Source organism: Phodopus roborovskii, unplaced genomic scaffold (assembly GCF_943737965.1).
Source record: "Phodopus roborovskii unplaced genomic scaffold, PHOROB, whole genome shotgun sequence".
Taxonomy (NCBI): Eukaryota; Metazoa; Chordata; class Mammalia; order Rodentia; family Cricetidae; genus Phodopus; species Phodopus roborovskii.
This window is the reverse complement of record NW_026126433.1, coordinates 5,314,892-5,603,249: the sequence shown is the minus strand read 5'-3', so window position 1 is coordinate 5,603,249 and position 288,358 is coordinate 5,314,892. Positions and strand designations below refer to the sequence as shown.

Genomic DNA, 288,358 nt, shown 5'->3' with positions numbered 1-288,358 from the left:
ACAGGATATTTAAATGTAGCACTTAAAACATATGTGTGCAGATTTCAGGCCTAAGAACAAGCAATGCATTGGGCCTGCACTCCTGGATGGGATCTGTATGAAGGTAGGAGGTCTTTCACGTATTTGAGACAATAAATTGTCTCCTGGAAGAGCATGTCAGTGGGGACATTGGGCAGCAGGGATCGTCATCATTCCAGGGGCTATAGGGGACCATGGTCTTGGTAAGAATAGACCTGGTGGAGATCTGGAAGTGGTGACAAGCACCTGTGATCCTAGCACATGGGAGGTAAAGGCAGGAGGATCAAGAGTTCAGGGCCATCTTTGGCTACATAGGCAAGTTCAAGGATAGCCTGGGCTACGTAAGACCCTGATTCAAAACAAGATTAGTCCAGATGGACTGGCTACTTAGGAGTGAAGAATAGAGAGAGGCTGGAGGCCAGGGGGCTGCTCTTCTAGAAGTGGAATGTAGGCTAGGTGGGGAGTGCGAGGAGTTGGCGATCTGGAGCAAAGGGTCCAAATAGAAGGTTGCTTTTGTACTGGAGGGTACCTTTTCATCAGGACAATGGACATGGAGGTGGAGCTTGGGTGAGCCGGTAATAAGCCAGTAGAGACTTTGGTGACTGAGTCTATAGAGCATGAGTGGGAGAAGACTCCTGGCCAGTATACTGGGAATGGAGTGTACCAAGGGCAGCCATGAGGAAAGTGAGACAGGAAACACAAGTGCCCTGAGACTTTGTCCTGGCTGGGCAGTTAGGAACAATAGGGACCTCAGAGGCCAGGGTTGGGATCTGGGAATGTGGTAATCTGAGTACTTTGGATTTGTGAGGGGCTGGAAGCTACCTCTGTGGGCCTGGAATCTTGTCCCCACTTTTGTGGAAGCAGTGCCTGCTACATCCTTCTCCCCTTTCTTCTGACTGGCTCAAGTTCGGGGTCCCTCAGGCAGGAGCCTGGGGTGGTAATTCCTCCGGGAGTTAGACATGTGCACAGGCTATCACAGGCCGTTCTGGGCAGAATACATGTGACTTAAAACTACATACCTGTGTATGTGATTATCTAGGAAGGAGCGATGCCTTTAAAGACACTTGTAAGAGGCCGAGATTATGCAAACTTTCTCCTAGTGAAGTCAGATGTTGGATCCTGTTCACTGGCTAATTCTTTGTGTGTGACCATGGAAGAGGCCGTGACCTGGACATAGATGTCCCTGTCCTCAGCAGTTCTTAGAAGTAGGGTTGGGGGTCTGCGGGGGGTGGGGGGAGATCAGAACATTGGTTGGCCAGGAGGAAAGAGAGCATAAGAGCAGAAATGTGGGGGTGAGGGTATAAAAGGCAGGGTGAAGCTAATCCTTGAATTGCATTTTGGGGTAAGACTGTTGAGTGGCTCATGTGCATGGCCACTGGGGGTTCACTGTATTGGATAATGGGTCTCCAGCCTGAGGCTTGGTGGTGTTAATTTCTGGACATAGCTGATGAGGGTAGAAGGACTAAGGATTGCCAACCCTTTGGGTAGTTGAGCAGTGTCTTCCAGCTGAGTCCTTGGGGTCTTGAAAACTGTTCTGATAGGGCGTGTTCAGTCAGGAGTGGCCACTTTGCAGGGAGTCAGCCACCCCTTGCCATCTGAGAAGGGTGCATCTCTCCTCTCTCTGCAGGAAAGCCCGGCAGAGTGTCTAGCACAGGTCCCTTACTCTAGTTGGCTGGCCCTGCCGATTCTGCCTCAAGTGCAACAGCCCGGAAGGAAAAGCTGCTCTTTTTTTCTCTAAAGCCCTGGCAGCAACTGCTGTGCTTGCTAACAGCCACCCACCTGACTCCTGCCAACAAAATGACATCTGCTTCCCAGATACACTAGGGGGGCAGGTTGGCCTGGTTCAGTCTAGCCCCTACTCCCTAAGAGTCAAGTGACATCATCAGGTGCTTTATTTCTGTGTGTTTATGGGAGATTAGGGGTCACAACATAGGATCTGTATTGCCCTGCTGCCTGTCAAACATGGTTCTCTGCTGTTCTGTATAGTACTCATCTTAGCCAATGTTCTGTTGCTGTGAAGAGACACCATGACCATGACAATTCTTATAAAAGAAAACATTTAATTGGAGCTTGCTTACAGCTTAAAAGGTTTAGTCCATTATTGTCATGATGGGCATACAGGCAGATATGATGCTGGAGAAGTTGAAAGTTTTATGTCCCGATCCACAGGCAACAGGAAGAAAGAGACTGGGCTTTGAAACCTCAAAGCCCACCTACAGTGACACACGTACACTACACCATCAGGGCCACATGTCTTAATCCTTTCGAATAGTGCTACTCTTTAATCCTATGGGGGACACTCTTCTTCAAACCACCACAGTATCCATGATCTTTGGTCTGTGTGTGTGTGTGTGTGTGTGTGTGTGTGTGTGTGTGTGTGTGTCCCTCTGAGAAGAAAGTGACATGGCACTCACAAGATCTTGTCTTGGGCTTGACCAGCAGTTCTTAGTCTGTGGGTTACAATTCCTTTAGGAGTTGAACAACCCCTTTACAGGGGTCACCTAAGGCCATCTGCATATCAGGTATTTACATTATAATTCATAACAGTAGCAAAATTACAGTTATGAAGTAATAATGAAAATAATTTTGTGGTTGCGGTTCCCCACAACATGAAAAATTATGTCAAGGAATCACAGCATTAGGACAAACACAGACACTGTGTTCTCCGTGATCCTGTGAGATGTAGGACCCACTGTGAGAATTATGGACCTTAGTATTTGTTGGCCTTTTGAGAGCCCCTCCATGTGATACTGCTCATATTCATATGAGCTTAGCAAGAAAGGCTTTTATGGGCTTTCCTGGGAACACACTCCTCACATTTACAAAGTCTAGTCAGGATGGGCACTTGCATGCTGAACCCATCTCATTTAAAGAGTAAAATAAGGGTCTTGAGAGCTAGTTCAGTTGGTAAAGATACTTCCCTTGAAGGAATGAGGCCCGAGTTTGAGCCTCAGAATCCATGTCAAGGAAAAGCTGGCCATGGGCTGTAGAGACAGCCCAGTGAGGAAAGTTCTCAAGCCTAAAGTATTGAGTTTGGATCTCAGCACCCACATTAAAGTTGGGCAAGGCTGTGTAGTGCAGAGAGGATGGAGATAGGTGGATCCCTGGGCTCATTGGTTGGCCAGCCTAGCCTATGGGACAAGTTCCAGGACAAGGATACTGCCTTATAAGAGAAAGGTGGATGGAGCTTGAGCAGCAACCCCTGAGGTTGACCTCTGGCTTCTACATTCATGTAGATGCATGCAAATGTCCTCATGCAAATATAAGCACACAAAAGAATGATTAAAATTAAGCTAAGACGTTAATAAAAATGAAATTATGAAATTTGCAAGTAAATTGATGGGGCTGGAGACAATCATTCTGAGTGAGGTAACCCAGACCCAGAAAGACAAATCTTACATTTTTTTTTTAACATTTCTGGATGTTTACCTTTGAATTTTCAGATATGTGCATTTCATCTAGAATACTCAGAGTTCTGGAATTTAGTAAGGGGTTTTGAGAACTAGGACATAGAATAGAGTAGTATAAAGATTTAAGGTGAGTAATGGAACAGGAAAGGTTACAGTGTGGTAGGGGCTGGGAGGGCAGGGTGGAGGAAGGAATATGAAGAGGAATAGCTAACACTAAAGCCATTATGAAAAAGCCATATGGAAACTTAGGAAGATGGGCAAGACAGTACCCCAACTAGATATTTCATGTTAATAAATAAAAACCTCAGTACCAGGAGTGGGTTATCTCTTTTTGAACTTTGGGCCAGTGGTGTTCCATAAAAACCAAACACTATGGGCTGTTTCAGTACTTTTGGTACTCTCCTGAACTGATGAGACCCTATTGCTTAAGACACTCGAGGAATAGAAAATGGAGAAATTAAGTTGCTACTTACCTAGAAGCTTCATCGGTACTGGCTAGCTTCTCAGTGCTAGAGGTGTTATGTATGCAACCAGAAGAGACAAGTAATCATTAACTTTATCCATCTTTGAATCCTGCAAGTTACAATAATGGTTGGCTTGAGTGGTGCAATGGGGTACAAATGTTATGGGAGTAACTGAGTACTTTCTGATTGGTTCTAAGGCCTGCTCCATGGGATGGAATCCACACCTGACAGTATAAAGATGACCAAGAACTTGTGTCTGCAGGCCTCTCCTCCTCTTTACTGTCCCCTCTGGTCTCATGTCCTTCAGCACAGTACCCTGGCTTTCTTCTGCTCCATCTCCTTCTTGTTTCCTTATGTAGGTGCAGATCTTAAACTGGCAATCCTCTTGCTTCTGTCTCCCAGTTCTGGGATTATTGGCAACGGTATGGCAATGCGGCTACATCTGCATTGTCTCTTTTATTCTTTGATGATCAGAGCTTGGCTTGCTGCACATTTGGTTAGGCTGCCTGTCCATATTTGCTTGTGTACATGCATGTGAGTGCAGTGCCTATAGATGCCAGGAGATGGCATTGGTTCCTTGGAGCTAGAGTTATAGGAGCCACCCAGTGTAAGTTCTGGGAACCAAATCTAAGTCCTCTGGAAGAGCAGCAAGTGCTCTTAACTGCTGACCCATTTTCCAACCCTAACCTTCCTCCTTCCTTCCTTCCTTCCTTCCTTCCTTCCTTCCTTCCTTCCTCCATCTTTTCTTTTTTCTGTCTGTCTTTCATTCCCCCCCTCCCCCCTTTGAGGCAGGGTTTCTTTGTATATCTCTGGCTGTCAGCTCACTCTGTAGATCAGGCTGGTCTTGAACTCAGAGATCCACCTGTTTCTACCTTCCAAGTGTTGGTATTAAAGGCATGCACCACCACCCAGCCCAACCCCAATTTCTATTCATTTTAAATTAAGAACAAACAAACAACAACAAAAAGTATGTTTATGAGTAACAAATAGAAAATGCCAAGAAGGCTGAAGAGATAGTTCTATCAAAGACCTGAGTTTGAACCTCAGAACTCATATACATGGTGGCATGTATTTAAACCCCAGCACTCAGTAAGCAAAGACAAATGGATTCCTGGAGTTTGATAGCCAGCCAGCCTAGTTTGTGAGTTCAGGCCCATAAGAAACCCTTTCTCAATAAAGCAAAGAAGATGTGTCTGAGGAATACATCCAAGGTTTCTCTCCCGCCTTCACATACATGTGTGCACACATGTACAGCACCTCACACCCATGCATTGGCACATATGCATTGAGTCCACTCATGAAAGACTATGAAGAAAATTATCCCTACCATCACATGATGAAAATGTCACATGCTAGAGCATGTATATTGTGTATATAATAATATAAAGATACTCAGTTTGGATATCTAATTTGTTTTGGAGGTAGGTCTTCCTGTGTTTCCCAGGCTAACCTTGACTCTAGTCTTCTGCATTCTGGAATTACAGGCGTGTACCACCATGTTTGCTGGTTACCTTTTCTTTGCAGGAAAATTGCATGTGTGTTTCTTAGTATGTGCTCTCAAGTCTGTTGTAATGATTGACATTTCAAGGATGGGTCATGTATGTTACTTCATCTCATGATTCCAGGCAGCTAATTTAGTTATTTTTTTCCTCTCTCTACTTTTATTTTTCAAGTCAGTGTTCTAGAAGATACTGTGCCCTTGTCTCCTTTGTTTTCCCACTGTAATAGTGTGTGAGTCAGTTGCCAACCTGGCTGTGGCCCTCTGCTACCTGTAGCTCCCTGTGTCATGTTCATTATGGTAGTGACCACTTGTTTTCCACAGGAGAGCTGGAACTGTCCCCAGCTTTCTGAGTTGTCACACTCACAGGAACATTCTACTTTTCTGCTGGCCAGTGAGGCTGGCCTCCAAGAAAACACCCTCATAAACAGAGCTCTCTGAACACCTGCCGATTGACAAAGTAGAGTATTTTTATTTGAAATGACTGTTGACTCATTCACATGTGTCTTAGAGACGTGTGACCTTGACCTTTTTGTGGGGATCTTCTGTCATTGTTTTAAATGGCAGACAATGTAAAAGAAATCCCTTTGTTCTTGATGGTGCTTATGAATAGCGTGGAGGGCACTACATTGTAAGTAACAAGTAAATGGCCATGTAAATGCCATTCACACGTTGAAAAGCATTACATGAACTTTTGATTCTGCTGTATGGGAGATGCTTTGTGTAAATTCGTCACAGAGCTCTGAGCAATGTATCTGTGTGTGTGTGTGTGTGTGTGTGTGTGTGTGTGTGTGTAACTGTGTATGTGTGTAAGAACAGCTGGAAGGTAAATCATTTCCACCCAAGGTTACTGTTGTTTGTCCTTTGATATATAAATGCCAGCAGTAGAAATGGAAAGTTGGATGCTCATCCACACAGAAGACACTGTCACTATGGGGCCCTGTCACTATGGGGCCGGGGACTGTCTTAGTAGCTTTCCTTTGAGGAGGTTGTGAGAATGTGAGGAGGTAGTATTTTATTTTTTATATTTTATACATTTAATATCAAAATGGTTAGTATGGTGGTACATACCTGTAATCCCGAGACTGAGGGAGAAGAATGTATAGCTCAAGGCCAGCCCCAGTTACATGATTAGTTTAGGGACAACTTGGGCTACACGTAGTGAGACTCTGTCTCTAAAAATCCAAAACTAATGACAAACCCTGTCTCCCTGCAAAGCCTGGCTGGTTATGCTGTGTTATCCCTGGGAGGCCTCTACTCAGGAAGGAAATGGAGGAGCAGTGGCTCTGGGCAAGAGGGGAGGTGGGGAGGGTGGGCTGGGAGGAATGGAGGAGGCGGGATATAATCTATGAGAGATGAATTAAAACAAGAACAAAAACAAAAAACAGCCCTCAGGGTTGCTTGCTGCCTTGTGATTGCATCAGCTTGACTCTTGTGTGGATATGGACTTTATTCATAACAGTTTATGTCTTCCTGCTATTGGGGGTCTCTCTCTCTCTCTCTCTCTCTCTCTCTCTCTCTCTCTCTCTCTCTCTCTGTATATGTGTGTGACACAGTGCCTATGTGGAGGTTATAGTACAACCTTTGGTGTCTGTTTTCACTTTCCACCTTGCTTGAAGTGGGATCTCTCTTTCTGATGTTCACTGATGCTTGTGCCAGGCTGTCTGACCTGAGAGCATCTTTGGCTCCTCCTGTCTCTGCCTCCAGTCTCCCTGGAGGAGCACTGGGATTGCAGATGGATGCTACTGTACCCATGTATCTCATGTGGGTGATGGGGATTTGAACTCAGGTCCTTGTGCTTTCTTGGGAAGTGCTTTACCCACTGGGCCAGCACCTTGCTTTTTTAAAAGTGTGCTGGCAGATGTTTCTCCAGGTCTCCTTGGTGGCAGACTTAGGGGAGAGGGCTAGCTAGCCAAGGGGAGAGGGCTAGCTAGCCAATGAGAAGAAGAGGTTGTGAGCTAGGAGCTCTCATCAGCTTATCTTTGGACCTGTGTACTTCGATACAAGTGAATGGGGGAAACTTCATCAGCCTCGGTGCATCATGACTTTTGAAAGAAGCTGTTCAGAGTACATGTCATTGAAGGCTGACTGTCTAAAAAATACTCTGACTGGACCTATTATTTGTTTTTTGAGGTGGTGCCCTAGGATTTCTGTCCCTGTGTTAAAACACTGTGACCAAAAGTATTTTGGGAAGGAAAGGGTTTATTTCATTTTATACTTCCACATCATAGACCATTACTGAGAGAAGTCAGGGAAGAAACTCAAGGCAGGAACCTGGAGGAAGGAACTGAAGCTGAGGCTGGGGAAGAGTACTGCTCACTGGCTCGGTCCTCATGACCTGCCCAGTTCGCTTTCTTACACAAGCCAGGACCGCATGCACAGGACCACGATGGGCTAGGCCCTTCCACATCAATCATTAATCCAGAAAGTACCCCAAAGACTTGCTTACAGGCAATCTGGATGGAGGTATTTTCCTCAATTAAAGTTCCTCTTTCCCAGATTACACTAGCTTGTGTCAAATTGACAAAACAAAACAAAAAACAAAACAAACAAACAAACAAAAACAAAACAACCAAACAAAACAAAAACAAAAAACAGACAAATAAAAATCCAGCTAGGATATTGACCCTTTGTCAATTTGACACACAAACACATCACTATTAAACAATAACTTTTCCTTCTTTTTCCCAAATCATCATTGATATGACAATAAAAGTATCCCAAGTTTTAGAAGTTTCACAGTCTTTAAAATTTTTAATACTTAAAAGTCTTTTTTTCCACTCATATATGGATTTTAGACATAGAGCAAAGGATCACCAGCCTACAATCCACACTACTAGAAAAGCTTAGAAACAAGGAGGACCCCGGAGAAGGGGAAAGGGACAAGATCTCCCAAGCAAATTGGGAACATGGGGGGAGGGGAGAAAGTTAGGAGAAAGAGGAGGGGAGAGGAAGACATGAGGATCCAGGAAGATTGAGTCAGGGGAAGAATAGAGGAGAGTAAGAAAAGAGATATCCTAATAGAAGGAGCCATTATAGGCTTAAAGGGAAATCAGCACTAGGGAAACATCTAGAGATCTACAAGGATGACCCCAACTAACAATCTAAGCAATAGTGGAGAGGCTACCTCTTCCCTGATAATGAGATTGATGACTACCTTATATGCCATCCTAGGGCCTTTATACAGTAGCTGATGGAAGCAGAGGCAGACACCCACAGCTAAACACTGAGCTGAACTCCTGGAATCCAGTTGCAGAGAGGGGGTGATGAGCAAAGGGGTCAAGACCAGGCTACCTCAGAGACAGCTGACCTGAACAAGGGGAAGCTCATGGACCCCAGTCTGATAACTGGGAAACCAGCATAGGACCAACCCAGACCTCCCGAACGTGGGTCTCAGGAGAACTGGACAGTCTATGGGGCCTCTGGTAGTGGATAAGTATTTATCCCTAGTATATGAATGGACTTTGGGAGCCCATCCCACATAGAGGGATACTCTCTCAGCCTAGACACATGGGGGGGGGGGCTAGGCCCTGCTCCAAATGATATGACAGACTTTGAAGATCTCCCATGGAAGGCCTCACCCTCCCTGGGGTCCAGAAAGGGGAGGGGATGGGGATTGGGGGAGGCAGGGTGGAGGGAAGGGAGAAGACACTGGGATTGACATGTACAGCAAGCTTGTTTCAATTTTAAATAAAAGAATATTATCAAAAAATTCTAAAGTCTTTGAAATATTCAATATCTCTCTAGAAAACCAAGTTTCTACAACTCTGAAGTCTCTCTGAAACTTCAAATTCTCTCTATAATTACCAAGTTTCTCTAAAATATCCAAGGCCTCATAATTGCGGATTTCTGTAAAATCAAGACAAGTTAAGTATTTTCTTATTTCAAGAGTGAATAATCAGGGCACAGTCACCAACCAAAGTTGCAAAACCAAAGTACAACAGTGTGAAACTCAGTGTCTGACATCTGGGACTCATGATCTTCTAGGCTCCAAAGCCGGAGCAGCTGCAGGTCTCAGGCTCTGCAATCCACAGTGCACATAGCTTGCCTCACAGGCTCAGCAGGCTCCACTCCTGCTGTTGTTAGTGGTCCTCTCTTGGTACAGGCATCTCCAAAATGCTGGTGTTTCCACTGCGCCTGGGTTACAGCTTCACCAATAGCCTCTCCTGGGCTGGTAGGGTCTCTGGCCTGCCACATGGTGTCAAACCTCCATTTCTCTCCATGGCCACTCCAATCCTGGGGCTTTTTAGTGCAATGGAGGCTTCACTTTCAACAATGGCCTCTATTGTGGAAAAATTAAGATCTGGGGAAACAGATAGGCTGAATAGATGTTTATTCAGGGAGAAATAACTTACAACAGAGACAGATGAACACCAGCAGGTTCCAGTCCCAAGGATGCCTCCGGATGCTCTCCCTCCAGGAAACAAGAGAAGGCTTCAGGGTTCCAGACCCCAGACCTTGTTCCTCCATGTAGTCTGCTCCTGCCTCCACCCCAATGGGCGTGTTCAGTGGAACAGGTGCTGGTGGGTGGATATCTCACTAAGGCCTCTCTCCTATCCTCTCACAGTGCCAAGCCTCAGCTGCTCTCCACTAGCCTTCAAAAACCGGTACCTACTGGGAGACTGTTACTTATCACCAAGAGCAGCTGCCAGCATGAGGTACATCCTTGGCTGCCTCTGGGCCACATCTGCTGTGTGCTGATCTGAGGAGGAAACACTTCACAGATGTCACCTCAGTGATGCTGGTCTCTTGGTAATCACAGCCGATTCTTCAGCCCCAGCTGACTAGTACTGATAGTCCCAGCAAAGAACCATGTTAGTGGTGCTGGTTTCCTGTTAATCACAGCTAATTGCTCAGCTCCAGCTGACCCAGAGCCACAGGTTCTTAAGTCTCAAAATACTGACTGACTCTGATAAACCTTTCAGGGACTCTCCCTCTGAGCATCACCATCCTAGACTTTATCACTGGCACACTACTCTCAGCATTACCTTCTAAGTTCTCATAATCGCTCATTAAATGAGTGCTGGTCACTCAGTGGCTTTTCTAGCACAAAATTCCAAAGTCTTCCCACAATCCTCCCCTAAATGCATGATCTGGTCTTTCACAGTAATACCCCATGCCTTGGTACTAGTATCTGTCTCGTTAGGGTTTCTATTGCTGTGATGAAACACCGTGACCAAAGGCAATTTGGGGAGGAAAGGGTTCTTGCACATCGTAGTTGGTCACTGAGGGAAGTCAGGGAGAAAACTCAAGGCAGGAACTTGGAGGCAGGAACTGAAGCAGAGGCCATGAAGGATGCTGCTTACTGGCTTGGTCCTCATGCTTTGCTTAGCCTGCTTTTCTATTCATACAAGTGAGGACCACCTGCCCAGGAGTGACACCACTCAAAATGTGCCAGACTTCTCACATCTAGTGTGTGTGTGTGTGTGTGTGTGTGTGTGTGTGTGTGTGTGTCTTTGTTCCACAGACTTGCCTACAGGTAACCTGGATGAAGGTAACATCAATCATATATGTGTGCGTGTGCGTGCGTGCGTGCGTGCGTGTGTGTGTGTGTGTGTGTGTGTGTGTGTGTGTGTGACAGACTTGCCTACAGGTAATCTGGTTGAAGGTCACATCAATCATAAATGTGTGTGTATGTGTGTGTCCCACAGACTTGCCTACAAGCAAGAGGGATGAGAATATATAGATCATTAGACCCGATTGCTTGTTGATTCTTTGCTGGGAGTTTCGATAGAGCTTTCTGTGCCTGTGTGTCCTGAACTTTATACCTATTGACAAGTTTTCCATGAAATACCTTCACAGTAGCATAGCAGCCACTCCCTGATCTAGAGGCCAGTCTTGTGTGTCAGATGAAAGATGTCTCTACCCTCCATCCCTCTCTTGCTCCCTTTCCCCCACCTCTCTCCTCTCCCCCAGGCCCCCTTTCTTGTCCAGAGTTGTTCTCTTTGACTGTGGACTTTGGAACAATGCTACACAGCCCTAGAGATGGATACCAATTGCTTTGGTGCATTCTGTTTCTGTCAAATGCACTAGAAAGGAAAACACAAACACACACTGTTAGGTGGCTTTGATAGAGTATCAGAGGATTAGCCTGGCCATTAGTTTTGAATTTGCATTGTAGATTGGTTGTACATTAGTCTTTAGGAAAATGTTATCATAGCACACTTCATTCTTCTGTTTGCCAGTTTCTTTGCCCTCTCACTCTTGCCTCCATTTTCTGAAGAATATTCTTGGTCCTAGACAACACAGCTGTGTGAATGGCTTCATCTTCCTTCTGCTGACTTTCCTTGACTATAAAATGACTCCATGGTAGGAGAATTACCTCACAACAGCAGATAGCCAACATTTACGTAATGTTATGTGGCACAGGAATCTCTTTGGTGTATTTTTTTTTTCTTTTCTACTTAGGCAGCCTTGTGAGGTAGGCGTTACCAAAGCCTTGTTTCCAGAGAGCATGGAGCCCAAGGTTCTTGGCATTCCCATCGCTGCAGAGCTGGCTCATCATGACCACTATTCTAAATTCCATGTGTCACTTATCCCTGGCCCGTATCTTATGGTTTAGATTCTTTCATTGAATTTGCATTTTACTGAGAGCAAATGGAAGTGTGTATAATATCTATATGTCTATTGCATGAACTATGCAAGAGAGCATATTTATTAAATAAAATTTGAAGGCTTCTCTAATGTATTGATCAAGTGACTGCTATATTTACTTAAAGGGTTTTTCTTTTCTTTTCCCTCTCCTTCCCTTCCTTTGATCTCGTTCTGTAGCCCAGGCTGGCTTCGGACTCTCAATATCCCTGCCTCTCTCTCCGTTAGTGCTGGGATTACAGGTGCACTTTACTATACCCGGTGTATAAAGAATCTTGATATGTGTTGGCTGGCAAGTGCTTCCCTTTCAGATTTGTTTTCCTATATTGTTTTGCTTGCATGAGTGTTTCACTGCATGCATGTCTGCGTACCTGCTGCGTCCTTTTCTCATTTTCTCTGGAGGGGTGAGTCTAGCAGTGGTCTCACAGGACCCTCCTCCTTCGGAGAAAGGCTGGGTAGTTTTATAGACTAAGTACTCAGAGAATCATGTTAGGCAAGGTAGGAGAAAAAGATATGAAGTTGAGATAGAAAGTTAAGTACCTTAGATGTGAACATCAACTCTGACTTCATTCTAGGGAAATAACCTAATGAGTTTTGAAATGTGCCAAGGAGAGATAAAAAGAGAAATAGAATGAAATTTAACTCTGCAACTTCCAATCTGTATACACTTGGGGGAAATGACTTGGGATTAGTTTTGTAAACTATGGAATAGACATATTAATGAATAACTTGAAGAGGCTAACAGAAGCAGCTATTAGAAACCCTGTTTGATAGCATACCAGGCATGCCGGTTTGACACAGGTTTGTCTCTGTGGCAGACAGCTGAGAAAAAGTTTAATGGAGGAAGGATTTATTCTGGCTGTTGACTTCCGCGGTCTCAGTCCATGGGTAGCCGGCTCCATTGCTGTGGTCTCTGATGAGGCAGAATGTTGTGTTGGGGGTGTGTGGCAGAACAAAGTTGCTCACCTCACTGCATTCAGGAAAGAGAGAAAATGACTGTGTTACAGGTTCCCCTCCTCCTCTTTTATTCCACACAGCCCCTGGCCTATTGGCTGCTGCAGCCCATGGTAAGGGCAGGTCTTTCCCCTTAGTGAATTCTCCTGGGCGATCAACTCAAACTGAAGATTGAGATGCTCTTCATGGCATGCTGCAGTGCATAGCTGCTTTCTGTCTCCCTTCCCCTGCACTATGTGAAATGTCAGACACATGTTTCTAGGGCCTGCAGTATCTCACCTGGGGTGAAAGTAGCCTGCACCCAATAAGCGTGGTGCTCTGCAGGGGTGGGTGTAAAGCCTTGAGGCTCCAGCATTTACCTCCAGGAGTGGTTTACCTTCCTTCCTCTTCAGTTGTCTGTATCTTGATGACTTGGCCAGGTGTCCTTGGTAACTTTGTACCCTGTCTCTTTCTTCTAGAACTCTGAAGGTGGACTCTATGTATGCATGAATACATTTTTGGCCTTTGGAAGGGAACACGTTGAAAGACATTTTCGAAAGACTGGACAGAGCGTATACATGCATCTGAAAAGGCACATGCGAGAGGTAAGAGGGATGTTTGGAGAGAATCCTGCATGCTTCCTCATAGGGAATTTCCTGTACCTCAGAACCCCGAATTCACTTTGGCAGGAAACCACAGCAGTTTGTAGATACCCAGGGTTTCCCTCCTAGCCCAGTCCTTGCCTTTGCCAGTTAAGAAGCTATGTGGCTGATTGATTGGAAGAAGTAATTTTAAGTTTAAAAATAGGAAAAAGTACAGATATAATGCATCCCACTGTTTTCTTTAAGTGAGAGAAAAACTTTCTTGAAAGCATGGGACATGTACCAGTGCAGAAGAGAATGATTTCTCTCCAGCAGCTGTCGACAGATGGCCGCTCCTCAGTGAGCGGTGTGGCCTGGAGAGCACGTGCTTCACCTGCATTGTAACTCACTCCGGCTGGCTTGCTCTGGTGAAGGTCTGTGCAGCTCCTTACTGCTGCCGTGAGCAGATGAGGGCAATGCCAAGCCAAGTCACAGCCCTGCTTCCTATTCTCCAGCTCTGACATTCTTTCTCTTCTTCCAGCATGTGCCCTCATCCGTGGCGGTGAAGGGTGGATAAAGATGCCGCACTTCTGGTTGAGTGTTCAGTCTCTTACTGGACACTTTAACTGGTTGTGGATCTCAGCATTGACTGATTGCACACTTCAGAAAGAAGTTTCTTTGGCCAAGATTGAGTGTAGTCTAGGTTTGTGTATAAACATAAACATTAGAAAGCAGTAACAACATGACCATTTAGCAAAATAATAATGGGGCCTATGACCTCCCCTAGCAATGGGCTTTTAACTAGGGTTACAGTATCAGGCATAAATTTCTCTCCTATGAAACAGGCCTCAAATCCAACCAGAAAGCATTTAGTTACCCTATAATTATCATGCCCTTATTGTACCAGTAGGTACATCTTACCTAACAGGTTGGTTTTCCCTCATGTGGTGTCTAGCATTTAGTGAAAACAATTATTTCTTCGCTTTCTCAGATGCTGGTCCAGGAATTGTGACATCTAGCCAGTGGAGAGGATGGTTCCTAGTTTGTTTGATTTCTCTGTTTCCTGCAGCCAGATTGTGTGGCATATTCAGCAATAGGATCTTAATATGCAGTTATGGTGGTTGACCAAGGTCAATAGCAAAAACCTGTGCTATTTTGGAACCTCTGGGGGCTCTTGACATTGCACTTAATAACCCATGACGTTTAGGAGTGGTGTTGTCCTCCAATGCACAGTAATTGTGTTTGAACTCTTTTTTAAAATTATATATTGAAGTTAGATTACTAACTAGTAGGTTTCCATACAAGGCTTTTTCATACATCCTTCATTTTGGTTAACCCACCCTATGTTCTGGGATTGTAGTTGTGTGCTGCAAGGCCAGCTTATGTAGTGCAGGGGATTGACCTGAGGGCTTTGTGCACGCCAGGCAAGCACTCTGTCATCATTGGCACCATATCCCCAGGAACTAGGGCCCCCATTCCCACAAAGTGACCATCACTCACTCTCATTGTTATTTTCTGCATATCATTATGTCTTAGTGGCATTTCTGTATGGATAGTATGTAGTATTACCGTTCCGGACTAGTATTTGTAGGGCTGTAATTGGAATCAGCTGATCAGCCTCAGGTCTGTTCCTGAGTCGTGTGGATGAGGGAAAGGCTAGCTATAGACGATAAAAGACAGAGACATAGGATAGTGTCAGAAGGGCATATTCAGTCCATACTGAATGCACCCCAGCTTATTCAGACACCATCTTAAGTAACCAACCAAAGTTGGGGACAATGGCAGAAGACTTCTAATATCATGTATAAAGGGCAAATAGTAATTACTTCTCTTAACCCTAAAGACACTCCATAGCTGCACATATTACCTAGCTTAAGGGTGAGTGTAAACCCATCTGGGCCCAATTCTATTGTTATTTAGATAGAAACCATTCACCACCAAGTGCTGGTTATCCTGCAGCCATTAAGCCAATGTCTTAGAGACATTAGGAGTGATTTAAGCTCTCTGAATGTGTGGCAAGATGGAATGGATTCCATATATGGGTCCCGACAACTCCCCCTTCTTAAATAAAATAATACCTGTGCTTCTGCAACAGGACAGATGACTGTACCTATCTTAGGTCACCTTCTTCAACCTACCAATGCTTTTTGGTCCTCGGACCACACATTCTGTCATGTGCAACCTGTCTTAGGTTGCCTGGAGGCAAGAGGATCTTATCCACTCCCGGTTATCAGCCTCTGTAACAAAGAATGTTAGGGGGACAGTGCATAGCTCAATGCCACGCTCCTCTAAGCCAACTTTTTGTTGAGAGTTCACAAACGAGCTTGTCAGTGCTAGGTAACATATACTTTTATGGCTACCATATCTCCTGCAAAAGGAGAGGATGAATCAAGTTAAAATGGCCTTTTGAAATTGGTCTGGGGTGTCTCAAATGGCTTTGGTTATATCAAAATCTAAATCTGCCTTTCTAATCACATTGTACTCAAAGATTCATAAGCATCACATCAAATTCCCATCAGAAAGAGTTTTGACCTCTTACATCCATAAACACGTAGCACAACAAAGGTTACAGACATTAAAATTTCCAGTATGATTAGTAACAATAGGCATACAAATCGACTGGATTACAATTCTCATAATTTCAATTCGATCAAAGGACAATATATGTTCTCATGATGGGCAGAGTATGAATAATGCCACAATTCTGAACTTTTTCCTTTTCCCTATCTAAAGTCCAATGCTTTGCTGCTTGTAAAGTTCAAAAATAGGTTTGAGATACCACAGTCCTTGTGTGCTGACTATTAACTGCAAACTTTTGTCCATGTCCTGTTCAAATACTGAAGAGGGGTTTTTGCCACACATCACGTTCATAATAGTGTTCAATTGTCCTAGATGAGTCCTTTTATTCTCCAAAGGGGAAAAACTGGCAAAACGAGTTTCATGTCTCAAGATGTGTGTAGTTAACTGCTAAAAGATGGGTCCTTGGCTGGATCCAGGATGAAAACTCACAGGTCTGGGCAGTCAATGCTGCAGGCTTGTTGAGAAACTGGAAATCTTGAACTGACTGTTTCCTTTCTTTCTCGGACTGTAGAATTGTGTGACGTTAGGGGGTCAGGAACACAGCTTCAGCAGGCTTGGGCAGGCTCCCGCAGTCTCGGGTCTGGTTTTCCTCTGCTCCACGGGTCCCAACATATGTTTTAAAGATATGGTTGCATGCCATTTCACTCTCACCTACAATTCTGCATAGCACCTCACTGCTAAATGTTGTTCTGGGCTCCTGAGATGCTGAGATGCCTGTGGATTTATTTACTTCAGAGTAAGAGATGTTTAGTATTTTCTTCTTGAATAATCTGTAGGTTTCTTCCTTCTCCTATTGCTCAACATTTAGATTGCTTCTGTTGCAACAGAACAACAGTGAACATTTTAACATATTTTCTACAGAAACCCTGTACCAACCTTGTAAGAAACTTACCTAGTGATTCCACTGGCCTGTGGGTGCCAACCTTCATTTTTGTCAGGAGAAGACTAATTCTTCCTAGTGTGCTTTTGTCAGTGTGTCTTCCTGTCTAAGTGGTGAGGAATGTCTGTCTGTCCACACCCTTACCATTCCATGGCCAGGCTTTCAATCTTTGGCAGTCTAATGGTTGTGAAGTGACATAAACATATGTGGCATTTCATTCTGTGATGATTGAATATTTTCTTATATAGTTATCACCCATTTAGAAAATTATGATTATCATTGAATGTTATCTTAGTTACTTTTCTGTAGTTACTTTTCTATTGCTGTGGAAAGATTACATCTGATTCATAAAAGGCTGAGAGAGAGAGAGGGCAGAGAGAGAGGAGAGAGGTCTACTCCCAGTGACGCACCTCCTCCAAGTCCATAACTCCTAATCTTTCCCAAAACAGTTCCACAGGACCAAACATTCAAATGTGTGAGCCTGTGGTGATCATTGTCATTCAAACCACCACAGACAGGTTTGTGTGTATGTGCACATGTGCATGCGTGCATGTAGAGATCAGAGGACAACTTTTGAAAGTCAGTTTCTTCTTCTACCATATGTTTCTGGACTCCAACTCAGTACTTTTACCCATGGAGCTATCTCTGGCCCCTTACCTTTTGTTACCATTTTATTTTATTTATTTATTTATTTTTTACTGTTTCTGTTTTCCAACCTTACATTTTGTTACCATTTTTATTTTATTTTATTGCATATTATTTCATTCTCTCCCACCTGCCGGTTCCCAATAACTGACTCAGAGCCTGAATGTGAATTATAAATGCTTGGTCGATAGCTCAGCCTTGTTACTAGCTAACTCTTACACTGAAATTAACCCATATTTCTGTTTATACTTTGCTTTGTGGCTCAGGGCTTATAACCTCATTTTTTACACATCCTGCCTATTTGGCAGCTGGTTGGCATCTCCTCTTCCCCCTTCCTCCCAGAATCCTCTCTGTGATAGATTGTCTTGTCTAGTCTCTTCCTGCCAATTGGACAATCAGATTTTTATTAACAATGAGAGCAATGCACATTTTCAGTGTATAAAGATTGTTCCACAGCAGATTGTTGCTATTGGAGCTTTCAAATATCCACCTTATATAGTGTCAATTATATAGTTAGTCAATTCTGATTTGTGTTTTACTTAATTTCCCATGTCACCCTACCTGATATATTGAGAAGTCACAGTTTAAAAGATAAGCTTTGAAATACTTGATTTTATCCTGCTGTTATGTGGCTTACATGTTTCTTCTGTTGTTGTCCAGTATAATTCTTACAAAGTTCACATCTTAGTGTGAGGTGATGAAGATAAAACTGAGGCCCAGAACATCTGCTTGGTCTGGGTCACAGAACTGGCAGTGGCACTGTGGACTGCCAGTGACTTCATTTGTGTAATTCTGCATCTTAGCTTTTAAGTTAGGCATTGCACTGTTTGGTGACAGCCTGCATTCATTTTTGCCCTTTTGCTTGTGTGTTCCTATTTTGATCTGCTGTTCTCTGGGCTCCAGGCCTCTAGGCCTGTCACTTGCTCAGCTTGCCTCTTATGACTCATGGCTTAAAACACTATATCAACAACAGTCTCCTTAGCTGACCCCTGCTTAACAATGCTCCAGATGTTATCCAGTTGATGCATTGGTGCTTCCAAGTGCAGATGCTGGGACTCTCCCACCACTGTAGGGTTTGAGATGTTATTAGTCTATTTTGTGTTACTATCACAAGGCAGACCAGCTTTATAAAGAAATGAGATGTATTTACCTCATAGTTTGGGGTCTGAAAATCCCAAAATCATCGTACAAGTCCTGATTAGAGCCCCATGGAAGGCTCATGGATGGCAGAGTGTGTGTGAGGAAGTCACATTATGAAACAGGATGCCAGAGAGACTGTGATTCCACAGCTCCTTCTGAGGATGGACCTTGATATTCCAAATGGCCTCGTTTTCAAAGTTCTCACCATTGCCTGATGCCATGCAAAGGACCAAACTTAACACATGAGGGGAGGTAGGAGACACATTGTCTAAAACTTAGCAGTGCAGTACCAGAGTCCTGGCCTGGCACTATTGTTAGGTTCCCTCACTTGCTGTGTCCTCTCCCGCTCTTCTGAGTGGCCACTGAGCATCAGCTGCTTCCGCTGGTCTTAGTAGAGTGATGTGCCATTGCGTTTAGACTTGGACTCTGCAGAGACCTGTGACTGTGCCTCATGGGACTCATTTCTGACCTTCTGCAAGCTACCTGTGGTTTTCATCCCTTCCTCCTCACCCTAACAGAAAGCTACATTCACCTGTCTTTGTGGTCCTGATCCCCCCCCTGCTTTGGCAACCCACTCTGGTTAATTCAGCTTTCCATTCTCTTGCTTCTTACCTCCAGTCTTTCCATAGAGCACCCCACAGAATGGTCCCTCTCCTTTCTATTCTGCTGTAGTTAGATTTTGATCTTCAGTTGAAGCCTTTAAAAAAACTTTTCTCTCTTCCCAGTCATCACCGTGTCTCCTTTCAGGACTGAGCAATGCTGCTGGTCACCAGAAGTGCTGGCTTGTCAGGGAGAACTTGGTTGCCATACCTACTGGGTACATTTTAGGTCTGAGGTTATTTACATTCTAGCTATTTGAAGATTTGAGACTGTTTCTTACCCTCCTTTCTTCAGCACCATTCTTTCTTGCCTTCTCTTTTCTGGCTACCCTTTAAGCTCATGCCCATCCTTTACTTAGTCAGTTGTTACCTGCCTTTCTTAGGATACCATTTGGCCAGTTGGCCTGCCTTCTTTCTCTGAAGATGATCATCTTCATGTGTTCTCCATATCCTTGTTTTGCTGTTCTAAGGGTAGGCTCCCAAGTTAATAGCTTCCTGGAACTGGATTGGACCATCCAAATCTGACCTCTGATTTTCTGTTTAGGATCTCATAAGATCCTCAGGTCCAGCATGCCAGACTGCACATGATATTCTCTCTGTCAACACTGTCCTTTCTTGTGAATTCCAGAAATGCAGACAGTTTTTGGGTTCTGTTTTCCTTGTGGACCCTTCTGGTAACCAAGTCTTGTTAGCTGAACTTTCCACACAGCTCTGAAGTCCATCCCGTCTCCACTAACCCTGCTCTCATTGCTGAGTTCTCCCTGCTCCTGTGGTTGACCTGTCCTGTAGCTTGATGATTCATCTTCCTTCCTTTAGACGTATATCTTTCATTACCATCCAGGCTGTATTACGGCTACCCTGTATACCACTGTTACTTGTGCCATCTGACATGTCTTTAGCCCAAAGTCCAAAACTCTTTAGTGTGATTACAAGGTGTTCATAATTGGGCCCTATAACATTTTCAATCCTTTATTACTGCACTAAATTTGTGTTCTCCACATAGCTATTTCTGGAATGTACCATGATTTAGTGCCTATGTACATGTGTTCTATACACATACATGTGTTTTCTTTACTTCTTTCCTTCTCTTCTACCTTTTGTATTCTCTGCAGTTAAAAATACCAACTTATCCACCCATGCATTATTTCAACCATTGATCCATACATGTCTATTCATTCATGTGTCCATCTATCTGTTTATCCATTCATCCATCCACCCAAATACCCATCCACCCATCTGCCAGTCTGTCCATTCATATACCCATCCTTCTATCATCCATCTGTCCATTCATCGGCCCACCCACCCATCCATCTACCCCACACACCCACCTACCTACCCACCTATCCATCTACCCCACCCACTTACCTACCCACCATACCCATCCATTTACCAATCCACACACATGTCCATCCATCCATCCATTAATTATCCATTCATTTACAGATATATCCCATACTAAGTATCTTGTATATTTGAGGACCAGTGCTCTTCTTACATGATCAGTCCTGATTATATCTCCACCTCCATGTAAACCAAGAATCTCCACTAATTATAGTCTCTTTTAGGCTTCTCTTAGTATTTCTCAGGACCCATTCTGCTTCCTGCTTGCACTCTGTTACCTTCTGTGTTGGTGAGTTCTTCAGGAGAAGACTCCTGAGTTTGTTCCATTTGCTCTTCCACAGAACCTGACAAACAGGCACAGTGCTATTTGCTAAGGGAGGAGTTTTAGTGCTTGAGCTCTGTCATAAGAGCAGGAGCAAAGGTCTTCAATTGGAAGTCCTATTGTACCCCCCCAGGGGGGTGTTTCTAATCTGAGTGTGAGGTTTGAACCTACCATCAGGGAGAGACACATATTCCAGACAGTCTCCTTGTAGATCCTCTTTTTAATTTTCTTCTTCCACTGTGCAGAAATAGAGAGGGAAGTCTGTAGAGACAAGAGTCTGCAGTGTTTGTAGAGACAAGTGACCGTGGGATTGTGAAGTGAATCTCTGCTCCAGATTTTGCTTTATCCCACTTCTTATTTTTGAGGAAGGTGAGTGGTAGGGAGAGAGCAGAGGTTCTGGGATCATGGAGAAGAGGGATTTTAAGACAGAAGACACAGTTGACATTAGAGTTTGGAGAGCCATGTTTTTGAGTTGAGTGTTTTGAGACTGCTGTGAGGAGAATTGTAAACTTATAGCAGAAGCTATGAGAACAATATGAGAATTGGCTTTCAGGATCAAATAATAAAATGTGGGAAAGTAGACCTAGGACTATTAAGACATGAAGGGAGAAAACAAAGAAATACTGAGTGCATGGCATGGCCTTGACTCATGTCTGTGCAGAAAGGTGTTGGGGGTGGGCCCTGCACTTAATGAATCTGAATTCTTCTTAATACCCAGGAAGATATCTATATCTACATATATGTATATACTATATATGTTTATATGCATGTGTATATATATGTGCATATGTATATATGTGTGTGTATTTGTATGTATATGCTATGAAAATTGATGAGTGAAAGAAAATTACTATAATTATGTTTGCCTGTTGCTGTCCAGCTACCTAATGGGAACTCACTCACTGTTGCTGAGGACTCCCACCAATGGCAGAGATCATTTGAGCTTGACATGGCAGCTCACCCACAGGTAGTCCTCCAAAAACTATTCAGATGAGTTGATTTACATGTTCAGATGATCAGAATATCAGTGAGGGATTGCTTTATAACTCAGTGAAGATAATTCACAGGGCCAAGAGAATGGTCCTCCACCCGTACAAGATTGAGGTCCAGTTTCCTCTTGGCTTTAACTGGGGACCTCTGGGTCATACATTTCATTAGCAGACTGTTTTATGGGCCGTGTTTTAACAATCTGTTGTTTTCTTTTCAGAAGGTAAGAGCAGCATCTGCTGGAGCCTTACCAAAAAGGAGGAATTCCAAGTTATTTTTAGGTAACACAGTTACATTGTGTCTTTGTCTGTCTTGTTGTCTTTTGTTGTCTCTGGTGACAGGGATGAGCTATGCCGGGTTAAACACTGCCTTCACTTTCCATTTCCCTGGCAGTGAAGGGTGCTTTGAGCATAGAGTGAGATCCCAGGCTTTGAAGCAACTATGGCAGCTAGAGAGAAATTGCAGTCCTGCTTCTGGTCTCTGTGTGCTTCCTGCATGTGTCTCTCTTTGTGTGTCTTGTTCTGTCTCTCACTGTCTCTGTTTTTGTATTGTCTCCTCCTTACCCCACCCCATGTAGCCCAGTGGTTGAGTTCATTGCTCTCTACCTTATTTTTGGGGATGGGGTCTCTCTCTGAAGCTGGAGCTCAGCAATTCAGTTAGACTGCTGTTAACAAGCCCCTGGGGCCCTCATGTCTCTGCCTCTCCAGCACAAGGATTACAGTCACATGCACACACTACTACACACAATTAAAATGTGCACAAGGAACCTCCCGGAGGCATTACCTATTGGCTTGGCCTACTAATATTAGCACCTATCAGTAGTTCTTGCTTGCAACATTGATTGGTAGTGTTGTTTGATATTCTTCATTAAGAAGAGCTAGTCTTGCTTATGCAAATGACTACTGATTTCTAACCATACATCTAGCCTAAGATTTGTTTTAATCATCTTCTATGATTTTTCTCAGCAATAAAAAATTATTTGATATTTCTGACTACATGTGTATGTGTCTGCTCAATGGCTATGGTTAGTATTTGAAAAGAATTTCAAAACTGTTTGCACAGTATGACTTCATTTTGGTAAAAAACAAGTGCATACGCTATATATATATATATATATATATATATATATATATATATGCATGCATGTCTCTATATTTGTATCTATACATGCATGTGTGTGCACTTATGTGGATGTAGCCACGTTTGTGTGTGCAGTGCACACACATGCACATATTTGACTGAAACTTGGCAGTGTCTAGGAGAACATACTGCAGATAGCTGACAGTAGCTCCTTTCTTAGGCTAAGAAGGTCCTGATTCTGGCTTTCTTTTTTGCTTATCCGTATTTAAATCTTTTGTTTGCTTGACACACAGTCTCGCTATATTGCCCAGGCTGATCTGGAATTCCTCCGCTTAAGTGGTCTTCCCATCTCAGCCTACAGTGTGCATCACCATACCCAGCTAGCTTTTCTCTGTTACTATAATGAAAAGACACTGAGCGATGCGGGTGGCTCAGTTGGTACTGTGGCTTGCCATGCACACATGAGAGCTTGAGTTTGGATCCTTGGCAACAACAACCACATAAACATCAGGTGTGGTGGCACATCTGTAATTTCAGCACTGGGGGCAGGGAGCACAGAGAGGACGGCGAATCCCTGGAACACACTACACTGTCCAGCCAGCCTAGTTGAACTAATGAGATCCAGGTTTAGTGAGAGACCCTGTCTCAAAAACAAAGTAAGGTTGAGAGGGATCAAGAAAGATACCCGATGTCAATGTCTGGCCTTCACCTTGCACGTGCAAACATGTATGAGCACACGTGCGTGCACACACACACACACACACACACACACACACATTCAACACACACATTAACTATTTGAGAAGTGAAGCAAGGTTTGCCTCTTGGCTTGGTCCTCAGTACTGTGTGCCCCCCCCCCCACCCCCAACTCCCTCTGCCCAAGCCAGGGTGTGTCTTCTCTCCAGCTCCCAGGCCTGCAGTTTTCTTGAGGAGAATCATCTCCAGATTCTTTGGAGTAGCTTTGCTTCACTGGCCACCTTTTCCTTTACACAGCTCACCCTGTACCTCAACCCCCACCTACCAAGCAGACAAACAACGAAGCCAGTGGGAAGTAGCTTAAAATTCACTCCAGGGTTGAAAGGGTCAAGTGCATGGCCATGCTTGAGTGATTGATTGGTCTCCTGGTGCCTGTCACTGTTTTCTGGAATGTGACATTTGCCAGTTAAATGACACCAGTGATGACTTTGTGGAGGCAGAAGTCATTAAACAATCTGATGCTGTTGTTACTGTAGTTTCAGTTTTTTTTGAGACAGGGCCTCATGTAGCCCAGGCTGCTCTCAAACTCACCACAGTAGAGGCTGACCATGAACTTCTGATTGTGCCAACCCCATCACCTAAGAGTTAGGGTCCCTGGTGTGTGCCACCATGTTCAGCTTTTTACACTAAAACAAAACATTTTCTTTGCTTGCACAAAGGAGTTAGCTGACCTCTTTGCTTTCAACTGTGGTATTGAAAGATTTTGAGGTTTTATTTTTCTGGCAATTATTTTGATTGCAAAAGCTATTGTCAAGTAACGGTTTTAAAAATAAATGGGAAGGCAGCCTCTGAGGCCTTGTTGCTGCCCACCGCTGCAAGCTGCATTCTGTGCTTCCTCAGCAGTCAGAAAACCGAAGGCTTTTCAGAAACAGGTGCACTGGATGACCCCACTCTTGTGCATGCCCAATACAAGCATCCATAGCTGCGGAGAGTGTGATTGCAGTGGCTGTGCCATGCCCGAAGGATGGCACTTCATAGCTCTTCTGTCTTCTTAGGTTCTTGTTGCTTTGTCTTCTGCAGTGTTCCCCAAGCTTTGGTGAATATGTTATAAATGTCTTGTCCAGGGCTGATCAATTCTCTGTCAGGTATTTGCATTACTCACATCTCCACCATTCACTGGAAAGAGAAGCTTCTCTTGACTAGGTCTGAGAGTAGCATTTGTCTATGGTTATAAATACAAGTATTTGTGTGTCATGCTAGCTAAACAATAGTATTCAGTTCCCCTGTGTGGCCTGTGATATCCCCATCCATACTTAGAGAGCCAGACATGGACTCCCTCCTGTGGAGTAGACCTCTCCTTCAATCAGGTAGTGGCTGGTTACCTGTGTAAAAGTAATACCCCCTTTGATGTTTTTGCTTGTTGAGCACAACATCATATTTGCATCCTGAAGCATCTTTAACAGATGTTGGTGTCCTGTGTACTATATGCTGTCAAGAGGCTTCAGGACACCAATACATGAGATCTGGCATGATGGAGGCATTTAATACCTGTTCCCTTTCTCTAAGCTTAACTTTCTAGATGCATGGGAAGTCCCCATCTTCTCCACACTCAGGAGATATAGAAGAGCCCTACATGACACCGTGATCTTTCTGAAGCTTATGTCAGCTTTGCTTCAGAGCTGGCCCACCCTGGGGTATGTGCAGAGGCTCCTTGTTATTAGTGGTTTTTCTGCCAGCCTGGTCCCATAGCCACGCCAGCCTCAAATAACATACAGAGACACTATATTAGATATAAAGCTGTTAGCTAGCTCTGTCTTAAATATTAACCCATTTCTATTAATCTAAGTATTTCCACATGGTCTTATCTCACTGGGAGAGGATCTGGAGTTCTGCTCTTTTGGTCCTACATGTTGAATCGCCTCCTACCTCTTCCCAAATTCTCCTTATCTCCTAGTCCCACATATCTTGCTTTCCTATTGGCCAACAGTGCTTTATTCATTAACCAATAAGAGAAACATATTTACAGAATGACACCTCCCATTAGCTCCTCATGTTATTTGTTAGGAATTTAGAGATGAGGAGGACTCTGGTGGTGTAGGCAGTCACCTATAGTGGCTCTAGAACACCTCAGATCTGACCCAAGGTTCCTGAAGACCTCATTCTGTGGGATCTACTTACCTGTCCAGTAAGTAACTCACCCAGAGTTACATGCTTAGCAAATGCTAGAGCAGGGCTTTTCCTTTCACTTTATTTATTCAGGGAAGATAATATTTGAAGTAGCATTAACTGAATGTGTTCTCTATAGGAAAGAAGTAAGTAATATCTTGTGTGTATGGAGTCCATTCACAGAAGCCTAAGATTTACACTGTATTCCTTAAGGCTGTTATATGCACAGCACATTAATAATAAAGGAGCACGAAGTGGAACAACTCATTTGAAACTTTTCTTTCCTCGGTTATTTTTCTTCCTTTTCAGTTTTTGTGTATGGAAATAATAGAAAGCTGTCTTTGCCTTGAGGGTCCCATGCTATTTATTTTCATTGTTATATGGAGGAAATGTTTCTATACTTCTTCTGTAGTACTGAACTGACCATGTTTCTCATTGAACATTTTTTGTTCTAGATGGTGGAGCCTCAATCTTTTATGGCATAGTCTCTCAGTGAGGGTTCCTATTGCTGAGGCACTATGACCACAGCAACTCTTTTTTTTTTTTTTTAAATTTGAATTAGAAACAATCTTATTTTACATTTTACAGTTCCAGTCCCCTGTCCCTCCCATCTTCCCACACTCCCCGCTGACCCCCCATCCCATCCCATCCATCTTCTGCTCCCCAGTGAGAGTGAGGTCTTCTGTGGGGGACCATCAAAGTCTGTCACATCATTTGTGGCGGGGCCTAGGCCTCCCCCCCCCCCCCAAACAACAACTCTTACAAAGGAAAATATTTAATTGGGTGGCTTACAGTTCAGAGGTTTCGTCCATTATCATGGTGGGGTATGGTGGCATGCAGGCAGACATGTGCTAGAGAAGGAGCTGAGAATTCTGCATATTGATTCACAGGTAACAGTAAATGAACTGAGACATTGGGCATAGCATGAGCATGTGTGAGACCTCAAAGCCCAGCCTCACAGTGACACACTTCCTACCAATAAGGCCATACCTCCTAATAGTGGCATTCCCTTTTGGGGCCATTTTCTTTCAAACCACCACAGATGGGCTACAGTCAGAGGCAGGCACACTGTTGTTTAAGAAAATGTGTATGAAACAAAGGAATTTAGTGTTTTATCTTAGGTCCTAACATTTGCAAATATTTAAAAATAAAACAATCAGAAAAATCTGGAATTTGGACATTAATGGTCTTTTTTTTTTTTAATTGTCTCCTTTCAGTAAGTTTCTTGAGTTGTTTCCTAAACTACTAGACTCTCCTTTGAAACTGCCTTTTGTTATGTCAGTAATTTGTAACGTTGGAGTCTTTGTTTTGGTGACTCTTAGGATTTAGAGTCTTTTATTATGTTTGGGTTATATTTTTGCTGTCTTATTTTTTGCTTGACATGGTCCTACTTCTGAGAGTGAAAGCCTGCTCCTGCTCCTGAAAGTCAGAGCTGTGCCTGGAAGTGGAGCAGGGTTAAAGGTAGTGATGGAGTTTAGACCCTTGCTTCTCAGGTGCCTGCTGCTGTGTAGCCCAGTATTTTCTTCTGTCCACAGAGTTCATTTGTTTGTGTGGCTTTGCAAGTGTATGGAACATCACTTCACTGTTTTTCATTGCCATAGTCCCAAACATATAAATACAAACATGACCTGGAACGTTGGCATCCTGTGAGGGCAAGGCTGTGCTGTCCATGGAAATATTATGACCACACATTTCCTTGAGCTGTCACCTAACCTTTATGAATGATGAGCCAAGCTAGCACAGAGGGTGGCCTGGCAGAGGGTGGCCCAGAGAGGCCTGTTTTCCTTGCAGAGAATTCTCTAGGACAATAGAACTGCTCACATGATGGCTTCTTCTGGCTCTCGAAATTTCAACCGCCATTAGAGATGGGGAGAACAGAGAGAAGGAAGAGGCCATGAGGGGGATTTCTAAGTAACAGCTACTGTCTGTTGGAGCCCTATCTTGCGCTGGACCTCTTCTCTACCATGTGACATGTCTCTCCTTTGTGAGAGGAGTGCTACCCTTTCCATGCTGAACGTGACAGAAGTACTCAGGTTAGAGTTTGTGATTTCCTTAAGTTGTACTACATGTGTGGACCAGCAGTAAAGCCAGCTTCATCCACTCTCAAAACCATGTGCTTTTGGGTGGGAGAGATGGCTCAGCTAGTAAAGGGCTTGTTGTACAAACACCGGGACCCGAATTGGTCCCCAGACAGGTGGTATAGGCGTGTAATTCTGGCACTGAGAAGGCCAAAACAGGCAGCTCTCTAGAACTTACTGGACAGCTAGTCTCACTGAATCAGTGAGCTCCATGCCAGTGAGAGACCTTCCCCCAAAATACACGATGGATGGCTCCTGAGGAATGATACCTGGGGTTGACCTTTGGCCTTCAAATGCACACTTTCACGCACACACACAATTTACTTTCTTTGTTCTGGCGAAATTATGGCTCTACACTCATAGTGGAAACATCTGTTTCTTTAAAGCCTGTACATTCAGTTCTTAGCTTGGCTGCCCACTCTGTGTGTCTTTATGATGCGGCCTGTCATTGATAAGTAAGTACACACCTCTCAGGAAAGATGGCAGGGTCTAGAGTGGGACAGGAGGATGGTCAGTTCTGTCAGGGTTGGATCCTGTCCTTGGTGTTTTAGCCCTGTGGATTTCCTTCCTATGAGTGTTGCCTTGGCATGGGCCACTCTGTCCTCACTTCTTTTCTTTGTTTTTATTCTCTCCTCAGATCTAGATATGGATGATGATTTAAATAGTGATGACTATGAATATGAAGATGAAGCCAAACTTGTTATATTCCCAGACCACTATGAAATAGCCCTTCCAAACATTGAGGAGTTGCCAGCCCTGGTCAGTAAGTGTGCACGTGGCTGTATGTTAAGTGTGTGTGTGTGAGTGTGCATGTGGCTGTATGTTGTGTGTGGGGTGGGATGGGGTGTGGTGGGGAAGGCTGGTCCAGAAGAAGAGGATAAAATGGAGCAAAAGCTGGATGTGGTGGCACATGACTGTGATCCCAGCACTAAGTAAGGATGCTGAGGCAGAAGAACTGTGAGGTTGAGGCTGGCCTGGGCTAAATAGTTCAAAGCCACCCAGGGCTACATAGTGAGACCTGTCCCAAAAAGCAAAACAAAAGCCCCAAATAAATAAATAGAAACAGAGTGTGAACAGGAGTGTCTGTCTCCTCTGAAGTCCCACAGAGTGGCCTTCCTTTATTGTGCACCCCCCCCCCCATTTTGGTTTTGTTGTCCATGAGGCTGGGCTCCTCTAGGCTGGGCTGACTCCAATGTCCTAGACAGTGTGTTGCTGGGATTGTCCAAGAATGCGCCTCACAGGTGCTGGGACAGCTGGAGAGGGACTGTGTTTTTGTTGGAAGGATGACAGTGTGTTGCCCTTCCATGTAAGATTTTGTTTGGAGACTAGAAGAGTTTGTCTGCTGGAGCAGCGGGAGCAGCAACACAGTTGTAAAAGAACCAGCTGCTCACGCAACCCGGCCTGGGGAGCATCGAGAAGACATGCTTGCCTCTGCTTCGATCCTCCAAGGACCAAGATAGCTCTTGTACTCTCAGTGTCCATTTCATGGAAGTGCTTGCTTTTCCTGGAGGAGCTGGGAGCTGGGTTGGTGGCAGGATGGGGAAGCTGTCCATTGCTTTTGTTTCTGGAGTTCACAGAGTGGTCACAGTGTGACCCAGGGTGTCCTTGCTCCTCCCTTGCTTCCCGAATAGCTTCCAACTCTGTGTCCCTTCTCACCTCGTGCATGGATACCTCTGTTTCCTATAGTCTGATAGCAGTGGGGCAAATTAAGACATGCCAGTTCATATTTTCCCCTCTTCAAATTCCACTAGAACAAAAGCCAGACCTGTGGCTCCCAGAAACTTGTGACCCTGACCAGCGAGAAGCAGCCACTCACTTGATCCTACCAAAGGGTTGTTTGACCTTAGAATCTCCAAATTCAGAGGGACTAGGTTTCTAGGGTAACCTATTTTCTCCTGATCTATCATACAGCTAAATTTAAGACCATAGAAATAAGAGTGCTGTTCATCCGATGGCTGCAGCCCTCCCACTTACTAAGTATAAGGAATCCTTTTCCATATGAGTGTTCAGCGAGGCTTGTGGAAATGAATTACTTTCATTTCTCAGATTCCCCATGTTGTCTCATATGGCTGTTACCATGAGTAAATACGATAGTGGAAAAAATGGTTGGAATATGAAGTGTACCAGCACTTGTGTCTCTAACGCTGAGTTGTTTTATTTTATGTGTATTAGTGTATTTCCTGTATGTAAATGTGAAGGTGTCAGATTAGCTGAAACTGGAGTTAGAGATGGTTGTGAGCTGCCTTTCAGGTGCTGGGGATTGAACTGGGGTCCTTAACCCAGAGCCATCTCTCCAGCCCCAATGCTGAGAGTTCTTACTGCTCCAGTTCAATATAATTCTGGTTTTGCTGTAGGAAAGGAAGTAAAAAGAGCATATTATAAATAAATGTCATGAAACATTTTCACTTATTCACTTTTTTATATGAAAGTATTTATGTGAAAAATGTAAATGTTAAGAAAAAAGCCTCAACCAAGGCCTAGTGAGTCAAGCTTGTAATTCCACACTGGGGAGGCTGAAGCAGGAGGCTGGCTAAGAGTTCACTGCTATAGAGTAAGAGATGTCTCAAACAAACAAACAAACCTTCCCCAAACACAAAAACAAATGAAGATCCACCCCCTATACACTACTGTTAAATCATTCCTTTATTTAGAGTGTAAATAGAAAGATATAAGTGTGTAAAGAAATCCCAAACTAGCAATATACATCAAAATCTTCTATAACAGTTTTAGAGAATACTTCAAAATGAAAAATTGAATAAAATGTCTTTAAGAAATAGTTTAAAAACAGAAAACAAAAGAACTCTGAAGGTAGGTGGGCCGGTTTCAAGGAAAGCCTGGGCCTGTGTGTCTGATGCTTTGGCTACACCCAAGCCTCTAGCCACTTACTTTTCACTTTTCATGCATTTGCTACATTTTTAGTGCTGGGGGATTTTCTTTTGAACTTTTAAACTTAGAAAATTCTTGGTCTAAAAGAAGTGTTCAACATCTCTTGGGTGTGTCACTATAGAACACTTAGTTACCCTGTGAGTCCTGCCAGAGAGGCAGACCACCCCGGGGAGGAGGGGCTCACAGTGGTGACCCCAGAGCCTGGAATGTGTGCCTTCTACCTAAGGAACTTAGGCAGTAGTGTGCAGTGTGTGTCCTGCTCAGTCGCTCTTCGTGGAGCAGGCTGCCCTGCGCGTGCTGAATGCCGCAGTAGACTCGCATTATAGGCAACTCCAGGCCGACAAGGAGACAACTCTGGATGTGTTGGGAAGAAAGACTACTGTTTGGAATTTGCCACATGCAACTAACTCAAATGTAAAAACACCAGGAGTGCAGAGGTAACTGAAAGTTACAGTAAAGGATCGGAGTTTGAATATGTGGACTTCTCAAGGGTAATTATTGTTAAGTAATTTAATTTTATTTATGGTTATGTTTAGCAAGTGTCTAGCAAAATTTCTTACTTTTTTCCTTTTATTTTTCAAATTACTTGCTAAATTTAAAACATAAACTTAGGGCTAGGTGTGTGGTTCACTGGCAGAGTACTGATTATACTGTGGAATGGCCTTTTGTTTTGTTTTGCTCTGAGACAGGTCTGTGCCACATAGCCTAGTGGCACTAACCAACCTTCATCTCTCTGGCTCACTCCTCTCCTTGCTAAGGTAACCACCAGACAGCTAAACATAATGGGATTAACTTTTTAATGTTCCACGCAGGAGTATGAGCATATGGTACTCTATTTGTGTGCCTGGCTGACTTTATTCAACATAATCATCTTTACTTTTATGTATGCTGTAGCATACATAATTTTGTTACTCTTCATGGATATGCAGCATTCCATTGTATGCGAGCATCACATTTCTTTTCCTCAGTCATCAGTTGATAGGCACTCAGTTTTTTTTTCTCTTTTTTTGCCTATTGTGAATAGCATGTGACAAACAGGGATACTGAATTTCTTAACATTTAACAATCAATTCTCAGGGGCCAGTTTAACTCACTCAGTTCCAGGGAAGCCTCTGAGATTTGAGGTGGAGTCCAGGTCTCCTCACTTCACTCCATCATCAACACAAGGGGAATGAACTCAGTGTAGTTATAGGATCGCCAGCTTGACCCCAGTCATGACCTTGAAAAGGATGATTTCAGGACACACCAGGCCAGTTTTTTTTTTTTTTTTATGGTGGCCCCAGGAGCCTGAGGAAATTTTGTTGAATGTCTCCTGAGCAGATATTCAAAGAAAAAAGATTTTATCTGACTTTTGTAAGTCAAACCCCTTGTCATCGATGTGTGGAGAAAGTACGTAGGAGGATGGTGCACTCTCCAGGCAGCTGGGAAAACAAGCTGCTGCAGGTAATGGGAAGCTGCACTGAGGACATCAGTTGCTGGGGTGAGAAGCTAAGGGTCCAGGCATGGAATCTGCCAGGTGGTGGGAGATGTATAGTGATGGTTGACAAGATAGCTCACTGAGGTTGTATATGTGACAGGAAGAGTAGGAGTGTCCATTTTGAAAGGTCTAACTATCCACTCATGCCCAGTTATGCTCTCTGAGCCCCCATAGAGTGTCACTCACATTTTCCCTTCAGGATATATTTTCCAGATTTATTCATATTGCATCGTATATTGGGAGCCTGTTTCTTTGTATTGACAAAATTCTATTGTGTGAACATACTACATTTGGGGTTTTTTTTTTTCATATTCTATTTATCATCGATAGGCATTTAGGTTGCCTTCACTGAAATGCTATTAATCCATTCTCTTGTAACTACATGTTTCACGTATATTGGGTTTATCTCTAGCTGTTGATCTGCTGGGCCCTGTGGCAATTGTTTGATCACTCAAAGAACGACTGGACTGTTTTCAAAGCTGCTGTACTGTTACTTTCCAGCAGAATTTAAGTTTTATAGGAGCTAGAGAATAGCTTGCAGCATTAGGCATATGTGTGAGAGAAAGCAGAAGGCATCAGGCAGGGCTTCACACCTCTGCTTGTGAGTGGACCCAGGTAGCACAGGCATCATCTCTGCATTAGACTAGGAAGTGGAGCTGTGCTGCCTGCATCCCACTCAAGTGCCCTTGACCCCATGTCATGTGAGTTGAGGATATTGGATATCTTGGTCCACGAGGAGGAAACTCAGCCTTCTGGCAGATCCTGGGCACTCCTGTTCCTAACTTGCTCCCTTACCCTTTCACCCCATTTGCTAAGTGATAGGGATTATTCCATGTGAACACTAAGCTTGAGCTGATGAATGCAGTTTGCTTCCTTGCTCTCATATCATCGTCAGCATCCCCCAGCCCTGTGCCTGGGTCAAATCTAGGCAGGTTGAGGGGAACGGGCCTCACTGTGGTGTAATTAAATTTCTGAAGAGAGGCTGCTGCATTTCTTTATAAGCTTCCAGGTTCACTTCTAGAAGCTGAGTTTTCAGTGTTCTACCTGGCTTTGCCTCATAGGTAACAATTGCTTGTGATGCAGTGCTCAGCTCCAAGTCACCTTATACAAAGCAGGATCCAGACACGTGGGAAAATGAACTGCCAGTATCGAAGTATGCCAACAATCTCACCCAGCTGGACAATGGGGTCAGGATTCCTCCCAGGTGAGTGTCTGCTAGCAAAATGGAACTTTAGCTCCCAAAACTAGTCAAAGCAACATCTGATTTCTACTTTTCTCTGAATTAGCAGTTTTATATTATCTTAGTAGATGCCTCTCATTACAGGCCCAATAAAAACTTGAAATTGCTAATAGAAATTAGTCAGGGTCCAAAAGACAAAATCCCTCTTTTCTCTCATATATGGACTTAGAGTTAAGTGTTTACACATATATACACATATGCACATGTATATTTGTGTATGAAACTTGGAAGGGGATCATGATGACAGGAGATCTTAAGCGATGGAATAAAAGAGGACAATGGAACACACATGCTATGAAAGCGGAAGGGGAAATGTGGCATGAGGGGGCTGTGGAGGAAGATTTATTAGAACAAACGATAATGATCCACATGCATGGGATGTCATGACGAGACCCACCATTTTGTATGTTTACTTTGAAAGCTATTTTACAAAAGAAAGTTAGAAAGAAAAAAACCTAACAAAGGTAAACTTCTTTCCTGATATACCTGGACCTTTGCTGTAGGGGCTGAGCTCTCTCAGCCCTAAGCCCAGACCCTGCCCTGCAGCAAAGCTGGTGTTTGCACACACATGCAGCTCTGCACAGGGACTTGCACTTGGCAACACGAGCTATGCAGTACGTGGGATGGTCAGACATGCCAGCTGACATTCTTGATTCTTGTCCTCTGGGACCACACACTGTCAGTAGAGTGGTGGATCAACACTCAGCCTCCTGCCCCCTTGGAGAACACTTATCCGCTGCTCCTCATCAGGCCTGAGCTCCAGGTCTCCACGGTGGTCACTTGGTGACATATCTTGTGTTGGCTTCTGCTTTTTCTTATTTGTCACCCCCATTCTGCTGGGATCAGCATCCACACATCCAGATCTATGTGTCTCAGTTAATTCTAGGGGACCCGACTTGACACAATGCTGGCTGTCTCCAGTGGTTAGAATGCTCTTTGGGGCTCAGTAGCGTCTCTGCAGACAGATCTCACAGGGAATGAGCAGATGGTGCTTAGGAATATGTCCAGTTTCGTTGACCTGACACTGCACTGCTGTCTGTTTTAAGAAAGCAGTTTTGGAGAAAGCACATCGATGCTGGGCCTCGTTTTCTCCCTCTGTAGAAAGGAGGATGGTGACACTAATACTGAGCAGAATTTTCTAGAATTAGATGATAGAACTTTCTGCTAGCCGTTTGACCCATAACTGACATTTAGTATTCATTTTGGGTCATTTATTTTTCTTAATTTAGGAATGTAGTGTTATAGGGTATGGCAGTCATCTTTTAGAGCAAACACTTGGGATAGGTCAGCTATTAACGGGGAAAGTTGGTCTTGGTTCATGGTTTTGGAGGCATCACTCATGGTAAGTTGGCCCATTTTAGTCAGTGGTGGTACAGCACATCAGCTGTGGTACCTGTGGTGGTTCAGGCTGGTTAGCTCATGGTGGGATGAAAGGAGAGGGAAGTGGGCATCTTGAGTTCTAATGTTCTCTTTGAAAGTATTTCCCAGTAGGTGCTGGACTGGTGGTTTTGGTTAAGAGCACTCGCTGCTCTTGCAGAGGACCTGGGTTTGGTTCCCAGTGCACACATGGCAGCTTAAAACTGTAACTCCAGTTCTAGGGGATCCTGTGTCGCCATCTGGCCTCCACTAGCACCAGGCACACACACAGTGTACTTATATACATGCAGGCAAAACACCTGTACACACAAAATAATAAAAGTAAATAAATCTTAAAAACAAAAGGTACACCCAATGAACACAAAACTTTTTCTTCGGCTGTATTTCTTTTAAAACATTTTATCAAAGTATATTAATTATACATAATAAAGGGTTTCACATTTCATTGCTGTTTTAGTTTCTGTTTCTGTGATTAAAAAAAAAAAACCACCATGGCCAAAAGCAACTTGTGGAGGAAAGGGTTTATTTCAGCTTACACTTCCAGGTAACAGTCCATCACTAGGGAAGTCAGGGCAGGAACTCAAATCAAGCAAGGCTGGCACCTGGAGGCAGGAATGGAGCAGAGACCATGTAGGGATGCTGCTTTCTGGCTTGCTCCTCAAGTCTTGCACAGCCTGCTTTCTTCTACACCTCAGGACCACCTGCTCAGGGATGGCCCCATCCACAGTGAGTTAGGTCCTTCCACATTGATCATTACTTTGCCCTATATGCACGTTTGCCCACAGACCAATCTTATGGAGGCCTTTATTTGACTGACGTTCCCTATTCCAAAATAACTTGAGCTTGTATCAGTTGACATAAAAACTAGCCAGCACTATTATGATGTTTTCATACATGTGTATAACTGTTGTGCTCACATTCACTCCTGTTTACCCTCTGTTATCCTCCTGCCACTCCTGTGGATCCCCTTCCTCTTCCAAACTAGCCCCTTCTACTTTAATGACTTCCTTCTTTGGGACTCCATGAGTTTAATTAGGGCTGTTCAGAGGAGAACAGGTGAAAGGTTATGTATGGGAGCAATGGCACATTACCAGTGAGTACACCACTGAAGAAAATGTTTTTCCCTTCAAGAGCTACAGTTGCCTGTAAGTTCTCAGGGAGGGGCAAGCCCCATGAGTGTCTTCCTACTCCATGATGGAATGGGCCCAATCTTGTAGTCACAGCCACTATGAATTCAGGAGTGCGGTGGCTGTGTCATGCCAAGCAGACAGCATTTCCTGGACACCGCACTTCTCATATGCTCTCTGCAGTAGTCTGAGCCCTAGAGGAGGTGATGTGGATGCCCCGGTATGGCTGGGCATTCAGCAGTCTCTTGTTTTCAGCATGTTGACCACTTATTAGTCCCCATGGGCCCTGCTGCCCACTGCCCACTGCATAGGGGAGCCTCCTTGACTAAAGCTGACTGTACCAATAGTCTAAAACCCCAGACATAAATATCTAGACAACTATTTTACAGGTACATTATGTCCGCTTGCAAATTCTGCTTGTTTTATAATGCCACACTGAAAAATGTACCTTTAATGTACAGGACTTCCTGGGACATGCCCAAGTTGGACTATAGCAAAGTTTTAGTCCACATCAGTTTTACTATATGGGTAATGCTTTGAAAATGTCTTTCACATGGCATCCTTCATGTTTGCATGGCTCCCTATTCAGCAGCCACTGTCCTGCAAGGGGGAGTTTGGAGGACATGGCCTCTTTCTTGCCCTTTGTATCATGGGCCAGTTTTCTACAGAGCCATGCTCGAGGCGCTGACAGTCTCTGGCCCAGTGTGGGAGGCAGGCAGGGCACTGGTCCTGTGCTCTGGATGGGGAACTATGATTTCTTGGGGTGAGAACCTGGGAGAAGTGATGCCAGTAGGAGGCGCTGTTCATGTTTTCACATGACAATGTTTTGCTGATGTGCTAGCTGTTCTGACTGTTCTCTGTGACTTTCTAGTGGCTGGAAGTGTGCCCGGTGTGACCTGCGGGAGAACCTCTGGCTGAATCTGACTGATGGCTCTGTTCTGTGTGGGAAGTGGTTTTTTGACAGCTCCGGGGGCAATGGCCATGCACTGGAACATTTCAGAGACATGGGCTATCCTCTGGCTGTTAAGCTGGGCACCATCACGCCTGACGGAGCAGGTGAGTCTGGCTTTGCACGGCTGGCATCTCACATTTATCAGCCCACCCTAAGACCTGGGTCTAGCCTCTTACTCATTGTGGAATGGTTACTTGAGATTCCTCATCTTGAGGGCGCCAATGGAGCTTCTCTTGTGTTTATTCACCAGCTTAAAACATCAAGCCCAGTGGTGTTCAATAAGGTGCGAGGAAAATTAGCTGCCATCATTTCTCTTATTGTTAAGGGGGCCCAAGCAGGAAATAGGATCTAGGAAGTGAATGTGCATATTGAATCCTCTGTTAAGAGGGTAGAAGGTAGCCCTAGAAATCATTGTGGACATTATTAGTACCATTTAGGGATGAATAGTATGAGAAATCAGTGAGGCTGGAGAGATACCTGGCTCAGTGGTAAAGATGCTACAACCAAGCCTGACAGCTTAATTACCAAACTGTTTGATTCCAGGGACCCACACGGTAGAAGGAGAGAGATAACTCCCACATGCTGTCCTCTGATCTCCATATGTGTGCTGTGTCATGCAAGAGTGTGTACCTGAAAATACGTGTGTGTGTGTGTGTGTGCACTCATGCACACACACTTGCACATGTGTGTGCATATGCATGAGTATGCATAAACACAAAATAGAGATAGATAGATAGAAATGTAAAAACAAAACAAATAAAATAACTTCCTGTGTTATGATCCCCAGCACTGATGCTATCTTCAGAAGGTTCAGCTCCCAGCCTGGACAGCCAGCCGTGCTGTCTTTCTCTGTTCTTAAGTCATCTCTAAATGGTTAGCTTTGGACTACATCTGTACACCTCATCTACTCCTCCTACCATTTTGTGATAGAAAAGGGAAGTAATGCCAGGTCAAGGCACACCACTTAAACACTGAGCAGTGGCTATGGGCTATTTTGGCTTATATTTCCACATCATGAGTGGTTCATAATTGGAAGTCAGGACAGGAACTCAAAACAGAATAGGAACCTGGAGGAGGCAGGAGCTGATGCAGAAGCCATGGAGGGATGCTTCTGACTGACTTGCTTCTTATGGCTTGCTCAGCTTGCCTTCTTATAGAACGTAGGACCACCAGCCCAGCGATGGAACCAACCATGATGGGAAGGGCCCTCCCCAATCAGTCACTAATTAAGAAAATACCCTCCAGGCTTGCCTGCAGCCTGATCTTATGGAGGCATTTTCTTAAGTGAGGCTCCTTCCTCTCAGTGTTAAGTTTATTGAAAACTTTGAAAGTCCAGCTTCTAAAATTTCCATTTATGGTTTAAAAAAAAAAAAAGGAACTACAAATAAGTGAAGCAACTGCAAATAAGCGAAGGGACTAAAATCTAAGGGAAAGGGAACTGCCTCCCACTCAATTGCTCCTCGGCATGCTTTTTTATTCTTCTCTTTCTCTGTCTCTCTGTTTCTTTGCTTTTCAGTCTCTCTTTTCTGTTTCTTTGTCTCTCCCCCATTCTTGGGTTACAGGTATATATACACGTTTGTAATAGTAATTCTTTTTACAATACAATGTGAGGCTTGAGTTTCTCATGGCCAGTAAGGCAGATAAAATTTATATGCAGAACAATACACTAAAACTGCTAGGAGAAATTTTTAGCATCAGTTACTTAGGGCTGTAGGTCAAAGAGAGGGTCTAAGTTCAATTTGCACACGAAATAGAACCTGGCGCCTTTCAAGCTCTGTGACAACATGAGTCTCCAGGAAAGTTTACTTTTCCCTAAGGATAAGCAAATGTCTTTATCTTCTCCGGGGAAACACAAGCAGTAAATATCTGAGCTAAAATCTTGAGTTAGTACAAGAAGTTTGAGAATCTTTTAGTATAGGGTTAGTTTAGGTTATTGCTTCTCTTTCTGCCAGTGACTTAAAGCTAAGGCCATGCTTATTTTTTTCTACCTATCTAGGCAGATATGAATCAATAACTTTGGATGTGTAATAATTCTGTGTCCTTGGATATCTGGGAATGTCTTTTTAAAGGATGCTTTTGCCTGGGCCCTAAGAACTGACTAAATGCCTGTCAATAAAGATAATTGCAGGAAGGCAGATCTCTGCAAGTACAATGGAGAGGGGAACAAGGACCTGATAGTGGGAAATAGGTCTCACATATAGCTAAAGAATATAATCAGTGAACTAGGACCTGTTAATGGAGAACAGGTATTTACACATAGCTAGGGAGTGTAATTAGTAAAACTCCAAATGCTTGGGAGAAATTTGTTCCCAGTAAATGATCAGATGGTGCTGAACTGTGGGAAGTAAATCTCAAATTGGTTGCAAAAGGAATAAGCTATAGGACGAATCTGCAGCAAGAAACAGCCACTTCATTCACGAGATTATAAAGCCAGGTACAGCTTTGTACTGGTTTCATCCATCAGGAGATTCCTTAATTCTTTGGAGTTATGTCAAGATAGATGGTTGCATAATTACTGTGTGATCTTGCGGCTTGTAGCACAAGTTGACATAAAACTAGTCGGCACAGACGAGTATATAAAAAACCCGGTTCTCAGGACAATCTGATTGAGATGGCTTCTCTTGTCAACTTGACAGACCCTGTGGCATGTTTGCGTGGGTTTTCCAGCTTGGGTTAATTTAGTGGGAAGACTGACACTGAATGGGACCACCCCAATGGGTCCTAAACTACAAAACAAGGAGAAAGCAAGCTGGACAGCAGCATTCATCCCTGCCTGCTACCTGGCTGTGGGTGCCATGTGACCAGCTGCCTCACACTTCTGCCTCCATGACTCATTTTCTTCCTTAACCCACCTTTGTCAGACGTTTTGTCACAGTATTGACAAGGGGCTATTCAGCACCAGCACTTCACATATCTGCAAATGTGGGTTATTTACAACTCTAATCTGTAGTGGGAGATCTAGCAGAGCCTTGCATCTGGCTTGGATTCCAGAGTGTTAGCAACTACCCTTTGGACTAGGTTTTGTGACATTATCTTTTTTACTAATACCTTTTTCTTTGAAGTGTTTGAATCTTAGCTGAGTTCTTCCTGAGGGGTTCAAGGCCTTTGCAAAACTTGATCATGAGAGGACTTGGAAAACCAAGAGTTCTCCTGACTGTTGCTTCAGCGTTTGCTTCCTTCAAATGACTCCAGAAAAGAGGTTTTGGTATGCAGAAATTGACTTGCTAAGGCATACATTGTTTAACCATGAAAAGGGCCTCATGTGAAGCAATGGGCAGTCAGTTCACCAGAGCTGGCTCCCCTGCTGCTCTGCTAAGTCAAAATTCACCTGCAGTGACCCTACTTCTTCCAGGACTGTCACAAAACAGAACACTGACACTAGTAGCTTCAAATAAAGGTTATGCCTCACTCATCTTTGAATTCTATACAAAACCGTAGGCATATTAGGCACAAATACTTTCGTTAACCAATTGATGAATAAATATTTAAATAATTAGCCTCTATTTAAGTGAGTCTGTCATGATAACACAGATTAATTCTCTTTTCTGTGTATCTTTTACATTTATTTAGTGTGTGGGTTCATGTGTGCATATGCAAAGTGTGTATGTGCACGGGTGTGCTGAGATCAGAGGTCGTTCTTGACTGTGGTTCTCCAGGCACCATTGCTGGTTTTTTGTTTTTTTTTTTTTTAAAATGACATGGCCTCTCTTTGACCTTGAGCATGCTGGGCCAGGCTGCTGGCCAGTGAACTCAGCCATCTGCCAGTTTCTACTTCTCCACTGCTGGGATTACAGCTCCATGCTCCCATGCTTGGCTTTCTTACACGTATTTGAGTATCAAACTCAGCTCCTCATGCTTGTGTAGAAGGCACCCTACCGCCTAAGGCATCTTCCCAGCCCCACATTTCTCTTTTTAAGTTGTTATCCTTGCAGTAACACTAGAGGTATAACTACAGTGACATCATTTCTCACACACTAGATGTGTAACTAGAATGACATTATTTCTCACACACTAGAGGTGTACCAGAATACCCCTTCCAACAAATCCTACATGACTTTGTTGTAACAAAAGTATTTCTCTGTCCTGCCAGCCAGCTCCCAAATAATGACATGGAGACTTATTAATTGTGAAAGCTTGGCCTTAGCTTAGGCTTATTTCTAACTAGCTCTTATAACTTAAATTGACCCACTTCTATGAATCTATATTCTGTCATGTGCCACCCTTCCTGCTTCCTCCATGTCTCCTTGAGTTTCTGCCTTTCTTCTTTGAGTACTTTCTGTCTCTGGAAGTCCCACCTAACCTCTTTCTAGCTATTGGCCATTCTACTTCTTATTATACCAATCATAGCAATACATTTTCACACAGTGTACAAATATTCCACAACATTTGGTTATTACTAAAAACCTTTGCAGATCTGCCATCTTTTTGAATTTGCTTTTTTTTTTTTTTTTTTTTTTTTAAGTGAGGTCAGTTTTAATTATATTCTTTATTTGATTTTGTTTTCAAGGTAAGGTCCTGGCTAACCTTGAACTTCTGACCATCTGGCCTCTAAATTTGAGTGTTGGGATTATAGGCATGTACCTTAACCTAGCTTTTCATTATATTCTTGGATATTTGTGTTTTTGTTTTAATGAAAATTATAGATTGTAGTGAGATAGTCCTTCTGTGGCACTGACCACGCCCATTGGGGGATGGAGCCATGGGCGGAAGTGACCTGTGGAAGGAGGTCGGAGAGAGAGCCTGGAAAAGCTCTCTTGCTGGCGTGACTCGGACAGGAAAGCATCGGGTGGAATTCCCTGGTGTTCATCTGTCTGGGTTGTAAGTTATTTCTCCCTGAATAAACATCTATTCGGCCTATTTGTTTATCCTGATCCTTATTTAACCGCAATAATAGATTATTTTTTTCTGATACAAGGTCTTGGTGCATATATGGCCCAGGCTGGCCATGAACTCACTCTGTGGCCCAAGAAGTGCTTGAACTTGTGATCTTCCCAAGCCTGCAATTATGCCGCATGTAGCATCTTAGGCCCCTTTCTTGTCAGTGTATGTGTAGGCATTTTTAGTAGGTTTTATGGACTCTTTCCATTCTTATTTGTCATGGCTGTTGTTAAGGTGGAGAACTGGAGAATTTTGAAGACTGGGGTTACAGGGCAGTCAGGGTCATTCGATTACATTCTCTTAAGTCTTCCATGCAGAGTTCAAGACAGCAAGCCCCTTGTGTATCCACGTGAGACTTTCTGAACTTGTACTTTGGAAAAGGGTCAGCCTTTGTTTCTGGTGTTTGATGAATGGCAGCAGTTCTCAACCTGTGGGTCAAGATCCCTTTGGGGGTCTAACCCTTTGGGGGAGTGAATGATCCTTTTACAGGGGTTGCCAAAGGTCATCAGAAAACACAGATATTTACATTATGGTTCATAGCAAAATTACAGGTGTGAAGTAGTAATGCGATGATTTTATGGTTGGGGGTCAGCACCACATGAGGAACTGTATTAAAGGGTCATAGCTTCGGGAAGGTTGAGAACCACTATTGTATGGTGTTGGTTTTCATCAAGTTTTGGTTCAGTTTTGTACTCATTTCCTTTGCAGCAATACTTGTTCCCTTGTATCTTCCTAATAGGTGACTTCCCATTGTATCTTTTAAAATAGATGGTTAGGTATAACTTTCTACTTCTTTACAAACCAAATGAACTCCTCATGTAAGATTCCTCAAGGGTTCAGTAATGAAGCATGGAAGACCGGTATCTCCTATCTGGGATATGGGATACACTCTGGGGCAGGTAATCCTGCTGAAGGATGGGGTGATTGAAGAATGGCTTTCTCCACTCAGTAGGTCCTTCAGGCTAATTTGTGAAAAAGACAAAGTCTCAAAGTCAGGTTATGTGTTTTTAGGTCATAATGAGAGCCATTACTGCAAATCTGTGGGCTGTTTATGTCAACTCAACCAGTACATTCCTTCCCTGTGGGAGCTGAATTATATTTAGAAGATTGCTTGGTGGACATGGAATCTAAGGTTGTGCATTCAAATATCCAATGGTGTCCTGGTCTGCCACCCTGGTTCCGTTCCCAGTGACATTGTACCTGCTCAGTGAGACCCTCTTCATTCTTAAGGTCTGTGCTTAGGGTGTTGCTTTCCCAAGAAGCCCTGATCCACCAGGCTTGGCCAAAATGATTGCACATTTCATAAAAATGAACCCTGTATGTAATTCTAGTCTGGGTCCCTATGGGTACAGCACAAACAAAACAAGGAACAGATTACCAGACAAACAAACCAAGTCTCCCATGTGGGAGGAGACACCCTGCTGTCCAAGCCAGGAGGGTTCTTGTCAGGAAGGGGGTAAGATGACCTGGAAGTGGGAGAGGGTTGTTTTAATCCAGTTATGGGAACTGCTTGTTTACCTGGGAAGGTACTTCTGTGCCAGGATGTCTGCATACAGACCGTCCAGATGCCCAAGGCAGCTGTGAACCAGTTCGTTTCACTGGGTGTGCCAGCCGCATGGCTCCTCACCTTGACCTTCCTTCCTTCCTTCCTTCTCTGGCTTTTTTCAACCCTTCCATTTCTCACAGCCTGCAGGGTTGGAATCTAGGCTTTGATTACTTCATATTAGCTTTAAGCTGACCTGTCCTCTTTTGGTGTGCTGGAAGCACCTTGTGCTGTTTCCCAGGGGGAAAGTGTGGTAGTCAGGGACAATGGAGCGTGGACACCATCTTATATAGCTCCCTGGCCAAAGTAGTTGCTCAGTAGGGATTTGTGCAGTGAACACATAGAGGAATGGTGCTCCTTATTTGTATCGATCGATGTCTTAGTCTCAGCGGGCTTTCTTTCCTGACTTCGGTGTAGGTTTTGACTGCCCCGGGGGATGGCCATACGCTGTGGCATCCATTTTGTGTTTATTTTTCTAGTGCAATTGCTGGCACAGCCTGTCATTTCTCTTTTCTGTGGATGGAAATGACCTGTGGGACACAGGTAGCTCTTGATGAGAGGTGTGGCTCTATGGAACAGCCTGCATTTTCTCAGCCTTTTGTTGTTCTCCTTGGTGGCTGACAGGGTCTCTGGTTCTCTCTCTCTGAAGTTGGGACCCAGCAGTGGAACTATGTGGTTGTTCTTTTGTGAGCATGAGATCTTCCTTGAGGTTAAGAGCATGGGACACACAAGTGAACCTTCTTTAAGATGGTGTCTGTAGTCCATCATAGTCTAGTATTACTTCTAAACCTGTTTCGGATATTAGACTTTAAATTCACAAGAGCAATGGCCCTGATTATCTTACGCAGCAGTGTACCTTTTTATATGTGTGTATCTTGTGTTTAGTTGTGTTTGTTGACTATAATGAATGAGTGAGTTGATCAATGTGGCTGAACAAGTTTGACTAGAGGTCTATGGATCCTAAGAACATACTATGTAAGATAATTTAAGATAATTGTTTTAAGTTTGGGGAATAACATATAAACTTAAAAACAAAACAGAATCTCATGTAACCTGAGCTGGCCTTGAACTTCCTATGTAACTAAGGATGACCTTGAACTCCCGATGCCACTTTCTGCTACTTCCTCCAAAATGCTGTGATTACAGGTATGTTTTGATAGGCCTGGTTTCTGCAATGCTGGGGAACAAATCTAAGACTTTATGCTTGCTGGGCAAGCATGCTATCAACTGAGAGATACATCCAATTCATGTGTGTATTTTTCAATTAAAATACTGCAATCAATATGAGAAAATGGAAAGAAAAATCAAAACAAATCTTTTTGTTCAGGTGACACAAGGTCATTGTTTTGGTTATTTTTTGCAGATTCCTTTCTTGCTTCACTTGGTCCCAGTGTTCATTTGTGCTACTAGCCTGCTCCTTCTCTGTCTTTTGAACTTATTTTATAACACACTTTGCACATGCATGGGGCATTCCTGCTCTAACCTTCTCCTTTTCCTCTTGTGTGGATTGAACCCTCTGGTTCTTTGGCTTACCTTATCATTGAATCCAGTTCTGATAATATGGAACACTGTCTGGACTGTCCCAGGAACCTCTCCCTGGGCTTAATCACTGTGGCTTCCACTCAGGTTTTGGGCCACAGCAAGGTGTGTGGAAGCATCCTGATCAGCAATACTCCTATGCTTTGATAGTTCTTGATAGTTCCAAGGCAATTTTGCTGAGCTGCACTGGAACATAACATGAGTTTCCAGTGGAAACCCAGGAGGCAGCATTCACATCTGAGCACATTGTATGTCCCTTGTACAATTCTTCATCATTGCCACAGACCAAAATCGTTTTCAGTCTCTGGTGCTGAACTCCCTGAATTGTTTTGTTATTGGCATAAGAAATGGCTATCATATTTGACCAAGTCATGTGCTATCTTTGGACATTTAGCTACCTGATGTGGGAATGGTATTTTCTTAATGTGAGAAAACCATTAGAGGCAGGGTGATCTTCAGTTATTTCAGGATCTGGGGCATTGTCATTGCAGGCTGGTGGGTGATTCTAGAAGTTTCATTGTTTTCTAATAGAGCTGTGACTTAAACACTCAAAATTCTGTCTCACCAGTTGAAGAGAGTAGAATAGAAGTACCTTAGGACTGTCATCTTCCCATTCTGGCATGTTTTCCCACCAGTCTGGTCCCAGAGCTGTGCCATCCCCAAATAACACACAGAGACACTATATTAGATATAAAGCTGTTGGCCTGTTACTAGTCTGTCTTAAATATTAACCCATTTCTATTAATCTAAGTATTTCCATGTGGACTTATCTTACCAGAGAGAGTTCTGCTCTCTCCGTTCTACACATTGAATCTCCTACTACCTATCCCCAAATCTTCTTGTCTCCTAGTCCTGTCTGTCTTGCTCTCCTATTGGCCAATAGGGCTTTATTTATTAACCAATAAGAGAAACATATTTACAGAATGACATCTCCCATCATCTCCTCTTTTCTGTCTAAAAAAGAAGGGTTTTAACCTTAACATAGCAAAATATATAACAAAAATAGTTATAAAATAAGAACCACAGTTAACAATATTTAGTCTATTAACATTTAGCAAGATTTAAAGAAAATATTTCATCTATCTTTGTGACTCTAAAGTCCTATATGTAACTTATCTTTAATCCTAACTAAGGAAAACTATAACCATAATTATCTGTCTTCAATTCCATCAAAGATGACAGAAGGATAATATATAAACTCTAGAAATGACAGAGACAAATCACTACCTGGTCAGTCATCCAAAGTTCTTCTGTAATGTTTCATCTTTAGCCTATAGGCCATAGTGTGCCTGGCAGACTCCTCAGCAAAGCAAGAAACTTTAAACTGTCCTCCTGTATTGGCAGTTTGTCAGTCACTTTTCTCTGTGTCCCATAGAATGTCTGGAAGACTCTTCCATGAAGCAGGGACCCTGTAGCAATGTCCATCTTGTATCAGCAGTCACTTTTCTGTGGGTCCTGCATGCTCAGTTTATACAATATAAAATCTTGTCCAAATGGCTAGTCTTGCCATATTGGAAATAAAGTCCATAACACGTTTCTTCGATGCCCATCTTCCTTTCTGACACAGGTGGTGTTGCCAGGAGCAGTTATGTCTCACTGTTAAGAAAAACCCTAAACCATTTTAAATGCTGTATTCTGAAGGTCTTTGAATGATTTGAAGGATGTCTATTCATCTCAAATACATCTCTGTATATCTAGAAAACCCAACTCATCTTAACTATAAGTTTTGACTATTATAGGTAACTATCTATACTCTGTACTTAATTATACATTACATTTTTAAATGAGCTATATAAACACAATACCTAAACAAGAGGAGAAATATACATATCACAAAATTGTCCTTAAATTGTATCAATAAATGAAAATCCATTCCAAAACAAAGTATTTATATCTATACCATAATCCCCTTTTTCCCTTTAAAGAGATTGGTTGTGGCCATTAACCATTTATAACCAACCCCATATAAATGAAAACAAACATTTATAGACAATTTTTGGGAGTTTGGGCATCTTTCTTTCTAAACTGCTTCCTGCTGGTAAGGGTGCTGTCATGGGGATCCTAAGAAGACACAGAAATCCTGGCTGTAGTGGTCTGTAAGGCTGCCTTATCCAGGCTGTTTTGAATGTTGGATCACCTGGGACACTGCTTCAGGGTGTCTTGCTTGATCAAACCATGTTAGCCTGGAAGGAATCCACAGCTTTTTATTTTCCCAGTAATTTGTCCTTGGACTTATATTCGGAAGTCAAAGCATTTTTAAAAATATATAAATTGGATTAATTTAGCAGCATTGATAATCAAGTGTATTGTAGCAATTTTTTTTCTTAGTAATTGAGTAATTTAAAGCCAACACCATAACATACAGTATCCAGACTCTTTGTGTGCTTTCCATCTTCTCATGGCTTTTTTATAATCTATTTCTTTTATTTTTATTTATTTTTATTTATTGAGACAGGGTTACTCTGTGCAACTTTGGCTGCCCTGGAATTTATTTCCTACACCAGGTTTGCTTTAAAATCAGAGATCTGTTTCCCTCTGCCTCCTAAGTGCTGGAATTAAGGGCATGTGCCATCAATGCCCCAGCTACTCTCTTTCTATTTTTTTTAACCAGCTGCTCATTCACACCATTGAATTGTTAGCAGTGCTTCTTAGAAGCCATGTGGTTTTTTCCATGTATGATGAGTCAGGATATCTCCCTTAAAGGAGTCATGCAAATCTCTGCTTGTCTCTAGCAAAACAAAGCTCAACTGTGAAAAATGCTGCTACCAAGAAGCCTTGCTTATCTTTGTTCTTTTGTTTCTAAAACCCCCTTTTAAACTTTTGTCAAGTTTTAAGTGAAAGTTGTCCAGTCCATGTTGTGGCACCATTTTGTTACGAGTATGTTTTCCTGCCAGTCTGGTCCGAGAGTTGCAACATCCCCAAATAACACACAGAGATGCTATATTAGATATAAAGCTGTTGGCCTGATACTAGTGTTTCTTATTGGCTACCTCTGTCTCGAATATTAACCCATTTCTATTAAGTATTTCCATGTGGACTTATCGGAGAGAGGGTCTGGAGTTCTACTCTCTCCGTCCCACACGTTGAATCTCCTATTACCTATCCCTGAATCCTCCTTGTCTCCTAGTCCTGCCTATCTTGCTCTCCTATTGGCCAACAGGGCTTTACTCATTAAAGGCAGGAGATGGGACAGGAATGAGACACTTCAGTTCTGGGCCACATGTGAGATATGAGCACAAATCATTTAGCCTTTATTGGGCTCTCCATGAGACACAGGAAGTGGGCGTTCTCCCTCCTTGTATTGCTCTCTCAGGATAGATAGGGCTCTATAGAGCTTCTGAAACTTTGTGTCTTTGGGGTCTTATTGGTAACAGTGATAGAGTTTTGATTGGGTAAGCCTGGGGTGGGACCCAGAGCCTTCAATTCCAAGGAGCCCCAGACTCCTGGTTCAGACTCTGTACATTTGATAGGGCTTTACCTAAAACATCATGCTATCCTGTGGATATTAATATCCCGAGACCAGACACTTCCCTCCAGCAGCAGGGTGCCACAGGGGAATAGCATTTGAGACTTCAGTCACTTGCCTCCTCAGTACAGGTGTGGGGCCTTTGGGTAAGCATGTGTCCAGTGTGGGCCTCAGAATGAGCGTATCTCTCCAGTCCTGGAGCACAAGCTATGAGTGAGCACATCCCTGCTTTCTTAGTAGTGTCATGGGTAATGGATGTTGCCCACCTCAGTTTTGATGTGAGTCATAGAGTGAGCATGCCTGCTCCTCAGTTCTGACATGGGCTGATGGGTGAGTGCATCTTGGGAAGGTGCATGGGTCTGCAGTCTCACTTTAGAAAACTTATTTTTTTTCTTAAGTTTTTGAGCTTTCTGAAGAATTGTGTGTTTATAAAATATGTGTATTTATTATGTCTGTTTTTTATGGTCTGCTCTTTGGTACACCCAGCCCCTCTGTAGGCTTAGTCAGCACATAGTGTTGCATGGTTATCACGGACAGACCTTAGCACTGTTTTCTCTTCCCCTCCAGATGTTTATTCTTTTCAAGAAGAGGGACCTGTTTTGGATCCTCACTTGGCCAAACACTTAGCACACTTCGGGATCGACATGCTTCATACCAACGGGGTGAGGAAATCTTTTGTCTATGATTCTACGCTGTGTCGGTAATGGGTGAGTGGGTGGGGTCTTTAGCTTAGTAAATATATAATTCTACTAATGTGCATCTTTACTTGGTAGATTTTGCTTTAATTGTTGCATTAGTTTGTTGAATTTAGTTGATTATATTTTATTTGGGTTACCAACTTAGAATCTTGCTAGCAAGTTTTGGTTTATTATGGGTTTACTTGCAAAAATTTTGTCTACTTTGATAGGTAGGTGCATAAATCCCTCTTTTTTTTTCTACACTAGAGGGAGAAAGTACAGGATGATGACTTTTAAAATAATATGTACTCTACATTACTTCAGTTAATTTATAAAAGGCAATGAGGGCTGTTGGGTAGTGGGTGGAATAATGAAACTTTGCTTTGTTGCTTACTTCATCTTGATGTCATTCAACTCGGTGATGGAGTAGTTTAGCCTGTGAGGCGTATTTCAGTGTGAGGCTGTATTCTCTCCCTCCCAGGCCAGTACTCTGTCTGTTGCATCCTTTCATTTCCTTCCTCTCTCAGGTACTCCAAAGCCTCAGTGGGTCCATTTCACCATCCTCTCTCCCTTTCTTGCCTTTTTGTTTACTGCAGGTCCTGTATTGTTCCTTTGTCTTGCTACCTAGGTTTTGTTTGTTTGCTTTTAGCTTTCTGTGATAGTCTCATGTTACCTAGGCTGGCCTCTCTCTTTGTAGCTGAAAATGACCATGAACTTAGGATCTTCCTGTCTCACCTCATGGTTTTGGGGATTACAAGTGTGCACCACATCTAGGCTATGTGGTGCTGTGTAGTTGGTTATTTTATTTACTCTTTTTTTGGCTCTTTTGGGGGGCCTGCCACCCAGCTCCCAAATAAATACACACATGGAATCTCGTTCTTTCCTATGAGTGCTCAGCCTTATCTTGGCTTGTTGCTAGCCAGCTTGTCTTAACTTAAATTATTCTGTCTGCCTTTTGCTTGTGGCTTTTATATCTTCTCTATTTCTGTGTATCTTTTCTTTACTTCTTATCCCCTGTCTGGCAGGCCCCTATTATTGTTCCTCCATTCTCCCTCCCCAGATTTCTTCTCCTATTTCTTCTCTCCCTGCCAGCCCCATCTATCCTTGCTCCTGCCTTGCTGTTGGCCTTTCAGCTCTTTATTAGACCAATCAGATGTTTTAGACAGACAAACTAATACAGCTTCACAGAGGTAAACAAATGCAACATAAAAGAATGCAGCCATTTTGCACCATTAAATAAATGTAACATAGCATAAATGAATGTAACACATCTTAAAATAATATTGCACAGCAGTGCTGGGAATGGGACCCAGGACTTCGTTCATGCTCTGCAAGTGCTTGAGCTGCATCCTTCATGTGTTCACTTCTTGTTTTTCTATGCCTCCTGTCTCTTTCCTTCTTGCTCTTTCTTTTTCCTGAAAAACAAAACAAAACAAAAATACAAAACCCAAAACCTTTTAATGTTTTAAAAAATTGTTGTGTGTGTGTGTATGTATGTATGTATATATATATGTATATATATATATATATATATATATATATATATATGTCTTTTCAGCTAATTTAAAGTATATGGTTTTGTGACGTTAAGTACATTTACATTTTTATGTAATCACTATTGTCTCTTAATACTTTTAAACAATTATTCATTTTCCCATGTAATTAGAGGAAAATGGCAGAAATAGCCATTACATTAGAATTAATTCATGGGCAAAAATTTTGATTGTGAGTCCCATTTAAAGCCCTTTTCTTTTCTCTCTCTTTAATGATATCTCAGACAGAGAATGGGCTCCGGGACAATGACATCAAGCCAAGAGTCAGTGAGTGGGAAGTGATCCAAGAGTCGGGGACTAAGCTAAAGCCAATGTATGGACCAGGGTACACAGGCCTGAAGAACCTGGGCAACAGTTGCTACCTCAGTTCTGTCATGCAGGCCATCTTCAGCATCCCAGAGTTCCAGAGAGCGTAAGTGTGCCCCACTGCTCATGGACCATTGTGCTGCCAATCTCTCTGGACTAGTCCATTCTGTGTGATGGGGAAACCCATTACTATTGCATCATGGTGGGAGTGTGGCTTCTCATCCTGAGGGCCCATGAGAGTAGTCATCTAATATTACAGGATAAGGTGAGATGAAGAGTGCTTGGAGATTGAGGGACATTTCACAGTCAGTCATCATGGCTCTTAGACCATACACTCTGTGCCAAGAATATATCAGCCATCCTTCTTCATAGGACACCTGCTTGATCCTTTCTGTTGATGGGCCAGTAGAGGGCTAGTGCCTGTGTGGTCAGTATCTGTTCTACAGAGGTGAATTTTGTGGAGGGTTTTAGGTTATTATTTTTTTGTTACTGGGAGTGTGTTTCCCAGATGGTGCCCTGGGCTGCTAGGTGTGGGTCCGTAGTAAGGAAAGGGTAGAAGTTGATTAAGCATCTAGAGACTATTGTAGTTATTTGATATCACCACATCTTATATGTGGCATTTCATATGTTCATTTGATTGTTTTTATGATAGTTATCATCTATCTGGGTTGGAAAATTTGGTTCTTCAGGCAGACCAATTTAGGGTGCTTCCTAATTCTGCAGGCACAAGGTAGCCTCTTTTCCCAGTGCCTCCCCACATAATTGCTGTGTTTGTGGGCATTTTATGCATTGGGTTGCAGCTCAGGATTCTGGAGTTGGTAGGTTTCTGTGGTGGGTTAAGTACTGAAGAGGACAGTTGTGTCGGAATAGACTTACTAGCAAATAACATGCTGGGAGCAGCACAAGGCGGTATTTTCCCACATGGAGCTGAAGTCCTAGCGGTTACATAGTGCTTCACTGAGTGTATATCAGGTCGGATAACCTCCCCTCTCCTCTCAGAATTTGAGTACTTAACCATTCATTGCTGTTTTCTGGCTTTGAAAATATTGTCAATTTCCCACAAGTTCTTTTCCACTTTCCAGTAAAGAATGAGCTATGTTATGTATGTGTTTGGTGTGTGTGTATGAGCTTCAGGAGTAAATTCAGGGGCTTTGTATCTGGCCCAAGGAACACACAAAGATTCAGTAGATGAGCATAAGAACATAGTTATGAAGGTGTTCTATCCCCTGAAGGGGGAAGGAAGAAGGTGGTTAGAGGGGATACATGCACAAATGACAGATGAGTGGGAGGGAGGGAAATAGTGGCCCACTGCTTTGGGTCTTTAATGGCATGGTACATGGTGGTACTAATGTGTGGTGGAGGATATTCATTCATTTTGTGGGTGCTTTGTGTGGTGTGGTGAGGTCCTACTGTCTCCTGAAGGGACTTCCCCAGTGACTAACCTCTTCTCACCAGGACCCACCTCTTAAAGGTGCTACCACTTCCCAGTAATGCCACAGGCTGGGAACCCAACCTTTAAGAACATGTGTCCTTTGGGGACAGGCATCAAGGTGTGGCAGTGCATTTCCTGTTTGAAGTTGGTGTTGTGATATTTCAATGTGTAAACATAGCTCTTATCTCAAAAGGAATAGAGATAGCTTTTGCTTGAATCAAATGTGAGTGACATGTGCAATCAACACATATTTAGGTTGCCCTAAGAGACATGCTCACTGTGGATTGGTCTCATGAGAATTTTTTTTTCTGTTACAGAACAAAGGAGGTCATAATGGGGGTATTTACCAGATTCATTGTTGAGAACCACAGGTAGATAGGTCATAGCAAAGTGGGAGAATCCAATCTCTGTCAGAGTTAAAGATACTGTCTGATGACATTTTTAGCATTGGATTTGTGGAAACTAGTAGTTTGCTAAGAATACATTTTAAAGGCCTTAAGAGTTATAGTACATTAGGTTAAATTATTACATGAGTGGGCAATGAATGACTTTCAAAGGGACTAAAATTAGCCTAAGATTATTTTGCTCTGATCTGCTCCATCTTAATTCCCCATAATCTTTAAGTTCAGTCATTTTCTTGTAGAGTGTTTAACACAGGCACAGCTTTTCTTTTTTCCTGGGACCTTAAGTTTATAGATGACATAAGTCCATTCATTTAGTAGATGTGTACCAATGCTTTCCCATGCCAGAAACTATTCTTTAACTATAGGTGCTGCCTAGAGTCTCTGTCTTCACACAGATTGCATTTTACATAGATAATAACAGATAATTATCTGTGTCTTCACACAGATAATAACAAAGAATGTAAGTAAACTGTATAATTCCAGCTAGTGATGGAGGTTAAGAAGCTAAGCAGTCAGTGGGAAGCTGGAAGGGTGAGCTGCCATTTTTCCTTTTGCCCAGTCTGGGAAGGAGCTTTCAACAGATCCGAGGAAGAGTTATCAAGCATCTGGGAAAGAAATAGCAGATGGCTTGGTTTTGAAGCAGGGGTGAGCTCAGTAAATGGCCAGAGCATCATGGATGTGGGAGAGAGCTTACAAAATGAGATCAGAAAAGTAGGCAAGGGTAGACTTCATGAGGACAGAGGACAGCCGACAGCCTAGTCTATAGAGTGATAAATACCCTCTCTCCAATTTAGAACAAAACAAAAACAAAAAGCAGAGAGGATGACTAGGAAATGAACTATGGAAGTGGGTGAGTGACTACATATTAATATTGGATGTCAAGGTTAAGGCTAGTACTGCATTGTCAGGATTGTAGTCTTTAGGGAGAGAGAGAGAGTGGCCAATTAGTGACAGCCTGCAGAGTTTAAGAACTCAGCTTTGGAGCCAGGCTTGTCTCTCTCTCTCTCTCTCTCTCTCTCTCTCTCTCTCTCTCTCTCTCTCTCTCTCTCTCTCTGTGTGTGTGTGTGTGTGTGTGTGTGTGTGTGTGTTTGTATGTACACATTCTGGGCTCCATTACCTACTCCTGGGTGACTTAAATGCTACCTAGTAAAGTTGCACCTAATTTCTTATCTCTCATGGGATAATAACAATATCAACCCCTGGGTCATGGGGATATAGTGAAGAATTTCTCAGCCTCGCAGAAGTCTTTTCTCAAGAGTGCTTTACCTCAAGAAAGGTAGTTAGGGTAATTGTCATTGTTGTTACCTTCATTTTGAAATTACTGGCCCAACTCATAACAGTAAAGGAAAATGTTGTATAAATACCTGCTAAAATGGGCGATGGGAAACATGGTGAAGAACTTGGCTGTGACTTCAACAAGGAGAAGTAGAGATTTCTAACCAACAAGCGTGGGCAGGCTTGGGGAGGAACATCTTTGTGAAAAGGCGTAAGGGTATAAGCTTTCTGGCAAAATTCCACAATCAGGTTATTGTTGATGTTAGGTTTTAATGGTCCATTACAGAGGATGGGAACTTCCAATAAAATAATAGAGCAAAATTCATAGGAAAAAACAAAAATAATAAAAGATTCAGCAAAGGAAGGGCAGAGAGGGAAACCCATAGCTGAGGCAGGCGTAGAGTTTGGGGTCTGATTTTCACGCTGGCTGAAGAAGGCTGTCAGCCACCTTACCTGTTTTTTTTTTTTTTTCAGGACAGGGTCTTACTGTGTAGCACAAGTAGGTTGGCCTTGAACTTGCAACCCTTTTGCCTCAACCCTTCCCTTTTGCTGGATACCATTTGTTTTTTGAGGCTGTGGTTATGTTGACATGGTTTCTGATGTGTCTGAACGGCATGGGAGACTGTTGGGAGAATTCTAAATCTTAGGCTTGTTTCTCAAGTGAGGAGATGGGCGCATCTGAAGGGTGTGTCTCTGGGGAGGGTGAAACCGGCCGATGGATTTGGGGATGGCTCATGAGTATGCTGTGGAGGGAGGGATTCAGAAAAGCCTTTGCTCTGCAAGGTGTCAGTAGAGTGACAGCTTGTTTCTATTGTCCTGCTTCTGTGGTGACTGTCCTGTTGTCTCTTAGGTATGTAGGAAACCTCCCAAGGATATTTGACTACTCGCCGTTAGATCCCACACAGGACTTCAACACACAGATGTAAGTGCCCAACACTGTGCTTTGAGTTTCTGGTGGGGTGTTCACATTCCTTACTGCTGAGTTGAAGGCAATTCCTTTTTCTTCTTTATTTTCTGTATTTTTAAGTGTTCTAGAATGGGTGTGTGTTACCTTTGTAAGAAGAGATTAATAAAGTTATAAAGTACTGAGGAAACTTTGAGAGTGGAGTCAGAATCAAGCAGAGGCAAAAACCAAGCTGTTTGTGAGGAATCCGGATAGAGAGCAGCCCGCTACAAGGACTCATGGGTGACCTTCACATCTCTGTGGGAAACAGCAGTGGCCTCTTTATTGTTTGTCTCTCTCCTGGCTAGGACTAAGTTGGGGCACGGCCTCCTCTCTGGCCAGTACTCGAAGCCTCCGGTGAAATCTGAGCTCATTGAGCAGGTGATGAAGGAGGAGCACAAGGTATGTGACCCTGTGAGCCATGGGGACACACAGATGGGTGGGGCTTTGGTCAGCAATGTGGGGATCCTGTGTTGGCAAAAGGGTGCTGCAAATCCAGTGAGCTGTCAAGGTAGCCGTGAGTGGGTGCTTTGTTCCCATGTTCTTAAAAACAACAGTAAGGAGAAGCATCAGCTCACATGTGGTGATCTGTGCTCTCACTCATGATTTTCCTAAAGCAGAGCTTGGATTGGGGGCATGAAGCATAAAAACTACCCTCTCCCATAGCCAGTCTGGGCCTCTCAGTGTTTGTCTAAAGCTTCAGATGTTCTTGCTAGGGCCCCTTGTCTCCCTCCTTCCTCCCCACTCCCTCCCTGATGCCCTTTCTTCCTTCTAGAAGGAGTCTCCCTGTGTAGGCCAGCATTGTATAACTTTTTCTTCAGAGATAGGAGTAGCATGTATTCATTGGAGGTAGGACCACAGTAACAGTTTACCTAAGTCTGGTTTGGGGAACCAAGGAGTTCCTTGGGGAGTACTTGGAGGAACATGGATGAGGGATGACTGACAGGAGTGTGGCTTCCTCAAAGGCAGACCATCCCAGGATGGGAAACAGCTCAGAAGGCAGCACGCCTATAGCTCTGTCCTATTTGCAAACAGCTCTATTGAATTCCTCTGAATTGTTCATTGCTTATAGCACCTTAGGGAGGGTCTTGTAAGTTTCCTGAGCTTCCTGAGTCTGGTAAGTTTCCTGAGCTTCCTAAGTTGACTGAATTTCCTGAGTTCCTGAGTGTATGATCTCTTGAGAGAACATTTCAGCTGGGAGAAAGTTCTACAACAGATTCCAAGGTTGGCCTTGAACCCTTGCTCTTCCTGCTTCAGCTCCCGAAATGCTTACTACAAGTTCTCTTTTGTTAAACCACAGCACATGGGTTTCTCACCCTCTCCTAAGAGCCTAGGATTAAGAGTTTCTGTTAAGTGCTTGCTGGTGGGAAGTTATTGAATGGTTTCCCAGCATGCTCAGCTAGGGAAAGTCAGTTGGCTGCTTGCTGCTAATAGGTAGACTAAGTGAAAGACAGGCTTGATGGATCTCCGTGTGCACACTGGGCTGCTATCTCCTCCCAGGCTTCACTGTTAAATAGCCCCAGAAGGCATTGCTTGCACTGCACTTCTTTCGAATGGTGCCCTGGCAGTGCATAGTCTGTGTAGACAGATTCAGCATGCCTCATGCTGATGGCCACAAGTGTCCTGAGTGAAACTCAGACCTGATCCTCCACCCGCTGTCTCTTCAGGGAACCCCATGTTCACCTGTACACCACAGTGCTCAGACCTGGTCCATGCTGGGTATCAAGTGTTTGACCTTTGTGCTCCCCAGTTAGATCAGCTATCCTTCACTGATAAGGTAATTTAAGAGCAGGAGTGGAAAGTGAGTTCATACTTGGTCATATGCAGCCAGCTGCTGGTGGAATTAAACAGAGCAGGAATCTGGAGGCAGGAGCTGATGCAGAGACCATGGAGGAACAATGCTTACTGGCTTCTCAGCCTGCTATCTATCTATCTATCTATCTATCTATCTATCTATCTATCTATCTATCCAAGTCCACTTAAATGAAAACAAACATTTTTAGACAATATTTGGGAATTTGGGCGTCATTCTTTCCAAACTACTTCCTGCTGGTAAGGGACACTGTCATGGGGGATTCTAAGAAGATGCAGAAATCCTGGCTGTAGTCTGTAAGGCTGCTTTGTCCAGCTGTTTTGAATGTAGGATCACCTGGTACTCTGTTTCAGGCGGTCTGTCAGCCTGCTTTTTTATACAGCCCAGGACCACCTGCCCAGGGGTGGCACCACCCAAAATGGGCTTGGTCCTTCCATTATTAATCACTAATTGAGAAAATGCCTGGTCTACAGGCTTGCCTATGGGCCATTCTTATAGAGGCATTTTCTCAACTGTGTTTTATTCTTCTTAAATATGTCTAAGTTTGTGTCACATTGACAGAGAACAACGATCATACCCAGTATTTTAATTTCTTTAAAAGAAGATTTGTGTATGTGTGAGAGAGAGACAGAGACAGACAGACAGACAGACACACACACACACACACACACACACAGAGAGAGAGAGAGAGAGAGAGAGAGAGAGAGAGAGAGAGAGAGAGAGAGAGAGAGATGTGTGCAGATGGAGAGATGACAGTGGAGGCCAGAAGAGGGCTTTGGATTGCCTGGAGCTGGAATTAGGTGGTTGTGAATGACCCAATATGGGTGCTGGGAACTGAACATGGGAAGAACACCAAGCACTTTTAACTTTTAAGCCCAATTTGGGCTCAACCATATCCTTAAGAATTCGTTCTTGGTATTTATTTATTTTACTTGTTTATTTATTCTGAGGCTCACACTTGGATCCTGTTTGAACTGGACAAGTGCTTGCAAATGATTTAAAGGTGGAACCCTTTCGGCTTTTTCCCATGCAAATAGCATGTTTGAAGTTGTTGTGCATCCTGAGAAATTGTGTTCAGGGCAGTTTGATTCCCAAATTAAATATTTTTGACACCGTTGTGGGTTTTAGCATCACCTGAGATAGCCAGCATCCTATTATATTGAGGTGGTAGCATTTTATCTTTAAGCATGGAGCTTGCTTTCTTTAATTTGTATTTGCCCCTGTTGGGCAAATATATTTCTTGTGGTTTTTTTTTAACATGAAAAAAAAAAAAAAAAAAAAAAAAAAAGAACCCAATCCATTCCATTGCACACAAGTACAGGACAGTGATGTTTCTAAGTAAATCAAACCATAGACACTGTCTTTCTCAAGGTTGCCTCCCTCGGTCATGGTCACGTTGAATTGTTACAAAGCTAAGACAAAGCTCTGTAATAGACTGGGCTTTTCACTTCTCACTTCTGCCTCTTGTCTTGTATCTTTTCTATTTCCTGATGGGTACACATCCTGAGGTTAAATCATCTACTACAGATGAAGGGAAATCCTAGATTTGTAGTAATGTCTTGGTTAATAAACCATGTCACCTATAAAAAAGATTCCTATTGTTACAACTTTAATCCAGAGGATAAGACAAACAGCAGGAGGAGAAAGACTGCCTAGGAATCTATGTTAGCACTTTCACACTTGGCCTTGAAGTGTGGCTGCGGTAGAATGTGTCTGCCAGCAGGACTCGCCATTCATGTTTGTATGAGCTGCCGTTACTCCACACACTGAATTGTTCCTGTGTCAGTTACTCAGAGCGATCATGCTAACAGTTCTTCTTCCAAATACTATACAGTGCTGAAACCGACCATCAACTGTCTTGAAAACGTGTGTGTTAGGAATAGGTTGAGCCGAGTCTGTGGTTGGAAATATCTTCAGGCATTGCTCTGATGTGCCAGAAGCTCCATCTAGCTCATGGCTTGCTTATTAATTAAAGTACTGTACTCTCATCGTACCACAGGCTTCCTGGGTGGTTGCTATTCTGGAGACACTGGGCCATCCTTTTACAAAGAACGTGGTCAAGAGATAGCTTACAACCAAGGCAGCAGGTCATGTGGCATCCTCTGTCCTCATTTTGTATGCTAGGGCTGGAGTAACACTTAGGTGATATCACTAGGCCACTGTCAAATGGAAAATGTGGCTTCCTTAGCTCAGTTCTTGAGTTTTTGGTTATTTATTTATTTATTTATTTATTTGGCTTTTTAAAACTGCCTCATGCAGAGCCCAGTTTATGTGTATATGTTCATGTGTATTCAAGTGTGTACGTGTGTGCATGTGTGCACGTGTGTCTTTCTGTGCATTTATTGGTCAGAGAACAACCTTGGATGTAGGGCTTTGGGAACAAACCATTAGGAGTCATATAAATAAGTCAGGAGGCAGACTTACTTCTAGTCCCAGTACTGGGGAGGCAGAGCCAGGGTCGTCCTTGATCCTTACTGGCCACCAGTTTAGCCCATGCATGAGCTTCATTCAGGTTTGGTGAAAAATCTTGTCTCAAAAAATAAAGTGACGAGGTGACTGAGGAAGACAGCCAACATTGACCTCTGGCCTCCACATGGGTGCTCACACATTTGTGCACACACTTGAACATATACATACACTAAAAAAGAAAAAGTCCAAATTTGCATCCATGTAGAGAGAAAGCATAATGCATTCCCACAAGCCTTTTGGGCACTGACAGGCATCAGTAATCAACCTTTGTGAGAGAGGGTGTGTGCAGAGGCCAGCAACATTGGCTCCTCTGAAGCTGCTTGAAGCCTGGGCACTGGTGCTGGGAACTGAACTCATATCCATGGCAAAGCAGTGAGTGCTCTTAACCACCAACTCACCTCCCTAGCCCCAGGAGCTCTTCCTCTACTCTTCTGCCAGAGTTCCTTTCCATAGTGCATCTCTAGTCTGCTCTGAAGTTTGGTCACTGTGTCACATGTCCTATAAGGATGGGCCTCAAGTCTGTGGATAAAGCGGAACATTGGCCACCCACTGTTCTGAGCTCTGAGTCTACAGGAAGAGTCCTAATTTGTTCTTACATAAGGTTTCACTATGTATGTGCATCTGTATCTATACATCCATACATGTATATGTGAATATACGTGTCTCTATATTTTTAGATTGTTTCATGGATCCCAGGTGAGTCTTGAACTTGCTATGTAGCTAAGAATGACACTGAACTTCTGATCTTTCTGCCTCCTGAGTGCTGGGATTACAGGTGTGCACCACCACACCTGTTTTCTGTGGTGCTCGGGAGGAGGCCAAGGCTTCATGCATGCCAAATAAACACTTTGTCAGCTGAACCAGTCCTGTTCTCATAAAGTATGTAGAGCAATGTCTACATATCTGGATGGTTGATGCTGGCTCTTGTCATGATTACTTTTTTCCTCATTTGAAAGGTAGGATTCACAGTTAGACTGGACCCACTTGGCATTCAGACGATATGCTTATTTCACCATATTTTGTTAATATTCTTTCTCTTCCTCTAACACTACTCAGATCCTTCCACCTACCTAACTTCATGTTTTCTTTACAATAAAAAACAAAAAACAAAAGTCAAAGAAAAAAAAAAAACAGTAAGACAAAATTCCAAAACACAACACAACAAAAAGTCCATTAAAAACCAACCAACAAAACAAAACATGAACTTTGTTTCGTGTTGCCAACTACTCCTGGCCATAGTGCCTGCCCTAGAGTGTTATTGATATATCTAGTGATGTTCCATTGAAGAAAACTGACTTTTCTCTATCAACAAGTATCATTGCAGACAGTTTCTTATTTAGAGGTGGGATCATGTATCCACTTTCCTTTCTTACTTAATGCTGGGATTTTATCTTGTTTGAACTTGTGCAGGTCTTGTGCATGCTACCACAGCCTCTGCGTGTTTATATGTGCATCAGTCCTGTTGTCCCTGGAAGATGCTGTTTCTTTGGAGTCATACATCAATAGTTTCCTCTCTCCAATAGTTTCCTACCTCCTCTTCTGCATAGATCCCTGAGGCTTGAAGGGAGAGTTTGATAAAGACTTACCATTTAAGATTGGGTGCTCTGTAAAGTCTCTCATTCTGCCATGGCCCCGTTATGGGACTCTGGTAATTACCATTTACTGCAAGGCGCTTCTCTGATGTGAGCTGAGTGATGCTCTTAGTTATGAGTACAGCATTATGTCACTAGGGAGTCATTTTATTACTATGTACTTTTAGCAGAATAATAGTAGAAGGCTTTTCACTTATAGAAGATGATTTTGTCTTTCTACTCTAGCCTCAGCAGAATGGGATCTCTCCACGCATGTTCAAAGCCTTTGTCAGCAAGAGCCATCCAGAATTCTCCTCTAATAGACAGCAAGATGCCCAGGAGTTTTTCTTGCACTTGGTCAATCTGGTAGAGGTAAGTCTTGAGAGCATCTTGAAGGTTGGTCAGAAATGCACCAACTACACTGGTGATGGCTTGACCTTCTCTTTACATCAGTCACTCACTGGGCCTCTTGGTGGCTGTCTCTGCTTGGTGCACTTGATGTGGCTGCTTCTTACATTTGGGTTCCAGATGCTGCTGGCTTTGTATGTCTTTCATGCTGTGTGTATTATGGGTGTGTTTGGTCTCTGGACAGAGCCCCTTGAGAACTCCTCCAGCTACTTGATACCCAGCTACCACTCAAGTGTTCATGTTTCTAGTGTAGCAGAGCTGAATTCCATGGAAGCCATGAAGAATCCAGCTTAAAGCAAGCAACAGGACAGCAGCTTTTCCTCCTTGGTTATGAAAGTGTTCTTTATGGAAAAGGGAGAAAAGCCAGAGAATTAAATCAGAACTGTCTTAATAGTGACTGCTGCCTTTAACATTATAGAAGCTGGCCTTTCAGTCGTTTCTCAATACTGTGAATTCTCTGTGTTGTCAGTAGTGATTTCCCTTAGCCTGCTGGAAGAATGTTGCCATACCCTTCTGTATCCTAATATAGCATGGTTTCTTTATTTATATATAGTCGACATTAAGTGCATTTGAAATTGTTCCAAACATACCTTGGTTTTCCTAAGACAATATTTTTCCCTCTTTCTATTTCATTAACTTATTTTCCTTCCTTCTTCTAATTCCACCCATACCCATCTGTCTTATATGGTTTAATGACTTAGTAATATTACTTCACAGATGAACTTGAATTTATTTACCCAACCCCTCATTTTGGGACACTATATAAATCACAGTGTCTTAGTCTGGTTAACTCTGATGTCCAGGAAAAAATGCTCCATAAAGCAAGATCTTGATGCCAGAATTGGAGTTGACACAGTGCTATTTTTTTTTATTCATGACTTCATTCCCCTGCATCTACTCACCTGGTATTATCTGACTTTCAGAGGAATCGAATTGGCTCAGAAAACCCAAGTGATGTTTTCCGGTTTTTGGTGGAAGAGCGCATTCAGTGCTGTCAGACCCGAAAGGTCCGCTACACAGAGAGGGTGGACTATCTCATGCAGTTACCTGTGGCCATGGAGGCAGCAACCAACAAAGGTAACAGTCCCGAAAGGGAAGAGAGCCACATTGTCTCCCTGTGGGGAGACCTGCGCCAGAGATAAGGAGCTCAGTCACTGGGATGGGGCTTCATGTTTCACTTGGATGACGTGTTTGGGTTTCACAGCCCTTCGCATGGTTTTCCAAGGTCCCATGTGACTATTTGTGGAGGCAGCTAAATGTATTATGGCAGGCTTTGTGGAGAAGCTATGGACAGGGGCTACTTTAGGACCCAGAAATGTCACTCATGGTTAGCTGCAGTGGGCACAGTTGTACTGCTTGTGGTGACGTGGGCAGAATGCTCTCGTTCCATTGATAATACGCGTGGTATGGAATTTGATGGAAACACAACTTTGGGTATTAGAAGTGGAATCAGAGATCTTGGGAAGCAAACACACTTCTAGCTGGTCCTTAAGGCAGACCTCCTGGGAGGTAAGGTAACTTGTGGCATGCAACTCTGTAGCAGTGAGCCCCATAGGACAATGACTGGACTTCACATGCAGGAGAGGTGCCACCATGTAGCCTTTCAGGGCATGGCATCTTCTCATACTCTAAGTATGATCTGATTCTTTCCAGGCAGAATGGATGAATGACATTCCTTAGTATTCATGTCTTAGAGAAGGAGAGGGCAAAATGGCTGGTGGATTGCTCATTTTGGTACTTGCCATTCTTGTAAGAAAAATCCTCTCCAAGTGCTTATTGCTACTTTTTTGGGGGAGTTAATTTTTTATGATATTGGGAAGTGAGGATTCTGATGATTTAAGATGAAATTATTTCGTTGTCTATCCGTGCATACAGTTTTAGACTACATTTAGATTCTCAACATTGTCTGAGCTACGGGAGGCTATGGAGTGGGTGCTTTGCTGCCTTTTGAACGTGAGGGCTGTCTTAGTTACTTTTTCTCTTGTTTCCATAAAGTGCCTGACAAAAGCCAGTGATGGAAGGGAAGGGGGAGGGGAGGGGAGAATAAAGGGAGGAAGGGAGGGAGGGGAGAAGGAGGGGAAGGGAAAGGAAAAAGGGAGGGGAGGAACAGAGGGAGGAAGGGAGGGAAAGATGAGGGGAAGGAGGGAGGGGAGGAAGAGAGGGAGGGAATTGGGGAGGGGAAGGAGAAAGGGAAGGAGGGAGGAAAGAAGGAAGGGAAGGAGGGAGGGAGGAAGGGAGGGAAGGAGGGAGGGAGGAAGGGAGGGAAAGATGAGGGGAAGACGGGACAGAGGGAGGGAGGGCTTATTTTGTGCCAAAGTTACAGAATATAGTCCATCATGATAGGAAAGTCATGTTGACCAGAGCCAGTTATTTTCCAGCTGGGAAGCAGAGAGAGATGACTGCTCATGTTCAGCTTGCTTTCTTCTTCTTAGGAGTCAGGATGCTGATGGAGCTACTCATTTTTAGTGTGGATCTTCCCACTCTAATGAAACTAACCAAGATAGTCTCTCACAGGCATGGTCAGGAGCTATACTAATCTAGATAATCCCTGACAGCTGTGCCTGGCAGCTTTACTCTAGAAAGCCTGTCAAGTTGCCAATCCACTGAGCCATTGGAAGGAACAATGGGTTTTCCTTGCTCACCTCATACATGTTCTGTTCAGTTCTGTCAGCCTTGGTGACAAAGAGTGTTCTCTAAAATTAATGTTGGTTTGAGAATCTCAAAGAAAAGGGAATCCACATGCTCTGTAGGAAGTTGTGTATATGTATTCAAGGATGGTGAGGCCGAGGGGCTGTTTTAAATGCAGGATGAGGAGAGTTGTGATGAGTTGGTGGCATGCAGTAATGGGGACTAGTAGGAGCAGCAGTGTTCAGGTACTGCAGAATCATCATCTACACCAGGCTGTGGTTCAGATCCTCTTGTGAGAATTCTCATTGTCAGATAGAAGCACAAGGACCCCCCCCTTTAACACCTGCTTTCCTTAGTGGGTAATGAATGAATCCCCTTGGATTTTAATAGCTTTCACAATCCTGTGATCTCTAATTCCCTGCACTATATGAGTGGTAATCTTTTCAAGACAAAAAATTTATAGTTTAGTTTCTGGATTTCTAGCAATATTTAACATTTTTAGGCTAGATAAGAAGTACTATGCTGTAAACTGATTACGGACAAAGAAGGGGCTTTGAAAGCTTTGGGGGGGGTGGTTAGGAAATATGTATGTGCACAAGCCAATCTATTAGGTGGGAATTGTTGCTATTGTGAAACAATCAACCAGGAATGACAAAGTACCTGTGATGTTTTAATTGCAGTTGGTGTCAAAATGTGAGCAGATCTCTGGCCCTAAAGCCCCTAGTACACACACCCCTTTCCCCTTATTATTGCCCTGGGAGACCTCCAGGCAGTGGGTTGATGGGAGGATGTATTTATCAGTGTTGGTGATGGTGCTGGTGGATAAGGGCAGGCTTACACACATACTCTCCTTAACCTCATGCCATTGTGGAACCCATGACCACAGTCACAGTTGCTGCAGAAAGCACATGACACCGAATCTGGCCATTGTCTGGAGCTCAGTGACAGTCCTGATTTTATCTCTCTTCCTTGCTCATGTTATTTTCCGGACAGCTTGAAGTTGGCAGCAGCCCCTCACCCCAAGCTCCCAGTTATTAGAAAAATCTGACCCCTTGCATGGATTTTACATCCCTTTTGGGCCTCATCTCTGTTTATTGACCAGGTCATTAAGTTGGGCTTGCCAGTGATTGGTTAGTTTTGACCTTTAGCCTCAGTTTTTTTTTTTTTTCATCAGGGAAATGAAGGGCCTGGGGAGAGAAGAGCCCTTGGCTCCCTAATAGCTGCAGGTCCCCAAATCATTGATGCCCCATGCTTGATCTGGTCTGGACTCAGTTCCCTCTCGTTGGACCCAAAATGAAATAGCAAAAATAAACAAGAATAAAAAAAAATACAAGAAATAGTTGGTCAGTGGTGGCCCACACCTTTAATCCCAGCTCTTGGGAGGCAGAGACAGGTGGTGCCAGCCTGGTCTACAGAGTGAGTTCTAGAACAGCTGGGCTACACAGAGAAGCCGTTCTTCACAAAACCAACCAACCAAACATAGAATTATAAAGTGTTTCTGACTCCACAAAGCCTGTCAGTCTTGTGAAGGGTCTTTGGGCAGTCTTCTCTGGGACAGACAGACAGGCAGGCAGGCAGCAACATTGACCTACAATGACCTACAATGCCACTCATGCGGGAGAGGCATATGACTGCAGGTTCCTTCCTTGCTCTCCCTCAGATGAGCTGATCGCCTATGAACTGATGAGGAGGGAAGCGGAAGCAAATAGAAGACCCCTTCCTGAGCTGGTGCGAGCCAAGATCCCATTCAGTGCCTGCCTTCAGGCCTTTGCTGAACCAGACAATGTGGATGACTTCTGGAGCAGTGCCCTGCAGGCAAAGTCTGCAGGGGTGAAGTGAGTAAGGCTGACTGAGATGGGGGCTGAGGCAGGGGAGGGGGCTGGGTGTCCTGAGAGTTCACAAATGCTATTCATGAGAGTGGGATGGATTGTAATATACACCTGCAGCTGTCATTCACTCCACTTGTTGAGCCTGACCAATAGGACAGTCCTGTGACTTGGGGTTATGTGTTGGGTGGGGGAGTGTCCACCTCCTTTTTTGAAAAGCAAAATTGTGGTTTATTCCGCAGTTGACATTTTCCTTTTTTTCTTTTTTTTCTCTTGCCATGAGAGTAGGGTTGAGAAACATCCTTACTCCCACATGGCAAGAATGATAACTGAAATCACAAAACTACTCATGGCAGCCTTCCATATGTAAATACCACTGCATTTTCTTGTAATTTTACAGTTAAGATTTAGCATAGGCCTTGGTTGATTGTGTACCTTTTAGGGGAGTCTTGGGCATGCCAGGTAGTCGTGGGCATTTGCATGGTGAACTGATTACAACCAAGTCAGGAGTTACCTACCTCATGTTCATATTGTGAGCCCGACTGTCAGGTACATGCAATTTTTTTTTCTTCACTTAATGATTTGATACAGTCAGTCCTTGCTGACCCTATTCCTATTGTCACTTGAGTTGGGAAAATAGTTCTTATAGAGACATAGAATAAAGGTCTGCTGAAAGGTATGTCCATTCAGTTCTCCTTCTACCTTTTAATTGAGAAGTCTGCTTTCTCCTTCTCTATACCCCCTTTCCATGCTGGATATTAAACCCAGGATTTCATAGATGCTGAACAAGCATGCTGTCAGTCAGCTATATTCTTAGCTCCTGGAAGCTTGTCTGGAATTTTACTACTTTGGCCTCCTCTTCAAGGGTGAGACTGAGGTCTGAGTTGACAGAGTGAAGAGTGCAGGGCTGTGGTGGCCTGCTTTTTTTTTTTTTTCCAGCAACCTGGAGAGCCTGCTACCAGCTGCTGTGTGCAGAACCCTTGGGGTCATGCTTTGCTTCATCATGTTAGACTTCCCATGCCAGAAAGGGGAACACAAAACACCTTATTTCTAAAACTAAGGGTTAGAGATGCATCTCAGAGGTAGAGGGCCTGCTTGGTGTGTGCGAGGTCCTGAGTTTGATTCCCAGCACTATAGAAAAACAAAACAAAACAACAGCAATTCCAAAACCTAGTCTCCACATGCCTCAGAGCAAAACCAGAGAAACTAAAGTAACAAAACAAAGTAAAATAAAACCCATCAAAAGCCCCATTTTTATCAAGTAAGTTTGAAAAGGTCCACTTTGAGATGAGGGTTAGTAGCCATTCATTCTATTATCAGCTGTCAATCATTAGGTAAATTTTATTGCAGGGATGGCTGGTGTGTTATCAACAACTTTAGAATGGCCAGCTTCTAAAATTTTCGTTAAGGGTTCAAGAAAAAGGAGCCACAGATAAGTGAAGAAACCAAAATCTGAGGGAAAGAATTGACTCATACACAATTGCTCCTCTGCATGTTCCTTTATTCTTCCTGTCTTCCTCTCTTTCTCTCTCCAGTTCTTGAACACACCACACACACACACACACACACACACACACACACACACACACACACACACACACGTATATTTGCAACAGTAATTCTTTTTGCTATATAATGTGAGGCTTGAGTTTCTCAGGGTTTGCAAGACAGATAAGATTTACACACAGAGCAACGAACTAAAACTGCTAGGAGAGATTTAGTACCAATTGCTTAGGGCTATAGGTCAAGGAGATGGTCTAAGTTTAATTTGTACAAGAAGCACTTTCCAGTGCTCTGTGGCAGCATGAGTCTCTAGGAAAGTTTACTTTTCCCTGAGGATGAACAAAAGGGCTAATTACCTTTGTCACTATCTTCCCAGGGTAAACAGAAGGAAGCAGTAAACCCCTGAGCTAAAACCTTGAGTTAATAAAACAAGAAGTTTGAGAATCTTTTAGTGCAGGGTTAGTTTAGGTTATCACTTCTCTATCTCCCAGTGAGGTTAAATTAAGACATGCTTATTTTTTTCTAGGCAGCTCTGAATCAACTGCTTTGAGCAGGTAGTAATTCTATGTCCTTGGATATCTGGGAATGTCTTAGATGGAATTCTTTTGCCTGGGCCCTAAACACTGTTCAAATAGATGCCTGTCAATAAAGGTAATTGCAGGAAGGCAGATCTCTGCAATCACATAAGAGCCGGGAACAAGGACTTGATAGTGGGGAACAGGTCTCACACATAGCTAAGAAATGTAATCAGTAAACTCCAAATTTAGGGGAGGAATTGTTCCCAGTAAATGATCAGATAGTGCTAAACTGTGGTAAGTAAATCCCAAGTTTGTTGCAAAAGGAATAAGCTACAGTAAGAATCTACAGCCAGAAACAGCCAATTCATTCACAAGATTGTAACACCAAATAAGACTTTTGTATTGGTTTAATCTATTAGAAGAATTCTTAATTTTTCTGAGTTGTCTCATGATGTGATGGCTTTATAATTACTGTGTGATCTTGAGGCTTGTAGCAGTGTGTGTGCGCGTGCGTGTGCGTGTGTATGTGTGCGCGCGCACGCACATGCACAGTGTGTACAGGTACTCACCTAAGAGTGTATGTGGACGTCAGAGGACAACCTTCTCCCACTTCTATCTTGGTGACACATGGCCTCTCTTTTTATTGTCATTGCATATTTCAGCCATATTGCAGGTAGGCCTGCAGTCTGTCAGGAATTCTTATGTCTCTCCCTCCTCACTGTAAGAGCACTGGGAGGATTGAGTGTATCACTGCCTAGCACTACATGGTTTCTGGGTATCTGAACCCAGGCCCCCAAATCTATGGGGTGAGCTGTTTATTCAAAGAGCCAACTCCTCAGCCTGCATGTGTGAAAATAATTAGCATTGCATAATAATTGTTATTATTTGAAGAAACAGTCCTTGTGGGAAAGAAGAAGACTAGAGCTATTAGTATACAGACAATTTACTATTTACTGAGAACTTACCATGGGCTGTTTCTTCCTTTATTATTTTTGTTGTTTTCTGAGATAGGGACTTGCTGTAGTCCAGTTTCCCACCCACTAGCTATCACATTTAATACTGTGTGAGGTAGGTTCCTTTAGTCTCTGTAGATTGGGCAATGAAAGGAGAAGCAATTGGCCAGTAAGTGTCATGCTTGAGAGGTTGAGCTGGCCTGTCTATGCTCAGAGACTGCATTCCTAACCCAGGTTTACCTGTGTTACCCATGAAATTATGCCCATGTCCATATGTAGACATGCTCACTGTTCCTATTATATTTTATTACACCTCAAATGCTAATTTTGGCATTTGGCAAAGCCAGCTAGCTAGTGAAATTCTGGAAATTCTTTATTTTTAATTTATTTTTAGCAGTGTATGCCATGACTCGCCTGACATTTTGTTAATGTAAGGTCATGAACTTTCCTTTTGTTAGACCCAGAGCCCAAAAAGCCAGAAAAAGGCAAAAGGTGTCCTTGGTGGCCATGTGTAGTAGTGCATGCCTGTGATCCTGGAACATGGAAAGCTGAGGCAGGAGGATAGTGAGTTCATGGGCAGCCTCAACAACACAGAGAGATCAAGGTCAGCCTAGACTACACACACACCTGAGCCTTACAAAATAAACAAACAAAACAGAGTGGGTTGATCTTGGTGGGGTCTGTAGGTCAGGATGAACCAGATAAAAATGACCCCTTTGGGAGGTCAAATGACCCTTTCACAGGGTTGCCTAAGACCTGGAAAACACAGATATTTATATTACAATACATAACAGTATCAAAATTGCAGTTGTGAAGTACAACATCAATAATTTATGGTTGGGGTCACCACAACATGAAGAAGTGTATTAAAGGATGGAGGCCTTGGGAAGGTTTTGAACCACTGGTATAAATGATCCTAACAGACCAAGTCTGGGAAGACTACTATTGCTCATTCTAGGCAGAGAGTGGACAAGACCCAACTCCTGTCCTTGAGCCAGTGTGGCTGTGAGGGGTTTCCATTTCCTCTTTGTCACTTGGAAGAGATGAGCATAGTGTGGGCTCCAGAGAAGACTCTCCAGGTCAGCTGCCATGTGACCTGGGCCTATCTATCTGTAAAGCAGGGATAACAAGTATTTTATTTATAGAACTGAGATTGTCCAAGGGAGCTGAGCAGAGCAAGTTCTTTGCCCAGGACCTGTCAGTAGCTGCAGGATGGGTGGTGTTGGTATTGCCATTATTGTGGTCTTGTGTGTGTGTTTGTGTGTGTTTGTGTGTGTGTGTGTGTGTGTGTGTGTGTGTGTGTGTGTGTGTGTGTGTTTATTTGCCTTGGATCATGTGGTCAGAATGTGGTTGATTCGTTATATTTTTGGCACATTTAGTAGAAAGGGACTATTACTCTTTAGTACTCTTTTCTACTTAGCAGGTTTTCAACACTATGGAGCAGATCATTTTAGTCATTGTGACTTTCATCTTTTTTTCTTAGTAAAATGTCTTCATAGCATTTTAGTCTTAGTTGTAATAAGTCAACAATTTATGTCTTAAATAATGCTAATAGGCATTAGATAACTGCCAACCCAGAAGTAGTGCCAAGACCTATTCTGAGCATTTTCTGTGTCTTAACTAATTTAATTCCCACAGCTTTTTAAAAAGGTAAATTGTGTACCCATGCATAGGTTTTGGATTTATATTCTGATAGTCTTTATCAAAAATGCATAGCTTTCTAAGAAAAGTTATACGGATTAAGTTTAGTAATAAAGGAGTATGTAGATGAAATTTTCTGTCCCATTCAGTCCCAAATAAACACACAGAGGCTTGCATTAATTATAAACTGTGTGGCCTATTGCTTTGGCTTATTACTAACAAGCTCTTATAACTTAAATTAACCCATAATTCTTGTCTATGTTTAGCCATGTGGCTTGGTACCTTTTCTCATTTTGCTTCCTCTTTGCCTGGGTGGCAACTTCGACTCTGCCTTTCCTCTTCCCCGAATTCTCGTAGTCTGGTAGCTCCATCTATACATCTTGCCTGACTACTGGCCAATCAGCATTTTATTAAACCAATGTGAGTGACAAATCTTTACAGTGAACAAGAGCATTATCCCACATCAGGAGAATGTAAACATGATTTGTTTATACTTATTCATTGGTCTTTTACAAAGCACATTTTCTGACATTGTTGGATTTAACTGTGAGCTTGATGTCCTGTCTCTCTTGAGATGAGCCTGAACAGACACATATGGAGCAATTATTGCAACCGAGATTGAGTGTAAGGCTTGGGCTTTGAAAACACTCGCTTTTGAAGTGTGGCAACAGTCTACTCTGCTGTCTTGTATTTTAGGTTGGTAGTTACCTGTAACAAAGTCAAGCCTTCAGTGGTTCCCGTCCTCTGTCCCAACATTAAACTGATCCATTGGCTGTACCCTGTTTTCACCAGTCAAATTTTCACACAGCTATTTAGCAGAGTCTGCAACTGTCATGGCTCCCAAGTCAGCATTTGCATATCGTTGATTTAATGAGATTTCCCCAGATTTTATGTTCATGTGAGAAAAAAAAAAAAAAAAAAGTCAGGGGCAGGGGAATTGGCTCAGCAAAGAATCTGCTGCTTGAGAGTGAGAACCTGCCTGTATGAGAGAGAGTCTGCCTGTGAGAGAGAGCCTGCCTGAGAGAGAGAGAGAGAGAGAGAGAGAGAGAGGCTGCCTGTGAGAGAGAGCCTGCCTGTGAGAGAGAGCTTGTCTGTGAGAGAGAGCCTGTCTGCCTGAGAGAGAGAGTCTGCCTGTGAGAGAGAGCCTGCCTGCCTGAGAGAGAGAGGGAGGCTGCCTGGGAGAGAGAGAGCCTGCCTGTGAGAGAGAGCCTGCCTGTGTGAGAGAGAGCCTGTCTGCCTGAGAGAGAGAGGGAGGCTGCCTGTGAGAGAGAGCCTGCCTGTGAGAGAGAGCCTGCCTGTGTGAGAGAGAGCCTGTCTGCCTGAGAGAGAGAGAGAGGGAGGCTGCCTGTGAGAGAGAGCCTGCCTGCCTGAGAGAGAAAGAGAGAGAGAGAGAGAGAAAGAGAGAGAGAGAGAGAGAGAGGAATAAGCCAGCGTTGGTCTTTGGCATACACATTCATGCTGTGTCCACATACATAAGCATGTTTCTCTCTTTCTCCTCTTCCCCTCCACCCCATACTACAGTTAAAAGATAACTGTGTGTGTGTTAGTTGAAAATGCCACAGTAGCGAGTGAATTTTGTTTGTAATAAACCAGAACTCTTAGCCTCTCAAGTGAAAATGATTATTGAGGCTTCTCAGACAATCAGAGAACCTAACTGGAGGGACTATAAATTTCTTCCAAGAGCCTGGATTATCCTAGATCAATTCCTTGGCAAGGCTCTCTTAGCTGCCTTGACTGTGCCCTGTTCTCTTCTGCTGTCCTCGTGATGGAGAATTTGAGACACAGCAGGCTATGTAACTTGTCTGAGGGGTAAATACAGGCCAGTGATGGGCCAATTCAGTGTCTACGACCTTAGGGCTGAGAGCATTTACTTCAGTTCCTTAGCACAACACGGTCTATTGTGTCAAAAGGTTTTCACTAGGGTGAGCACTGCACAGCAGATACACCAGTAAGTTCATTTCTAGATACAGCAAAAGCCTCAAAGGGCTGGTGATTTACCCAGGTTTGGAGTGAATTAAGGAGCCTAAATGAAGAGCCAAAGCTGCACTTCTGTCCTCTTTGCCTAAGGTCAGCCCTGTGCTGTGTCTACTGTTCTGCAGTAGAGGGCAGTAATGCATTGTCATTTGTTCTGCACATTCTGGGAAAAGATGTATTCCAAATAGGCAAATGGCTCTAATTCAAAAGTGGGCTTTGGAGGAGGCAGCCCTTTTTAAAAATGGACCCATTGTATCCACCATGGTTCATTTTCTATACTTGACTTTAGCCAAAAGGCCAAGAAAGGATGTGGCTCATTTTCTGTTTACATCGACAGCCAAATAGAACCAGACACTGGAGAAGGTGATGATTGGTGAGCTGGAACAAAGGCAGGAATCTGATGTACACCTTGAGTAGTCAGTCTGTGCATGAGAGTGATTAAACCCAAGCCCCAGATATTTGGTCTTCAGTTTGATGTGAATTCAGAATTAATGTTATTAATTTTAAAATATAAGGTTTAGGGGGCTCAAGAGATGCTTCAGCAGTTGAGAGCACTAGCTTCTCTTGCAGAGGACCAGGGTTTGGTTCCCAGGACCCAGATGGTGGCTCACAACTACCTTTAGCTCCAGTCCAAGAGGACGTGGCCCCCTTTTCTTGCTTCTGCAGACACCAGGCTCAAGTGTGGTGCATATGCACACATGCAGGCAAACACTCACACACATAAACTAGAGTCTTTTTAAAGTAAGGCTTAGACTTGGATAGTTTAGATAGTTACTCTGAAACAGAGCTATCCATAGGACTCTGCTACCAGATTCAGGTAGTTAAAGAGGCACTGTAAGATCAGCCTAAATCCAGTTCTGCCAAGCTTCCCTTGGACCAGCCCACTGCCAGGAGGCAGTGACTCGGCTGCAGTGAAGCAAGGCTTCTCAGCATCACTTGGGGAACGTCACAGACATGGTGGGTGTTTGACTGAGAACACCTACAAGTACATACATGGATGCCCTGCAAGAATGCTGGGAAAGAATGCTGGGAAAGCAGATGGTTGAAAAGCACTTTCCAGAATGTCGCAGCAAAGCGGTTGCTGTGAAACAGCTGCATGCCATGCTCACCGTGCCCCACACCTGGCATTTTCTTTCGTGGAGAGGCCAGGAGCTCTGTAGACTGCATTCACTTTTCTTTCTTCCTTGTTTGATTGATTTCCTCCCCTTGTGTTTCCCAGAACATCTCGCTTTGCCTCATTCCCTGAATACTTGGTAGTGCAGATAAAGAAGTTCACTTTTGGTCTTGACTGGGTTCCCAGAAAATTTGGTAGGTATCCTTTGCATGCTTTTGCTTAAACTATAACGTGAGCCACTTAACAAGACATGGCATGTGAAAGAGGCTGTGGGGATATCTGCCCCCATCACATCCATTCCATTGTCTCTGTTACTTCTCCCTTTCTCTGGGCTCACAGCCTGAGAAACACCAACAATAAGAAATGCTAATCACCCCTTCACTCCTGAGCTCTGGAAGCATCATGTTCTAGGAGGGAAAGTACAGTCCTCACAATGGCACGTCCCGGATGCTACTGTGCATACTGTCACTTGGGGTCATTGGAAAACTGGGGTGCTAATTGACGGATGCAGGGTGGCTTGAGAGACTGTGTTTCTAACCCACCCCACTTTTCTCTGTGCTCACAGACTCAGGTTGGCATTGCTAGTCTAGACGCCACGCTTGGAATAGCAGGTAGCTGGGGATACAGGCTCCTCTTAGCAGCCTCCCTGCCTCTGAGATACAGTAGATTCTGCTGACATTCATCTAAGTCATACAACTTTTTAACAGTCACATGGAAACAGTTGCTTTGCATAATTGAAAGAAGGTTTGGGCTTCACTGGGCTTTCTTTTCACCTGTATGTAAGGCCCTTGGTCATCGTGGAAGGCTTATTTTCCAGAGAAGGCATAAAGGCCATTTCCTCCACTACCAGGGTTGAGTCTGGGAGGGGGGGGGTCTTAAGTGGCTCCAGGATGTGGAAACATGTGTATTTTGCCCTTTATAGCTTCTCAAGCAAGGACTTCAAACTGTTTGCCAATCCCTTACAGATCTGTGTTTGAGAACTTCTTCAAGGAAACATTGCAAGTCTTAAGAGTCATCAAGACACTGGTACAAGGGACAGGGAGACAGGAGGAAAACCAGCCAGGGTGATTTTGTAGGAAGCTTGGTGCAGGTGGGCACACAGTGACTGCTTTTCCTTTGTGCTGGGCATTTCCAATGCTCAGGAAACCCTTGGTTTTCTTTCTGGAAGACTTTAGGGAGTAGAGAGGGTCTGAGGATAGGGAGCTGACCACTCTATTCATTTCTGGAGGGACTAGATATTTGGGATAGAAAACTTTGGATTTCTTTGGACAGTTTTCTTTCTTTCTTTTTTGTTGTTGTTCTTGGAATTTTTGTGAAGGAACAAAAATGAAATCAGATTTTATTGATCAAGTTTAAAGGAGTCTCAAGGAGGGCCTAGACTTTTCTCTTGAGGAACAGTTGTATCAATACTGTGAGTCTGACCTTGTGTTTAGTTTTACTTGTCCTTAAATTTAACTTTCCAAACTTAGCTTTAGTTCCTGGATAATATTATTTCATTTACACCTATTTGTTTAGTCTGTTTTTTTGAGGCAGCATCTCATGTATCCCAGGATGGCCTTAGATTTACTGTGTAGATGAGGCTAACCTTGAACTTCTGATCTTCCTGCTTCCACTTCCCAAGTTCTGTGTTTACAGACATGTGCTACCATGCCCAGCCTGCTTTGTATCTTAAGTAGGATTTACATGTGTGGCATCTTTTGGAGGCAGTTATTCTTTAGGCCTGAAGAACAGAACCCTGTAATTGTAGTTGAATCCACTTCTATTCGTTTGCATAGGTGCAGCACTACATCTCAGATGCTATTTGGCTTATAAATCTTGCATCCGAGTAATTCAAATGCAGTAGCAACTGAGCCAAGAGGGTTTTGTTTTTCTCTCATAGCATCCAGGGGTAGACACTTAATGATTCAGTCAAGTTCTTTTGCGCTTTATAATTTATAACTTATAACTTGCTTACAATCATTACAGTGTTCATCGTGATTGTAAAAAAGTATAAAGTAGGAGTTTTCAAACCCAAATGTGTAACGAGGGTAGGGAAGCAAAATGCAGGAAAGAAGAGCTGCTGGGTAGAGGTATACACATCCTACTCTCATGGCAGGCTCCACTGTGTGTAATAACACAGTTCAGAAAGACATCCTCTCCCCTATGCATGATGTGCATGTTTGGGGCAGTCCAGAGCAGTGAGGGTCAGTGTGAAATGGTTACAGAGGCCACCATTGTTCAAAATAGAAGCTAAAGGGAAGCCCAGACAGTTAACACAAGAGATTATGCTTCACAGCTTTTGAAATCTGCAAGTCTGAATTTTAAAATTAAATCATGTCCATATTTTAAGAAATACAAAATGGAATGAGTTCAGACCACAGATAACCTGGTTGCTAGTCTGTGATCTCTGGCTTATCTGACCTATTGCTCTCCAGTGTGATGCATCTGTCCTACCACTCCTTGCCCATTCCCTGAGCCCTCCATTAACTCTCATGTGGCTTGACAAATCTGCTGTGCTGTGTGTCCCTTAGGTTGCCTAGATATATGCATGCAGTGAACACGTGCAGATTTATAATGAGCTGATTGCGGGCTCTGGAGAGTCCAGTTAATATAATCTTTTGTTTTGCAGATGTTTCTATTGATATGCCAGACCTACTAGATATCAGCCATCTCAGAGCCAGGGGCTTACAGCCAGGAGAAGAGGAACTTCCAGACATCAGTCCCCCTATAGTCATTCCTGATGACTCAAAAGGTACCATCTCCTACTGGAAGGATACTCCTCCCTACCACCCTCTTCCAGCCAGGTGTAGTTACTATTTCACCATTAAACTACTCCCTGTCATTGATCTAGACACATAGGAATTAAGCAAGGCACTGTGCACTTCAAACACATATAGTGTGAGTCTCTGTTTTGGGCCTTGGTGGCAGAGGCCCTGAAAGGGCTTACAGACAGTGGTGAGCAGCAGGGAAGCCAGGATGGCTTTTCATACTGTCCCTATCAATAATGCTCAGGCCAGAGCCCTTGATTTATAAGTAGACAGTGTTCTTAGAATTAAATACAGAGATTGAAATTATTTATCTCACGGAGATGTCAAAATTTCCTGTTATATTTGCTTCTATGTACCCCCAAACCTGTTGTTTCCCATCATTACTGTAATGAACTGTTTTGCAGGTGGTGTGTGTGGGTAACAAAGAGTGAGAGGGTCTGGAAATATCTTGGACTGATATGGTTTCTTTTTTTTGTAAAACTATTGGCCATGGCTAGCTCTTATTTATCAACCATTCCTTCATTTCTAGATCGCCTGATGAACCAGTTGATAGACCGTAGGTATCTTTAAAAATGTTTTTTGTTGTCTTACAGTTGTTGCTAGTGTGACATGTTTTAAAGATTTGTTCATTGTTATTTATATATGGGTGTCTTACCTGCATGCATATCTGTGTACCATGTGAATGCCTGATGCCCACAGAGGCCAGAAGAGGGTGTCAGAGTTCCTGGAACTAGGGTTTGAGAAGGTTGTGAGCCACCATGTGAGTGCTAGGAACAAAGCCTAAGTCCTTTGGAAGAGCAGCAAGTGCTCTTAACTTCTGAGCCATCTCTTCAGCTCCTAATGTGACATCTTCCCCCTCCCCCCACCATGGTAGTTCAGCAAAGTAGCATTGTTTTGTGCTGGATATATGCAGTTATTCCTGGGTGGAACTATCTGTAAGTTGAGTAAGCAACAAATATAGACCAATGACATGTTGCTTAAGTGACCCTTGAGAGCCTGCAGCCCTGTCAGGGAACCTCGGCTTTGCTGCTTAGGACTGTGTGGCCTGGAACAAATTGTTTCCTACTCTATAGGCCTCAATTACCTCATTTGTAAATTGAGGTAATAATACCATTTTTTTTCTCATGAATAGCTCAATAATTACATAGCATAAAAAGAAGTCAAATTAAGCGCCAACAAAATGGACCTGTCATCAGGCTGTCTGTAGATTAGATAAGGGGTTGAAGGTTAATGAAGGTGGGAAGACGTGGAAAATTCTGTTTTTCATGGTGAGATACCCTGCTGTACTTGTAGCTGCAGACATTGACGAATCCTCCGTGATGCAGCTGGCTGAGATGGGCTTCCCTTTGGAAGCCTGCCGGAAGGCTGTGTACTTCACTGGAAACACTGGAGCTGAAGTGGCCTTCAACTGGATTATCGTTCACATGGAGGAACCTGGTAGGTGGCCATATGGGGGCTCTTTGGGGTTCATGTCCCCAAGGATGTGTCCCCAAGGATGAGTTTTCAGATGGTAACATGCTACAGTTTGGACAAAGTCACAGTCTTAATCTTTTAAACAACAGCTTTCTTAGAATAACTTCCTCCTTAAAGGTGTCCACATTTGGTTGATCATTAGAAAGATGTGGTGTTTATTTCAAGCTTGAAATGGAAAAGTGGAGAAATGGAGGCCCTTTCCCTTGCTTCCTGTTTCATCTGCTTTCTGACGATGTCATCCACATATCCACCCATCAGGAGTGTACATTCACATGGATTGTAGTCACTTTACAATTAAGCAACTGTGTAATTCGAGAATATTTTTGTATAACCAAAAGAAATGCTATAGGTGGGAGGCATCTGTGGTAATTTGGATGTAACTGGCTCCCATAATCTCACAGGGAGCAGCACTGTTAGGAGGTGTGGCTTTGTTGGAGGACTTATGTTACTGTATGTGTAGGCTTTGGGGTTTCCTTTGCTCAGGAAACTGCTCAGTAACTCAGTCGACCTCTGTTGCCTGTAAGATACAGCACTTTCAGCTCTGGTGATACGTCTGCCTGATTGCTTCCATGCTGCATCTCTGAAACTATAAGCAAGCCACCCCAATTAAGTATTTCTTTATAAGAGTTGCAGAGGTCATTGTGTCTCTTCACAGCGATAGAAACCCTAACTCAGACACCGTCTCTTCCATGTTCTTGCTCTCTCTAGTGCTTAACCTTCACTAATCCACTTTCTGGGTATCCTACAATTGTTATGGATTTGCCTATTTTTGACAGTTTATATGAATGGAATTGTACAACATGAGGCCTTTGTGTCAGGCTTCTATTGCTTTTCATAATGTATTTAGGGGTCTAATCTGTAGCATGAACAGTACTTCCCTTTTATGGCCATATAGCATTCTATTGTATAGCCATACCACAGTTTATCTACATCTACTTCATTTTATGAATTATACTTTTTGTGTCATATACAAGGAACCGTTGTTTAACCCAATGTCACTAAGGCTGACTCTTGTGTATTCTTTTTTAATTAAAAAAATTAAAATTATTTTAATTAATTCTTTAAATTGATACTTTTAGCTCCTGTGTTTAAGACAATGATCCAGTTTGAGTTGATTTTGTGTTACATGAGGAGGAGCTTCTGTCTTTATGGCTTTGTATGCAGATAGCCATATCCTCCAAATGCTTTCTGACCTCCATTGACTCATATGTCTAGCCTCAGATCTGGTTATGCAATTTTGTTTATTTTTCCACAATATACTTACTCTTACAATGTTTGTTTTCAAAGCAAAAACCCAGAAAAATTTTAGTACAGTTATTTTCCTCAGATTTTGCTGAACCCTTGGCCATACCTGGCTATGGAGGAGCTGGGGCCTCTGTATTTGGTGCTACTGGACTGGACAACCAACCTCCTGAGGAAATTGTAGCTATCATCACGTCCATGGGATTTCAGCGCAATCAGGCAGTGCAGGCCCTACGAGCTACGGTGAGCATTGGTAACTGTGAGTTAGGCAATTTTGGCCTTGCTGGAGGTGGTTTCAATTTGGTCCTTGGCAACAGAGACCTCCCAATGTCCTTTGATCATTTCAAGTCATCTTTGTCTGACTGTGTCCCATCACACTTCAAGAAGATTTATTTGCATGTAGTATACACAAAACTAAATGAACGGATGATGTACTCATGTAGTACGCTTGGGCATAAGAGGGTATGGAGCTGGGCCAATATGACCAGGACCTTGAATGTTTCATAGCAGGGCTCACAGGTCTGCTTGGAGTTTGTCAGGTTCTAGAGGTGCCAAGGTTCTGGCTTGGTTAGAAAGTATTTAAGATGAAACCATGCCATTTTGATATGGAGACCTTGGAGAAATAATGTCTTGAAGATCCTTGTAAAAAGTCCTTGGGATTCTCTGCTACTGTTTCCCTCCGCAGAGTAGAGTTTCTTCTGTAGTTATGAATGTCTCGATTCACCGGGAAGGGATTATGCAACAATGGGTTGGTGGTGTAGGTATTCATGCTAAAGCCCACCATCCTTTGTTATTGCGGTAAATAAGGATCAGGATAAACAAATAGGCCGAATAGATGTTTATTCAGGGAGAAATAACTTACAACCTAGACAGATGAACACCAGGAAATTCAACCCGATCCTCTCCTGTCTGAGTCACGCCAGAAAGAGAGTGCCTTCCTGGCCCCCTCCGACCTCCTTCCACAGGTCACTTCCGCCCATCGCTCCACCCCCCAATGGGCGTGGTCAGTGCCACAGAAGGACTATCTCACTACAATTCCCCTTTTAGTCTAAAGAAAAGATTTAGGCTTAATACAAAACTATATACAAAACAGTGAATAACAAGTGTGCTCCAAGAAAAGGAAAATCGAGAACAAAATGACCTACATATCTAGTCCTAGGGTGAGGGCATAATGGAGTTTACAATAGAGTTGTCCTAAGCTGGAAAATGTAAGTCTAGTACCTAATATATCTAACTAGGAAGAGAGAATAATAGTTGTGATAGTTTAATCTTCAACCTCATCAAGACCTGAGAAGGAAATTAACAATACTAGAGTAGACAGGAAATGCGGATGGACAACTTCCAAAAGGTGCAGCAAGGACAGAAACAGCAAGCCACCTGAACAGTCATCCTAGGTCTCACAGTGACGTTGGTACACCCAGATTTGGCTAAGGCCAAGAGAACTTGACAGACCATAACAACAGCAGGGAAATAGAATGGCTGTCTTACCCTGACTTGGCAAGGTCAAGCAGTCTTTTATATTTGTCTCCTGCAAGCACATAGGACTGCATGTCCAAATCAGTGGTCAAGGTGGGGGCAATTCTATGCCCAACAGGCCATTAGCTGAGGCGAGATTGAACTCCAGCAGGAGCAACAACAGTGTCCAACATATTTTCGGGAAAGTGCATGGTGCTGTCAGGAGCAACAGTGTCTCATGTCAATGGAGTACTAATATTAAAACATTTAAATGCCATGTTCTGCATGTCTATGAAGTGACTGAAGATTAAGCATCTATATCTGACTAATCTCATAGGTACAGGAAATGTGAGTGAAGATGATCTGTAATACTCGGGAACTTAGCTAAAAAGACTGATTAAAACTTTTCTGAGTAAAGCAGGAACAAATACTTAAACAATATAACTATTTACATATACCTACATGTAAATCCCTAAAATAGAGGTAGAGTATAAGTGTCAAGACAAGAGGTAGAACTATAAAGGACAGCAAGATAAATATCCCAAATTGTATCAATATACAAAATGTCTTGAATACAAGAAAAGTATACATACATAGAATATGGTAAAAATAATGTGCATAAAACATTGTAAGTGGAAATATTTAACACAATATAACAAAATATAAACTTAATTTTACATAGCTTACCACATAAGAATACACAACAATGTAAGCTGTAAAATACTATCTCATTTTTACTCAAATTCTCAAGAAAATAGGCTAATCTACCTATATCCCATCTAAACCATACCTTTACCAACCATTCCCTATTCCTGTCTAAAAGATAAACCCGAGTGTAAGCATTACCCAATCCCAAATAACTAAAACCAACCTAAAGACGATGACTATTATCCCAAAATTCCAAGGGTAGGGAAATGGGGGCGTAGTCATATTAAGATTACTTCCTGCTGAAATGGGACGATGATTGCTCCAATGGATCCTGTAGGAAGAAAATTTTTAGCAACCAAATTTCTCAACAGAGCTGGCTGTGACATATGTAGCTAGTCACTGTGTGGCAGAAAATTCTTGACTGTAGTTGTATTTGAAACTGGCCAGGGTGTAATAAAAAGGTGCACCATTACAGCTAGCTAGTCATGAGTTGTCTAGAGCAAAACAGTCTCAAACCGGTTTTAGGGTGATGTTTGTAGTTCCGATGCATCAGGTTGAGTCAAGTGGAAATGATGATGTGGGGCCGCATCTTCTTTCCGGAGAGTTCAAAGACTGGTGTTAGGAATCGTTATTATTTCTTGTGGAAAAGTTACACATCAATATTAAAGTAAAAATTTCAAGTTTTAAGGTATGCATTAGGGAAAGACAACAATAAGCATTAAAAGTATGTGAGAAAATTAGGATTTCAGAGAGAAAATTGCATATAAGTCCCCAGATTGCATATGAGTCCCCAGATTTTGTTTTCTTCACAATGGGTTGGTGGTGTAGGTATTCATGCTAAAGCCCACTATCCTTTGTCACATCAGAATTCATTCTGAGTGGCTGTGAGCTCCCAGGTCCTTTAGCCTGTCCTGACTGGGTTACCTGCTAGAGCCCATTGCTGAGATCATAGTGAGTCTTGACCAGGTCATGGGAATTTTGTTTCAACCATACTTTTTCTCACTTGAGTACTTTTCATGAGCCCTATTTTGTTTCATTGAAGTTTCTCTATATAAACAAATTCTTTAGCTTGTTAGTGCAAATTACTTCATGTGCAGCTGGTTTGAACCATATGGGGTTCCATTAAAGCAACCATTAACCAAGGAATACATTCCTGCATTCTTCCTGTATTTAAGGCAAGGGGGCACTAATGCACATTGTCACCTTTATTTTACAAAGATGTCAATGGTAAAGAACACAGTATATATAATTACTATGGCTGTAGAAAGGGCTGTGCGGAAACATAGCCCTTGACTTGGGCACTTTGCATTCCTCATCTTTGGCACCAGCCTGCAGTAATACTGAGCTAAGACAAGGTGAGGTATTGGAGCTCAGTTTTTGGTCACCGCTGTGTCAGGGCATGTGTGGGAGAGTGACAAGAGTTCGAGCTTCTCACTCAGAGATGCTCAGGACCAATTAATTTATGCCTCCTGCCTGGCTGCTTGACACCTGATACAAATGTCTGGGACTTGATGAGGCCTGGACTCTGAATGCATTGTGAATTTCCTCTCTTCAGAATCATAACCTGGAAAGGGCATTGGACTGGATCTTCAGCCACCCGGAGTTTGAAGAGGACGGTGACTTCATGATTGAGATGGAGAACAATGCCAATGCAAACATCATGTCTGAGGCCAAGCCTGAAGGGCCCAGAGTCAAGGATGGATCTGGAAGTAAGTCTTGCCATACACATTCTCTCATCAGTCATGATGTATTTCAAGTCACACCTTCTTCCCCCTCTGTGTACCAGAACAACTTTATCACGGAGCTGTCGTCTCATAAATGGTATATCCTGCCACTTTGGTTACCATGGTTTGATAAAAATCAGATAATGGAGTGCCATGCCACAGATGTGTTGGTGTGTGTGTGTGTGTGTGTGTGTGTGTGTGTGTGTGTGTGTGTGTGTGTGTGTTAGGTACAAGTTTAGACTTTGTATATTCCTTTCTATGCATGCTGGGTATTGGTTAGGCTAGGCAAGCACACATTCATGGAGCTACATGTCCAACCCAACTTTGTCCTTTCCAGTGAGGTTTACATTTCTTCATGAAAGATGACAGCTTGGCCAAAAGAAGCATCTATATTCATAGAGGACTGATTTGAATATGGAAAAGCAATCTTAGATTCATGATGACTCTCGCATTTCCAGGCTGCCTGCTGGCAGTTTCCTGAAGGGCTGTTCCAAGATGACTGGAAGTGGTGTTCCACAGGCAGACTAGTGTTATATCTTTCAGGAGCCAACTATGAGGTAGTGGTTGGGTGCCAGGCACTGTTGTAAGCACTTTGTATATAAACACTCCTTACATTCTTACCATAGCCAATTTCACAGGTGAGAAAATGGAGTTGGAAGAGTAGGTACAGAACCCAAGGTCATACAGCTCTTCAGAGGTGGGGACAAGTTCAGACCTGTCATCCATGTATATCATGATATCCTATTCCTGGGCTGTTTAGCTCTTTAGCCTGCCATTTAACATGCCTTATAGTTACCCAGCCTACCACATCTCTTACTTCTGCATCCCTCTTCCTGCAGCCTAGATGTCTGGCATTGTACCACAGCACCACCCTCTCTCCATGCCTGCTCCAGGCCTTTGCCAGGTGAATCCCTATTTGTGAAACACACACTCCCATCACAGGACACATGATCTCTTCTCTTCTTCCTCCTTCTTTTTGTCTCCTCTTCCCACCCGGTCTCATGCCTTTTCCCTCTCTTCTCTATAAAATCTGAATTTACTCACTGAAACTCTTCATTCTACTTAAGTAAGAAAAGGGTAAGACACAATTCTCCCAAATTCTATATTCATCTACAAGGTTTTATGTTTCTTTCCAGAAACCAGTAGTTCCAAACACAGGATGATCTAATAGACATGTTATCAGTGATTCAAACCAAAATATGTTCCACACTTCCACTGATTCATCAATATCCATGATGATCTTATGGAGATGCTGAGCTCTTTTGGCAGAAGGATGAACTTCAAGACTGGGTTGTTGTAAAGTTGCCACAAGATTGGGATGGGGCAGCAGGGGCTCTGATCCTCAGGGTTTCCTTTCTTCTTACAGGTCAATAATGACAAAAAACAGACACATAATCCACATAATCCCTCAGACTTACTGTATTTTAGGGCCATGCAAAGATACCCAGGTCTTGCTGGAGTCGAATTTTGCCCTTGCAGGACACCATAAAATTTCTTTCAGGTTTCTGTTAAGATACTTGGTTGGACCCTGGAGTTGTGCTGCAGGCCACAGGGATCATACAATGAGATCTCAGGTGGTAAAATCATTAGGCTGATCCCTTGAGATCATCATGCAGTCTGATGGAGGAAACCTCACTTGCAAAGCCTTGGGGATACCTGCCTTTTGAATAGTTACTGTCATCTCAGTAGAACCCCCGTGAAGCCGTAGCATTTCCCCTTTCCATAGTGGGATTCATCCCAAATCACCCCAGCAGTGTATTAACCAATTATTCGACTTAAGTCATCTTCAGCCTTTTATTTGTCTACAGTTTACACTGCCCAAGGAGAGAGACCTACACACCTTTTTAAATAAACTGCAAAAGGGTGAGATACTGTGAAGCTTTATTTATTACAGAAGTAACAATTAATATTCTAGGTATCAACTCTAGAATATTTGTTAATTAATATTCTAGGTATCAACTCTAGAATATTTGTTACTACAAATGTGGCTATACATAGAATATGTATTGGGTGCTTGGTATTCTCAAATAGGTCCCAGAGAAAGGCGATTCCTTCTCAAAGGGGCTGCAACCTTCAGATCTCATACTACATAGTTTTAGTTTTTCCCTTTGGTATAACGCTGAGAAATGTAGGCACAAGGGTGTTGGGGGGTGGAGAGGTGCCTTGGTCTCGGCTTAAGGAGATGATGGGACAGACTTAGTAGACTTCCTAGAGGAGGCCTTATCCTTTTCTGAGGAGCAGATGGGAGGGGGAATAGTAGGGGTAGTGGGAGGAGAAGAGAGAGGGGGAACTGGGATTGGAATGTAAAAAAATAAACAAATGAAAATGAGAAAAAGCAGAGGGGGGGGGTTTCTTTTAATCTGTTAACAGTATTCCAAAGCTGAAGTTTGATTGGGATAATGACATATAGTTCAAGTATGATTTTCAAGAAAGCAGCGTCATGACTTTCAAGAATCTGAAATGATTAGCTCCTTGATGGGAGAACATCACCACTGTGTAGCTCATCAGAATATATAGGATATTTCTTTTCACTTCCTATTTTGTAGTGGTCAGAATAGAACCCAGGGTCTTGTGCACACCAGGCAAGAGTTCTGTTTCTGAGTCACAGCTCTAGCCCAGGATGCTGGGCTACTTAAGAAAGAGTTGACAAAGAAAGGTTAGCGTAAGCTTGCCTGAGTTAGGGCAAAGGCTGATGTGTTCAGATTGTCCGCCCTTAACCTTGTATGTCCCACATACAAGGACAGAAACTATAACTTCCTAAGTTTGGGACTTAAGCAGTAAGTGGTGAGACAAGCCAAATCGACCCTTTGGACTGGGGGAGGTAGACGTGCTTGAATGTTATCACTTCGGGTGATTTGGTTGGGTGATTTTGAGTTGTGTCCGTAACCCCGTGATATTCAGATTTGACCGCCATGTTCACAGCTGTGTCATACTCCTCTCATTTCTCCCTTCCCCATTTCACCAGAACAAAAGCAGTCTGCGTGGAGGAGGGCTTTGATTCATGGAGTCTATCGTGGAGGTGACCTTTCTCCACACGACACTCAAATGCTCTTTTACCTTTGAGCTTCCATGGAACTTTGCTGACAGATGATTTCTTGAAGAACAATATAACATAGAGTACAATTGGTGCTACATCGGATGGGGGGAGGGGGAGGGTCACGTTACCATGTGATAGTAAAAACAAATAGAGTACAAAATTGGTGGTAGGTTGGATGGGAGGGTACCATCATGTGATATTAAAAACAAACAAACAAACAAACAAACAAACAAATGACCCTTCCTTAATTGTAAGACTGAGATAGTGTTCATCAAGTTTCAAGCAGAACAAGTTTTGCTGGGGAGAAGAGTTCTTGTTTCACAGGTAGCTTGGGCCTAGTTGTTTAGATGCTTCTCTCAGGACAGAAGACATAGCAGTGGGTCAGGCATCTCAAGTTGTTCCAAGTATTTTGAACATTTCTCTGTTGAAAGTCAGCATTTCTGAACCATTTATTTTTGACTCAAGCTGCCTTTTCTCTCTGCCTAGGGATGGAGCTGTTGTTTGGGCCAGGATCTCAGGGGACTTGGTTGAGAACCAACTAGCTTTCCCATTGGCTCTACTCATTTCAGTCTTTTTGGAAACAATATAAATTGGCATCTCTTGCCTGCTTAGCTTTTGCAAATGTGTTGAAAGCGATTCTCTCTTTTGCAGGAGGTTTTGAATAATGCATGGGAAAGTTGCTTATATTGATAAACATGGCTAATTTAAATTTTGAGACTGAGATTCATGCTAAACTTCAAACATTTATTTTTAACATTTTGAATGTAGACACTTTATTTGTTTTTATGATTCTAAGTGTACACATACATTTAGTTCTTTTTTGTTTGTTTGTTTGTTTTGTTTTGTTTTTCAAGACAGGGTTTCTCTGTTTTGGAGCCTGTCCTAGAACTAGCTCTGTAGATCAGGCTGGCCTCCTACTCACAGAGATCCACCTGCCTCTGCCTCCTGTGCTGGGATCAAAGGTGTGTGCCACCAATGTTGGCCATACATTTAGTTCTTAACTGAGGAAGCAAAAGTGCCTCTGGGGACTGTGCTGGCTAATTTTATGTAGCTCAACACAAGCTAGGGTCATTTGGGAAGAAAGAATCTTAACTGAGAAAATGTTTCAGTAGAATTGGCTTGTAGGCAAGTTGGTGGTACATTTTCTTGATTGACATGGGAGGGCCCAACTCACTGTGAATGTTGCAGGAAACCTTGGATGCTTTAAGACAGCAGGCTCAGTAAGCCATAAGGAACAAGCCACACCCTTCCATTGCCTCTGCTTCAGTCCCTGCCTCTAGGTTCCTGCCTTGAGTTCCTGCCCTGATTATTTTTGATGATGGACTTTGACCTGAGAATCATAAGCTAGAATAAATCTTTTTCACTCCAGGTTACTTTTGGTCATGGTGTTTTATCACAGCATTAGAAGCCTAACTAAGGCAGGAGTTAATGGTATGGTTTTATTGATAACATTTGGGTGCATCTTCATCTGGCTGGGTATTGTACTGTGTGGGTGTATGAGCCATGTGACACTGAGGTGGTCCTGGCTTGGGGTAGGGAGTGCCCCTTTAGTGTTTTAACATACTGTAGAAGTTACTATTTAGGGAGCAGGTGTGTGTGTGTGTGTGTGTGTGTGTGTGTGTGTGTGTGTGTGTGTGTAAGGGTAAGCCTTGGGAAGCTGTGCCTTCTTCATGAACATCTATAGGGGAGCTGCACTTGGGGACAACAGCATTGTGTTTCTTCAGCTGAAGATTTGAGATTAATATGAAATTATTCCAAAGGATGCTTCTTGCAAAATTGCTTGGCATTAAGGAAAGGTTCCCCCTTATCCTTTCCAGCCTACTGAGGTAGAGTGGGTTCTTATGTGGGAGGATGGCTCAGAGGAGACAGACAAATGTAAATTTTCTAGTTTTCTCTTTTGATAATTGAATCCTGGGTTTGATAACTGCTATAGCAACTGTTTTGCCTGGTTTCTGATTTCTAAACTGGGATTCCATTTCAGCCAGTCAATAAGACAGCAACTTAAACTTAGCAGTTGATTTATTTCCCATTAATATTCATCTACCATTTTATACTCAAATTTACATGTTGTCACGAGGTTTATAAAAACATATACACTATAAAAAGCTATAGAAACAAGCATGGACATGAGAAGAATTACCTTTTTCACTTATTGACTAAAACATTCAACAGTGTCATGAAAGTCACCTTTTTTCTGTGTCTAGAATATTTTAAGAAAAGCTGCAAACTCTCTGTCCTTGTCAAGCTGTGTTTTAGACTGGGCTAACAGGTGGTAGATGATACGTGTGTGGCACTCTGTGTGTTTGGACAATAAGGCAGGATGAGGGAATGACAGGAGTGAGTCGAGGAGGGAGATTGGTGAGTGTTTGATGAGGTGGTTTTGATGAGGTGGCATCTTACCTGTGGCCTTGAGTCATGTGCAGATTGAACAACAAAGTGTTGCTAGAAGGAATAGTAGGCATGGAGGTTTGAGGGCAGAGCTCTCTGGGTGTGCTTGAGGTCTGGCCAGGGGCCAGAGTAGCTAGAGTGAAGTAAGGGGAATGATGAGAAGAAGTTGGGGGAAATCTCATGGGCTGTTGCAAGAATCAGAAGTTACTGTGGTCTGTTGGAAGTCACCAGAGAGCATTGGGAAGACTAATGACCACAATTTGACTTCCATTAAAAAAAAGAGAAAGGAAAGTAAAAGGCCACTCTGGGAGCCATTCTGAGAGTAGTTCAAGTGTCAGAGACAAGAGAGGGACAGAGGTAAGTTAAGAGACTTGTAACCAGTCCTAAGAAAGGCAATGGTGACATGGGCCCAGGAGCATGAGTGGAGAAGGGTGTGATGTCTGGGTCCTGGATATATTTTGAAAGAGATTATACTAATGATTTGGCTAGATATAAGGAACAAGAGTGATACCAAGAGTTTTGACACAAGTTATCAGAAGAATGAACTTGCCATTGATTGAGGTGGTAAGGCTGAGGGGAAACTATTAACCAACTAGGGACAAAAGCTGGTGTCCTATGATGCCCATAGGTTGTAGCATGAGTCAGTCATCTTGTTTGACTCATTGGCCCTTTCTAAAACTACCAGTAGTCTTCCTCACATTCCTCATATTTGACTCTAAATTTCAAAAAGCTCTGCAATGTGGGTGGTGTTTCAATTTTCCTGCCCTTCCTCCTTCCCTCTCCTCCATTCTGCCCTCCAGTCTTCCCTCTCTCCTTTGCCCAAGCCCTCTTCTCTGCCCTCCTTCCTCCTCTCCTCTCTCTCTTCCTTCCCTCCCTTTTCTTCAGACTCAGTGATAGAAACAGACTCAAAAGTATGGAACAGCATTTCCATCCTCATGCATCTTTCAGACCTGTAAGCTTGCTGCAGACTTGGGGGGGGGGGGTAGCGGTAAGGGGGTGGGGTGGGATAATCCTGCTTCTGGATTTGAGTTTGGCACCAGCATTTCTTGCTGTACTTTGACCGTTTATTCCTGCTTGCTGGTGGGACTCCATATCAGTGTGTGTGTGTGTGTGTGTGTGTGTGTGTGTGTGTGTGTGTGTGTGTGTGATCAACACAGCCTGGTTAACTGGAATTGTGAGTCTGGACAGCCAGTGGCTCACCTGTCTGCTCCAGGTGCTGCTCGGGACCATATTGTGTTTTTTATTGCTGCCTTGTAACTGAATTGTTTTCTTTTCCCTAGTGTATGAGTTATTTGCATTCATCAGTCACATGGGAACATCTACAATGAGTGGCCATTATGTTTGCCATATCAAAAAGGAGGGACGGTGAGTCTTTTTAGAAAGATGGTGCATAGCTGTGGTGTTGAGCCTCTTCTGGATTCAGCTAATGTACTAGTGTTTTTCTATGTTATTTCTGGTTCTTACATTGATTTTTTTTTAATTTTTTTTTTTTAACTTTTGAGATGGGGGCCTCAGTATGTCTTGGCTGGCCTGGAATTCAATATGTAGAGCAGGCTGGTCTCAAAATTCCCACCTGCGTTTGCTTCCAAAGTGCTAGTATTAAAGGTGTGTACTATGTACCACTATGCTCAGCCTCTCACATTGGTCTTGAAGAGGTATGCCTCAACTCTCTCTCTCTCTCAAAAAACAAAACAAAACAAAACAAAACAAAACAAAAGAGTCTCTATATAGCTCAGGCCAGCCTAGAACCTGTTTTGTAGTCTTAGCTGGTCTTTTACTTATGGTCCTCCTGCCTTAGCCTGTCTAGTGATGGGATTACAGGCATGCACATATGCCCGACACTTTGTATGCAAACCCTCGGACTTAGTATAGCTAGTTGTCAGGTGTGCTGGAACTGGTATTCAAAGTCACTTTAGTGTGCCAAGGTGACATCCCCAAATAAAGGTGCACCTATAGCATAAGGTAGGCTGTGTTTGTAACCTCCATAGATTAGTGGATTTAGCCATCAAAACAAGAGAACAAGGTTAATTTAAGTTTTGAAAATGAATACTTTTTAGTATAAGTGTGTTTCTAACATTGCCTGTTTGCAGCATTACATGAACATACTTATGTTAATAAATTAAGTTATTAAGGTATTGTTGTTTACTTGATTCAGCTGGGTAACCTGTATTCTACCTGGCAGGTCCAAACTCTAGGCATTTGCTTATGGCAATCTAGAGTTAGCTTCTTGAGTCAGACTGGAAGGTTTGTGATGAGGTAGGAATGAGGTAGTCTAAGCTCATGCCTTCTCCTTGGGTGTCCTTCCTTCATTCCCTACTGCAGCTGTGGTGGGATTTCTTGCTTGTTCACATCACATGGACAGTCTGTAATACACAAATGCTTGCCCATGCAGGTAGGGTGTTGACCTTTCACCCATGTCTCCTGTGACCTAGACAGTTTGTTCCTGTCCAGATTCAATTGTTTTTATTTTCGTCTTCTTTTTTTCAAGTCTTTTAGTTATAGCTTCTCAGCATGATTAGCAGAGTCAAGCAGAGAACACAGGTCTCTGGTTGGAAATAAGATAATAACAAATTCAAGAGGCTAGTGGAAACGGAGCAGTTTTAACATACCATTTTGTAGAAGGGACACAGTATAGAGAAAAGGCAAAAATGGCTGGCAGACTGATTTGGCATGAGATGATGTTTATCAAGTTGTTCAACTGGCACCTTCTATTGGCTGGGGCTTATCCCAAGCTCCCCATCTCATAACCTCATCAAATGTACAGTTGAGTCTACCGTTTCAGATTTTGGGTTCAAGTCTATAGCAGAGGACCTAGTCCTTTCTAAAACTTCTGGGTTTGGAGACAAGCAGCTGTGAACTAGGGGAAAGAGGGACCTTTGGTCTGTAGTGTAGTGGAACATAAATGCACCTTGTGCTGAAAATGGATAATCTGGTTTTTACACAGGGATTTAAATACATGATGACCTCAAGGAGTGGCCTAATTAGAGAAGTCAGTACAAATTATTGTAACAAACTAGCACAGTACAAAACAATGCAAAGAATATACACTTTGTAAGTGTAAGGATAGCCATTACCAACTGATTTATTTATCTATTTATTTTATTGTTGGTGTTATTTGGGGAGGGCACACATACATACACACACACACACACACACACACACACACACATATATATATATACATACATACATATTTATGCACATGTACTTTCATCTTTTTGAAAACTTAAAGTATGTGCAGGGAATTCTTCCCTGTTTTTGGTTATTTTGGATTTTTTCCTTAGGATTTATGTTTTTTAATTTAATTGTTCTGGAGATTATAATGTAGTTACAACATTTTCCCCTTCCCTTTACCCCCTCCAAACCTTCCTACATACCTCTCCTGGCTCCCTTTTGAATTCTTGGCTTCATTTTGGTTAATTGCTGTTGCATGCATATATATATATATGTATGTATGTATGTATGTATGTATGTATGTATATATATATTTATTTATATTACTAAATATAATGTGTTTCTCCCCCCATATTGTATTGCAGTTCACCCATATCCTACCTTCATACTATACTGTGATTATTTTCTTGTTTTATTAAACATTCTTTGAAGAAATGTTCACAGTTATTTGATAGTTCACTGAGGCTTTCTTACTATACCAAGACTTCAATACACATCACTGTATATAATTCTGGGATTGTTTTTTGAGGCTGATTATGGGTTTTCACAAAAAAAATGAATTATGGAATGGAAAATTTAAACAACTTGAAGAATTCCAATACATTTTAGTAACTAGTTTTTTTATTGAATTAAGAACCAAAAAGCAGAGCTGGGGGTATGGTTCTGTCTGTTGATGGACTGTACCCAGCACCACATAAACCAAGGATGTTGTACAGTTCAAGGGCACTCTGGGTACCTATAAAATCTGAGGCCAGCCTGGGGTTAGAAACCCTGTCTGGTGTTCACTTCGGCAGCACACATTCTAAAATTGGAACGATACAGAAACCCTGTCTGGAGAGAGAGAGAGAGAGAGAGAGAGAGAGAGAGAGAGAGAGAGAGAGAGAGAGAGAGAGAGAGAGAGATTTGGGGGTGGGGTGGGGAGTTCTCACCAAAATTCCATTCCTTTTGTGCATTGGTTGGGCCATGATCATGTGACTTGTTGGGGCTCTCCCCTTCACAGTGTACAGTGCCTTCTTTCTGCCTGTCCATTGCTGACACAAACCCACCACATGCTTCTGTCTTTGTTTTCAGGTGGGTGATCTACAATGACCACAAAGTTTGTGCCTCAGAAAGGCCCCCCAAAGACCTGGGATATATGTACTTTTACCGCAGGATACCAAGCTAAACCTCACAAGAGTTGGCTAGAAGAAGCCATACACCTTTATAATTTGCCAAAAAAGAAAAAAAAAAAAAAAAAAAAAAAAAATAAATGAAAAAAGTCTGGACAACTGGACACAGAGGACTACATGGTTATTTATTGCTTCTTTCAAGACTGGGGTCACTCCACTCAACGCCTTCAGGAGAAGAACTGGGAAGAGATTTTTGTTGCTGGCAATACTCTGTTGTGGAGAATTTTGTAACTGTTCAGGGAGCAGGTGATATAAGCAAAGACATTGGCTACCTGCACATCAGATATGGAGTGTCCTTCCCTCTTCTACTTTGGGGGTTAGTGGTGAGGCCTCATCTACAGTGAAAAAAATGCCCCCAAATAGGAAATCAAAATCTGGGCTGTTTTTTATTTGTGGCATCATGTTTTCATTTCCCACAATAATTTCTGCCCTAGCTATGTGTACCAGGAATCTGCAATGGAAGCTATGTTTAATTTAAATCATATCAGAGTTAATAATACACTGTGTGAATGTGTGTGAGAATGTATGTGTGACCTTTGTAGTCTACTGGAAATCTGATGGGTTGGTGTTCAAAGGCTAAGTAGTTGCCATTAAGCATATTTGGAAAAGACAGGCAAACATTTTAACAAACCTATAACTCAGGAACAGTTGTTAAAAATTAGTTCCCCACTTGGAATTTTAAGGTGTACAAAGGGCTGTGTGTGGCCCCTCAGTGCTGTCTGGCATTCATGTGAGTGTGTGACATTTGACATCAATGCCTGGTGCCCAAGTCTTGTCCTATTGTGCTTTGCCAAAGGCAGATGGCTTCTCTTCCTCAGCAGCGTAGCCCCTCGAAGCTTCCTATTTATCTGTAGTTAGATAGCTGGTCTCTGGCCCTGTGCTTACTCCCTGGAGTTGTATTAAATGCCCTTGCTTTGTCTGATTTTTCTGGTCCCTGAACTTTCTTACGTTTTCACTTCTCTACTTTTCTGGGGCCAGTCTCATCTCTGCCTTCACTGTCTATCTGCTGTGATGCATAGTGTGACCTGGGGCACTTTAAGGATGTGAGCTGCAGAGACACGTCTGTAACATCTGGACCGCTGTCCTTTCCAACTGGCCATTTCAGTGTCTTGGCTGCAGCCTGAGCTTAGGGCCAAGCTCTGGATGTGCTATGGGGAGGAATGAGCTCGCTATCATTTACTCTCTGCTTTTCGCCAAATTCCAGCCTCTGGAGTTTCTAGTTCAGACTAGTCAGTGAAGTGGAAAAGGGTTTACTGCTATCTGCTTAACGTGTGCTTCTTTGATTGAGAAGATCTTTCTAGAAACTGCAGAAAAATAAAGAGGAAGAGCCAACTGGGCCGAGTGAAGCAGAGGCGTGGGGTTAGGATGTGGTGAGTTTGAACAGCCAGGGACCTGTTAAGCTGGGACCCTGTCTCAAGGAACGTTATATGTGCTACAAGCCTGGGCTGCAGAGCTGGGGCCAGAGGCCTGGGAACCTGGGTGCTGCCTCAACTGGCTATGGGCCTTGGCAAATCCTTCCTTTTCCTGTGCCTCACTCTCCTCATCCGCATGTTGATGAGGTGAGATATCTCCTCTTTCTAGCAGGCTTTGACCTGTGCTGAGGAACCTTCACAGACAGCAGAAGGCAGAACACCGTGGATACCAGGGCAGTGCCTTCTCAACTCTGCTGACACTGTTTCCATTTGGGAACAGATGCCATGGCAGAGGGAGGGAGTGCATGATGCAGTAATTCTCTACAGCTCTGTCCCACTGACATCCTTCCAGGCTTGACTTGGAGATCCTAAGTGTCTATTTTGTGTGTCCTGACCAGTCTGCCCCCTACCCCTTGGGAATTCCCACACTAAGCAGCCTTACAAAACCCACTCCCTATAGGGCCACATGTCATAGAATAATGACCCTAAACACACATCATCAGTGGCTGGTTTGCAGTGTTACAAAGCAAAGGCCTTTTGTGGGGGTAAGGGGCTCTCTGGAGGTTTGAACTCAAATGTGGTCAACGATAGCATGTATATTTTGAAAAAAATTTTTTAATAAAAACTTTGCAATATCAATGGTGTAAAATCCACATTGAAAATTTAGGAAAAAAAATAGGCTATAAACCACTTAATTTCATTAGGTAGACTAATGCATAGACGTACTTCTACAAAGTGTAGTATGGCTGCCTCTCTCCCTTCCTCACAAACACAAGGGCTATTTCATGGCAAGGTTTTGTATTTGTGCTGTTCATTCATATTGGGTGCACTGGAGTGAGAAGTGTCTTTCTTATTAAAAATGTGCTTGTATGCATCTCCTGGTATATGCAAACCAGGCTTCTCTGGAGTAGCAGTGGGATGTACCGTTAACCTTACACATGCGTGTAGACAGGACACTCTCTTGTGGCTGTAACTGGAACAGTGTGTGGTTTGTGTCTGCTGACCCACCTGCCAGGATTCTTCTGTGTGAGAATGTGGTGGTGTGTTTGTGTGGCTTTCTCTCTGCGTGTTGCCATCTGCGTGAAGGACAGAGCTTTCTTTCTGTAAATATCTTTTGAGATCCATTTGTGTAGACTCCCAATGTGTCTTTGGAAAATAGATCAAAGTTTCTGTTTTGTCACTTGGTTTAAATACCCAAATAACTAGTCAGAAATCCAGTTTGATACAGAAGGGATTTTCTTTTCTTTTTTTTTTTTTTTCTGAATGAAAAATATTTGGGAAGAATCATATTTTAGTGACTTTTGTATGAATGTTGTTTCAGTTTTGGAACTGCCTAGCCTATTTCCCTAAACCTACAAGAGAATGTGCCTGCAATACCTCCTGAATCCCTTTGGGCTCCCATCACCTGAACTGCACACTAATAAGTGGGCTTATGTCCTGACTTTGCCTCTCAGTGTTATCTGCCTGAGTCATTTCATCTCTTTGGGCCTTTGTGGATCAGGAGGTTAGACCTGATAACCTGGGAAGTAAGTCCCCATCTGCCCTATAACCCCATTTTGATTTTACTTTCCTGTGATTACAACCCGAATCAGACATGAGCTGGGACCATCAGCCGTTTAGGTGTCTGAGTCTGCTCGTGTTTGTTTGTCATCGTTAGTATACACGCCATTTCTGTTCCTGGTCTGTTTTTGTTGGTAATCCCATTTCTCCCACCTTTCAGCTCACAACCCTTCAGTGGGTGAGGCCCTCTGAGACTGTCCCTCTCCAAAGCAAAAGCAGCAATGTATTCATGACACCCTCTTGGAAAAGTCTCAAAGTTTCCTTCAGCTCAGTGTAAACAGTAAACGTTTTAAAATCTAGATTCCCCTGAAGACAGCCCCTCTCCCAGATAAGCGCTGGCAAAGCTGTCTGTCCTAGAAAGGGTATTTAGAAAGTCTGCCTTTGTTGTCATAGACACCACAGCTGCAAAATCTCACCTTGGGTATTCAGAGCAGCTGCCAGGAGACTGGGCAGAACAGAGGATGCATTGCATACATGTGCTTCTGCGTGGGTAAAACTCCCAGGTATCAGGTCTGCATTGATAAGTTGGTGAGTAGAACCACCTACTTGATGCTGCCAGAATTTCCTCTAATCCTAGTTTGCTTTTCATTGGTGGAATAAAGACCACGAACAAAAGAACAAAAGCAACTTGGGGAGGAAAGGGTTTGTTTTACCTTATAACTCACAGTCCACCATGAAGAGATGTCAGTGCAGGAACTCAAGGCAAGAACCTGAACGCAACTCCTGAGACAGGCCATAACGTATGCTGCTCACTGGCTTGTTCTCCATGACTTGTTCAACCTGCTTTCTTATACAACCCAAGACAACCGGCATATAGGTGGCGCCACCCACAGTGGGCTGGGCCCTTCCACAGCAATAACAATCAGGAAGATGTCCCATATGCTTGCCCACAGGTTAATTTTAATGAAAGCACTTTCTCAGTTCAGGTTCCTTCTTCCTAGACGACCTTAGCTTGGGTCAAATTAAAACAACAACAACAACAAAACCACACACACAAAACTTAATCAGCACACCTATTCAATGACTCAATCTTAGAGTTTGTAGAACACTGTAGCCCTCTAGGGTGGTGGGATTTGGCCAGTCAGTACTGAGATTGTCCTGCACACTAAATCGTGAAGGCTTCAACCAACAGTATGACTAACTTATCATATTGTTTGCCAATGATGTGGGATACATTGACTAACGTAATGGTAACTTAACATTTAAGTTAATTTCACTCTGTTGCCATCGGATTTTATGTGGCTCCTGAATCATTTGGATCTGTGGCTAATGGCCCCTCCATTAGTGCTCCACAGTGTAAGATAGACAGTAACATCCTGTGTATAAGAGGCTCCAAAGGGAAGCTACACACAGCACACGAGGCACTGAGCATGCCCCAACAATTACAAGATTCTTCTGGTTAAAAAAAAAAAATCTTCCCAGTTTAGAGACAAAAACAGGGCATCCCTGGTGGCCTTCTTTACACCTGGCTTTGGAGATGTCCTGTGCATTGGCGCCTGCCTTCCCAGCATCCTCGGGGTGCTGAGGATGTTAGCTGTGGCAGGGCTTTGAGCGTTTGCTTTAGCCCTCAGGCAACCTTCTCTTGTAGTTCCCCTCCCTGGGTGTCCTGTAGTCTGTTCACAGCTGGGTGTGTGCAAAGGCTGGGTAGATCTCAGAGCTCCTCAGCTTGGACAGAGGTTGAGCCCACCTGTCCTGCAGCATTGCTGCTGTTGCTGGAAGACTAGGTATTTATTTATTTTGCACTAGTCACGGTTGGTGTGGAAATTACTTCAAGTATTTGGGAGAGTACTTGCCTTTGTTGGAAAGAGATGGATAATTTATTGCTTTGATAGTTTTAAATTAAAAGCTATTCTCACAAACTCAGGTCCTTTTATGATTCTTATTTATTTTCATTTGAAAAAAAAGTGCCAAATAAACTGATGATGTCAGTGTGAATGGGGAACTTGAGACCATGTCTGAGTTTATCTTTAACCTTAGCTTGGTGTGATAAGGCAGCCTTGGTCCCCAGCCCCAGCAGATGTCAGCACCCTGAAGGAGGGTTGGAATGGTGGGGGTCCAGGAAGCTGACATCTAGACTTCCCTGTTGGTTATCCAGTCACACACAGACTCCTGTGGCCCTGGCCCTCCAGTGAATGTGCTACATCAGGAATTTGGCCTATCTGACACTGTTTCTATTGTGTATAAGTTCCCTATTGCTACTATAGCACATTGCCACATCTTGATTGCCACTCATCATATGAGGCTAAAACCCTGGGACAGGAAGCATTTATTCCAGAACATTTTCTTTTTTTCTAGCTGTCAGGGTCCTGACAGCTTCGACATCAGACGTGCTCACATCTCTGTTGGTGGATCGTTCTCTTAATAAGAACTCCGGGGAGTGCATTAATTTACTCTGGTAATTTAGGACACTCCCACCTCAAAGTCAACCTCAGTATACTCCTATGACCTCGACAACTGAGAGATGGAAACATAAGCACCAGGAGTTCCGAGTCCTCCATACAGGCAGTTAGAGTCCAACCTGGATTCCAAGAGACTCTGTGCGAATAAACAAAAACTTTAATTTTCTCACATCTACACAATTACTTTGGCTGTATCAGATGATATATTCATAACACCACAGGTATTAGACTGTAGACATTACTAAGGGGTTGGAGACATTTTGCTTAGCACACAGGGTATGCTAGTGTTTGAAAATACATCTCTCTGTGGCTCAAAGGTTTTAAAAGAATGAACCAACATATTTTGAAAGTCCTAGTCATTGCCTGACTTTAGTGCCAGGCCACAGTTTTGGTGAGAGGGGAAAGTGCATGGCACAGTGAGATATTATTTATGGGTCAGGGAAAATGCCAGCAAGCTAGCTGCTGACGCTTTATCCCATCATGCCTAGCAGCTGAGGCCACCCTTCTTATCATTCAACATCATGCTGTTTGTTGATCTTTAGCTCAGCTTTCCCAAGCAGTCAGTGGCAGACTTCAGTCATAGTGGGAAAATATAACAGGAAAAGGTAAATTTCTCTTTGCAGGTAGCCAATCATTTTAAAAGTGGGGCAGTAGGGACATAGCATGTCAGGGACTTGCAAAAGTGTGACTTGATCTCTTCTCATACGATGATTCCTCAGATGATACAAAAAGCATATGACAGTTTTGTGGACACAGGACACCACATTAGTCCAAATGGTTCTTGGGGCCGTTGGGGTTTGAATCCTTGTTTTAGTCCAAGGTATTTTTTTTTTTTTTAAATAAATGTTGCACCACAGTTAATGACTGCTTTCCAAACAAACTTGCCTGGAGATTTTCATTCAGCCAGCTGGCTTGTTAATCTGTGCATCCTGTGCATCACACAATAAACAAACATCTACCATGTTCTATGTGTCATTTTGCTTACAGTGTGTCTATAAATAAAGTAGGCATGCTCCTTGCCCTTGTTGAGCTAGTTTCCTAGCAACACCAGATGCTAAATGTACAAAATCAGTAATGTCTCTAATGTGTAAAAAGATACAGAGTTTTGAGCGAGCATGGGGCAAGGCACAGGGGCTGATTCTTATAAACTGTTCCCAGGGATGGCATGGCTTTGTGATATGAGACCTAGACCAAGACTTGCAGAAGGAGCCATTCAAGTGGGTATTTGGGGGAAGTAGTGTGGAGGCCCCTAGTGGTGGCATGTCTGCTCTGTCATATGAGCAGCAGGACTGGAGAGAAGGCAGTGAGCATGACGGGATGTGAGCAGCTGTCCTGGAGGTGGGCTGGGCAAGACTCCAGACTATCGAACATTAAGGGGCTTCCACAGAGCAGTGACCCATCTGACTACGCGTTGTTTAGGCTGGATGACATGAGAGCAAGGGCAGAGGGAGGATATGAAGAGAGAATTGCAGATTTTAAACATGGGACACTTCAGGATTTTTGCTCCAAGGAGAGAAGCCGTGTGGTTGTTAGGTGGGGTGGGTGTGCATAGCACAGGGACAACAAGGTGTTAGTTTTCAAATCTGAGAAAGGAGGTGGGCAAATCGCCAAGTGTGGTTTGAGGCTGAGGGAGAAATAATGGAAGAGTTGCAGGCCCCATGTGCTTGAGCAGGTGAGTGGGATGGCGGTCTTATGCCAGAGTGGGGCTGCTGTAGAGTAATGGATCTTAGGGAAATGGGAGGGAGGTGGAGCCAGCGCTGGCAGGGTCTCCCTCTCTGCCCACCTTTAACGTTCCCTGATATAGAAGCAAAACCTAAGTCTTCTAGCCCAGAGTGAGATAGAGTGGTTGGGGAAGCCTGGGCCATTTGAAGAGAGAGAAGATGTGAAAAGTTTATGTAATTGAATTAACATAAATTGCTGGTTTTTTTTTCTATTTGGATGAAATTAGTTTAATTGGTATCAATCCTGAACATTTTATGAGAACAGAGTCAATAGTTTCAGACCTTTATTTATCATTATACATTTTCTTTTGTAGCCATCACTTTATTGGGTCAGACTTTGTAAATATGTATTATGTCAATAAGATTTTCTACTCTCTGTTTTGAGACCTTTCTTGGAGGTTCCAGCAGGGGAATTGCAGGGACTTGTATACCCTTGGCCAAAGTGATCTTTCTCTATTTGGGGTTGAGTGTGCAGCTTTGGGAGGGATGCACATGGTGCACTGAGGGAGGCAGGGGACATCGCTAGCCATCAGACCACTGGTCAGCCCTGTCAATCAATGGGGTGACAGTTCAGTCGTATTGCCTTCACTTTTTTTTTTCTTTTGAAACAGGGTCTGTCTGTCTCTGACACTTAGATTGGCCTCAGACCCACTGTCCTCCTGCCCCAGCCTCAAGAGTGTTGGGATGATGGGCATGCATCACACTATCTGGATGATTTTGATTTTCAATTTTAAATGTTAGTAACATGGCAGTTTCTCTGAAGCCTCCTTTTTCCTGGGCCAGGTTTGGCAGGTCTGAAGGTCAGCTTCACCTTTTGGTTAGCATTGAATCCAGGGGAACTTCTCCCCCTGACAACAGTTTGCTCCTCTTTCATTTGCAATAATCAGTCATGGAGTGGGTAAAATTAACAACAGGGGAAGCAGAGGACATGGTGTCCTTTGGGTAAATGGCAGAGTAGAAACACCTGCTAGGATCTGGCCCAGGCATGTTGCACTGGGGGAGCCCATCTACATTCATCTAAGCTCAAGTGAGTAAATTCAAATCTGCAGCCCACTGTGGGTTAATAATTTGGTTACACAAAGAGGAACACTAGAATTAGCCATTATTTCCCCAAGTCAAGATGCATGGAGATGATTACCAGGAGCTAGAATATTCAAAAGTGAGGTGCTTGCCTAGCCTGTGCAAAGCTCGGAGTTGAATCCTTATCATTGAAAACAAAAACAACAAACCCCAAACCACTCTAAAACAAAACAAAACAACAATAAGAAAAAATCAGGAAGCAGTGGAATGTAACGTTAGTAATAATAATAATAATAATTATAATAGTAATAATAATAACCATGTAAGCACTTTCTGCATAGTTTAGGGCCGAGGAAATGGCTTAGTCATAAAAATGCTTTCCACACAGCATGGGGACCTAAGTTCAGATTCCCAGCACCTACATAAAAGCTGCTGTGATGTTGTTTACCTGTAGTCCTAGTGCAGTGGTAGAGGCAGTGACGAGGGACCTTGGGGCTCTTTGGTCAACTAGTCTTCTGGAATTGGTGAGTTCCAGGCTCAGTGAGACCCTGACTCAAAAAACTAAGATGGATGGGGGTAGCAGAGATGGCTCAGATGAAAAATACTGTTCTTCTAGAAAACTGGGAATTCAGTTCCCAGAACCTGTGCCAAGACACCTCAGAATGGCATGTCATTCCAGTTCTAGGAGATCTGATGCCCTCTGCTGGCCTTTGCACACTTGTGTGTGTGTGTGTGTGTGTGTGTTTGTGTGTGTGAACAAAGACACCAAGGTTGACCTATGGCCTCCATGTGCACATGAGTCACACACAAAGTCATGAAGAGTGCATACATAAAAACAATCATGAAGAGTGCCTTAAACCTTTGGCTGGTGTGACATACATGTGGAGAGAAGCAGCTATTTCTGGAACGATCGCTGCTGTTTAAAGTAGAGGTAGGAGGCTTTTCAAAGAGGCTCGAGTTAATGTGAGGTGGGAACAAGGCTTCAGCTCCCTGGACATCAGTGTGCTGTGTCACCGGCAGTGAAGCAGGGAGGAAAAATGCACACTTTGATTTTGGAGGAAAGACTGGAAGATACCAGGGCCAAGAAGCACCTGAGATCCAGAGTTAGTTGAAGAGGAGGCATGAGCTCCAGAACTGACCCATGCTTGAGGCTATCTTCACTGTCAACCTAACCAGGCCAGGATGGCTTTGTTTTAGAAACAGGCTTCAGTGCTGGGTGGGGAGCTCTGCCCTTTGTTCTGCTCTGAGAAGGCCTCCCTGGATCCCCCACCCCAATGGGCATCTCCTAAAGCCTCCTTGCTTCCAGCCCCTGCTGCCTTGGTCTCTGTCGTTCATGAGCACACACTAAGCTCATCCATGGTGCACTAGGTGACTCTTCCCGGAATGTTGTCTCCCACTCCATTTTGCTGGTTCTTGGTTTGAATCGCAGCCCACACATCCCCTATTTTCTGGCCACCCGGAAATAAGGACATAAGTCCTCTCATCATGCCCCATTCTCCCACTTGTCACACATGCCTTCTTACTGGTATGGTCTAGGTATGTCTTACACTAGAATGGAACATGCAGTCAGTGTTCAAATTATTTATTATCAGATTGACCCCCCTCTAAGAAAGACCCTGAAGTGACACATATTTTAATGCTTTTATTTAAAAAGATCACAAATTTCAATTTTAGGTTAATATTTTAGTCTTAAAAAATTAACAAAGGAAACAGTTTTCAAGATTTGTGGTTCATCTACAAACGCATTCCTGCTTTCCAGATAATTCATGCAAAATTATATGTGGTGACAATGGAAGATACTTCTTAAAGCTGTAGTAATTGGTTCCTACTTTGCTTTAAGTGGTTCTGACCTGAAATCCCATCTTGAGAGAGTCCTGAAAAGACCATGAAGCCACAGACAGACTTTATTTGGAAACACAGTTTAAAACTGCACAAGTGTAAATATAGGTTAATAATGTGAAAAAGGAAGGTACGCCTTCAATAAAGTATGGACATACTACCTCAGGCTCAGTATTTTGCAAATTATACGTCATTTGAGTGAATTAACATATCAGTAGGACAAGTGGTTATTTTTATAGTAGTTTTATTTCAAAAGGCAATGCAGACAAAGACTATGACAAGGGCTTACTACATGACAGCGTAGGCTGCGTGTGTTCACTATGTCACAGAAATAGTATCAGAGTATGCCGATAATATCCAGATCTCCTTTGCTATTAGTTGACTATAGATCGCTTAATTTGGGGTTGGTATTAATTAAGAAATTCAGTGTAAACTTTTAAAGTTAAGTTTTTCTGTTACCCATGTCAGCTTGAAGATGAAACTCCCAGATTTTTAGAGATATTGAGCACAGTAAGGAAAGCACTTTTCTTAAAACACCATTTTTAGGTTAGACTATATATGCAGTATTCATAGATATATAAAATAGATAGAAATGTTTCTAAATAGTTAATAAATGCTTCTTATAGGTTGTAAAAAGTTGCTGAATTAATCAGGTTTTTTGTTTGTCAACTGATGTAAACAAATTTGGGTAATGAAAATCTAGGAGGGCTTGGGTCAGATGAGGGATGGAGAAAAGAAAGACTGATTTTAGGCTTGTGGTGTCTGCACTGATGGTAACATAGCAGGTCATGAGCTCACTGATCACAGGGCACAATCCTTTAAAAATCCCCGAGTCTCGGAGAGAATGGCAGATGTCCATGTTACCTATTGTTTGCCTGTCATCCCCTCTCCCGTCAGTTCAAAGAAAACCCCAAACCAACCTCAAAGATGCACTTCAGTGAGAGTTTTCTAGAGCTGCCTCTTTATCTTGCCGAGGGATGCTCAGATACCCTTTTTATGGCTCAGGAGGTCCTGAGGCTGGGACACTGGTCTCCAGAGCATTTCATTTGGTATTTTTGTAGCAATTGCAGCAGCTACATGCAGTGTGAGAAACTATTAAGCCTCACACTTTGATTTCCTAGTGCTTTCCTCTTAATTTTTTACTGTCTCCACACTATCGTCTTTCTCTACGTGGAGGAAGATTAGTTTAGACTCTGGGTTTGTGTGGGGGAGGGCATGGGACATTATGAAAGGGTAATAATGTTGTTTTTCACATATGACCTAAATAAGTCTTTTTAATTTTTTTTTTGAGACAGTTTCCTATCTAGCAAAGGATGGTCTTGAACTCCTTATGGCCAAGGATGACTTGAATTCCAGACCTTCCTGCCCCCACCTCCCACTTGCTGGGATTACAGATGTGTGCCACCATGTCCAATTGAGTGCTGGGCAGGATCAAACCCGCAGTTGTATGCATGGGAGACAAGCACTATAACAACAGAGCTATGTCCCCAGCACTGACTCCACTAAACTTCTTTACCGGCCTTTCCATAAAGCTGGAGTTTTAGGAAAAGATAGAGAGACGATCATTGGCTATAAAATCATCTCCCTACCCCCTGAATGTGAGTGGTTTTTGTCAGGTGGATCAAATCTCGTTTTCGAAGGGAGAGGGACCTACCCTCTACTCTGTGGGAAACGAAACTCTATCCCAGTGGGAAACGAAAGCCCCATCTCCACTTTGACTTGGGGAAATCTCCATGTGTATGATATCACTCAAGTAAGTTAGTATCGCAATGTTTTCAATTTTTTCCTTAAACTTTTTGAAAAGAAAACTTGAAATACATTATTAAGAATTTAGAGCTCAAAGCTTCTTGCGCAGAGACAATTATACATCCTTGTCACAGTTTTAGCTTTATCAAGCTTCACAAGGGTTTTAAAGATACAGACCCATGTCTGTATCTGGGTCCCTCAGAAGATTGGCCTGGGACTGGCAGTAACAGGGTATGTACCAACCTGTGATCATCAGTCATTACCAATGTGACAGCACTCCAATCATGTACAGGATGAGACGGGAAAAGCACATAGAAAATACTGGAACATTAGGAAGTGCCTCTTTGTGGAGAAGAGTGGAAAGACAAGCTAGCCTATGACACCAGTCATGCACAGGGCCAGTGGGCCAGTTTACATTTGGTAAAGTATCCTGCATGCTTTGGTTAATAGTCATAGGCAGATTTTAAGTACTGATGCATGCAATAGTTTTATACCTGAGGTTATATGTTTTGCTTTTTAAAAATTGCCTTTTTACAAACTTTATGCCAGAGTTGATCTATGAACACTCTTTTAAAAATATATGTATCTACTTCTTAGTTCAAAACAGCTTAATTCAGCCAGTCCTGTAAATAGTGAGAGGAAAAGGGCATTGTGCAGGAACATTTGCATAGGGAACCAGTTTGAAGCTATGTTACAAGGTTGAAGTCATGGGTGTTGCCTTTGTCTTCGTTTTCGAAATGAAAGGTCTCAGAAAGATGGCACATGAATTAAATATTCCAAAAGCCTGGTTTCTAGACTGCTTCTAGAAGCATGTCAGGGTAGGAAAGAAATTACTGCCACCACCACAATGCTGTTAAGTGCAATTCAACCTTGTGGAAGCAGTTCAGAGACAAGTGAGGGCACACAGTGGTCATCCACTTTCCTCTGCTTCCCCCAGGAGTGCACAGATAAACTTTATGGTGAGGGGTTTGGGAACTGTGAGATCAGCTACAATTACAGTCAAGCCTTGTCCATGCGGTGAGGATACGCCACCATGATTCATCTACAAAAGAATTTGGGCGTTGATCTAAGAGTCAGCATGATCTCTCAGTATAAATAAGAGTGGCATGTAAGTCTGAGAGTGAGTGTATTCTGAGTGTTCCTACCCAATTCTGGCAGACATCAGACTGGCTGAGGAAGTGCACTTCATTGTTAGATATTAAAGTTTCTGGTGGGCTGTAGAGAGGGCTGTTGGGATGAAGTACAGAGAATGCAGAATCACTGAGATCAACTTTGTTAGGAGCCTCTTTACTCCTCATCTGTACAGGGTATCCTAGAGCCCAGAATGACCATAAACACCGCCCTTCCTGCTTCTATTTCCCAAGTGTTGGGATTACAGCTGTGTACCACCATGGTGGGTTTATGTGGTTCTGGGATGCACTGGGCTACATCCCAAGTCCCTCTTCCTTCTGCCTCTTCTTTGCATGCAGATGTTCTATCAAAACTTGTAACAGTTTGAAACTCAGCAGTGATTAATGGCTTTCTCTGCATTCTCATCCAATATACTGGCAAAATCAGTCCCTGGAAACTACTGAGTGGCCATTGTATGAATGAGTCCCATCCTTAAAAGATCATCCCCAGGGCCTCAAAAAAACTTCCCTAGTCTTTCAAACAGAAAGAGAAAAAGGCAATTTCTTGCTGTGAAGATGAAAAGCCCTTAACACTTCTGCACTTAAAAAGCATACAACAAAAAGGTCTACATTCTGGCCCAAAGAGGTCTTCCCAGTGTTTCTAACAGGCTAGAGCAGTGGTTCTCAATTTTCCTAATGCTATGATCCTTTATTACAGTTCCTCTTGTTGTGGTGACCGCCAACCATAAAACTATTCTTGTTGTTACTTCGTAACCATAAATTTGCCACTGTTATGAATTATAATATGAATATTTTTGGACAGAGAATATTGCCAAAGGGGTTGCAACCCACAAGTTGAGAGCCACTGGTCTAGAAATATCTGTTCTTCAAAAATACATTTGACCTTCACTTTGCTGTTCAGACCAATAGAAAGCATGGAGTATGTATGTATGGAGAGATGGTTCAGCTGTTAAAGGCAAGCGTGAGTTGTTGCTGTGTCCGGGAGCGGATGCCTTTCTGCCTCTGTGACGAGCTGGGGCCAGTACTCCATCGTGGGAACATTGACAACGAAGAGCGAAGCCTGACACTGCTACAGTGGCCTTATCACCTTCTCCTTATATGTCACAAAGCTCCTGGGATAGATAAGCCTCGAGGACTCGTGGTCACCTGTGAACTTCAGGTCTCTCACAATCCCGGGGACTCCACAGAGGGGCTCAGTCAGCCTCTGGGCACATTTTCAATCAGAAGTAGATAAATCCATAGTTAATTAATCTGCTTTGACTCTATGTTTTTTTTTTTTTTTTTTTTTTTTTTTTTTTTTTTTGGTAAGTGCAGTTGTTAGTGGGGTGAGTTATTAATAAGAAAAGAACATGAAATGGTTGGGACCCGGCTCCTTTCAGGAAGAGCCGGGAGGTGGGGAGGGCGCAGGTGAAGAACAGGGCAGTGTGCTAACATCAGAGCTGAGCAAATGGCATTTTGGTTAGTCTTTTGCCAACACTTTTCTGATTCTTCATAAACGTATCTTTTGAAATAACCACTGAGCCCCAAACAGCCACAAAGGAAGCTGAAGAAATATGTGGAAGGTCAACAATTAAGTAAGGTACCTCTTCCAGTGGAAAAGGCCTGGTTCTCACTGAGTGTTTAAATTAGAGCCCGGGCGCACCTCTTCAGAGAACTCTGCCACTCAGTGCAGCTAGGTCACACACGTGACCTGTCCCTCAAGACTGGAGGGGATGGACAGCGTGGGCTATTGTGGAACTGAGGAAACATCAACTTTAGGAAAAACGTATTTATCACGCTTAAGAAATACCATTTAAAATAGTAACAGTTTAAAAGGAGTATCTTGTGCAGGGCAGTTAGAAAGCCAGAAAACAGGGTATGAAAACAATTCAACACAAACTCATTAGAAATCAGAATCACCAAGCTTCCTTCTGTAGGAGAGCGCTGAGGCAGAATCTTGCTTCCCATTGAGATCCACAGAGTCCCAGAAAGCGTGCAAAGGACGCTACATTCAACACATTTACATTCTATGTCAACATGCCTTCAAAACCCTACACTAAGAAAAACTCCTCTCAATTTTTTTTTGTTTTAATTTGGTCCACTGAGCTAACAAATCTGTCTCAAATCTTCTAGCTCCCACCCTGCCCCCAGTTGGAAACTGGAACAACAGACCCGAAGTCCAGCAAGGCATTAAGAAGATATTAAAGTGCTTATTTACAATCCTAGACAGGATTCCATTGGGAACAGCAAAAACGTCTAGTGCAAAATCTGCTGTTGCCAGCAAAGCTCTCTCTCTGGAAACAAAGGCTTACAGTAAAAAGTTGAAAGGGAGGAGGGGGAAGCGATGCCTGCCTTTACTGGGTTGTACATGTGCATGCGTCAATGGCCCAGACTTTGTTCAGTCTTGCAAAAGGGGCAGACAGCTTTCAGACAGCCTGAGTTCACTGCCTGCAGATCAACTGTCTTCCTAGGTCCCCTGAACAGAGGCTGCTCAGATGTGCCACCGCTGTGAGTCCACCAGCTGTGACTGGGGATGGAATAACTCAAAGTCCACTCCTAACTTGGAAGAGTATACACAGTAATGTTATCTTGGTTTGTCTTGAGAATCTTAGTTCCTCTACTGAGCCCAACCTTGACTTTGTGCTTATGGATCTGAACAGAGGCTGGGGATTGTCTATAGTAATCGATTCCCTTGGGTTACATGACCTTTGACTCTCTGCTTTAGCCTTAAAAAAAATCTCTTTTTGGAAATCCATAATAAAATAGTTTTGTCCCTTTTTAGTATAGTAACAGATGAGGGCTTATTCTGTACTTCCTCCTTTCCATTTAAGGATCCAAGTTGAAAGCTCTTAGGAGGACATCCAAGTCACCAAGGTTGGCTGCCTGGAAGAGTTCTGGCTGGTCCATCAGTGACAGCGCAATTCTGAGGGCAGCCCAGATGTTCCCCGAGATGGCAGGGTGAGGGACTTGCTGCTGGTTCCTGCTCTTTCTTTGCAAACTGAGGGCAGTGAGAAAATTGCTGACCGCTTCTCTGAAAGGGAGAAATGCACATCTTACACCGCGGTGAATCTCACAGTCAGCACACTAAGATAAACAGTCTCCTCTCCAGGGTGAGTGGGCTCCCAGGAATGGCTTTCAGGTTCCCTAACTACTCTCCTGTGGACAGCTATTGTTAAATAGAGTGGACCAGAAAGAACAGGGAAGCCCAGAGAGGGAGGTGAATGCCAGGGACGACTGCAGCTGTTATCTGTGTGCAGAAATGATCTACACTACCTGTCTTTAAGGGGAGAAAATGGCCCTCCAAAAAAGCAAGGTGGCCTAGATTTGCCTGACAGCGGCAGAAATAAACAATTGTGCTTCATGGCTACAGCACCTGGCCTTCGGTCCCAGCTGTTCACCCTTAGGCAAATTTCTTTGCCAAGGTTCAGTTAAGTGAATAATAGGATAGTAGAAGTCACTTTTTAGGGTTTTGTTGTGAAGTGGCCTGGAGTAGATTCATGTGAAAACTCTTACTGTTAAGATCAGTGTGTGTGTGTGTGTGTGAAAACTCTTACTGTTAAGATCAGTGTGTGTGTGTGTGTGTGTGTGTGTGTGTGTGTGTGTATCCATCCCGGTCTGGGGAGGCTGGAGCAAATGATTTTCGTTAGGAAACTGAGCTGGCGTGTGACCTTTTTCACTCTCAACCCCTTCTCTGCTCAGTCACCTGCTCATGCACATGAGGCACAGCAGACAGAATACAAAGGTGGAGAATTGGCTCAAGGAAGCAAGACCTAAGGGAACTTTCCAATGCGCACCACACTTCTTCCCTGGCACAGCTTGGCTTGGGAAGTAATTTCTTGTAAAGCACGCCATTTCTGTGGATATGTAACGTTTTATTACTTTTCAACGAATCTCTTAAAATGCTCTAGTTTAATTCCTGACACCACAAGTTTTCATAGGTAAAAGTCACAGTAGCTAAAGGTTTTGGCCTTTTTTAGCATCTGTAGGAAGTATAAAGGCACCTTGAGAACAGGGGTGGGGGTGAGGGTGAGGGTAGGGGTGAGGGTGGGTGGGAACAGCTGAGATCTTGGATGTTCAATGACTTTGCAGCTTTTTTGGGGGCCTATAATTATGCCAGGGCATTATTAAACAATAACCCATCATTTAATTTCTTTCCCCCTAACTTTATGGCATTTTAAATAATAAACTCACCATGTCATTTTTTTCTTCCCTAACTAATTATATCTGTATACCACATTTATAACAACTGTATTCTTGGCTTGTCTTTGCCAAACACTTGCTCTGGACCTCCCCAGGCTGTATTATCAGATCCCCCCTGGCTTTTTCCATCTCCACGGTTCTTTTTTCCTTAAATGGAGGGATTAAAGGTTGCACTATTAATAGTCCATACAGACTTACATGGGTGTTGGGCCCCCGGATAACCTGCCTGAAGCCAGGCATACTTCACCTGTAGGCACCCAGGTTGATGCAGCTGATTCCCAGGTTGTATCTGGAGCGGATGAAGCCTGGCTGGATCTCCAGTGCTCTCGTGTAGGCCTCCACAGCTTCCTCACTGCGGTCTCCATTTGCCAGGGTTGCCCCAAGACGGTTCCACAATGAGTAATCCTTATGAGAAAGACCAGAGCTATCTAATACCTCGGAGCACCACAGTAGTGTCCCACCTCTTCCCTTTACAGGTGAAGCAAGACAGCTGAAGGGTCCGTAATGAGCTGAATTATTAAATATTCTCCCTGGTTAACTTGATGCGAAGGACTTTTATTCCTTAAAGATCAGTGGTCACCTGCTGTCCTGTCATTAATGTTTCCATTTTGGGCATTTTGTTATGGAAAACTGCATGGTATATCATCTGTACTTGAAATCACCAGCAGCAGAGATAAAATGTAGAAGGAATGTAAGGAGTATTGCCCATGAAAGTTTGTTTGTTACAAGTGCGCCCCAATCCTCACTCCAGGGTGTTTTGCTGTGCTGGGATTCCTTACCTCTGGCCGAACAGTTAAGGCAGCATTAAATGCATCGATTGCTCTGTTGAACTCCCCGCTCAGGTGGAACAGAACTCCAAGGCCTGTTTGTAGGTCTGGATCTATCATGTCACCATTTTGGTGGGCAGCTTCCAGGTATAATTCCTTCACTCCTTCCAGAACAGAACTATGAAGGGAGAATCTGATTTAGTGCCCAGGAAGTTGAATCACCAGGAGCCAGAGCTACAGGTGTTTGATACAGTTACTGAGAGCTGAACTTGGGTCCTTTGGAAGAGAACTATGGTCTCTTAACTGTTCTTCCCCCAGATTGAAATGCTTTCCTTAAAATAGTTTAGGGACTGGAGCAATAGCTCAGTGCCTAAGAGTGCTTATTGCTCTTGTGTAGGACCTGGGTTTGATTTCCAGCACCCATATGGTGGCTAACAATGATCTGTAACCCCAGTTCCAAGGGATCAACATCCTCTTCTGGCCTCTGCAAGCACCAAGCACAGATCACAGGCAAAATTCCAATATGCATAAAAATAATGAATATATACCTGGATTATATACCGGATATACTGGATTATAAAAACAACATGGTCAATTGTCACAAATAGTCAACAAAACATATAGAAGCCATGTTAAGTAAGGCCCTCATGGGAGAGCGCCATTGATCCAGTGTTTGATCCTTGAAGCTGAGCTGAGCAAGGATTCAGTGAGATTCAATTATGATTTCCTCCAACAAGGGACCTAAGTCTAGGCAACTATAGTTCTCAATGTATTGGCATTAACTCCAAAGCACCTGGATTTGAGATACGGTACTTGAATGGCCATAAATTATGTCTAAAGGACAGCTTCTGGGGTTTAGATATGTGTCTCCCCAAATACCAGCCTGTAGGGCTGTAGGGAGGTGGTAGATCTTTTGTAAGGTGGGGCCCGAGGGAAGGAAGTTAGGTCATGGAAACAGAGCTTAAATAGGATATGGGGCACCTTGCTGTCTCCCCTTTCTTCCCAGCCACCAAAAGGTAAGCTACTTCCTAGACTATGTACCTTTACTTTGAGTACCACCCCATCATGGTTTCTTTGGTTTGTTTGTTTGTTTGTTTTTGAGACAGGGTTTCTCTGTGTAACAGCTTTGGCTGACCTGGAACTCACTTTGTAGATCAGGCTGGCCTCGAACTCATAGAGATCCACTTGCCTCTGCCTCTCAAGTGCTGGGATTAAAGGCATGTACCACCACTGCCCAGCTCTCATAACAGTTCTTAAAACAATAGGCTAATTGACCATTGTTTAACCTTTCAAAAATGTGAGCTTAAAGAAACCTTTCCTCTTTGTAAGTTGCTTATCTCAGGTATTTTGTCACAGTATTAGGATTCTACATAGAATGAGGACAACCTGTCAACTGGCGACTTAGACATCCGTCGAGTGAGGCCTGGAGAGCCCTTCTTGTTCTTTACAAGGTGTTTGTACTTTGGGTTCTGCTTAATCCAGTTCTTCAGAGCCTCACAGGCATCCTGGTGATGGCCAGTGTTGGTGTAACTCACAGCTAAGGCCATCAGAGCTTTCAAGTTGTTGGGCTGCAACTCCAGGCACCTCGAAAGAAGACAAAACAGATCAACTAGGCAGGCTTGAAACCTTTATTTACTTAAAAATTATTGATTAAAACTGGAAAATACTTTATTTCGAAGATCAAAGAGTCTCTCTCTCTCTCTCTCTCTCTCTCTGTGTTTTAAAAGTAGTTAAAACATCCTCATGACAGCTGAATTTGTAACGTTTGTGTTTTAAAAACATTTTTTTTTTTGGTCTTGTTTTTCCAGACAAGGTTTCTCTGTATTTCTTTGGAACCTGTCCTGGAACTCGCTCTATAGACCAGGCTGACCTCGAACTCACAGAGATATGCCTGCCTCTGTCTCCTGAGTGCTGGGATTAAAGGCATGTACCACCAACTCCCTGCAAAAACATTTTATGTTATGATTTTATGTGCATGAGTGTTTTGCCTGCTTGTATATCTATGTACCATGTTTAGGTCTGGTACCCATGGAGTTCAGAAGAGGACACTGGATCTCCTGGAAATGGAGTCACAAATGGTTGTGAGCTACCTTGTGGGTGCTGAGAACTTAACTGGAGTCCTCTGCAGGGGCAGCCAGTTCTGTTAAACACTGAGCCCATTTGTCCAGATCTGGTTTTGATAACTTTAATAAACTTTTCTAAAGTGTGGCTGCTATATGATACAAAGAGAAAATTACTTAAATGTGGCTGCAGTATCTTAGCTCCCCTAAACTGGGCAAGATGAAAGGCTGTACAATGTTTCACAAAAGAGAGGGGAATCTCTTTTTCTAGACTACTAATGCAGGCTTGTACATGTCCCAGGCTATTGCTGCCTCTAGCAAGACTTTCCAAATTTAGAAGGGCAAAAGAGGGACTTTTCACTACACACATTCTAGTACTGGGGTTGCAGTGAGACCTCATGTGGGAAGGTCTGGCAAGTCCTCAGATGATGGAAACCCTGGTAGGATCTGCCTAAGACTTGGGGTAGCAAGTTCCCAGTGCCTCAGAAACCTAGCAGTAAAACCCGAGTGTGCATTAGAACCCTGGGAGATTCCAATGCTAATGAACCTTGCTTCCTCAGTCAATCAAGACTCAGACTCCAAGGCATCTTAAAAAATTAATTCCATTTGTATGCATGGTGCACTAGATTTGCATCATGTGGAATAGGGGTTTAAATCCTGTCTCTTTTATACATGATCTATGAGGCCTTGGCTTTCCCTAGTTTCCAGTGTCTCTCAGCTCTCTTGGAAAAACAAAACAAAACAAAACAAAAACAAACAAACAAACAAAAAATAACTCCCCAGTCAACTTATACTATAAGATACTTATCAAATCTTGAGGTGAAGAATTCTGGGAATTTAAAGCCCTCAAACTCCAAGTATCTAGGATCTTACATTCTAAGATTTGGAAGTTCTAGAATTTACACGTACAAGTTATACACATCTATATCTCACACATTTGTATATGTATATATGTTTTCTTCCTTCCTATGGCATTACATTAACAGTACATACAAGAAACACATGGAGAGTACAAGTATGTTTGGTGGAAACTGTTTTATTCAAGGGTTTAGATGAGGGCTCTTGTTAAGGGGGAGAGTCTACACTTATGCTCTGTCCCCTCCTTCCACCTGAAGTGATCTCCACCTGCAGGCAGTAACTTGAACACATTTTTTTTTTTTTTTTCCTGAAGAAAACTTTTGGAAGTTGCAAAAAGTTTGAGCACTGAAAGTCTGTTGATTCAATGAGTCTGACTTCTGATTGCTTTCAACACAGACTTTATTTGGTTCTAGACAACATGAGTTGCTTTGTAGACTGAGAAATGTTATGGGAAAATTATCCATTCAGAGTCAGTGTGAGTGGAATGTGGCATCTCAGCACAGGCCTTGGACAAATTCTTCACACTCCAATTGGAAGAAGAGCACAGAGGCAAAGTTCCCCCTGTCCCCCAGGCCTACCTCTGGAGGGCGACAATGGCTGCTTGTTCATTTTCATTCTCTGCCTGGGTTATACCAAGAAACTGCCATGCCTATGAAAACAAAACAGAACAAAACAAAACACCAACCAAATAAGCAAAAACCCAAACCAACACAAGAAAACAAACAAACACAAAACAAACTGCTAACATTGCAAAACGAAGCAGGCTGTTTGCCATTTTAATTAGTTTGGTTGTGATGCCCTATGGGGAGCAAGCTTAATTACAGGGAGGACCCACCCACCACACACTCCAGCCGTACTCTGAACTGACTATGATTCCTTGCTTATGTACTCATCTCTGCAAATGCTCCACAAAGGTGTTTTCTTAACTGCTGCACATTTCCCCAACTCGTCAACATTTTATGCTAGGACTCAGAGCAGTTTTGAGGATACAATAGATGTTCTATAAAGGTTGGGTGAGACCCAGACAAAAGTCATATTCATTCCTAAAATCCTCGGGCAAACCTCATGTTCATGTTTTATTTATTTATTTTTAATGGATACATGGTCTCATGAAGCCCTGGCTGGCCTAGACCTCTCTATGTAGACCAGGCTAGCCTTAAACTCACAGAGCCCTGCCTGCCTCTGCTCCACCCCGCAGTATTGAAATTAAAGGTGAGCACCACCATGCCTGGCTCAGGTTGGCTATTTTTGTGTTTCCTGTGCTCAGTTTTTATCTTAGGAGACTCTGGATCTCAAAGATTAGAAACTCAGTTAGAAAGCAGGTAATGCATGGTTTTCTAACAGGATCAACTTGAGCCAAGGGAGCTCCTTTGTAAACCTTGGTGAAGATGCACCCTGCAGCATCCCTTCTCATTCTGACTTAGGCACTTTCCCAGTCTGAAAGAATGAAGGGGGATGCCACCTCAGCATCTCCAGGGTCCTGAAGAATTGCTGCTTCCATGAACAGGATGGTGACAGGCAGGTCTCCTTCTTTCAGCCTTTTTAAGCCTTCCTCAAATGCTCCAGGCCAGTCCTTGAAGGGGTTTTCCGTGTGGAAGTAATAACCCTGTGACACAGAAGAAGGCACAAAACACATCTTTTAATAATATATTTTTTTCATTTGCAAATATTTAACACAAAATATGCAAGTACTTGTCTAGTATTTTTTTAAATGAATATTCAACCTAGAAGCCTCACACACAATCTTGAAATTTACACCCTACTTAGTTTTGGATTGTGGTAATCCTGTGTCACTAAAATGATTTACATAGATATGTTAAATATATTTACTCAGTCCTTACTGATGAACATCTTGGTTATTTATGGTGGCTCATGCCTCCATTGTTCTGAACAATGGAGGTTGAGGCAGGAGGATTACCCTGAGTTTGAGTTTAGCCTGGGCTACAAAGTAAGCTCTAGCCCAGCCTGAGCTAAAATTTTGTTTGTTTGTTTGAGACAGGGTATTGATTTGGAACCTGTCCTGGAACTAGCTCTGTAGACCAGTCTAGCCTTGAACTCACAGAGATCTGCCTGCCTCTGCCTCGGGAGTGCTGGGACTAAAGGCATGTGCCTGGCCAAAATTAACCACTGTTTCAAAATTTATTTATTTTCTTAAATAAAGCTACAGTGAAAGCTTCATTGTTCAGGATTGTTTTGTACTTGTTTTGTTTTGATTTTTCTCCTTATGCTAGACTTTGAGAACTGCTTTTTTAGACTGTATATATGTAGTTCGTCTATTCTGGAGCTAAACTATCTCCTGTAATATTTGAGAATATTATTTGTTGCTGTTTCACTGTCATAAACAATCAGAAAATGTTTTTAATTTGACTGATACAAGCACACCTGGTGATGAAGTTACTATGGTCTAAGGAAGATCAATGGAAACATTTGTGTGTCATGGGTGACTAGAAAGGTGAAACAATGTGTCAATAGCCAGAGGATCTGCTGGCACATGATGATGGGTGGTCATGCCTCAGGTGTATGGATTATAACCTGGGGTCTGGGAGCCCACAGTGTCCTCCCTTTCTTTACCCATACTGCACATTTATTCTGTGGGACAGGTAGTTACTTTAAAAAAATATTTTTTTGGGGATTGCCTGACCTCTTGAGGGACAGAGGCCACTGGGAAGAGAGACACACTTGAATGACAATGTAAATCCCATAAAATCAGATTGACCATTACATCCCCTCTACCTAGGGCAGAGTATCTGCTACACAAGTATTTGCTGTATTGAGTAAAATACAGCAATATTATCCTGGACTTATTTTATCCTGAATATTATTCAGGACTGAATGCTATTGAAACTCATTCCATATCCCTAAACCATGAGGTAAATTTATCAATAAACATGTTTGCGTGTGTGTGTTTCTGTTTAAGAAACATCCATTTCTCTGTCTCTCAGCATACTTTCAGTAACTCTAGTGTCTTCTTTTTCCTAAGTGTTTTTAAAGGTGGAGATCTCAAAGCAGACACGACTTAGTGGGCAATCTGGTTAGTGGTTAACTGTACTTTCCTATTTCCCAGGGCTCTTAGCAGTGGAGTATCATTGCATAGTCCCTTAAGCATGACCTGGTCATGTGAAGAGCATTCTTTGCATAAGCCTTTGCTGATACTGTGAGAAGCAGCCCAAAGCCTCGGAATCACCTCCAGGGTTTTATATGACCAGGGCAGGCGGCTGGTGATGAGCCCTGGCAGGTTTTGGGTAGGTAATAAACGGTGGGAACAGTAATAAACAGGGACATTTCATTCTATGCTGGCTACCCACACACGCCAGAGTTACCTGTTTCCCATTGAGTACAATTTCTCCTAGGTCACAGAGTACTTACTGACTGGTCCATGACATGCGGACTGATGAATCTTGAGACACTCATTAGATGAGAGGAAAGACTGAGTTACCTTCTCACTGGCTGACACAGTGACTTGGTTCTGGGCTTCCTGGTTCTCAGATATCCAATTCCTCCGGGCCATTTCTTCCCACTCTGCCTGCATCTTATCCCAGAACTCCGTATCTGACTAAGAGACAGGAGAAACGAGAGAGTGGAATGGAGATCACATTGTGTTTACCTGGTTTGTTTCTAGAGATACATTTGCCTCATAGGTCAAGTGGGAGGAGGAGGATGAGTAGGCAGGCGACACCAGAAGCAGGTGGATCTTTTGCAGGGTGCCCAGTTGTCAAAGTGGATCAGCCTTGACTTTTTAAAATATTAATTTAATTTTGATTAATTTTTTAAATTCTCAGGTACTCCAGGCTGGCCTCAAACTTGCTATGTAACTGAAGATGATTTGAAGTTTTGATCATCCAGCCTCCAACTCCCAAGTGCTGAAATTACAGGAATGCAGTATATTGGGTTTATACAGTTCTGGGAGTCAAACCCAAGATTCATACATTCTAAGCAAGCACTCTACCAACCTAACCACATCCCCATCCCCAGCTATGATTTTCCCCAGCATAAAATAACCACTAACATCATTCACACCAATGAATCGGCTAAACACACACTACAGTTGCTCCTGACCGTAAGTTGGCGTTATCAACAAACAAATCCATAGCAAGCTTAAGATACTATAGAGAGACATTAATGAATGTAACCTCCTGAACATTGTGCCTTAATGCCACAGCCCACTGCAAAGTAGAGAACATTAACTCTGGCTGTTGTGTGCTGCCCAGTATGATGCCCTACTGCATATGTATGTTGGTCCAGGTAAAGGCCAAAATTCCAAGTTCAATTTCTAGTGAATGGATGCCACTTATTTACCATTGTGAAGTTAAAATATATTGTATTGAGTTATCCTTCATTGGATACCTCTGCACTTAAAGTCAGTTTCAAATGTGGTAGAGACATATTTTAAGAAGGAAGGCCCAGGCCTGAGTTGCTCCTAGAATATAAAGAATTGGAGCAGCACTCTTGGACTGGCTGGGCTTGGATGGCCCTGTGTAAAAACAGGAGAATTGACTTTATCATATGTTAAATAGCATGCATGGAGGAAAGTGAGCCAGAGTTACTGCCCCAATGAGGGAGTCACAGGATTTCAATTCTGCTTGGCTTCCAGGCCTAGGGCCATCTACTTGTGTCGAAGTTTGCCTCCTAGCGCTAAAGAAGAGCCAGGGGGAGCTTGTGGTTGGCTATGCACCTTCATATTTTCCAAGGCAGGGTGACTGTACATCAATATATATTGTTTCCCTTTTACCTTTCCTGTTCATGTCCTGTCAGGGAAGCCCAGTTGAAACTCTTACTTCATGAAAGACAGTGTAGGCGCCCAAGGCAGAACTCTCTGCTAGAGCTGCCCCTGGCTGGCTTCAGAGTCATTTAGTCTGAAGAGAGTACTTTAGGTGGCCAGATCAAGGGGAAAGGGTGAGTCTCTCAAGGGACTCAGGAGCCATTTAATCTAGGGTGGTACTTTTTAGGGGTAGAGAAAGATGGAGGGGTTGTGGGTTCTGATTGTAGGATACTGGTGTACACCTTCTGGCTAGCACAGTGATTTCACCTCAGAATCGCGAGTAAGGGAGGAAGCTGGGACCCTGATTCCCACTGGAGGGGAAACAGTGTGACTGCTGGGGATCACTTTGGGCCCCCTGGCTGTTAGATGTGGGGAGATCCTTGTGCCCAGCGCTGTATTGGCCGCCCAGACTTTGTGTCCCAGCTGTGTCACTTTACAAGTGCTTGGGGATCATTTGTTCTCTTTAGACAAGACAGAAGCAGCAGTTGGAAGTGTTCTGCGGCCCCTCAGTCTGGAGCTGAGATTCAGGTTCTTCACCTGCACATCTCAAACAGCTCCAGAACCTTGAGTCTGGTGACAACCTGGCTGAGGGTGACCTCCCTTTCACCCTGCTGGCAGCCCGGGCGGTACCAACGAGAATGCTTCCTCAAAGTTGTCTGAATGGTCATCATGACCATATTTATTTTGGACCCAAACATTTAGGTAATTGAGGGTCAGCAAATGTGACTGAATAAGCTACCGAATAAGCAGGAGGTCTTCATGTCTTCTCCGTCAGTTCTGGAACATTCATTCCTACCACAGAAATGGGTTCTGTTTGGCAGAGCCCTTCCCTCCCTCATGGAAGCAGCAGGTGGGCTGACACTATGTCCGAGATGTTGGAAGCAAAAGCAATGGCCGTCAGGTATACGGGCTAAGGTGGGGGATGATGAGAAAATTTTCTTTTTAATGTGTGTTCCTAGTAGACACCATCAAGAATCTCAAACAACAGCAGCCCTGGTAACATGAGGAAGTACAGTAGCATGTCACGAAGGGCAGAGAGGCCCAAGGAGCGGAGGGGCTCTTGTTTCAAACTTTGTATTTCCCGAATTTTCTGTGTTATATTTTGCTTTTGTAGTTATTTAATAAAGCAAAGCAACAAAACCCCCAAATAAATTGTTTTCCTTTCTTTTAAGTCCCTTTAAGCCTTATTATGATCAAACACTAAGAAGTCTGGAGAAAATATGAGGGGGGACTACTTTCTTTAACTTTTCAAAGATACAGGGTCAGTCAGTCTGCAGTGGAAAAGAAGAACCTGCCGAGGGAATCTTACAATGCTTTGTTGATTCCCATCACCCCATCCAGCATTTGAGAAGCCACTGTCTTCACATCCTTAGGAAGACAGCCACACATCCCTCTGGAGAGTCCTTGGGATCTGAAGCACTGTTTAATCTGAATGGAAGATAGAGCGATTTCGCATCACAAATGCCGGGGTCACCTTCCCTGTGTTCCACACTAGAGGAGTTTTTGTGTAAATTCTACCTCTGTGGGAACCAGAACTTCAGGTGAGGTGGGGCTGCTGGGCTTCCATATAATGAGATTCAGCCGGATTTACTGTTTCCACTTAAACTAAGTCACAGCAGACTAATTGAGCTGCAGAGCACAGCTTTCACTTAATTACAGAATACTTTTAGCACCATCAATTTCCACTCAGACTCAAAACCCAGACTTAACTGCAGTGGCTACAATTAGTGCAGCTCCCTTCCCCATTTTTAATGAAGTTGAGGAAAACCTCCAACATGTTTGAATTTTAAACATTTTAGACATGACCAAGGGGTTTTATTTACTGATGATTTCCTTGGCTGTTCTGGGTTTTAGTAGACTATTTTTCCAGAATTGACATTCACCAATCTGCTTATACCAAGTAGTGGTTTGAATGAGAATGGCCCCCATTGGCTCCTATTAATGGTTCCCAGTTGGTGAGAGAATTAGGAGGTGTGGTCTTGTTGGAAAAGGCATGTCGGGATGGGGGGGGGACACTTTGAGGTTTCAAAAAGCCCATCTCATTCCCAGTCAGCTCTCTCTGCCTTATGCTTACGAATCAAGATACAAGATGTGAGCTCTCAGCTGCTCCAGCACCATGCCTGCCTGCCTGCTGCCATGCTCCTTGCCATGATGGTCATGGACTCCAACCCTCTCAAACTGTAAGCTCCAAATAAGCTCTTCTATAAGTTGTCTTGGTCATGGTGTCTTCTGACAACAATTAAAAAGCTATTAAGACACACTAGAAGCGAATTATTGGTTGAAAATTGTTTCCATTTTAATGACAACCTTCTATTGGTATCAACCTTCTATTGGGATATACACATATAATGATAGGAAAACAGCATTCCCTTCAGACAGGCCTAGGCTCAACTCCTTGCTCCATCTGTGACTGTCTGCCAGGACCTTTCACCTCTCCAGGTGTTGTTTTCCTTATTCTCAAAATGTAGACACAAAAGAAATTTGGGTGAATTGTTCTGATTACTAAATGAGAATGATGTCAGTGGACTTTGTGGATGTCAGTCACAAATGGGAAATCTACATCTCAGGCCTGCCCCCAAGGGGAGGTACTATCTCAAAGGAGGGAGCAGAAAGATTGTAAGAGACAAGCTGGGGAGGACTGGAGTGATACAATATCTTCTGGGCATGATAGGGCTGCTTCACTCATGATCTCATGGGAACTGTAGCTGACTCACAAGACCAAGGCACTCAGCACTCCAGCATGACAAAGGCAGAGGCTCGCCACCCTAGCTCCTAAGGGAGGAATGGCAAAGAGCTGATGGCTCCTAGGGGTTTGAGAGGGGTAGACAATGCTCCAGTAGATGGCCCCATTTTAATCAGTGTATGAGCAGCATGTACTAGAACCAGTGGGTAAAACAAACAAACAAACAAACAAACAAACCCAACCAACCAAAGAAACAAAAAACCACCACAAAGTTGGGAGAGGCTGATAGGTTATAGGGATGGAGGAGGTAGATATGATCTAAAAACATTGTCTGAAAGATTTTAGTTTGCAGAGCAAGGATGTAAGAAAAGGGCAGGAGAATAATTCTTGCAAGTGGAATATAGAAAATCATAAGGCATGAACATTGACACGGGAGGAGAGAACCAAAATTATGAAAACAAAAAAGTTACTATGGTGAGGGGGCTAATGGTCATGCTAGACTGATCTTGTTAAATAGGGGTAGTTACAGCCAAGAGAAAGCCAGAGTATGAAAAAAAAGTTTCTCACAGGCGTTGCCCCACAACAAGGAAGAAGATCCTCAACCCTGGAACAAATGATCCCAGATAAACAGCCCTGTCTGGGTCACTCCTGGCCAATGGACAGTCTGGGGACTTTCCAAGTCATTCTATGGTTTATGCTTTGAATAAGAACAGATCATACCTGGGTGATCTCTCAAATATGAGATCATACTTTGTATTCAATCACCTTGTGCCCCATGCATGTATGCTGATTGTGGTTTGTCTCTATAAAAAGAGAGCCTGAACCCTTTGGGGGGTGTGCAGCTTAACCGGAGATTGCTGTCACCCAAGTGCACTCGTTCAATAAACGCCTCTTGCTTGTTGCATCTCCTGGTTTTGGTGTTTGTGTCACAGGGCTCTCCCACTGGCCCATCAGGACCCCAGAATTAGGGTCCAACAATATGGAATATGATATTCTCAAAATAACTTAAATATTATGTTAAAAAGTAAGTATTCTCATTGTATTTTTATATCATTGAGAAAAACAGAGTGCAATAAATGTTTTTACAACCTCAATTCAAATATCTATGCTACATGTTGTTTGGCGTTTTAGTTTCTGTTAAATACCTATTACTCTTCTAGGCACTTCTTTCCATTTAAATCTTTGTTTTGCCCTTAATTATTCAAAACCTAAGAGCAAGATTAAGAAAATTATGGCAAAGCTGGCTGTTAAGTAGTAATTAAAACCATGTTTAGGAACAGCATCATGAACACCGAATGTTGGTGTGTAACATTCCCCGGGGCTTTGGGGTGCAGGCTGCAGGGGAAATGCCTGCAGATGAGAAGTTGTGCCAGCAGCAGGACTTTTATGGGATGAGGTTGGGAGGAATTTATTCTATCACCTTTTCTTGGACTTTTCAGAGTTACCCAATTAGTTTTATTTTGGTGGTAAATTTTTTTTTTTTAAAGAAAGCTTAATTGTTTCACTTATGTTCCACAATAATGTCTTCTTCCTTGATTTATAGTGTGTCAGTCTCTTTATTTGATGTGGTGTACGTGTGCAGGCCTTACGGATACATATGTGTGCACATGGAGGGCAGAGGCTGATTGATGTCCTGTGCCTTCCTCAGTTGCTTTCAACCCTATTTTTGGGAATAGTGTTTCTTACTTGTTTACTAGGCTGGCTGGCTAGAGAGCTCCAATGACCCTCCTGCCTCTGCCTCCCCAGCACTTGGAGTATAGTCATGGGCTGTGGCATCCAGCTTTCCTTTTGTTCTGAGGACCCGAACTCAGGTTCTTTTGCTTGCCACACAGGCATCCTACTGACTGAGCCATTTCCTTAGCCCCTGGAGCAGTTTCATGCCTCTGAATTACTTCTGTATAGATATCCTGTGTTGATGGTTTACAAGAAGAAAGGTGTGTGCTGTGCATGTGTGTGTGTGTGCATGCATGTGTGCATGTGTATGCTTGTGCTTGTATCTACATATGCATATATGTGGCGTGTGTGTGTGTGTGTGTGTTCACAGTTTTTGGAATACAGCTTGGAAAATGCTTAAAATGGGACCCAGAATGTGGAGGTGGAAATGAAAATAAATCTTTGAATGTTTTCGAGAAGACAAATGATTTGAAAACATTTAGCTTTTCAATAGCAACTAGTAATTTAAAATAGCCTTTATGAATACATATAATTATGTATGCAGAATGGACAAAGACCATAAAAAAGTGTACTAGCATTTCTTAGCAGCTTCTGGCCTTTCGTCTCTTAGCAGTTTTGATTTTCTTTATTGTTCTTTTTAATATAACATTTAAAATAACTCCAACAGGAGAGGAGCTCGGATAAAAGAATTCTGGTAACTAACAAATTGTAACTTCTGTGGTTGGCCCAGACCCGCAAAGCTTTATTGCTTTATTTCAGGAATGGTGGCTGAGAGGAGCAGTTCTGAAGTCAGATGAGGTTTGAGTCCTAGGTGTGAAATTTTACAGTGAGTAATGTAACCCTGAACAAGTAAATGACTTTCTGTGTGTCACTAGTACCTTCAATTGGTAGAACCAGTCATCCAGCGGGGCATTTGTGAGCACCAAGTGAAACGGTGAACTTGGGCTGGAACGTGAAGCTGTGATCAGATGTGATCAGAGGAGGCATAAGGGCTCCTTCCCTGCCTTCCCATGTCCAGGGAGAAGTCTCCCCAGTTCTCTTCTTTCCATAAGAAAATGGCCACTAGAGGGACCACTTGTTTAGAAGAATTATCATCACTACAGACTATTTTTAGGTGCTTCCTTTTTGTAGCATAGTTTTGCCTATCCTTTTTTTAAATTTGAAGAATTAACCAACTCATAGTATTAAAAAGTGCATGACACTGGCATAAAAGCAAACTCATAGGTCAGTGGAATAGACTCAAAGGCTCAGATGTAAGTCTAAGCAACTGTAGCTACATGAATTTTGACAAAAATATACCATACATTTGGAGAAAAGACGATATCTTTAACAAATTTCATTGAGACACCCGGATATTTACATGCAGGAAAATGAAGCTGGATCTTACCTCTTACCATAAACAAACACAACTCCAACACGTCAAGAACTCATGTAAGACCTGACATGTAAGACAGCGCCCCTTACCAGCAGGAAGTAGTTTGGAAAGAACGACGCCCAAATTCCCAAATATTGTCTATAAATGTTTGTTTTCATTTAAATGGACTTGGATGGATATATATATATATATATATATATATATATATATATATATATATATATATCTGACACTCTGGAACTGCCAGAGGGTAAAGCGGGGGATGTGTTTCAACTTGTATGCACAACAACATACTTTCCCTTTTAAATTTTCTGCATGTATATCTGTCTATGCACCACATGTGTGCAGTGCTCACAGAAGCCAGAAGAGGGTGTCAGATCCCTGGAACAGCAATAATGGGTGGTTGTGAGTCATCATGTGGGTGAACAGAACCTGGATCCTCTGCAAGAGCAACAAGAGTTCTTATCTGCTGAGCCATCCCTGCAGCTCCAAGGCACCTGCTTTCTGAATAGGATTCTCATGGTGCAAGAAGTCAGACCAGCAACTGGCAAAATGGGATCTCCCGAAATGAAAACCTTCTGTATAGTAAAGGCGAAGAGGCAACAGCTCATAGATGGGAAGGGAATGCACACTATGTATCTATCAGACAGGGACTCGTGTCTAGAATATGCACAATGCTTTGAAAAATAAACATAAAGAAGACAATTAAAAATGAAGTATGGAAATGAGCAAAAGTTCTCCAAAGAAGAAAGGTGAATGGTCTGGAAGCAGTTTAAAAACTGATCAACATCCTTAGCTGTCAGAGAAATGCAGATTAAAATCACTTCAACATTCCACGGCACTACAATCAGAATGGCTGTCATCAAGAAATCTGGCAACAAATGTTAGAGAGCATCGGGGGAAGGGAAGTACTTACTCACTGTTGAGGGGGTGCAAATTAATACATCTATAAAGAAAATAAATTGCGGGGAGGTCCTTCAAACTTGAGAACAGAACTACCATATGATCCAGCTACATTCATGATCACTGCAGCCAAATTCACAGCAGCTAGGAAATGGAATCAATCAATAAATATGTCACTAGCTTATGCGTGGGTAGGGGAAATGTGGTGCATACACACACAGAATATCACTCAGCTGTAAAGAAAAGTGAAATAGTTAAATTTGTAGGTAAATGGATGGAACTGGAAAACATCATATTGACTTGGGCCACTAAGGTTCAGAAAGGTGCAATGTTATTTCTCATATGTGGATCATAGTTTTGACTCCTTTGTTTTGGACATTTAAACTGGAGTACATGTGGAAGCCAGGATCAGGGGGAAGAGAGCAAAATGCAGGCAAAATGAGAGCATAGAGGGAGAAATCTGGGAGTGGAAAGATGGAGGAGGTGAGGAATAGGATATGAGGTATTGCAGAAGGTTCATGAAAAAGCTATATGAAAACCTATGACCTTTCAACCCAAGGAAAACATTCCATTAGAGGGGACAATAGAGTGAAGGTGACCTAAAAGGAGATGGGGGGTATACTTGAGTTAAAGGTATTTACTGAGGGTTTGGAGAGAGGGAAAGGTAGGGAGTAAGTTAGCCAAAGCTAAGGATATATGGAAAACCACTAGTTCAAGAATGTATGTCTGTATATATATGTATGTATATATATATAATTGGTTTTATTTATTCATCATCATTTAAAATTTCTCAATTTCTCTGTGTCTCTGTGTCTCTCTGTCTCTCTCTCTCTCACACACATACACACATCCTGTGTTGGTAGACAGTGATGCTCCCAGAAGACATGAGCTATTAAACGAAAATCTCAGTGCTAGGCACAGGGTAACTTCCTATGAGTTATTGGTCAAGAAGGCCCCAGAAGTCCCCAACCCCTGCTACCCACCATAACTAGATGGTAGGACTCTATTGCTGGAGATACTACTTGTAGGCAGAAAATATATAAATCAATCTTGAACTGACTAGGAGGAAAAAAGACATCAGTAGTCTTACTCATTGCTGGATCATGCATGCTACGGTACTGACCCACTGGCAAGATGTCCCCATTGGTGTAGTAGTGGAATGATGGCCATGGGAATAACCACTTGCTTTCTGATTGGATATGAGTTCTGCTACACAGCAGGGATTTTATTCCTAGTACTATAAACCTGGTCAAAAGCTCATGACTGGGGAAACCTACTGTTGTTTTACTAAATGATTATACCATCAAACTATACTCTAAATACATAATACACACACACACACACACACACACACACACACACACACACACACATATATATCTGTAGATTTATGTTACTTTTAACTTTGATCAAAGATGTCTCCTTTTTTCTTTTTAATTGCAGTAGGAAGCAGCTACTACAGAAACTCAACTCATCACAGTACAAGTGCTTACCTCGGGATAGATCATCTATATCAACCTCTATCACCCAAGGTTCTGGGAACTTTGGAGAAGAATTGATTTAACAGCCACTGGACAGGGAGGGGACTATGAAGTGACAACTTCCACACATGGTAGGGATGTTGCAGGCAGCAACTCATGGAGAGTGTGGTTACCTGCACAAGAACTTTGTAACATTGAGACAGTCACAAGTCTAGCATGGATTGGGTAAGGATCCCCAGGCTCCACCCCTATGGGAGAAGCTACTTGCAGTTGATGGCTGCTGAAGGACAGAGCCATTCTCCTCTGAGTATGTGGCTGCAGGCGTGTTGCTCATGTAGCAGTGGATGTCTATATACCATGTACACATGGGCAGCACCAGTTGGATTTGGGTTATTGATAAAAAGTACATGAAATTAGGATAGAGATGTGGTTGGGCATTAGGGGGAGATGGAGGGAGGCATTAGTGGTGGATGGAGATGTCCAGTAAACATTGAAACATTGAAAGTGTGAAACTTTCAAAGAATAGAAAAAATACTATTTTAAAAAGGAAAGTATAAAAAGAAACCAAAACTCCAATCAATCTCCAAACAAGAAAATCTGTCTCTGTCAGGTTGTCAAGAAAAGTCCCAAAACAAGCAACCAACAAAAAGCTATCCCAGTTGTGGCTGTATGCACTATTATTCTGGCCAGCTTCCTTTTTATCCCTTTTCTGTGTGTGCTCATTTGTGCATGAATGCATGCAGGCAAGAAGCCAACCTTGGAATTGCCTTGTTTTGAGGGACAGGGGCTCTTATTGGATGTGGGGCTCACCTATTAGGCTAGGTTGTTTGGCTGGTGAATCCCAGAAATCTGTCCATCTCCACCCCTACTGCACTGGGATCGCAAGCATGTGTCAGTGTGCCCAACATTCTGTGGTCCTCATGCTATGTGGCTTTTAATACCCTACAGGTGTGCTGACTAGGCTGTCTCCCAGCCCCTTTCCTTTCTTTGGCCCTTCAACTATTTGGTAGCCCAGAGGTGAAAACAGAACCTGGATTCAGGCTGTGATTTCCCAAGTATGGGTAGGAAGCTAGGTCAAGCTGGTTTGCTGCAAGCCAGGGCATGAGCTGTGCACAGCCCTCAGCCCCAGGTTTGGTGGTTGGTGATACGGACATGCCCATGTTACCTTGAGCTGGCATCTGGCTGTGCCTGGAGAATATGGAGCCAGGTGTCTTAGCTCTCCCTTTACGGCCACCAAAACTTCAGAAATTTTCCAGATGGCCCAAATCATCACACAGTCTCCCTGTGTATTGATTTATTGGTCTGTGAGGATTAATTTGGACAGAATTAAAGAAACATTTTCTCTGCCAAGGATACTAGACATTGAATCTAGCTCCTTGGCTGCTTCATTCCCAGTCTCAAAACACAGCAGATGACTGGAGCAATAAAATGCCAGGTGGAAAGCTCCATTGGCCTAGAGGGAAATGTATCCTGTAAGCATCTATTCCACAGGACCTGACAAACACAGGTGCACAGGGGACTGATGGACCCACATTCCCCAATTTCAGCTGCATAACAGTAGGCAGGGGCAGGGTCAGCCGAAGCAGGAGCCATTACACAGTTAGGGACACAGTCTGAAAGGCCAGACACACTTGTTCAAAAAGGCATTCAAGACCGTAACCTAATATCTTCCTAATGTCTTAGTCAATTGATTTTTGGGGGGAGGACACACATTTTCTTTGACTGAGGCAATTAAAAAAATATGACTGACAGGCAGTGTTTCTTCCAAGTAATTTATTATGTATCTGTTCACATTTAATTTGCATATTCAGCAAACTTTACTGGCAGTCTCTTACCCCATGGCAGACAGTGTTCTACATCACAGGTGCTGAGGAAGAAAGGGATGCTGAGCCTGTCTCGAGACGGTGAGACTTGGCGGCAGAGACAAGAGTATAGGAAGGGTGCAGTTCGGGGACATAAAGGAAGAAGCATCTAGAAGCAAAGGAGGGGCCAGTCCAAGGGAGGTGCAGGGTGCAGACAAGAAAGCGATGTGGTGTTGTGAGGGCAGCAAGAAGGGAAGGGAGGAGAGGATCTGAGCTGGACTCCGGAGTTCACTAGTCCTTCTGGAAGCAGTAAAGCCAGCTGGGACTCCAGGGCTGTGCAGATGTTAGCTGGGTCTCATGGTGAGGTGAACATTTCTAGAAGAAGGTACATTGTGTACAAAAGCTGGGAAGGCAACCTGGCTGGTTCTGGAAACTGATAGTTTATTATGGTGCCAGTGTGGACATCGCCCTGGGAGGAGTCAGCGATGAGGATGAAGAGGTAAGAAAGGTGAAGATTATAAAGGACTTTTTAAAGTTAGGTGAGTAGGTTTGGATTCTTTTAAAGAAAAACTGTTATTTAGATCTGTGTTTTAGGAAGATTTCTATGAATGAAGCAAAATGAGTGGAATAATTAGGAACCTGCATTCTCTTCCCTGGAACAAGACTGTCTGAACTGTTCCCATCGTCTACGTAAGTGACAGTGGAAACTACAGTAATAAGTGATGGAGATGGGGAGAAAAGGTGGGTATGAGAGACAGATGATAGGATCATTAGCACTTAATGTTTGGTTAGGTGTGGGAAGGAGGAGTCAGACAATAGAAAGAAGGGAGAGAACAGAAGGGTTGAGGATGAGAATGTAAGAGAGTGAGGCAGGAAGAGTAGATGGGGTGAGAGGAGAGAGAGAACTATCAGGCTCCTTGTGAGGTCTTAGTCCTGGCATAGAGAATGGGAACAGTCAACAGGACTTAGATGTAGAGTTTGGATCTGGATGTACATGGCTGAAATTGCGTTGGGATGCTTAGGCATGGTGCTGAGTACATGATGGGCTCTGTGGTTTCTTTGCTTTCAAGGGTAAACATGACTATTAGATTCATGAATTCACACCATCTGTAGTTACCTTCACAAGGACTAAGAAAGATCAACTAGTCAAAACTCCAGTATATATGGGAGAGATGACCTCTATGTTCCATGCCTTACAGATGAGCTACTGATAGTGTTAGGGAGGGTATCCCTACTGATAGTTTCCCATGTTCTAGTGGATAATCCCACACCCATGTATACAAGGGCAGCACTGATTGGGCTTCTTGGTTTATGTGTTTTAAGAAAAGGTAGAAGACAAAGTTAGGAGTGAGTTATGGGGGAAGTTGGAGGAAGAGACGGGGGGTTATATGGTCATATTTCATTGTATGGATTATAAAATTTCCAAGAATAAATATGTTTCTAATAAAAAGTTCTTCATTCATTTTTTTTAAAAAGAGTATAACCAGAGCTAGTGATATGGGCTTTCAGGGAACAGGAATTCCCATACACATTCAGGACTTGACTGGAATCTTTGGAGAGGATGTGTTGAGCCCATGAGAATGGGTCAGGAGCAAAGTGTGTGTTCCCCAGGTTTGAACTCCCAGCAACAGCAGCAACAGGGGATAGGCAGGGCAAGGAGAACTCTCTAGAAAAAGTTGAAGACAATGAAACTCATAAAGTGATGAAAGTGTTTTACCATCGTGTAATCATGTGGTCAGTTACTGTGTTAATAACAGAGACTAACAATCTTATTCAGCTCGATGCATGGAGAACAGGGTACAAGGAAGACTGTCTTGGACTGCAGGCAAATAAGCCTCTGTATGTACCAATAATTACAGAAAGAGAAGTCTTCAATCTGAGGCAGGGGGCATGGAAGGAGATGGAAGGAGGGTACTTGTGAGGGATTTGAGGGAAGAAAGAGAAGGGGGAAAGTTAAAAAAAAGCTTACAACTTTTACAGTAAAAATGGCATCTATGGAAGTTTCTGGAGTTACTAGAGTGATGAGGTCACTTAAAAAACCCTTATCTTCACTTAATAGCCTTTTTTCATATTTAATTTTATACATTTAAATACCTCTCTACCAAAATTCTTATCTGATAATTTTTGTTGTTGTTGTGTTGAGACAAAATCTGCTTGGATGGCCTCAAACTCACAGCAATTCTGCCTCAGTTTCCAGAGTGCTGGGATTTCAGATATGAGCTGCCATGAATAACTTAGCTATCTAATTTTTTTATTTTTTAATTATTTTTTTCATACACTATATTTTGACCATGTTTCCCCTCCCACAACTGCCCCCAGATTCTTCCCCTATGTACCCATCCAACTTTATTCCCCCAAACAATGCCACCACCAACAAAATCCAACAAAAGCACCAAAACAAAAATCAAAACAAGCATGCAAAAGACCAATAAGGCAAAAAAATGCCAAAATACAACAAAAACATGGAGCTTGTTTTGGATTAGCCAACTACTCCTAGGCATGGGGCCTGACTTGCCCTGAGTGTAGTTGATAACCCAGTGACACTGTGTTGGAGAAAATGGATTTTCCCATTGCCAGCAGGTATTGATGGCAAGTAGCTCCTTATTTAGAGATGGGATGCAATATCAGTTTCCCCCTCTCAGGGATGTACTCCATTTGTCTTGAACTTGTGCAGGTCTTGTGCCACAGTCCCCGTGAGTTCAGTACTGTTGTGTCTTGGAAGACACTCATTCCTTGGAGTCATCCATCAACCCAGCTCTTACAACCCTTTCTCTTCCTTTTCACATAGATCCATGAGCCTTGACAGGAGGGTTCTGATGAAGACATCTCTTTAGGACATGCTCCACAGTCACCCTCTCTGCACACTGTTCAGTTGCATCTCTCTGCGCTAATTCCCCTCTAATAAAGGAAGCTTCTTTGATGTGTGTTGAGTGAGGCACTGATGTATGGGAGCAGAAGGGTAAAGGAAGGAATATGGGGAGGGGCAACTAACACTAAAGGGCATTTGAAGAACAACATGGAAACATACTACTATAGAAGCTTCCCAAAATATATACATATATGAAATAAATCTAAATGGTGTCACCAAATAACAGAGGAGAAAATGCCCCATCTAGATATTTTATGCCACCAAGAAAAACCTCTAGTGCCAAGAAAGGATTGCATCTTGTTGAGTCATTGGCTAAAGTGGTCCCATGGAGTTCCCCAAACATCACAGGCTACTGCCGAGGCTATTGACTGCTGGCTAGAGGCTGATGGTAAAGCACTGTAGTGGAAGACAATACTTCCTTATATCATTGAACATGGAGAATTGGAGATGGTACCTAACTAGCCTACTGACTATTATTCATGTTGCTATAAGTTGTTTTGCATGGTACCAGAAGAGAAAGGTAATCATCAATATCACCCCACTACAAATTCTGGGACCTACAATAGTGACCCGTCTGTAGCATACACTGGAGAAATGGTGGCAGGAATGTGAGCAACATGGTGATTTCAATGGGAATGTTCCCCATAGGCTCATATATTTGAGTGTGTGGTTCCCATTTTGTAGAACTGCTTGGGAACGATTAGTAGCATTCATTTGGGGCATTCCATGGGACCCCTTTAGCCAATGATGCAGCAAGATGCAATCCATTCTTGATACTAGAGGATTTTCTTGGTGGCAAAAAATACTGGAGGAGATGTGCCATTGGGGATGGGCTTTGAGGTTTCAAATGGCCCGTGCCATTCCAGGATATATGTCTTTGCCTCATGCTTTGGATTAAGATGGAAGCAGCAGATACTGCTCCAGTGCCATGCTTACCTGCTGCCATGCTCCCTGAAGTAATGATCATGGATTCTAACCCTCTGCAAACATGAGTTGCCTTAGTCATGGTGTCATACTACAGCATCAGAAGGTAACTAAGACAAATAACCAATCACTTTTTGGTTGGATTTAAGGCCCATTCCATAAGATGGATACTGATAAAGTGGCCACAAACCTGAGACTAGATAGGTCATGGGTCTAAGAGAAAACTCCCTAATATGATTATTCTGCAAAAGGAAAGTAGCAGTGTATAATCTTGAACTGCTCTATTTGAGTTGCAGATGAGGCTCAGGGAAGGGGTGGGAGGCATAATAACTATTGTGTTCACATTTTCTGCTTATTATCTACAGCATTTGTCTATGGTGACATGTAAGGAAAGGCTTTGGGAGAATCTAGTCCCAAACACTTCTTATGGGGATGAACTGTGGGAAACAGGAGGAGGGAAGTGAGGAGGCTCTTGTAGTGAACAGGATCACACCCAGAGTGTAACAAAAACAGAGGAGAGGGTGAATCTGAGATTTAATTTCTTAGGTGAGAAGAGTCAGTTGTCAATGAACTGCTTTGCCTCTTACAAAGCAGCAGCACTGTCAACCCTGAGTGTGTATTCTTAAAGGCCTTTCATGTGTATCGACTTATTTGACCTTTATAAGTGACTTGCCTAAGTCACTAGGACCCCACTTACACAGGAGAGTGCTAGGACCCACACCACGCACCCACACTTGTCTGTCTTTTCCTCCAATGCAGCTTTCTTTCACTGCACCTGGCCCTGACTCCCAAAACTGTCCTGGGCCCTAAGAGCAATCAAGGCCATTGCTTGGCAAGCATCTTGGTTGAAGGAAAAGCAGGACACAGCCCTTCAGGTGGCCAGCCTCTTGTCACTTAATTTGCTAAGACAAACCAAGTTCATTCCATTTAGATCCATCTTGCATTTTGCTCTTAATCTCTTTTCTATCAAGAAGGAAACTACAACAGAATACTAAAAAGGAAATTTTGATTAAATTTCTAAAGGAATAGGAGCAAAAAACAACAGAACAAGAGGTATCTGACTTTGTATGTAAGATATGTAAAAGAAGAGCTTAAAATCCATCTCTGTCTATATACCTAGTCATACACATACATGTCCACACATTTTTACATAGCCTTTCAGTATTCTACTTAGAATCCTTACAAAAGGGCTGAAGTCAAAGGGGTCAGTGGTCATATTCCTGTGAAGGGAATGGCTGAGAACACGCTTCTCATAGACCAGATTGGGCCACACAAGAGCAGAGTGACCTGTAACTATCTTCAGTTATACTCATTGGTGACTTTCTCACCGTGATGCATATGGACATCCCCTGTAAGAATTTATGAGAAACTGATGAAGGCGTAACATGAGGGCACATGATTATGTTGAGCATTTAAGAAGGCCAGTCAGTGATGGGAGGCTGAGGTCTTTGTCCTCTCCTCATTGTTGTGGCTCTGTTCTGCAGGACTCAGCCATGGGGGTGGGGAGGCTCTGAGAAAAAGCCGCTCCTAGCCTTATAATTGCAGATGTGGAAAAGATTCTGTTACAAAGAATTGGCTATCAAAACTAAAATCATCTAGAAGGCTGTGCCTGCAGGGGTATTTCTAAACAGGTTTTTCTTGCATTGAGATCCATCCTGAATGTGATTGGTTCCATTCTATGGGCTGGAATCCTTGACTCAATGTGGAGAAAAAGTTGAGTGCTCATGTTCATCTCCCTACTTCCTCACTATGAGTGCAGTGTGAGCATCTGTCTCAGACTGTGACTTCCCCACCATGATGGACTGAACTTTGAAAGTGTGAGCCAAAAGGAACCTTTCCATCCTTTAGTTGCTTTTATCAGATATTTCTGCACAGCAAGGAGAGAAGCAGCAACTAATGCAATGATCTTATCAGATAGTAAGGCTTGGGTGACATAATTAAGTTCAGATGAGTCTCTTTTGGTTCAGTCTTACTGGTGTTCTTACAGGTCAAAGGGCGTTTAGACACAGAGAGAAGAAGGCTACATGAAGACAGGTAGATATTACAGAAGGAAAAATGATGGGGGATGTCCTTCTGTATGCTGTATGCTTATTGGTTGATGAATAAAGCTGTTTCAGCCAATGGACAGGCAGGATGGAGCCAGGCAGGAAGTATAGGTGGGATGACCAGACTAGGAGAATTCTGGGAAGAGGAGCATGGAGAGTGAGTCTCCGGGGAGACACCATGTAGCTTCTGAAAGAGTAACATGCCATAGCATTATGGGTAAGTCACAGCCTTGTGGCAATACATAGTTTAATAGAAATGGGTTAACCATTAAGAGAGAACTAGCCAATAAGCAGCCTGAGCCATTGGCCAAACAGTTTATAATAAATATAAACCTCTGTGTGTTTATTTGGGATTAAACAGCAGCTGGGCCCTGCAATACAGAAATTTCCACCTACAAATGGCATCCAACATGGGATATGAACCCACGACCCTGAGATTAAGTCTCATGCTCTACCAACTGAACAAAAAAAAAAAAAAAAAAAAAAAAAAAAAAAAGGAACCAGGTGGGACAGAGCCTCTGTCCATAGAAAAGGCTTTGTGGAAAGAGGTGCAGAAACAAGTGATGCTGTCACTAGCTAAGGGATGGCCTAAGCTACAGAGCAGGAAAGGCCAAGAAAGATCTAGAAGCTTTGGAAGCTGTAAACACAATGATTTCTGACTGTGTTGAGACAATACATTCCTGCGCTGTCCCTCTCCAGTGTCAAGCTGGTTCTGCTGAGCCAGCAACTGTACACAGGACTAAGCTGTGATTTCATAAGAGTTGTGTATAAGACTGAGGTCATGGTGCTGAGTGGATGGTAGACAAACTGCAGGTTGCTTTTGCTCTCACCAGATTATACTCTTCAGGAGACGCAGGCCTGAGAGGTACTCATATGCCCTCCAGCAGAAACGCCTTCCTGAACTGACACACCATTTCTTAAACTCTTCTCATTTAATTCCTCAATGGACTGAGATGCACAGCTTCCATTTCTACAATTCAAGGATCACAGAGATGAGATTACTCACCCACAGACAGCAGCTCATCCACACAGAACTGACACTGTGCAGAAGTCTGCTGGACTCTCTGTCTCCTCTACATCCTTCCCAGCCTAATCCAGAAAAACAAGGTGAACAGACACCTACGGGTGCAGGACCTCACTTACTGCTCTTATAGAAGATTCTGCCTCACTCTAATTCCTTCTAAGAATCTGTATGCAGGGATGCATTTATAACAGGCGAGGGTAAGTCTCAGCTGTACACTGCTTGGCTGGTATGTACAAAGTCCTGAATTTGATCACTTGTAACACACACACACACACACACACACACACACACACAGTTAATTTATTGGCAATTTGGGTTCTTAAAATATTACTTCAAATCTAGAGACATCAAGCAGAGACTAGATAATATATCTCAAATTCAATATGCATTAAGTCCTAGACTCTAGGTATGTGTTATGATTTTGAAATATTAAGCTCAAAAAGACAGTTTCTGATCTGAAGGGTTTCTGTCACTTGGATGACCTGCCTGGGGATTTGGAAAGCATTCTGGGCTAGAGGTCAGAAGAGGGAGACATCCTCCGTTGTCTGAGATCTCTTAGGAGATCTTGGCTAAGGTAAGAGCTTTCTTGTTTCCAAATATCTGTTCTTCCCCCACGTGGAATCTGTGAAGCATTAGATCAGAATTGGGTGCTGTTGTTAATGTTTTACAATGAGCTGACTGTCCTTCCACACTCTGGATGTTCATAGGGACACTCAAGCAGCAGTAACTCAAACAGTCGCTCCTAACTGAGGAGCATGAAGCGGTGCCGCCCAAGTGCTATGGGGAAAATAGCGTTAGCTGCTTTTTCTTTTTTCTCTTTGAAACAGAGCTTGTGATTTGTTTTTTTTTTTTTTTTTTGTTTTGTTTTTTTTTGTTTTTGTTTTTTTTTTTTTTTAGGACACTAAGAGGCTGAAGAACATTGCTGACTCAAGAGAAATGTAAAGGTCAATTGTATCCATGCTGGGCTGCCCTGACATCTGAATAATTAAAAGGCTGTTTGCAGGGATAATTGTAGCTTCACATTTTAACTAAGTGAAAATAAACTATAAACATGCTTCATTCCCATACAGGGATGTTCCCAGAATCTATTAACTCTCCAGATATTATGGGGATTAAAGCATATTTAAATTAGGGATCACCTAAATCTTTAAAAAAAGAGACGTGAGTGTTGAAGTGTGTGTTTCAAAGATGTGGGCTAGAAGCTTCTCCTTGGGAACTGGTAAAGATGGGCTCAAGATGAGACTGTCACTCTCCAGTCTTGTCTATTTGGGGTTCATGTCTATTTGGAATGGACATGAAGGAAGGAGAGGAAGACCTTAGGAAATTCACAAAATGAATAACTGAAACGCTAAAACATGCAGAGACAGAAAGGCAATGCTGTGGAAAGAGGAGACATTTGTAGCTCCTTGGGGAGGGCAAGAGGGAAGTTGGAAGCAAGGCAGCTTGACTCCTCAGAAACATCCCAATTCAATGGCTGAATTCAAAGATACTGAAATGAGTAAAATGCCATACTAAGGTTTCAAATGATAAGAGTGATCAGAGGAATCAAGACAGACCTGGAGAAAGAAGCCAGCAGACTTCAGAATAAAAGAAAATCAAATACTAATGTTACAAATGAATAATTCTAAGAATCAATACAAACAAACAGAGTGGAAAGTACTGCTAAGGCTATACCTTCCAAGAACCCCAGAATATAACCAAGAGACCAAATCCAAGATCCTTGGGGTAGACAAAGGAGCTGATACAAAAGGTGAAGGCAAAGATAATCTATTCAAAAACGCCATAGCAGGAAATTAATTCCAAATCTAGAGAAAGACACCCAAATACCAGAGGCATTTAGAATACTAAATAGATATGACTAGAGAAGGAGATCTCCTGACACCAGTCCAACACCAAAAACACAGGGCAAAGACATGATACTAAAACCTGTGAGGGAAAGTGCCAACTCACTTATAAGTAAAAACACTTCAGAATAACATCTAATCTCTTACCAATGAGTTTAAAAGTCTAGAAAGCCATGACGGGATATATTCTGAACAGTGAAAGCAAGCAACTGTTCACCAAGAGATCTGTATCCAGAAAAGCTAACATTTAAAATTGGCGAAGAAATGGGGTCATTTCGAGAAAACTAAAGCAGCTCATGATCACTAAGTCAACACTGCAGAAAAGATTTAAAGGAACACTGTGCCGGAGGAAAAAGAAAGACAGCTTCAATCACGGGAGTACAGGAGAGAATAAATTATATGAGAGCTATAGATGAACAAAAGAAAACCAAAAATAAACCCATCATATCCAACATAGCCATCCAGTGAACCTCTGATGCTAAGGGACAGGATGAATATACCACAGATTGTTCCATTCAAATTATACAGATTACACATTTCTCTCTGTAGCCCAAGGAAGCTTTTCTAAAATAGGTCATATTCTAGGACACAAACAAGTCTCAAAAAATATAAAAAAATTTTCAAAAGAATTTCTTGTATGTCACCAGACCACAGTGTACTAAAAACAGAATTTAGTAGTGAGAGAAACTATACACTGTACAAGAATCTTTAGGATAAGCAAGACGGTATTAAGAGGAAAGTTCATAGCTATAAGCACTTACATTTAAAAATCAGACCAACCTTAAATAAATAAACTAAATAAAGAACAATGCAAACCCCAGGAGAGTTGGCAGCAAGGAATAATAAAGACTAAAATAGAAATGAATGAAACACAGACAAAAAGAACTAATAAAATATTAAGTGAAACAGAAAAGTTTTTTTTTACAAGGTTGACAAACACCTAGATAAACAGTCAAAAAAAAAATCTAAATTAATAAAACTAGTGATGAGGAATAAATGTTACAATGAAGTTCAGAGAATAATGAAGAAGTATTTTTGAAAACATTTCCCCTGAATCTAGAAGAAATGCAAAATTCCTGGACATATATGTACTACCCAAATTAAATTAAGAAGGTATAAACACATTGAACAGATTCATAACAATCAAGGAATCAAAGCTACAATGAATAGTCTACCACCAAAACATTTAGGATAAGATGGAGTCACTTCTGAATTCTACCCAGCCACTAAAGAAGACCTAATATTAATACTTCTCAAATACAAAGTAGGCAACTCTACCAAACCTATTCTATGAGGCTAATATTGTCTAGATACAAAATGGATAAGGATATAATAAAAAAGAAAATCATAGTTCAGCATTGTTGATGAACATAGGAAAAACTAGTCCAACCTCTAGACCCAACCCTTTTCTATACATTTTCTTTCTCAACCTGCTTTGTTCATAACAAAGTCAGAACCAACAAAGGAAGTTCATATGCTCATATCCCATTGCAGGAATGCCAGCAATATTGAAGATTAAGCAAGTATCTTCTGTCCAAAACCTACCAGTCCTGTAGAAATATTTGCTAATAGAATTACCTAGATGAACTATAGGACATAGAATTTAAAATAACAATCATAAACTTTATCAAAAAGTTTGAAAAAGACGCAGAGAAACAGCTCAATGAAATTAAAGAGAAAGAGCCTAAGAAGAATAAAGACCCAAGTGATACCTGAGAAAAGACAAACATAAGGCTAATGGAAATGATGAAGACAATTCAACAAGGAGATAGAAACACTGAAGGGAATTATATTGTAAGATAAAGATTGAATTGAAAAACCCAATAGCTCAACTAGAAAACTCAACAGAAAGTCTTACAAGTAGACTGAATCAATCAGGCATAAGATAAAAATAGACTATGAGGTGTTAAAGTAAAGAATCTAGACCAAATAAGCAAGGGATAATAAAAGTTTTTATAAATAAAGGAAGACACAGGAAATGTGGCACACCATGAGAAAACCAAACCTTTGAATTATAGGCATAGCTGAGGAAGAAGAATCCCAAGTCAATGGCATAGATCAATCTTCAACAATATAATAGAAGAAAACTTCTCCAAACTAAGGAAAGACACACACACACACACACACACACACACACACACACACAGATACTAGACGCATACAAACACCAAATATTCAAGACCAGAAAAGAAAATTTCCACGGCATATCACATTTCAAATACTAACAATACATAAAGGAAAGTATATTGAAAATTCAAGAAAGAAAACACATTACACATAAAGGAGAGCCCATCAGAATAGCAGTTGATTTCTTAATGGAAACTTCAAAAGTCAGAAGAGCCTAGAACAATGCATTCTAAATCCTAAAATCATGATGAACATCTTAGACTAATATACCCAGCAAAACTATCTGCCATAGTTTAAGGTGAAAGAAAAGTCTCCACAACATAAACTGCCTAAAAATATTATATCACAGAATTCAAGTCTAAAGAAAATACAGGAAGCATTATTTCAGAGTGATAAGAGAAATAAGCATAATATATAGACTGTGGAAAGAATTACAAAGCCAATTTCTCAATTAATTTCTTAAAAATTGTATTCAAGAATACCTTAATAAAAGAAGAGTGGACTGGGGATGAGCTGGGGGGGGGGAGACAATGGAGGTTGGGGGCAGGGTGAATTGTGGTTGGAATGTAAAATGAAATAAAAAAATGGCCAAAAAAATCTAAAAAAAAAAAAAACCTTAATAATATCACATACCATGGCCAACCAAATTGCTTTATTCCAGAATTGTGATGTTGATTCTAAATACACAGTTTAAGAAAGGTATTACAGTGCATACATAAGGTCCATAAGCACATGCAGACCAGAAATCACAGGATCTTCTCAATAGACTCAGAAAAGGCCTTCAATACATTTCAACATCTATTCCTGATAAAACTCTGAAGAAAACAGGAAAGGAAGGAACGTATGTCACCATAACAAAAAAAACTTACCCAATTTTATACTAAATATAAAAAGGTAAAATCATATCTTCTAACATCAGAAATAAGAAACATGTGTCCACTCTCACCTTGTTTATACAATACAGTGCTTGAAGTCTAAGCTAAAGCAATATGACAAGAGAAAGAAATAAAAGAGATACAAATAGGAATGTAAGAAGCCAAAGTATTTTCTGTAGGGTTGATTTATGAAACACATTTTTTTTTTAGGCTGATTATTGAGAAATCAGCTGTTATTCTAATGGTGTTTCCTTTATATGTAGCTTGCAGAGGAAATGATCCTATACTTAAAGGACTCTAATGATGCAACCAGAAAAGTCATATATCAGACAAGGACTTTCAAGGTGTTGTATCTAGATTTTTATTAAATAAAGACATCTTTTCTTTCAGTATTATCTTGTAATATATTTAGAAAATCTTTAAAGCTTCTGATCTAGTGACTTTCACTTTTGTTATTTAGTATAGATAAAGCCTTTTCCTCCACCTGTATTTTTTCTCATTATTTCTCTAAGACAGGGGAATTAAAAACAACTTTAAGTCAGAGAAATTAAGAAATTCAGAATTCAAAAAATTCTGTTCCAGTATGTCAATTAACATGGATATTCCAGGGCTTACTCTACTACTCATCATCAAAACATATGGCTTGAGCTTTGAGAGCTCTGAAGACTAAATAGTGATCTTCTCTATGGCATTCCTCAAAGGGACATGAACAGTTTTCTTGCTTGAAGCCAGAAATTCATTTATTTCCCAATAAGTTGAGTGAATTCCAGTGGAAAGTGAAAAGTTTAGATTCTAACTCCAGCCTTTGACCTCTTCAGAGATCCCAAATTGACTATCCAATGGGCATTGGAATCCTGTCACAGTTTAGTAATCTAAGGCCCAACTCTTGATCTCCCACTATAAACCTGTTCTGTCCCCAGCTCAGCAACAGCACTTGGGCTGCACAAAGAAAGCCCTGGGTGATGTCTGTCTTTTCCCTTCATCCTCACAACCAGTCCCACAGGAGGGCACCACAGAACGACCCCCTCCCCCAAACAGAAACAATCCAACATGGACAATCACACCACTGCTCATCCTGGTTTCCATGCCATCAGCCTCTTAGACCTGAACCCCCTGCAGCTCCTTCCTCAGTCTCCTGGCTTCCAGTCTGGCTCCCTCACATTCCTCTCATGCACCCCTGCATTCCAAGCTCCTTTCTCAAAGACACTTCAGATCCTATCCCTCCCCCGCTAAGGTGTGGCAGCAGTTTTCCACCCAAATGAAACAGGACCCACAGACCTCAGGCCCACATGACAGGATGTGGCCTCTGCTCATCCTAACCTTTCCCTAGGCAACTTTCCTGCTTTGCCTACTGTGCCCTTAACACCTTGCAGGCTAGTTCCCATCTCTCTGTTCTCCACACACAGTGCTCTTTGGGGTTTTCATGGGAAACCATAATAATACAAGAAAATGTGTGTGTTGTTTCCTCCATTGAGGAGACTAATTTATAGATTAGCTAGATTATTTCCTTTCCAAATGTGTTTTTGTGAGGTATTTACATTTGCTATTATATGGCATCTCCAGAAGCATTCAGCACCTGCTACTTCTCTCTCTCTCTCTGAGTGTGTGTGTGTGTGTGTGTGTGTGTGTGTGTGTGTGTGTGTATGTGTGTGTGTGTGTTTGTGTGTGTGTGAATGTGCCCATGTGCCATTGCTCTCATATGGAGATCAGAGGACAACTTGTAGTGGGCAGTTCTTTCTTATTGTCTCATGGATCCTGGAGTTTGAACTCAGGTAGTTAAGCTTAGCAGTAAGTACCTTTACTGGTTGGGACATCTCAACAGCTCCTGTAGTTGTTTTACATAGTTACATTATTAAAATGCTACTAACTCTCTGAAAATACATTACTCATCTATTCATGGGTTTTATGTTATCTTGATTTTTAATAAATGTCATCATTAAGAAAACTTTAAATAAAAGCATCTCACACCAAAGTTAGCCAGACATAAAATCTGTGCAACTCAGTGAACTACACAGTTAGAATAGGCATTTGGATTGGAAGCGGTGGAGTTCTACATTAAATTTTATACTTTCAGTATTGAATATGCTTTATGCACTCACCTACCACCAACCCCCCCAAAAAATCCACGACAGAGTGACACTTGGAGAAATATTTTGCTTTATTTATAAACTCAAGTCCACTGCCTGCAGTCAGCTCTTCCTTATCCCCTTAAATTTAGCCTTTCTTGTTCTCTTTTCTTGGTGCAATACTACACCCACAGGACAGTTGTTTATATATATGCATTAAAAGAGAAAATGCAGGTTTTTTTTCTTTCTGAGAATGTGTGATCTCATTTAGTGTTATATAATTAGATGACAATCATGCCAGTAAGATGAGTGGTGCACAGTATGATTCAAGCCATGTCATAAATGTCCCTTGGGAGTCACTGTGGTTTAGTGGGTTTATGGAAAAAGCTCTTTTGATTTGTGACAGAACTCCAAATGCCATCCATGATGGGTTCCTGGACAGCCGCGCTGCACAGATGCCTTCATTCGAATCATAGGCAACAAACACTCTCAGCGCTGCTGTTCCCCATTGGTGCTATGACACACACGTTGAGGCTGGATTGCCACAGTCCTGTACAGGACACACAAGTGTTTCTATTTTCATCTGCAAACTAATGGGCATTGTGTGACAGCAGAGTGGTGCACACTGGCTATACATGTACAAAGAACAAATGTATCCTAGGTGTTAGTGTTAAGAGCTAAAGAAATACCTATTTAGGAAAAAGAAATCTGGATCATGACATTCCCTTTTACTGAATCTTGGTAGAACTGCAGAGAGAACCAAACTAAAATGTCCAGCATAAGAATTAATTTGGGAGTGACATGCATTTTTTCCCCTTTTATTTGATCCTTGAGCATCTATACAGAATTAATCTCATGACGTGTTCCTCACAATTAATTTCAGTGAAATCTGTTAGCTTGAATGCATATATAAATGAAAGAGAGAACTCACTGGAGGGTGACAGGGGAAATTTTGGGAAGGACACCAGGAAAGCAATGAAACTCTGAAGGACTGCAGACAATATCTGTGAGAACATCCCAGGACATAGATTTAGAATAACTTTGCTGGAAAGTGGGAGACATACTTTGGGCAGTACAGCTGTTAGATGCCTGCGTGTTCCATTTATCCCCAAGCCTTGACAAGAGACTTGTTAGGTAAAGATTTGCTATGAGAAAGTCAGAGGAGTGAAAAATGACAGAAGTTGGTGATGGAAGGTCATGCCATGAGTTCAACAAACATAATCACAGTTAGATACTCTTTTTTTCCTCGTGGGTTAAATGGCTTCAGCAGGAAATTAGAACAGATAGAAAGAAGTCTGTTCTGATTGAGATGATTGCAGGATGAAGAGGTGGGTCACCAGGCTGGCTTTGGAGTGGTCTTCCTCTGAGAGCTAAGAATAGAGCTGATACTTAAGGTTGGCCTCAATCACAGACTCATAGACCATCATGATGGGAGACAGACCAAGAAATGATTGAATACAGAGCTTTCCAGATTTCTTTTTATAAGTAGTTACTATGAGAAGTTTCAAAAATTCCAGATCCGAGTTGAATAGGAGCAATGAAATCACAAACTTGGGGGTATATCTAGGCACCAGGTACATGGTGTTAATCTTGTCTACTTGATTGGATATGGGTATTTCCAAGAAGGATTAAAAAGAGCTGGGGGAGACCCTTCCTCATGGTAGGCTATATGTCCTGGTGGCAGTCCATATATGAAGACAGGAGCAGTGAAGGACCAGTGCCTACACCTTCTAAATGCTATCTAATACACAGGGCTGTTTTAACAGGTGAACAATCCTATAAATCTGGAATCATCGAAATAGCACAGCTTAAAATGCAAATACAAATACACAGACCAATGGAGCAGAACAGAGAGCCTAGGAGTGAACCATGCACCCAGAGCCAGCTGATTGTTTACAAAGATGCTGAGAGTATGTACTGTGGAAAGGGGGTCTCTCTGATGGGGTATATCCTCCTGTATGCTGTGAATATATGTTTCTCTTATTGGTTGATGAATAAAGCTGTTTTGCCCTATGAACAGGCAGGATTTAGCCACGTGGGAAAACAAACAGGGATAGAGAAAGGTAATAGGTGGAGTCAGAGTGATGCCACGTAGCTGCCAAGGAAGCAACAGGTCAAGCTGGCATCACCGGTAAGCCAAGACTATGTAGAGATACACAGATTAATAGAAATGGGTTAATAATTAAGAGAGCAAGCTAGCTAATAAGAAGCCTGAACCCCTGGCCAAAGAGTTTATAATTAATGCAAGCCTCTCTGTGTTTATTTATGACTAAATGGTAGCTGGATCAGGTGGGGCAGAAAGTTCCATATACACTGAGAAGAGGGTTCTTTCCAATAAACAGTGCTTAGAAAACTGGGTGCCCTACAAGGAAAAGTGGAATTAGGCTCTGGCATTTTAATAGTTACAAAAGGCAACTTCACAATTAAAGACTTAAATGAAACAACTAAAAATGGGGAAATGCTCAAAGCAACACAGGAATATTTCAGACACTATAATGAGTAAGGATTTTATTTGAGAATGGAGTCAACATCAACAAGATGGAAGGAAATATTTGCAAAGAATATACTTGATAAGGAATGATAGCTAGAATACACAAGGGACTCAACAGCAAACAAAAATAATAACCCTCAAATAACTTGATTAGGATTGATAATATACTGGAATTAGATAGCAAGGCCTTATTGCTGTGGACACTATACATTTTGATTGTAGGTCATGAAAAAAATACCAAACTGGTATTGAACCAGAAGCTTCCACCCTGGTAGCTAGCTTTCATAGCAATGTAGGAGTATATACAGGACACTGGAAGAGAACTGTTATAGTTTTAGTCATCTGTGATCCCCTATGTGTTATATATACTTTTGACCTCCCAGGCAAGATGTGTCCACAGGTGCAATAGTGGTATTACTCTTATGGAGGTAACCAAACATTTTCTGATTGGATTTGATGTCCTATCCACTGGAGCTAATATACACCTGGACCAAAGATAAAAGTTGGGGTAGTCATGAACCCTAGTGGGGGAGCTACTGATGTTGTGCTGCTAAATGTACATGGTGTGCCTGTCATCTGCCTTCTAAATATTTGTGTTTATGCCCACAGGTCAGTGTTGCTGCCAGCTTTGGTCAGAGATGGTGGTGGCTATTGCAGAAGCTTACAACTGGTCTAAATGCTCTGAATAAGTGACTGTTGAGTGCTTACCCCAATAGGACACCTATATCACCCACTCCAAGGCACAAGGGACATGGAAGAAGAGGTACTGGAAGGGAAGTAAGATCCATAGGAAGAGGAGGAGTGTTGTGGAATGCTGTCTTCCAGAAACATCATAGCTATTATTCTCCTGAACTCTTAGCCAGTCAAATTTCTGTGGTGGTAAAAATACAAATAATAGGTAATATATTTGAACAGGGACTTCTCAAAAGAAGAGGCCCAAATAGTGGCCAACAAGTACATGAAAGAAATGCTTAGTGTGACTAGCTGAAATCACAATGACACATAGCCTCATATCAGTAAGAATAGTGGCTATCCATATGACCACCACCAACATGCACTGGTAAGAAGGCAGAAAAGAGAGCCAGTGAACAGGGCTTACAGGAATGTAAACCAGGACAGCTATCATGGAGGCGGTATGTGGGTTCCTCCAAACATTAAAAATTGAATTGTAGGGCTGGGTGGTATGGTGCATGACTTTAATCCTAGCACTTGGAAGGCAGAGGAGGCAGGCAAATCTCTGTGAGTTTGAGACCAGCCTGGTTCACAAGAGCTAGTTCCAGGACAGCCTCCAACACTACAAAGAAACCCTGCCTCAAAAAACTAAACTAAAAAAACAAACAAAAATTTGAAATATAGGATTCAGAATCCCCACTCCTGATCACATACCCAAAGGAATGAAGTCAACACACTGAGAAGGCCTCTATAACCCCACATCACTCGGAACAGCCAAGAAACAGAAATCACCTAACTGATGAACTGCTAAAGAAATGTGGTGTCAGAAAATGAAAAGCTGTGGATTCCTTCCAGACTAACGTGGTTTGATCAAGCCAGACCGCCTGAAACAGAGTACCAGGTGATCCTACATTCAAAACAGCTGGACAAAGCAGTCTTACAGACTACAGCCAGGATTTCTGAATCTTTTTCGAATCCCCCATGACAGCGCCCCTTACCAGCAGGAAGTAGTTTGGAAAGAACGATGCCCAAATTCCCAAATATTGTCTATAAATGTTTGTTTTCAGTTAAATGGACTTGGTTATATAAAATAAATTGAAAAAAAAAGAAAGAAAAAGAAATGTGGTGTGCAATGGAATAGTATTCAGGTACAGAAGGGATTAAAAATCCTCCCACGACAGCATGAATTGAACTAAAGGACATTTTGCTAATGTCAGAGACACAGGAAGTCAGAGACAGAGGACAAATAACAACACTTAATCTTACTCATGAACAGAACCTAAAGGAGCTGTCTCATAGACGCTGAGCGTGGATGGTGGCTACCAGAGGAGAGAGAGGGGAGGAGAAAAGCTGGCCAATGAGTTCAAGTTACAGTTCGATGCCATCTGCCCTATCACACAGTAGGGTGATTATATGCCAGGGATTCACTGTACATCTCAAAAATCCAGGAGAGGGTTGTCATACCAACAAATACATCAAACTTGTCCATAGTACACAATCATAATGTATTGAAATGTACCACCTCAAATATTTATTAATTTTTCTTTCATGTGTATGGTTGTTTTGTCTGTATGTATACATGTGTACAACATGCATGCCTGGTGCCAACAGAGGCTGGAAGTGGGTTTCAGATTCCCTGGAACTGGAGTTAAAGATGGTTTTAAGCTGCCACATGGACACTGGGAATTGAACTCGGGTCCTCTGGAAGAACAGCAAGTGCCCTTAACCACTGATTCATCTGTACAGCCCTAGTTAAAATTAATTTAATGCAAAGGAGAATCAAACAAAATACTTAGTCATCATTAACACATTGTGTTTCTTTTCTTTCTCTTTTGAAAGAGTCTCAGGTAGCCCAGGACAGTCTCAAATCCTTATGAAGCTGAGGCTGGCTTTGAACTCCTTGATCCTTTTGCCTCTACCTCCTAAGTACTCAGATTACACCATGGCTGTAATGATTTTTGTATTTTTATAGATAATTAAAAAAAACTATTAAAACAGTCAACTCATTTTTAATGTCCAGAAATCAAGTTATGGATATTTAGTTTTTGTACAAGTTAGGACTGGTCCTTGTGAAGTCCTGCAGGCTTCCTGGAAGTAGGAGGACCGGATGTTTACAGAGTATCTGGATGCTGGACCACAACTCCATTTTTGCTTTGCTCTTGTTGGTTTGCCACACAGCATGAGGTTCTATCTCCTCTGATAGTCACATTTATCCTGAGAGCCCTGTGGATTTAAGATGGGTTCCATGCCCTCTTGCTGAGCAGGAGGCAGAGCCCAGTGAGAAAAGCCAGCCTGTAGAGTGTGACCAAGAACAACACATCCCCATGAAGGAAGGTCTCTTTGGCTAGGGGGTTAGATGGAGGAGCGGCCTCTTCCAAGCTGCTTTGGGTCCTGGCATCAGTAATCCAGGGACTCTAACTTGATGGATGTAAGAGACCTGGGACCCTCTGTGCTGTCATGTCAACTCTGCTAGATAGTGTAGAGTTCTGCTACTCCAAAGAAACATACTGTCTGTCCAAGCAATTGCTTTTTGAGGTGAACTTTGATTAACAACTCATGTTACCAGAATAACTACACCTAAAAAATCAGTTTCGTTTTTCCCAACTCTTGTCATTTGATCCCAACTGCAAATCTGACATGTGTATACTTGACTAGATATACATAATATACTTTGTTTCTGGTGTAGTTCTTATACTGACATGGGCAGAATTTACTCTAGCCTTGCCTAATGATATCTGTGAAGTTTCCAGTTGACAGTTGTGGGTGTATTTTCAATATCAATAGATGCACAGTTATTAAAATAAAATGCTAATTTATTTTCCCCTTAATTGGATGAACCAAGTTAACTAAAAAATCTAATTTAACTGATGAGAAAGCTGAGGCCCCGTGTGGTACAGGTGAAATTACAACCCACACCATGTCCCATTGGAGACTTTCCCATGTACATTATTTTGCTCTTTGCTTTTTTTTTCATGTAAGTTTAACATGTGATTCCCAGGTATAGAGCTGGCACAAATCTCTCCTGTGTGTGTGTGTGTGTGTGTGTGTGTGTGTGTGTGTGTGTGTGTATGCATGCATGTTTGCATGTGTGTGGGCACACTTGGGTGTGTACATGTGGAGGTTTGAGGTTATATTGAGAATTATCCTCTAATTCCTCCTTCACCTTTTTCTATGAAGCCAGCTTGCCCTGAGGATCCCCTCACTACCTTCTGAGGCTGGAATTACAGGGGAGCTGCCATACCTATCCAGCATTATTTGTGGGTGGTGGTGGTGGTGTGGAGGGTTGGGGGTGGGGAGATGGTTTCTGTGGATTTGAACTTCAATCCTCATGCTTGCTCAGAAAGTGCTTAACTGCTGAGTCATCACTTCAGCATGGTTTAAAGTATTTCTAACGCCCAGTGTCACTGGTGTTTGGAGATGGTCCAGAGTCTTCATGGAACCATCTTAATGCCCCTGTATCAGACAAGTCTGCCTTCCCATAGTCATCTTGCAATATTTGCCAATGAGCTCATGTATGGAAGGCAGAGCCTGCATTACAGATTTGAAGTTTAGGCAATTTCCTAAACTGCTTTTAGGTCTGTGGCAAGTCTAGTGGACCATCTGTGGAACACTGAGGTTGGTTAGGAAGGTGCAAGCTAAAGATATTATTATAATAGTTCTACAGACGATATGATATCAGGAGCAGTGGGATGTGCCCATTACTCCCACCTTGAAGGGTTAGAGCAAGGCCAGACTACCACTCATCCTTTTAGGTGAACACTTTCCCATGAATTTGGCAATAGTTTCATGTGTCCACCCAAGCCACAAGTCCCTCTTTTCCACACCTGTTCGTTTTCAGAAATATTTTATGTGAAACAGAAGGGAATCTAATCAGTGTGCAAGCCCAGGAACTTTAGCCACTCCCCTACTTCCCTATGACTTCACACCCTATCCTTACACACTCTGACCTGAAGTGGGCAGGATGTCCCCCTGATGTGATGAGCTAATTCTTAAGAAATCTGTTTTTTAAACAGCTAAGCTCAAGGTTCTCAAAGAGTTAACTCCCCAGAGGATGTCTTTATATATCTTCAGAAGGTCTTTCCTGGATATTGACTCTGAGTCTGAAGGATTTAAGGAGTGTTTGATCCACTAATTCCTTCCAGCTGCTTTAAAGGGTCATGCCCTCTGAGGAAGCAAAAGGAAACCTGAGAGGCAGCTGGAGGCAGTCTCCTTGGGAGGAGAGTGTCTGAGTCAGCAGCTAGACTAAGAAAAGCCCTTTGGGAACCAGCTCTCCAGTTCGGTCCAACCATCTACTGTTTCAGAGGCCCTTAGTACAGACACAGCAAATAGCTTCCAGTACAAACAAAATTCCAGGGAAGCATTTTTATTCTTATGTAATTGAAGCTGGGTTTATTTGCTATGATGTTGAATATGGTCTCTGCAAGTCAAACCGAAAGAGAGAAAGGGTCACATTCTTGGTGTCCATTCTCTCTCTCTCTCTCTCTCTCTCTCTCTCTCTCTCTCTCTCTCTCTCTGTGTGTGTGTGTGTGTGTGAATGTTCACATGGGTGCAGTTATGTGTGTGGAGCAGTGTGTGCATGCACATACATGTGTGTAAGTTAGAGAATAGCCTTAGGTGTCATTCCTCAGGAACCATTTAACTATTATTTTTCTCTGTTGTTAAGACAGGGTCTCCCCTTGGCCTGTAACATTCTAGATAAGTTGGCCTTAGCTAGATCATGCTAGCCAATGATCTGGACTTGCATCCCATATCTACCCCCTTCCCCAGTACTGGGATTAAAATTCTGTGTCCCTGCATCAGGATTAGAACTCAGGTCTTTATGTTTGCAAGAAAGTGTATTAAGTATATTTCTGATCACACTATCCTAGCACTTACCCTGTTTGAGAAATGATGCCACCCTTGGTGGACCTTACGAATATCTATTGCAGCTCGGGCCAGGAAGTCCAAGACCAACATGACAGATTATTTGGGCTCTTGTATCAGGGCACTGATGCCATTGATAAGTGTCATGTCTTCCTGCTCTAGCTACCTCCCCAAAGCCCCTCTTCCTGATACCATCCCATGAAGGAATTAGGTTAGAAATATCCATTTAGGTATTAGAGGTACAAACATTCACCCCAGGGTAGCCACCAAGAGACTGCCATTTAGTATTATCTTTTTCACTGCCTGTGTTTTTATAATTCTCTATGTGCTACTCTTTTCCAGTTCTCCATAGGCTACTGATTGGAGCATTACCCCGAAACTTGAAGTGAAGTTATCCTGAGGACATGTCCTTTGTGACTGACAAAAACTGCAGCCCTATCTACATCCAGATGATGGGACAAATGCCAGGTTGCCACACAAAGGTCTGTACTCACTGTTTTGGGAATGAACCAGGTCAAGTGGACAACAGGTGACAAATGAGAGTATCGTTAGAAAAGTTCCAACCCAGAATGGAAGAACATATCGCTTCTTTGCTATGAGTGGCCTTCCAATCTTGCAGTATTGAAATGCACGGGCAATGGATGAGGGGAGAAAAGTATAGCAGTGCATGCTGGGAACTGCAGGAAGCAGAGTGATACCATTGTTTCTTACATTATCCGGATGCTTGGCAATTTCAAACAATCCTTTACCATATCACACCATTTCTGAGGGGCAGAAATTTGGAAGTAGCTTCCTTGAAGGTTCTGGCTCAGAATGTCTCGTGAATTTGGGATTAGACTGTTGGCTGGGGCCACAATCATTCAAGGCTCTAAGGATCTGGAGAACCTACTTGCAAGATCTACCTCTGTGACACAGGCAGGAGTCCCAGTCCCTGGCTGACTATTGGTAGAAAGTTGTAGCATCTTACTACATGGGCTAATGTAGTGAAATGGCAGTTGGGTTTCCCACAGATTGACTTATTTGAGAGCAAGTAGGTAGGAGGTCATGGTACATACTAGGCTCTGAGCTTCAAGGTCATGTCCACAGTTTCCACCTTTTTATAATTGAGTCACTAAGCCTGCCCACACTAAAGAGGAACTAAGCACCATGTTTAAAGAAGCCGTGAGCATTCTAAACAGCCATAAGCATCTAAGAGATGCTCAGAGAGAACAGACTGTGGGGCTGGAGTCAATGTGGTAGAATGTATTGTTCTGAACTCATTAGCCAAATGGGTTTTGGCCTTCACTGGCTGTCCCAGCTTCTGATGGCACCCTTTCCCTTGCCTGTACACTGTTTTCCCTTATTCACATATTTTATTATTTCATTTCAAAATCTGTTCAGAAGAGTATCTCTTGAGGGTAAAAACGAATCTGAGACAACATGCTTGGAATAGAAAAACACACACACACCAATAGCATTTAAGCTCAGTGGAGCATGGCCTAAATCCAGGGGCAAACTTCATATGACTCCGAGTTTGGAATCTGTCACCAGCACTCTAGACAAGAGGTGCTTAATGATACAAAAACCACGAGAGGGACACATTGATCAGGGCCTTGTTTCATCCTAGATTCTGACCAGCACCAAGAGTAGGGAGTGAGACATGGTCCAGTCAAGGCTGGTATGGGCATGGTTGTGTGAATAACCAGGACATAAGATAAGCCACCCTGGACTCCTCTAACCCATACAGATATGTGGTTCTTTACTCGGTTCCTCCTTAAGGGCAGGGAGGGTCCTGCTCAATTTCCCAAATTTAAAAATGTTTGATGAATTTGTTGCTACAATGATTCTCAAAGTGGAAGAGGCACCTAACCAGCTAAGCACAACACCAGATGTTTCCTTCTCTCTCCCTGCCTGCTGATGGATGGTGACAAAGGAGGTATTTTTGGTTTATGTCTGAGGAGTGCTGACTGCCCAGGTGACCTTCTCTCTCCTTCACAGATGCAGAGTGGCTCTCTCTAGGGACCTCTGCTCCTAGGAGGCCACCTCCAGCCTTCCAGAGCCCCTGGAGCACCTTCTCTGCACCTCTTTCCTATGTCTCTCTGTGCATCCATCCTAGGCACCACTGCAGCTGACAGCAGTTATCAGAATGGCTATGAAGAAATCCAGAAGGAAGTGTGGGGGAGGTGGAGAAGATGCACAATTTTTTTTTAAAGCCCAGAAGAAAGATACCAGCTCTTTGTTTAAAAATTATTATACTTAGGATAGAAGTGATTTTGTGTTTTTCTTCAATAGAATGTAGGAGGCAGAGGGGAAAGTCTCCCCCATAAGAAGCATTGCCAGAAGGAGTACTTCAAGGTGACCTCAGACAGTACCAGCTTTTGAATATTAACAGGCTTCTAGGTTGTTTACATATGCAATAGATGTGTGTCTGCTTTCCAGTATGGTTTTTTTTTTTTTTGCCTAGTGATAGGGCATTTTATCTTAAAAACAAGCTAAATTACAGGTGTAGGTCTTAGTGCAAGGATAAGTGAGTTTACCCAATGCAAATATAAAATATGCCCAGTGTTATGTCATGAAGTGATTGGTTGGCACTTCCTGTGTTATTGTAAGTATGTCATGTATGTTGAGGTGGTGACAGCCACACAGGGGACAATTGATCATAGTCCTTAAGTGGCCACGAGTCACACAAGAATGGTGTAAAAATGAAGCTACTCTTACAGTAGAAGATTATATGACTTTATATGCAACAAGAAACAGACAGAAGGATGTATTACCCCTGGGCTGATCAATACCAACTAGCCCATCACTCAGTGTATGACTGGAGATGCCATTATGTATATATGTTTCTCATACTGGTTAATGAATAAAGCATTGTTGGCCAATAGGAAAGGAAGATAGGAGGGACTAGGAGACAAGGAGGAAAGAGGAAGTAGTAGGAGGGGTCAAGATGGAGAGTCTGCAGAGAACAGGACTGCCGTTCCTCCGCTCTCGGTAAGATCACATGGAAATACATAGAAATGGGTTAATACTTAAGACAGAGCTAGCCGATAAGAAACTAGTTCCTGGCCAACAGAATTATATCAAATACAGAGTCTCAGTGTGTTAATTGGGGTTGGCGTGGTGGCGGGACAAGACCAGCAGCGGGAGGAAAAACCTTACTCCTTACAAGTGTATGGTGAGGATTAAGAATTGTTCCAGAAGATATTGGGGAACTGTGTTCTAGTTTACTTTCTGTTGCTGTGATAAACAAAATGATTAAAACAATTTAGGAAGAGAACTAAAGGAGCCAGGAGCAGAAGCCAAGGAGGAGTGCTGGCTACTGGTTTGCTCTGTGGCTTGTGTTCAGCTAGCTTTCTTTTTCACCTGCTTACGGATGGGACTGTCCACAGTACCTCTCATACCAGCCATCAATCGAGACAGTCTCTTATAGACACGGCCATAGGCCAATCTAATCTGAACAAGTCTTCAATTAAGGTTCCCCCTACCCAGGTGACTCTAGGTTGTATTAAGTTGACAATGAAAACTATGGATACAAGTCAATGAAGTAGCCCTGGGCATAATTTATAATTCACACAGACAAATGCAAGAGAAAGCTTCATCTCTCATAGAAGACACACTTTAAGTAAGAAGATATATAATAGTCAAAATTGTACAGGACAGACCCAGTGATGAATACAAAGCAGGGATATCCCTGGTAATGTAACAGTTAATGGGACTTTCATGGTTTTCCTGGGGGTGCTGCCACCTCAGCTACCCCACTGCATGAGGATTGGGAGAAGAATGTGCCCACAGAAAATAGAAAGTAGAAGCATGGGTAATGAACATGGTGTGGTAGAGCTGAGGGATGGGACTGAAGGGCAGAAGACAGACAGGAAGCAAGAGGTGAAGAACCAGGTGGAGAGGGTAATGTGGGTGCTGGGAACTGAACTCAGGTCCTCTACAAGTGCAGTGCATTCCCTTAACCACTGAGCCACATATTCTGGCCCCCTTCATCTGGATCTTACTGGTATTTAGAACTGCCTTTGGAGAAACAATCAGCAGCACCAGTTTTCCTTTGATTTGTTTTGCTTTACCTTTGATTTTTGACAATTTCACACCCATGTATAATGGGCTGTGACCATATTCATATCTCCATTATCCTCTCAAAGCTCTTCCAATCCAGCAGACCTCACTCACAATTAGTCTTTTAGGAACCCTTTTCTCTTGAGACTGGGTTCTCCAGCATGCTATGTACTGGAGGAGGATCTTGAGTTCTGGATTCTCCTGCCTCTGCCTCCTCCCTGCTGAAATTATGGGCGTGTATCAGCACATTTGGTCTATGAAGTACTGGAAATAGAACCCAGGGTCTCCTGAATCTAAGGCAGACATTCTACCAATTGATATCCCTAACTGATTCCCTTAAGATTCTTACATCTGGGGTCAGTGAGATGACTCAGTGGGTAAAGGCACTGGCCACCAAACCTGACAAACTGAATTCAATCCCAGGTCCACGTGGTGGAAGGAGATAAACATGACTTCGGCAAGCTGTCCTGTGACCTCCACATTTGCTCATGCATGAGCACACACTAAGTCAAAATGTAGTTAAGAACCTTACACCTCACTGTAAGCCTCCCCCGTTAGCAATATAACAGGTTAGAGAAAAATGCAGATGTCCCTGAGTGCAGCCATCCATGAATACACACTGTGAACATTTGGACACACATGCTCTTCTGCAGTTTGGCCATTCTTCCAAGATTCATATACTGAACTCACCCCCCAGGTGATGAGATTGTGTCTTCTGTCATGAATATAGATAATATTCTGAGAGTGATGTGTGGAGTAGAAAATTCACAGATGTACTAAGTTTTATAGGCATGATTTATCATCAACTTAGTGTAAACCGACCCCCACCCCCCATTTTTTTCTCCACAACTATTCATCCCTCTGGTACCTATGAGCTCTGTCAGGCCTTAAGGAGAGGTCTCAGCACCAGGCTGAAAAAAGTTGATCACCTTTCTGATTATTTGGGAATCCTGTCCCTACTACTCTTTTCATTTTAAGGAATGAACTTTTTGGGTTTGGGTCTAGGAGGAACCCAAGTCCTCATCTCACAGATGGCATGAACCTCCAGCAGAAGGGGCAACTGGCTGGTTCAAGCTGGTCCTCTGCTCCCTGATATTGTCATGCAGTTATTTAAAGCTGGGTCTTTTGTCTTTAGTTCTTAGTTAAGCAGCCAGTACTTTCAGGCAGCTGTTGGAATACATTGCTGGCTTGGTTAGAGATGTCAGCCTGCCTGGCAGTGTATTTCAACAGCTTGGCAACATGGAAACTCCCTCCCTTCCTTCAGCAATGCCTTCTGCTCTCTTCCTGCCCTTATCTGGAGAATGTCCCTGGGCCTGGAGGGCTGACCTTACCTAAAGCTGTCTCTAAGCCAGATGACTGATTCATCTTTAGCTTGACCTGTGGCACAGTTCCCTGCTAAGAAAACGTGTGCTAGGAGCTCTGCTATAGGACCCTTCTGCCTTGTGATGGACAAACTAGGTTTGTCCCCAGGCTCCCAACACTATATAGTCCTTATACTCTGGAATAATGTCATGCCGAGTCATTGAAATTTGTGTCCCAGAGGGCTGTCTCCGTTTGTGCTCATGTGTCGCACACAAAGGTTTCTGTCTCCCCTTCTTCCTCTTTCCCCTTTAGACCTGGTGACCAATGGCCTGAGAGAGAAAGAGGACCCCCACTGGCAGCTAGGAATGTATGCTAAATGAATATCTTTTAAAGTAACCTACAGACTCCTGGGATCTGTGATACAGAACTGCAGAGGTTGGGCACTGAGGTCTAGACTGGTTACTGACAGTGTCCTGTAGCTGTTAGGGATGCATTGGAATAGGGACCAAGACCTCAGGAGAGGCAGGGAAGGTAGAAGACACAGCTTGGTGGAGTGAGATGGATAGAGGGGGGAAAGTCGAGACTGGGCAACATGGAAACCTTCTGTTATGTCATTTTCATTATAAGCAATAGCCTGTTGGTAATTAGTAGCTTTCAAGATGGAAATGGGTTTCTTGAAAAGAGTGAGATTGCCCCTAATTGTATTTGCCCAGGTAGAAACAGGAGTAATTTGTCAAGAATTAATAAAAACGTTTTCCTAGTAGGATGGAGGGGTCTTTAAATTATGACCCAAACTCAGATTCAATACAATGAATAAGTACCTAAGTCCATTTTCCTTGTCAATCAATTCCACCATGGAGTCTTTTGGGTTTAAATTCATTATCTTTCTCATTACAAATAAAACCAAATGTCAATTTCTTTCTTGACCCAAGATTCTATGCATCTAAATAGTAGTCTGAGAGCTACTGCTGTGTGCCACACACAGTAGGGGCTCAATAGGCATATTTAAATTAGCTCTTAAAACTGAAAAGCTTACATTCAAGATAATTTAAGCTACAAGCTCTGTGCATTTGAGCAATCTGATTGAACTCGGCTGGTCTTGACTAACCACATCAGTGGCTTCTGCTCAGAACACTAAAATATTCATTAGCTTTTTTTTTTTTAAATTAGAGAAGTTTAAAATTAAAGAGGTAATCTGAATGATTTTGGTGTAGGGAGATAAAAGTGTGCTCTTACTGGGTTTCTGCATACTATGAATCATGGCCGAGATGATTTCCCAGAACAGAACCTGGTAACATTAAATTGCAAATAGGATTTCCCCACACCCTGAGTACAGAGTTACTGGAAGACCACCCTTAATATAATCATTTCATCTGAATTCTAGGGGCGAAAAGCCTACTTAAGTGAGGCATATTCCAAGAGTGCCTGCAGTTTTCAAGATTGAAATCACCAATGGCAACAGAGGTATTAGCAGGATCATGCCTGGGTCTGAAAAAGCTCCATTCTCAAACAGCAGTCTAAGAAAGCTTGATGAGCACCCAACATTTGCGAGTCACCCTGCCCGTCCTGCCAGGATGGAAACAGGTAAAGGAACCTTCAAGAACTGCTTTTCATCTGTTTCTTCTTTCCATTGGCCTTTCTTCTCTTTCCCCTCCCTTTCCTTAGTGTTCAGATAAAGTTTTTTTTTTTTTTAACTCATTAACATTTGGATACAGTACTAAGAATGAACGGTGCTGGATAAAATGGGTTATCCATTGGAAAATCCAGGGAACCCAGGCTAGCCTCTGAGTGCTTTCTGATCCAAGCTTCACACTCCCATAGCCAATTGATCAGAGAACTGTAGATGAGCAGACATTTCCCTGCATCCTGGTGGGGAATCAAAGGCTCTTCAGTCACACTCTCATCTCAACAACTTTCCTCCTGTTTTTCTCATGCCCACAGTTCCATCTCACGTGCATGTCTCTATGGTTTGATTTTATTTTTTGAATGCCACCATCAGAAGCTTGCAAAGGAGAGTTCTTGTTTTAAGAGTTACCTCTACTGCTGCTTTTGCTCTTTCAAACTCCTCTTCTAAGGAATGGTTCCTGGAGAGCAGAGCACTCCCCCAGCGATGCTCTTTGGTGAGCCGAGCCTGAAATAAAGCAAACGGGTGGTATATTATTGGCATTGTGTGGCACAAAACCAGAAGTAGTTTTCTTCTTCTCACCTTGCTTCTCTAGAGTTGCAGAGGATTTCCTGTGCAGGTGCACACTCAGGTAAGTATGTATGTGTGTATCTGTATATGTGTTTTTGAGTGTGCACGCAGAAGACATAGGTCAGCCTGTGGTAGCATTCCTTAGGCATCATCCATTTTATTGTTTGAGACAGGCTGTCTTCCTGGGATCTGGAGCTCTCTTAGCCCACTCTTTCTAGCCAGTGATCTCCAACAGCCCTCCTCTCTCCTCGTCTCCAGTGCTGGGATTACAAGTGTGTACCACTAGGCCTGACTTTCCAAGTGAATGCTGGGGACTAAACTCAGAAAGCATTTTACTGACCAAGCCATCTCCCCAGTGCCTTGAAAAATGTTTTCAAAGTATTTTTCAGGCACAAAGTCATCCAGTCAAATGTGTGTGTGTCTGCATATGGATTCTTGTGCAATAGTCTCAGGCCCGGTGTGAACTCTGAGCCACTGAACAGCTTCCCAATCACTGTCCAGGAGACTGAGAAGAAATCCAGTTCTTCTTATGAAAGGCAAGCTGGCATTGCTTAATTTCATTGTATTACATTAGGGAATTTTCTGTTCTAGGGCAGGAAAATGTGTTTTCACAAATTGAGTGGTTTAACACAAAAGAAATCTAGCCACTCAATGCTCTGGAGACTGCTAGTTCATAGTCACAGTGGTGGCAGGCCTGCTCTCTCTGCACCCCCTGGGGAGGTCTGGTCCACGCCCCTTCCTGAAAATGGGGCTTCAGGTGGGTTATGGTCATGCTGCCTCATTCTCTCAGTCCTTCCTTTTTCTGCTTCATTCTTAAAAGGTGCCTGGGATTGTGATCAGGGATCTCCCAAACATCACAGGAAATTCTCCTTCTCTCCAGACCACCCATTCAGCCCTGTCTTCTCTGTGCAGAGTGATATTCATAGGCTCTAGGACTATGATAACATCTTTTTTGAAGATTCCATTCACTACTACTCTCATAGGACACTTTTTGGGCAGAATGTATTTTATTAACAAGGATATACAAATACAAGTTTTGGAGAGATGTCTCATAAGCTAATAGAGCACACTGCTCTGCTCTTATAGAAAACTTGAGTTTGATTCCCATAATCTCTCATCAGGCAGCTCAGAACAGCCTGTAACTTCCATTCCAGGGAGATTTGACACCTCTGGCATCTATAGGCACCTGTACTCATGTGCACATACAGGCATGCAGAAAACATGTACACACATAGTTAAAAATAAATGAGTAAGCCACATGGTGGTGGTGTATGCCTTTAATCCTAGCACTTGGGAGGCAGAGGCAGGTGGATATACAGTTTGAGGCCAGTCTGGTCTATAGAGTGAGTTCCAGAACAGCCAGGGCTATACAGGTAAACCATATCTCAAAAAGAAAAGAAAGAAAGAATACAAGTAAAAATATAAAAATGAAGGTGATTTACAATTTCTTAAGGAACCAGGTAGTCGGAGTCTTGTTGCCTGGGAGAGAAGCTAACTGTGAAGGCCAGGTGGGCTGTTCACAGACGGCTGAGCTGTCTTGTGTGTGACTTGATTAATTGTCTGACATGCAGCTTTGGGAGCTCTGCTCAGAACGGCCTTGCTTCTGGTGCCAACTCCTTCCTCTTTCTGCTAGTCCCTTCACTGACAAGTTAAAGCAATTCTTCAAAATGTATACATATGGCAAGAATTGAATGATTGGGTCATTTCACAAAGTTATTTATTTATATGCTAGCAAGTAAGTTGAGGGCTCTGGAGTTGGAAAAATTAATAATTTTTGTTAAATGTCTATATAACATAAAGGAGTCTGTAGATTCAAGGCAACTCTTTAAAATTTATCGATATCCGCATGTAACTATTTTTAAAACACTAAATTGTACTGCATGTGAAAAGACCATGTCCTAGTTTTCTTTTGGTTGCTATGATGAAACACTGTCTGAAGGGAGGAAAGGGTTTATTGCATCTTTCAGGCTTCAGTCTGTCATCAAGGGAAGACAGGGGCAGGAACTCAAAGCAGGAACCTGGAGGCAGGAACTGAAGCAGAGGCCATGGGGAACACTCCTTTCTGGCTTGCTTACTTAGCTTTCTTTCTTTCTTCCTTCCTTCCTTCCTTCCTTCCTTCCTTCCTTCCTTCCTTCCTTCCTTTCCTTCTTTCTTTCTTTCTTTCTTCCTTTCTTTCCTTCTTTTTTCTTTTTCTTATTTTATATATCGATTCCAGTTCCTTCCCCCTCCCTCCCTCCCATGCCCCCAGTCCCCCCTCTTCAATCCCTCTCACCATTGCAGAAGGAGAGTGATGCCTTCCGGGAGGGATCATCAAAATCTGTCAAGTCATTTGGAGTAAGGTCTATTAGCCTGCTTTCTTATACAACCCACAGCCACCTTCCAAGAGCTGGCACCATCAATGGTGGGCTGGATCCTCACACATCAATCACTAATTTTAAATATGTTTCACGGGATTGCCTACAAGCCCATCTGAAGGAGGCAATTCCTCAGCTGAGGTTACCTCTTCTCTCAGATGACCAGTTTTGGAAATATAAGGAAAGCCAATGAGTGACTAGCAAGAAAACATAGCCATGTTAAAACTGGCCAATTGTGAGACAGTCCCTGGAAGAAGAAATGCAAATTACCAACAGGCTTATAAAAAATAGGAAATGACAATGAAAGCCACAGTTGGCATCACAAAAAGGTCAAAAGAATGTTAAAGAAGATTGGGGGGGGGGAGTAGGCTCTTACACACTATCGGTAGGAAGGTAGATTCGTATTGTTGTGGAAACAGTATGGAATGACCTCAGAAAATCAAAACTAAACCTACCATGTGAATGCAAGGAAGTGAGACCATTACATCAAGAGGCCTCGTCACTCATTATGTGTCAATATGGCATGAGGCACAGGAGAGAAGAAATGGAAAATGCTGCCTACTAGATGATGGCCTAACATGCATGCCATGTGGAACACTGAAGTCCTCAAGAAGAAGGTAGTGACATTTGTGACTTGTTGGAAATGGAGCATATCATAGGAAGTGAAATAAACCCAGCACAGAATGTTAGGTATATTCAAACTAAAATGTGCTGTCTAAACCAGCTGAACTCACAGAGGGGCAGAGCATGGTGGTGGCCAGGACTGGGGCTGGAGAAAAGGTGGCACTCTGTTGGCCAAAGGGTATAAAATCCAGGGTAGAATTTGATGATTACAGCTAACAATGTATTGTGTCCTTGAGAAGCATTGAGGCAATTTTAAGTGTTCTTTCAAAAAAACCCCAAAGGGTGTGAGGTAATAGATAGTAATCAGGTTAAGCCAACTTGCCATGCACACATATTTCACAACATTATATGTGATAAGAATATACTTTTATTGGTCAAATAAGACATAATAACAGATACATTTGATGCATCTTAGGTGTCATGAATGACCTATGAGTGGCATTAGAAAATCACAAGAAGCACCAAGATTGTTGTCAGAGTCAATGTTTAATCACCAGGCTCTTTGCACTGGTGAAAAGAGCCCTGTTTTGCTGGGAAGCTTGACCTAACAGGACTCTATTAGCATCCCTGGCCTCTCTCTCTATTAATGTTTCAACTGTGTTATGAATCACAGGCTACAAAGGGCTCACATATCAGGAGCTCAGGGTTCCAGGCCAGCTCTCCTTTCCCACCTAACACAGCAAGCACAGATAGAGCCTCTCTGTGCAAATGACATTTTATTCTATTTAGGGATACTCTATTTCTCGCAACATCTGAAAGGCTTTCGGTTATTACTAAGATAAGTGCTAGCTAACTTATCATTTTTTTTGAAGGTTTTAGCCTAAGGAGGGGTAAGTTAAATGTTATGGAATATAAATAGCAGTTGATATGCAACTTTTCTAAGCTTTAGTGCTATACTGAAACATGCTGGTTAAAACTGAGCCTAGGGACTTGAGAGATGGCTCAAGGGTTAAGAGCTCTGTTGTTCTTCCAGAGGACCTAGATTCAATTCCCAGCGCCCACCTGGTGGGTCATAGTGATCTATAACTCTAGTTCCAGGGGATCTGATACCTTCTTCTGACTTTCTTGGGCACCGGCACACATGTGACATATATACATACATGAAGGCAAAACACATACATAAAATAAAATAAAATAAGTAGAGCACAGCATGATAACACACATGGCTAAAATAGCCTTCCCTGAAGCCAAGACATTAAAAAATATCTAATTTTATCAGAGGAAAAAAAAAACCTGTGGACTTGGGAAACTCTATTAGTGCTTGTGGATTGTTGATATTGTTTGGCACATTGACAGAGGTATGCTAAACAAAATGAGACATCCATCAGTATGAGTGGCAGCCATCTTAACATCATAGAGCTGTCATTCTCAAACGTGCTTGAGCACTGAAATACCGAGAAGGTCTTTTAAAATTCAGGTCACTGGGGCCCTAATCCCAGAGTCTCTGGTGAGTCTTGTGAGGAACCTCAAATCTGCATCTCCACATGTCCTCAGATTATCCGAGGGTGACACTTAGCACCGCAAAGAGAACCCTGGACCTACATGTATGTTCTGTGGGTGTCGGTAAATCTCAAGTTTGTAAGCATGTGATAAGAATGTATGACATTTGCTGTCAACTTGACACAGCTTGCAATCATAGTTACTCTTCTATTTCTGTGTTAACATACCATGACCAGAAATAATTTAGGGAGAGAAGGGTCTATTTCATACTAGGATGCTGAGGTCACACTTCCACTGTTGATGGAAGTCATGCCAGGAACTCAAGGCAGGGACCTGGAGGCAGGAACCAAAGTAGAAGCCAACGAGGAACACTGCTTATTGGCTTGCTCTCCCTGACTTGCTCAGCCTGCTTTCTCATACAAGTTAAAACCATCTGCCCATGGTGGGCTGGTTGCTCCCATGTCAATCATTAATCAAGAAAGTACCCTACAGATTTGCCTTCAGGTTTCTTTTCTCAGATAATTCTAGCTTACGTCAAGTAGACCAAAAAAAAAAAAAAAAAAAAAAAAAAAAAAGAAACAAAGCAAACAAAAACAACTTGGGTGTAGATTGGGTGTAGAGCACTAGGGAATTTTTCTGATTATGTTAAATGATGTAGAAAGACCCAGCCCATTATGGGCAGCATCATTGCCTAGGTAGGGGTCCCAAAACAGTATGGGAGGAGAAAGCTAGCTACAGTAAGCCTGTAGGTAAGGAAGGATGCATTCATTCTGTTCTTTCTGATCTCGACAGTAGCTATGATGTGATTAGCTGCACCAGATTCCTGTTCTGACTTCCTTCAATGATAGACCACAACTGGGAACTGTTAACCAGATAAATCTCTTTCTACACAGAGTTGCTTGTTGTGGGGTATTTTATCACAGCAGCAGAAATAAAATTAGGAAACTGTTAAAATAAAGAAGGAAAAGGAAGGTACATACTTTAGAAAATAATATAATGACTGTTTGACCTTGGGTGCAGTGTGATGTGATTATTAAAAGCAGACACCTTAGACTAAATACTGAATTCCTAAATTCTCATCTTGAGAGTCTATATTTACTCACAGAGTCTCTGTAAGAATTGTATAAATATCCCATTTATACTGGCTGCAGTGAGTAATCCTTCAATAACATTGGTGGGCAGGATCTCTGTGGCACAGTGACTTGGATTCCTCTAAACATATCTTATAACCTGACCCATGTATGCAGCAGCTTACTGCCTCACTTATGTCTGTAAGGACAGTGGATAGCCAAGTGTGTGTGTTGAAATGAGTTAGAAGCCAACAGCCTTTCTAAAAGTAAGGTGATGAATTTAGGGGAAGAATTAATTATAGACAGAACACATTGTATGAAAATCCTAATTAACTTAGGATGTTTCTATAAGAAAGCAAAAGACATTCTTGAACATTATTCAACTCATGTTAACCCAACAGAATTAAATAGCTATCCAGCTTTGTGATAGTAAGAATAACAATAGCTCATGGGTTCTCTCTTGTGAGCAGGGCTTGGTGGCTGACACCAGGGGCCCCCTGGGGTGAAGAACAAGGACTTCATAGACTTTAATGGGTATAACTTGAATCCTGACTTTTCAGTTCCTTAGATGTGCAATTTTGGCTTTTACTTTTTAATGCAAAACGGGGATAATATGAAAAACCTAAGTTTACAGTGGTCATTTCACATAGTACATGAGGAACTATGAAGGGCAGTGATGACCCCTGGAAAACCTCTGCTCAGCTGGAGTTGGTCATCCACGAGTCACGTCACTACGACCTACATCTGGAGTGCCTCCTGCAGCTCATTGTGGTGAATCTGAGGCCTGAATCCATTGTGGAGCTTCCAGTGTGCAAATGGGGAAGGAGATGTCTGGACCACGACTACAGAAGAAGCTGCACTCTCTCCCTTTGCCTCACCCAGTGATACTTTACCCCAAGATAAGAAAAGTGAAATTTTCAGCCTTTTGTATTTTATTCAGCTCATTTTATTCAAATGTTTTCTGAAAATATTTTTTCAGATCTATGATCCATTTAAACAGTTAAGTTTATGGAATGGTAACTATATAGTTTGTGTTAAGTGTCAAGAATCTATGTCTGTAAGTACACAGAGATTATGTAACTCATTGTACTCACTTGCTTCTCTGAGTTTTCTATTCAAGGCACCATTTGAGACTATACCACACTTTCCTCCCCATTTAGAAAAGAAAATGAGAAACCATAAGTTTTCATATTATGTGTTCCCATTTTCTTTGTGATTCTGAAATATGATTTTTAAATGAGGTTTGTAAATAGCTTCGCACCTGTTGAGTCACTGCCTGGGATAATTTATGTTGGCTTGAGGGAGAGGAAACTATGTCCCTGGTTTTCCTGTGAACCACCTGGGTGAGCACGGAACAGGCTTGAGTGAGCCAAATTATGTGTCAGTCTTTATATGAAATGTGCCTCTATCTTCATTATAATTCTACTGTATCTACACAAAGAAGCTATGCAGTGGTAGTAAAAACATCTTAAGTGTGTGTGTGTGTGTGTGCACGCGCGATCTTGCGTGTACATGCACACATGTGTGTGCAAGTATGTGCATGTGATTGTAGAGGCTGGAGGTCCACTTCAAGTATCATCCCTCAGGTTCCACCCACCTTGTTCTTTGAGGTACATTCTCTCATTAGCCTGCTACTCATTAGCTAGGCTAGGCTGAATGACCAGTGAGCCTCAGGGATCCTCCTATTTCAACTTCTCCTGTGCTGGATTGTAAGGATGTGCCATCATGCCAGGTTGCTTTTTTTTTTTTTTTTCTCTTTCTTTTCCCCCAGGTCTCTTTCTTACAAAACAAGTGCTTTGATGAGCCATCTCCCAGCAAGCTCTCCTTGTTTTCATAACACATATTTGCTTTGTTTCAATGACTGTGTTTCAGGTATAGCAGTAAGCCGGTATTTCATGAGCATTTCTTAATTTGCTATGAATGAAGTAAAAACTAGAAGAGTATAATTTTTTGTAGGCAAGTCTTCAAAAGTAAACATACAGTGTCTAAAAATGTAACAGAGGAGTAACTCTCATACAGATGATTCAGTATCTCGGAGGACTGTTTAAGACACATCTGGGCAAAGAAATCTCAAGGCACATTGGAAGGTATATTTTGTAAGACACCATGAGGAAGCGGAAAGCCACTTTCCAAAGTGCACTGTGTTTGCTTAGGGAAAGCAGGGCAGTGTGGTGGGATGGAATTAAGGTACCAGTAGGAGACTAGTAGTCATTGGGATAATAAGATAAATACATTGTGGGTTTCTATGGCAACTGGGGGCCCCAGTTGTTCCTCTGCCCAGCTTGTTGTAGAATGGCCCACCTGTGCCAAGTCTCTCCCTGCTTTAAAACAAATGCGTTGTCACTCCATTTCACTGTTCCACGGACAGCAGCAGATGAGACAGGAAGCAACACCAATTACTCAAGCTGAGTGGTGCTCACTCCTGCACTTCGGAATACTGCTTTTCTAATAGATGTTGTCATCTTTTTCTGAAGAAGACACATTTAAAATGAGCACCAAAAATTCATTTTTCATGCTACATTTCCAATTCATTAAAGTCTGTGGGGGTGATGTGTTCAGGAAGGGAGTTGACCGGATATCTAGCTGTGGTCTGGGAACAGCCATGTCCTTTCTGCTGCTGGTGATAAATGTTCAGGGAGAATGCTAGTGACTTAGGGAGTTCCCAGAGTCCCATCACCACTGGATTTCTGGTTTCTTCTCTTTTGTACTTTCTACATTTCATGGTTTCCCTGCTTGTACAAGGGGGCAAAGGCAACGCTTAGCTTGTTTTGCCTTTTGTCAGAACCAAATCAGCTAATTTATATTAGAAATTCTTATAGTCAGCCATAATACACACTGCTATAATAATTATCCATTTATCTTAGAAAATACTTATTTTATTTTTATTTATGTGAAGATGTGCATGCATGTGGGGTGCCTGTGTCAGAGAGGGAGTTGAATCCCCAGATCATGTCTTCCCGATTCCATGTTGTGAGCTGTCCAACATGGGTCCCTGGAACTGAACTTTGGTTCTCTGTAAGCACAGTGTGTGCTCTTACTGCTGGCTTAATGCTCCAGCCCCATTTATTCCCTTATTTCACTTCAGATCTACATCCCCTCTCTGGGTCACAACCTGTGATGTGGCGAGACCAAGACATTTCTTCTGCTCACTTCCTTCCATATTTAGTCTTACTGCAATTGGAATGTAGGAGTCAGAGCTATGCACACACAGTTCCTAGGAGATCTTTGTGGTTGAAGGTCAAGGCCTTAAAACATGTCCAAGGGACACAGAGACTGCCATTGCCTCTCTCAGAACCACTGGAGAGATAGGAGAGGTAAGCAGCCATGATGAAGCCTACTGAGGAGCCTTGGGCCTAGGACAGTGAGGCAGGATTCACATTCTACTTCCTCCTGCTATTGTATCTGAGCAAGACATGGTTGACTTTACTGAGACTGGCAGGCTCCTGTGAGAAGAGTCTTACAGCGGTGCACAAGATTAATGAGTATGGGATATAACACATATAAAGCACTCAGTAAGTCCATGGCTCTCCCTGCTGGGCACTCACAGTGGTAGCTCTCATTATGGTTACCATTACTGCTGGTGTTAGAATAAAATAATTCTTGGCATAAAATTTATTTTAATGTGACAGAATACTGGGTATAGGCTCTTACTCTACAGGGCACAGATGTGAATGAACACGCAGGGTGTAATTTCCTCTTTGTGTTCTGTTACATAAGTAGTGCTAATACTGGACTAGAACAGATTTTTGTATTGCCAAATAATGGGACAGTCAATGGCAGCAGAAGGAAAATGTGCTAAGTACACAGTGAATTCATTAACACATTTTCCAGCCAAATACATGGAAGTGTACACAACCCGTTATTCTAAGCACCAAGACAGCTATGGAGTGAGAACACACTTTGCAATGCAAAGTTTGGAAAAACACTTCAAACTTTCTGTACAAAGTTAAATAAAACATTTACAATGCAATTCCTTCTAGAGCAGACAGTTTTCCAAAGACTTGCTTTTGTTACCTGTGCTGGAGCCACAAGTTCCAACTCGGAAGCTGACTCGGAGTTTAGGGCACTTTTCCCAGTGCTCAGTTCTGGCTGAGATCTATGTTCTGAGGACCTGCAATGAGACATTGAGGACATTTGTGTGCAGCAAGAACAAGCTTGGCCAAAACTCCAGCAGGAACCAGGCTCTGGGCAGAGTTCAGACAGAAGTGAATTTGTGTGAGTTTTCTTCATAATTGTCACTCCCCTAATTTAAACAGCTATGGACTCCCTGCTAGCTAGACCTTTAAATTTAGAATCCAGATGAACATGGGCAAAGAGGAAATTAACACAATGCCATTTTTCATATAGGAAATCCCATAATCTATGAATATAGTGTTCTTGTTGGAAACTATTCACAAGGTAGATCTCTACGCATCCAGACAGTCACAAAATGGAGATATGTATGAGGGCAAAGGAGACAGAAATAGGAAGCTGCCCTTTTCAAATCTTTAAAAACACAAAGTTCTGGTTAGTTTTCCTAAACTTGACACAACCTACAGTCCCCTGGGAAAAGGGACCCTCAGCTGAGGAATTGCCTCTATCAGATTAGCCTGCGAGCATGTCTGGAGAGGACCTAGTCCACTGTGGGCGGCGCCACCCATGGGAAGGTGGTCCTGGGTTGTATAGGAAAGCAAGCTGAGACAAGGCTGAGAGCAAGCCAGTACTGTGTTCCCCTGTCATCTCTGCTTCTGTTCCTGTCTTAACTCCCCTGTGACAGACACTGACCTGAGAATTGAACTAAACTCTTCCCTTCCTGAGTTGCTTTGTTCATAGTGTCTTATAACAGCAACAGGAAAGTCACTAATCCATCTGGTAAAATTCAAGTGGCCACATTGTTTCCCGAGTGTCCATGATTCATCTGTAATTACTACACCGAAGGCAGTGGATGATGGAGAGAGAAGGAAAGCTGTGTGACTAGAAACGACTGACTACCATTGGTGCAATGATATATCACACATGCACACAGGCATGCACTCATGCACGCATGCACACACAAACATGAATACATGTACTTCAACTACATGTTTAGAAAATTATTAAGAACTAGGACCTTCTCAAACCCTTTCTAAGTTTTCTTCATTATTTATTTATTTATTTATTTTTTACAATGTAGTTAAAGTAATTTATGGAAGTGATAATGTATAGAAGGGTTACTGTTCAGGGTCTGGGATATCTGGATTAACTGAGCTCACTGGCCATTTCCAGACACCAAGGCCACACCTGTACAGTCAGTGGTAGCTGCTATTCTTTGGAATCAGGACATCTTACCACAGGAGCTCTTTGGATCCAGCTCTAGATGAGCATGACTTCCTTTCAGCCATGAGATGTCCCTTGCTGGTTCGTTCACCATGAAACTTGACATCATCCCATTTTTCTAGTTGTGTTTGAATGTCTACTAAGGAAGAAGAAAGTGGAAGAGAAAGCCCAGGGTCAAGCATGAGGGTGTACACAGAAAAGAGATCAATTAGGATTGAGACTCAAGGCAAACTATACACAATCCATGCTCTCAAGATCCAAGGCCAACATTTATCTTTTTAAAGGTGCATGAAAATGAATCAAAACATAGGCAGAAAAACAAGGCTTATTAAAATAAACTCATTGCTTTTACAGTTGAAGCACACATTATGAATCTATATTTATCTGACACAAAGATGCACGCACACACTTGCACACGTATCCACCCACACACAGAGGCACACACACACACACACACACACACACACACACACACTGTTCTTTTTCAGGAATATAGAGTGTATAGATAAAAGTTGAGTTTGGAAGTTGACTGGGGTCAAATGCACATTTCCAGCTCTTTCTCTTATTAGCAGTAAGATCTAAGACAATTTTAAACCCAGTTTTAACATATTTCAGAGTTGTAATAGCAAGATAAACCATGTAAGTGATGCAGTGTAGTTCCTGGCTATGGCATGCCAACAGCAAAGGGTACTAAGGGTATCACCATCATTCTGGATATTATTTTAGGACTGTTTTGTCTGGATGACCCCAAGTCCTGTGATGCTCTTATTTGTTCCCCTTGCTTCTCTTTTGTTCTTGGAGAGTCCCTAGAGAGTAAGGCGCACATTTTCCTGTAATCTCAGATCCTGGGATGCCTGGAGTCCATCACAAGATCAGCCCATTGGGAGAAACACATAAGTGAATGGATCAACATCACCTTTATAAAGCTGTATTCCTATGGCTACTCAGTCCAAGCATAAAAGAAGGCACACTCTTCTCAGTTCCCTGGAAGAACTTTGTCTTCCCCATTCTCATGTTCATGCTTTGAAAGTCATTTTGAACATGACTGTCATATCAGTACTGACAAGCCAAAGTTAAACTATAGCTTCTGCAAACCTTTGCCTTACCTAAGTCTAAGGATGATGTCTCCGGGCCCCGGAGAGCCTGGGCCCTCTGCTCAGCATCTGCACTGATGAGATCAGAGCCATCAACTTTCTTCTTAAGGGATGAGCTCTTTGATGAGGGCTCTGATTTCTTGGCTTTGGTTTGGGTTTGAGAGATAGGTTCACTCAAGTCAAGGAGATCCAATCCAGTGGTCAATACTACGGGAGACAGAAGAGAGTTAAAGAAACCATTTATTTACTTCCTGCAGTTATTATTTACCAATTTATTTTTGTATTTATGTGCATGTATGTATGACTGTTTGTGTGTATATATGCATGCTATTCAAGTGTGTGTGTGTGTGTGTGTGTGTGTGTGTGTGTGTGTGTGTGTGTAGGTTAGGTATTGTGCTTAGGTGCTATCTACTTTGTTTTATGAGACAAAGTCTCACACTGGCCTAGAACTGGACAAATAGGCAAGTCCAGCTGGCATTTGAACCCCAAAGATCTAACTATTTCTGCCTTCCCAGGGCTGGAATCACACTACCATAACCATTCCTTTTCTTTCTCTTTTTTTAAGTGTGGTGTCTGAGGATGGGACCCAGAGCCCTGTCTTTACTAATCAACCACTTTACCAACTGAGGTAGCTCTTTAGTCCTCAGTAGATTTTTTTTCCCAAATAGGTGTGTCAGTTGGGTACATAGAGCCCCTATGTTGATGGATTAGAGGCAGCAAGCCAATCTGGCTCATCACTGATAGCTGGCAGGCTGTGAGGTTGGGAAGTTGGCTGCATTACCTTAGGCTAACCCCAGGCAAAAATTACCTAGACCCACCTCTGCAGTGAGAATGTGTAGGACAAAAATAAAACAAATCTCAGTCTAGGTGCTATTGCTCTATTGTTCTGATTAATATCTAGGGAAGGTTTGTTTTAGATTAAGGTTTTTCCAGAATAGGGTCAATGCTCATAGAATTCATGAAATCTAATGTACGTTTTTTACTGAATTAGGCAGTTTGGTCATAAAATCACATGTTGTCTGGGTCTCACCGGAGAGGGGTTTTATAATGCAGTTGATGGACAGGGACATGGGCTAGCTGCTTGACATTTAGTATGCTAATCTTTGACTTCCTAGTGGGTTGATTTCATTGTATTAAGTACTCCAATGAACTCAGAAATAACAGTATGTTCCTATGCAAACCCAAACAAATCAGTATGAATAAGGCTAGCATCGAACCTATTCTTCTTTCCAGTATAGGCAACTCATATTTAACCAGCCCTACCTGGGAAACAGAACACTGAAAGGGGACACAGTCTCTTTCCTTCCAGCTCTTCCTCAATGGGGGCTAGAGAGTTTGAGTGCACATTAAGCCAGGTGGCTTCCTTAAATTCTTCCCTCCACTTAGAGAAGGCAAGAATGAGTAGAAGATAGCTTGTGTTCACCTTCCCCTCAGTCTAGAGCAACCACTATAGCACATTCCTCAATCACAAGTACCAATACATCTCAGCTTGTCCTCTGGGTAGATATGAAATATGACTGACTGCTCAATTCCATTCTATCTGCTTCCTACTTGGTTGTCTCCTTGTCAGGGCCAGGGATCCACTGAGCCTACAAGAGGGGTTTCCTTAGTCATCTACAGCCTGCCTGCCCATGTACATGAGCTAGCCCTTTCCAAGGGATTCTCTGGTGTGTGATTGAAACTTGAGTCCCTAACCAATGTGCATCTGATGTGCCATGAGGGAAGCTTCTTGAACAGCCTGAGCTCTGGTTTCTGTATCTGAAAATGGAGACTCAATAGTCTTATAAGTATGGGATGAAGAGTAACTGGTCCAATGGATACAAAGTGCCAGGCTTGGGCTAAATTCTCACTCAGTAAATGCTATTTCAGGCAGAGGAGGGGGCAGCATAGTGCTGGAGAGTTTGCCTGGCATTTATGAGCCCCTGGGCTTATCCCCAGCACTGTACACATACTCTCTCTCTCTCTCTCTCTCTCTCTCTCTCTCTCTCTCTCTCTCTCTTTCTATTTTTGAAGGGCCAAATTGCAACAATTCCCTCTTTTTTTATTTAGTGTTCCTGTTACCTTGCTCGTTCTGTTCTGTTTTAAGCTACAATCAAATCTACACACAGAGAGAAAGAAGGAATGTTCCTGAGGATAAAACAAGAGACAAGGGTTTTTGTCTCCACAGAGGAGTCTATGAAGTGCATTTATCATGAATGGCCCAAAGGTGTCAGCTTGTTGTTGCTGAGTTTTCTTGAGAAGACAGGGGCCACTTTCTAACAAGAAGCTGCTTGGAGAGAGGAGTGAGTGCTTGATGAATCAGAAGCAAAGTGGGTGGAAAGAGGCTTCCAGAACCAAGTCAATTGGCTTTCTGAGCCAAATTTAAGCCTGGTAGGCAGCCAAGACAGGGCTCCATACACTTCCTATTTACTGAGTGGTTAAATGAAATTTCTAGACACTATTGGGATAGCAAGGACTCCAGGCCATTGAAACTTCCTTATGATGGAAGGAATAATCCATACACCTTTTTCCATTGTACAAACATTTAAGAATTAGCCTCTTGCTTCTAGACTTCTTTTAGAAGCAAAATTTCTAGGAATTGTGAACTTGTGGATTGAAAGTACATTTGCTACAAAACAGTAGCTGGTGGGGTTTAATTTAATCTCTATCTGCTTCTGAATGAGTGAACTGAAAACTCACGCTGGCCAGTCATACCTGTTCACTTTGAAGCATCCTGGGCCCTTTCTGTGTTTGTTCTCCATGCCATCATTATTTTTTTTTCTGTAAATGTGAAGCTGGAGCATGCTATATATACATGGAGACCCTACTGAGTGTCAAATGGCTCTGAAGCTGGGAGTCCCCTAGGGTGACAATTGCAACAGCCTTTGACACCTGGAGGAGACAGCATGTTGTTATGCATAGTTGTATGCCTTACTTGAGGCTTAAATCAAGGGCTCACAGTTCCTCCAGTGCTTCCAGGTGGGCATGCCTGGGCACACAAGACTGGGTGCTTCCTTCACTTCTAGATCAAACTGAAAGCATTCTCCTAGCTGCATGAAGGTTCGGGCCCCTGTGCTTTTGTGTGTACCGTAAGAGTACAAGGATCATTGGCTTTCAATAGCATGTGTCAGAGTGTGCATGTGTGTATACACATCCATGTGCAAGGCCAAGGAAATATCTTCTGAGTACTTTAGCTTTACATTTGCAGCCTTTTCTACCCAGACTCCTGTCAGTCACCACACACCAGCCACAGGTGGTGGGTCCCAGTGCCTCTGTGTCCTTGTAGGGACAATCTAAGAGGGTCAGAGTCTGAAAAGGGGACATGAAGATGAATCTGAAATACAAGCTGCTTTGATGACAGAAGAAGAAAGTGTGAGCCAGCAAATTGTATGTTACCTCTAAAGTGGGGGGGGCAAGTAGTAGACAAACTTCTATAATCTGTAGAAGAGTCAGTTGCTTGTGGCATCCTGATTAGAGGACTTCCCACTTCCACAAGTTTAAAATACAGACTCATGGTGTTTCAGGACACAATATATGTGGTGTCATGTTATGTAGCAATAGGAATACAATGCAGTTGATGTGCCAGTGTCCCCGCTGAGACTCAAATAGAGGCATGCCATTTAAGCCTATCTAGACTTCACCTGAGCATGGACGCAGTGTGTAGACTATTAATGTGGTGGCTCTCTGTGCCTGGTTACTTGGCATTTTGCAAAGTTTGAGGCATGGTGGAAGTCTAAGAAACTGTGCGTTTTGAATAATCAAATTCCACTGGATAACATTTCCTGACAATGGAAGACAATGCATGTGGGGGCAGCAGTTTGTAGCTGTCTCAAGCACACCTGAGATTGATAACCTAGGAACCCAGAAGGCCCTTCCAGGCCACGGCAAACCTCTAGAAAGACTAGTCTCCTAGAGCTCTGGGAAGTCGGGCTGCTCAAAGCAGAGCAGATTAGCATCTAGTAAGAAGTATTGTTTGAGGTCAGTGTGGTGGCACCTGCCTTTAATCCTAGCACCAAGAAGGCAGGGACAGGCATATCTGGGAGTACTAGGTAGCCTGTGACAAATAATGAGACCTTGTCCAAAGAAACAAAGAATTCTTAATTTGGCAAGTTGGTGGAAGACAGACTGTTTTTAACATGGTGTGTAAGGAAGCATAATTTAGATAGGCAATCATAGAAACTTTCAAATATATCTACAAAATAGATAAACTGTATTTAATGCATTAAGTCAACTTTTTCTTTATTGTAATATGTAATTAAATTTACTCAGATTTTTCCTTTTCCATTTGTGTGTATGTACCCATATATGTTGTGTATGTGAAGCATAAATCTAATTAATTTTAATCAACAAAAAACCAGGAGTCAAATATTGGGATAAGAACCTGGAATATCAGAGAACAGGGAGCAGCTGCCAGTTGCTTCCTGCCTCTCTTGTTCCTCCATCCAAAAGGGCTCAGAGCCTCTCTCTGTCATGTCTTATCACTTCCTGTCTCTCTGTATAGTCCTCCAGAAATCTATGGTTAACTAATGGCTAGCTCTGTCCTCTGACTGAAAGCAAGCCTTATTTGTCAGAACACAAACAAAATATCACCCAACATGTATGCATGCTCTGCATATGTGTGCCTGTGTTTGTCTATGTTGAGTGTGCATGCTCTGTATGTGTGGATATATCCAGATACCCTACGTTAATACCAGGAATCCCTTTCCATTGCTTTTCCACCGTATTCACTGAGGAAGGGTCTCTGAAAGCCAGAGATTGCCGACACAGTCTTGCTAGGTTGCCTGTTCTGGATGCCCTGCTTCCACACCAGAGGATCTGGGCTCTGGCCTTCACTCTAGCTTGCCTGGCAAACACTTTAACAATTGAGCCATTTCTCCAGTCCCTGCTCCCCAGATTTCTAAGCTAGCTTCATAGCCACTTTAATAAAAAATATGTTTCCTATAAATCTGATGATAATATTTTAGATAAGATATTTTATCATGTGGATTATGTACAGAAGTCCAAAAATAGGTACATTAGTTGTAAATAAAAGAGTGTGATTAAAAAAAATCATAAAAAATTGTTCCTTTCAAACTGTTGGTCTAATGACTCAACCTCTCCCTAGCTTCATAAACCATAGCAAGGACCCCCACTTCTTTATTGATCTCTGACAAAGAATCCGTCCTGTGTTTTTAACATATTTATATTTATTAAATTATACAACAATATATTGTAAGTTTTGTCATACGTGCTATATGTATGACAATCTAATCATTTAAAGTATCTGTTGTTCAGTGATATTCAGGACATTTATTATTATTAGCCTGTGTATAATATCTACTCATTTGCCTTTTTAAATCAACAGTTTTGTTGGGTCTGATGCCACAATCAGTAATCTCAGCTACTTGGGAAATAGGTGGATCACCATTTGCCTGGGATGCAGAGTGAGTTCAAGGCCAGCCTGAACAACTGGTAAGAATGTGCGTCAAGAAATAAAAAAGTAAAAAAAAGATTAGAAAAACAGCTCAGCATGTATGAAACCTGGGTTCAATTCTCAGCACAGAAAAAGAAAATCATGTATACATAATTATTTTCCTCCCATTAAACAATAAAGCTGAAGATATGTTCTTTCAATGTTAGAGAACAATTTCATCACTTTGGAAAAATACTTCTTACATTGTTTACTTTGTATTGATTTTTATAAGAACCACATTTTTTTAGGGATTTAAAAATATAGCGATTTTTTGCCTTGAGATATACTTATAAGCTTGTAAAACAAAGTGTCCAACACAGGATGATTGGAAATCACAGTATGACAGAAGAGATTCAGAGTACTACATTATGGATTGAATGGGGATTCACCCCTTGTTCCTAGGTAGAAGTCCCCACACTTCAGAAAGTGACCTCATTGGAAATGTGACTAAAGAGGAAGCTGACCTAGAGGTGGCCAGGAAAAAAAATCTCAGGATGGCATATATTATCATGTAAAAGGGGAATTCGGACACAGGTAGTTGTGCAGACAGAGAGCTCAATGCTACCTGCACACAAAATCCCACATGAACGTTGGAGTCGTATGACCCACCTAAGGGACCGATAGCTAGGGTTAGAGAGATAGGAAAAATGTCTTCTCAAGAGCATGCAGGAGTGTGTCTGACAAGCATCTTGATGTGAAGATTAGAGATTCATGACTCTGCTCTCTCAGCTTGTTGCAGGCCAGCAAATCCCAGGGGCCTCCAGTACCAGGCTTCCCAGTGCTGGGGATTATATGTGCATGCTACCATGCCTACTTGATTTGTTTTAAAACATGAGTCCTGGGAATTGAACTCAGGTTATTATGCTTACTGACTGTACCACTTCCCAGCCCCCAGAGTTGGCTGCTTCTGAGTGCTTGCTTCCTTTCTTCATCAGTAGGAAGTGAAAAGCAACAATGAGCTTCCTCAGTGCCTCTGATTTCCTTGTGGGATAGCTCACAGTGAAGAGTCACTGGCTCTGTGTTTTCTGGGATAGCTGTCCAGTTTCAGAGGGCTGAGATCTTGGGATTAAGACGTTAGGGTCTGGTGGTCTGAATTCATTTTAATGTCCCCTTTAGAAGGCAGTAAGCACCATCCTAGGTTTCCAAGCACTTCAAGTGACAGTTGGATTTAGAAAACAATAACTTGGGTGTGACATCAAGAATGCACTTGACATCAATCAGTATGGCCTCCCCGGCTAGAGTGTACCACTGTCAGCACAGCCATAGCTGCCTTCATTCATCTTCTCCAGTAATTGACGAGGTAAGGATCATCCTATTCTTAGATATGGAAAGTGAGGCTATGCTTTGCTACCGGATAGATGAGGGAAAACGGTGGCTGGCCCCACAGTGCAGAGCTGTGAGGAGAATGCAGGAGGCTTTTATCTCCCAACCTTCAGATTATCCACTCTTCCACCTGGGCTGCCATGATCTGGCATTAGTTCCACCTCCTGTAGAAAATTTTAGCTATAGTAATTTGGAAAAAAAAATCACTTTTGTTTCCTATCTGATTTTCTTCACATAGGATTCCAACTGGTGAAAAAGTAAGTTACTTGCCAGAGGAGGTCACTGTGGACAAGTGGGGCTAACTTAAGAAGGAAGTGTGAGACCAGGCTCTTCTTTGGACTGGAGACTGGAGACACCATCCAGTCTCACTATAATCTCTGACTTCCCATCCTAAAACATCGCGCTTTCTTCATTCTTTGGTGAGCACACGTTTGAATGGGAGTGCTGGAGGAACCAGGTAGAAGTGGGAAGGAGCCGTTAGCCTAGGGTAGATCCGGCCACAGGCCTCTGGCACTCTTCCCTCAGATTGATGATGACTGAATGCTCATGCCTACCCATGCCATGCACTGAGCAGAAGAGGGTTTCTGTTGAGAATGCTTGATTCCAGGAAGGGTGTGTATACATCAGAATGCTCAGGTAATTTGTAAGAGACACCAAGGGACATATTAAATGGTTCTACAATATCCTATGCCTACAGGGCACTTTAATTATCACTTAACTCTACTCAGGAAGACTACTGCAACATTTTTAGTTTGCTGGACTTTTGTTTCACAAACTAGTCTCAAAAATAAGTGGACCATCAAGCTGAATTTACACACTCTCACTCCCAGATAGCAGCTTTCTTTTATAACATGGTGGATTCTGAAATGCAGAGTGGTAGATGAAGAAGTGTATGCACCGAGCTGAGTGAGAACAGTGGTATACTTAAGGGAAGTAAAGCCATCTGGGCAATGGGCACTGTAGTTTCTTGTGTAATCAAAAGCCATTTATTAATTAATTCATGTTGAATTGTATACAGCCCAGTCACTTGGTTGCAAGCATCATCCCCCCACCCCACTTAAAAGGCCTGGAGGAGGGGCTGGTGAGATGGCTTAGCAGGTAAAGGTGCTTGCTGCCAATCCTGCCAATCTGAGTTCAATCCCTGTGATCCATATAGAATCACCTCTCATGAGCTGTCCTCTGACCTCCATAGGAATATTTCAATATTCAAATGTCCACACCTACAAATAAATAAACATACCTCTCCCTAACTTCTTTAGGAAAATGCCTGGCAGCAGGGGTAGGGTGGGGTGGGGGGTTGGGGTTGGGGCCTGGGGGTGGGTGGGGGTGGGGGGTGGATACATGCATTTACAGGTAAAAAGCATCCCACTTGAGCATAGTTAGAAGTGAATTACCGGCTGTGTTGGATGTTACTGGCTTTGCAATGGCCTCGGATTTGGTTTCACAGAGGAAGTCATCGATGGAGGGGCTCAGGAGAGGTCTGCTTTCTTGTTGCTCACTCACCAGCTGAGAACAAATGAACACAGGCATCAAAGGGTTTCTCTGCTAAACTGCTGAGGCAGGTGAATGAAAATGCAGCTCTGCAACACAAGGGGACAAGCAAGCCCTACTGAAATCAACACAAACAGAAATAAATAATGGGGTGGGGCAATAGAGAAAACAAAACATTACCACAGGTGAGGAATGAGCCTTCAGCATAGTTAACATATTTTTTGATGCAGCCAACTTCAGTGTTAAAGCTTAAGCCAGTTTCTCTCTCTCCTGGAGTGGCTTTAGGAGCATCTCTGGTTTCAGCACAGGAGAAAAGACACCTGTTCCATCCATCACAGTTGCTATGGGCTAATGCCACTCTCTATCTAGACTGAAAGTTCTAGAAAGCACTGAACCAGTGGCTTCAGATTCCATGGTGATGGACTATCATGGGGACTAGCTTGGTGTTTATGGGTGAGATGTACACACACATGGACCTGTATAGTGTTGGACCAACTCTATTTTTGTTCCTTTCTTAAAAACTCAAGATGCCTAGCACTGCCCCCCTCATTCCCTTAGAATAGTTTTGTAGGAAATAACAAATATTATTTGAGATAAGAAAATATGATTATATTACCTGTCTGGGAGTCTGTTTGTAATACATTTAATCTTATTTTTCCATTAATTTATTCTATAATTTAATAGTTTGTTAGACTTAAAATCCTAACTGGAAACTATTTTAGCGGGATCTTGATTACTGGTGGTGGCCATCTATTTACTGCTTCACTTTGAGTCCCCACTTTCCATGGTTAAGAGAGAAAATACACATATAACAAGAAGTTAATACTTAACTTGGGTGTCTTGATTTCTGGGGGAAGCACAGCTGTTTGGTTCTACTTGTGGTGAAGAAAAAATACCTCAAAGTCCCTGGAATTTTAATAACTAACCTGTCAAGGTTTTAATTTTCCAAAAGAACATAAATTAAGAAACAATGGGCTTTGGAATATTGCCAAGTTGAAATATAGGATTCTACTCATTATCATGTCATTGTGTCTCCAGCTCGATGGTCATCAGAGACTGGACACCCAAACACACAGCTGTTATTTAGGTGCATCAAACTTCAGATCTCCAGTAGAGCTTTTTATAGAGAATTGAACATTTGATTTTCATACATATTTGTGGATATTATTGATGGATATCATAGAGATCACCCTTCTCTTAGTGTTTAAGTTAATGGCACTAGTCTTCAATTATTGTTAGTTTTAATGTTACTACATACAAAGATGCATTTCATGGGGAATCACATTTTCTAAGGTGGGGGGGGTAGGTTTTAACCCTTGTTGGTTGTTTTAAAAGATGTCCTTAACCTATAAATGAAATTCTTATTTCTTTGCTTTTTGTTTTCTTGATGATTCTCCTTGGCTATCCCCCATACTGTTTATTTTGAAATAGTTTTAAGTGTTCAGGGTCTGTGAGCTCCCTGTAGTTTTTGTGTAAGACATCTGAGATTTTAAGAATGTTGCAGTCAACTCAAGTTTAGGAATTAGTTGAAATATTTTCTGGCATAAAAGTCTATTTTGTGATCTGAATATATACTTGAAATCATTGGTGAGGCATGTAAGACATCAGAGAATGTCAAAGTGGCTACTCCCGGTGATTCTGTGTCCCGATCTGCTTCTCATACAGGAAGCTTGAGTGCAACTTTGTGTAGGGGACAGTTTCTAGGATTCAGACATCATGTTGGATGTAGTGATGGCATTTTCTCTCTTGTCCCTCGGTATTTAGTGAAATGAACCTTTCCTATGGAATGTGGTGTGGATGCCACAGTGCCAAGGTTTCTGCAGGCTGATGGTCACCATCAAACATGGCACCACACTGTACTCTGAGTTATCTCTCTAACAGTCCTGCACTCACCAAGTTGCATGGGCTGCTTACCAGTCTCCCGGCCTTGCTGGCTAATGTGTGTGAGACACAATAGCACTGTGACTTTAAAAATATGAATATCTATGTATGACGCCATAGCTATTTCTTTGATAATCAGGACTTTTTTGAAGAAAGTCCAATTTCACAAAAAGATAGCTATAACTAAATTATCTTTGTGTTGATTTAAAAAGATATGAGTTAAGTATTTCTTGAGTAACGTTTTGATTTGGAGAAGAATTTAGATAGTGTTTGGTTTTGAAATGTTTAGGTACACATAAGGGCTGACTTAGGGACAGGACCAAGTTCACTTATATTTCATACACACCTTGCACACAAGCCTGAAGGTAAGTTTATGTAATGGGTTTTGAGTGTCTGCCTCTGTTTCAGCTGACGCCTGCTCTCTGAAGCCAGAGGCTTCCACTCACAGCTCCATATTGGAACTTGGTAAGTTTTGGACCTTATTTCAGAATAGGAATGTTCAACCTGTATCATTTTTAGTAATAGTTTAACACAAGTTACATTACAAGAAATGTTCTGTGGTACTTTCTTTTCCATAACAACGAAGGGCTAAGAAGTTATCTCTGAATCCTGACCTGAGTTTCTATAGCTTAGAATATTGGGATATTCAACGTTTGCAGATACTTTTAGCTCTTATTGCCGAAAACCGTCCCATATATTTGGTGAATTCCAGAAAGAAACATTGTTTATATCAATATCTAAATGGAAAAACAAGTGAAAGGCACTGCTGAATAAGGGCTTTCCTAGGAAAAGCATGCTTGTCAAAGGCAATAGGACTTTGTTGGTGTTGCAGTCACTCAGTTCAATTTCAGATGGAGTCCCCGAGGGAAGGAAGAACCAGCAGCCCTCTCAGATTCACTCAACTCGGGAGGAATGGGAATCAGGGGATGGTGGCTGAGAATGATTCCATGAAGGCCAGGGCAGAGTCATGTCTCTCCTGTCTTCTAGACCCCTGCCCCCGCAAGGCTGGTGCCTCCTCAGCGTCCATTTTCTGACCACTGCTGACTCCGGGACTGATGGGAGCTCTGTGATGGCCACTTATATTGCTATGTCATTCTTGAGGTTTTGCCCCAGAGACACAAAACACTAGGGCACAGTTAACAGTCTTTAGAGTTAGCATTTCTCACTCCGGACCAGTGTGGTGGTACTCTGGCTGCAGTGGGATGAGGCTAGGGATCCAGGTGAAGAAGGTGAAAGGTCAGATGACCAAGAACATGGAACAGCCATTAAAATGGATCAGAAAGAGCTTGGGCTTGGATAAAGATGTGGAAGATGGGGTGAGAGGCATCATGAAGGCAAAGGAAGATTCCTTTACAGGGTCTGAGGTTAGACACAACCACAGCTCACCCATTACAGCCTTCACAGATTCTAGTATGAAATTTTTCATGCAAAAGGTGTTCCAGAAATGGCTCACAAATAAGACAATGGCTTGGCAAGAACTTAAGGCACGAAAACGTGTATTTCACACAGTCCAGGTAAATAGACTGAACACTGTTTAAGTCATGGCAGTGGTATTTTAGAGTGTGTAGACAGGATCAGCTTTCCCCATGTCCCCCTTCTCACTCTAAAACAAGCACTTTTCCTGGTGGTGATTTAAGAATAAATGAATCTTTCAGGTCACAACGAAAAGGTTCAAACTGAATGGAATCCCCAAATAATTCTGCTAAACTTTACTTTGAAGTTGTGTGCTATGGATCCGGTCCTTATTCATCAGAAGGATGAAGTTCCAGAGTTTAGAGCTACTTCTGTTCACTTGAAAACGCTTTACCGATTTCCCTCGTTTAAAGCTTTGGGTACAGAGCACATTGGTGTCATTAAAATGTGTCTCAAAGGTTTCAAGTTCTTTGTTAATAACCGAGACAGGTGGTTGCAATTTTGATAACCAGATTCTTAGATTAATCAGATTATCACAGCTGAGTTTAAAAGACCAGCTTCATTAGGTGTAAGGTTTTTGTCTCAATCTGTCCACATCTTTACATTTCCGTTTCTTCTCTGACTGTAGTCTCTTTTCAATGTTTGCATCAGCTCAGAGGTCACTGAGGGCGCAGATCAGTGAGAGAACATGTGCCTGGCGTGTGCAAGGCTATAGTTTCAATGGATGCTTACTTCCCTGGCAGGAGTCCCTACAATGGCACATCTTGACCTTCAGTGGAGGGCAGTGTGCACCTTTTGAACCATCTCCATATCTGTGTTTATATAGTAGCATCATCTTAGTTTTAAGGGTTTCTTGCTCACTAGACCAGAACTGTCGTGACATTAGAGACTTTTTAAAATCTTTTTTTCCCCCTTGCATCCTATAGTAGTGGTTTAATAAGTGCTGACTAGTTTTATGCAGTGTAACTGGCTGATTATACAGCAGAATAATTACATGGACATTTTGGACTTTATACTGAATTTGAGCAACCCATGGCGAGATTAGTGGTCTTTCAAAAATGCTTAGCAACTTCCTAGAAAGCATTAACTTGGACATTCATGCCCATTTCCGTCTAGGGATGTGTCCTTTAAATGGGGAGTATGGTGGCACCTAAGCAGCATTTTGTAATTCTGGTAAGGCTGCTGGTTTTTCTACCAAGAAGTGAAGAATGCCAAGAATTAATGTCTAAAGCAGTGGGCATTCATTCAGGCCTATGGCAGCCCAACACCACCACCACTGACAAGGAGGACATGGACACAGGTGAATGGAAAGGCAAAGCCATCTCAAGACAAAAATATCCTCACCCATTTTTTAAATTTTAAATGAGAAACTTGAATATGGAGAGTTTGAGGGAAGATACTTCAGAAGACACAGAAACTTGGGTACAGAAGAAGGTAGGTGTGGATTTGCGTGAAGGGCTTTCTTGCCAATCAGGATTCAAAAAATAATTGAGGCTTTATTGTTAATCAAATATTCACCAAGTGATTTCTGCATTGTGACCTATTAAAGACTGTTCGGAGAGCTGACATGTTCAGTAGCTGCTGTCACACAGATGCAGGTAGCATCACTAGCTCCAATGGATTACTATCAATACTTTATTTGAAAGTACAACTGCCCCAGTCCCATTTTAACTCCTCTAGTTCTAGTGTTTTAAAAAAAAATTACATTTTATCATGTGATTTATTTGAACCAAATTGTAGGGAAATATTTCACTTAAACTTATTTCTTTTATTTTTTGAGATTATAATAGAATTACATCATTTCCTTCTTCATTCCAAGCCCTCCTTGCTCACTTTCAAATTCATGGCCTTATTGAAAAATATTTTACTTTTAAATGCATTCTGTTATTTAAACAAGAGTGTATAATTATGTTATTTCATGACTAAAATTTAACTTTATCTTCAAATAAATCATTACTTAGGTTTTTCATTAAAAGAAATAGTGAAAAATTGTGTCTGACAACAAAACAAAATGCATTTCAGATAATCAAACAATACACGAGATATTAACTCCTGGAAACGTGATGATTTCACTTCAGGTCAATATTGTGCTCTGTTGCTTAAGCATTTCAACACTCAAAGAATAATTTTTAAAGTTAAAACAATAAAGCTGGAATGCAGGTCAGTTTTAATTAACCACTTGACACTACTAGAAATGCCCCAGGAGAGTCTTAATGAGGGATTATTTAGATCAGGTTGGCCAGTTGGTGTGTTAGTGGACGATTGCCTTGTCTTGTTAACTGAGGTACAAACCACAGAGACTACTGTGGATAGTGTCATTCCCTAGGCAGGGGGCTTTGAATAGTGCAAGGAAGGAGAAAGCTAAGAGCAAGCAATAATGAATGTATGTGTTTTTCCCCCTCTTGATTGTGAATGTGGTGCTGTAGGTTTCTAGCATGACTTCCCTACAATAATGGGCACAGCCTGGGAATTGTAAACCAGATAAATTCCTTTCTCCCTCAGGTTTCTCTTTGTGAGGGTATTTGTCCCAACAACGGAAATGAAACCAGTTTAGTTATAAACTGGAAACAACTGATAAATAATCACACATTTGTAATGTTGATGTAAAATGTCATAATAATAGACACTGGGAATTTTAAGCTCATTTTGTGTCTCTGGGAGCAAAGCGCGAATATGCACCTGTACATTTAAAAACCTCCCTTATTGTGTGTGACATTGTTGGTTTGCAGTGTGTGTTAGCTGTGGGGTAGGTTTTCATTTACCATTTTGTTGTAGGACTACTTCATAGCTTATTAAGTCCATATAAGTTTAGGATTCATTCAATGTCCATCAAAATAGTGATCGTATGTGGGGTATTCTCTAACATGTGAGCTATTTCATTCTATTGATAAGTTAACTATCATCCAGCCCTTTAACAGTCTGGCTTCAGAGGCTGGTCATGCCTTCTCTGAAACCCTAGAGCTTCAGGTATTTGTATTAACAGCCGTGACCAGGCTCCAATGCACCCCCCCATCCCAATCACTCATGTTAGTTCTTGTCACCATCAAGATCAAACATCCTCCAAATCCTTGACTTAATCTAAAGATCAGCCAGTCATACTTTTTCTAGGCAGGACAGTTAGATGTATAAAATTAATTCATTTGTGCAGAAAGTGCCTGACAATGCCATTCCACAGTTGGGCAGTGCTATTACTAAGGAAGGTAGGTGCATATACTTAAGGCAATCATTTTAAGTTGATGATAGGAACCCAAAATGAAGCTAAGTTTAGTCACCTTCAGAAGGTTTCTCAGTCAAGGACATTGCTCTTTTGCTCTTTATCATACACAGAAAAATCATTTCCTATGGAGGGATAAGAAGTGGGAACGGATACAGCATGGCGGTGGGGTAGGAAGGAAAATGCCCTTTAGGTAGAAGAAATGTGAAAATCAGTTCAAAGACACTGTGCTCTGGAGGAAAAAGGAGCTGGGTATACCTTTATTTAAAAAGCCAGGAAATCAAATCTGTCAAAATGAAACTTGCTCAAGTTTCCTCCAGAGAGGAGTATACTCACTAAACCCATTTTGTCTCCTAAAAATGAGCCCTCATTTTCCATGGCATAATCTTCGGGTACATGGGTTTCTGTCTATCATAAAATTGTGTATGTGTCACAGCTTACAGCAATGCTGCTTAGTATAAACAACTTCACACCTTCACACCACCTTCAGTGGTCATTAATGAGTAAAAATAATTTCGTCAACACATTTAACTCAACATCTCCAAAATATTCCAACATGTGATCAATAAAAATGACCAGTGTGTTAGTTTGCATATTTTGGGATTAAGCATTCAAAGCCTTTTTCTTTTTTTAAAAGCTTGCGGCATATCTCAGGTTCCAGAAGCTGGAAGTGCTCAGTGGCATTGGAGAGCCCAGGCCTGGAGGAACTTTTTCCTCAAAGATTTGGCAATCTGTGTTTTTCTTTCAAACCTTTCATCAATGTATGCCTGTTTACAAACTGAGTTGGCATTAATTTAGGGTAGCATGAACTTGGACTAGTTTGATCCTATAGAAGCAGTAATTACACTTTCTGGGGTCTAGTTTTTGAATCCAGTCATCTGGCTAATTCTTCTGCTTTGTTTCATCTGCTGCTGATGATATCACTGGAGAATGGCTAGCTAAGTCCTTCTCAAATCCGAGAACAAACCATTGTAATCAAAATTTTAAAATGCTGAATTATTGGCCTGCTGAGTAAACAGTTACTGAACAGGGTGCTGTAACACAATGGCTTATTCTGTATTTATCTTTTATGATAATTGGCTTCAGAAATGTCTGGCATCTATGACATGACATTTGGCATTGATATACAAGGGATGAAGATGATTACTTGTACTGAGCAATATGTAGTGCTATGCCATAGTAGTCCTTATCAGAGACACTGGGACAAACATGTCAAGACAGCAGGACATTCACACAGGTTAACAACTAAGAAATGTGGCATGGTAGACAGACTGAATGTTGTGGTTGCCATGGGAAGTACTCACTTTTTCAGCTCACTCAGCTTCTTGTGCATGACACTGGTGCATACCAGGGGAAAAGCCACTTGTGTGTCATGTAAAAAACATATCAGCTAATAAAACTACATTTGGTTGAGAAATCACTCTATCACAGCTGTCACTGAGTTTCACAGAATCATCATCACAAGTGCATCGCATTTTATGAATCAGAATTCTGTCTGCTGATTCATAAACTGGCCAATATGCAGTAAGGATACGAAGCATCAAAGAAAGCATTACACAATCTTCATGCAGTAAAATCATAACCAGTCTCTCAGAAACAGTCAACATGACACTAGACAGAATTAAAAGGGCACACACTAATGTTCTGAATGTAAAAGGATGATAATATTCATGATTTCTCTAAAATATCAAAACTATCATTGGGTATGAAATTTTAAACTCAAGCTTAGACTACAGTATTCATATTATATGTGTGAAAATAATAACTTGGAAGTAACAGCACAAAATGTAAGGTTTGGGAGACTCTGGGGATGACTGGAACCTGTCTTACTTGTGGTATCCCAGGATGCCATGGTGTAGTACAAGAGCCAACATCACCACAGGCATGGAGCTTATCAGCTGCCTGGAGTGCCAAGTGCTCACCTGCCAATCATTCCCAGAAGTATTATGGGCTAGATATTTTGCATATAGGATTCACAAAGGTCTGACTCTGATGGGCAGGTGATTATTGTAAAATGGTATATACTTCATGTCAACTCAGTAAAGGACAGGCAAGTTGATGACACCGAGGGAAAAGCATGTTTTCTTTATGGACAACTACAACAACAAACCCACTCTGAAAACATAAAATTTCCCAATCCTAGAAACCTTTAATAACTTAAAGCTTTATTTAATTTTGGTGTTATATAATTTTCATCACTTACAACGTGGCATTTAGAATAAAATGAAACCACACATGTTGGCAGCAGCTGGGGACCAGATCTGCTGATAGTCTGAAAATAAGCTGCCATAATTTAGCTTTTGACAGAAATGCACTTCATGGGGGCTGTAAGTGGCCATTTTTCTAATTCTAGGCGTGTGCATAATCGGAAGAGAATCACTGCATTTACGAATACGTTATGAAAGAAATGGAATGTTTAACATAACAACCTAATCTAAATTATAAGATAAATGCAAGAAAAATATTTTTCATCTCAGAATTTAAAACTGGAAACTGCACAGAGTGGCAATGAACTGTGCTATAGATATTTATGGAGACTTTTACAGGGTGCTTCGGGAGTCCCCGGGCATATGCAGGATCAGTCTCAGTGTGTCTCCAAAGACACATGTGGACTTTTCTCTGTGTGTGTTACAATAAAGTTTGAAAATGGCTCTTCAATGCTAGGAATAGAGATCATGTTTCCTCATTGAGACCACAAAGTGTGGGGAGGAGCAGAGAGCCATTTTCTACATGGAAACTAGGGGACTTCCGGCTCATTCCTGTAACTTAGTTATCGACATAAATATGTATAGACAAATGTGTAGTATGCAAAGTCACAACAAATATATTTAACATTTACGAAAATTTAGAGCATCTACTGGTAAACTGACATATGTATACAATACGACTGGATTTATTCAGGAATTCGATTTTTTTTTTTTGCTTGTTATTGGTATTTCTCAAAAGTCAATAAGACTCCTTTTAAAGAAGCAGTGTGTTATACTTGTACGCATATTGTCTCAATTTTTAAAACTAATGTTGAGTAATGAAAATTAATATTCATGATCAAGAACTAATTTTTTTCTTTTGCAATTTTGGCTTTCATTTATATTTGTACAGTTGTTTCATTGAAACTGCTTAATAAAGATTGGCTTGAGTTAGTTTTGCTTTTTTTTTTTTTAGTCTGATGATCACATTTTTTGATTCATTAACATATGTCAGCTTCCTACAGGAACCCTAAGGGTCTGCCCACCTGTGATGTCACAGTAAGGAGGGGCTTTTCTTCTGCAGACTCCTCCCTCGGTATCTCCTTCATCACCATGGCAACAGCCTTATCTGCAGCCCTAGAGCCTTTGCCCTACAACAGTGAAACCAACAACGAGTGTGTCAGGCATCTTGAAGTTATTTAGGACAAGATAGGCTAATATTTAAAGATCAGTCCAACAAGAGAGAAGAGGTGGGCTGCTGCCAGGGGATCTTGATGCTTTTGGCTGAGGAGAAAACACACAAAATCTGAAAGATTATTTGTGAACGTGTAGTTAGCTACTTTTTCACCTTTCACAGCGGACCTGTTTAACATAGTATTTTTATATGTATAAATATATTTGAAGTCGATTAACATGAGAGGAACATATTTTTATAGTATCAATTTTAGCATGCTATGAGTTTCCTGTTGTGTTCATTTATAAATTATGGCTAGACAGCCCCTAGCTATTTTGGTTTGAGGCAGAGATTAGAGCCAGGATCTGATTTGCTAAGAGCTTTCCCTGTGTTTTCTTGTACTCTCATTTTTCAGTGAATTTGGTATAAGGAAGATACAAACTTCATTTCTTAAGTATTCCATAATGGCTTCACATACCAGGGTTTTACACATAGTGTTCTGTGGGATGGTCTGACTTGAGTCAGCTAGAATTCTTCCCCTAATTTCAATGTTTTTGAGACCAAAGAACTAAAGTATAATTTTAGATGTCTTTTAATTGAAGAATTCTATAAATACACAAGTAAAATATTCCTGTTGGGGCAGTGGTCTTGCTGTATCTGGTGTTAGTTTGTCTCACATAAAGAGAATTGTGAACCACCAAGGGATGTTATCCTTCTGTCCTTTGAGTTAACCAAATTATCAAGTTTATGAGAGTAAATATGGGTCTGTCATCATGGAACAAAACAAAACATCACTTTCCCAGTAACCTCTTGATACTTTCAAAAGGTCTCTTGCCAGAGCCTCCCTGGAGAAAATCATTTTATATTACAAGCACATAAAATATTTGTGTTTTCAATTTACTTAAAATATAGCCATCTCACAGAGAGGCTTGTGGATAGGTGTTAAGTGTGTGGTGTGTTGAGAGGGACATTGTCTGGAAAGGGAATTGACTCCAGAACTCACTAGAGCTGGACATCCTCACCTATACAAACACAGGAGGGATTGAGCTATATTAATATTTTAGGTGCTGCAAGGACATCTGAAAAGCAGGTTCCATTCAAGGAGCAAACCTCTCTATTTACTCAGGTTCTAACTAAAATGTAGCTAGTCACAGCTTATATTTACAGCAAGAAAGGAAACCTTTATATACAGTTAATAGATTTTAAGATATGTTTGTTTTGGCTTAAGGGTTGTGATATTAAATGACAACGTGTCCCTTTCCAAGATGAAAAGCAGGTACTGGAGCTATAATTTCACAGATGGATCAGTAACAATTTGCATATGTGTTCTCAAAAGATTGCATGTCCTTGATCCTTGGGCTCACTGACTTCTGGAAGAATAAAGGGAAACTTGATGTTTCATTGCAGAGTCAATTGGGGAAGACAAGAACTTCAGGCTTCCTCTTTAATGAAGCAATGTGACTTTCCTAAAATAGATAATAGCACAATTCTGAATTGTTGGGAAAGATAGATTGGGATAATATTTAGCCATTTAACATGTCTTTCAGATATTAACATTGTTTGAGTGAAAAAGTGCATGCTATTAACTTACTATATGTTTATAAGCTGTGCTCATTTATAGAAAAAAATATCCATCCTAAACATTTATTTCTGCAACTTTTCAAGAGCAAAGTCATTTGTGAAGAAGTCTTTCCATGCTCTAAGACATTCTACTAATATAGCAATAAACAAAGTGGCATGCTTATATTCAAACCCTATTATATTTAAAGGACTGAATCTAGTATTATAAGATATAACTGAAAAGCAATAACTCAGACTCTTCTTGCGATGAGAAGGAAGATATCAATTGATAAGCATCTCAAAAAATTTCAGGTGAATTTTTCAAATTGTCATTTATTTGAAATGCTACCAATCTAGGAACTACAAAGAGAGAATTTTTACATGTGCAACTATAGTAGCTAGAATTAGCAATAGACATGCTGTTTTACTAAAACCGAAACAAAAAACAAACAAAAATTAGTCCTTTCATGCTGAACTCTAGAACAAAGCAGTGGTCGGCTGAAAGGTTGAATCATAAACACATGCGGGGCTTTGCATTTCTTGCAGAAAAACCCACCAAAGCCAGGGTCAGGTCACTTTTTTGAAGACAGTGCCATTTTTTCTTCAAGGTTACACCTACTACCTGGAAAGAGTCATGATACCCAGGTTAGTTCCCTGTTGCAACTGTCAGCTTTAGTGCCAACACCCCATGAATTTTGTCGTTTAACAAGTGTAATACAGTCTGAGCAGAGGGTAGCTCTACAGATTCCATGTCTGTGGCTGCAGAAAGGGTATCTGAGAGCCTATTATACATGGTAAATCCACTCATCTATCCGAGTTCACCCTCCCATCCTATTGCCACCTTCAGGCTGTCCTCCATTCAGGCTGTTATTGCTGAATATCCACCTTATTGTAGGATGCTGCTCCTAAAATCTAGAATCGAGCTGGTATGTGATATAGTGACTCTGCTCAATTTTGCTATCAGTAGTTCTGCAGAACCAACAGTAGAGTCACCGTGGTGTGATGTTCTTTATAGAGCTCAGCTGCTTTACATATTCTAAAAACCTATATGCACAATAGCTCAACCTCATAAGCATAACTGTACCAAAGGGTCAACACTGACTTATTATTTGAAACAACACAAAGACAACAAAATGAAAACACAACTGGAAATACATTCAGATAAGATGTGAGCTATTTACTTCACACTACATGAAGCCATCTACTCCTACCTCATGCTTAAAAAGAACAGGAAAGAAGTAGATTAGAAGGTGATTGAAATTTATCTCATTAGGACTGCCTCGGCTGTTACTTCAGTCACTCCTTTTCTGATCATAGGTGAAATTCACTGTTCCTCATTTCCTTGTTGAATTTCTTGAGATGTTTTTAAGTAGAAAACACTGTGTGCAAAGGGTAACATTTTCCTTGGTACTTTGCTGTGAGAACTCCATGATAGCTCTCATTTCTTTATAATTGCCTTCTTTAACAATAAAACATACAAAATTATAGCCTTTTAAACAATTCTGGAGAACAGTACTTTCAATCCTTCTTAGGAAAATTGGAAGATACCACAGAAACACAGGGTTATGGCAAATGGCACTGACATTTGTTACTTAAGACAGCTCAGCTTTGACTCACTGATTTTCTTATTGGTGATATGGAATGGATGATGAAGAGCAATATTGGATGTCACAAGGCTGTCTCAGGTCGGGGAGCCCACATACGGGAATGGGGAGGATGGGCAGCCGACACACGAGGATAGAGAGGATGGGGAACCAACACATGAGGATGGAGAGGATGGGGAACCAACATATAAGGATGAAGAGGATGGGGAACCAACACATGAGGATGGAGAGGATGGGGAACCAACACATGAGGATGGAGAGGATGGGGAACGAACACATTAGCATGGAGAGGATGGGGAACCAACAGGAGGATGGGGAGCCATACTTCTGATGAAGGGGTGCTGCTCCACTCCTGGCCTCTCAGGGAAGGGAGTGAAGCTACTGGGAGAAGCTGCCTTGAGCTCAGATTTCTGAGCCAGGACCTGACAAAATTTAGGTTTTCTCATGATAACTTGTTTGGGAGATATACCTCACTTGGATAGTGAGATTAAGATTGAATGATTTGGCAGTGCTCTTCCTCGTCTGAAGCATAAGAGGGGCCCAGACCCTTCCTTCCTAGCACACCATCACATCTGAGACCTGAGGGCAGCTCTCCTCCCTCCATGGAAATGACTGTTTAGGAGAGCAATCACATGTTTAGGCAGAAGTCCCTTTTCTGTGCAATCACTGAGACCAGCCATACACATACTATTGGTTTCTGGTTTGGCAAAAGGTTTTCATTGTGTAGCCTAAACTGTCCTGCCAGTCACTTTATAGTGCCTTGACGTTGTGTCAGTGTTCCTATTTCAGACTCCAAGTTGTTAGGATTATGGAAATCCTTATCCATTCTAGAAGAATCAGCCAACCTCATACTTGCTCACTTGGAAGCACCCTTCTAATGAGATGCTTTTGTTTCATCTTCATGGACAAGTAATCCAAGTATTTCGAGTATGTGGTCTTTTTTATTTTAGATCCTAGCAGCTTTATAAGTGCTATCACTCCTCTGGTTATTGCTCACACTGAGTGCCAGCCTGCCATCTTTATGACGATTTCCTACTCATCTATTTTGGGTGCCTAAAACACTTAGCATGCACAATACACAGATTCTCATTCATTTGTAATCAGTATGCTACTTACAGATTTTATGGCTCCCATGGAGTTTGTAATTTAAAACATATATTGCATTTATTTGTGTGTGTGCGTGTGTGTGTGTGTGTGTGTGTGTGTGTGTGTGTGTGTGTGTGTGCGTGTGCATGTGTGTCTGTTATAGTGATCAAGGTCATCAGGCTTGGCAGCAAGTGCTTTAACTGCCCAGGCCATCTTGTTGGTCCCATGGAGTTGGTAATTTTTTAAAAACAAATGCTTTTATTGTCTTTATCCCTTCACCAGAGATACTAAACAGAATAAATGGAAATATACTAAGATAGGGGAAAGCAAAAGATGTCAAAATTAAACATTCATCTTATCCAGGAACTAACATGAATTTAACATATAACTTTTGGCTTTGATTTTAAAAATCCATCATACATACTGTTGTCCAAAGTGGAGAAACATCACAAAGGGGAAAATACAAATATAAGGCCACATCTTCTAGAAATATCCCCAAGCACTATATTTTATTTTGACGATATTGGAAATTAAATATTTCTTAGGATGAATGTTTAAAGGATTGACACATTCACTCTCACCATTGTGATCAACTACACACACACACTCATAAACACATACAGGCCCACACATCTGACATCTCCATGATTTTGAAATGCTATTCTGTTTTGTCCATGTTAAAAATGAATCCCACTCATGATTTCTGTGCACTAGGTTTAAGCACCCGTGGGAAGCTGGCTTTGAAAAAGCTAATCTCTGATGGCTTCCCTTTGCTGTCTTGTGCAGAGCCAGCTGAACATTCCTTTTCTCAGAAAGATAAATGCCACAGTAAATGTTGTGGTCTCCTATGACCTCAACAGGAGAAAAGGCTGGGGTGGCCTCTGAGCACTGGCCATTCCCGCCTGCCATCGCTACCCGCCATTGCTGCCTGCCATTTTTGTGCCCTTTCCCAGGTAGATGCGCCGGTTTCGGTCTCCAACACAAACCGGGCTTCTGCTTGGACTGCTGTGCCTACTCCTACAACCTGAGACCTCTCCATGTCTGGTGGTTGGTTCCCTTTTAAAGTTGTGGAAATGGAGCTAAATATAGGTACACTAATTCTTCTTTCTAACCATCTCAATGGGTGCTCAGAGTTCCCTTTATCCAAAGTTTTGTACCTTAAAAAAAGATTTATAGTGTGTGTGTGTGTGTGTGTGTGTGTGTGTGTGTGTATGTGTGTTTGTGTGTGTGTGTATACATGTGAGTGCAGATGTCCTTGAAGGACAGAAGAAGCAACTGTATCCTCTAGAACTGGAGTTACAGGCATTTGCTAGCTTGCCTACTACCCTACATTTCCGATATACACAAGCAACTGGAACCTCTCCCCAGGCCCTTGTTATCATTCTTTATTTGGTAAGATATGTCCAGCATTTCATCAGTGAGACTGTCTCATGAGAATGAAGACCATGTTCATTCCTCTTGATCAATTTCACATTATCTGGTGCAGGTCTCCATAGGCACACAGATATTTAAGTATGTCCAGTAAATACACCTCCTGAATTTTTCTTCTAATTATTTAAGATGCTGGCATTGCATTATGTGGCCAACTTTGGCAGAAGGTGATCTCGAGTTAGAGGAAAAGTTTTAATTAGATGTTTAAGGAACTTAACACATACAAATCAAAATTCACTAAAATTAATAAAGAATTCCTGGGTGAAGTTGCCTGAAGTTTGCTCTGAAGTATGGATTCTTTTTAATCAACAGGGTCCATTTTGTTCATAAGTAGCATACCATTTGTTCTTCTGAGGTTAAGGATGGCATATTTCCCTCCCAGCATGTCCTGAGATGGCAAGGTGACATCTGACATGAAAAAGTTAACCTCCACAGAGGGCCAAGGTGACAGCACCCAGGCCTCCTCATCTGGATTATGATGTTTTCTCGTTAGGCTTCCAATGACTAAACCACTTGTCACTTTACCTCAAGAGCAAGTTCTTTCAGTAGGCAGCAAGCAACTTTCTCACAGGGTGGACTTATTTAAATTATTTCTTTTCTTCCCACCTCATTTTTATATTGAGGATGGCATAACTCTATTTGAAAATTAAGAAATAAATGTAGAATGATTTTTTGTTTGATAAATCTCAAATCTGTTATATTTTGAAATGTCTTTGACTGGTATGTGAAGTATGCATCCCATGAATAAAATCCTGGGGTGGGACTATTACTGGTTTTGATTTCTTGTCAAATGACATTTGCAAATGAGCATCCTCTGAGGGGAGTTAATTTTTTTTTTAACTTGTCAATAGTTCCCCTTCCCCCCTTTAGTATAAACAGTCTGCACAAATGGACAAAGAGCTGATATAAAGGTCACTCCCCTGCACAGAGAGTTGTTGGGACTGCTGGGGCCCAGGAAGAGGGGACACAGCATCTTTCTGAAGTGTCTTGGGGCCTGGCACCTAAGTGTACACAGTAGGCTAAGCTAGTGAGTAGGAGGGTCTCAGATTGTGAACTGTGACAACAAAGAATGGTAGGAGCCATGCATAAGACTCATTTCCTTTATTATCCTCTTCACTGTCTATAATTGGAATGTATTTCAAGATAAACAGAATAAATGGGAATCTCAACAGATAAATGGTTGTCACCAGAGAAATGTTCCCCTGGGTCACTCTGGGGGGTTTTTAATGCCAGTGATTAGATACATTCCCCAAATTTCTAGTACACACACTAAAGCAAAGAATAAGTCATAAAAAGAATTTCACCCTCTTGCCAAAGTGGAGGTTTGTAAATATTGCATGTTGTTACCCTGGAGCAAGGTTAGTTCGAGGCCCTCCCTACTCCTTTCTTGAAACACCTTCCATTTAATGTATAGTTACCAAATCACTGAGTCAGAATTATCAAATCTAGATAGATGCCCTGTTATCTGTCTTCACTCTGGAGAATTATTAACTACTGAACTGGGATTCACCTCCTTATAGATATTTCAGGAAAATTCTATTTCATGTCCCAAAATTGTGGCCCTAGAGACCAGTTAATTAGTGGCTTTCCTTATGCTCTTGGAGGCACAAGTTTTTGTTTTGCTTTTACCTTCTTTCTCAGTCACTAAAACACTGTAGTTTTGCTGGCATAACTTAGGAAAAAGTGAGTTCCAGAACCTAGACCAAATTGATAACTGCCTAGACAAGAAGGTCTGTAGCTACAATGCCCCATGTCTTGACTTCCCTAATACAGTCCAAGAAGACAGTGAGGCTGCGGGAATGCACACCCTGCTACTGCTCTCCTAACCAGCATGGGGGACTGGTGAGGTGTGGCTCTGCTTTTCTCAATACCGCTGGCTCCCAGGAGTGTGGATTAATAGTCTCATTAATCTTGTGAGGAATTGAGGGAAGCATAGGGATATGTCACTGGGAGTCAGAGCCAGACCAGCCAGGTGTGGCCAAGGTGATAACCAGTTACAGGTGCCAGCCAGGGAGAGCATGAAGGACGTTGGGCCAAAATGCAATTGGAGTCAAGACACAATTCCAACCCCAGCTTTACCTTTTACTTATATTCTTGCTAACCTTCCATTTTACCATATGGAAATGAAGACTATATAGTCACATGAAAACATTTCCCACAATTCCTGGCATGTGGGAGGTACATAATTACTGCTGAGCCAATGGACTCTGTCAATCTGAAAACATAATAATGAGCAATGGTTGTGTTAACTCATGAAGTAAATAAAACCAGTTTGACCTAAGCTGCTCTTGTCCCTGGCTGATAGAGTCAACCGGGTTTATTGTGACTTACATACAATGACATCAGCTTTAATGGTGTGCAGAGGGGACTTTACATGATAGAACTTCTGGGATACCCTGGTGTTGAAAATAAAACCAATTCCATTTTTATAATCACCATATACATGGGATTCCCATTGGTAAATGTATAATCACCATTTTGCTTAGTTCCAAATACAGGTCTTTTTATAAATATCAATAGACAGATAAAAAATGGCTCCTGGATTTCCCACTGATCAGAAAGCTCCAGGTTCAATGAGAGACCCCGTCTCAAGAAATAAGGTGGGAAGTGACAGAGCAATTTATATCAGTTTCCAACCTATACATACATCACACACACACACACACACAAACAAACAAACACACACACACACACACCACACCTCACACCATACACACACACACACTTTATTCATAAGGACAAAGGCACAAAACACTACTCCATATTCTCTTGGCCCATGCTTATTGACATCTGGAAGTCTGGGCTAGGGAGGCAAGCAGAAGAGAGACTACATTTAGTGTTGAGATTATGGCTAAACCCAAGACTCCTGGTCTGTAGTTTATGCTTATGTTCTGAGAACCAATGGGACCTCTCTGTCTTACCCAAGTACTGTCACATTTTAGGTTAGATGCTATGGTATGCCCCATCCCAGCTGTGGGTCACACTATGGCTTCCCATGTGTGGGGATACTGATGCTGAATGTAGCCTGAGTCGACTGAACACAGAACACTTAGAGGCTGAGGTCGGACTCCAAGGACAGACTCCAAGGACAGTACTTTCCTTTCTTGTTTGACCTTGTGCAAAGAACATTGGTTTTCTTCATGCTGCCAAGTAAGAATAAGTAGAAAGCAGCCTCATGGCCTCTGTAGCGTTTCTGTGAGACTCAAATGGATAGTTTATGTGAGGGTGACTTTCAGCATGTGCTAATAATGCCTTAAGTCAGCACAATACCATTAGCTGATTCAATTATAGTCCACATGCACCGAGGAGACCATAGTATCTGAAAGAACTACTTAGTGCTCTGAGAGAGTAACCTGACAAAGCTGTGCTATGATGCAGTGAAAAGTGAACAGGCTCCCTCTGACAACAGGAACCCAGGAGAGCTAATGTGGCTTTTCCCGTTACAGCTGTAGACCTCCAAAACTTGTAAGGTTGCACTGAATTCACAGGCCATTTCCTGTCCTCTGGGGTTCATGAACACAATATCACATGAACACATGTACTTGGCCAAGCACAATGATGGCTTTCAACTTGAAAATTCTAAAGAAAGAGTTCAACAAAGAAGGTTTTAAGATGCTGGAAACATTTTCAATAGTTACAAAAGGTTCACTAGTTGGACTGGTATATTTGCATCATCTCCATATCTTGCTTCCTGTGTGTGTATTCATCTATGTGTGGTTATATGCATGTGTACATTTGCTTGTATGTACATATATGTGATAGCCAGAGGACAGCCTTGGTTGTCATTCTTCAGGTGCTGTCAACCTTGATGACAGGGTCTGTCACTGGTCTAAAGCTCACCAAGTAGGCTAGGCTGGTGGCCTGTAGCCTAGGGATCTGTCTGTCACTGTGTACCTATTGCTGGCCTTACATGGATGTACCACCATGCTCAGTTTTTGTAAGGTAGGTCCTAGAGACCAAACCCAGGTCTTTGTGCTTTCAAGGCCAACACTATTACTGGAGCCATCTCCTATACCTTCATCTTGCATCTGGTTCTGACTAGTTAGTGCAATTGCTTGGCCACTTTGTTCCTGGTTGTATTGAGTTACTTCTATTCTCCTGCATTTTAAGCATGGCCACATATATGTTCCATGCTGGAAAGCTGTCCACAAGCTGTGTTCCAATGCAGAGGAGTTGACAAGGTCTTTAAGTTGCTTATGAAGTTTTCCTCAATCAGATATAAGTAAATTCCTTGCCAGTTTTATTCTAACATATCTATATCTATATCTATATCTATATCTATATCTATATCTATATCATCTATATCTATATCTATATCTATCTACCTATCTATCTATCTACATATATTGAAAGAGATTAACATTTAAAAAAGCTTTGAGTTGAACTCCATTCAACCTGCTAAATAATGTATTATAGTCTTAGGTTCCCAGATAAAAGGAACTGCATGGCCCTGATACTTTATTATAGAAATTGAGACTGGTACAGAGTTTGGACAGATCTTACATATATATAGAAAATCCTTCCTCTGGCTTTAAATTCTAGTTATTTCTACACTAGTATATGACACCTTATCATTACAGTTGCTTATTTATTTATTGTATCTTTATCTAACCTATCTATCTATCTATCTATTTATCTATAAAGGTATATCTATATGTCTGTCTGAATATCTATTTGTACATCTATCTATCATATATCTATATCTATCATCTATCTTATATGTATCTATATATCATCTATCTTTGTACACACACACACACACACACACACACACACCCTCGTGCACACACACACACACACACACACACACACACACACCCTCGTGACACAGCACATGTGGGGAGAATGGAGGAGAATTTGAGGGGAACTGTTCTCTTCTTTCACTATGTGGGATCCTGAGATCAAATTCAAGTAGTCATCCCATGAGTCAACTCACTGGCACACCATATGCTAGTTTTATTACAGTTTTGAAATATCCTCAGAAAGGAGAAGTGTCTTAGACTTTCCATCTAAATTATTCCTATTAACACTGAATTAAAGACAGATCAAAATAGTTTCATCCCACTGACATTTATGTGTATAAAAGCTTACATTTGCTCCATCTTCCTCTCTCTTCAATGGACCTCATCACAGCAGCCTTTTCTAGTCATTTATAACTTACTCAAGAACAATAAGACAAAAACAAACAAAAATACCCCGAATTAAAACAAAACAAAACAAAAACACTGCACAAATTATTCTTATTTTTTTTTCTTCCTGTGAAATCTCTTATTTTGAAGAAAAAAAAAAATCCATTGTGTTCCATAGTCAAGAAAGATTCAGTAACCGTCTGAAAGCATAGCTGGGAGGGGTCACCCAGAGAAGACAAATGTTCTAGGGAACAGCTCTGGGGCTGAAGTAATTTCATTCTTTAGGGAAAGACAAGGCTCAGTGCTGTGCTAATAATATGGACAGGTCAGTGTGTGCTGGAGAGATCTGCCATTGCACAAGAAATGTCTTCCTTTCTCTGGGCTTGAGCTACTGGGAACTCGGTGAATTAGAACACTCAAGCCCTTCTTATGCTTGTTACTTAGAGCTTTATCGTTTTGCATTACATCCTAAGCCTCTAAGACACCCTTCCAATTTCTCAGTATAAGGTGCTTTCTCTAAACTGTGACTGTTGGTTGAGGGTTTCCCAGGCCAGACCCTCTAAGGCAGTGGTTCTCAATCTGTGGGTTGTGACCCCTTTGGGGGTCGAATGACCCTTTCACAGGGGTTGCTTGTCAGATATCTTGAATATCAGATTTTTACATTATGATTCATAATGTTATGAAGTAGCAACGAAAATAACGTTATGGTTAGGGGTCACCACCACATTAGGAAGTGTATTAGAGGGTCACAGCATTAGGAAGAGTGAGAACCACTGTCCTAAGGTTGGCCTCCCATGCTCCCTAGCTCAGCAGCCTTTGGTTGACTTTATGTATTTTATCATTAACTTGTTCAATAGGAGTTAAAAATTAAATTTGTATTCTGATCCTTTTGTATTTATAATAAATAACTTTAAAACCCTTGTTGCAAATGTAAAGAGTTTTATTCCTTTAATTTCAGTGAAAAATTTGGCTTACACTGTTGTTGATCTTTCTATGTAAAGATATTCAAATTTTAGAAACTTCACAATAATTTTTTTTTTTTGTTACCAAACTTATCCTGGAGCTTTAAAAATAATTTATCCAATAGGCTCAAGGCTTAGCATTATCTCCAAAACATAGAAATGGTGTTTGTGGTGACCCGAATGAGCAATGTCCCCCATAGGCCCACGTATGTGAACACTCAGTCCCTAGCTGGTGATGACTTTGGCAGAGTTATGGAATATTTAGAAAGTGCAGCCTTGTTGGAGGAAGTATGTCTTTGGGGGTGGGCCCTTGGGGTTTACAGCTCCACCTCCTTTCTGTTCTCCAGACTTTCGTGAGTGGGTGAAATATGATCAGACATTTCCTGCTCCTGTCTCCTCACTTTCCCTGCCTGTTTTCACGCCTTCCCACCTTCTTCCCCATTAACGGACTTATCAGTCTGGAATCATAAGTTAGAACAACCCCTCTTTTCCTTGAGTTGCTTTTGGTTATGGTGTTTTACTACAGCAACAGAAACAAAAAGTTGTTTATATATTTTTCTCATTGGAAAAAAAAAATCTCACTTTTGAGAGACATTTGAACTGGGAATGGAAATGGGTATTTTAAATTTGGATATGACAATAAATCAAAAGTTATGTCCCAGTAAACAAAAAATGACATTTTGGGAAAGACTTTTAAAATGTCTGAATAGATTCATGTATTGCATAGTCTAGCATCTAATTGTGTCTCTTCTGAGGCTGCAAACCCTTCTTAGCTGCTTCCAGTTTGACTTCTGGGAAGACCTTGACTTTCTTTTCATATGTAGAGAGATGTGACAGGTACCAGTTTCCAGTTTCTCTGTCTGCTGAGGTCTGCAGGATGCTCCTTCTCCTCCTCCCTGCAGCTCCCCAGTGGCTTCAGGGCTGCCCTGCCTCCCTCCCTTTTTCCCTCCTCCCCTCCCTCCCTCCTTTCCTCTTCTTCCTCTGTTCCTCTCTCCCCCTCCCTCCCTCCCTCCCTCTTTCTCTCCTCTTCCTTCACTTGCAGTTCCCTTCTCATTCCTGCATCACTATTCCCAATCCCTTCCAGTGTGAGCTCACTGACACCTTCTCTAAGTGCCCTGGACTGTGACCATTTTAAGGTTAGCACTGAGTCACATTCTGATTGTGTTACAAACAGGACTTTTTTGCGTTACACAGCTTAGTTGAATGGATGAGTGGATGGACAGATGCTATCTTTTGTTGTTTCACCTGACTCAGACATCATGAGGTTTCTTCTGAACCTAGGCTATGGCAAGATAATGATCTCCTTCCCAAACACCTTCAGTCAGAGACCAAGATAGTAATGACTCCTGGATAAGAGTTCGATAGAGTCCCTGCAGTTTTGAAGAACAAGCCTTTAAGTTGCCATGGAATAATAGTGAGACATTTTAATATTTTCCCATAAAGGGTGAAGGAAGAGGTCTTCCATTTACCCTGGAATAAAGTTGAGTAGGACTATGAAGGAAGGAGAAAGTAGCAACATGAAGAAGAATGAGGACTGGCTAAAAGTGCTCTACAAAATTAAAATAGTTGTTTTGTGTGTGGCAATCCAGCCTTCTCCCATCCTGTCTCTCTCTTCCTTCTGCTGGGGACACAATGATCTGTTGCAAGACACAGTCTCTTTTACTTTTCTGTTTATAGTGGAGGGACAGAGACACATGCCAAGTTCAGATCAGCCGGTGTGGACAAATGAAGAAGACAGAGAGTCTTCATTATATATTGGCCCATTGCCATCAAGGAAAAGCCCAGAAAAGTATCTGGCACAGATTAGGTATTTTGTTGCTCAACTATTTGTTGGATGACTTTAAAAATTCCATAAAGGCAAACCCCTCTAGTTATTGATCAGAACATCCTGGAAACCCCAATATGATAAGGCTATTGCTATTTCTCCTGGAGGTCTGCCAGCCTGATGGTAGGACACCATTTCTGAAAACACTACACACACTTGTCATTGGATAAGGAACAATCAAGTTGGTACTGACAAGGAAGCTTTCTCCCTGTTGGCTACCTGTCACAGACCAGAAAGTGCTAATCAGGCTGCTGGGGGTAAAGGTCATTACAGTTTTACAAACAGCCTTACCTAGGAATGAACTCTATGAGCTACACTAACAAATGTCATGATATGATATTATATGATATGATATGCCCAAGGGGTCAATAGTGGCATGAATGTTATCGAGTGGACAATGCCTTTCTAGTTGGATTTAAGGTCCACTACCCAGAAGGGAACACATGTCTGGTTATGTAAATTTGGACAAAGATATTATGGTTGAGGAGCTCATAGGTACAAGGGTGAACATGTTATTATTGTTTTGCTAAACTGACATAGCATCGAACTGCCCTCTAAATTTATATCTCTAATACCTGTATATTAGTATAGCCCTCCAACCTCATCAAAGAAGTTTCTTTGCATAGGAAGAAGTGGTTAATGAAGAAACCCACACCTGCTCAAAATGCAGAGAGTAATTGTTTATGGAGTGCTCAGCAACAAGTGGGACATCTATATCATACTCTCCCCCTTCAAGGCTCAGGGACCACTGCAGAAAAGGGGCAGAAAGATTTTAAGAGACATAGTAAGGGAGGACTGGTCTGAGATAGTGTCTTTTGATATGACAAGACCACTACATTCATGAACTCACAGCATTTATGGCTGCCTGCAAAAGACATGCACAAGATCAAGCCAATCCTCATTCCAACAATGAGAGGGGGGAGTCCATGAGCCCCCACCCTAGCTGAGGAGCTCTAACAGCTGATGGATCCTGGGGGTGGGAGAATCAGGGTTGTGTTTTTAAGGGTGTGGGCCCTGGCCTGTGGATCATGCATCAGTGGAAGGACCCACATTCATTAGAACATGGGAAGCACAACCAGAGTCAGTGGGTGATTAAAAACAAAAGTAACAGGAAGTTGGGGAGGAGTGGGAGTTGGGGGAGATCTGGGATGAGTGGGGTAAATATGATTAAAGTCATTGTGTGCAGGTGTAAAATTCTCAAAAAATTAATAAAAAATTAAAAAATGCAAAGCAGGGAGGAGAGAAAATAATACAGAAAAACTCTTCATAGCACAAAGGCAAGAGCTCAGAGCCAGAGATGTCAATACCTCCAGGGTTCAGTTTTGTGGAATGGTGCTGGATGGGGAGTTGCATCTCATAGTGCCTGAGAGCTTGTAGTCAATCTTACATTGATCCAAAGATTTGAGGTGACCCAGCTGGCATGGAGGGTAAATAAAATCACAGAGAAGAGACTACCATTTTAATAAGAAAACACCTTAAGGAAGGACTCATATATTTAGGTTCACTGCTATTGAGACCCACACAAATTAACTTAGCGGAGAGACACGAATAAGAGTCACTGATTTTGGAAGATTATTGGAAAAGCTGAAAATTGCAGAGATGTTTTATATGAGAATGCAGCGAGTATGTGTTCTGCCTGGGGGGAAGGTAGAGAGCCCTTCTGATCCTACCAGTTAAACACATCTCCTGAGCAATGACTGTAGGAAGGAGTCATGGAACAGTGCAGATGAAGCTGGTCCCAGAGAAAGTGGCCGTTATTAGGTGCTGTCTGTCACTTGAAGCCTCCAAGAGAAAAATGCTCCCTTATTTGATGTCGGCTAGCTTCTCTGAATTTAGCTGAAGACAATCTGGGAGAAGAGCTGAGCTGGGAAGCATATGAACAGCGAACGTAACACTGAAGTGGCATGCAGTATGGTAATTTCTAGTTGAGTCTCACCAGTAGATCTCTAGGTTAATGGCAATAATGTTTTCACCTCATAAAGGAAACATGGGAAGCCCAAATAGAAAATTTGCCCAGAGACAGGCAACTCGCTACTAGAGTGGAAATGGTATCAGATGTAATATAGTTATCCTTCAGGGTCCAGGACTGGGTACTAGTTCCAGGACCTGCCTTGGGTACCAAAACCTGAAGATGCTCAGAATCCTTATGTGAAGTGACACATGATGCACATCTTTCCACATCCTCTAAACCAAATCTAGATCAAGCACCTAAAATGATGTAAGCACTATGTCAGAAGTTGTTATGGCATACTCTTTAAGGAATTGTGACATAAGAGAAGATCTCTGCTGGGATGTCTGAGATTTGATCTTGAATATTTTCAACTCGAAGTTGGTTGAATCCAGCAATGTGGAAGCCACAGGCGCAGAAGCCAACTGCAATCACCAATTAAGTACTTTGAATGCACCTTGTATTTCTACAGTGTGTGTGCAGGTGTGCGTGCACATGTGTGCACATGTGTGTTGTGGGCAGAGGTCAGTGTTGGGATCTTCTGCAATCATTTCTCTACAGTTTTTCTCTTTTCTTTTCTTTTTTTTTTTTGAGATAGGCTTTCCGGTGGGGCCTTGGATAGTCTAGGATAGTCTAGGATAGCTCTCCAGGGAGCCCCGTCTTCTCCTGTTCCAACCTCCTCAGTGCCTCAGTCACAGGTGCAGATTGCCCGGCCCCAATTTTTACATGTGTCCTGGGAATTGAAATTCAGGTCCTTGTACTTATGGAGAAAGCATTTTGCTCATGGAGCTGTCCATGCCCATATATGTATATCACTATGTCACAGCGCTAGATCACCAGAGCTCTTTGAACGCATCCTTTTATCACACCCATTTTATAGACCATGAAAATAAGACTGAAAGGTGAAGCTGGAAGGACTACCACGTCAGACCTAAGCCACATGCCCAGAGTCTGCTTCTAGCTACTGTGTTCTGCTGGCTTTCTGCAGCACTGTGATTAGACACAATACCGGATCCATAGACTCAACCATGCACACTGTCTATATCAGCATCCACATTTGCAGCCAGGCCCTTTGCTATGCTGGTAGGTCCCTTTGGGAATTTAGGGTTTATGCTGTCATTTCCTCCCTCCTTGGACAAAAGCCTATGGATTCCTGGCAGCCCTTTTGGATTAAACCCCTCTTTCATATAGTTCCATGTCTGGGTAGAGAGAGCCAGTATCTATGCCCTATATATGGCCTTAAGCTCATGGCTTCTTTTCTGCCCCAGACACAGTTATGTTAAAATCCTGGTGTTTTAAAATGCCATGGAAATGATTCATTAGTAAATGATTCATTAGTAAAACTCCCTGTCTACACCCCATCAAGAGACAAAGAGTACAAGTTTGATCCTTATACTTCCACTTAATGAAGGCTACCTTTCTATGCCTTTACTAGCTCATCTGTCAAGTGAGACTCCTGTTCCCCATTTCACAGTGTTGTGGTGGAGAAGCCCAGGGTAAGGCTGGGCATTGTGGACACTTGGGAAGCTTTGTTTCCTTTTTCCTTTGTTTGTTGCTTTATTCCTCATCTGACCCTTCTTTTTAGTAAGACAGAATACCTTACCATTGTGTGTGTGTGTGTGTGTGTGTGTGTGAGTACATGGAGGCTGGAGGACAGCTTCAGTTGTCATTCCCTAGGTATTATCTGTCCATCCTGCTTTTCAGGATGTTTCTCTCATTTGCCAGGCACTTGTCATGAAGGCCCTGTTGGCTATCTAGCAAGTTCCAGGATTCCCCTGTCTCTACTCTGTTGTTGAGATTATAAGCACACAGTATCACTCCCAGCAGTTTTTAAAAACATGGGTTCTGTGGAGTCTTTTATGTTTGTAAAGCAAGTGATTTATTAACTAAGCCATCTCCTCAGCCCTAATACCACCCATATGGACTTAAAAGATGTATACCTGCATGCATGTCTATTTATGTGTGCCTGGTGTGCTTAAGGACCAGAGGACAGTCTTAGAGCCCCTGGGACTGGTGCTGCATATAGTTGTGAGCCAGCATGTGAGTGGTGGGAATTGAACCTGGGTTGTTTGGAAGAACAGCCACAGTTTTTAACCATGGAGCCATCTCTCCAACACCCTCATGCCATTTTTAAATGACATAATTACAACACTTACTTGTGCATACACATGTACTTGTACATGTTCTTTCAAAGGGCCCAGGTTCAGTTCCTACCATTCCCATGGTTGCTCACACAATGGAATGAAAACATGTGAGAACTTTAAGCTATGGACCTGGAAGTTTGTCCTCCATGCAAGAACTTGACTTTATTATACACTCTAGTGGTTTTGCAGGCACATACCCTGTGCAGGTTGCAGTAGAATAGATAACAACATGAGTGAAGTGATAAAACACTGGTCAAATTGTCATGTGGGAGAGAAAACAGGATCCTTATGACACTTCAGCAATACTTTGACAATACTGGAGTGAAGGAGTAGGGCCTGGATTTGGTTTGGATTTAACTCTGAAGTTGAAAATTGTCCCACGGCTATAGCAAGCTGCCTCTTTCTACAAGCTTGAAAGCTATTATGAACCAACTACAAATAGTTCTGAGGCTTTTGAGAACCTTCTGCAGGAAGAATAGCATCTTGAGTCCCATTTCAACAAACATTACACAGATTTGTCACAGGCACCCTTGAGTCACAACTGATAGAACCTGGGCTCCAGGCTTCATGGATGCTACTGTTCACGGGTCCAGCATCTAGGTGAATGTGTGTGTTCTTCTGAGTGATTCATCTGCAGATAGAAATGACTGCTTCTGGGTGGGCAGCAGGTCTGCCATGATTAGGGCATGTGCACACTGTGTTTCTGTAATGAGTACATTTTTCTTACTTTTGAAATTTAAAAAAAAGAAAATCCCCAGAAATTAAATCACTTCCTTTTCAAAAATAGTCCAATTCTAGCAATTCTTGCTTTTCTTAGTTCCCTGGAGATTTACTTGACAAAATATCCATCAGAAAAAAACAAGGAAGCATCTTGCCTAGTTCCCTGCTTTCAAATTTACTTCCAAGAAGCAAGCCAGAAATGACAGGAGAGAGGAACTATGAAGGTTGTGGTCTGGACAGAACCTCCATGCTTTCTGTCTGTGGTAATCTTTTTATTTTTCTCATTTTAATATTTTTCTTATTTATTTACTTTTCTCCCATATATTACACTCTGGCTGTAGTTTCCCCTCCTTCCTCTCCTCCCAGTCCCTTTCCCTTATTTTCCCTCTCCCCCAGTTCCACTCCTGCTCCATTTCTCATTAGAAAAGGGAAGGCCTCCCAAGCCTATCAACCAACCATGGAATATCAAGTTGCAAGAAGACTAGGCTTTTCTCATATAAAGGCTGGATGAGACAATCCAGTAGGAGGAAAAGGATCCCAAAAGCAGGCAAAAGAGTCAAAGACACCCCCACTCCCACTGTTAGTAGTTCTCTGTGGGAATCTTCATGATATATGTCTTTTAGAAGCTGTAATAAGTGTGTGTGCTTCAATGGAGTCTGTAATTTCTTCCTTCTTCTGCTTCTTTGCTTATCTTTTCACTGTTAGGGAAAACTCACAAACTTCCTTGACCTCCTTTTACAGCAGCTTATTGATTTAGTCAGGTTGCTCTTTTAACAAAACCAAAGGTCCTCTCCACAAGAAGGAACCCATACCAGAAACTGCTTGGGTAACCAAGAACCAGACTAGATAGTCCAGAGACCTTGGAGAAAATAAAACACAATTGTTCTAAAAAAGTCAATAAAGTGATTCCTAATGATATTCTGCTATACTCATGGATCAATGCTTTATCCAGTCATCATCAGAGGCTTCCTCCAGCAGCACATGGGAAAAGATGCAAAGACCCACAACTAGACATTATGTGGAGAGAGAGTCTAAATTGGAGGTCTCCCCCAAATCCCTATCCTCCCTCAAGAGCTCAGGGAACCCCGAGGAAGAGGAGGCTGAGTCAGAGAGGAAGGAGGACACCAAGAGAACATGGCCCCATGGATCAACTAATCATGGGGCACATGAGCTCACAGATATTGAAACAGCAAGCACAGGGCCTATATGGATCTACCCCAAGTCCCCTGTGTGTATATGATAGCTACTAGTTATATTTTTATGGGCCTCTGACTCTTGTGCCTGCTCTTCGGAAGCTTTTCCTTATGTTGGGTTTCCATGTCCAACTTCAATAGCAATGGTTTTGCTTCATCCTATTATATTTTATTCTGTCATTTTTAAGTCATCTAGAAGCCTGCTCTTTTCTAATGAGAGATGGAAAGGGAGTGAATCAGGAGGGGAGGGGAAGTGGGGAGGAACTGGGAGTTGTGGAGGTAGGTGAAACTCAAATCAGGATATATTATATGAGAAAAGAGTATATTTTGAACAACAACAATCAAAAGCCTCCAGCCTCCATGTATGGTGTGTGTGTGTGTGTGTGTGTGTGTGTGTGTGTGTGTGTGTGTGTTTGCGTATATTGTTTTCTGATGTGAATTTAAATCAAATTCATTCTAGTAAGGTAGGCCAGGTTGGCCTTGGATTTGCTATATAGCCAAGGTTGGCATTGATCTTCTAATCCTCTTTCCCCTGCCTCCTGAGTGCTGAGTCCATGCCTGGTATGTGCAGTGCTGGTAACAAACCCCAGGAAGTACTAGCTGTGATGGAATTCTTCCCTCTCAGCTGGAAAGAGGTTTCAAATCTGAGGTGATAGAGGCTTTATGTTTCCATGTCCCAGTAATAGTTTCTGTCTTGCTACTCTATTTCTCTCCTATCTACACCTCCTCAGCACTGGGATTATAAGTATGCACTGTTGTGACCTGCTTTTCACAAGGTGCTGGGGCTGGGACTCAGATCCCCATTTATATGTGGCAAGCACTTTACCTACTAGTTATCTTCCCAGCCCCTAGTCCTTTCCATATTCTTTGCACATTATCCAATGTCATCACACCAGAGCACAATGCAAGAAGTATCACCATGCCAATCAAACGCAGGCTTCAGAAGCTTACAGACTGAAGGACTTCATTAAGGAAGCTGTCTCTACAGGCAGAACACATCTTTTTGAAGTAGATTCATTTCAGCTAAATTACAAGTGGATCTCTCTCCGTTCAACTATCTGCATGGAGTCCATGTGGAGTTTTAAAGTATCTTTTCCTTCAATTGTTATGGCCATTCTGTCAGTGCTTTGTAACCCACCAAGTGTTATCACTTCATCAGTATCCTCCATGGTCTATTGGGGTAAGGATGGTGGCTGCAGTGTCATCAGGAGCTCATCAGGAGCATGAGAGTGAAACACAGGCACCAGAGTTCCAGAGAGAGTCTGCCACCATCTGTGTCTCTAGACATTCATTCACACTCGAATTCCGGCCCAGCCCCTTCCATTCCGACTCCTACACCTTTGGCAAGAAATAACCACACAGCTGGATGAGATGCACAGGATGTTTTTATTTTTTTATTTTTATTTTTTTTTTTTTGCCTCATTAAAGTCGAGTTTCCTTCCAGCAGTATGTGTTTCCTTTATATATTAGCTCAGAAGTCATTTGAAAGGAAGAAAGCATTTCAGGAACGTGCTTTGGGTAAAGGCTTGGGAGAGGGAGTGGACTCACTTCACGTTGCTTCTGCACTATGCATCAAACATCCACACAGGCCTTCCTCCTCCACACCCCAGAGTTTGAAGTCTTCATTAGTACCCTATACCCCAACTTAGCAAAACAGATTGTGGACACTGTGGTTGTGTTTATGGCCTGTAACATTTCAGATTACAGAACACGAAGTGGCCAGTCAACAGTGTCCGGCACTGCCCTCATAATTAGCCCACATTTTGTTTTTCACTCTTAATGTATCCTCAAGCTTTTCCTATATTTGTACATATTGTTGCATGAATATCTTAAATTTATTATCTTTCTCCAATACTCAGCTGCCAGGCCATAACTTTAGTTATCTACTATCTTATGGTGCTAATGTTGCTGATTTTCTATATTTCTATCTAGAATTACTGCTACAGTAAACAAGCTATTACATAGGGTAAATATCTTTCAAGAGGCAGATTAAGGTTACTATTCTGTTTTTGTTTGTTTGTTTGTTTGTTTGTTTTCAAGACAGGGTTTCTCTGTAGCTTTTGGAGCTTGCCTTGGAACTCACTCTGTAGATCAGGTTTGGCCTTGAACTCAAAGTGATCCTCCTGCCTCTACCTCCCAAGTGATTTTTAGCAAAACAACCAACCAACCAACCAACAAACCAACCAGACAAACCCATAAAACCTACTCACCAGACAAGAATTGTACAATTACTATGTTAACATTTCAATTGCATGATTACTCTAACACTGGTTAAAGCTCTTTTTCACCTCATACAATGAATTATAGTAAAAGATGTAGATAGATAAAATTATTTTAAAAATGCCACCAGTACAAGTTTTTTGAAGGATTATGTTGGAGGTTGTTTTCTCTTTGGGTATATTGTTTTTTCCTCCAACTAAAGACATTAATTAAAAAAAAAATGAAAAAGAAATTGTGGTCACATCTTTCCTGCTATTAACCTGTCAGAGCATGTGACTCAGAAACACTTGACTCCTCCTCAAGTTTTCTTTTCTCTTTTTCTTCATCTGCAGATGTTCATCTGTACCTAGGCTGCTTCTATATCTTCTTAGGTAACAATTTTGTTCACTTTGATCTTAATTCAGTAAGTCAAACTACAAGTACTTGGAGGAGCCTGGACCTCGAGCATTTGATGCACTTAATTGTTCCCTTGTTCCCAAAGCTAGCTTTATCACAGACATACTCATTAATATTTGCTTAATTAAATTAAGGCTACAACAAGATAAGTTGTCCCCAATGGCTTTGGACTGTGCTAGCAGCACCTACACCATTCCCTTTGTGTATGTTGTATGTTTTTATGTTGTGTGTAGTGCATGCCTATGGGTATCAGTGTGGAGGGCAGGGCAAGACCTCGGTGTCTTCCTCTATTACCCTTTGCCTTACTACCTTGAGGCAGGGTCTCTCACTGAACCTGACACTCACTGTTTCATCTAGGCTGGCTGACTATCCAGTTCCTGGGATCCACCTGTTTCTGAACCCTCAATGTTGGTATTACAGTCAGGCACAGACATGCCTAGCTTTTTAAGTAGGCGCTTTCATTCAAACTCGGGTCTTCATGCTTGCACAATGCTCTAGCTCCACTACTCCCTTTCTGACCATCTGTCTGAAGCTCCTTGGTGTAGGAGGTGAAGGTCTATGTATAAATGCTGGGGATGGAGAGTGTCTGGGGCCAGGGCCCACAGGGATAAAGCTTGAAATTCTCAAGCTTTGAACTTTGAAGAGTGTAGTGAGATAGTCCTTCTGTGGCACTGACCACGCCCATTGGGGGGTGGAGCCATGGGCGGAAGTGACCTGTGGAAGGAGGTCGGAGGGGGCCAGGAAGGCACTCTCTTTCTGGCGTGACTGGGACAGGAGAGGATCGGGTTGAATTTCCTGGTGTTCATCTGTCTAGGTTGTAAGTTATTTCTCCCTGAATAAACATCTATTCGGCCTATTTGTTTATCCTGATCCTTATTTACCGCAATATAAGAGCTGTTTATCAAGAGAAAGACATGACATCTAAACATGTGCATCTGAGGAGACCCAACTCCCTGGCAGGCTCTAGACTGAATTTACGGCACATTTCTTCACTCCCAACAGGTCACATCCTGTGATGGTGACTTGAGTGATTCTCCTACAAGCCCACCTGTCCCTTTTGATGTTATGGAGACAAACTGAGGGCACAGGGCTAAAGCAGCTTATGCTCATTTCACCATGGGGAGCAAACAGCTACCCACACCAGAGCATAAAATCCAGTTTCCATCTAAGGTAGTTAAAGGCAGTCTCACTTGGGCAAAATCACCAAGCTGACTCCAAGGCTCTCGGCTCCATTTCCTTCCACTGCCTTCTCCTTAGCCTCGTGACTAAACTCAGTCAGCAGTTTGCCCTGCCATTGGTGTGTCCAAAGAAGAGTCCAGCTGTAAGGGCAGCCCACTTTTCTAAGTCTGTTGAACTCTCATGCAAAAGGGAAGCAGGCCATGCCAATGGGACTCCTGCTGATGGCTGTAACCAATTATCCCAGTAAGCCCCCATAATCTCCCAATGGAGAAGGGCAATGTCGAGGATTACTTGAAACAAGGGATAATCTTAAATGACATGATTAGAAACCCAAATCTTAAAATCAATTTGCTTTGCTTGCTGCCAGGAGGGGGCAGCAGATAAAAGTCAGTTCTGGACCAGTTTCAAGGATGGAACATTCAAGATGGAAAAATCCCCAAAGCGCTCAGATCGACATATGAAAAACCTGAGCACCAACTCCTTCCTCCCTGTATGTCTGCTTCACAAAAGAAGGCTGTCAAACTAAGGCACAGAAAATCTACTTAGTTTATACTCTGTAAAATACTCTGTATTTTTAGCCCCTATTTGATTAAGCTGTGCCTGATGAAAACTGCCATCAAGACTTTTTATGTTAGGACTCTCGGGTTACATTACACAGTGTGGAGTATAACTTAGGGGTAGGACCTTCCCTTTCAACAAACACAAATGGCAAGCACATGCTTGGCTATCAACAACCACTGGTTTGAAGACATGATGATGCTCCTGGGTGGTTATTGTTTAAGGTCCCATCTCTGCCTCACCCTGCCCCTTACACTGAGCTTGCAGACAGCCCTGACATCCATCCCCAAGCAGATTGTCATCTCTGCCTACCCCCTCCTACCTTTTCATTCCATCCCAGTACCCTGCACAAAGCCATCATGCAGTCCCTATCCATCTTGGTGATCCTCTGATCAGGAAAACCCCGGGGATAAAATAGCTTCAGCTATCAGCTTCTTCTGGAGTCCCCATTTCAAAAGCAAGGTTTTGTGCTCCATATGCTGGGCACAGTGAGGCCATCTGCATTGTCTCTGGATCTCAAATTTAGGAAGCATTGGCTTTTCCTGGGACCTTTGTGGAAATGCTAACAAACAGACAGCTGAACTGGATGTTAGCCTGGACAGCTGGAGCCTGTAGCTGTTTTGGTGAATTTTGAGAACATTCAAGACCAAGAATCTCTGGACTAGATCATGCTTGGTGAATTCTCCAGGGTTTGCTTTGTGACATCGGTTGCCTATGCAAACCAGTAGCTTCCATTTCAGCACAACCCCAGTATCATAGTAGGGGTCTTCTTATGTGTGAGATAACTTTCCAGATGCCAATGCTATTCTCCTGAAATGCAGCCATCACCCACCTGGTTCTGGGGTGCCAGCCTCTGTCTACCTATTGGATCCCTGGGGCTGCACCAGTGTCAACTGTCCTGCAGTTTGTGGTGACCAGTGTCTTGGATGCCAGATTCCTGCTGACTGTCTCTATGTCTGGGACCTTCTCTGTCCTCTGTTCTTTAGCTTATTTTTGAACAGAAATTTTATACCTGTTCAAACCTTTCAGCTTCTCATCTGTGTTATAAAATGAGAAAGGAGGAAATGCCATCTTATACAGATGAGAATTTTGAGAAAGAAACAGTGTTGTCAAGCTGACTTGCAATCTCCCCGCAGATCTGCCTGCCTGCACATTGCATGCTACACCCCTCCAGGAAGGGACTTTTGTCTAGAAGCAGCTTTTAACAAATAAATACTCAAGAAAGGAATGGGTAGAAAAATAGGCAGGCAGACACAAAAGCTGCTTTTGGCTAGCATCTCTAGATTGTGAAATTTCCATAAAATAAGAGTAGATAGCATGCCTAAAAGGGACCAAGATGTCAGCTGATATCTGTCGGCCAACAAGAGACGAGAGGGCTGCTGTCAGTGGCATGAAGGGCCTTCTCACACAGGGTTTAGAAATCTCAAAGAACTGTTGTTCCACACGCCTCACTTTTCTCTAGCTCATCATTTTCATTTAAATTTTTGTTATGTATGTTGTGTGCCCATGCATGAAAAGTGTGTGGTGTGTGTACACTCATGTGTGAGTGCCGGTGCATGCATACCACAGGGGGTTGGTCCTTGCCTTCCATTTTTGTTTGAGAGGGGGTTTCTTGTTCACGGCTGTAGACTGGACATCAGGCAAGGTGGCCTTCAGCAGCTGGGGACTTCCCTGTCCTTGGATCCCTATTTCATACTAGAAGTGCTGAGATTGTGGATGCATGTCTGGTTTTCATTGATTCTGGAGATTTCCCTCAGGTCCTCACAGAAGCATGGTAACTGCTTCACCCACTGAACTATCTTCCCAGTCCCCCCCTTAATGTTCTGCAGGTGGAAGCTAAGTCCTGTAAGTGTATAGTCAATAGTAAATGTCACTGAGTTGATTATTGGCATACCTATAACACATAGCCTATGCTTCCTCTCTTTCTCTCTCTATCTCTCTCTGTGTGTGTATGTGCACACACACACACACACACACACACACACACACACACACACACACACACATTTGACAACTAGAGGACAACCTTTTCCTCAGAAGCTGTCCATCTTTTAGCTGAGTCAGATCTACTGGCCTGAAGCTTGTGAGCAGACTAGGCTGGTTGTCCAATGACTCCCCCTCCCCCCACAGGGATCTTGCCTGCTTCCACCTCCCTAGAAGTGGGATCACAATCACAAGCTACTGCATCCACCTTTGCTATGTGGCCTCTGAGGACTGAAATCAGTGTCCTCCTGCTGGCATGGACACTTTAGAGTTCAAGCTATCCTCCAGCCCTGACAATCAACTTTAGGAATAAATTCTTGTGGTTATAATGATAGAACACATTGGCAAGGAATGATGTTTCCCAAATTTTAAATTGCCTAAAAAAAATGACAAAATGCCTAAACCTGTATGTTCTGGTATACTTAAATTATCCCTGCTTTGCTGTGGGAGAAACTTGGTGGTTCTTTTCCTAAGGAGTTTGAAAGTGCAATGTTTCCAAGCTGATAAATGAAAGACCAGCTAATACAAGTGTGATGTCCAGAGTCATAGGATGTAGGTTAGGTTTGTAGGGAACCTACACTCAGTTATTATGAATTTCACCTGTAATTAAAGACACAGGGATAAAAACAGGATGTCTACTTATTTTTGTCTAATTATTAGGATTAAAATAATGACTGTTGGAGCAGATAAGATGGCTCAGTGGGTAAAGGTATCACGTGAGGACCCACATTATGGAGGAGAATGGAATACCATAATTTGTTCTCCAACCCATGCACACTCAGCCACACAGCCACATAAGCAAAGGTCATTTTAAAAGAGTGGGACTGGGGTCCAAATAAAAGCTGCATGTGGCTGCTGAGGCCTGTGAATGTATAGATTTATCTTTGCTTTTTAACATATGTGTGTAAGTGTATGTGGTTTGTGTATGTGAGTGAATGTTCCATTGGAGGCCAGAGAGGGTATTGGATCCCGCAGAGCTAGAGCAACAGTCACTTGTGGCTGCCTGACATGGGTGCTGGGAACTGAACATGCATCCTCTACAAGAGTAGCAAGCACTCATAACTACTGAGCCATCAATCCATGACTTCTACCACCCATTTCATGCTAGTTACTCCTGTCAGTGACAGCTAGAAAGGATAAAGATATCCACATATAAGAATGCTCATCTTAATCATATTCTGGACCCTGGAAAATCTAAAACAATCTAAATATCTCTAAGTGGAGAATTAGGAATTTACATTTTGATTATCTATAACATGAAATGCTATGTAGTCATATGTAGACAAGGCATGGGCTAGAGAGATGGCTCGATGGGTACAACATTGGACTTAGAAGTGTAAGGACTTGAGTTCAGAGCCCCAGAACACATGTAAAGCTAGATGTGGTAGTGTGGACCTGTGATCTCAGTGTTCCTATGGTGAGATGGGTCACACAGACCATAGAATCCCTGGAAGTCCATGGACTAGCTAGCCCAGAGCACACATGACTTCTATACTCACTTGTATGTCTACACACACACACACACACACACACACACACACACACACACGCACGCGTGTACACACACACACACACACACACACACACACACACAAACACACAAAATTAAGATGACCTCCAAGGTATGTGGAGAATGGGAAGCACAGGGTCCACAAAATTTCAGATAATATATGACCCAATCTATATAAAAATTATGTGGTGTGTGTGTGTGTGTGTGTGTGTGTGTGTGTGTGTGTGTGTGCGTAGTTAGAAACATGCTTACAGTGATTGTCTAAGGGGTTGAATTTGGACTGCTTTTTATTTTGGTTTTTGTGTGTACAGGAACTTCATGAATAGCCATATAAGCTTCTTCACTAGAAAGGAACTAGCCTAAAAAGGTCTGCTTTCATTTTAAACCCAGTGACTCTGAATGCTGCTTGGCATTCTAGATTCCTTTTTAAGTCATAACTTTTAAAACTCATGTTTTTGATGAAATAACTCACGAGCGCAGGCTTTTTAAAACTTGAATCACACCAGTGCATCACATCAGGTATTTGTGCGAACACTTGAAACCTATTCCCAGCCACTTTACCAGCATAATGCACTGCTATTGACTATGGTTACTAAGTTGCACAGTAGATCTCTTGAGTCAATTCCTTTTATCTAGGTGAAATTTTATATCTTTTGGCTAATATTTCCCACCCTCTGTAGGCCTTGTTATGTAGGCATCATTTTGCTATCTTATATGAGAGCAAATTCTTTTTGAGGTTCTAGCCCTGACTAGCCAGGAACTTGCTATATAGACAAACCTGGCCTTAAGTTACCTTCCCCTGTTTCCCAAGTGCTGGGATTTAAAATGTCAGCTACCACACCCAGTAACACTAAGTTTATAAGGGTCCACATACAAGTGGCATCATGAAACACGGGTCTTCCTGGGCATGGCATATAATGATTCACTGTGGCAGACATTTATTATATATAGTATTGTTTCTAAGGTGACAGTAATGCAGGGCTATGAGTATTCTTCCTGTCAGTGTACCCAGAGTATCTTGTTACAGGACATCTAAAGCCACTCACAGAAATGACTGCGATCCCCTGCTGTGTAACCTGTGTGCACATGCTGCTGCTGCTAATGCTGGCTCTTAGAAAAGCTTGTCCCAGATTAAATGTCTAGAGGTCATGCAGCCAGGCACAATTCTCCTTTTACTGAGAACTCTAATTTCAATGTCAGTGAAAAAAATACATTACTAAAAAGCAAGCACTTCAAATGAGTTTTTAACTGAAACTGAAAACTACACTAACGGTTGAAATTAGAAACATTAGTAAAAACAAACAGAAACAATTAACTAATGAATGAATTAATTGTGCCCTAAAATTGGTTATGTAGCTAAGAATGACCTTTAATGTTTAACCCTCCTGCTCCCTTCCCTGAGTGCTGGATTGACAGATGTGCATTTCACTGTGTTTGTGTAGTGCTGGTGGTGGACCCCAAGGCTGCATACAAGGCAGGAAGGCAATCTACAATGGAGCCACCCCTTGCCCACGGTTCTGTTTAATTATGGTGGAGTTCAGCGTTCTTCCCTTCCCTGTTTCCAGGTATGCCAGGAAGCAAGGAGTCCTGTGGCATCATTGAGTGAGGAAAATAGTAGGGTGTTGGTGAGCCTCTACTGATGAGTCCTGGGCACCAGACTCACCTAGGAGCCCCACCCCACAGATTCTGATTGAACAGGACTTTGGTGAATCTCTTGGTTTTCTGTTAGATGCCTAGGACCTACTGTTCATCAAGCCACCTTCAGAGACCTTGCCATCTGTTTCTATCTGCTAGCATTTGGGCACCATGGCTCATCCTGACATGCCAGATGGGAGAAGAACATATCTCTGTCTGGGAACATTATTGCAGTACACAGGACCCAATGGGGTCTCAAAGACAAAGGGACTATCCTCCTGGGGTCAGCAGATGGAGCTGTTCAATCTGACCTGGCTATCAAAGAGCATAGCAGAACGAACTACCAGCTTGCTTTCAAATGCAGACTGTACTGTTTCTAGAGTGAGCTGGACACACACACACACACACACACACACACACACTCAGCTCTGACTCTGCAGGATACTCTGCATGGGTTTCCTGCAGGCAAAGTTTGCATTGATATATAATATATTTCTGCACAAGTGGATATACAACACAAACACAAACACACACACACACACACACACCATACACACTCGTAGGGGGAAGGTGAGAGGGGGAAGGAGGGAGAGAGAGGGAAGGGATTGTAAAGGCTGCCTAGGTTGAACCAGGGGTTAAGTCAAATGTCTGGTGGGAAAAGAAACAGTAGAGAGAATGGGTATTGATGAGGCCTGTATTATGCACCCTGCAGAGTAAACACCCTATCACACAGTGTCTCAGTCAATCCTAAATCAAAGGACCTGACAAAACCAGGCCTTATGAGCCATAGATTTGTCTTCTGAGCCTCAGAGGTTAGAGAACATGTGTACTAAAAAATAAAATTCCTAAATTGAGGAAGCCTTGGAATATGCATTTTGTTATGCCATCTTCAAAGTCTATATTCTCCCCACTAATACACCATAAAACCTCAAGTAAGCAGCATCACTACAGCATAAACAAAGGAAAGGCATTTAACCAGAAATCTACCATCTGCCACATACTGCTATGGTTTGGTGGAGTTTTGATGAGTACACAAAGAGCTCAGTGCTAATCCCCTAATTACCATCAGCTACCCTTTCCAAAATTGATTGCCCTCTACAGTAGTAATTGATTAAATAAATGCACTATTTACCAACATGGTTTATTTTTCTTCCATTAGTTCAATCTCATAAATTAGAATCACTGTGTTTATGTGCCTTTCCATTACAAATGGTCCAATGCCATTTTAAATCATTTTCGGTGGCAGAAGGCTAAGTTTTGGTAGAAGTAGTCTGGCCACGAATCAGTCTCCAAAAGGTAGTGAGCTCATAGAAGTCCCCATGAGTATGGAGGAGCTTGGGGAGTGACTGGTGTGACAGGATTCATCCCTGCTCTAACTTATAATGTGAAATATACAGCCATGGCCCTGAGGTGATATTTTTCAGGAGTTTATATTAATGTGAGAAAGTGGCAATGTGTAACATAATATGAAGAATTATCTGTGTTCAGGTATATATGCTGGTATGTATAGGTACAGACAGATTCAAATAAGGAAAGCCAGTACAATACAATAGTAATAGTTGTCTATTTGGGGATGGTTTACATACCATTTCTGCTTTTTGTTTAACTTTGTGTTTGTTGTTGCTTATTTTTTATCATGATAACATTTTAATATTAGGAAGTGTATATATTTAAAAAAAAACTCATTGATCTTTTCCCCTACCTATCAATGTTTGTATGAAGTAAAATTAATTTGGTAGCTAGATGGTAATTCACTTTCTACTGTGTGGTTTCCTGAGAGAGAGAGAGAGAGAGAGAGAGAGAGAGAGAGAGAGAGAGAGAGAGAGAGAGAGAGAGAACAGGAGGGAAAGGAAGAGAGGGAAAAGACAGGAGAGTGTTGCTGTTGGGAGCTTGGTCAAATACTCTTTATTGCTGGTATTTTGTCTTCTTGTTACTGTCAAGAGTTCTGAAATCAGACTCCCACATTTGCAAAATGCTTTCTGAGTTTTTAAATAAAGTATTTGTGTGTGTGTGTGTGTGTGTGTGTGTGTGTGTGTGTGTGTGTGTGTGTGCAGCTGCCTGTGGAGGCCAGAAGAGGGCACTGGCCCACTGGAGCTGGAGTTGCAGGTAGCTGTGTGCTTCCCGTGGGTGCTGGGAATCAAATGGAGGCTCTCTGTAAGAGCCACAGCTCAAAACAGCTGAGCCATCTTCCTAGTCCCACTTTGCCATCTCTTAAGATGAAAGACACTGATGCTTTCTGGGTGTGATCTACCTAATTGAAGAAGATGGCAAGGGAGATGTTTCTGTCTTTGTAAGATGGAATTTACCTCTTGTGTTCTCAAAAGTTGATAAGGAAAATAAATTGGTCCCTAGCATTTAGGTAATGTTATTTTACTGAATCAAAACTATTTTGTCTTTTAATTTAAGCTTTGGATCTAATTGTCCCCTCCTCTTTAAAATTACTTCCTTTTAATGTTTAAAAAGATCTTCACTTTGCAAAGGAAGCTGAGATCCCAAGGAATTAAATTTTCCTAGCAGGGCTGGTCACATGGTGTGTGGAAGCTCTTGTGAGGAGGAACAAGCAGCAGCCACTCATCTCCCTCACAGCCTGTCACTCAGCAGGACTAAGAAGAGCTAAGATGTGTTGACTTTGCAGTATTTGATTTTCTTTGTGTGCTCCCTTGGGTTACCTTGCAACATGGAACCTCTATGACATGCTAATTAGGACTGTCTTCAGCTTGGAGACAAGGCTGTACTTTCTGGGAATGAAAGTAGGAGGCTACATTGGGGATTGGCAGGATAGCATTAGTTACCCATGGCAAGCCAGGCACATAAAGATACCATCAGCCTGAGTGGGTCTGGTAAATTACAGTGTACTAAAAAAGAATCATGGCATACCATCAGTGAAAATGTGTTCATTTTTACACACACACACACACACACACACACACACACACACAGTATAGGAAATATAAATATAATGCTGTTAAGGAAATAAAAACAGTTGTCCAAAGGCAGATTCTGTTCTGGAGGAACTTCAAGCCATCTTGTGTGATGGAGAAGACTATGTTGCAAAAGGCTTGCGTTGTCTCACATACTGATGGGATCCTGGTGAAGTGGGGAGACTAGTACAAAGCAATGTGCTGAAACATGGATGTTGCACCATCAGACTCGAGAAATAGGCGGGGTGGGGAGGGGGCGAGTGGAGTCTGTCCTCTTCCATTCTCAATAGACCCTGATTCTAAGGATCTGGTAATCCCAGGGCCTTAATTCCAGTGCTCACCAGCAATCATCCTGTTTTATGCATTTAGAATAGAAAGTAGGCAAGAAGACAGGAGGTCTTTTATCTAGAAAGTGGAATCTTACCTATCAGTTCTAGCATATTTTAGTTTCCTTGGACCATGTTCCAAGTACAGGGGAAGATAACCTCTACCTCTACTCCCATTTCTGTGAAAATCATATGTTTGACCATTTCCACCACCTCCCTAATGCCCTCCAAGCCACCAGCTGTGCATCTGCACCTCCACCACCTGTGCATCTGCACCTCCACCACCTGTGCATCTGCACCTCCACCACCTGTGCATCTGCACCACCACCAGCTGTGCATCTGCACCTCCACCACCTGTGCATCTGCACCTCCACCACCTGTGCATCTGCACCTCCACCACCTGTGTGTCTGCACCTCCACCATCCTGAAATCATATCCAAATCAGGTGTGCTAGCCATTCCTAGTTTGCAGGCACAAGAGTTCAGATGTCATTTAACCTGTGAATTCCTACAATTAGCTTTTGTAAAAAGGAATTTCAATCCAATGAGTCTGGAGATATAACAAGAGCCCTCTTGCACAGGCAGATTAGTCCAATGACCACAGACTCCTAAATCATTCCTTAACACCTGGCAGACAAGAGTGATACAGTTTCTTTCTTTCATGCTCTGTTTATATCATTGGTTTCCATAAGTACATAAAAGTGCTCAGTTTTGGGTCATCGCAATATAAATGCTACAATATTCTCAGCAAATCATACCACATTTTTTTTTCTAATTTAGTCCATGTACAAAGAAAGAATGTTCGAGTTCTATAAATTGTGATTTCTTTGAAAAATTTAGCAAAGTGCTGTATTTGAATTCCATTTCATTTGACAAGTATTTGTGCAAAAGATTGTATACCAAGATATATTTCTCTTGCCTTGCTACATCGTAGACATTAAAATCTCTAAAGAGCATAAACAATTAAAATCAGCTCCTATCCATAGAAAAACTCATCATCCTTCAATGTGGTGGTTTGGGAGATTGGAGAAATGGGGCCAGTCAAATAGTTGAGTAGGTAGCATCCTGACTCTGGGATCTTCAGCGGTTGAATTCAGTAACCCGTGTCCCCTCATCAGGGTAGCTGCTCTCTCCAGGAGCTTTCACTCAACTTTACATTTTCATCGTTTCACAGACATTTTAAACATGTCCAAAATTGAAATCTACTCTAATCTTATTATATTCCAAGTCTGCAACACAGAGATATCATTTCTAACATGGCTATCTGCATGAACTGGAGCTGGCATGATCAAGTTCATGAATATATCTGCACAAAATAAGATACTAAGGGGAAACATCACAAAGAAACAAAATGAAAAGGGACTATTTCCAATGCAGAATTGCTTCAAGGAGGGAGTTACTTTTTCAGAGGGTTTCAGTTTTCAAAGGAAGCCAGAACCCAAGGAATTAAGGCCTTCCTAGGAGGGCTGCTCACACTATATGTAAGAGCATATCTTGAGAGACACGATTATCTACATCTCGGGACATTCTTCTTTTTCACATCTACAATGGTTACTTCTAATAGGACCAGTGCTTGTCTGTCTTAAGCCATTAGGCTTTGGCCTTAGTATCTTTTGCTGTTCACTCTACAATTGCCTGTTTCTGCATTGGAAGTTACATCCCAAAGCAGCAATACTTAAGTGCTTCTCACCAGGCCAGAAGAAGTACCCATGTCTTCTGAGACCTTGCAGAGAATGCAGGGTCCCTGACTGGTTTAGAATACAGAAGCTAGTATAATCTATGTTTATGAGAATCCACAATGTCTTGAGCTACAGCAAGATATTCTGAGTGCTTAGAAGTGGTAGAATATGAAAAAAGCTCCAAAGGATGCCTGGAGGAAGTGAAGCTGGCTTTTGGCTTCTGATGCACACATGACTGTGTGAAGCTAAGGTGCACAGGCTCTTAGGATCAGCGGACACCCTCAACTTTTCAGCATCCACCTAAAGTCCTTCATATGTGCAGGAACATGAAGGTCAAGTGAATTGGCAATCCACAGTCCTCAATTTCCTCTATTACATACGGCCCAGAATCTCATCTCACATGCTCACCAGCCATGGGGAGGTGACAGGCCACCCACACAGAGTGACCTGACAGGTCTGGGTAGCTGGATCTCAGGGAGGCCCAAGAAGAGTCCTTTAACATCTATAATGAATGCCTCATGAACTGACTTAGTAAGCACTGATTTATAGAAAGGACAAGTTCATATTTTTTGTTGTTTACTTGCCATCCTATGAGGACAGATGTAAAATAAAACGAAATTCCAAACAGATCTTCATCAGCCAGAAGCACTCGGCCCTGGGGCCTCATAGAGTCCCACAAGGTACAACTGTTTCCATGGGTATTTCTGGGGAACAATGGAATGCCCAGCATTTGTTGAGTACCAGTCAGTTTGGGGGGCTGGTTTCATTTCTTTGGGATTGTGTGGAGAGGGTACAGAGTCCAAAGGTCTTGGACTTAGAAAACAGGCAATATGCTGGGCATTGAAACATAGATGAGCTTGAGACAGGCAAGGGAGGAACACAGGGGTGGGAAGGCTGATTTGACCAGCCCATTGAGTGGGAAGCTCTAGCAGTTAGGAAGAGACTTATGGAAGAATTTCTGTGTGAGGGCTGAGTGTAGGACCCCTTAATCACTACCTTCAGGAGCATCATTACCATCAACGGCAGTTGTTAGAGCTATGGCACCTGGCTGCTGTTTCTAGAAAATGATCCTGCTGGATCATAGGGGTTACACACTAGACATAGACTATTCTTTTAAAAAATTTTAAAGGGGGAGCTCATGAAAACCAATCTGATAGCTAGGAAATCAGCATAGGACCGACCCAGACTCCTTGAATGTGGGTGTTAGTTAGGACTGGGCAGTCTATGGGGTCTCTGGTAGTGGATGAGTATTTATCCCTAGTATATGAATGGAGTTTGTGACCCCATTCCACATAGAGGTATTCTCACTCAGCCTAGACACATAGGGGAGGGCCTAGGCCATGATCCAAATGATACGATAGACTCTGAAGATCCCCCATAGAAGACCTCATCCTTCCTGGGGAAGCAGAAAGGGGGACTGGGAAGGAGGGGAGGGTGAGGGAACTGGGATTGACATGTAAAACAAGATTGTTTCAAGTTCAAATAAAAATATCATAATTGTTGAATAATTTATTTTTTACACTCCAATCCCAGTTCCCCCTTCCTCCTCTCTTCTTGCTCCCCCCTCCCATCTTGGAGAGGGTAAGTCCTCCCCTAGGAAGTCTATTAAGTCTGTCCCATCATGTCATTGAGGCAGAACCAAGGCACTCTCCACCCCCTGCACTCCTGTGTCTAGGCTAGGCAAGGAATCTCTCCATATAGAATGGGCTCCACTAAGTCAGTTTGTGCATTAGTATTAGATCTTGAAATCACTGCCAGTGGCCTTATATATTGTCCCAGGCACACCATTGTCACCTATATGAAGGGAGTTTAGTTTGGTCTTATGCAGGTTCTCTTTTGTCAGACCTGAGTCAATGATCTCTTACTAGCTCAGGTCAGCTGATTCTGTGGGTTTCCCTCTCATGGTCTTAACTCTTTTGTTTATATTATCATTCCTCCCTCATTTCTATTGTACTCCAGGAGCTTGGCCCATTGACTAGTTGTGGATTTCTTCATTTGCTTCCATCTGTTTCAGGAAGAGGGTTCTAGCTTCTCTGGGGTTATGGATTATAGGCTGGTTATCTTTTGCTTTATGTCTGGTATCCACTTATGAGTTAGTAAATACTATATTTATCTTTCTGGTTTTAAGTTACCTCACTCAGAATGTTTTTTTTTTTCTAGTTCTGTCCATTTGCCTGTGAATTTTAGGATGTCTTTTTTTTTTTTTTTTTTTTTTTTTTTTTGGTTCACCACTGAGCATTACTCCATCTCCATTATGTAAATGTACCTACCACATTTTCTTTATACATTTTTCAGCTGAGTGCCATCTAGGTTGTTTCCAAGATCTGGCTATTACAAGTAATGTTGCTATGAACATAGCTGTGGTGTGAATGTGCCTCCTTTGGGTATATGCCCAAAAGTGATATTGCATGGTTTTGAGGTAGGTTAATCCCTAATTTTTTGAGAAATTGACATACCGATTTCCACAACAGCTGTACAAGTTTGGCAGAAGGATACTTAAAGAAATGGTCAACATCCTTAGTCATCAGGGAAATGCAAATCAAAACCACTCTAAGATTCTATCTGACATTGATCAGAATGACTAAGAGCAAAAACACCAATGACAGCTTATGCTGGAGAGGATGAAGAGAAAGGGGAACACTCCTCCATTGCTGGTGGGATTGCAAACTTGTACAGCCTCTGTGGAAATCAGTATGGCGATTTCTCAGAATATTCTTGATGGTATCTAATTCCCTGCACAAAAATAGCAGCCTATGCTCCGTTTTCATTCTGCATTTTCAGAACAAGCTAGGGCTCCTGAAGAACAACGTGGATTTAGTTCTCAGAAACTGAATTTAGAGATGTTTCTTCCTCATTAAGGGATTAAAGTGTTAGACAATGCATTAGTGTGCGGTCACTATTTCACTCCTAAACATGGCCTTCAGTATCCTAAAGGAAATATGCTTTAGCTAGCATGCTCACCGGTTTCTGCTTCAAGAAAGTGAAATGAAAGTGAATTTCACAGTATGATAGGCTGGATGCAGGGAGGAGCTCCTGCACAGTCAGAAAGATTGGCATATAATGGTAGTAGCCAAGACAGTAGTTGAAACACAGTGAAAATGGCATATGATAACATTATGCAAAGGGTGGAACATGGGATTATGATATTTGCTACTTACAGGATGCTAACTACTGTGGTAAATATTTATATATTAATTTACTGTAAATGTGCAGAATATATATCTTCTTAGCCATGGCACATGACTACTCAGTGGTATTTAGCATACTTGCTGTGTGAGACTGTGGCTCTATGAATTTGATGGACTTGAGCATCTTCTATGATGAAAGCCATGCGATATTGGTGTTTTTGTGTCTGCTTTATTTCAAGACAATGTTGTGGTAAGCCCTCAATACACACTACTTCACAAAATGCTCATAATTCTGCCATATTGGTACTGATTTTTCATTTAATTTAATTTTCTTGAGAATTTAATTCATGAGTATTTACATAATTTCTCCCTCCCTCTCTCCCAACTTCTCTCATGTTTCCTCACTCCCTCTCAAATTCACGACCTCTATTTTTATAATTATTGCTACACACACACACACACACACACACACACACACACACACACACACACTGAGCCTATGTAGTGTTGGTTGTATGCACATTTGTTTAGGGCTGACCACTTGGAAAACATATCAGGGGCTCAATTCCTAAAACAAACCAAAGAACCTTGATTGATTCTCCCTCGCTCAGCAGCCTCTAGGGGTAGGGTCTTGTGAAAGTCACCCTACCGGTGTTGACATGTCATATGGTATTTGCCATACACTGGTTTTGTTTGTACAACATAGTCTAAACTGTACATGGCTGGAGAGATCATGGAACTCAGAAGAAAAGGCAACTTTAAGAAAGTGATATAAATTCTAACTGTATTTGAATACTTATCTATACCACAAGTTTAGCCCTCACCCCTCGTCAAAGAGAACCCCCCCCTTTCAGGAGACAACAGCCACTAGAGAGACCCATAATTTGTCAAAATGCAGAAAATAATTGATCACAGGGTGCCCAAGTACTCCAACTGATACATCTGTATTGTAACCTCTATACCTAAGGGTCAAGAGAGTGAGCAAAAGGTGACCGAAAGGCAGTAAGAGCAGGGGCAAGACACCTACTGCTGGATGGTGTCTTCTAGCTATGAGAGAAAGTCACACCCAAGAAACCCTGTTTCCCCACTCTCCTGAAGTCACTAAGAGTTGGAGAAATTGTTTTTCTGAAAGTAACTGTAAGTAGTGTGGCCTGGATGGGAACCAGCCCATAACTCTCTAACAGAGGATTCCAACAGTGACAGTAATTAATCTGGTAGGGAACACCGGGGGTCAGGGTAGTTCAAAAGGGCTTTTAAAACCTACCATTTTGTCACAGAAATGAAATCTCCCTGTGAAAATAGCAGAATTTCTGTATAGCTACTCCCAAGGGTCCACACACACAGGACATGCAAGGCCTGAACTCTGGGCCATTCTGCTTTTCCTCACAGAGATGATTGCGATTGTTATCTCAACTCCTACTTGTGTCTGGAACGTTCCAGAAAGTGGCCACCTGACTGAAAACAGCCATGGCATCCATTTCTACATCTCCAAGCAAGCAGGACCTCCTTTTCCAGGACAGCTTCCTCCCATGGCTGCTTCCCTGGCTGTTTCCAATTGTTTCAGAACACTGCACCTGCAGGCTGAGCTTTGCCACTCCTAACCATTCAGTGGCTTCTGGAGAGGGAAGCTATGTGGTTGCCAGAGCAACAACCTCAAGGCAGCATTTGCAAGGGTAGTTTGAGAGGGGCTGAATCTCTGCCTGCTCCCTCTTTGCACATGTCCAAGACCTCCAGCTCCTGGGCAGGGGTCCTCCTTGGAAGGACAGAGCCTCATCGTTCCAGTCTTGGGGTCTCACCTGCTTCACATGTTCTCAGTCTTTCTCTGATCAGGTACATGAGACAAAGGATTCTGGGCACAGACATTAGAGGGTGGTGACAAAGCTCACCTCTTCACTGCGTCCCCCCCTTTCCCACACCTGTTTCTAGCCATCAAGGGCAGCTGACCCTTGGCAGGAACAAGGACCTGGTGTGTGATATGTGCAGTAATATGAGTTAGAACACTTCACAGAGGTGGGCTTTCAGTTGATGCTCCCTTCTCATATCTGTCTCTTTGTGTTAATTAGAGCTGACATGATGAAAAAGCAGAATATTGAGGCCCCAGGAGTCATGGTTTCTGATTCTGCTACCTGTGATCTGTGTCCTTCAGCAATTCCTGAATGTCCTCTGAATCTCAGTTTACTTCTCTGGACAATATGAATGGCAATATCACTGTCTTCTATGGTGATCACATGACAGTCAATTACTGGCCTCTAGGGTGGTTATGTGACACACTATCACTGACCTCTAGGGTGGTCATGTGACAGTCAGTGTCATGTAACCAATCACTCTCTGTACCACAAGACAGCCAATTACTTTTTACTGGCCTTTTAGAAGTGTACTTAGTTTTCTACTTATGGAAAATGAAGGTTGTTCTAGACTTTAAGTGAGCGCTCTAGGCTAACATAATCGTCAGTGGTTGACCTCTATAAACTCTGCTGGAGTGGCCAACTATCACATTTGTTTTCCCAAACAAGTAATGTTTTCAGGACGGAGATACTGAAGAAAACACTCACACCTTGTATTAATTGGTGGACTGCCCAGGTGTTACAGGATGAATCACATCTACTTTTCCACTTCCTAAATTGAAATTATTTAATGAATTGGATGCATGAAGATGAATACCGACTTTTAACTCATTTGTTCAGAGTATTAAAATGTTTAATTATTCGGCTGAAACACATTATTATAAGGACAGACCTTTTGTTCAGTAGCTCAGTGCTCTGCTATAGAGCCGAGATGTGGAAACCGAGCTCCTGCTCACTGGGAGCTGATTCTCTGGGAAGCTGCATGTGGTCTGGATCCTGCAAGCAAGCTTTCCTATCACATGGTGAGGGATCTCAGTCACTATGGTGTGACCTTTATCTCTTTTAGCAGGTCATAGATTCCTCATAGGTGGCACCTGCCTCTCTCCTAGGCCCATTTGCCTTGAAGACTTGTTACCATCCTTGCACACTGAGCAACCTCTGTCATGAATGATGAGGTACAGAAAGGAGGACGGAAAAACAGAAACACCCAATTTCTAAAAACACACTTCACTAGATTCATCTTAACCAGTATTGGTGAGTCACTTCCATACCCCAATTTCACCAGTGGGTCATCTCCACAAACACAGAGAAACCTTTGAGTGAAGAACATCAGAGATCAAATGGTCATAACAGATACATGATTCCAAACAGCATAGAATATACACTTTCCTCAGCAGCCCATGTAGACTTCTTTTAAAGAAACCTATTAGGACACAGAGTAAGTTAAAAAAAAAACCCTGAAATTACTTCTTGCATTTTATCTGATCACAATAAAATAAAACCCCCAAATCACCACCACCACCAACAAAAAACTTTAAAAAGTAACAAAACTTATGGAGGTCAAACAACGCAATGAGTTCGGTTCTAGCACTGAAGACTTGACAGTTTCCTTCAGATCTGGATAGTTCATCCTTTGGGAAATGGGGATGGAGATGGCTGTCTTCCCTAATTGTTATAAGAACTAAATGAAAATCATGGCGAAGTCTAGCATGGCGTCAGACCCAGAACTTAGCCTCCCTTTCCATTCAGCTCTATCCACAGTCATTTCACAAACCAAGCGTGCTCCCTAGATGACTGTCACACCTCCTTGCTACTGAGTTTGTAAGACAATTCTTGTAAATCTTGGAAGAGTTCAACTGTGCAGGTACTCTGCACAGTTCATTAACAAAGGAAACAACAGAAACATTTAAACACTGAAGTGTGCCCCAGGCAGGGTTCTCTCTCTCTCTCTCTCTCTCTCTCTCTCTCTCTCTCTCTCTCTCTCTCTCTCTCTCTCTCTCTGTGTCTGTCTGTCTGTCTGTCTGTGTCTGTGTGTGTGGCCATGTGTATGGAGCCAGAAGTAACATAGGGTCTTCCTCAACCTTTTAATTCCCTAGCTTTTAATTTTTGAGACAGTCTTTCCCTGAGTCTGGAGCTCACCATTTGGGCAAGAATGTATAGCTAGCAAGCCCTGGGCATCCTCCAGCCTCCACTTGCCACTTCCTCAGTGCCAGGAATACTGGGGCATGCTGCTGTATGTATTTTATGTTGGTGCTAAGGATCAAACTTGGATCTTCATTCTTGCCTGGCAGGCATTTTACTGACAGAGCTGTCTCCCTAGACTGCAGAATCAGGACTCTTAATTCATCTCCAAGATGCCTTTCGACATGCTTGAGGTTTTGTTTTTGTTTTGGTATCCTGTTGTACTGCAAACTTCTCCACCATATTTGAAGTCAGAAACTTTGTGGAATGGTTGCACTGAAACCCTGCAGTTGCAATCTGCTGGGGACACGACAACTGGAAAACAGTTTGCTGTGGTTCTCTTGTGGTTCAACTTTACTTCTCACATCACATCTCCAGTACTCGGGAAGAGGAGGAGAATGGGGATTCCCAGATCACTTGTTTTGGCATCCTGTTAAAGCCCAAAGCTGCAGTATTGGAGCCCTGCTGCTGGGACAAACTTCCTGACTCAGGTTTCTGGGCTAGTGCCCTGATGAGGGAAGATATTAGGAACAGTTATTAGCAACATGGGTTGTAATTCCTGGTGAAACTCTTTCTGGTGTCATTTCAAATCTTATGCTGGAAAAAAACAAAAAAACCAAAAACCTTTATTCATCTAAATTTCCTTTCACTGAGGTTAATGGTACCTGCTTTCGAGGCTATGATAAGCATCAGAGAAGTAGTATGTATGAACTTTCTCGCATGATGTTGTACTCCCTGATAGGACCACAGTTCCAGGGGAGTCCTCATTTAGACAGTTTCAGCTGTGCCCAGCAGAGGGCATGGCACATGGGAAGACTTGAGCAATGTCTGACACATCTTATCTTAGTCTCTTGCGTGTTGTAGGCATTTATTCAGCCCCATGCCCTATGTCCGGTCAACACTAAACCATGACAGCTGGTCCCTCAGACAGGCAGCTCTGACAAGAAAATCTCTGACACATGGCACCACTTCCTCTAGCCCTTTAGTCTCGGTCATACCACCCAAGACTAAAGGTCACACAGTGTATTTTCTGTCTTCTCTTGGGTTTCAGAATGAAATGCATTTTTCCATTGTTGGCAAAAAACAAAGAAACAAACAAAACAAACAAATAAACAAAAAACCAAACCAAACCAAACACAACATTAAAGGAAACTAAAAGCTTTTGGCTCTTAAGCCAAATGGCAGCATACAGATGGGAAATTTATTCTGTATTGCCACTTTCTCATCGCTTGACATCTCACTTGCCTCACATCGCCATTGGACCCCTCTGCCATCCTTAGCATCATCCAAGGCTCTGATCTTGAGATCTGTGGTGAATGGACAGCAAATGTTTATAATAAAAAAAAGACTGGATTGAAAATCCAGCCTGCACTGGCTGTGTGATGCAGAGTGGGGACTGAGCCTGCATGAACCACGACTGCCTCCATGGTGGACAAGGGGCACACACCTATCTGTCCAAACTGCCAAACAGAGAAATGAAATGAAGGGTCCAGAACTACACGAGAGAACAGCTCATGGACTTTAGGAATCAGAACTCACTGTACTACAGCTAGGCCCACTGTGGTCCCAACTGAAATTCCATGTTCCTTAGAGGTCAAAGTGAAGACAGGGAAACCTTAAGAGGTGGAGACACATGGCCATGGAAAGTTCTGACAGGAGGGGGTGGGATGGGAGCAAGAGCGAAAGAAGTGGGTGAAGTAACTGAATTAATGAGCGCAGGTGCCAGGCCCAAGGGGAGTAACAGGTTTCTGAGGTGAGGCAAGCTATAGTTGATCTTAACTTCAGATAGGTAAAGCAGAACTCGTAGGCATCCAGAGTAACCAGAGGTGCATCTGAAGGCAAACTTGAGCTGGTGCAGCTTATAGACGCATGCCAGGAAAGCACTCTACCTGTGCTATGGGAACTCCTGGTCAGGCTCTCCTGGACATCAGGAGCCACCTCCCAGTATCAAGACAGCGGCAATAAACACTAATTTATTGGCAAAAAGGAAATAGCCAGTGAGTAATATTTGTTATACTTCATTAACTCTGGGGATGGACACCAATGATCATGCTTCTGTACTGGGCAGCCTGGCTGCATGGGGCTTCTCTGGATATGAGACACAGAAATCCCTCCACCCACACTCACTTGGGTGATTTTCAATTCAGCTGAAGAGCTCATACATTACCCAACAGGGTGGATGTGACAAATCTCTTACTGAGAAGGGTTGAGAAAGTGGACCTCTCTAAGAATCTGCAAATGGCCTATTGGTCCCTTGAGCTGAATATTCACCCATTAGAGGTTGGGTTGAAATTTCTGAGCATTAAACACAGCAGAAGAGTTAACCAGAGCCATCAAAGGGCAAAAGCATGATGATGATGATGGTGGTGATGATGATGATTATAGTCCCCAATAACTGAGTAGTAATTGTATTTATTTTATATTATAATTATAAAATTCATATACATTGCGACCCTATACTGTATTATAGAAAGTCCCTACATTAACTATAGAAATAGCTGTTAGTCTTTGTTTGGCTACTTTCAGCTAAGCCAAGAGTTTCACGAAAGTTAAGGATCTTCTTCCTAATCACAAGTACAAGAGTTAGTAAGTAGCCCAGTTGCAGGATTACCAACTTGCTGCCTCCAGTGGGTAGAATTTGCAGAACAAAGGGAAGAAGCACAGTCATTACAGACTCAAGGTAAGCAGCACTCCTTACGTTAAAACAATAACCATATTTTAAAGGTTATATTCGAATATTGTTTGCAAAGGGGGGATGGCAGTGTGGTGAGAACCAAGATGAGATCTACCCCAGGAACTGCTACTAATCGCGTTCTCTGTCTCATTACTTTAGCACCCATGAAAACCAAAGCATGTTGAGCTCTATAAAATTACAACTAAGATCCTTTGGCATTGCATTTCAGAGCCAGAGTTCTGGTGGTCTTTGCATCTGGGACAGAAAACTCTGTAATTTTTTTTTAAAGAAATTTTACAAAATTTGAAAACACACCAAATTTACAAAGTAGTCAACTGTCACAAAAGAGCAACAAAGTCTGGCAACAGAGCTTGGGTACAGTGTCTTCCTTCCTGTAGGATTTGAGCCACTGCATGGACTCTATATAAAGCATCTGCTGCCACCCTCCAGCTCCCCCGGGGATAGGGCTTGCCTTCCCTCTCTACCTGTTTGGCTGTGGTTAGGAAAGTGAGAAGTCTAAGGCCGGACATGCGGATTTGGACGTGAATACTGAGAGTTGTCATCTGACAAGCTGAATGAGCAGACAAATCAGAATGCGGAGACAGAGAAACACCACAGCATGAGAGGGAGCCGAGATGAAGTCAGAACTCAGCAATACTTCCACCCTGCAGCATCCGCCACCCATCCCTGGTAAAATTATAAATGATACTATTGTTCCTAGAACCAATAGGTGCACTGTGTATTTCCTCACTTCACCCCAGTTTGCAGTCCTCCCTGGCCACTGAAAACGGCAAAGTACCAGATAAACAAAAAGAATGCTGACCTCAGATTTTCTCTCCATGGAGCACTACCACACTTGCTTATTAATCTGAAGCCTCCAGAGCTATTAATGTGAATTGTTAAAACGCAGTTCTAACATGATTACATAAGTTTCTTGAGGCAATTTTGCTGATGGCGCGTATAAACTCAAACAATCAGAACATTTCCATGCAGGGGAAGAAACTTTAATAGTATTAATTAAAGTCAAGTCAGCAGCAAGCAAATCCTGTGTCTGGCTTTTCTGGTCATTTTTCATGAAGTCTCTCTGTTTAGATGAATCCCAAGTTCTTTCTTTCCCGAGGCTAGAAACAGAACCTTTTCTAGTCAGGCTGTAAATACTTTGCTCCTTGAGTTTTAATTGTTTGAAAAAAAATCAATGCTGTAATATTCTATTAGTATATTCTAATTGTACATATGGGTTTCATTGCAGCCTTCCCATACATGTATAGTACCCCAAACCTTCTTTGTTCCCCTCCCAAACCCAATGCACACATCTTCTTGCCTTTTACCTTCTGTTCTCATGTTTTGTGGTTGTTTGTGACCCAGTGAGTTTCATTAGGGTCCCTAAAGGAGCATGGGTGAGGTTTTTTTTTTTTTGGCTGCATCACTGAGGAAAGTATCTTCCCCTCCCCCATACAGTGCTATAATATTTTATGTTTAACAACTGGTTTCAGGAGCTTTGATGAATGGCAAAGTACAGGAATGCAAGGAACAGAAAAATAATTTTAAAATCATCCCCTATCCTAGCACCCAAATAGAAATACTGTTAAACAGAGAAACCCTGTCTCTAAAAACCAAAAAATTACTGTAAATACTGTTAATATTTTTATAATGTTTCTTAGAGCTTTCTGTAGTTGGTTGTATTGTTGTAGTTGTTTCAGTGGGCTTTTGAATCACTCACTTAACTTTTCTTGCATATATTCATTGCACTTACTATTATGTTAAGTAAGAGTGTCTTCACATAAGTGCACATTGTAGTTAGATATACCCACTCCTTACACTCCCAGATCCCAGTCTCCTCTCCCATTACCCCCTTTGTTTCCCTAGACAGTTTTGCTGTAATTTTCATGTCACGATTTTAAGTGTCTCTATAAAATCTAGGAACCACACAGGCAACCCTCCCCCCCTTTTTTTTTGCATGTTTTTAAAACAGTTGGATCTTTCCAAATTTCTGCCATGCCTTTGTTTTCTACTTAGCCTGTTGTGAGCCTATTTCTCATGCTGCTGTAAACTGTCAGCCGGGCTTCTGCATTAGTATTCCATAAAAACTACACACTAGAAATTATTTCTTTTTTGAAAACACTTGAATAAAAGACAAACCAAATGGTATACGACCCATCAAGTATTCCATTTTTAAAGTTGCAGAGTTGTGGTGGGAACCAGGGCTTCTGGCATGCTAGGCAAATTCTCTCTGTGCTACACACCAGCCTCAAGTGTTCCTTTTAGGTGGCACAGTAAAGTAGACTTGTATCCCGAGTCACCGTCGCTAATACTGGGTTGACACACAGAACTGGGAGCAGTCAGCTTTGTTACTAAGCATAAGCAAAGTAGTTGCTGCAGAGGGAGACAGCAACTGTGCCCCCTTGAAGACAACAGGAATCAGAATTCCTCTCCACCGAACAGGAGCTATCTTCATTCATCTTGTGATCATGGAGAAGTAGAATAAGCATTTATTCAACTCTGCTAGGAGCTGGAGAGTTCTAAGTGTTGGCAATAGAACAAACAAGCAGTTTTGATCAGGTGTGCTGGTGATTTTGGATCAGCCAATGCAACTGGGCTCACCAACTTCTGCCTTCAAAATGTCCTCATCTTGTTGGAGACCCCTACAACTCACCTACCATTTATCAAGTCAATCTCTTTCCCAGGCTTCCCACAGTCCATTGCAAATGGTACCATGGAGCTGTCTGTGGCTGAGACAGGGTGGTAATGGACTACCCAGCATCACTGAACTTTCTTGATTAGTGACATGGCACCAAAGCCCTGTGTTCCTGGTGATCAGGCTGACTTCCAGCCACTCCCTTTGTCCCATGGGTGATTGGTCCCAGCACAGTTCAGTCAAATGTGCTGGATAATTAATGTGCCTGTATTAAAAATAAATTTTCCTTTTCATTTACAGATGCTTTAGGAAAGTCAGTGTCATCTTTTGATGTGTGACCATACATGAGTTAAGAGCAGGACTGGAGTTTATACCGTGTGATACACAGCAGGGGCTCACACTGATGGATGGAACAAACCAGAGGAAACAAAGTGCTCCAATCCTGTGCAGAGATACTTTCAATGAAGATGCCACTGACAAAGCCCTCCCCTCTATTCAGATGGAGATGCAACCAGAGAGGTTTATACTGCTCAAAAAACATCCATGATCAATTGAACATCAAAACATTCAATTTTGCTTTGTTTTCAGAAGCAAGACAGCTGTATGTTTCCTAAGGCTTTCTAGTTTCCTTGGTGCTGGGAGCAACATCTCCTCTCAGAAAGAAGCCTCAGCAATGGAGGGGCTGTTGTGCTTTGGGTGAGAGGATTCCCTGCAATTCAGTATGAAAATGGTGGATGGTGTGAGGAAAGTTCCTCATAAAAAGAGAACACACGAACAGCATCCCTGGCAGATAGAGCAGGAGACCTGCAAGCCACTGTGTAGTCAGCACAGGAGTAGAAGGGCTGATAGGAGCCAGGACCAGCTAACAGCAGTAAGAAAGGAAGGGAATAAATACTTGGTAGGTCGTAACTAAGGAGGCAAACGCCAAGGTGTTCAGAACATCTCCCAGACTTGAAGTCTTATGCTTAGACACACCCTTTCACCTCTAATACACTATTCTGGGAATATCATGCATGGTGCTAACTCTTATTTCTCTCCTTATTGTTGAGTCTATAAATCTCAGAGTGGTCAGGAAGACAGATGTCTTCAGGTGACTGGAGACCCTGTGAAGTCTCAGAATAGCAGGTAGCTGTAGGAGGGGACAAGCCTAGGATTAACTGCTGGTGGGAAAACAACCTGGCCATGGATAAAAGAGCTGCAGGCCTCCTAGAATGAGAAGCAAGCTTGGGAAAATAAGTTACTTTATTTTTCTAGTATAATTTATCTTTAGTTCAATTACCAGTAAAACATGGGCATATTTGTGTACAAAGTAGGAAAGAGGACAATGCATTCTTCATTTTTATTTACATCTTGTGCTTCAAGGGAACCCTCCGTCTGCTCTATCCCATAATTCAGAACCCAGCTTCTTCTAAGCAGTCCTGGGGCCTGGAGGGGACTGGAAGGTAGCAGGAGATGACTTTGCTTTAGCCAAGGCAGACCTCTTCTCTTGCTTTTACTGGCTTTTTGTTTTTAACTTCATGAAAGCTTTCTAAAAATCCCCATGGATGCCCGGGAATGTGAAGTAACTACTAGAAATACTCAAATAAAGCAGGATTCGTGGTTGCTGCTCTGTTTTCTTGGTGGCTTATGGGGCAGCAGCTGGCAGACAGGGAATGTGGGCTTTTTAGGCAGGCATGCTCCATTTTCCCTTTGGAGAGGGGAGGGCAGTGTCTCATGTAGCCCAAGCTAGCCTCAAACTTGGTATGTAGCCAAAGAAGGCCATAAACTCTCATCCTCTCGCCTGTGCCTGTGTCCCAGAGATCTGAGACTATAGGTGTTCAGCATTCCTTATCATGCTGGCTGGCATATTCTAGCTGTCAACTCAGCACAGCCTAGACTCACCTGGGGAAAAAAAATAGAATGAAGAGTTGGAGTCACAGGTCATTGTGAGCTGTCATGTGGGTGCTGGAAACCAAACCTAGGTCCTCTGCATAAGCAGCATGTGCTCTTAACTACTGTGACATCTCTCCAGTCCCTGAGCAGAAGCAGATTCCTAAATAAGTAATTATTATATGAACCCACTTGTAGTTACTAACCGTTGACAGAGTATAGCCTGATATAATTGCCTTACTGATGGAGCTTTGGTTCTATTGAAAACTCTGCAGAATGATTATAAATGTCACTGACTATATAAGAGAGCTCCTTTTTTTTTACACTTGTTGAAGCTAATTAGACTCATGTTTTGAGAGATGTCATGTGACCTTTCTGCTGACTCATGAATGTATGCATATATACATTATGTATATGTTCATATATGTATATATATGCTAAATGCAGCTCTAGTAATAAATTTAACCAGGAAGGTGTTTATCTACTCTTGAAGGGTGGATACATGCTGAATGTTGTTTTTACTTGCATATGAAATTTCTCAGTTGCCAATAACTACTAGAAGCCTCAGCATAAATTTGGCTTTTCTATGAACTGTGTCAGAACAAATGAGAGAAATGGGGAGCACTGTACACTGTGTCTTCAGGAGCATCCTTTACAATGCAAACTCCAGGAAACCATTAAAAGCCACATGCATAACAGTCACACTGATTCACTTTTTAAAGTCACCTATAGCATAAGAAAGTGACCCCCAATCCTGGGTCATTTGAGGAAGAGTATTCTGTCCTGTTGATTCACTGGAAGTAATCCCCTTGGGTGGATCAGATGATTTTTCCCTTTCATTAATAAACTCTTCTAGAATGCTTGTGAAGTAGTAGTAGGAAAAACATTGTTTCATTATTGATGTGGAGGTACTGGCTTAGGGATTAAAAGTCAACGGAGAAGCCATTGTCAGGTGGGGTGCTTGAACCCTCACTTGTTTTCTAAGTCTTACTAGTGGATGCTAGTAAATTTCAGGGTTCTGCACTAATCTACAAGTTTCACATTTTTAGGTACTAAGAAAAGGTTTTAAATTTGAAATGCCGACAAAGCTACATATGTTTTCAAATACATTTTCATTACATTCAAATACATCTTTCAATGTTCAGCAGCCATTGGGTCTAAGTCTCTAACTCCATTGTACCCACTTAGAATACAATATAAGGCTCTGAAAGTCTACAGATCTATACATCGGCCTCCTCAGTGAGTATGGTACCAGAGTAAGCTACATCCTGTGGAGTCTGTGGCTCCAATAAGATTTAATACATTCACTTTCTAAGCAAACTACACGATTCATGCCAACACAATTTCCACAAATTTTGTTTCAGCCAACCTTAGGAAATAGTATGCTTGTAACTGCCACACATAATTCAGGTTAAACCTGAAGTCTTAGGGAGTAATGTGACATGTGTGACATCATTTCTAACAGTATTGTGGAAAGATTACCCTGTGCAGATCCTACAAACATCCTACAGAATTCATGGGAAATCAGTACGCGTTCCACTCATAGGCCATGAGCATTTTTACTGTAATTCTTTTTATTTCTTCCTTTAATTTAATGAGTTGCATTCTAAAAGAAGGGAGAGGGTTATTTGTATGATCACTGCATAAGCCAAGGGAAAGCATGGTTGAAATGAGATAAAGAATGGAATATTTACTGAGTATAACAACACAAAACATTCACAGGTATGCAAGAATGAGAGAGCAAAGTGTCCTCATGACCAAGGACAGCTCTTTGTCTTGTTATGTGCCTGAATGTGCATGTGTGTTCATGTATTCATTCATGTGTACATATGTGTGTCTCTCACTTTCCCAGAACTCACCAATCAGGAGCAAGCTCTGCTGGCTAGTCAGTGAACTCCAGGGATACTCCTGTCCCTTCCTTCCCAGCAGTGGGATAACAAGTTTGGGGTGCTGGTATTTGTATACTAGTTCTGGGGATTGAATTCAGGCCCAGGTGCTTGGGATCACAATCTCTCGAGTCTCATACCATTTATCCTGCCTGAAACTACTGGAGGCTGATAAGCAAACATAACTTGACCAGTGAGAAGGGAATTCAAGGACCACTATTGGCCCTCTTGAGCTAACAGATGAGAAGGCTGGAGAAGGAGGGCATGCTTTGGGAAGATAACAAGAGGAGCACAAGCCACTGGTAGAAGCAGACTAAGACTAGAGGAGGGAAGATGTCAAACCTCAGACCTCTATGGGTTCTGAGATCTGCTAAGGGCTTGGCAAAAGCTTGCTTGACTGAACAGCTCAGCAGGGACCTCAGTCTGAGAAGAAAGGTCAGGCCCTGGAGGGAGGTGAATGAGTGGAACAACATTTTCAGAGCAGTCATTGGCTCTCATAAGAGATGGTGGCTCATTAAATGCGGAGGTGATGGGCAGTGCCAGCTGTGGAAAATTTCAAATGTGGTGGGCACAGAGGCAATTCTAGGGCAGAGCAAAGACTTCATTTACTGAGTGGCACCACGTATGCAAGGACTTGAGACACATGAAAACCATGTGATGCCTGGCTTTGCTGCTGAGTGGGTTAGCTCTGCTGTGGCTGCCACTGTGTCTCAGAGCTTCAGGGTCCATCACTGAATGGCTCCACCTTAAAGAATGAGAAAATGTGGCATCTAGGGCATTCCAATGAAGGCTCTGAGATACTTAGCTGTTCTCAACTCCCTTTTGTAGCCCTACAACGAAGGTTTTGCTTGCTTGCCAAGATAGTATTCTTTCCTGACACCAGAACTTGAATAATTTGCAGCAGTTCTCAAGAGACAAGCTGAAGACATGTCCTGGGAACACACTGAGCACTAGAGAAGCTAACTCAAGTCTCAGGCTAGGGAGAGGAGCCACCACACACTCAGGGTCCCGGGTGCTCAGCTGGGGTCTGGGTGCTTGGATCAGGGTTCTGAGTGCCCCTTGGCTATCCTCACAAGCAGTCTATGCTACCAACATTATGACTGACCACAGGTAGGGGACACATGACTCTGTTGGCTTTGGGACATAAGTGGCTAGGTCATTTTCTATGTCAAAGTACCTAGTAAACACTCAAAAGAACAATGGTATCTAGATGGCTATACACAACAAATGAGGTAAGCTGTATTAGTTACATCAAAACAATATGTCCAGGCATTAGGACTAGCAGAGCAGAAGCATGACAGCAGGGAGAGCACCACCCTTTGGTACTTCAACTTGTCCAGCAAGTAGGGTACAACACTGAGGTAGTACCAGACACAGACCTCAGGGACGTCAGGATCTGGATGGTAGGCATGGTCTGTAGGCCCTGTTGAGAAGTTAGTATTTCCTTTTAATTTTAAAATTCCATTTGTACGGTTATGCACAACAGTGCACGAGTGTGTGGGTGCATGAGTGTGTGTGGGTGCATGCATGCCATACATTTGGGTGACAGTAAGAGGGCAACATGGAGGAGTTAGGTCAATTCTTTATCCTGTGAGTCAGGGGATCAAACTCAGGTGGTCACATTTGGTGGCAGGCACTGTTACCTGCTGAGTCACTACATTGGCCAGCTGTTTATATTCTCGGGGATGGAGGAAACATTGCTTCTCTAAGCTAAGCCATGCTGGGGTCCACAGGGCAAAATCACTGTTGTTCAGAAATGTCCTGAAACTGAAGCTGTTAAGTCAAACTCCTTGAGATAGAGTAGGAGACATTTCTACTGTGTTACGTCTGACCCTCAAAGGTTTCTCATGCCTCACTCTGCAGAGCTGGCTTCCTTTTATCCTGCGTGAACTGCACATTTGACTAACGGGATCCATCAGGGGTGCACCATGACTCATGGGTTCATTTTTGAGAACACATCCGGAGCTTAAGGGCAGGTGCTGGGAAGTGCTAAAGCACACCCTCGACTGTAAGATAAAGGCTTCTGTGATTAGTGCTCTTGTACAACAAAAAATCATTAATGATACTCTAATTATACAAATGAGATAATTTTGTTGGAGAGAATGAATGAATGTTTTCTTCTATCAAGATCACACCGCACAGAGATGAGATGGCACCCTCTCCCACCATCCCTTTAATAAGCCATCTATTCATGTGCTTTCAGGAATGAGATCATTTGGTCAAAAAAAAAAAAAAAACTTTGATGAGTACATAACAATTGTATTGAATAGCCATTTGTGTGTTGAATGTGCATATCCCAATCACAAGATAGCAGAGAAGTGTGAGCTTGGTTAGAGGTAGGCCATGTGCCAAGTGAATGACTGAAAACGGAGATGACAGAATGGTGGAGTTGTTGTGAAGGAAGTGAAGGAAGAAATGGAGCATTCAGAAAGCAGGTTTGCAAGAACTGCATTTCTGTCAAAGCTGGTAGACCAGTGTCTGAGTACGAGACACATCCCAGGGCCAGGGCTGGAGGCTAGTGCTAGGCAGAAAGAAGGGGATGTGACTGCTAAGGTGGATGGGTGATAAACCAAAGAGGACAGAACACGGTCAGCGTGGGAGAGAGCACAGGGCATCCTAGTCCAACGAAGAAGTGGGAAGAGAAGAATGCTTTCCCAGGTCTCCCAGTGGCAAGAATGCAAAAGCTGAAGAACTGGGAGAGGTACTGGGAAGTATGTCATCAGGACATGCCATGGCTACTGCAGGCGTGAATTCACACCTGCTATGGTTACCTTCACAAGGTTTATACACAATCAAGACAGCCAAGATCCTGGTGCAGAGAGAGCAGGTCACCTCCAGGTCCCAAGCCTTGTGGAGGTGCTTGTTATTTATTAGCAGTAGACACTGTAGGAGGGAAACTCATTTTTTTTAAGCTATTGCCTCTGGTAAGTTTTCTATGATACAATATATATCCCTACAACAATGTACATACAGGCAGAACTTACTGGACTTAGCAGGGTATTTAAAAAGAGACAAAGTTGAGAGGGAACATGTTGGGGGAGACATAGTTGAAGCTGGAGGAGGGAAATCTTGAGTAGATATGATCACATTCCATCATATACCCATGTTTTAAATTTTCAGTAGTAAAGAAAAAAAAACACCCATGAAAAATTAGTGTAGTTTACCTAGTATTTTGCTATTTCTATCATGCTTTGAATTTTAAGTAATTTTATTACAAATATTGGCAACCATTGCTGTTTTCCAGAGAAAACATCAGTGGTGGATGAGTTCATCCGTGGGTCTGCAGCTGAGTTTCAGCATTGATGACTGGGAAGTGAGGTGCCTAGCTCTGGGCTTGGCTCCCATTCCCCACAGCCACCCAGCCACCGGGGGATGGTGGCAGATTGAGCAAGGAGAGAGGCCCCAAGAGCTGAGGGAAAGGAAAGCTGTCCGAGGACATGATCTAGTTGGGGAAAACCTTAGGAGATTTCAAAGTCTACTTTGTAAATCTTTAATATCTGTTCCCATTGCACTCTGGGATGTTTTCCAAGACTCTCCTTTGAAGAGTACTAAGCATGTGATGGGAAGTCAGAGAGACCTGTGTCAGTTTTCCTAAAGGAGTATTCTGGTTGATTAATGTTTAGCTTACATGTAAGACGCCGTGGGAGAAAGGATGAGAGGCATTGTCAGTCCAGAGATATGGTTTAGCAGGGAAGAGCAGTTACTGCGAAGGCTACTGATGCCTCAGCCTCAATCTCAGGGACTTAAGGTAGGAGAGAACAAACTGCTGCAAGGTGCTCTTTCACCCCCACACAAATGCTAACACATGCACACACACACACACCACACACGCGCACACACACACACACACACACACACACACACACAGTGAGAGAGAGAGAGAGGGAGGGAGAGAGAGAGAGAGAGAGAGAGAGAGAGAGAGAGAGAGAGAGAGAGAGAGAGAGAGAGAGAAGCATTGCAGTTTGTAAGGCAGTTACAGGGGTAGAAGAATGCAGAACTCTAGCATTGCCTGTGATAAGAAATGACGTGGTGAGCCCCATCTAACTGCTTCCTTCCTGGCTCTGAGAATCACCTATTTTGGTGGAATTAAAATCAACACAAGTGTTGATTCTCTTCTCCCTATCTACCTGAATTCTCTGACAAGGGTGTCCCATGTAAATAGACACCTGCCTCCCGGCACAGGAGTGGGTAAAATGGGTTCCATAGAACATTGTATTTAAACCCCAAGTGAGATCATGTCCTGACATTCTTTAACCAGGGTGCCCAGTGTTCTCACATGGGTCAAGTGAACCTACTAGTGAAAATTAGAAGCAATAGCCCCACACTTTCATGAGGCTCAGTGGGGTTCTCCCCAAGGTGTTCTCCAAGCCACCCAGGCTGCTTTTAAGCACCACTGCCTCTTCATGCCACTTCCACAGATTATATAATTTTTTTACTCATTGTGTCAGCACATGCCATTTCAATTATGCATTTATTTTCTGTACGTGTCAGCACTACTTTCCCCCACTGCTTTAAAAAGAAGGGAAGAAAACCATGGGGTATTTGAAAATGACTCAACATTTACAAATTTCTAACATGAAAATCCAAGTTTTGCTTTTCCTTTTTTTTTTTTTTTTTCTTTCAACTGCAAGTAACAAGTTCATAGTTGAATAATAAAATGTGGTGTTGAATCAGGGGCAGAAACTCAGGATCTCTCTCTTGCTGGCTGACTGAAACTGCATTAGTGGGTTACATTATTGTCTGGGATGCTGGGAAAGACATACTGGGAGAGGAGAGAAATGCTGACCAGTGCTGGGACAGGCTGGAAAACAGCTGACTGTAAATACAGTCTCCCTGGGTTGTCTCTGCTGTCATGGGTGACATCTTCTGAGTGTGAAAATGCACCCTACCTGCTCAATTGAGTGGGAATTTCTGCTGCCAGCCTCCCTCCTAAGAAACTTCCAAAAGGATTTGAGAAGCCCTGGAAACTAGATAGTGGTTTTAACAGTGGCAGCTTAATTATGTGTCTTGGCCAATTACTATGTGGTGATCATAAGCTCATTGCCAGCATGGCAATGGTATGCAGAACTGGTATGTGCTGCCCTTCTTTGGAATGGCAAGTTTGTGCCAAGTGGCCACTACTCTCAGTTCTCTGCACTTGGCACTCCCTGTGCCTGAGCACCAATTTCTATATATGAGGCGTCCATATCTGTGACCCCAGTAAAAACAACATTGCTTAGAATCATCATAGTTCAGTCTACCGTCCCAAATCCAAGCAATCCCCTAGCTAATAGACCTGTGACTCATCAGTTCGTACCACTGCTTGGCTCAGTGCCTGCCATTTGTGAATGAAACACTCATCACCTGCCACGCACAAGAATAAGCCCCTGCACTGAGGGACTTGTGTAATTCTCTTAACAACTTTACAGCATAGAGGTTTCCTTCACATTATACCAGAACAGCCTCTGGCTCAGAGAGCAGCTTGGTCTTCCCAAAGTAAGCCTGTCTCTATGTGACCATTTCCTGTTCTCACTCAGAATTAAGCCTGGAGCAGCCCTAACACTATGTGAGAGTAGCCGGCCTGTGTGTGCTACAGTCACAGTGCCAAGCACAGCACATGGTGTGGCAGAGGGTCTGGCTCATGACGTGTGCTGGCCTGGAGCACCTGTCCACAGAAGGTGAGAAGAACACTTGGGATCACACTAGTGGAAATAACCAAATTGAAGGTATTATGACACAACACCCATTTACAACTATCCCTGTAGGAAGCCAGATTTTTGTGGAAAGCATAAGACTGAACATCAGGGGCCCCAGATTCTATGCCTGGCTTTGACCAGGGGACACATGGCTTTTCAAGGAGGTGTCCCCTGTGAGCCTTGGAACAGACGCCAATGCAGATGGCATGATTACCCGGCACAGATGACAACCTGAAGATGCAGAGAGCTCAACTACTTACTCCCAACTCCTCCACTCAGGAGAGCAAAGCCAAAGCAGAAACCAGGGCGTGGGAGTCTGGCCAAGTACTGGAGCCTGCCTTAGAGTCACTCTAGGAAGACTGACCTGCTAGGTTTCTTGTGTCCTGATAACCTTACATTGCAGACAGCTCAGAAAAGACTCTGAAATGAAGATCTAGAGTCAGGGGCTGCTGAACTGAATCAGTAGCTGTAGTTGAAATGTGGGTTATTAAGCCAGAGATTTGTGATGCAAGTCTGTTAGGAAAACACAGAGGAAGACATTGTGCATTACTGTGGCTCTTACTCTTGCACCTCAGATCTCTGGGGTTAACTCTGGAGTACCTGATACACGTGAGACTATTTGGGAAGAATATACAGGGTCATCCTATCTTCATTCCAGAGGTTTTATGTTTAGTCTAATGGGAAATGTTGCTTCTCCTTTACAAGATGTGTTGATGATAAATAACGTTGTTGAGAAGATAGGATTGATTGGTCTATAGAAATGAGTCTTTTTATGCTGATTCATACACATGGCAAATAATTTGCCCTCTTTTCTTGTAACCACTTCTCATTGATCAATCTTTTGTGGGGAAATTGATAATGAGCTTATGCATATTGCAAGCTTAATCAGGGTATCACAGCTGCATGGGTTGTTGAGTTCTCTATGTCAGAGTCGTCCCCTGTTTCAGGCTCTCCAGGCTGAGCAGGTAAAGGGGTAAAGGGGGGGGCTCCTCTGTTCTTGATGGCTATGTACTTAGTTCTGAGAAGACACCAGAAAAACTGTTCAATGTGATACTAAAAGACAGGTTCTAGTACTTTGGAATGCTCAGAATCAAGTGGAGTATGAATTATATATAAATTAAGCTACCATACTGATATGGCCAAGAAAGTAATGGCCAGATGGCACTGAGGACAAAAGATAGTGACACGCATTTCATCATCGTTTTCCTATTTATGAGTCCAGGGCTTGAGTCAGCTGGTGGTAGAACAGGCTACCTCTTTAGTGCCAGAAGGAAGCTGGCTCTTGCTCTTTCATTTTTATTTGATGCCAGCCTTGATCTTACTGAAAGGCTTGTAGCTGTTAGAGACACAAAGGACAATTCTACTTAGTTTCTTCTTTGTCTTTAGGAAAATAGTTCTGATGTGCCCTGCTTTCTGCTCAGGATTCTCTCACAAGCTTTAAAGAGATTCAGAAAAGTTTCAGGCTAGGTACAATGTGTGTTGTCTTGATTGTCATATACTTGGAGGTTCAGGAGAAAAAGAAAGTGGTGTCAACAGCCATATTGAAGTTCTCATTCTGCCTAGGTCTTTTATCTGTTTGTTTGCTTGTTTGTTTGGAAGAACCTTTCTTTTCCGGAATGCCTAGAGACTAAGAGGAAGTAGACAGGTACCAAGTGTTTGTTGGAAATGTATCCTAGTAAGTGCTGAATTATAGACTGTGGTCAACTGCGACAGCTTCCAAGTTGTGATTTTATATAACTAGACCACAGTGGCAAAATAATTTCTTAACAAATTCATAGGGCAACCAGTAATGATGCAGAGGGCACAGAGCTTGGACCACATCAGGGGCCTATGGCTTTCAGTACTCTAGGTACCAAACTAGGGACTTGGGAAATGTCCATATCACCCAGGTCTCAAGGTTCTGGCTTGATAATTGTGGGTGTAAGGTAAGAGGGGGGTGAGTACAGGGTCGATTAGCTCATCCACACAACACACATAGTCTGTGCCTTATGAAACCTTTAACAGAGTTTTCCTCCAATAAACCCTTAGATGGGGAAAAAAGGGCACTACTTTACAAACCAGAAATGTAAATTCTTGGGCTCAAGACCAAAAGGGTTACTACAGGGAACTCAACCAACTGCAGGCTTGGGTCTTGGAGGCACTATTGTTGTGAGTGTCTACAGTGATAGGTACCACTGCATTAAGCATCTATAGATTCTGTCTTTTCCAGCTAATGGACCACCTGAAGAATGTCAGATTTACTACCTGCCCCATATCTTTTTCCTCTTTCAGAATTGCAATAGCTATTTTCTCAGATCCTGGGTCTTAAGAGCGTGTTCTGAAAGCTGCACCAGTAGTGGACAAATTAGAAATGTAATTCTCAGGCCTGATCTCACATTACAAAGTTAGCAATGAATGGGGTAAGCCCAGGAAACTCCCTAGGTGCCTGGACTGCTGAGGACTATTACCCTGACCTGAAATGTGTGCTCCCTAGCAACTGGCTGGTAGTTAGAATTTCCTTACTTGGTGTACCATGAAACCAGGGCTACTTTCCTTTGAGTTCCAGAATCAACCAGACTCAAGCATTGTGTACATGCATTTTTGCAATGCTAAAATCTGTAGCTTTGAATCTTTCATAAAACTACAAAATTCTGTGCTTATTATGTTTGTCTTTGTTATTTCCTTCAAGTCTATTTGGAATCTGAAAATATCTTAGACACCAGCTCTGTAGCCCAACACGAGGAAACCTTGAGCTAAGCTGAATCCAATTGAAACAGCAATTTAAATAGAGAAAATTCATTATTTATTTAAAGTGGTTAAGGTTGTAAGTTCTTAGATGGTACTTTCTCATATATGTTATCCAGTCTCACTCCTGAAATGACAGTAATTTCAGGAAATAATTTGTGCTTACTTGAGACTAATTTACAATCAGGACTTTTGTCTTCTCCAATGAAGAAAGAATACTTTGTTGATAAAACTGATTGATAAATGCATATATATGATTTCTCTTTTAGAATGTATTCATTTTTGGAATTTATTTCATACAGCATTCACTAAGTATAGTTATATTTATGGCAAATGTTTGGAGTTTAAGATCATTAAGATTTGATTGCAATACGTACATTTTCAATATTTTTTGTTTGAAACATAAAAGTTTTGGGGATATCAAGTGTAAATATGAAGTCTGATTCCCATTACATTCATGTTTAATCAAGTGTGTGAATGTGTATACATATATATATAAAACATTGCCTATTAGTTGAGGGTACTAGTTTAAGAATCCTTTGTGACTTTTAAAATATGCATTCTGACTTTCTGAATCAAATTTGCTAAGAAAATTTCACAAAGTCAGAAGTATAATATTGCCCTATAAAAGCAAAAATCTTACACATTTCCAAAATCTACTTTGTTTTTCAACTTCAAAATGACACAGTATCAGCTTCTGCCCTTTTGAAGTAGTGGCCCCGGATGGCAAGCACACATCCTGCACACTGCTTCTGCTATTAATGTGCTTACATAAGCAAGATTGGTCTCTCTCTGTCTCTCTCTCTCTCTGGAAGCAGTAGCCTTGTGGATCACCTGACTGATGAACTGGCATATAGCTTGCACAGCACTTATAGAGTGACAGCAGCTGAATGACAGATTTAACAAGTTCATTGATTTCTGCCCATCACAGACCTTCAATTATTTTACTTATCTTCCTTAGGTTTTCTTTTGGTATCACTCACTAGAAAAGCTACCTGGTGTTATACAAAGATTGACAAACAAATTTATTCTGTGTTATTTTCAAAATACAGATTGAACATAAAGACAAAATAATGTATAGGGACACAAAGTTTAAATTTTATAATCTATATTTGTGATTTCGTTATAGATGTAATATGAACAACTGTGTTTCTGGAGCATTTGACACATGCATGTACCCACATACATACTTAATTGTCTGTCTCTTAATCTTAGGGATAATTTTCCTGGAGTTTTATAAAGAATAATTACAGTGTTTTCCTTGATATTTTAGTTGTGGGTGTGAACATTGCCATTGCTTCAACCCAGGATTTACTCAAAACCCCCAAACCCCAAACCTCCTGAACAAGGGCGGACTCTTCATGGCCAGCAGATGTATTCAAATCTGTCACATTTTGAAACAAGTTTTTAACAGGAATAACTCAGCAGTGCTGGTTTACTAAACTTGTGTGACTGCACTGTAAGTATTTGGTCACAACAATATAAATTTCTGGAAAGTCAGCATGGGAAAATGAAGACAAACTTCCTTGAACATCACAAACACAAAACCAAATAATTCTGGAGTTCTCTGATTGACAACAGTTGGTAAAATCACAAAGCTTAAAAGGAAAAAACTAAAAGCTTCGAGGAGGAAGATAATGACAAAGTAAAATAAATAAGGGTTTATTTCTATATGATTAAACAAGAAATAAAAACTAACTTCGTGTGTGTGTGTGTGTGTGTGTGTGTGTGTGTGTTAGTGTGTGTGTGAGATGGTGCACTCACTCATCCTTTACTAGTCTGTCAGGTAAGTCCAGTCCTTATTGGTCATCACAGTCTATGGGAGGTCTAGAGTGCAGGTCCCAAGTAATTAACATGACATAATTAAAACAACAGAGGTGCAAACTGCTGCTCCACATGTCATAGTTCTTAAATTGACAATCTGGCAGTGAGTGAGTGAGTGAGTGCAGGACAGACCCTCAAACCCCTATGCTGCTGTACTAAGGGGCAACAGAGTGACAGTGGGGTGAGCACAGGGGTGGTGACCTGTACAACATGAACTTTCATAGAAATGCTTTGCCCAGTCAGGACCTTCCAGCCTTCCAGACGATCCCTTCAGTTACCCAATCACCCTAACAAGCATGACTTAACTTAGTGACTTCTCATTGCTACCTCCTGGTAGCCATTCCCCATTTTGTCAACACACACACACACACACACACACACACACACACACACACACACACACAAACAGAGGCTCCCTTAGTGTAATCACCACGTAGCAGAACCAACTACATAATGAGAAAGTTGTCTAAATTCAGCAGCCGTTCTATAAGTCAGTGGCTACTTTCTAATGTCCTCATTAGCTCAGACTTCTTAATTACCACTCTGTTGACACTGCCCTCAAAGACAATGCCACATGTATGTTAAGTAGACCGGCAGTCATCTTGTCTTCTTGATAATTAACAAAGATGTTAAGGGCTAATGCCAAGCCAGAGTTCTGGCTGGATACTGTCCACTCCCCGCTGTGTCATTGTTTATGCTCTGTTAAGCCATTTTCATTGCACCTTATGGGCCACTATAACATCCAACCTAGGGGCTTCTCCAATTATGGGCAGCATATCTGACTATACAGCAATCTATTCATTTCAAATCACCTGGACACTTACTGCAGACAAACAGAAACTAAGCTGGGCAAGATCTAAGTGTAAATATCTCAAATTTTCACACCGCATATTACTCTCCCCCCAATCATACTTTGTTTTACAAGACACACAAATGGTAGTGTTTCTCATTTTCAAGAAAATATGCTTCCTAGCTCTTACGTAAATCTTTTCTTCTCAATCAAATTATGCTATTTTGACTCACTGTATTGAGTCCGCAGAGTTCTTTCTCCTTTCAGCCTTGCTTCATGCTTTATTATTCATTTTCACACACAGAAACCACATGCTGGCATCACACAGAAGTCAGTGGGGCAGAGATGAGGGATGCTTTGTTGCTACCCAAATCTCTATTAATAACAGCTTTAGTTAGACGGGCTAAAAAAGCTGTCAGGAAGGACTCTGACCCCAAAGGGTTACCATGTCAAAGTCTACCGGCACAGGAAACATATGGAGTGTTCACTTACCTGCTTCTGATCAACAATTATTTCGAGGTCTTCATCACTGCTTAGCTTTCCATAGCCTTGTTCTTTACTTTTCTTGTGAAAGAACAATTTTAAATATAATTTAGTTTCTTTTCATTAAAAATCTTAATTCCTACTCAACAACTCTTAATGACAAAACTATTTAACCCTTTCACTGGTCACAGTGCATGATTCTCTCATGTATAGCAAACCGCCACCTTATTTATATCTATGCATCCAAAGTATGCCTTCAGTCCTTTCTCTATTCTGTTTTATTCTATAGTTTCAGCAAAGATTCTCTAACATTTTTGAGATAAACAAGCAGCTCTCTGAAGACTCTTAGCACATTTTTCTCAAGAACAGAAACTTCATTTAGAATTATCCTGTTCTTAAAATGTCAACTATCATGTTATATTTTAATGCCTTATATATTTTAAGAATAAGAGAAGTATTATATAACTCAGACAATATGACATCAGTTTTGTAATATTTCAATAAATCACATGAATACTAACATTGTAAATAAAAAGTAATTTTAACAGATAATATACGTTTCAAAATTAGGTAGTTTATAAAGTTGGAGAGTACAGAAATATGTACAAGTGCGATTTGGTGCCATTTTATTATTATATTGTTGTGACTGGTTCTAATGACCACTTCCTCCCCATATAAATACAAATTCTAAGGTTGGAAAAGGAGTCGGACCACAACAATCATCTCACAGCTGTGTCGAAGAAAAACAGTAATAATTTAGTTTTTTTTTCCCTCCCCAGTGGGAATATGGAAGTATAATTGGACTCCTTCGTAGCAATGACAAATGGAGATAAAGTCATTATGGATTTTTCTGTTACCCAAAGTAGAAAACAAAACAGAACATAACCAAACAAAAACCACCTTGCTTTGGATGCTATGCACACAAAGGAGAATTAAGAGAATTAAGTTTCTAAAACCAGTCTATGGTGTCATATTAGCACTGGTCTTGCATATCAGTGGCTGTGTCAGACTTCTTATGCTGCGGAACATATGAATCTCACATTTCTCCCTCTCCATAAATCAGCTCTTATTTTTGTGTCATTTACTGTAATATAGAGGTCAGACACTTCAAGTATTGAAATACATAAGTAAAGTCCCCCAACTTCATCCACACATCAATAAACTTAGGACAGAATGAATGGTCCCAGTGTTCCTCTCAGATATCATTCTTGTCTTCGTCTGCGGTTCCATTTCAAGATGGATGGAAAACAAAATGAAAAAGTTTGGTTTGAGCCAAGCTGACTTCTTGTCTCCTGACTTCCGGGTCCTCTCAGCCCCGTGTTTGCTCTGAGACACTATCTGGAGTCCTTCTGCTACACAGCCCTCAGAAATGCCTTTCCCAATATTGATCTGTATACATACCAAGTAGTTCATCTGCATGACCCGATTTCTGGACAAAAGGACATTAAGTAGAGATGGAATGTGAGTCCTTCCATCCATTTCACTGTCAGGCATCCCAGAAGTCTTTGCATCAGCGCCAGTGGCTTCATTGCCAGAACTTGCTGACCAGAGAACCACAGATCTTGCCCGGCAACAGTATTAATAATGTACAACAATAATTGAAGTATTCCTGCATCACTGTCCTGACTTTGAAAACATCCTGCAATTTTGCCTACTGCAAAAAGCCATGGATGTGAAATGTTCTTTTCCTAATTTTTAACAAGCACTTTTACGCTTCCTGGATGCTGCTCCCCTTTAATGATTTTTAAAAACCCATCTATTATTTATTACATAAATTTTGTATTTAATCCCTTACATATGGATTACTCAGCCTCTTTATCATAGAAACTCTAAATTTCCCCACTGTAAGCCCGTTTCTCAGACTTTGCTGACAATTTCTGCTGAAAGATATAACAATGCCAGCACATACAGAATATAGAGACTGCAATTTCTGTCAACATTACGTTTCACTTTTCCCACCTACTCCCAACTCTGTCTGATTTAGTAGCCCACATTCCTACGAAGAGGGTTCAGGAATGAGAGTACGGCCATAACTACTCTCAAGTTAAAGTTGCCATTTTCCAAGATGGGGAGGGGGGTATTGGAGTTATTCTTGTGCTTAAGCCTCTAGTCTGCACTCAACACAGAAAGCACACAGAGACAGCAAGCAGCCTTGCAGCTTTCCCCTAGAATCAAGCATCATTTTCAAGTCTACCCCATGACCCAGGGGCACTCACACGGTAACCCACTTACTGATATCTAGTGCGAGCACAATCCTCTTTCAAGCACTGAGCTGCCCACTTTGCTTAGCTGAGCCAATGGCGGGGATCTTCAGCTCTCCTCCCTCCTCCCAGCCGGGAAGCCCTGGCTTCTTCCTATGTACTTTTGCCAAGCCCAGAAAACAAGTCCCTGGCTTCTGCAAGACCTTGCACATCAGCCAGAGGAGTGAACTAGGAGGAGGAAGAAAGCTAATCTGCCCACTGTCCAAGTGTGAAGGGGCGGGGCTTGCGTGGGAGGAGAAGCCACAGGGTAATAGCTTCCTGTGCTCCACCCCCAGCTCTGGCAAGATGCTGAGGGTTTCAACTGAGGCAGAGAAATGAGCCCCTCACAGCCTTCCCTTCTCAAGCCAGCTGCTTGTGGTCACTTCTGTGCATTCTTAGTAAGTGCATCTGAGGAAGAAGCCTTAGTGCCAGGCAGCTAAAAGGGTGAAAGGACTCAAGGCAGAGAAATAAGAGGCGAAATGTGAATTCCAGTTTGCTGACAGGGTCTCTCTCCTGTGAGAAGCATTGAGCCCAGGCTGGCTGTCATGTCTGAAACTCCAGTGTCTCTTATCTTCCCCCACCATTCCGAGTGACATCATTCTGAATTCTATTTTACTAGCCTGAAACAAGATTGCCTGGTTCTTTGTTCATGCTGGTACTTTTCAGGATGCTATCCAAACGGATCATATCTGTGGTTCCTTAAGTACCAGGGGCCTACCTGACAACCCAGCTCTGCCTACTCAGACTTCTAGCCTCTCTTCATCCCTATGCACAGCCTCTCTGTCCCCCCATGCTCCCTCCCTTCCTTCCTCAGAAGTAGAATTGAGAAATAGATGTCTTCACTTGGGAAGTTGTATGACAATTATAATGGGAAATTATTCCACAGGGAAAAGACTGGGCAGCACTACAACAATATCAATAGAAGCTGATGCCATAGAGAGTCCACAAGTGAAGGAACTTGTTTCAGAATATGAAATAGTAATACTAGTAGTAATAAAAATAATGACAATAGTAAGTCTTTGGGCTGGGGATGGAGCTTGATGATAGAACACTTACAGAGTATATGTGATGCCCTGGATTCAACCCCCCATCTAGTACTACAAAAACATTCAAAAGGAGTTTAGTTCTTTGTGGATTGAATTAAAAGTATTCTTTATACTCATGAGGAATGGGACTCACATAGGAAGTTTTGAAAAGGAAAAGGAATGATGCTTGGTCTATCTAATAGGATAAATTGTCCCCAGTTGTAGTGTTTGCTTACCTATAGATGTCAAAATGAATGTAAAGGTTAAATATTTCATGTACGAATTTTAAAATGGTTTATGATTATTTAGTTACTACTTCATGATATATAATAGGCATGGATTCATCAAAATAAGAGTCATACAGAGAATTAACAATATAGTGGCAGAGAGTTAAGATTTTCCCATTATTCCCACTTTACTCTCAGCCTCAGAATTGTCTGGGATTAAATTCCTGTTTTCCAGTGTCCCCTATCTTTAATCTCTTCTCTACAACCATTCTCCCAACTGCCCACAGAATTAGGTTTTCTCTTACTTGGAAAGTGGTTTTCTTACATCCATTTTTCTCCTTCACTGTTAAACTAGAAGGAATGGTCCACACTCACTCACTCCCCATCCTTCTACATCCCCCACAATCAGAGACTGACTAACAACCAGAAAGAGTAAGGAAGACAGTACACACACAAGGTTTCTGGTGGGCTTGTGGTGTCTTTCGAAAGTTCTGCCCAGTCAAAGCACCTAGTTGACCATTTGGACATGGGCATCCATACCTAAGAAGAGACAGGGCTACATATACAGGTGGGTAAATAAGAAAATGGCAGGGGTGGATGAGCTCATGAGACAGAAGAAATAACTCAACTCAGAAGCCTAGAGGACAGCTCTGCTTTAGAAATAAGCAAAAGTAGAGGGCTCATTAAATGGTGAGAGGTAGAATTAGGGGAGAGCACCAAGTGCTAAGAAGGTGAGGGTATGAACTGCAACCTTTCCTTGAGTGAGGTGTCAGAAGTTACCAATGAACAAGAAGAGAAGCAAAGATGGAACCCATATGCAATGATGGGGCCCACAGGCCATGGAGAGTGCTGGTGGGAGATTCATTCATCCCTTAGGGAAGCTGAGATGTGAAGGGGGAGTGAGAAGGCTGCTGAAAGGCTGAAGGCTGCGCGAGGAAACATTGTGAGGAGCATCAAGTGCCCCCAGCCTTCCTTTATATAACATTGTTTACAATTCAAGAAAAAAATAAGCAAGATATTGCAAAGGCAAAAACACAGATGGCAGAGAGAAACAGAAAGTGGGGTGGGGGGCAGGAGACAGGGGCAAAGATCTTTAGGACAAAATGACTTGTCTTTTACAATTATGTGTGAAGGATTTGGGGGCAAAATCTGAGGGATTCTATACAAAATGTTAAAAGTTATTTCTTTGACAGAAAGAGTTAGTAATGAACCATGCCTTTTTTCTTTAAACTTTGGAGTGTCTTCTGAAATAAAAATGAATTTCATAATTCAAAGAAGGAAACAAAATTTGATTGCCTAAGAAATCCAAGCAATTGCTGTAGGGAAGGCTACAGACATGACAGAAAAGTGCTTGCGCAGGCCCCACCCCTTCCCTGAGTTGTCTCTGGGAGACAGTTTTGATTTCTTTCCTTTAGCAGATAGTGTCATGCCATAACTATCCCTTGAGGCTCCTGTGGTGAGTGGTGCAGGATGGTGGCATAAATGTGCTATTTTGTTCATTGTGTTTAGAATGGCTTCCATAATCTCATAGTACTTTGGTTCAGTGTCCTTTTTCTTCTTTTAAGGTCCACGGTGTCAGCTTAGCCACAGAGGACACTGCAGAAACAGCCAAAGATGGGATGAAAAGAGAAAACAGGAAAACAGGGAGGACAGTCTCTACCAAATGGAAAGTTGATACCTATCAACTCTCCATAGGTCAAAGTTCTGAGTGGGGTTCTTAAATAGACATGAAATGATAGTTGTCAAACCTCTGATTTTTTTTTTTATTCAAATTCAGGAAGAGAAAATTCCATTGTTACAGAGACTGATAGTAGAGGGTTAAATGTGGGACTAAAGTGTGTGTGTGTGTGTGTGTGTGTGTATGTGTGTTTGTGCATATCTGTGTGTGTGTGTGTGTGTGTGTGTATATATATATATATATATATATATATATATATATATATCTGTGTGTGTGCCTGTGTGTATATAGGTGTGTATGTGTGTGTACATGTGTAGATGTGTGCTTTATGTATGTATGTGTATAGGTGTGTGCGCAAGTGTGTGTTTGCACCTGTGTATACATACGAGCATGTGTGTGTGTGTGTGTGTGTGTGTGTGTGTGTGTGTGTGTGTGATGCTGTGGTAAAGCAGGATGGTCAAACTTGAACAAACAAGACACATGGCCCACAGACTCACTGCTGAAGGTATATTACCAAGTAAGAAGAGAATACAAAGATATCAAATATGTTGTGATATTACATTTTAAGATGCATTTAAAATCATGCATAAGCCCAAATATTTAGTAGTATTTCCTGTTTTAAGGCTAACTCTAATAGGGTAACAGTCATTAATAGCTGGGTGAGGATATGACCATGAAGCCCAATAGTTTTTACTTTAGCTTGGCAGACTGTTCTTTATACTGGTTTTTCATGATTTTTTTTAATGGTCTCACTGTGTAGACCTTGCTAGCCTAGAACTTGATAAGTAGAAGAGGACAGCCTCAAAGTTGTGGAGATCTACTTGCCTCCTTGTCCAGAGTACTGGGAATGATGGCATGTGCCACCTCAGCTAGCCTTGGCTTTTCTAGTTTTAAAGTGGCTCTCGGACAGTATGACAATAGATGGTCTAGATTCTACTACAAGCCTTTCCTGCTTCTTGCTAACTCCTGTGTCAGCCCCAATGGCAACATTTATTATGAAGAATAATACATTCTATCACATTCCTACATATTCTTTCAAGATTTTTTTTTAAAATCTCACAATGCAAAGCCATTGTTTTGGTAAACTTCCAAAGTGGGTGCACTAAATACTCAGGATTTGCTTTTCTCTAGCAAGTTATTGATTTGACTTGAAAATCAGATAGCTTGCTGTATTCCTAGCATCCAGTGCTGGAGATCAGTCACATCACTAGGATTAGGGAGGAGGATTTCTGATCAAAGGACTGGGATTCTTATAGTTCTCAGGCAAGTAAGTGATCAAACAACTCTACTCTTTGAGACAAATCTATGTTTTGATAGGCAGTGCAAGTGGATGCTAATTACCAACCTCATTCTATATCCTTTGATCTTAGTGTCTCTCTATATATGGCAACCAGCAAATGACTTCACTGAGCTCTGGAACTCATGGAAGCACTTATCCCAGGATCATAACCTTACATAGAGCTGGGGCAGCTCATGGCTTCCTAGAGACTGCCCTGGCTTTAAGGAACAGCATTTGGGTGTCACATTGAGGTTCAGCAAACGACATTTAAATTTGAAATTTCAATTCTGAAGAGTCAGCCATGAACTACATGGCTTTAACTATAATAAAGAAACCATTTCTTAACTCTCCCTCACCCACCAAAGCCAATAAAATCACACTCAAAGAATGAGCAAGCAAAACTGATAGGCCTTTTTTTTTTTTTTTTTACAGAAAACTGAGTCCACTTTTCTTTCATCTAAACGTTCTCCACAAAAACCACGTTCCTTAGAAACTATAAATACAACGGTATAAATGAAGGCATTCTGACCTTCTAAAGACACAAATGACTGAAAAGTATGTATTACAATCTGTGCATCTGGTGTGATATGGTCTTCGAAGCTCTTTCCAAGGGAAGAAGAAACAAAGTTCTCAGTTTTCACATCTCCCTCCTAGCACACCTGGTCCTCTGGGTAAGACCGTAAGGAGTGGGAAAGTGCACCTAGCATTTTGGATCCCCAATGGTAACTGAATCTTACTATCCTGCACCACTCTCTCCCCTCCCCATTGTGCCCCACAGCCCTCTCAATTAGCAGAAGAGAAAGCATGATCAACCTGTTGGTTCTTTGGAATATGAGAGTAAATAAACCACTGCAGCTACAGTGAAGATACTGATAATGTCCTATATCAACAGCTCTGATAACAATATTTATCCTCATATGTACCGGCTCTCTTGCATGGCGGGCATGAAACCACGTGACACTTCCTCAAACACAGGTGCACGGACCCTGGGCCTCTCCATCTAGTCCTTTCTGTTCTCCCTGGGGCACCTGGCCTCCCACACCTGCTGCTGATCTGTGCATTATGTACTTAAAACTTTGTGGAATACAACTGCAGAGTTTTTGCTTTAACGGAAAGAAAAAGTATTCTCTCTCCCAGACTATTATTTTCATATCTTCACAGACCCATCCCAATTTCTGACGTGGTTGGATGCAGGCTTGATAAAAATGTTATGGAATTTTGTTTCTGGCAAGGAACACCTTTGTGTGGAAGCTGTGTGATGGGTAGATTTGCAATCAGCATTTCTATTATGGCCCAAATGGACTTAAAGGATTCATATAGTTTTCCCATTTTCAAGTACTTGACACTCAGCTGTGACGGTTCAGAATAATCCTTTTCTGCTCTTGAATAGAACCTTTCTTGGAGGTCAGCCTCTTCCCTCCTGAGTCCTCCCCTGACTTTGATACCCAGGCATCCTGCTCAGCACTATTATTCTGTGCTGCTGCCTCTCTCTCCAGTTTGCAGGGGAGCGCTTTTCTTTATCCATCTTCTACAATGCCTAGAAGCTCACAATGACCTTGATACACACGTCACGGTCACCCCTAAAGGGTGGGCTTGTCTAGACTTTCAATTTGTCTTTATGACTAAGGACTTCTGGGCAACTGTGGGTGCGCTCTTCCAAATGACAAGATATGCAAAATCAAAAAGACCCGAGGCCACAGATAGCTCAGTTATCCACTGAGCATGTGAAAATCAGTTGAGAAATGGAAGCAACAGAGCTTTGAGGACATTTAGCAAAACCCAAATCATGTATGTTATTATGAAGGTGAGAAATATTCGCCAATAGCATGGCAGCTCTACTGAAAGGCGAAGTTGGAATAATAAGCAGATTGCTGGAAAATGACCCCAAGTGTTCTGTGACTCCATGGCTCTGGGAAAAGGGGGTGTGGTGTTTAGGGATTGTGTACTTGAGTAGCAAAGATCATCATGAGAGGGTGTAAGACAGAACACATCACACTGCCAGCCAGGCATCTGCTAAGTATACTCAGGCAAAGCCAGGTTAGAAAGGCCCTGTGTTTGTTTCACATAGATACTTTTGTGACTAGGGATGATAGCCTTGGTCAAGCTGACAGCAACGTCATTAGATCAGTGATGTGCACAGGCTATTCTTGCTGAGAGTGGGAATGGCTTGGACAAAAGGAGGTTGGGGCAATGAGAGAAGCTGGGAGCTACTGCAGGGTCAGTGTGTGACTGCCAGCAAACTGTGAAGACGTGGGCTACCACAGTTAGCTGACCACACACCAATTTCATAAGCACCTGCTTAGTTTATCACTTCGAGGACACATTTTCACAATTGACTTTCTCAGGCATATAATGTCTTTATTTCCTTTAGTGAGGTTCAAACTTCCAGCAAATAGACTGACGATAAGCCTAGAAATTCATTTGATGTAGCAATATATGATTATTTCAGGAAAAAATTAATGGAACAAAGAACCTGAGGGAGAGAACTTTGGTAAACAGGAATGCTTCCAAGTAAGTAGTGGCAGACACATTTGCACTTGGTGAACTTTCCCTGTTGTTTCCAGTTAACAGAACAGAGTGAGCCTGTCTTCAGAAACACAATGTAAAAGCATGCTGTAGAGTACATGAAAGGATTTATTGTGAGGTGACTGGGGGGGGGCATTTGCAACAATGATTCTTTATGGAAATCCAGAACTGAGCTGCCGTTGGGAGCAGGGTAGAAATACCGAACTGCTAGGAATACTGAGCTGCCGAAATGGGCGGGAGGAATACTGAATAGCAGCATATTTACCTCGATGTATTTGAAAACCTATTTCAAAGGGATAGAGGCCTCACTCCAAAGCTTAACTTTAAGACAGTAAGAACCGTTCCTTCACATTGCATTGTGTTTCACCTGCACTTAACTTGCCAGAGGATGAAGCTGTTTTATGGGTGAGAACTTGGGTGTGACCCTATTTGACCTTACCATTTATCTTCTTGCATGGCATTGACTGGGACCTCTTGCTTTGACTGTGTCCTTTGCCCTCTTTCATGGCATTGGTTGGGTTCTTGCTTCTTAGAGGACACTTTTGGTACAAATACTTTAACCTAATTTCATGTTGCCATCAATACCCTGAAGGGTATTCAGTTCTACATGGGCACTCTCATATCTTGGGAAGGGATGTCTCTATGAAGACTCAATTCATGATGCCTCTGTGGTCCCTAAATCTTGGCATATTTCTTTTTCAGGTATGTTTTAGGGATCCAATTCCAAATCTTAGCTGTTTCCCTCAGGGAGGCTGCTACAAAATTCAAGAGACACACTGTGAAGACATGTGGTATGAGTATAAAAGCCCAGAATAAGTAGATGCCTCCAGTGAAACAGTATTTGCGGGAACTGACAACAAACACAGGTGCACACATAAACTAACAGTGGCTATGACTGCATCAATAAGACCTGCACAAGGTCAAGTTGGAATGGACAGAGGTGAGGCTCATGAAGCCCCATCCTTATCTGAGGAGCAATTGGCATTTGCTAGCAGCTGTGGGAAGGAGACGTGAGCCCTGACAGGGTAGCCATGCACATAGATAATCCCACAGCTCTGCACATATAGGTAGCACTAATTGAACTTGGTATTTGGTAGTAGGCAGGGGAGAGTGCATGATATTGGGAGGGAAATGTGTGTGGGGGCAGAAGAGAGGTAGAGCTGGAAGGGAAGGAATGGGACATATTTGGATTAGATCCAAATATATTGCATGCATGTAGAAATATCAAGTAGAGGCTGGTGCTCACCTGAGAACACCGTGAAATTTACCTGGAAGCATTCACAACCTCTGATTAATTTACTGCAGAACCATCTCACCATCTGCGTCTCATTTCTTAATATTATTATAGAAAGTTGGATAGAATTGCTTTCATATTATATCTATACACAGACAATACTATATGCATACAGTATTATGTGTAACATAATCATAAAGAGAAACAAGAAACATAAAGAAAAGTACTAGTGATGTGGTGATACTGTCATTTTGTTGTAGAGCACTTTGGTTATTGAAAGTGTTTACTATGTGCCTACAATGCAAACCAGGCATTGGGGCACCCACCTGTAATCCTGGCACTTAGGAAGCTGAGGGGGAAGGATCTCAAGTCTCCTAGAAGCCTGAGGCATACAAGTAAGACCCTAGCGTTTTCTGTCTCTGTCTCTCTTTCTATGTGTCTCTCTGTCTCTCTCCCCACTGCATGAAGATATTAACATGTGTACATCTATGTGTTCTATAACATAAATGGTATTATAGTAGAAAATCTGTGATGGTTTTGATGAGAAATGTTTCCCATTGTCTCGGGTATCTGGACACTTGGTTCCCAGTTGATGGCACTATTTGGGAAGGGTTAGGTGTTCCACCTTTGCTGCCTGCTGACAGGCTGTCCCTGCCCTTATGGATTTTCACCTTCTGGAATCATAAATTTAAAATGTCTGCTTTTTCTTCTAGAAGTTGCCTTGGCTGTGCTGTTTAATCATGGCAAAAGAAAAGTACCAAGCACAAACATTAAGTGTCCTTTTGACTCAGCACTAAGCTGTGAACACCTTTCCACGTTACTATTCACCCATACCTGGCATTCCTGTCTATGTTCACCTGACATTGGTGGCTTCTGTTTAGAAGGCTTAGAAGGTTTAAGAACCCAACCATTAGGATTAAGAGTGCTGTTAGCCCTGGAGACAGCAGTGCAGCTAAGGACCATCTCATCTGCAAAGCCCCAGAGGTCCCCGAGGGCATCTCAGGAGGTCTGTGGAGTACAATGTGGTTTCATAAGCAGCCCCAAGGGCACTTGATTTTTTACTGTGCTGGCCTTTGCACTGGCCTCTAAAGGGGCCTTCTGATCTGCTAGCACCTAGACACAAGCCAAAGACCTTAGGACAGAGTGTGCCAGTGTGGCTGAGCCACCCATTTTGACTTAGAAATATAACATATTCCCCTTGAAAATAGGTGAAAAGGCACATTGATTTCAAAGTCAAAATTCAAGATTTTGATAAAATCTGGAGTTTTTGGAAAATGTGTATTTTCTATTTTTATACTCCCAGCTTTGTAACAGCTAAAGAGGTTTCCGATGAGCCCAGTGGCAATCTTAATGAAGTGTGTTTTGAGGTTGAATAGTGAAGTACAATAACACAGATGGTATGAGCCAATGAACTGGTATTCCCAAATGACCAATACCTTGCACGTCTCCAAAATAACAAATAATTTAAGAGCCATTCATAATACAAGACAACAAAAGAGCTTTAAACTAAGAGGACATGGAGTTCGCTGGTATAGCTTCAGATGGTACTGACCTACTAAATATTCAGTTAGTAGACAAAAAAAGTATTTGTCATATTTTACTTTGTCAGCCAAGAACATCTACAATTATTGTGAAAGCCATTGAAACATATGCCTTTCTCAATGTACACTATATAAAGATGCATTTTCTTATATTTCAAAGGATAAAAGCATATGACAAAAGTTCAGATGCAAAAGCAGATAGGAGACTCTGTCTCCCCCTGAAGCTCATTATTAAAGGAATTTACAACAGCACAAACCAAGGTCATGCCTCTTGCTGAACTTTCTTTGCCAGTGAAGTTTATTTTTTTCTTCCTCAGAACAATAAATATAGTATTGTTATTGCTCCTTTTCAGTGAGTTTTAATAAATGGCTAAATTCTTTTCTAAGTTGTGTTTTCTAGTAAAGGACAACATGTATAACCCACACATACAAGCCATTTTTGGGGTCTGCAGTTAGTTTTGAGTCTACATGGCACCAAGACAAATGTTTGAAGCCACCAATACACATCAGGAAGAGGTGATGGAAAAGCCACCTTGCAAATGCTAGATTTCCTTCCTTCCCTCTTTCCTTCTTTCTTCTCTTCCCTTCCTCCCTCCCTCCACCCTCTCTCTCTTTCTCTTCTCCCTTTCTCTCTTTATTTTACTAGAAGCTCTGAAATTTGTATTTGCTGGCCTGGAAGGCAAATCATAAGTATTTAGCTGAAAACTTAGTGATTAATTTAAATGAGAAGACAATTGAAATATGAATTGGTAACTGGTAAGGTATGCCAATGTAGGATGACAGTAAGAAACCTTTGATGGCTTTACTCAATCCTATGTAAGCATGCATCTAAGTACTAACACATTTTATTTCCTTACCCTCTTTCTAATAATGCTAAACAAAGTCAAATTATCTCATTTGGATTCTGTTGGAAAGTTTCATAATAGGCCCTGCAAATAAATTATCCAATTAATTTTCTAGTAAACACTCTGTGCTATTTAGCATGTGTCTGAATTATAACACGGCAGAATTCATAGACATTGTATTTGGTCTAGAGCCTGTGGTGCTCATAGGAATTTCATGAAGGGAGATACTGCTCTCATTGTATCTACCTGAGGATACACATTTTAAGACAAGAAAGTAATTTGTTCGTCTGGAAAGTGCTAGAACTTGGAATCAATTTCAGGTGTGTTGATTTTCTATTCCTGACTGCTTTGCATCTCCGGGTTGTTAAAAAAAAAAAAAAATGAGCCTTCTGTTTATCAACAATGTATACAATGGAGCCCAGGGCTGGCTGGGTTTGGAGATTCCTTTTAGAATTGAACATAGTTCTGGGTCCTCCCAAGTCATTTTCTTTGTACTGTGAGTGATGTAGGAAACAAGGTTTGACAAGTCATAGCAGAACAGTTATGTTATTATTTTTCCTTCTTAGCATAACAATGCAGCTTGTGCACAGTCAGGACAGCTTTGGTCTCCCTGAACTCTTCGGTCAAATATGCTGTCAATAGGTCAGATGCTTCAGAAGAACCGCAGGGTGTGGTGTGGCAGAAATGCAAGTTTTCCAGGCTACAAGCCAAAGGGCGTTCTATCTATATTGTTGACCTCCACCCTGCAGTCACTCTTAGAGGTGACCAGGTAGGTCAAATGCACCACTCTTCTAGCTGATATTGGCACAGGGCCTCTTTGAGTGCACACATTTAATGGCTGTCGTCCTCACTTGGGTCACTTTAAAAAAAATGGATGGAACTAAACAAGGCCACCTAGTGTCAGTTTTTGGGTTCTTCTGCCCAGTTCCTTTATAGTGACACCTAGATGACTCAGCTGGGCCTCATCAGTGCTTCTCCTTGAACTTCCTGCCTCACCACAGACCTGCTTAGTTGGACTTACCAGCTTCTGGACCAGGCTTTGGGTCCCTACTGGTCGGGGGAAGAGGAATCAGTTCTAGTTGTTTTTTTTTTTTTTTTTTTTTTTTTTGGTTTTGTTTTTGTTTTTTGTTTGTTTGTTTTTAAGCCTGCACTGTGAAAGTATGGATCCAAGGTAGATCCCATTCTAGAGGAAGCAGTGTTTAAGCAGTAGTGATGGTAATGTGTTCTCTGTTTGCACACTGGTCCCAACATGGACATAGCAGTATCTCATCAGACAGGGTCTTGGCTTCATTACCTGTTGTTGTGATTAAATACCCAGACAAGGGCTGGAAAGATGACTCAGTGTTTAAGAGCACTGGTTGTTCTTCCAAAGGATCCAGGTTTGATTCATAGAACCCACATGGCAGCTTGCAACCCTCTGTAATTCCAGGCTCAGAGGATTCAATGCCTGCTTCTGAACTCTGAGGGTACCATGCAAAACTATATACATAAAGGGAAATTAATTGGTAAAAACTTTAAAAGAAATCCCCTGATAAAAGCCACTTGTCAGGTTCTAGATGAGGGCTCCATGAGTGTAGATAAGTTAGTTGTTGATCTCACTATCCAGGAAGGTTTCAGCTAGAAGGACTGAGCAGTCTACGGGATCTCAGACAGTGGACCCAGGATGTATCCCTGGTGCACAAAAGGACCTTGCGGACACATCCCCCATGGAGGGATACTGCCTTAACCTAGAGACAGGAGAGACGTCCTAGTCCCTTCTTCAAATGACTTGACAGATCTACATGACCCCACCTGGATGGCGTTGCCCTACATGTGGAATTGGGGTGGGGGTGGAAGGGGAGGGTGGTCAGGGTGCATGTGAGGGGGCAGAGAGGGTAAGAGTGAGGGAGAGGGAACTGGGATCAACATGTAAAATAAAAAATAAATTAAAGAAAAAAAAAGGTAAAACAAACAAACAAAAAGCCACTTGGTGGAGAAGCATTCATTTGCCTCACAGTCTGTTACAGAACATCACTGTAGAAATCAAGGCACAGCTACTGTAAGTGGTCCAGTCCGAGTGGAGAGTGGTAAATGAATGCTGCCAGCTCTGGGCTTGCTGCAGGGCCTCCTGTCTAAGGGGCGGTGCCACTCAGAGAGACTGATGTAATCAAGGTGATCCCCCACAGACAAGCCTAATGTAGAATTCATCACTGCGACTCTATTACTGGATAGCTGAGATTGTGTCAAGTGGACATTTAAAACCACAGCACAGTTAGTGGAGACAGTAGGCAGCACTCAGTGTGACAATCGCTATACAACATTTTGATTCTAGTAAATGTCCCCTGGGAAGGAGGGATTGCTATGTTTTATAGTTAATTCTTGTGATACTATTAGCTTATTTATACCTTTCCTGGATTTCAAACGAGGAAATAAAACAATCCTAGACACTTAGCAGATTTTTCTAGGTTCATATCAAAGGTCATTTGGCCTATTCATGGCAGAAGAGGGAGCACTAAGGTCCAAGGCCTCCTGACTTCACAAATGGACTGGGATACGTTTCAGCTTACTGCCATCTCCAACATGGTTTCATCAGGCAAAAGTTAGAGATGCATAATGAAGAATCGATTGTACTGATATTTATGAAAAAGAAAAGAAAAAAGAAAAATGTAAGCGGCAACAATCTTTCAGTTCTTTGAAGAATAAATGCCTTCCCTGGAAACACAGGAGCAGGTGAGAGGTGTCTATCTGGGATTGGATTGCTAGGCTCAAAGCCAGACCTACCATGTACTAGCTGCATGGTTTTGCATGAATGACTTTAGCATTCCAGTCCACATTTCTTCATTTGAGAACAATATTAGACTCTGTCCTCCTGAGTTGCTGAGGAGGCAAATCCATGTGAAGTATTAAGAACAGGTCTTGTTTGTGTGTGTGTGTGTGTGTGTGTGTGTGTGTGTGTGTGTGTGTGTGTGTGCGTGCGCGCGCGTGTGTGTGCATGTGTCTGCAGTTGGTGTTTGTGGGTTTGTGTGCAGGTGTATGTGCTGCATGTAGAGTTTAGAGATCAATGTTGAGGGCCTCTAGAAGACCTGAGCACAGCAAACATTGTAGACAGGCTTTGCCCCTTTAACCCTTTTCTTCTCCCTTGCTAGAAATCATTACACATTTAAAGCTAGCTCCCAATGTCTATTTCCTTATTTGGCCACTGACTTATTCCAGAGACAAAACACCATGGTATGACATCAAAATTCATTGTTTGGCTAATATGTCCTGCAACTGGATGTTTTTCTCTGTCTCACCCAGTCCCACGGACCAGTTTCTCTCCTACCCACTGGGTCCCCGTAGCGTCTTCTGAAATAATACTCTAAGGCTTAATATTACAATATATTTGTTTGGCTAATGGCTCAGACCTATTACTGGCTAGCTCTCTCTTATAAATTAACCCATTTCTGTTAATCTATATATTGCCATGAGGCTCCAGCTTACTGGTAATACTCTGGCATGTTATTGCTTCATTGCTTATGTGGTATCTCTCTGACTCCGCCTCCCTTTTCTCAACATCTTTGTTTGAATTTCCTGTCTAGCTATATTTTGTCTGGTCATTGGTCAAAACAGCTTTATTCATCAATCAATAAAAGCAACACATATTTGCAACATACAGAAGGATATCCCATGTCAATGTTCAATTAGGATTTACCAACTCACCCTTTTCAGAACCTCCCCCCCTTTCCTCTTAAAAATCGACTCCTGCAGAAACACCCTCTCTTGCTGCTATTTTTGCTGCTGCCTATGCAACCTCCTGCCCCACTTGTCCCTCTGGGAAAATAAATCTCCTTTGTGATGAGAATTAGGTGTCTGACTGTGTCCTGTTCCAGCTCCAAGGGGGCCATCCTTCCTTATAAACTTAGGTGTCATTTTGTAGACACTATCCACTTTTCTCAAGGCAAAGTTTCACATTGGCCTGGAACTTGCCAAATAGACTGAATCACTGACCAGCAAACCCTCAGGAGTCTCTCCACCACAAAGTGGCTTCTAAGGATTGAACTCAGGTCCTCGTGTGTTCAAGGCAAGCATTTTACTAACTGAGCCCAGCCCAGAACACTTCTTGATGGGTTTAATTTCATGATATAAATATTCCTTACCATTCCCCTTCCTTTCCTCTCCATCTTGCCTTCTGTCCTTTTACCCTTGTAGTCCAAATTTCCTTTTTTCCCTTCTTTTCCTTTTTCTTCTTAACAGGTTGAATTCACAGCCTATAACCACCAAATGATCTTTCTGGCAAGATGGCAAGACTCATGAAAGATGGTTTAGAAACTCAATCTTGAAGTTAAAAGAATATTTTTTTTTTAGAACTGGAACTTAAAAATAGAACCTGGCGAAAAGCTGCCTTGCTGTGTCAACTCAGAAAGCTGTCCCGAGGGAACCCAGCAGAATTTTATTTTAAGACGACCCTGGATGGCTCAGCTGCCATCCATAGACAAATCAGAATCTCCCTTGATGCCTTGTTTCTTGTGAATCTGAACCAAGCAACATGAAGCATTCCAGCTCCACCAAACCCCCACCTTCAACCTCACAAAAGGGCCACCTGATCCAGACTCAGATGCGATGGTCAAGTAGCTGCAGGGAGCTCCCTGGACACCTGGTTTAAAGTTCACCTCTTTGTTAAGTCTTCTAACACAAACTAGGTTTTTAAAGCGGTGTGTTTCAGTGATGGTTCAAAATATCAAGGACACATAAAAAGCTACAGACGGCAGCTTTGGAACATAACAAGAAGAAAACTTTGGTCTGCGTCACTGTCTGGGTACTAGCCTTGGGTTTAATTTTTGTTTGGTTCAGATCTTGTCATCTAGACTCTTTTAAGTACAGTGTTCCTATTTCCAATAGTTTGGACTAGCCAATTTTTAACACAGCAAGTGCTGTGACTTCATCCTTCCTTCCTTCCTTCCTTCCTTCCTTCCTTCCTTCCTTCTTTCCTTTCTTTCTTTAAACTCCCAGAAAGTCAATTAATTAGTAATTTTGTGGTGGTTAAGAAAAAGTACTATGGTCAATTAAAGGAAAAAACTAAATGAAACAAAAATTATTCAACAAGCTAGGTGTGAAGGCTCATGACTACAATCCCTGCACTTGGGGGTAAGAAGCCAGAGGCCATGAGCTTGTGGCCACCCTGGGCTACTTAACAAACCTTTATCTTAAAAACAAAACAATGCAATATATTCAATATCATTAGTTGACAGCATGATTGAAAGCTGTGTTTTAGTTGGTATGAACACTGTTCCTGCATCTTAGAATTTACTTAGATATGTATACTTAGGTATTTTCCCAGGCATTATTTAGAGTTTCCTGATAATTGCACTTCTTAAACAGTTGGTAATCATAAGACTCTATTCTAATACAGCAGAAAGAAACAGCTGATAGTGGATGTATAATATGCTACAAGAAGGGATGTGTTTGGTGTTTACTAAGCACATGTCACCACCTGCTTCAGGAAATAAATCAGGCAGCAAGACACAGGGATTAAATCACCAGCGAAGAGCTGGGGTGAGCTGTCTGTATAAAGAACAGAACAGCCAGAGTTTGATAAGTGGGTGATTAGGTAGAAAGTAAAATTGGATACAATCGCTGTGCTAGTTTGGAAGACTGTTTTACTAAAAAAAAAAAAAATCAGTAAAATGCCATTATCAAAATAAACTTTTAAAACAGTATGTATGCAAGAGCATGTGTGCACATATTTCCAGATGACATAAGATAGACTAAGAGTGTTTTCTCTAGCATTGCTTCCTGGACTAAATAAATGCAGAAAAAGGTCCTTGTAAAAGCCTGTAAGGAAACCAGCATAGTTCACAGTAGGGAGGATTTTGAGGTGGTGACAATCAATCAACATCAATCAATCAATCAATCAATCAAAATCAATCAACCAACCAATCTGTCCTCCCTCTATCCCCTCCCCTGTTCCTTAGCCTTTCTCTTCTCTTCTTTCCTTTTTTTTCTTTTTCTTTCTTTCTTTTTTTTTTTTTTTTTTATACAGCCTCCTGTATCCCAAGTGAACTTCAAACTCCCTGTGTAGCTAAGGATGATTTTGAACTCCTAATCCTTTTGCCTCTACTTCCCAAGTGCTACTTCACTTCTATTGTCACAGTACGGTTGAAGAAACAGAGACAATAGAAGTGAAGTAGCTTCCCAAGGAAGAGTTGAGTGTGTACAAATGCTCCTTACACACTTGTAGAGACTACCAAAAAGTTGATTTAGGGTGGGATTGAAAATCAATATGATTTAAAAAAGGAAACATCCCAGCAAGGCATGGTGGCCCATGCTTTTAGTCTTAGCACTTACGAGGAAGAGGCAGGCGGATCTCTGTGAATTCTAGGCTAGCCAGAGCTACATAGTGAGACCCTAACTTTAAAAAAACAAAAACAAAAACAAAACAACAAAAAACAATCACAGCCCCAAATGTGCTATGGTTTACAACTCTTGTCAACTTTATTTCTGGCTATTGAAGAAAATGATTAAATTCAGAGAAATCTTCATGGAAATCGGGAACTTCTGCATCAGGAGAATGGCTGATTTATACAGAGCAGCTTTATTGTGCCTGGGTCCTGTAAGCACCACACAGCCCCAGTCTTGTCAGCTCAGAAGTACATAGGATGCAGTGAAATCTCTAAATCTATGACAGACACTTGGAGAGTGCATCCATTGTCAAGTGCATCTGGAAAGGCAAGTCATCCAGGAAGATCAGAATAGAGGATCCCGGAAGCTTGCGTGGATGCTAATGCTGGGCTGCCTGTCAGAAATGTGCTCTGGGGTGTTCCCACTACAGAGAGGTAGAAATAACCATAGGAAACCCAATGGAATGACGTAGAGAACATCTTCACGTACAGCCAGCACTTCTTGGATTAAACTATCCATTTCTCATTTGAAAGCCTGTGGCCAACTTTTAAGCTCTTGTCCTCCTTCATCTTGAAGCTCAACACTCTTACACAAGGGTGTGCTGGATTTCTCTTAACTATGGCAGAATGACATAAACAACATGAAAAGTGGAATGATTAATTTAGTTCATAGTTTGTCAGTCTTGTTGGGAAGGAAGTGTGGAGCAGTGCATATTATAATAGACAGCAGGGTGGAGAGAATGTGGACCAAGTAGAGCCTTCAAGAGGCCCACAATGACCTATTTGCTTCATCTGGGTCCCACTTCTAGAAGTTTCCTCACCTTGGAACAGCTGGGAAGCAATGTTGAACATATGAGTTCATGGGGGTCATTTCATATTCAAACCAGAGCTCAGGGGTCACAAGTCCACTTCCTCATTTACCCACAGTGACACCATGCCTAAATTCTGCTTCACAGTAGCATGTTTGGCTAGGGCTGTATAGCAGATGTCAGCTTGGATAATCCACTGAAGGCTAAACAATATTTTTGGATGAAGTATCAGTCACACTAGAGCAACAGAATTCCAGATGCCTCAGTTTAGGGTCCACATCAGTCATCATTTGAGAGCCAGTGGAGTCACAGCCACCACTGTCACTCAGAGTCAAGGAGCAAATGCTGTGGGTTCCTTATCACAGTGCATACATCTTTAGATTTAGTCTCACTAACTACCACTAACTACATAGTTTTTTTTTTTTTTAAATCTCTCCTTGATTTTGTTTTACACTTTTAGATCACAGAAATAAGCTGCCATTTCTGGCATCTCTTATATTTGACTTTGGCACAATCGTCTCATGAATATTATTTATAAAAGAGAACCATACTCCAAAAGAATGAAATCTAAAAACCCAACCCAATTGTTTTTTGCACAGTACATTTCCACTGAAATGATTGAAGGGCGATTTGCATGTTAATTAAGAGTCACCCTGCAGCTAAGAATATGTTGTCAGATACCATAACATCATATTTTGATTTTAGCACTCTTTGACCAATTCCTTTCCATCTATTTCCCAGTACTCATGTGGATGGTATTATTAAGCTATGGCATTAAATGTTTCATGAAGCGGAGCTTTATAAAAGTTGTATGGAGTTACACTTTACAGTATTTATCTGTGCTGGCTGGGCTCTACCAATCAACAGTACATGACTTTGCTCACTGAGTGTTTGAGCTTGAGATATCTTGTATGTGAGATTACGTCTAGTGTTTTCCAGCTTCACCATTCTAGGCATCCATGCTTATAAAAAATGGTATTGTCATCCATCACTTCAATAGAGAAAGTATTGTGGCCATCTTTCTTCTGTTTTTCCCAAAGTTTTCAAATGCACTCAGCTTTGCTTTTCATCATGTTCTGTCATTTTGATATTGTTACTGCTGTTTGCTAGTGCTGTTAATTTATTGAGTAGTTACCTGTGGCAGGAATGCTGTTCAATGTTTCTTACATTTTTTTCATTTAATTTCCACAGTAAGTACTCTATCACTCCTATTTTATTGATGAAAAGACTAAGTCATGAAGGTACCAAGTTTTCTCCATCAGTTTACTTTGCAGTGAGTCTAGAAGCATAATTCAACCTCATCTAATAATTACTATGTCCCCATACTAATAATCCTAAAGTAGCCTCAAAGAATTCAGGAACTCTGAGTTCCACAGCCCACCTGCCAGCAGTTCATAACCTTTGAAAATAGGGTTTTTTTTTTCTTCTCAGACTTGGGGGGATATCTATTTTCCTGCATGTGGAATAGAGTCCTGATTGTGTCTCCAAATGCTGTAATCTTGTTAGAGTTCTCCTTCACCCCAGCAGCTTCTGCCATTCTGTCTGGTTACTTACACTGTTTTGGGACCAATAGACTGCTCATCTTTAACAGGATGCAGGGTTCTGGTGTCTTTTAATGTGGTCTTCAGGAACTCTAGTCAGGCATACACTGGTGCCACCCACCTGTCATTTCACTGGCGTATTAACTACTGTAAGAATCACTATGCCCATATCATCAAGTTTTATACACACATTCAGAAGTCAAGGTGACTGAATCTATAGTATATTCCCTCAGTTGATGACAGCTGGTTCCTAACAGCAGCTGAACAATTAGGATCATCACACAAATATTGAACCTCTTGACCAACTGTACCTGGCTGTTTAAGACGCTAAGGCCATAAGGCCCTCGTTTCCTCTTATCTGCTCCTCTTCATGTCTAGCTCTGCACCCCTAGTTCTCTCTCCCCTCATACACAGGAGAAAACACTGTCTGGTAGAGGGAGGCTCTGCCTGAGGACTGATAACTTCTTGCCTGCAGTGATTTTAAGACTCATCAGCCCCTCTTTATCTTCCAGTGTATCTTGTTCCTCTGCTCTTACACTGTACAATGGGTACAGGTCTTCTGTCTATGTTTTGAAGACTCTTTTTCTTCCCATTTCTCTTCATTTCTTCTTTCTAAACCAAAGTATTTCTTCTTCCCCCAATTTTCATGAAGATGAATTATATTTAACATGTAAAAATGAACACTTTCTTTGTTATTTGTTTAATGCAATAAATCAAATCTGGGCTCTGATTTGGTTCCTGGGTATTTAACTGATGTTGTTCTTACCTCTAAGTAGTATATTAGACATTTGCTTTTGTTTTTAATGATGTCATTTCCTAATCTCTGTGTACATGCAAGAGTGAATTGGGCCCTAAGTGTTCCCTCAGGGTAAGTCATTTGATTTTTAAAATGCAAACAGAGTAGGGAGCATACAGAGGAGCAAACTCAGACAGGATTATATGTGCCTCCTCTTGTGGAAATGTACAGAGAGCCAAAGATTCAGCTGTGGTACATTTGAAAAATTAGAGCATAAAAATTATTAGTTTTTTATTTGATTCTTGACCTGGTTCTTAAGTGATAAGAAATAAGATTTGCTTAAAGAACTGGCTAATCATATTCATTGGGTTTTGAAAACACTTCCCACAATATTTTGACTTCCCCCTAATATTTTAAGTGGCACATATTTACTTTAAAAAAATATAGGCAAAGCCAAGAAATAAAAAAATGATAAATCCATCAACCAGAGCTCACGATTTACATTTTTTAACGGCTGTATTTTATTTTTAATTATGAGTATATGCCCGTGGTGTGTGCAGGGGGCACTGTTTCACACCTAAGTGCAGTGCCCAAGGATGCCAGGAGAGGGCACTGGATTTCTTGGAGCTGGAGTATAGGTGGTTGTGAGGGTTCTGATGTTCTGATGTGGGTGCTGGGAGCCAAACGTGGGTCCTTGACAATAGCAACACAATCTTAACTGCTGAGCCATCTCTTCAATCTCCACATTCTGATATACATTTCTCCAGATTTTAGAAAAGTATCTGTTTCTTTTCCCTTTATTTCTTGTGTTTTTTTTGGGGGGGGGGTCTTGCTATGTTAGAAGATGGCCTCTAACTCACCATCCCCCTGCTTGCTGGGATTACTGATTAGAGCCACAACACCCAGGGGCAGTATCTATCTGTTTCTTCAATTTACATTTTCTTGACTTTTCACAAGTTTGAGATCACAATTCATGTCTGTTATCAATTTACATAAGCTCCTTGATTAAATTCTCATACCTTTCCCCTGATTTTCTACTGAGTTTTTAAAAGTACATTAAGACATGATTTTAAAGGAAATGACACTACACATATTACTTCAGAAACTTTTATTATGTCCTTCTTTTCTGTAAACATGTGACCTTCCATGGTATCATTTTCAGTATCTAAACAGTATTACATATATACCACTAGTGACTAGAGGATTTTGTTGTCCAGTCAGCCAGATGCTTCAAGAGTGAGTAAGGTCACACATAACCGGGTTTAGCCAGTTCAGACTAGAAGCAAACCAAACCAAAGACACACGGGAAATAAAAGGGATTGGAAATTGTAAGGATGGTTTGTTATGCCACAGAAGCTCATTAATGTGGTCCTCAGTCTGTTCTGATTGCTCCTACCACAGGGTGTCTTTGTGCCTGAGAAGCCAAGAGTGTTGAGACTACTGAATAGAGGAATGTACACATTTCCATTTTAGAGTCTGTCTCGGTCACTTTTCTATTGCTGTGATAAGACACCATGGCCAAGGCAACTTATAAAAGAACACATTTAATTGGGGACTCACGGTTCCAGAGAGTTAGAGTCCATGACCATCATGGTAAGGAACATGGTAGCAGGCAGGCAGGCATGGTAGCTGAGAGCTTATATGTGATCCAGAAACACCAGGCAGACAGAGGTAGCTGGGAATGGCATGGGCTTTTAGATCCTCAGAGCCCATCCCAGTGACATACCTCCTCTAACAAAGCCACACCTCCTACTTCTTCCCAGTTCCACCAGCTACTGGCTGAGTATTCAAACATCAGTCTATGGGGGCCATTTTCATTCAAGCAACCACAGAATTGCTCCCAAACATTCCTCTGCACTATCTAGACATGTGTTTTCTCTGTCTTTGATAGCAATACTGTTGCCTTTAAAACCAGTTGGGGGCTGCAATCTGCAATATCCTATCATTAGATATCTAGAGCATCTTTTTAGACATTTGCTTACTTATATTTTCTTTTCTAGACAATCAACTTCTCTCAGAAATTCTTCTTTTTTCCAGAACCTCTTTGTATCCTCTTTCCAGTTATAAGTTGTGTTGCTGGTCTGTTCCTTAGCAATCCATGAGCACTCTCTTCATAGTGAGTCTACAGTCCCTCTATCTGCAATGCTGCAAACTTACTGTTTGTCCATCCACCTAGTCCATAGTATATATTCTTCAATTTTCCATCAGCAAGTCCATTTCCTGGCTTAGGGAAATGGTTGTTGTCCACTGTGAGTAAAATTCTTGCTTGGTAGATATGAAGAGCTGAGTTCTATCCTGATCCTACATGTAAAAGGCTGGATATAGTGATAACATGCTTGCTCAGGGTTGGGGAAGTCAGGACTAGGAGATCTCTAGTGCTCCCATGTCAGTCAGCCTAGCCTACTTGGGGACTTCATGTCATTGAGAGACTATGACAAAGAACAAGTTGGGTAGTGCCTGAGGAAGACACCGAAGTTGTCCTCTGGCCGAATACACTCCCACATGCATGCACACATGCACAGAGGAATGCATTTTCTTTGATTTCAAATACTGCAAGAAATCTAGTACCCCAAGAATCATGGAATGACAACCTAAGAAACTACTTTATGAAGTCAAACTGAGAAATGGCAACAAACATCATCTCTTTAGAAGAGGTAATAACTGTCCTTAAGATTCTCATTAAATAAGCAAACAATTTCAACAGCCACAAACAACGTCCCAACCAAATAATGTTAGTCTTCCTAACATGCTAAGGGTGGAGGGACTTTAAAATACTATCTCTCCATCAATCTTCATTTCACAAGGGGACTCAGATCAGACCAAGGTAGTTCTCTTTCAAACAGAAAAGAATCAAGTCTATTTTGGATTGTTAGTGGAGACATAAACTGGTCCACTTCAGGTCAGGGTTCATGGCTGGCTCTTTGTCTCCACCTGAGACTTTCTCTCAACAACCGAATTTTAGTGTTCTGCAGACAAGCTGATTCTTGGAACTCCAAAGGGAGCTAACTGCCCTCAGTGCTCAAAGCTGAAACACAGAAAACATCTGGGGTTTTTAATCCATCATTAGAATAATCTGTGTATTTCTCTCACTTCCTTTATATACATTTGAATATATTAGGGTTTAACAAACTAACTTATATGGCCCCAGGCTAAGGACTAGAGAACAAAAGAAAAATAAAGAATATAAAAATATCTGCTATAGTTTTAGTACCAAACTTCAGAAAGTCAAATCATAATTATCCTACTGAAGTTTATATTATTGGTATTATAATTCATTATAAAAAGTTCCAGAAAACCATACAATTAAAAATTCATATACATAGGTTGCTGTTACAATGGCTAAAAAAAGGTGAATTTTATTCATGCATATAAAAATTTCTGAGTCCTCAACTATTTGATTCAGAGAAAATTATGATACAAGTTTTTTTTTTTTTTTTCAATTTGGAAAATGGGAGCTCAAATTTGTCTAAAAGTTGCTCAAGAAAAACTAAGGGGAACTAATTGTTAACTACTTCTCACTTAATATCCTCCTCCAGCTAGTAAAATGATACTAAAAGAGTACTTAAATGTGTTACAGAACAGTGATTTGGACTTAGAATGAGGTGTGTAAGGAAGTGCTTGGCGGCTGCTGCTAACTGCTGTCTGTGTCAGCTGACAGCCCACAGAGGCTTCTCAGACTTCTTCCTCCTCTAAGAGGACTTCAGTATGCTCCCCATACTGAGTGAGTGTTGAGAGATTCCATTACTTAACTCTTGACTGTTAAGTTTGTCATTTGGTAAAGTAAACTTAGGAGATCAGGTGGGCTGCACCCTTTAGCTTCAGATGCCGATTTCTGGTCTCTGTTTCACAAAATGTTGAAATCAACCACATGGGACTTAGCACAGTGGTGGTGTGTGATTCCCACCTGCCTCCAAATCCACAGCACATGAAATGGTGGAAACTAAGCTCTGTGACCTCTTGTTTTCCTGGAAGGTTCAGGTCTTGCTGTACCGAAACTACTTGAACTTTGGTCACTAAATGACATTCCCTGGGCTAGATCTAAGAAAAGACCTCTGAAATGTGGCTGCATTTTCAAAAGCAATAAGTGTGGGCTTTGCACATAGTCAGATCTTAGCATCTAAATAGGTTTATTCATTTTTTTTTAAATCTGAATCATGTTATAAGAATTTGAATAAAAAGAATGTGAAATACAGACTGTTATAGTAAAATACTAGGTATTTCATATGAACCTGATTTAGATTTTGCCTATACTTTTAAGCACAGCAGCTGGACTGCATTTCTTTAAAAAACAATTATGCCATACTCTGAGCATGCTTGAAAACACACATTTAGTCAGTGAATACTGTTTTACATTATCTTATTAATGGTCAAACACAAGGTAACATTTTGCACATAATAATAAGAATATGTAATTTATTTGATTAGAAGATGAATGTAAATGTATAAAATGGTGATATTATGTAATGATGTGAATCATAACTTCTTAGACAAATGTAAAATTAAATGCATAAATTACTGAATCTTTTAATCTTTTTTTGCATTTATTTACTGGGCATGTGAGTGTACACATGTGCCACAGTATATGCATGTGGAGGTAAACACTCAACATGTAGGAGTTAGCTTTCTCTTCCCATCATGAGGGTTTGGGGATAGATCTCATGAGGTCAGGCCTGGCAACAAGCTCCTCTATCCCCTGAGGGTTATGTAATACCCATCTTGGGCAGAAGCTCCTTAAACACAGGAATATTCTAAGGCAGTGGTTCTTAACCTTCCTAATGCAGTTTAATACAGTTCCTTATGCTGTGGTGACTCCACTAATCATAAAATTATTTTTATTGTTACTTCATAACTGTAATTTTGCTACTGTTATGAATTGTAATGTAGATATCTGTGTTCTTCAATGGTCTTACGTGATCCCTGTAAAAGTGTTGTTTGACCTCTAGAGGGATCACAACACTATTCTAAGGGAAGGTGAAACATTCCATCCTGCCAGGAAGCTCTGGAAGAGACTGGATGTTCCCAACCTTCAGGGAAGCTCCTTAAGCTCAGGAAGTAAACAACTCAGCAGCTTCAGGAAGTTCTTGAAACTTACCTGATTCATTAGGTCTTTCTTCCAAGCATATATAAGCAGTAAGGACAGCTAACAGACACTCTTGGACAAGATGAACTGCCTGGAAGCCACAGAGACATGCCAAGCTACTTGAAAGAGACAATTCCTCATTTGTTGAGCTGCCTGTAGTGAACTCTGGGTTTCCAGCTTTCATGAGTTGTCATCCATGTTAGCCTGGGTTTTGGTGATGCAGCTGTCTTTGAATCATTTCTGCTCCTATAAGTAACCTCTTACCAATATTTCTATAAGTAACTCCAATACAACTCATTGGTTCATCAAGTTGAACTCTGGTGGTATCCTTTCCATTCTGGGGTGAGTAGTTACTTGTTCAAGACTTCTCAAGAATAACATCACACAACACTGAGCTATCTTGCTGGCCCCGTGAGTCTTAATTTGCTTTGGAAAAAGTATAACTTCCTTTCTTAGCTGTTCTTATTTGCTTCAAGAATTTATAAACTTGGTATATGATCATTAGATGTGCAGCACCTCTGCACACAGCTGTCTCACCATGCCTATCTTTTAGAAGCATCCTGCTAGTACTTCTGCTTTGAATCTTTTCAGCACGGTGTCAATCAAATGACAAAAGTCACCCACTATCTACTGCAGCAGTACTCCTTGATGAATTCATTGCTCTCAAGTTGTTCTGTGCTTCAACCTTGAGTAATTAACAAACCCCCTCTGCTTTAATTGCCGAGTCTTCCCTGGATGGAAGTATATGACATTTTTAATTAATTGCTACAGCAACCTCATTTCCATCCACACAGAGGTCTTACATTTCTTTCACTGTTTTCTTCTTGATTTATTAACTATTTTTGTTACAACTGTACATAAGCCCAATCAGTTCAAGTAGTGAAGAAATATGGAAAGAACTCGAAAGCATGCCTTAAATTTGCATAAAGAGACAATCTGTTTAAGTGTTAATGTGTATGGGGCCACCAGGGATGAGAATATTAAAAGAAAAGATAGGCCTGTGGGAGGGCTTGGCAGTTGAGAGCATTTGCTACTCTTGCAGAGGACCAGGGTTCAGTTCCAAGCACATATGTCAGGTGACTCACAACTACCTGTTACCCTCTTTCTAGGGAACCTGACTCTCTTTTGGCCTCTGAGCTCTCTCTCTCTCTCTCCCTCCCTCCCTCCCTCCCCCTCTCTCTCTCTCTCTCTCTCTCTCTCACACACACACACACACACATACACACACACACATTGAAAGAAAATACATTTTTTTCTGTTTAGAAATGGGTTCTGAAGATCATAGCTCAGCTGGCAGAGTGGCTGCTGGACTTGCATAAATTCATAAATTGTGCATGGGGATGGAGCCTCTACTGAAATCGGGAAACATGTGCTCAATCACACTTAGAAGTGACTTATCTCTTTTGTTGCCATTGTCTCTTTCTCTTTTTCACTGAGCTGAAACAGTTAATTTTCACAATGAGATGTTTTGGTTGATTTGTTTGCTTGCCTCAGACTCATCAGATAATGGCCACGGTTTAATCTCAGCGTTTCATGTGTAAACACATCGTTAATAGCAAATGGTTTTCTTAATCATTGCTATTTCCAGTCAGCCAAGGAGCAGTTTTAAAATAATTATTCCTGGTTGTCAATGTTTGACCGTTAAATATTATGCCCACTTCCTATGTTTACTGTTGACCACAGAAACTGAGGCAGTATACAACTCTTTGTAAATTAGTTTACTAGACAGCTGGTCCTATGACCACATTTGTAAATTTGTATCCTTCAGTGTTTGAATTTGTTTTATTATATGTCCACATGAGTCATGTGGCTTACTTATTTTCTCCCATCCATTAACTAACGGAGATTATGTCTAGGTTCTCTTTCTCATTTATAAGACTATATTCAGCATTCTTTCAAAAGGAATGTGCTACAGTTTTCAAGTGTCAGCAGTTAAAGAGAGGATCAAAAATTAAAATTAGAAACAGAAAGTCAGTTGGGCCAGGGAACAGGGACAGTAGGATCTCAGCAGAGGGTGTCTTGCTATATTTGCTACATTTAGATCATGTATTCTAAAATGAACAGAAACACATTGGATTTTATCGTGTGTGTGTGTGTGTGTGTGTGTGTGTGTGTGTGTGTGTGTGTGTGTGTGTGTTTCAAGACAGAGTTTCTCAGCAACTATGGAGTCTGTCTTGGAATTCATTCTGTAGACCAGGCTGGTCTTGAACTTACAGAGATCTGCCTGTCAATGCCTCCTGAGTACTGGGATTAAAGGCATATGCTACTACTGCCCAGCAGAATTTTATCATTTTTAAATCTCAGTAAAATTTATCTTTTTTATGCTTAAAACTTTTTGGTGGTTTGGTATCATATTTTTATTATAATTCAAAGTTATTATGACCAAGTCCTGAAGTGTGGGCATTGTGGTTACCATATAACCACATACATTCCAGTCAACTAAAACTTCATTTTTTTGCTCTGAATGTTCCTAACACAAATAAATGGTAAGCGATGTGCTAGCCACTGTGAACCTTATGACTACATATTGTACACATGTACTGGAATGTCATACTGTACCCCACAGATATACATCATTACTTTGCAGTAGTTTAAATAAAATATGTCCGTGGAGATTCCATTTCCCCATCATCTTAGCCGTCTTTAAGTTATGTGGTCAGGACTACTTTTGGGGCATTTTTCACTGTAGCAGGAAGCTCTACAACAGAGGTAACCAACCTTCCTAATGCTCTGACCCTTTAATACAGTTCCGCATGTTGTGGTGATCCCCAACCATAAAATTATTCATTGCTACTCCATAACTGTAATTGTGCTACTGTTATGAATTATAATGTAAATATCGGTGTTTTTGATTGGTCTTAGGCAACTCTTGTGAATGGGCTGTTGAACCCCAAAGGGGTTGTGACCCACTTGTTGAGAACCACTGCTCTAGCTGGCTGATCTAAAAATCATTGCATGGCCCTGTTCTTAGGCTTTACCCCTTCTCATCTGATTCGCCTAGCTGGTCTTGCGATTCACTGCCACACTTGCCACTCTGCCCCACACACTAATAGCCTGCTGAGATGGATGCTTGCTTACCATCAGGCTGCTGACCAAGGCTCTTCCAGGCTGATCAAAGTGTCAACTGAAACCTGTTTGTGTTTTTGCCATATCCTATGTTCCATTTGACTTTTCCTCCATACACTTCACAGCGTTGTTGTTAATTTCATGTTATTTGTTGATGTATTTAAAGATCCCAGTCTTTGACATGACTTCCTAATCTCATTCACAGGGTGAGTGGTGGTAAGGTACTGATCAATAGAAGACTCAAGTTCAAACAAGGAGCCTTTTCTGACTGGCTTGCCTGGTTGTAAGTGGGGAAAGGTATCTAAATGAGACATACAGGCATGGCAGCATCTCAAACAGAATTTGGCAGGATGCTGGCTAACCTGTAGCATCATCCCCTTCCAAACCCTTCCATCACAGCCCTGTGGATTTAGAAAACTATCACACCTTGGGAAATTTCCCTTGACCTTTCCGAAAAGCAAGGCTAGCTGTCAATTGCAGTGTATTCTAAAAATCAAGATTATGATGATTTTAGAGTTTATCTGGGAAATGCAACTTGTAGGAGTTCATACAGTTTTGTTGCCAGGAGAAAAGCTTCTAAGCATTAGTGATGATTTAGCTGTTCAGAGCAGGTGGTATCATTATCTTAAAATGTGTCAAATTACACTAATTACCAGAAAGGGCAGTGTAAGCTACATCGCACTTGAGTGGGACACCTTCCTCCTAAAAAGACATGTGTATGTGACTTCCTTCTAGTTACGGAGAGACTCTATCATGCAGAAGCTGCTAGGCATTTTGATCATGTGACCCTTCCCTTTTCTGTCATTTTCTCAATAGATAATGATGAAGGTTATTGCTAAGCAGGCTGTTGTGATGGTTTGCTTCACTTAATTCCAAGGAAACAGAATATTTGATTTTGGAAACAAACAAGATGTGGCTTACTGATGGATTCTTCTGCCTATGACTAAGATTCACCCACTTCACTTCCTATTTCCTCCTTTCTCTCCTTCCCTTCCCTTATTTTATCCTTTTTAAGGACATGGAAACAAACCACATTTAAATAAGAAGTATTTCTAGAAGACTGTAAAAAAGGAAAGTTTTTTTTGGTGCAGAAAGCTACTGGACTGATCTTAGGATGGCAAGAATGGCGAGGAGCTGGCTTCATCTGTCTCAGAAGAAGGCATAAAATTCAATTTCTGACTTGGCAGCTATATCCTTCCAGAAAGAAAACAATCCTGCCCTTAATTTTATTTCCTCCTCATATCATCTCCTGGCAATTTGTCTGGGAAAAGGGAATCATGGAGCCACAGCTTAATCCTTAAAAGGCTTTATCATTATAATCCCATCTGACCCAGGATTGGCGAGTAACCTTCACAGAGGAGTGATACCATCTCTACACTTAAAAACTACTCCAAGATAAGCCAGAAAGAAAAGTTTTCCCAATTTAGCCTGCCTGCAAATCTTACGATTGGAGAATTTTGCTATATCTATGTGTTAATGGTATACTTAAAGTTACAAGGACACTAACATAAAACAAAATTCAATTAACTAGAGTATTTTTGTATTATTTACTTAGTTTCTTATCACAATAAATGGATATAAAGACTTTTGGTAGAAATACAAAGGGAGAAAGAACTGCAAGTTGTTGAGTTTTGCCTTGGAAACAATACAATTTCATTGTGATTCATCTTTAGACTTGTGTCACTGAAACTTTCTCTCATGAAGAAGAAACAAGGTGGAACATACTGGTCCCAGTGTAAGTCCCATAAAAATGTCTAACACATTTTATTTAATTGTGCAATGATGTAAGATGCCTGACAGTCGAATGGAACAAGGAGGAAATAAAAATGTTAATGCTTTTTACTTTCTAGACTATACACTGCTTAAGACCACAGTGAATCCCAATACATGGAATACATAGTATACATCAAAGGAACAAATTAAGGCACCTGTTGGAACCCAGAAATACTTGTATTTTAGTGCATCTTTCCTAAATCCATATGATCAAATAATTCTTTCAAGATACAGAACTAGTTGTAAAAGAGACTCCCAGATCCCATTGACAACTCAAGTATTCTTCCCATCGAGTTAAAAGAAGAGAGGGCTATGGCCAGTTATGTTACAAAGGGATGTTTCCTTTTAATTATTCTGCAATCTCCATTAAACAAACAAACAAACAAAAAAAAAAAACAAAAGGCTAATAGTTGTCAATTGGGTTTCTGAAGTTTTCCCATCACATTTTCACTTGGATCGTTTTCATTTTAGGAACAATGAAGAACTTTGTTTTCTTTGTTCTCTGTTTGTTTTATAAACCAAATATGTAGAAATTATTTTATGCATGTATAAAACTATGAAAGATTTGCTTTTAAAAAATGTCTTGATGCTTTTCCCATGTAACATTTAGTAATGTGAAGTCCTTAAATGAGAGACCTACATCCTGTATGGGGTCTGTGTGCTAAATGTCACACTACATCCTTGAGTGTGTGTGCTTAAAGTCTGCATATATGCAATAGTACCTAAATAAATCATGCTTGACATACATAAAACTATTTTTTTGGCTTCTCTAGGAAGAGTTTCTTGTGTAGCACTGGCTGTCCTGAACTTGCTTTGTAGACTGGGCTGGCCTTGAACTCAAAGAGAATCTCCTGCCTCTGCCTCCCATGTCAGGCACATAAAACTGTTATTAAAATGAAATTCCTTAAGTCAATGTCTCAACACTTAACTTTTCAATTAAAAACTTATTTTCTATACTATTGGGGACATTTATGACAGAAAGCACCATTAATCGTGACTCAATGTGGTGCCTTCAAGCTTGAAGCAATGGACAGCTTACAGCCTCTGGGTGGATGCCATCTGCAGAGAGGATCTACGCTCAGTAAAGTGTGTGATGCACTGAGTAAGAGCATACAGTCAATAAAATTGTAGGTATTATTAATTATCATTTGTAAATAGGAATAAAGCACCATTTGTATTTCATGGTTCCCTGAGAGTGTTCATCTCGACCTACAGAAAGAGCTGTCAGAGATAAAAATGACTTGAAGAAATGACCAACTGTATTGTGCATAATTTTAAATTTTCCTTGTGCCTTTTTTGGTCAAAATATCCTTCAAAAAGCACATAAGACTCTTATGATTAGGAGCAAGTCCATTTCAATTTGCATTCACTTAGTAAAATGTATGGAGCTTTTTTAGCAGCTGTGCATATGCACTAGCACAACTTCTCATGTGGGCTGGAGGAAATCTTGGTGCCTCTGACTGAGAGGCATGAGACTGTGTGTGAGTTTAGGCATTCGGGAGCCCAAGGGCAGGAGGAAAGAGGACAGAATTTCCCTTATATTCATGTGAGGAAACCATGTTTGAGGATGAAACCAGCCTCCCTCCCAAGTTCAGCACCTCAGTTAAGGAGCCCTGTCCAGTGCTCAGAACGTTGGTAACAAGAGGAAGTATAGAGTGTGGACCTGTAACCTCAGCTGCAGGCCAGCGAGGTATTGTCATAGTTCAGACTTTACAAATAAGTTTCAGGGTTACAGCTAAAATTTAAGTCAGAGAATTTGTTTTTAAACAACCAAACTAGACTAAACCAAACCAAGAAATAATCTTAATGATAAAAAATTAAATTATAAAATAAATATTACTATATTTCATTATGTACTTACTGAAAACAGTGGCAGAGATAATTTCCATCAAACATTTTTCTTCTGGTAGTGAGTAAAGTTCACCTTCATGAAAACACCGCCCCCCCCCCACGAGATGTCCAGTGATTTTGCAATTGCAGGTCCTTCACTAGAATCCTGCAGTTTGTAGTTCCTGCATCCCCATCAGCTGTTACATGTAAACACTAGGCCTTGAGTTCCGTTATTTTAAACCTGTTTTGGTCAGTACCAATACCAAACATAAATTCAAACATTTTAGGTCCCTTTCAAGGAAGGAAGCAGAAAGGCAGCAAGGTACCGAAACTACACTTGTAAAAAGTGCCGGGTGAAGGGGCAAGATGAGGTACTGGAAGGGTTCTGGGCAGAGGCAGTTTCCTTACTTAGCAGAGCCCCAGAGACATGCCTCACTCAAACCCTGGAGGACACAGCTACCACACCACTTATCTTTGCATGCTTTGCTCTGACACTAAGTGAATGCCTTAGATATGATCATTTAATAACGTTAACAATCAGTAGACTCAGGTTGGCTTTTTCTATTTAAATCCTATATCTTCAAGTCAGGAGAAATACTACTTCTCTGAAATTATTAGAACACCTGAAAATGGTGTGTGTGTGTGTGTGTGTGTGTGTGTGTGTGTGTGTGTGTGTGTGATGCTTTCAGTTTTACAGGAGAAACAGTTTCTGACTGAGGATTGCACTCATGTCAGAGGCGGCTCAGTGGTTAAGAGTGCTTCATGCAGAGGACCTGAGTTTAATTCCCAGTATCCATGTTGGATAGGTCACAACTGCCAGTAACCCCAGCTCCAGGGGATCTCATACTTCTAGAGGACACTCTCTCTCTCTCTCTCTCTCTCTCTCTCTCTCTCTCTCTCTCTCTCTCTCTCTCTCTCTCAAAAATAATATAAATATAAATACACAGAACAAAAGACCTCTTTAGTGTTGAGGGCTGGGGACCTATTCTCATGAACTGTAAATTCACAAAATAAAAAAAGGGTGGCCATGGTTATTCATGAATTAGAATGTCAGACTTGTGGAAGCCTTTAGACCACTCTGTGGGTTAACGTTCTCAATTCTGGTAAGGAAGCTGGGCTGTAGGAGGACCCAGGTCAGAAGGATGGCAGGCCAGGACAGAGGTATTTCAAATGGAGTTTCCAGGCTTTTGACACGTTGTTACTCAGTACATGAAAAGCAAAAAGACAGGAGCAAATAAAAGATGAATACAGCTGGCTGTGGTGGTGCACACCTTTAATCCTGGCATTGGGAAAGTAGATGCAGGTGGGTCTCTGTGAGTTCAAGGCCAGCCTGGTCTACAGAGCAAGTTCCAGGACAGCCAGGGCTACATGAAAGATTCCTGTCTTGAAAAACCAAGCCAAACCAAACAAAACAAAGAGATGACTATGAGAATTAAGAAAGGTACAACAGTGTGTTTGGGCTTAAATTCACAGACACTAGAAAATGGTCATTAACGAGGATTTAGGCCAAAACAAATGGCTACGCTGGGCTGAGCCAATCCCTTTCCGTAGGAATTTAGGATGGGAGAACTATCAATAACCTACTGGCTCCCTGATACACCCAGTCTTTCTGCTTTGGATCTGAACTCGTAATTGTTGTATCAGTCATGTTCCAGTGATGGTATGGTCTTATCACAGAGAAGGCTGACACTGATCTATGTTTATGTCACCGCATTTGAAGTTTTATGTAAGTGCTGACTGCTACTTTTACAGTTCAACTTCCTATGAAACAGGCACCAGCGTGATCAGCACTGTAAATACACCTAAATATCTTCCCTCCCCTCCCACTGTGAATATGTAGATTCTGCTCCCGTCTGTGGGTAGTGGACAGGATTCACAAGGTCCTGACCCAGAGCCTCTGTCCCTAGCTTTGACTGAGTCTGGCTCTGCTATCACATGGCTGCATCACCAACTCCAAAGATAACAATGTGCTCAATGGACATTCGACCTTGACCTTCACCTTTCCAGGGAATGAATTGAGCTTCTAGGGGTCCAGAGGATTGCTGGGTGATTTCTATCTGTTTTCTGGTGATAAAAGCATTAACTATAATTGTTGCTATTTATGAATTCATTTAATTTGTTTGTGTCAAAGTTTGAATTATTTTTCCATTTATGATCTGGGTCATTTGCTTTATTAATAAAATCACTTAATTCCAGAGAAGCTCTGAAGAACTGAAAATTGCTGATTCATGGAGCCAAACACTAAACACAAGACTTTAGTCTAATCTTTTAAAAGAAAGATCCTTATGCAAGGTTCCAAATGCACATGGAGCTACATTCCATAATCAAATCCCACACTAAATGAACATCTATTCAGATTTTCTTTCCTGGGTAAATTACTGTGTCATGATGAACAGAAAAATATCTGTTTATGTATTTGAGTCTGTGTGTTTGTGTGTGTGCCTGTGTGTGTATATGCCTGTGTGTGTATGTCTGTGTGTCTGTGTATGTGTGTGTGTGTTTATGTCTGTGTGTGTGTGTCTTTGTGTGTGTGTGTGTGTGTGTGTGTGTGTGTATGTGAGTGTGAGTGTGTGAAGAGAATTGGAAGATCACTTCACCACTATAGTTTCTAACAAATAAATAGGTCGGCTGTGTGCTGATTTCCAGAAGGAAATGCCTTTGTGCTGTTTTTGTGCTGCTTTGGGATAGGAATGCTTTCCTCACCTAACATGTAGACTGAGAAAGAACACTGACAAATGGACCTGGATTATTTATTGAGCTCAGATGCATGTAGAAGTTCCTAGTCATTTATGCATCCCACATCACACCCCAAAGCTGTGGTCAGTTTGAGTGACATGAAAAGCTGCCGTTTTCAACATAGCAATACTTTCAAAGTGCTCTGCCTAACCGGGATGATTTTCTAGTACTTAATTTAAAACACGATGGGTATGATCTGTTCATTTCCCCTCAGACTGAGTGCTGTCCCTTTGTAAGTCACAGAAATGGAGACAGCTTTTAAATGCTTACTTTCCATACACCTCACCCAATTATGATCTTTAAGACATTCTTGAATTGTAGCCCTACTTTCTAAAATCTGATCTCTCTAGACAGGCTTGTTTGTATCTAATTGATTAAAAATTTAACTCTCCAATGAGGGGGACTGTTATGAAGCCATATTTCCATAAAAAGAAAGATGCTTGTAAACATTTGTCAGTGAATAGATGAATGAATGTTTACTTTTATAATGTATGTGTGATATAGATAGCAATACCAAGAAAAAGTCTGGGGTCATAGAAAGGGATCAGGATTCAATATTTTAAGCAGTTTAGATGAAGTATGGAGTCCAGGGGGGTGGGGATTCCATATATCTAAAGAGATCTACCCCTTCTGCCTGCAATGCTCAGATTTTATGTCAGCACCCACAGTTCAGAAACCAGACAAGGATTCCTGGGAATGTGGCCAGGAAGTAAATTGGATTTCAGGGATTCATATTTATTATGGCTATATCTTGTGCGAAGCTCTGTATGGGACATATATATTACACTAGGATGTCTCCCCTGCAAAGGCAGACCCCCAAACCCTCACTTCTGCATTGTAGCATCACACGAGGAAAAGGAAGCAGGCACTGCACGACTACACACATGTTATTTGGTTACTCTTACTTTTGCAATTCTCCTGGCTTGGTAAGTGACTTTACCACTGAATGGATTGGAACCATTCTCACCACTGTGTGGCTCACATAAGAATATTCTTAAGAATCGCTGTTGGTAGCAAAGGGAGGCTAGGCCTGTTTCACCATCCAGCAACCGTAACTGATGAATACCAAGTGTGGCCTCATTTATATGGCTTATCCTCTGTCTTGACAATGATTGACTAAAAGCTGATAGTCACCCCAAGTTCAGGTTAAAGAGAATGCCCGTATCTGTGGCTGTGCGGTCACCTCCAAAGCTTCCTTTTGTGTGGGCTGTTGTCAGAGGTGTATTTCTCCTGGCTGGGGACCCCATTCTCTCCAACACAAGAGCAGTGGTTGCTATGAAAACTGACGTAGATTCACACAAAACATGAGGCACAGCATTTGGACAGTTCCCCCAGAACCCTGCCATCCAGGCCTGCCGGTCAGGTCTGGTGACTGCTATTGCTCACACACACCCCTACCTCTGACCCCCCCCCCCCCCCCCGCCTCCATGGCTCTCAGAAGTTGTGGCAAGCTGAGTCTGATCTATTTTTTCTGTCTTTTGTTTATTGGGAAAAATGGAGCTAGCGTTTAGGACCACTGTGTTAAAGGCATTTTTGGAGACACAGACTCAGATAAGCCACGGCTCTCACTCTCAGGCCACGCCTTTCAAGTCTGTCTACTGAGTCTCTCCCTCCTGTGCAATGGAAGAGACAGGGAAGGTGTGAGAGCAGCCAGTTCCACACCATATGGGCAAGTACCTGAAGCTTTAGAGGGGGCAGGCATGAATCACAGAGGTCACTCAGGTTCTGGAATAAAGTCAGTAATTTGGAACTGGGGCGTTCAGTATTTGCACAGCTCATAACCATGCTTATGTAAACATTGCAAGAATAGATGCACAAATTCTTCCCCATATAATCAGCCTTTTCTGTTTTCTCATAAATCAAAGTTAGCCAAAAGCTGCCATTAGTGCCAAGATCGGAAACTATGAAGCTTTCAGCAGAGGGTCCTGGCTCCTCTGGTCTCTGCCGTCTGAGGGTGTTTCTCACTTTACATTTTCAACAGGCAGCATCAATGGCTTAGGTTGGAAGCAAAGCTTTAGGTCCTAGTTTCCCATCCACATTTATCATCAGCCTCCTCCCCCATGTGTTCTAAATGAAGGCTGCCCCCAGGCCTCCTCCCATACAGCTGCCTGTAAGAACATCAGTTTCTTTGGGACTGGGCAAATCAGAGATGATGGGAACTTACATATGTCCCAAGACATATTTGGTTAGTCTGGGGGTGTACTTTGCATTATAGTTTCATTCTGAATTGTAAACCAGAGGAAGCAGTGAGTGTTGTTGGTCAATTTCAGTGGCGTTTTGGTGTTCCTTCAGCGGGGAGCACAGTACTGAGAGCCTCAGCAATCTATCCCTCCCACTGTTATTCATGCGGTTCTCATTGTCATCAGTCAGAGACTCGTGGAAGACTCTGGAGCGCATGATCACACACTTCCCAAAGTCACACCAGTGGAGAAGGCTACAACCTGAATTAATATCTCACAAGTCAGGAAGAAAAAAAAACTATGAAGATCATGTTTGCATCAAAGAATACCAGGACCCTCACAGTATTCTTGATAATAAAATTTTGCAATTACTTGATGATAGAAAAATCCAGGCTCAGCAAAACAGAGTAACTAGTAGCACAGATATACAGTGCTTCCATGGAAATAAACACTGGCATTTGTGACATGGAAATCCTGTGACACAGTGCTTACTAAGTGGGACATAATATATACAGCACGGATGGACTGGATGAATGGGCGATGAAGACAGAGGTAGATGGTATCGAATTTCACCATGCCACTCAGAATGGATGGCCATTCAAAATAAGTGCATTGTCTGCTTCTGGAATTTTCCATTTAGGCCATTGTTGACAATGGGTAACTGAAACCGAGGAGAGCAAA

General features: G+C 42.0%; 2 protein-coding genes across 4 annotated transcripts in view; one reads left to right on the top strand and one right to left on the bottom strand.

Annotated features, from left to right (window-relative positions):
* The window catches only part of Usp13 (ubiquitin specific peptidase 13), a 102,292-nt gene extending 9,344 nt beyond the window's left edge, over positions 1–92,948 (top strand). Inside the window, exons 2-21 of one of the 3 annotated variants that reach the window (XM_051185833.1) lie at positions 13,394–13,519; positions 22,213–22,270; positions 28,647–28,768; positions 33,434–33,576; positions 36,988–37,172; positions 49,062–49,156; positions 50,949–51,136; positions 54,992–55,063; positions 55,393–55,486; positions 61,184–61,309; positions 62,269–62,422; positions 65,634–65,808; positions 73,608–73,696; positions 76,111–76,233; positions 76,779–76,805; positions 77,543–77,686; positions 79,050–79,207; positions 82,623–82,776; positions 89,497–89,581; positions 92,462–92,948. In XM_051185833.1, coding sequence (XP_051041790.1) covers positions 13,394–13,519; positions 22,213–22,270; positions 28,647–28,768; positions 33,434–33,576; positions 36,988–37,172; positions 49,062–49,156; positions 50,949–51,136; positions 54,992–55,063; positions 55,393–55,486; positions 61,184–61,309; positions 62,269–62,422; positions 65,634–65,808; positions 73,608–73,696; positions 76,111–76,233; positions 76,779–76,805; positions 77,543–77,686; positions 79,050–79,207; positions 82,623–82,776; positions 89,497–89,581; positions 92,462–92,555 — 2,412 coding nt within the window. In that variant the 3' untranslated portion in view covers positions 92,556–92,948. Of the gene's footprint in view, positions 1–13,393; positions 13,520–22,209; positions 22,271–28,646; positions 28,769–33,433; positions 33,577–36,987; positions 37,173–49,061; positions 49,157–50,948; positions 51,137–54,991; positions 55,064–55,392; positions 55,487–61,183; positions 61,310–62,268; positions 62,423–65,633; positions 65,809–73,607; positions 73,697–76,110; positions 76,234–76,778; positions 76,806–77,542; positions 77,687–79,049; positions 79,208–82,622; positions 82,777–89,496; positions 89,582–92,461 lie in introns of all 3 variants that reach the window. The other 2 variants (XM_051185832.1, XM_051185834.1) reach the window with 2 other exon arrangements.
* Positions 92,949–107,950: 15,002 nt separating this feature from the next.
* On the bottom strand, positions 107,951–250,687 carry Pex5l (peroxisomal biogenesis factor 5 like). Its single transcript, XM_051185844.1, has 16 exons — positions 250,377–250,687; positions 248,985–249,056; positions 189,371–189,436; positions 187,127–187,231; positions 177,290–177,401; positions 169,154–169,348; positions 168,060–168,183; positions 166,767–166,863; positions 157,106–157,201; positions 116,687–116,803; positions 114,713–114,856; positions 113,829–113,899; positions 111,719–111,916; positions 110,345–110,510; positions 109,813–109,970; positions 107,951–108,396 (listed from the first exon to the last, which is right to left on the bottom strand). Exons 1-16 carry the CDS (start codon positions 250,467–250,469, stop codon positions 108,192–108,194), a joined length of 2,019 nt encoding a protein of 672 aa, XP_051041801.1. The 5' UTR covers positions 250,470–250,687; the 3' UTR covers positions 107,951–108,191.
* Positions 250,688–288,358: the final 37,671 nt, after the last annotated feature.

What these genes read in the sequence shown, in the direction of transcription:
- Pex5l (XM_051185844.1), bottom strand. Translation starts at nt 250,469, where the DNA reads ATGCCTGACAGTGAAATGGATGGAAGGACTCACATTCCATCTCTACTT. An exon ending in GACATCATCCTTAGACTTAG is followed by an intron (nt 168,184 to 169,153) that starts GTAAGGCAAAGG and finishes CTTCCTTAGTAG; the next exon opens with ACATTCAAACACAACTAGAA. An exon ending in GAGCAAAAGCAGCAGTAGAG is followed by an intron (nt 116,804 to 157,105) that starts GTAACTCTTAAA and finishes CCTGTCTCTTAG; the next exon opens with TCAGATACGGAGTTCTGGGA.